This window comes from Platalea leucorodia (genome assembly GCF_965183815.1).
Source record: "Platalea leucorodia genome assembly, chromosome: 11".
Taxonomy (NCBI): domain Eukaryota; kingdom Metazoa; phylum Chordata; class Aves; order Pelecaniformes; family Threskiornithidae; genus Platalea; species Platalea leucorodia.
In genome coordinates this window covers 18,527,992-18,797,530 of record NC_138833.1, presented here as the reverse complement: position 1 = coordinate 18,797,530, position 269,539 = coordinate 18,527,992, and the positions used below count along the sequence as shown (strand labels likewise).

Below are 269,539 nucleotides of genomic sequence, written 5' to 3'. Positions count from 1 at the left end.
GGGAGGACGGGAACACAGGCAGGGACTGGAGGAGATTGGCCGCTCTGTGCAAACCTGCTTTCAGTCGCTCCCTCTCAGCCAGAAACTCCGGCTCGCGCTCCCTCGCCAAGACGCAGCCGCATTCCTTCCAGCTCCAGCCCTCCCCGCCAGCGCCGCCAGACAGACACGGGTGGTTTCGCTCCCATGCAAGGGAAGGCTTTCCAGCCCTCCTCTCCTCTGCCTTCCCCTCTTGTGCAGGAATCATCTCTAAATCACATCAAACTCGGAAATTCAGCAGGCTCCACAGGAGAGCCGGTTATCACAGCTCAGGAAGGCAAAGGGATCAATCTCCAGGGCCATGTCCCCATCCCAGGGGATGATATTCATGTCCCGGCAGCCTGGCAAAGCCCAAAGGACCCAACTCAAGGCTACTACAAGTGCAGCTGTCCTGGCTTCAACCGAGCATCAAGTGAGCTCCGGAGGTTGCAGCCAGGCTTCCCTTAACCCTTCAAAGGTCACAGCCTGAAGTATCAAGTTCCTGGAATTTCACTGCCTTGAGGCAAATGCCATACACGGGGTTACATCAGGACTTGAGGAATAAGCTGGCCTTTTTAAGCTTTCAGACCTAGACGGTCAGCAAGGGTGGAACAGAACAGCCCTTTCCTTGTTACAGCCAAAATCGAGCCTACCAGTGCCTGCAGCAGTAAAGAAACTCGCCTGTACTTTCCAAGTGGAAATTCTCCCTGTGGTTAATGCTGACTGAGGACACAGTTTGCAAACTTGAAAGAAAGAAAATAGAAAAATAACGGAGAGATCTGGATCCAAAGCCAGCCTGACACAGGCACAATCTGACCCGAGTGCTACAGTGCATCTGCAGGCAGAGGTGGTTCATTTTGCTGTAGTTACTCAGGGGCAGCACCCCAGAGCAGCACACTGAGCATTGTCTTATATTCAACAGAGAAAAGACAGGAAAGACAAAGATTTGTGTAGATTAGTGCTTTTCTGTCTGTTTTTCTGACCCTTACTTTTACAAAAGAAACAAACTGTGGCATAAATGCTCTGTTAAAGGTTTGTGGCTTAAATATTCAAAATGCAGGTGATGCAAAAAGGTGAGAAGCCAGGATCACTGTGACTGCTCCAGTCACACGCCTAGAGACAGCCTGGACTCCAAGGCTCACCGTTTGCAAGGTGTAGCTGCACCCAGAGACGCTTCTGCTCTAGCTAACAGTGCCGCTGGAAACCCATGGGGTTAAACCCATCCTGCAACATGCGGGAAGCCCGTATTTCACACAGGCTCAAGCCTCATTAGCTAAAATCAGTTCTGCAAAGGAAGATTGAGCAATATAACTGAGGGCTTTGACCCATACTCAGCTGGCCCGTGGTGGTGCGGTGGATGGAGTTACTGTTCCCAGCAGTTAGGTATCTCTCACAGCGGTTCAAGCACACCCAGACTTGCTGCTGATGGGGGATCTCATCAGGACCCGCTGGGTCTGGCACAGGATAGGTCCCACAGTGCTTGGCGGGGATGGTGCCAGGACCACCTCCACCCCTCTGCCCTGCTCCGGCTTGAACTGCCCATACCTGCTGCAGAGCCTTCTTTTGGCTTAAGCCAGCCTATACATTTGAAAGACGGACAAACTGAGTAAAAGCCCTGTCTCTTCTCCAGTGAAGAGACAACACCAGAGGAAAACATATCAGGGGATGGCACATCCCTGCGCCGACCTGGAGGGAGAGCAGGAGGGAGGCAGATACCCCTCTGCCCCCCCCAAAATTGTGAGAGGCGCCTCCTCCTCCATCCCCGCCCATCTCCTCCATCCCGGCGGGGCGCGGAGGCAGCGGCGCGGCGCGGCCGGCGGGGGGAGCGGCAGGGCAAGGGACGGGGCCCGGCGCCGGGGGAGGCTGCGCCGGGGCGGGGCGGGGCGGGCCGGGGGTCCCGGGCCAAGGAGGGCGGGTTTGTAGCTCCGCTGCTGCGGCAGGGGCTGCCGGGGCTGCCCGGGCACAGGGCGGGAGGAGGGACCCGCTCCCGGGGGCGTATGTCCCAGCCCAGGGCTTTGCCCTTCGCAGCGGAGCATCTCAGCAGCAGCAGCTGCAAAACACAGCCCTGGTCCTTCTTGGAGCTACATCCCCACCATGCTTGGCCATCCCATCCCAAGAGTGCCCAAGCCCTCCCAGCCTTTCTGGAGCAGGGATCACTTTTTAGTCTAAAGGACACATGGCTTATATAGAATCACAGAATCGTTGAGGTTGGAAAAGACCTATAAGATCACCAAGTCCAACCGTTAACCCAACACTGCCAAGTCCACCACTAAACCATGTCCCCAAGCACCACATCTCCCTGGCTTTTAAATACCTCCAGGGATGGGGACTCAACCACTGCCCTGGGCAGCCTGTGCCAGGGCCTGACAGCCCTTTCAGTGAAGAAGTTTTTCCTAATATCCAACCCAAACCTGCCCTGGCGCAGCTTGAGGCCGTTCCCTCTCGTCCCATCGCTTGTTACTGGGGAGAAGAGACTGACCCCCCCGGCTCCAGCCTCCTTTCAGGCCGTTGCAGAGAGCGACGAGGGCTCCCCTCAGCCTCCTCTTCTCCAGGCTGAGCCCCCCCAGCTCCCCCAGCCGCTCCTCCCCAGCCTTGTGCTCCAGCCCCTGCCCCAGCCTCGCTGCCCTTCTTTGGACACACGTATTTTGTGGCTCCATCTACCTGTCTCAGTACCATTCCCTCTAATTTTTGAACCTACTGGCTAGTTTTAACTTGATTTGATGGGGCATAAAACCTCAAAGACATCACATTCCTCCAGGTAGCATTAAGATAAACAGAATGAGGACACACACATACAGACAAGTACTTCGCTGCACAGTGATGCTGAAATCTAACAGGAGCTGCACTAGGTCAGCCACCCAGATGCTCCGATGCCAAGGTAATCGCACAGAAGGTAATTAGTTGTGTCGGGGACTATCCACTTTCTGCATTGGCCATAGAGAAGTTACATTATTTTCTATTTCATGGCCTACCACATAAACCATGGCCATTTTCCAATTAAGCCCACTTTCTGTCAGCCTTGCTGTTGTGCTCCCAAGAATCACAGAATCAGAGTTTCTGTGATTCTTGAGAAATGGCTTGCCCCAGGACACATTTTTATGTGCATTCCCTACATTTTTCTTAATTTCATATTCCTTTTGATCACTGCTTCAGTTGGACCTGAGCAACTATACAAGTATCTTGTTATTTCTTGTCCAAACACCTTGCTGATCACCTTTACTGCTTGAGTTTTGGAGACTTTGCTGCGGTCAGCTACAGGGTTGAAATTCCCCATGGACAAAGCCAAGCCTGACCGCAGCACGATGGTGGCCATCTGCAGCTTGCCCAAGGCAACCACGGCACCGCAGCCGTGCCCAGCGGGACATTCCCCAGTGGCTGGGGCTGTACCAGCCACTTGCAGGACATTTCACAGCCAGGAGAAGCATAAAAACACCACTGGACTCCTAGAATGAGCATCCAGTGCTGACCAGCCACACGGTGCATTTCCCTCCCGTGAAAAAGACGGGTCTCCTGGAAACCAAAGAATCTTTCTCCCCCAGCACTAACGTCCCCAGAAGAGCTGCTTTGGCTCAGAAGTGCCTGAGCTGGACACTGGCTGGAAGCTGGGTTAATATCTGAGGCAAGTATCACCACATGTTTGCTATACTCCCTGAAGCATCTGCTGTTGGGTGCAGAGATGAGTCAAGGCAGACCTTTGGTCTAACCCAGTCCTGCTGCTCTTCTGCATTAACCACATCTGCAATCATGCCCTGTCTGCTTGGGCTTGAGCAGCAGGATGCATCCTGCAGGATTCCTGTTGTTTCCTCTTGGTCACGGTGTCCCTAATGAAATCCTTACCTTATCTATCTACCATCAGATGATTCCCCCATTGCTTGGCAGCCAGCTCCAGGTTTTAGCTCTGGTGCAGATTTTCATGCCCTTCAAAGAGCCGTTCCCTATTCTGAGCACTGCCCACATGCAGTCTGTTTGGGGAGCCTTTATCCTGCTCCACAGGAATAATTTCCTTTTCCTTTACAGCTTGCTCATCCAGGTTGCATGCTGGAGTATTTTACTTAACGTGTCTTGTTTGCATCTTTCTCCTTAGCCTAGCAGCTGGCAACTGATGAACTACCTGTGGCAGGAAGAAACACGCTGTAATAATCAGAGGGGAAATCTGGAGGGCTCTGGTTCACTCCCCTTCAGAGGCAGATGCCCATATCCCTTGCACATTAACCATAACACAGGGCCTGTGCATACAGATGTTCTCAAGCCAGTGCTGGCAAACTTCAACCCCTGGCCATGGAAGCTCTCTTCCCTCGGAGATCCTGGCACGTTGGACAGACTGGAAGGAGCATAAAGATAATATTTCCTCTCCATATGCAAAGAGCAAAAGAGAAGGGGAGGAGAAGACCATACTCTTTTCCTTGGCTGCCTCTACTTAAAAACTGGCCAGGGTGAAAGTGCTCTGCATACAGCTCACACGTGCAAACCCCTGCCTATGCTGCTGCCCACACGGGCAAGCCCTCTGGGGATGAGCACGCAGGCGAGTGCCAAGCAGCCTCCACAGCCCCCAGGGCTGCTGGGTTCAGCCCGGCACTCCCACACCGCTGCACCCCTTCTCCTGCTCCCTCCACCCCTGCCTCCAGACCCCCATCACCGCCACGCAGCTGCAGTGCCATGGCAATGAACCCCTGGCAGATCAAGCCCTCCTCCTCTGAATGGTTCATCTCCCCAAGGATGTTTAATCCTGGCTTGAAAAGCCAAACGTCAGATGAGGAGGAACTCTTCTGGAAAGGAGCTGTGACGCGAAGCCGGGGTACGCGTTGCTGCTCCAGCTGTGCCAGCAGCCAGCCCCAATTCCACAGTCATTGCTGGGTGCAAGTGCCAAGCTCTGGGCTCTGCTGATGGCTCCCCTTTTCCTCCACGCTGGGGCTGTGGCTGGCTTTCCCTGCTTTTCGCCTCCAGCTGTACCTTTAACATGTGTGGGCAAACCCAAGCTCTTGAATGCAATTCGGTTCAAGGCAAAGGTGTCGGGGCACGTTCCGTTCGGGAGAGGAGGAATGGTTGAATTGCTGGGGAAAGGCCAGCCTTGGGCTGCCAAAGCTGGGAGAGGCCCGGCTTCCCGGTCCAACCGGGTCTGGGGAGGCTTGTGAGCGGACCCAGGGAGGAGCCAGCAAGGGATCAGCTCTGCCTGGCAGGCAGAGGGGCAGAGGGAACAAGGTGGAGATGAGGCAAGACCCTTGCTGCAAAAGGTTCCTTTTACAAGGGTGCCGAAGGATCTGCAAAAAGAGTGAATGAACCCGCCTTGGCATCCTTGCAGTTGCTTCTTTGTATATGTCTCCTCTGTTCTTCCAGGTGGGAGAGCAAAGATCTTCCCCTTCTGTGCAGACAGAATGGAGACTGCATGGCAAAGCCACACTTAACACATACGTGTGTACGCACACACAAACAGGGTTTCTTGGGTTATCTGACAAGTTTCCTCTTCTCCTTCCTTGCTCTGCTCCCTCTCTTGCTTCTCCCTGGACTCAGCTCATCCTTGTACAGCCCCTTCCATCCCAGTTAGTGTTATACCAGAGTAAAGCTGAATCCAGGCGGTTGTGACTCTCCCCAGCTCCACACCAGCCCCACGGCAGCCCACGGGCACCAGCCCCACAGAGAACAGGAGCTGGGCTTGTTAACCTAAGCCACAACCCTGTGGTGCCTCTGTATGGGAGTCATCTGTTCAAACCCTGCTGCTAGCCAAAACCCATACCCGTTTCTGCAAACCCTCTCCCTGTCTCCCTTCTGTCCCACTGAGCCGGCTGCAGAGGGCTCGGGAAGGCAGCTGCCCCCAGACTGCTTTCTGCACAGGGCTGGAGAGCTTCTCTGAGTGCCCCAGGCTCTGTGCGGTTGGACACCCATATCTCCTGCCCATTTCCCAGCCTGTCTTCTCCAGAGCCCACAAGGCTTCCTAGGAAATGCTAGAAGGGATTTTCTGCCTCTCTCTGCTGGTATTTCTGGGAGCCAGAGCAACCTCCCCGGTATCTCCACATCTAAACCACCAGAGACGTGCCACAGCCAGGAGCCACCCCAGCTCTACCCCCGTCTCTCTGGAGTGAAGTCAACCTTCCCCCAGAGCTAAACAGGAGGCTCTGCTCCCCACCTCCTTGGCAAGCCTGTTGCTCACCCAGAGGCTAATATCAGCCTTCGTTCTCCTGGCCCCATCAGTCCCTCCTTCCCTTCTCAGCCACAGGTGCTGGGAAGGAGCAGGCACCGATCTCTTGGGGCTTTCTCCTACCAGGACCCTGCCTGTGACCTCTCCCTAGAGACCTGCAGAGGAGCAAGGGTGAAAAACTTGAGCACAAATTGAAGGGTCTCAGCTGCCCACCTGAGTCAATTTATATACAGGCACCCCAGGAATGGGATTAGCTGCGGGATCAGAGCTCTTATCTAAGTACTTTTAGTTTGATCCTGAGTTGCCTCAGAAGAGATGGGTGGATTTCTTGTAGATTATTTAGGAGATCAGAAGTAGCCTGGCAAGAAAAGGGTTTTTTCCTTGCATAACCCAGAATTAAGCCAAGTGCTTCTTTGGAAATGGTGAAGTGATGATCACACAGGTGATCATTTGCAAAAAAAAAAAAAAAAAAAAAAAATCAAAACCTCCCACTGGCTTTTACTCATTTCCAGCTTTGCCCATGTTGCTCATTTCCAGTGCCTCCCATTTCTCCTGACCCTGGTGAAGAGAAGAGTCATTCCAGCACAGGGAGGCATTGATTGACCAAGTTCTTCATCCTTTTATTTACTTTTTATCCACCCACAAGTGCCCAGGCTTTGATTCTCTGAAGAATCAGCCCCTTGGCATTCTTGGAGACTCATCTACAGCGATAATCAGCACAGATGCCCTCAGCAGGGTTGAGCTGTTTGCAGGAGGGAGTGCTGATTGCTTGGTGGGAATCCAATGAATGATTTCATCCTAGGAAGGAAACCAGAAATCACCATCTCCACTCGGCAAATCATGGTGTTCATTGTCATCTGCACAGACAACCCCATGTTCTCCGCAGATGGTCTGTGGTGCCTCTCCACCCCTCAGTCCTACCAACACCTCCACATTCTTCAGCTTTGATTTCTTGGCAGGAGTAGTCAGGACTGCTGTCACCACTGTGACCGAGCCACTGTACTACCAAACATCAGATGGACATCAGGCAAGCTGGCCAAAGAGTGGAAGAAAGCCAGTTCAGTGTTGGAATAGCAAAGCAAACGTCAAAGAGGGTGGCACAAGCAAGTGGTCTGAGTAACAAGGACTGGATTGGCGTGTGTGATGTGGTAGGTACTGCTGGGCTAGAGGCAGACCACATATCTCTGCAACAGTCCCATCCCTGTGCTATCCCTTGCCCATTTCCCTGCCCTCATGGTGGCAGGGCAGCCTGGCCATCACCCACAAAGGCAGGTGCTCTTTGGCACCCCAAGTATTGTCCCAGTCAACCCTGCTTTCCTTAGCTGTGGGACTATCAAGACTTTCCTGTTGCCTACTCAGGCAGTAGCACATCGGTGGGAGCATGCTGAGGTACCGTGTCTCTTGTGAAGCCAACTGTCCTCAAGATGTCCCTTCCCAGCCCTTTGGAAGGAGGGCAGCAATGCAATGACTGATCTTCCCTGCACAGCATGCACTGTTTTAATTTCTCACGGGTCCCATCCTGCACCCAAGACCATGCCTGTCTGCCTCCCAGCTGTGTTTTCCAAAGAGGAGTTTTAACTCCTGTTGATGAAACTCAGGAGCCATCCAGGTCTTGCGATGTCATTATCCCTCTCTACTTGGCGCTTGTCAGACCACACCTGGAATACTGTGTACAGTTCTGGTCCCCGTTATACAAAAGAGATGTGGACAGGCTGGAAGGGGTCCAGAGAAGGGCCACCAAGATGATCAAGGGTCTGGGAAGCCTGCTGTATGAGGATAGGCTGAGAGAGCTGGGTTTGTTCAGCCTTGAGAAAAGGAGGCTTAGAGGTGATCCCATCACCATGTACCAATACTTAAAGGGGAGCTACAAAGAAGATGGAGACTACCTTTTTACAAGGAGTCACATGGTGGGGACAAGGGGTAACGGGTACAAGTTACTCCCAGGGAGATTCCAATTGGACACGAGAGGTAAATTTTTCACAATGAGAACAGTCAGTCATTGGAATAATCTCCCCAGGGAAGTGGTTGACTGCGCTACGCTGAACGTGTTTAAGACTCAGCTGGACATGGTGCTGGGCCATCTCATCTAGATTGTGCTAGAAAGGTTGGACCAGATGATCCTTAAGGTCCCTTCCAACCTGGTATTCTATGATATGATGGTCACTCAGCTTCCATCACACTGCAGCCACACCTCTACTTTAGACCAAGCCCTCAAACTTTTGCTTGCTGACACAGCCTGTTGACCTGGAAGCAGTGAGTGAGAGCACCCTGCCAAGGTCACGGAGAGGGTAGGGTTTGTGGTTTGTGCATGTCCACAGATACCCATTGCAATGCTCACTGCCAGCAGGTCAGAGGCTCAGACTGCTTGGGAAGACATCGCTCCTCAAGGTCCTTCCCTGATCAGCCACCTGGGTGCACCCTGCAGCAGGGATGCTCCGCGGTGGAGTAGAGCCTTCCTGGCCCTGGCCCACCTGCCTATCACACTTGTTCATCCTCCTAGAGAGATCTCTTCTTTGTTCTCTGAATCCTTGTGTCCTCTTTTTTCCCCCCTCTTCTCTGTGTCTCCATCCAGTCCTCCAGACCTCCGGCTCTTCCTTCCAAACTCTGTCCCACATTCTCTTTTTCTTCTCTGTTCCAGTGCCTCTTGCCACAGCCACTCATTTCACACATCTCATCTAATTATTTTTGCTTTCATTTCTCTGTCACACACAGGCATATCCCTCACCGGCTCCATTTCCCTTTCCAGTTCCACCCCAAAAACCACCTCCACCCCCCTTCTGCCTGCTCCCAGCTGCACTCTCTGCCCACCTCCACCCACAGCTTCCGACAATGCTGCCTACCTCACAGGTGGCTTTCCAGGCCCACGTTCATCCCTCCCATCTTCAGGCTCTCCAGGAAGGTGTGGAACCACTGGAAAAGTTCTGCCCCTTTGGAGAGAGATCAGCCTGCCCAAGATCCCCTTCCATGACTGCAAGGGCCAGCCGGAGGGGCGAGGTACTTGAGATGGGTGCCTCCCTTCGGTGGGAGGAATTGGGGTCCACAGGCAACAGCTTTTTGTCTCTGGGGCTGGAAAGCCCTGTGGGACCTCCTACTCTCCCTGCCTATCAGCCACTCTTTCTGGAGAGCCCAAGGTACCCTCTGCTGAACGCGGCGCAGCTCCTTCTCTTTGTTTCTGTTCCAAACCTTTGCAATACCTTTGTTCACTGCAGATTTCAAATTGCTGAAAGATTTATAAGACCGCAGTAAATCGCAAGACGTAACACCCAAACGGGGCTTTAATTATCATCACAAAGGTATTAAACGTACATCCAAAAAGAGAGGGGGACTGCTCATCTCTCCGTGGGTATAATTCCCTGTTGATATGTTTGGGTACATCTCTTTTCCCCCCCCACCCCACATATTTGTATACTAGTGCATGAATTCATCTTTGAAGACTTTACAAGAATGTGTGATCTCCCCCTTTTATGTGCTTCCATATCTTTTCTGATCTCAATTAGCAGGAGTACTCCCCCTTAGTCATGTTCATACTATGCCATGAAAGGCATCTATGCTCATACATGGAGAAGAGTGCAAACTGGTGTTTACTAACTCAAGATGTATTTCCACATAAATACACTCTGCATAGACTTCTGCTTTAGCACCTTACAAAGATGTTTTGACATATGTGTGTGCTCTTGTATTTATTCTATGTACCTCAACACACTCATTCCATACATGCACAACTTCGTCGGTGCTCTCTCTATCATTGATGTCATATGCTTGCATTAGTACTGTTCCCCTGACAACTGACGGCAGATGCCTGAGCCTCTGCATGCTGGCTGCCTAGCAGAAGAGAAAGCAGCAATGTGAAGTCCTGGTGTGTTTTCCAGGTCACTGGTTTTATTTACACCACCTACCCTAGGTTAATACAAGATGCCCAGCCAGCTTTGAAGGCAATCCCTTGATCCTGAAACCACCCAAACACCTATGTTCTTTCCCCTGGAATTAATTCTGCCTTCAGAATTGGTGCTCATCAAAGGCCCTGGCAGAGAGCAGGCTTTCCCCCACCTTCAGTTTACTGTCTCCTGAGTCTCACACAGGTCCACAGGTCTCCCTAAGAATAACAGCTTCCTTGCACACTCAGAGAGGTTGACTCTGCTGTGTAACCACCTGCTGCCACTTTGCCTTTACACTCTGTTTACGCAGTCCATACATGCATAAATCCACAGCAGAGAAAGACTGTAGCCAGGTACATCCACGTTAAGAGTTTACAGGGTATTTGCCCATCTGGTGCTCACGTGCCCGCTGAAAACCCATGCTCTAATTGCCTTGCAAGTGCTGCTCCATTCCTGTATAGGCAAGAGCAAGCTGTCCATGCTGTTGTTGTTTCTGTGTTCCCTACAGCCCTTCTGTCCTCTGGTAAATTTGGACAGAAATACTTTGGAAATTATAAACCACAAGGCAATATAGAGGGCCCTTTCAGTGCTGCTGGCAGTCAGATAAGAGGCTTTCTTTTCCCTGTCCTTAATGATCTCAGGCATTTAGAGGAAGGAGATAAATCAGAGATATCAGAGCTCACGAGGATCCACGTATTCTCCTGTTCTGCCAGCAAACAAAGAGCAGAAGAACGTCAAATCCTGTAGCCAAGAAGAAAATGTCCCCGCTGTGCGCTGGGGAGCTGATGTCCACGCACACACGTTATGCTGGATATGCCAGACCACGTTCGGCCAGGGCTCCAGAGCTGAGCCTGGCCAGCCAGCTGCTACAGAAAGCCTCCTGTCCTGCCTTGCTCTCTACTAGCACTGCAAGCTTTGGCTCAATGCATGTGGTTTTGGGAACTAGGGCCTGTTCCCTCACTTTACACCAGCCTTGGCCCAAGGCACCTGCCCTGATGGGTGTCCTGCTTCCCAGGATTCACCACCAGATCCGCAGTCATCAAGCACAGTCATCAAGCACTTGGTTTAACCCTGAAACCACATCTGCACACCGGGAGGGGAGGGTACCCCAGCAGGTAGTTTCTGTCCACCTTAAGCCCCTTAGTGGTTTAAAGCAACCCTGAATCAGGCCCCTCAGGGATGCAGTCAAAATAAGTGGCAGGCTGATGGCTCTTCCCCTCACCTGAGGGTTCAGTCACAGTCATCGATGCCTCACGGATCGCAGCTTTCCTCGGTCCCAGCAGCTGCAAAGGCTTATCTGCCCTGCAATGGGCTCCCGAGGGCACAGAGAAAACTTTACAAAGCCAGGGGGCTTGGCTCTCCCTCTTTCAGCTCTGGGGACCCCTGGGCTTGCCTGTACCCCAGCCCAGGGAGCTTGCACAGGTGCCCACACAGACACAGAGTCCAACTCCACTGCACTTTCATGTACCGCTCTGCTGCCCTTTCTGCCACAGAGGTGCATTTACTCCTAATCCCTTTATAAGTTTCTCCCATTAACACAGCACTCTGCTTTTGCAGAGGGAAATCCTTTCTAAGAGCCTAACAAAGCTATGCTCCATAATTTTCTATTCATTTGGGAATCCTGCATGTTGCTGAAACTGGTACTACAATGGGCTGTGCCAAGGACCAGCAGAGAGCGCATGGTAGTGTCTAGAGTAGAATTTCCTCTATAACCAGCTTAGGGAATACGAAGAGGACAATCATAGCAATCTGGGCCCATTTAAGGATCAGCCAGCGCTGATCCACATCTGAATACCTCACGTTGCCAGACTACCCAGCAGCAGTGAGCAGCAGAGCCAAAGTGCATCGACACGATGGGGTGTGTTCCCAGTTGCAGCCAGTCTGGGCTCCTTGTGCCCTGGGGCTGTAAGCGTGAAGTTCTCCAGACTTGAAACTGGATGAAAAACTTGGTCCCAAGCTTATCTGAGAGCAGTCCTGCCTGCTGATGGGACAGCCACAGCTCCTGTGCCCTTGCACAGCTCCAACCGATGCTAAATGAAGGGACAAGGGGTGACTGATGGACAGAGGACAGGCACCTCCATCAGCAGTGTGTCACATAGCCAGGCACACCCTTCCCTTCTGCCTGTGACAGCAGTGCAAAAGAGATGGTGCAGGATCTGTCCCTTGTGCCTAGAACAAGACATGACATTAAGGAGCACCGTGTGCCCTGCGTCGTGCTCCCACAGCATTGCTCAAGCAGGAGTCTCAGCTGAGCAGAGCCACAGTCAAGACACTGGGACACCTGAAGAATTACCCCTCCCTGGTTGTGCAACATCTGTGTGATTTGTATAACAGCAAACTATTGCCCAACAATCGTATTTAGGCTATTCACAGTCATCCTATGTACGCACACGCCAAACCATGTCATTATTGGCCAATATGTATTAGAAGATCTCAACCATCCATCTGCCTGCCTACATCGCTGCCAAGCCTGGCTGAAGCTAACCAGAAGGTTGGGTTTCCCTTAGTCAGTCAAGGAACTAGTTATTTCTCAATTCCTGCTCTCCCGGTACTTGGAATTCCTCATTTCAAGGACTTTAGCCCTCTGATTTGATACCCAGGATGTTCAAGGTGTTTGCCTGCAGCACAGATATAGATGTCATTTACCTCCTTACCAAAGACAAGTTCAAACACTTGTGTTGAGGAATAACCTCATGCTCTGAGGATGCATGTGACCCTAGCAGGGTACCTGATTTATCATGAGAGCAAACCCCAGGTTTTGTCCTCCTTTCCTTTCCATGCCAGCATGTCCTCAGAATTACTTATTTTCCATTAAAAGAAACTAACAGCAAGAAAATGCAACTGAAAGGAGATGCTCTCCAGGTACCAGGGAAAGCCCCTCAGAAGGTAGAATGACCCCAGTGGTCAGCTCAGCCACCTGAAGCACAGACACCCCCTCCAGAGCCCTGGTGTGTAAGCCTTTAGGTTAATTCCCTGTTAAAAGCCACATAATACCTGATGACCTCTCCTAAATCTCAGTGGCAAATCTCCACCCTCAGCCCAACTGGGGCAGTGGTGGTACACAACGTTCATTTTTTAGTGCGGCACTGGGCCCCATGGAGTTAGACCCTCCCTATACACCCATGGACAGAAAAGGCCCATCAGAGTCTGGAGGAGATGGGGATGCTGAATGAGAAGATAATTTATGCCAACATACCAGCCTAGGCTTTAAACCTCAGCCCAGGGTGCTCTGGAGCCCAGGCAGACGGTCCCTTTGCTGCTCCGGTGCCTTCTGCAGAGCCTGTTTGCTGGCACCCATCCGAGTGCAAGTCAGCCAGGCATAAACCCTCGTACTAATGCACAGAGCAGGGTGATGCAGGCTTTACAGCAGAGCTTTCTTCAGGCAAGTCATTAGATGTCCAGGAAATAAAAACCAGCAAGAGCTTCGCTCTGGGTGGCACCCACAGGAGATAATTGCTGATGGATAATTGCCTGAGGCTAAGGAGAAGTTCCTACATCAGCACAGCAGAGCTGCTCCCCAGGTACCCCCAGCTCCTTTTGCATCCACATCTTCCCCTTTCAAACTGCACCGGGGGAAATTTGGACACATCGGGCAATTGTTGCAAGAGTGTCCAACAGCCTGAGAGCACGGTCAGGCAAGATGGGTTAAACTGCAGTGCCAGCAATGGGAGCCCATCACCTGAAGGAGCGGTCCCCCATACAGCCCTGCTCCCCCTTGCCTGGTGGCTTCTGCCTTTTCCCGCTTCCCCCAGACGAGTCCCGGTTTGTCCTGAGGTTTGCTTGCTCACCTTGTTTATATGAACGATAATTTTGGATGTGGTAACAGCAGAACTGTAGCAACATGCCTCCCTCCTGCCACCCATCCTCCCGCGGCAGCGTGGGGCACAAAGCTGCATGCTGCTGCAGCCCGGCCATTTCAGGTCCCGGGAAGGACCAAGCTCCTTGCAACTTACTCCCTCACATCCTCTCTTAATCCCAGGTCCCATCAGCAGACCACAGACCCCATCCTGGCCAGCACTGCAGCGTGCCCAAGGAAAGCCTCCCCACAGGCTGCTGTGCTCCCATTGCCCTCGCTGCAGTAGCAAGGGTTGAACCAGCTCAAGGGCATTTCAGGGTTTCACCTGATTTATTCCATGTGTCTTCTACGGGCCTGTCCCACACAGGTCTAATAAATCATGAACAAGATCTTCTTAGAATAACATTAATGGCCATGTTTATAGTCAGCAGTTTGCAGGAAATTCCCTACCCACACCTATCAGTGTCAGATTTATCATTTAACTTTCAGGGGCTGTGATTTTAATGGGACACTTGATTCCTGTGCCAGAAATACACGAGCTGCAGGCCCCTTGCCCCAGAGGCGTGTATCCGAGATTCATCCCCTGCAGTTATTGATCATGTGTATTACCACAGCACCTCACGGCCCTTGTCCTGGGATGCCTCAGCACCAGCTGCATGCACGTGCGTGCATCTGCCAGCAGTAACAGCATGAGGAAGGTGTCTGAAGGATGGTGACACCAACTGGGAGGAGGTTGGAAGCCTTCTTCCCAAGCCCAGGAGGCAACAGCCCATTGGTTGGTATCAAATAAGGGATGCTTGGCCAGGTACGATAAGCCATGATGCATCTTGAATATGAAGGCAACGAGCCCAGTCTGATGTGACACAGGGTGGGGACAGAGGGGAGCACATCAACGCTGTGCTTCAGGGACCTGTTTCCAGATCAGACACAGCTTTGCCATCATCCAGATCACTCCTCAGGCAGACTGAATGGAGCCAGCAGCAAGGCCCAGCGATCCTGGCCAATATTCCCCACTGGAAAACACAAGTCAGACCCACAGCCAAGCACAGAGCCTGGGAGGCACCTCGGGGCACAGCTCCGCACAGGGCAATGCGCAGACGGGCTGACTGCGGTCCTGCCCTTTCTCCGGGTGCTCCTGGGGCAGGAGGCTGTCCATAAGGCTGCTCCATTATTGTCCATAAGGCTGCTCTGACCTGATAGGGACTTCCCCACCACCACCCCACCCCACCTAAATCCCATCCAAACACATGCTCACTGAATTTATCCATCACATCAGCTTTTTGGGGAGCCCAAAGCAGCCTTACCCTCAGCTCCCAGCTCCCTTCTGCCAGGGCCCAGTAGTGCAAAAATGATTTTGCTCCAAGTGAGTAATGCTCACCATGCTACAGACTGCAGCAAAACAGACAGGTCAAAGGGGAAGACTCACCAAGTGGCTTTCTTTTAAATCTGATGTCATTGCCACAACTTATATTTATTCTGGTAGTTCTTAAATTAGATGCCCTTAACTGCTCTGGGCCACCGTACAGCAAATGCAAACCACAGCAAATGAAATAACACAGCAGAACAAACACAATGAATGCTCACTCCCTCCACTCAAAATGCCACCCACTGCCTGTCGGAGATGGCAGCTGAGCAGGCAGGATGGCCCCGTACCAGCTCCCCCACTTGGAAAATCCCCAGCCTCTAGCTCCAGAGAGCGGCTGTGGGAATCAGCAGAGAGATCAGCCCAGCCTCAGCTCAACGCATGACAAAGCGGACGTCCTCTCCGCAGCGGCCATGTCCCAACTTGCCTGAAGCATCAGCAGAGAACAAGCCACCGGGCTGGAGGCAAGCTGCAGCCCATGCAGTCGCTGCTCTCTGCTCCAGGAGGACAGCCACCGGGGTGGCCTGCAAGCCTATACAAGAGCAACCAAATGCTACATCTCCGCTTGACTCTTCTTTCTCTGCAACCCAAAACCCGAGTGTTGCATTGCAAAGTGGCCCTAGTCCCAAGTGCAGGAGGGAAGGTTTCCCTGCCAGTGAATTCCCAGCTGCGTTCCCCTTCTCCTCTCCTCCCGTTCCCCTGCCTGCTGGCAGCGGGCAGGGCTGGGTAAGCCACTCCTGGGTGATTCACTCCCCACCAGGCAGAAATGCTTTCTTGGATACACACAGCTGGGCACAGGGAAGAGGTGCAAGTCGTCTGATCCGAGCTGAATCACTGCACCCCAAATGAGCTCCTGCATGCAGGGACATGGCTCCCACAGAGGTCGCGGCAAGGTGAGTATTGCAACAGTAAAATGCGTGACTCACCAGCAGAGAAAAAATGCAATTTGGGGTAGGAATTGGGAACACGAGCAGAAGAGCAACCCGCCAGGGCACAAACCGGGGGTGCAAGTCACGGAAACACCCAGGTCTGTCTCAGGGCAAAGAGGAGAGCAAACTTGTGCAGAGCAGTGAGAAAGCATGGGGAACGGCATCGGGTGAGCGAGCCCGCCCTGGGACTGACGGACACCTCGTTACGCTGACGAGGCTGGTGCATCCCAGCCCCAGCTGAGCTCAAGTGGAAAAGATCCTCCTCCAGCCACAGTGTTGGGAGCTTTTTCTTCTCTTTCAGGATGGGATCGACCCACGGAAGTCCCCAGGTGAACAGGATGGTCACCTAAGGTTTGGGCTGGACGATGCCAGGGTGCATCTTGCTGAACTCTGCTGCAGAGCCAGGCTCTGGCAGAGAGGCACCCATGCTGGGCGGTGGCACTGGACAGGCTCTAAGCAAACCAGCCGATGGCACCTTCTTCCTCTCGTCCCCTCCATGGTCCCTGGGCCAGCAAGGGCAAGACCTGCACCCGTACCCCGACAGTGAGCCAACGTCCCCAGCACCCAGATGCCTCCATGGGCACTGCTTTGGGTAACTCCAGTTGCATGCCCTGCACATGCCCTACAGGATAACAGGCTTTTTCCCACACCCATGTTTTCTTGCTTGTCCCTGAAGGCAAGGCAGCCTTGATCAGCATTTCCATTTTGTGTTGCAACAAGACATAAGCTCCCTGAAGTCAACTGTCCCAACAGCTTTGCCAGGGGCAGCAGGAAAAATGGGCAGAGGTTCCCAGTAAGGTAACAAGGCTTTCCTAATCCTTGCTAGGAAACGCATGTCCCTAGTCTGGGGCACAGCCTGGTCCCTACTTCCAGCCGGCTGCAGCCGAGGGGAGGGTGTCAGCTGGGAGCATCAATGCTGACATGACAACAGTCATGATGGAAAGCTGGCAGGGCATCCTCCCGCACCCCTCCGAGCCAGCTGGATTTCTTCCCGGGGACGGCAGAGGAAGGGAAACAGGGTGCCCATGAATCATTCACACCCAAGCTAGCAGCAGGGGCTCCCCTGTCTCCCTCTAGCGACTGCAGTCCTCAGAAGATTTCAGATTAATTAGGCTGGATCGTTAGTGCAAGCTGCAGCTCCTGTGGTTCACGGGGCCCTAGGACTTACTCTGCCAGAGCCCACAGCATTCATGGAGCAGTTGAGCAGGATTGTCCCCAGACCGGTGGGAGTGCTCATGTGTATGACAACAGCATGTCAGAGCAGGGGTACAGAGCCAGAGCCCTATTGTGCAAGATGCTGTACAAAATGGAGAACAACAACAAAAAAGAAATATGTATAAATAAACCAGGCACATCTCCACTGGGAATTTCTAAAAAAAATCATCACCCTTTGGGATGCAAAGCAGCTAGGCCTGGAGAGCAGCTAAGCATCATTATTAAATAAATTAATTAGCTCAGCAGAGCCCGGCAGGTACTGAACACTTTCCACTTCCAAGCAGTTAAATGAGTCCGTGGGAACAGAGGCTGCTCCACGCTTGCCAGGCAGCGCAAGCTGCATTTTAATGGTAATGCAATTTCTGCAGCCTGCCCCTGGAAGCGGCACACTGGGGTGCTGCGTGTCCCCCCAGGAGCGGCCAGAGAGCCCCCCGATGCCATGGGCCACAGCCATCTCCCTGTGGGCCCTGACACAGGAGAAGGGGTTGGTGACAGAGGGATGTCTGTCCTCGGTGTAGCCCAGAGCTTTCCCCCCGTGGGGAGCGGCGCTGGGAGCAGCAGGTCTGGAGCCGGCGCTGCGGTCGGGGGGAACCACAAGCAGGGCTGGGAGGGCGAGGTGCGCCCGGCGTGCAGAGCCGAGCATCGCCTCGGAGAGCGCAGCCCTGTGCTTTGCATCACCAACTGCTTCTGTAGGCAGGCAGGATGCCTTTGATCCCCTCCCCAGCCCTATCTCGCTGCCTTTAAAAACCAACTTTCATCACCCTCGGGTCTGGCAGGAGCAGGCTAAGTAAACGCTCCTCTCCCTACTTGCGGCTGTCAGACGACACGGGCAGGCACAAGTCAGGCAAGCAGCGTGCAGGGCAGGCGACGGGGCAGCGCTGCCCTCCCTGCCAGCGCCGTAGGTGTGAGCTTGGCTTTGATCCCCAATTAGGAGGAGGTGGCCCAGGGCCAGGCTGTGGGTCAGAGCTTGTCGAGAGGAGGCAAAGGAGGCAGAAAACAGGAGCTGGGGAGGGAAGGCAGAGGTGGAGGAGGTAAGAGGGGATTCTCCTTCCCTCCATCCTCCCTGTGGGACAGTTCCAGCTGCAATGGCCCTTCCTGCGTCTCCCTCTCCAGATGTTGTGCAGCAAAAGGTGTCCAAGTCCCTGTCTTCCTGCAGCAGCTTTGCTAAAACTCTGGGAATTTCAGTGGGACTTCAGAAAACCTACTGAAAAACACCAGCACTGCTCCAGCCTCCATTCCCAAAGCAAGTGTTCACCAGGGAAGCAGGGAGGTAGATCTCTGTTGTAAGAGGAAGTTCACAATTACAGTACAAGTCATTACTGGAAAACAAAATTCCCTGGCATGTTGCAAATAAAATCTGAATTCCCCAGGCTGGGGTACAAGACAGCCCACAGCGTTCATTCCAGGACCCATTTGAAAGAGAAAATGAGACGATATTTATGATGGCGGAGACAGATAAAAGTTGGTAGGGGAAAAACTCCAGGAGGGCATTTCAAACAATGAATATTACATCCAAAACAGCACAAGAGTCACTTGCAAAAAGAAGTCCCCAATGAACATGCATTGCTGACAACTCCTGAAATTAAGTCTCTGTACACACCCCCCCCGTAATCTGAGCAGCAGTATTGCAAACAGCTCCAGAGAGCACAATCATGCTGTCTCTTCATCCACTCGGAGGTAATAGGATTATTCAGACCCTGAGACCCTTCAAATAGCCCTTCTGTTTTGCCCACAGGTGAGGGTAGCTGTTCTGCAGAAGATAGCTTTGTCTGGGCACAGGGCTGCTTGCAACCAGCTGCTACAGCACAGCGGGGACTGGGGGGCTCTGCCTTGGTTCCAGTGCCAGGGGACCAAGACTGACCCATGAACAAGCAGTCAGCCCTCTTCCCACCCGGCAATGGACAACCATCAAGCCTTATTCCTTACTACACCCTGATCCCCACCCTGGATCAACTCCCAGTGTCCCCCACAGGAGCTGCCCTCAGAGCAGAACATGACCCATCCCTCCCAAGTGCTCCTGCCTGCCTGTACAGATGTGCCTGCCCGTATGAACGCATCACCTGCCCTTTCCTCCCAGCCTCCTCCAGAGCCGCAACAAGCCGCAGGAGCTCCCTCACAGGCTGCAGAAGCATCTCATGTCACCCCACAGCTGAGCAATCCACAGATTTGCCCCAACTTGGGCCGGATTAGGCAGAGCTGCTGCCAGGCTGAGCCGCCCAGGGAGCGCTGATTATTCCTGCCAGGAGCCAAGGCTCTGAAAAGGGACATTGTTTCAAGGATGATTTGCTGTTTCCCCGTCACACACACAAGTCTGTTGCTCCAATCTGGCTTTTTTTGTGAGGCGCCTGCTATCACCCGCGGTCAGCGACAAGATTGGAGAGGGACAATCAAGGGAAGAAGGGAGCAAAAGCCGGGCTGGTGGGCTGAACCTGGAATGCTCTGCAGAGGAGCTGAGCCCCACCGGGGTGCTCAGCACTGCCTGAGCCCAACCAGCTGCTCCAGGTATTGCACATTGATTTGAGGGCACCCCAGGGCAGCGAGGAGCTCTGCTCCCCTTTCAGGCCAAACCCCAGCTTCCAAATAGCCCCTGCTATTGCTCAGGACCCATCTGTACTCAGTCAGTGCTGGAAGGAACAGGCTGCAATACCTTGCTCCCCTTCCCCAGCCCATCTTGGCTCGGGGCACACCGGCAGCTGGGAAGAGGCAGTGTTGAAATGGTGACCTCAGGCCCTGTAGGAGCTTGATTTGGGAAGGCGATGCACTCCGGGCAGCATGGGAAGCCCACACCAAGGATTGCCACGCTGTCCTGGTCTCCTCACGCACAGGTTCACTTCCTAAAGCCAAGACCTCTGCCAAGCCACAGGACAGAAGACAGCCCCCACCTCTTTCCAGCAAATAAACTGCTCAGTGTGGTGTGATATGATTTCAGGGGCCCTACAACAGCATCCCAAATGCCTCACCCCCAAACACAGTGCCCCAGGGCTGTTTAGCCACCAGCCTTCCCCAGGACAAGGTAATAGCTTAAAACTGGTTTCACACACATGCTCCAGCTGCAGACCTCCATTCCTGTTTCTCTTGACCCTGAGATCCCCTGCACCCCTTGCTCACAGCAGCACTTTTCCTCCACTCCTCAGTACAGCTAGTCCCATTGAGGTGGGCTTACCTTTATCCTTCTGCTCTAAAGCCACTGCTCCAGCCTGAAGAGAGAAGTGATGGGCAATCTCCTCTCCTGCCCTTAACCTCCTACCAGCTGCTCCCCTCCCCTTTATCAGGCAGCAAACTCCCCCACCTGCACCAGCACCATTTCCCCTAACCCTTTCTCTGCCAGCACAGTGCCTGCCCAGAGGTGATGCAGGCAGACCCACATCAGCGTGGCATACATCAACCTAACCTTGAAACTTTGGGAACTCAAATAAAAATGGGCCTGAGAGAGAAACCAGCCTCCCAGGTTTACTTGTAAAGCTCAATGCAAATGAATACAGAGGACATTTTGCAAAAATCAACATTGCCTTCTGTTACAGCATTTCAGCTCTGTTACAAAACAAAAAGAAAACCCTGGTTTATGGGACGGCTTGGTACTGGGTACTGTGAATGGGTCAGGAGGATCTGTCAAATGTGCAGCCAAGTAAAGACGTTGGAGAGTGGCTTGAGGTCTTGGCAAAGCCTCCTGAGAAGGACTCAGAGACAGTGCTGGGAAGGATTTGCATCCGCTGAGCAAGGAAGAGTGCCTGGGGCTGCACTCCTGATACCCATCCATGCCAGTGGTCGAGGTTGCTCAAGCTCCTGGGCACCAGGCTTCACACTGTGCTGCTGGGAATGGAGCAGGAGCACTGGGCAGAGGAGTCACGTTCGTGCCCTGTGCTCCCTCCAAAACACTCACGGATCGTTTGGAGCAGGATGCTAGAACCACTCATCATACTTCACTTTTTTTCCTGTAGTCTTTGCTATAATCCTTTAATGAATTAAGTGGCTGTCCTGGTTTTGGCTGGGATAGAGTTAATTTTCTTCCTAGTAGCTGGTATAGTGCTGTGTTTTGGATTTAACATGAGAATAATGTGATAACACACTGATGTTTTAATTGTTGCTAAGCAGTGTTTATACTAAGTCAAGGACTTTTCAGCTTCCCATGCTCTGCCAGCGAGGAGGTGTACATGAAGCTGGGAGGGGGCACAGCCAGGACAGCTGACCCAGACTGGCCAAAGGGCTATGCCATACCGTATGACATCATGCCCAGTATATAAACTGGGGGGAGCTGGCCGGGGGGCAGTGATTTCTGCTTGGGAACTGGCTGAGCATCAGTCGGCAGGTGGTGAGCAGTTGCATCACTTGCTTTTCCTGGGGTTTGCTCCTCTCTCTCTCTCTCTCATTATTTTCCTTTTCATTAAAATTTATTGTTATTATTTTATTTTATTTTATTTTATTTCAATTATTAAACTGTTTTTATTTCAACCCACGAGTTTTCTTGCTTTTGGTCTTCAGATTCTCTCCCCCATCCCACCGAGGGTGAGCGAGCGGCTGTGTGGTGCTTGGTTGCCGACTGGGGTTAAACCACAACACTGGAGCAATTAAGCAGGATTTTTATTTTTTTTTAAAGTGAACGTGCATGAAAATGGAGATGGGTATTTTTGCTGTTCAGACACCTAACATGATAATTAATGCAAAGTCCCTCAGCTTTAGGGATTCTCCACACCTCTCACCCAGCCCTTTTTCTGTTTATCTTTCTGGCAGACTGCCTCTCATATTTGTTCTAATGAAGGCCGACCCTTCCTCTTGCTCACACTATGCCCGAACTGCATGGGACAGGAGGAGGAGGGAAGGGTGGAGACTCAAAGCTGCTTCAGAGCAAAAGCCCCAACCCAACATCAATGGCGGGGACCCTATCATAGCAGAAAATGGAGAAATGTCCTTTCTGGAGGAATTCAGAGGGCACCACGACCTTGGGCAGAGTCAGCATCGTGAGCAAAGCCCTGGCACTGCAGCCTTTTCAGGGCCATGTTGCCTGGTGTTACAGGCAAAGAGGAGATGTCTGCTGCCTTCATCCTCTTCCCATGCATGGCCGCACTGCACACATCTTTCAGAGATTCAAGGCAAACCAGGAAAGCTGTGTTTAGAGGGGATGCTGAAGAGACTGTATTTGCTATCCAGTAACGTACCCAGCCTTCATCTCAAGTGGTTGACTTGATTCCTTATGCCCAGCCCACTGGGGAAGGATCTGCTGGACAGGGTGACAAGGTAAGCACCTTTGCCAACCCTGACAAAACAGAGCGTTTGGCTCTGCAAAGGAGGCTGGGCAGGCTCGCCTTCCCAAGGCAGACCTTTGATAGCCTGTATCTTCTGGCCCCACGAAACCTCCTAGTCCTCAGGCCCCTTCTCCATTCCTCTGCTCCCCCTCACCCACCTAATCCTTGCTTGGCTCAAAATATTTGTAAGTATAGTTGAACACCTCTGTGCTTCATTGTCCTCGTCAATAAAAAGGAGGTTAACAGATCCCCCTGCCTCCCTTGGAGGATGCAGGCAGGAGGGGATGACAAACATCTGGGAAATATCACAGGCCCAGGTCCACACCTAGAGTTGCCCTGCTCCTCCTGCTCTCTCACAAGTGTTTTACCCTTCACCAAGAAGACTGTCAGCCCTATGGATGTCCTCATCCCCCTGCCCCAGCAATGATGGGAAGGAGCCCCGGACTAATAAAAACCAGCAGCACAAATCCAAGGGGAAACCACTGAGACATTTCTCTGAATGCTTGGGCAAAGTGTTTCAAAGATGGACAAAGTCTTACCTGTAACTCCCATGGGCAGTTAGCAAATGTGGCTTGCTTGAAAGCAGGCAGTGGGTCACCGCTGAATCCCAAAAAGACTGTCCCTGCTGGGCTGGATGCCTCAGCACTGATTTGCTGGTTGGGCTGGGGAAATGCCTCTGCAATCCATAGTTCTCCCACTTTTCGCTCTCTTTTTTTTTAACTTCTTCCTGTTTTGATCAAAATGCATTTCCTGACACAAAAAGGTCTTGGTAAACGTTCTCTGACTCATCGAACTGGCCAAACAGATCTTCTGCCTCCATGGGAACTGGACCGTCCTGTTTGTGGGTGCAACAGCCGCCCCCAGCGGTGTGCCAAGGGCTGAGGAAGGCTGTTCCCATTGCAAAACACTCCCTGCCAGATGTGGGCAAGACTTCCCCCACATCTGGATAGCAGTCAGCCATTCAGCCATTTTGATTTTCTCTCTCAGTTTTTTATTGCCTTGTCCCGAAGCAGGACAAGCCTTGGAGACGATGCTCTTGACCCATTTCTGCAGAGCAGTCTACCAGCTTTTGTCTGTAGGACCACGGTTTTGTAAACCTGGAAGGAAGGTAATAACAACCCTGGAAAAGTAGCTTCACTGCTGGCGAAGAAGTTTTTATCCCCTCCTTTGACACTCTATGAGAAATCAGTAGGATTTTGGACAGTGGATTTGTTCAGTAGCACAAGCTCACAGAGATTTGGGCTACTGGTACTCTGTCCATTGGTGGTCACCACCCTTTACAACATGTCTGAGACCTTTCTCCGTACCAACACACAAAGAGTGCTGCATAGGTTGCAAAGCCTGCAGTGATCATGGCCAAACATATCAATAAATAAAGCTGATGACCCTTGCTTGATTGTCCAGTTCAGCCAAATAAACACTTTTCCCCCTGGGCTGCTGCGCAAGATGCTTCAGAAATGAGGGAAATTGCTCCCACAACGTCCCTGGGAAATCTCAGGAACACACCATCCATCAATATTTTGCAGTCTGAGACAACAGCAATATCTCCTGCTACACTGGTACAAGCCCAGACACTGTGCTCTGGCTTCCTGTAAACAAGAGCTGTTTAGCTCTAAGTTCTTCTTTTGGCTCAGGCTCCCCTGGTTCAGTGAGGATGGTATCGAGATAATCATCACGGGGATTGTATTCCTGCTACAAGGCTCCGTTGCACAATGGCACCTCTTTATAATGCCCTTGGAGCAAGGAAGTTCCGGACTGGCTTCTCTGCCAGGCATGACTGGGCGTCAGGTCTCAGCACCAAGCCGAAGGAGAAGTGGTAGACAGCAAGGATCTGAAAGGGGAGCAGGAAAATCTGGGGTTGAGGTAACTGATTAATAGAGAAACATTTACAGACTGCTATGCGAAGGAGAAGAGGGTACAAAGGATCTGGGCTGGAGTAGAACAGATCTTTTTTCCCAAAGCAAGACAAACCAGGAGAGGAGTGGTCTTTCCTAAGGAAAAGAGTTGGTGGTCCAGGATTTTTCAGGCCAGACTGGAACAAACACAAGTTATTTCCCTACTTGAAAATTAACCTCCACTTTGAAAGGGTTTCTGCTTGAGCTGGGTAAAATTGAGACCTTGGAGTGAAGCAAGAGAGCGGGCAGTCCCCTGCTCTGCCCCTGCCTGATCTCCCAGTGCCTGTGCAATCCCCAGCATGTGATCCAGTGCACTGGACTAAAAGTTAAACATCCAGTCTAAGCTCCTTGTATGGAGCCTGTGAGGAGAGAGTGGCATCTTCTGAGAGCAGCTCATTCCCCCTGGACAGAGGCCTGAACTTACAGAGTTGTAATTTAGCCTCTCAACCCTGCTTTACCCTTCAGATAAATTAACTCGCTGTCCTCTTTCCCCACTCCCCAGTAAAGACCCAGCCATTTCCCATGGTCTCTTCCCTCCACCCTTCTTCACTGCCACCCCCACCAACCTCTTTCTTCTGCGCAAACACCAAGCTGAAGCTTGGTTTCTCAGCCAGGACGATGGAAAGGCATGTCTGCATTAATCCATCCACCACAGCCCCAGCTCTCTAAGGAGCGACAGGGCCATGGGGAGGGACTTGCTGGGGCCCTGCCTTGGCTGGAAGCCACCATGCCTTGCAGTACATGGTGGGGAGAAGGGGCTCCAGTGCAGTAACTTCAGAAAGACTTATGGCGGCCTGGGACATTCCTGGTGGACAGTAGCATGACCCAGTGAAGTCCTGTGAAGAGCACCAGCTCCTTAATTAATTAAGCTAGGAGGGTTAAGGAGTCTGTGATGCAAGAGGCACTGGCTGTGTAGGCACTCTGGGAGTGCAAGGCCAGTGATACTACCTCGGAAACTGAGACAGAAACCTCCTGCCAGACCTGGAAGTGAGAGGCTGTTCCCTGGGCACACTGGCAAGGACTTTGCCTCATCCCCCAGCACTCTCTGATGAAATCACCCGCTCAGGACTGGTGGGCAGTTTTGCTTGAGGTCACTTCCCTGTGCCTCGCAGGGACGTGGTGGCTTCTCTCCCCGCGCTGCCCCGACGGCCGTCCCGCGGAGACTGCAGGCACACGCCGCTCCGGATTCAGTCACCGCCACCCCAGCCAAGGATGAGATCAGCCATCCGGCATGTGGTGGAGACCGATTGGCTTGAGATGAGCTAATGCCTGCTCTGCGCAGACGGATGGAGGGGGAGGAGGAGACACGCTGACTTGCTAGCTCATCCCATGACGAGAGCCATGGTTCAGTCCGTGCCCTCCCAGGAGGACAGTGCGCAGGTCCCACCTCCCGATGGGGCTCCACTCGGCACGGATGGTGGAAGCGGGGCCGTGGCACATGCCGGTGCTCTCTCCCGGCAGGTGTTTTTTGCCTTCCCTGAAACACCAAACCTTCTCCTGAGGTCTTGCACAGCATCTCTGCCATCCCATCAGGGTCCCATCTGTCTGTAGAGCGATGACATCCCCTCTGCGGGCTGGCATCCCAGCCTTCTGTTGCGCTGAGCTTCTGACTCTGTCCTGATGCCAGATGGCTTTGGAGGTAGATGACTTCATCTCTTTTAAAGGGGTAAGGGATCTGTCAGTAGTGCCCTGTAGGTATCAGTGTGCATCATCCTTGGTGGGGAAGCCAGTGAGGGGAGCATGGCACAGCAGTGGTTATCAACCCACAAACAGCCCAAAGAGACTTGGATTCCAGTCCAAAACTGGCAACAACGTTGTGTCCTTCACTCTTAGCAATCCATTGTTTGATCTGTCCCACACAATAGCCTTGTGCAACACCATAGAGAGTGGGGGGCCCGATTCCAGCATGAGCTCTGTGGTGATGCCCTCCTGTGCATGTAAGGGCAGGGATTACCTAGCATTCAGCCTCAAAAGCCAAAGATGTCTTAGTGGAGCCTGCACTGGATGCTGGGGAGACCAGAAGGAGTGGTTTCCATTGCACGAGCCTCTATCCCCAAAACTATGACGTGTGGCCGGAGTCAAACCCACCCATCAATGGACTCCTCTTGGACCTCAGGCCGGGATAACCTGGAGCTGCTCTAAGGAAATCTCAGTTCAAATTTGTAGTGGGTAAAAAGGGTGAGTCTCACAGCGAGAATCAGGTTTGCACACAGAGAGGCAGTTCAGAGCCTTTGGTTACCACTTGGAGGGTCTGCTGCAAAGGGAGAGATGGATCCACACTGTGCCCCTTGGGAGGCTTCAAGAAGATGAGAGAGATGCAACCTGCCTGTCCCTCTCTACAGACAGCACCCGCCTCGCTCGTCCACGTGTTCTGCCTGGCTGGGAGCTGCAGGGTGGTTTGCAGCTCCACGGGAACGATCCTGACTCATCGGAGCAGCTTCATGGGGGGTTATTATCACCGCTGGTCAACGAGGTTGCAGTGCACACACAAGCACAGGGAGCCAATTCCTGTGCAGGGCTGGATCCTCCCCTCCCCCAGCGCACACGCTCCCGCTTGTTGGGGAAAATGCTGCTGTTGTTCCAGGCAGATAATCGCCCCTTCCCTTGCAAGTCCCTGCACGCTCCCGTGCAAACATACCCACAGAGCATTTCAGCACAGCAGATGCTGAGGCTCAAAGGCCAGACCCACAGACCAGCTCTCCTTTCTGCAAAGGGGAAACAAAAGTTGTTTGTCATGGAGGGAGGTAACTCTCCGTCTGCCTCGGCTCTGCCTCAGGGCCCATCAGATCCCGCCACGCCGGTGAGCGGACATTTGCTGGAGATTTGGAGGTGGCCTGATAAATCAGATCAGGCACTATGGAAGAGCAATGGGAGCTGGGACCACTTAGGAAATGCCCACCACATGGCTCGCTGCCCACCTTCACCACAACAGCTGGAGCATTTCAGTCCCTAGCTGGGCCAGCTCGCTTGAAGACTGCCAGACCCTTAGCAGGGATGATAAAGGGGGTTGCACCATCATGTCCATTTCTGAGGGCAGGAGGGTTTGGAGAAACACCTCAGTGCCATGTCTCAACAGCACTGCCCTGACCTCCAGATCCATGGAGGCAATGCTCCGGCGGGGCCAGTTGCAAGTGTTGGCCAGAAAGGGCACATGTTTAGGAGGATGAGCTGGAAGATGGGCCTGCAGGCATGTGTTCAGGAGGCAGGCAGATCTGGTCCCTAGGGCAGTGAGTAGGTATAGCCATTGGCAGTGAGGCCCCTATAAGTGTTTTTTGTCGGTCCAGAGAGGCCTGTGGTGATTTCCCTACCCTAGCCTGAACATGCTGCTTCTCTGCAAAACTCTTTGTGTGCAGCTAACCCACAGCACAACATCTTGGCTTTATCAAATGGAGATCTTGGGCGGCACCGGGAAATGAAATCTCTCCCCATGATTAGGGAGAAAGGAGAATCTTTGCCAGCCAAGTGTTGGATCTCTGACATTCTCTACACCCTGGAAAAGTGCCCGTTGCATCCGACGGGGTGAGATCCCGGCAGCGGGACGTGGCAGCATGAAATGTTGACACCAGCTTATGGAGTTTCTGTTGGCTTGTTTGATTGACTGTCTGAGCGGTGTGAAGCAGCGCTCAGAGCAAAGCCAGAGCAAGCCATCATGTACAGCTCCGTCTTCCTTCTTTCTTTCCTCCTGGCACAACTCCCCCGGCCAGACCAATCCTCTCTGCTTGCAACCACAGGTAATTCTGCAACCCACCCTTTTCTGCAGGAGTTGCTCTTTCGGACAAACACGACACTTTTCTTCCCAACTCAGCTCGACTTCAAGTTGAGTAGGAAAGCCGAGAAGGCAGAACCAGAGAGTTTTCACCAGTCCCAGGCTCTCACTCACCACTGATAGAGAATTAACAGATGGACCTCAGGAGAAGTTCTCCTGTGCTTCTTTCCCTTCCTGGATCACTGGATAGTAACCGATCCAAATGGGCTCTAAGAGCCAATGTTTGCCTTTGCATGGAAGGTAAGAGTCCATCTTAGTGTCCTAGCCAACTATAATCTGAGGATTTTGGGGTCTCTTCTCCACAGCTAGAGTGCTGCTCACCCCGATGCTGTGATTTAATTAGGAAAGGCGATATTACTTATTAAACCATCTGGCACGTTTGGAAAAATAGACAGGCTTTTGGACAATCAAGTTCTCCTTCACTCGTGTCCCCAAAAAGCCTACTTTTTTTTCCCAACTACACCTGTTCAGCTAATATGATGTTTCTCTGCTCCATAGCCAGGGGGCAAAGTCTTCTCTGAGAACTGAAACTAAGTCCCTTGCAGCCAACAAGACTGGTACCATGCTCTGCCACTGCTGTGGAAAGGAAGACCCAGTGTCACCAATCTGCTGGCAACAAGGTGGAGTTGTCAGCGGCTTTTGCACTCACTGGGCATTTGTATGTGTTTTATAAGGGCATCAGGTAATAACCTTCCCTAGCTTATGCCCAACCTTTCTTCCATGAGCACCAGCTTCCTCAAACAGCAGTTCATCAACAAAGCACGGTGAAGAAAAGGGACTGAAAGAGGGCCTCTGTGACCACCTGGAAGAGCAATGAGACAGTGCAAAAAGGAGAGCTGTCTTGTGGGTGGCATGATAGTCTCTTGTCTTGCTGAAGATCGGCACTGCTAGCCTTGCTAGCTGAGAGTTCACGCCTTGCTGCACGAGGTGAGACTAAGTCCCCACGTCCAATGTCTCCGCAGTTACCTTTTCCTCCAGATGCAGGCGAAAGGAACAAGGCACCTGGCCAGATGTGAAAGGCTCCAAACACAGGGAAATGCTGGTTCTTGTAGCAATCAGCTGATGCCCTGAAGCCAGAGGTTTGCTCACTTGTACCTTGGTATGTCCAAATACAATACAAGTATTGTTCTGAGCTCTGCCTCAGCCCCATTGAAATCCAGCCACCAATACCTGATTTTCTCACCTTCCGCAGCTGCGAGACACGCAGCTGCATGAAGGAACTTTTCCTTTCATTCCTCCCAAATGTGCCTCCCATTGCCATTACTGACTGATCACCTGGCCTCCTCTCATGAGACATCTTAAAGAAGAGGAGCTGATTTCCAATTTCAAGGTACTATTACTTCCGTTATCACTTTTATATTCCTCAAAACTTCCCTGCGAGTTCCCCTACAAGTCATCTGACTAAACCAGCTGGAAAAATGGACAAGCTACACATGTAAATCCAACTGGATTTATGCCCTCTTCTCATTCAGTTCAAACTATTTCTGAAAGGCCATGATGACCTTGAAAACAAAGTCATTTTCCAAGTGGAGTTAAGATGCTGTGAGGAGAGCACCCAACATGAACACCTGCAGCACAAAAACTAGCAGATCAGTTCCCAACCCAGCACTGTCCCGGGGTGACCCCAGGGAGATCATTCAGTCTCACCATGTCACACAAATTTCCTTTCTCATTCTTGGTACAAACTGTTCACTAGATTTAATCTAAAATGCTGAACAATTTTGATTCTATCAACTCTGCATTTTCTGGTGAATTTACCAGATTGCTCTCACTCACCTCCACCAAAAACCCCAAATAGTCCAATATATCATGGGTCAACCTCTTCACATCTTTTTGGATTTGCACCATGAAATCACATGGATTTTCCTATGGATTGGTGTCCTGTGATTTAATTCAACAGAGTCTAGTTTGAGACAGGTTCCAGTCAAAGCTGTATGTGTGGCTGGAGGATTCATAAGCTGCTGTCCTAGGGGATTTGCTGGTGACTAGTAAGGCACAAGTTTGCACCAACCACTCCCCCTCAAACGGGATGCTAATGGGGTCTGTCTCTGTCCTCTACCCGCTCCTGTGCTCACTTCCATCATTGTCCCCCGCATGAAGCCTCAAAAGGAGCAGTTAGGCACCTATTCAGATTGTTTAAAGTTAAAATTGTCCAGTTTTCATATTCTTTACTTGTTTTTGTTTTCCTAAAACTGTACAGAAAGCTTTCTGGTCATTTCCTCTGCAAAAATGCACCACAGGGGGGAAAAACTCCACCTAAACCTGAATATTGATTTCCCACGTTGAGACCTACCCCTATATCTGTTCAAACCCCATTGCAATCTAAAGGGGGTACATTAGTATTTGCTGAGGGTTGGGGGGAAAAGGAGGAGAGGAGGGGGAAGGGGATTGGGACAAAGATGACTGAAGCTACCCACAGACTGCCCATGCTCTAGCCAATGTGGCAAGGAACACCCACAGAAGGGTCCATGTCCCTTCCCCTCGGTCCAGCCCTGAACAACACCCCCAGAGTCAGGATGCTCTTTCTTTGCCAAGAAAGATCCCCCAAAGCTCCGGTACAACACTTGGTCTCCCTGTGCTGCCATCTCTCCTTGCTGCCTCCCTCTCTTTTCCCTGCCTCCTGTCTTTTCAGGACAGGGACCACCTTTTCATCCTCTGCCTGTACAGCGCCGAGCACCCTGGGGCTTGTTGGCGGGCAGCTGGGGTTTCTGGGGGCTCCCCCAACACAAACAACAACAACCTTCAAAGTGCCTCTCCGCACGCAGCTGCTCTGAGGGCAGATTCAGGTTTCCCCCACCCCCTTCTCCCCATCCCTCATTGCAACACCCACCTGGCAGCTAGTTAAAAACAATCTTTGGGTTTTTTCAAGTGTGTTGGAGAGATTTACCTGACATATTCTGCCCCCCCACCCTTGCAGTGGAGGTCTGGGATTTCACGGCAATACCAGTTAATCTAATAGTAAAAAGCTCTGCAATTATTTGGCTCTAAGGCTTGGGTGCTTGCCCAGCTCTGACATACACACACACACAAGTGCACTTCTCCAGCAAGGGAGCGGGCGATGCCTCTCCTCTTCCTCCTCCTCCAGTCCGTCACGGAAGGGCTGGCTCTTCAGCGAGGTAGTTCCACCTCCTGCAACTTTCTCCCTCGCTGCTCTCAACCTGTGCTGCCGGAGTTTCAGCCAGCAAAATCCCTTCTTGCAGGAATTTCTCCGAGCCCTCTCCTCCGATTTGCGAGCACCATGGACCCCCAGCAGCCAGGGAGGTGCTGCTGCGGGAGAGGATTTTCAGCGGTGAGGGCAGAGAGGCAGTAAACTTCAGGAGAGCTCTCTCTCCTGTTGCAACAGGTAAGGCACGTTGCTCGCCGGTGTGGGAAGTTGAAATGACTCAGGGAGAAGTCTGTACAGCATGGATGGAGGAAGGCATGGAGGATGCAGAGATTTAGTCATGAAACTGCTTTTGCATGTAACTTTTGCTGGAAACAGCCTTATCCTAAAGATAGGGATTTGGGATGCAAAGGGAGACCCTTTCATCTTTTTCCCCCTTCTGGCAGCCCTAGCATGGGGGGTTATGGAAGGAGCCAGGAGAAGGTTCAACTGTGTTTGTATGGAGTTTGCATCTGGTCTTAGCTGGGAAACTTCAGCACGCTGCAGCAGTGCAAGCAGGTGGGCTCCGGGTAGCAAACGTGAAAGCCACACTGTTGAGCAGGGCAGGCAAGGAGGGTCTGAACAGAGAAGTGCTCCAGGGGTCTGAACAGCGCAGGATTTCTGCAAGGAGCATGCTTGTGCTGGAGTAAATGGATGTGCTGCTGCAGGAGCAGTGATGGCGTCCAGCTGTAGGCTCAGGTGTTGGCCGTATACAACCTCACTAACCAGGGCGAGGCGGTACCGCTCCAAGCTCTGTCTCCGTGTTCCCCATTAAGCCACTTCCATTGTCAGCTCGAACTTGACTATGCCTTGGGGATCCCTGCGTGTAGATACGATGCTGGTGTTTCCCCAGCCCTGCCTCCCTGTATGGCCAGGCAAGAGCTCCTTGCCTGCCCTGGTCCCCCTCTGCGATGGGCAGCAGAGCTGGGGAGCTGCAGCGAGAGCCATCGTCCCTGCTTCGCACAGGAGCATGTACGTCAACGTGCGCGTGTTTGCATCGATGCAACTTTGTTCCCTATCAGATGTCTGATGGCAAACTAAGATGAAATCCCAGAGCAAATCCAGTCCCAGTTCAGGGTGTGAAGGAATTATTTCCCGTGTATATGTGCAGCGCTGAGAAAAGACGAGAAAATACAGGGAGGGAGGCCTGGGCACTTGGAGCAGACGGGGCCCTTCCAAACAGCAGTTATCAGCTAATCAGCCTCCCGGGGGAATTAAAGGCAGACTCGGTTGAGTGCAGCACTCCAGAGGGGCAAAGATCAGCTGTCACACGACAGGGGTTGCTTTGGACAAAACTCTTATAAAAGCTGACACTCACTTGGGTTTGCTGCTGCGAAGGGCTGAGAGTTTCCAGGACGTGTGGAAACTTGGGCTGTGTTGCGGCCGGAGCTGGGCAGGCTTTGCCGGGGCAAGCAAGGCTGCAGTCAACGGGCTCCTGCTTTGCTCAGGGTGCCCTGGATCCAGGCAGGAGGGCAGGGAGCCCGCTGCATCCTCTGCCCTGGCACTCAGGGGGACAAAGAGCGGGCATGGGACACATAGGGAGCTGCCATGGCTCTCCAGGCTGTCAGCTAGAGAGACCTGGGAGGTTATCGGAGCCTCAGGACGGAAAGCAAACAGTCTGTATCGGGCTCCTGAGGAAGGCTGGGCTGTCTCGGTATTCGGGGAGGCAAAATTGCCAGGCTTGGTATTGTGCACCCTTATCATCTAATACACAGGGCACCTCACCTTATCGGGAACAGTTCAGGGACATCCGCCTGTCTGATAAGTGGTCGGGGTTCCTGAGGGACTGGGCAGGCAAGAGGTTTCTAACCCAGCCAGGGGCTTCAGTGTCTCTGCTGGTTGTGCTCTAACGTGCTCCGTAACATTGCAAAAGCGAGCCCAACCGCCCTGCCCGTGGCGCGGAGAGCGCAGCAGCATCTGCTCCTCTCCTGAGCCTTTCCCTCAGCTACAGCTTGCACCATGAATGTGTTTCAAATCCTAATGCTCTCAGAAACCAGTGCGTCTCCCAGCCCTCCAAACAAACAAGCATCATTCATGTACGAAGGGAGAGTTCAAAGGAGGCGTAACACCTGGAATCAAACATCTGTTAGAAACTAATGCATTTTGCATCCTACGCTCCTGCCAACTGCTCCAAGGCAAGTCCTAGAGGATTGTTGCAGCTACCTCCATGCTACAGAAATGGCATTCCCTGCTCCGTGCACCTCGCTTTGTTTTTTGCCACGTGTGGAGTATGCAAGTGCAGCTGCACCTCAAGCAGTAGTGGGCTTTCTTCTGTATCATGCGCAAACATAACAGGATTAAATACCCTCAGCCCCTTTTTTTTTTAAACTGGGTTGGCAACACCAATGCTCCATTGTCTGTTAGCAAGCTGATTTGCTGAGCAAGCAATTTTTCTCTCAACCACACTTTTTCCTTGGCAATGGGGCAGGTACTGGTTTATGAGCAAAGAAACTTTCTTTCCTAATTCTTGGAAGAAGGAGCTCCAGGGAGGGGCAGGCTGCAAGGGCTGTTAGGAAGGTTTGTAGCTCAGAAATGAACGAGCAGCAGGTTTGCAACAAACCAAAGGAAGTATTTTTTTTCACACAGAGGGCATAATTAAATTCTGGAACACATTGCCACAGGATATTGCAGAGGCCAAAAGTGTACTTGGCTTCAAACAAGGTTTCGATCCATTTGGGATGGATAGCTCCAGTGGAGGTTATTAAACACAACAGCCCAAGAACAACTGTATACTTGCACTGATGCTGGAAAGCGGGAGAAGGAACACGTTACACATGCCTTGTTTCTTATACTGCTCCGCTAAGCAACGAAATCTGGCCATTTTGGGAGAGAGATTAGAGAGAGATGGCCAAGTGTGCCTAGTTTGATATTCTTATATTGTGGGACTATATGGGACTGACCAGGTTGTACCTTGGATAGACGCTGTGACGCAGGCAGCCTGGGATATGCTGGCTGTGCCATGAATAGCTACTCCATATGGCTCAGATTGACAGAGACATTTTGCGCCCAGCCTGGTATCTGGTTGTCGCAGGTGCTGCGAGCAGCGTCCGTGCACAGCTGCCTGCTCTGCAGAGGTGTTGCAATGGCGAGAGCTTTCAGAAATGTGTTTCCAGCAGACAGCCCGGAATGGGAGGTAGCGCCTTGTGCTGGGAGTGTAACGAGAGCTGACAAGGACGCGCTGTGGCAATGAGACCAGCCTGGGCAAACATGCCTGTCTCAGGGGTTAATCTTTTCTCCAGTGAAACCCTGAGCTCCCCAGGCCAGTGACTGGCTTTGCATCAGCTTGTATGGTGCTGGGGATACAGCAGAGGAGGTGGGCTGCTGTAGGCAGATTTCCCAAGGGCAGGCAGGTCTGGGAGCCAAAGGTTTTCTATCATCTTGCAGGTATCTCTTTGCATTCAACAAATGCCTGCTGCAGGGAATTTCTGTGGCACAGCTACTGACATCCTGGCCAGCCATCCTTATACGAGGGAGGATCATGCCCTGATCAACTCATTCATTCTCTGTCCTCTGTGTCCTTACACTGCCTCGGAACACGGGAGAGGGACGGGAAGGAGCAGCGCAAGGCAGACAGATGGCAACAGAGTGAAAGAGGCTGCAGGCAGAGCGGAAAGCTGCTCTCTGTGCTCACCTTCAGGCACCAGAAGGGTAAAACCAGCGGGGTGCTGGGCAGGGGAATGAGAAGATCTCCGTATCAGTGCAGGGACAGGTCTGCGGGTGAATGAGAATTGCCTGGTAGGAGAGAAAAAGGTGAGGGAGGAGGCATGGTGGCCAGGGCTGTGCCGCAGGGCAGAGAGAAGTCGAGCAGTCCATGTCCCGCTGAGCGCCGGGGCTCCTCACCTGCATCCAGCGGGGCACATGGCCCCTCGCCCAGCTCTTCGTGCCAAGATGCTCTTGGACTCCTTCCCAACAAATTTTACCCATCATAGGACAACATGTATGTTCCCCACAGGGAATCACAGGAAGGGCATCGGAGGACTGCTGGCACTCAGGTGATGTAGCCAGTGTCCTCATTGCAAACATCCAGGTTGAGTTAAGGTGCAGATGAGGACTCACAGGCTCAAACAGCTCATGATTAGAGCCCCGTCAAACACCAGGCAGAGCTGCTCCTCTCTCCAGGCTGGAGTGGGAGCTGAGCCCAGTCTGGATTCACAGCTCTGGTGGGTCAGATGGGAGTTGTGTGCTGGGATCGCAGAAAGGATCTCACAGGCTTTGCAGCACCTAAATAAACAGCTGTTTTGTGAGCAGCAGAATCCATGAAGCTTGGTTGCCTGGGGCGCTCTCTCTTGTGTGGATTCTCTGATGTCTAATAATCGGGTTGGGCTCACATTAGAGCCTTTTCTTCCAGCTGGGAGTCCTAATTTGGATTTCTCTCCTCTCTCCTGCTGCTTTTCACAAGCTTGTGCAAACCTAACTCCTTTCAAGTCTTTACCTATCTGTTTAAATTTGGCTGAAACTGGCCAGTGGATCCAAAAGGTAGCAGGGAGGACTGACAATGTGATCCCACACGCCAGCTTCCCTCAGCGGTCTGCAGACAGGGGAATGATTATCACTGCAAGATAATTTGCATCCCAAGCATGAGGAAAATGTGAATAGCTCAGTACAACTTGTGGCAGGAGTAAGCAATCAAGAAAGAGCCCAGGATCCCTTGTGGGCTCTCACAGCCTGTGCTGATGGTCATGGCACACCTGTTGGGCCAGCTAGTTTGCAGTGACGGAGGTATGTGGCCCTTGGCACTAACAGCCTCCATGGGAGATGAATCCCGGAGAGAGAGGTGAACAGTCCCAGCAGCAGCAGGGTCAGGGCACGCTCACGCGAGTACCTGGCATGTTGTAGCTGGCTCTCGTGCCAACATGTTTGGGCTGCTGCCCCGCAGTGCCCAGCCCCTGGGCCCCTCGCACCCTGCCTGGTGAGCAGCTCCCACCGAGCCCCCTTCCCACCAGTACTGCCTGTCTCCAGCCCCCAGGCCTGTTTCTTTTCACGGGCAACAGGTACCTCTTTGCCATCAGAGCCACCAGTGGGATCTGCGGTTTTCTCCCTGTCTCCTGGTTGTCCTAGCCACCATCCTTGGCCAAGGATAGTCACCACCCCACAACACCTCCCTGGTCATCTGTGCAATGGCAGCTTCTGGACCACAGGCAGGATTTATCTCTCTGCTGCTGATAACTGGGGAGGGCAGGAAGCGACCAGTGAGGAGGGAAAAGCAGCTGATCTTTTCAGAGGAGAGGAGAGGAAGGGGATTAGGAATAATGCATAAGGGTGCTTCCCCCTGCCCTTGGCAGAAGCAACTCAACCTCCGTGATGTTGCACTTTCTCTGGGACAGGAGCCAGCAGCAAGGCAGCTGGCACTGCAAGGTTCCCTCAGACCCCCAGACCCCCACGGAGGGCTCCGCAGCTCTGGAGCTGTGCGATTAACTCTTGCTCTAGAATGATGTTGCAATGCCAAGACAGATAAAGATCACTGACCCTTTTAACTCTACAGGGAGTTCAAGCCTGTTCAAGTTCGCCTGCGCCTAACAGACAAGCTCCTGGAGGCCTACAACAATGATAGAGAAACCTCAGCTATGTGACATATCTGAGCTAGGCTTAGGTGTTGGCAGCAGTACAAAATCAGGCTCTCCCTGGGTTCCTCACAGAGCATTGGACAGAAATGCACATCACAGCTAGAAAGGTGAAAAAAGAAAGCCTTTGGCTTCACTTAACAAGGTGATGCCTTGCTCACGGACAGAGGATGGCTCGGAGGCAAAGACACCAGTTTGCTCCAGTGGAGGAGCAAACCAGGGCAGCAGGTAGAGCAGCAGGGCACAGTCAAAGCCACAAGGATGGGGCAATGGGCAAGAAACCTAAGGGGGAAGGGGGTGAGCGGCTGGCTGGGGGAGGCCACAGTAAGATGTCATGGAGGAAGGTGCCTTTAGAGCCAGTCTGGATGTCAGCATCCAACTTGTGAACAACTGGCACGGTAACAAAGGTGGCAAAAGCATCCAGCTGTATGGGGGAAGGAGCTGGACTTCAGAGTAACTAAACACTTCCCAGCCGCCCTTCCCATGTGGAAGGCCACCCCGCTCTCTCCTCTCCTGCAAAACTAACCCATGCCTTGCACATCTGCCTTCACTGCTCCAGAGTCAGTGTCCCACCATGTTCTCGCTGTCAGCCCTGAAGAGTGGTCCTGGCAGGACCCCTCGCAGGTCCGCTGGCTGCTGCAGACTAGACCCAGGGAAGGCAGCGCTGTCTCAGAACGAAGCATTTTTACCAACCTCTGCAGCAATGTAGCCTGACTAGAGAAAAAGGGTGTCCCAGCACCATGCCAGGTCTACCAACCTGGGGCCCAGCTTGCCCCACACAAGTCAATGACTCGCAGGCTTCCCCCAAACTCCTTCAAGACTCTCTGTTCCAACATCCCTTAGAGGCTGATGGTCCAAGCTCCCCAGGGTACCCAAGCTCCCCAGGGTTAAAACACCTGCCTGGCCCAGCTAGCAGGTGATGGGATGAGCATCTTCATGGTGCTTGTAGGCCTGTATCCATTCTGCTCAAGGACTTCTGTGTGACCCCCTGCCATGCCAGGTGGTCCAAGCAAGAGTCATTGCTCCACGCACCAGCATGATACTCATTAATCCCATGCCTTTCCATGGCTTTATGGCTCAGCAGCCCCCAGTACAGCCCACCTTGCCAGCACACAGCCGCTTTATCACCAGGAAAAGAGCTGAACCATGAAATCGTTACGGCGCAGGGTCTGGGCACTGCCCATGGGCCACTCGCTGCGCAACAGGAGCAGCATTTCACAGGTCATTCCAAGCAAGGGCAGACCTCAGTTGTAAAAGGCACTCGCACGAGGTTTTAAATGATCAGCCGCTTTGCTCCAGGCCGTCTAGCAATCTGGAAACAATTTCCAAAGGTCTATCCAAGTCATTTGGAGATTGGAAAGACGAGATGGGGAAGGAACAGCCTGGCTGTGCCCTGGTGGAATCTGCGAGTCCAGCAAAAAGTTGTACCCACATGAGCACAGCACCTGAGCAGACTGCTGCAAAACACAGTCCTATGAATATCAGCCCTTCGAAAACCATCCACAGGCACTGGAAAACCCCGAGACACATTGAGGAATGAAACACCATAACTTCAGGGGCTCTTTTCATTAATTTTCTGGCTTTGTGTAGTACCTCCAGGATGCATTTCTTCTGCTTCACGGCAAAACCAAGCAGAGACTCTGCACAACCGAATGCAGGAGCAGGATCTCCAAGGACAGTGCCAGGCACTAGCCCGGATTCAGCATCCCATTCAGAGAAATGCTGCCATGGGAACAGCTCTGTGCCATGGCTTGGGAAGGGATGGGTTGGTTTGTTTTTCAAAGTCCAAGAAAATAGTTCAAAAAATACCCGTCTTGCCACAGAATTCAAACCCTGCAGGCCTGGCTTTGCGAGCAACCGGCGAGGAACTCACCAAAACTGAGCAAGGCACCAAATGGAAAAGGATCTAATTCCCATCAGCATTGCTGCAGCAGAGGAGAGGGCAAACATTAACTAAGCAGCCCAGCCCCCACGCAGGGGTTATTTCAGCACTGGGAATCAAAACATCTCACAGACATGGCTCAACACCTGCACAAGAAGCATACTTTTTAACCTGTGACTTTCCAATCCTATTTGGCAGGCGGCTGTAAGGATATTGCTCCAACTGTAGCTGAACCCCTTCTGCTCAGCTACCACCTAAGCCAGGAGAAGACAGAGTCCCAACTCCTATTCACTTTCCCAAAGCCTCGTACCCACCATCTTATCTGATTTACTTCCTTTGCTCTCTTTATTCCCCAATGACCATTGAAATTCAAACCCACCATTAAACTACCCCATCATTGGTTATTCGAACAACCAAACACATCTCCCTTCTCCCCTCCAGCTCCTAGTGCTTGTCGCCTCCAACAAAGATGTTGATGTGCTTGGGGATGGATTTGATCGGTACCTATCCCAGGGGGTAGACTGTTTCTTGTAGTGAAGAAAAAAAGGGAGAGAGAAGGGGGGTGGAGAGGAACAACAGAGAAAGAAAGAGTTTGGGATGCGTGCTGGCAAAAGAGCAATAAGGGAAGAGTTGTCCTTATTTTCCCATCAAAATGATGATTTTTCTCTAATCTTCTGATCTCAAAACTTTGGGCCAACCCCCACCACAGCCAGCAAGGGGAATGCTGCTCTTAGTGCACCCAGCATTCTCCTTGTTTTGTGTTTTGGGGTTTTATTGCTTTTAAATGCTCCTCTTGAAGGGAATCGAAAGGTGGGGCTGGGGCCATACCTGCTTCCTGGAAGGCTGCAGTACTTTTCTGCAATATGGCCAACAAACACAGCAGGCCGCACATCACGGGAGACCCCCAGGAGGACCCCCCAGGCCATGCCCCAGCCGCTCGCCCCAGCCGGCCAGAGTAGCCATGCCCTGCACCAATCCCCCCCAAATCACCCCTCTCCCCAGCCTCCCCACGCACACACTTTGAACCTCAGTGCTGTGTTTGTTCCTTCATTTCAAACCAACAGATTTGGGCATGTCTTTGACAGAGGATCACAATTTGGATGTTAAATTTAGACACACACTTAGGCTCTGATTAGAGATACACAGAGTGTTTACCTGCTCTGTGGGGAGTTTGCATCTACAGGGCTGAGGGCGAAGCCCCTCCAGGCTCTCCGATCCTCACCTGGTGATTGGGAGAGGAGGTTGAATCACCACATAATGATGCCCTGGTATTTCCCTCAGTCAGGAGCATGCCTTACCTGCCTTGCTCCATCCCACCGATGGGCTTTCTCTAGCACATCTGCCTCCCCACATTCAACCAGCTCCAGGAGAGCATCCATGCCCAGGGAAGCCATGAAAGAAAGAAGCAGAGAGCTTTCAGGAGTAGGAGTAACTGATCCCATGAGATGAGGGACCAGAGGCAGGTGAGAGTGTTTATGTGTTTAATGCTTGCAGCTGATCTGACAGCCCTGAAGTGAGTATGGTCCTTGCCACTGGTCCCATGGATTATGCACTAATTACTGTCAGTACAAGGAGAGGGCGTAGCACAGCTCAGAAAAACAGGAAAAATATTTCTCCGAATCTACAGGAAAATCTGTCGGAGACGCAGTTGATTTCACCCAGTTTCAACATGGAGATCCTTGAACTCCGTTGCAGGACCCTTGAGCTTGGCAGTGCTGCTCCTCCTTGGCTTCCCAGCTCCCACCTCCCTCTGTGATTTTAAGTGCTAGTAAATCAATTTTATGCCTTTTTCACATTATACACAGCTTTCCCATCCGCAGTACAAGAGTCACAGAAACCCACCTCCTTTCTGCTAGTTTGTTACTGACACCTTCCAGGGGCTGTTCCAACGGGGCTTTCCCTGGAGCTGAGCCAAGGCAATAGTTAACCAGATTTGCCCCCTGTTCAGAGCACTGTGCCCCATTTTTCTGTTGAGCTTCACCACAACCTTTGGAAATGTCCCAGTCCCCCTTCTGGATGGTTTTGCATTGTGAATGTGGTGTGATGATGATGATGATGATGATCCAATGATCCCAAAAACAGCAGACAGAGCAGGGGCTGCACAGTTATCTCCTGGGAGACCTATTACTCTTCAACTTACATTAAAACCATGCTGGAGAAACAGAAATATACAGTGTGCTGCCGTTTCCCAGTGCAACCTATTAAAGAAGAAACTCCAGGCTACAAGTAGTAGGTAGTGATTTCCAGTCCCAGGGTGGGAAGTTGCGAGCTCTCCTGGGAGCCCAGGACACTCAACTGGAATAAGCCAACTCTTGAAGGACACTAGTGTCACCAACCCTCTCCATCTCGTTCTTTTACCAAAGGATAAACTAAGAGAGGGCAAACATGGGCTTGTGTGGAACTGGACCAACAGTGGCAGGATTTCCCCAGCAATATTGGTATAGAAATTGTCCAAGCAGATGCACATGCAGTAATAAAGGTGAAATAGCACATCCCAGAGCACAAGCAGTTGTTGTCAGGGGACATGACAGGCTCTCTCTGCTAATGTTGGGGCTTTGGGCATGGGTCCTGCCACAAAGAGAAGCTATTAGACTTTAAAAGATGATAGTGATGCCTCCTAGAAAATTCTCCCTAAGTTTTGGCTGTGCCTTTCAATGTTTCAGATCATTTCCAGTGGAAATGAGGTTTCTGCCTCACGCCCCATGTGCGTAGTTACTCTCCATCCCTCATCATAATAACTGCTGAAGCCATTGATTGCTTTCAGCCCAGCTTGTAATTGAGAGCAAAGCTCACAGAAATATGAGGTCATGACAGGTTTTGCAAAATAATTAGCTGGACGGAGGAGTAAAACCCTGTTAATGCCCCCACAGAGGGAAAAACACCAACCTAAGTGAAGCCCTTCTTAGATGTCAGGAAATCTACAGGCAAGAGTGAGGTTAAGGACATGCCAGGAGAGATTCAGAAGAAAGTTTGCATCTTGCTAAATGCCAGAAAACCCACTCCTTGCTCAAGGTTATGCTCCCATATTGAATTGCTGGTGCCCGAGAAGGCATGTGCTCTAGCTCCAGCTTTTCTTGTGGTTGTGGCATTCATAACGTCTCTGCCTTGTGGGTTCTCTGATGTCTTATAAGAGATGAGTTCACATTGCCATTTCAGTACAATTCAATTAAAAAGTCAATTAGCCCAGATACAAAGCGATCGGCTTCATTAATTCTGCTGTTCATAGAATAGCACTATTTTTGTTGCTGTTTTATTCTGCTGTCTTATTCTACTCTGAATTGTATGTGACTTTTCCTGCTCCGCAGTCCTAGTAGACACACGCGCACGCAGCATGCATACATCTTCTTTCCAGGTTCAGCAGTTGAAAATGTTGGAAGGGAGCAGCTCTAGGCAAGTCCCTACATGCTGCAAAACTCTTAAGCACTGTTAAGTAACAAGCAGAGCTTTTAAGAACGTGGTTTTCAACTTCTCAGAAGGAACTACATGCCTTTCTGGATCACCTAGCCCTGTCCTCCAAGATTTTCTTTCATTTGCTGTGCATTTGGAACTATGTTGTATTTCCTAGAAGTGAAACGATGTAATCAAAAAAAGAGTCTAAATTTTGTCAGTTATGGCAAATCCAAATCATGTTGGGTTCTCTGCCAGTTCTGGTAGTTTCCCTTCCTAGTGACATAGGCTGCAATTCAGCTTCAGACTATTTGTTTCGAAAAGGAATGACCACAGCAGGGAGATTTCTGGACAATTGGCATCTGTTTACCAAGGAAAAAGGGATTTGAAGGAAGTGTCAAATTTACAGCTTTGTATTTATTGGTAATTAGCTATCTCAGTGAGAGAATATGACACACATTGTTAGTTAGGCTCAGATAATTTGTTCCTAACATTTGCCTTGACTTATAAATTGAACTAGTTCTGGCTTTTAAAGAGATGAGTCCTGAAAAAGTGTCTGGAAAAACAAGTCTTCCCTGTTTAAATTAGGAAGGTGCCAAATGACTGGCAGGTACTTGATATATAATTTAAATTTAAAAGAGGAAGAAACAGTTCTAGATAAAGATCTCCTGGGATATCTAGGGGAAATATATGCACCTATATTTAGCTTATCCCTGGTTTCAACCCCTAAATGCACACACAGCAGCACACACAGCTTTTGAAAAGAACAGGCCTTGATCCTGTAACAAGCTCTGCAAAGCTTGCTAATAAAGTTACATCCTTGTTAATCACGTATGTGCTCCCTAGTTCCTTCTTTGATACACCATGTTCACAGAGATAAATCATGGAGCCGCAGATGTTCAGGAGTCATTAGAGAAGGAAGTTGATGGCGGGTGGTCATGGATGGCAGATCCTCCACAGGAATTCTGACCCTGGGGCTTTGCCATGATAAGGGAGGAACCAGAGAGATTACTCAACGGCTGAAGGCGACATGGCCAAAGTGTCTTGCTAGAAATCTGCTCTTTCAAACAACACAGAGGAGGCAGCCAGGGTCAGACTTGCAAAATAGAAGAACTTTGTGATAACTGAGATACAACTTGACTAGGACCTGAGCTAAAGCTGTCAAAAAGATGTAGAGCTGGCCATTCAGAAGGAATTTGCACAAAATAACAGGGCATCTCTGCTGGGGAAGGAGAACAGATTTCTGTAGGAGGGGGAGAGGAAAGGGAAGACAAGCCATGGGGAGAGATGTCAAGTCACAGTTTGCTGTTGACTCTTGAAAATATTTTGCCAGAATTTGTGTGGAGAGGGAAGTTAAGATGGAGAAACAAAACAGAAGTGAGGTTTGGATTGGGGGTGGGGAGTTCAAATATGCTGTTTGACTAGGGAGAAGGCAGAATGAAGGGAGGGAGAGATTGTCACAGAATAGGAAGTCAGCTTGATTAGACCATTTCGCATGGCTTTTCACATTTTGCCTTCTTCAAGGGCAAAAACTGAAGGAGAGAACATGAACAGGTCTGAGCCATCACCAGGATGTGGGAGGACAGGTCTCTCACTGGGACAGAAGGGAAGAAGAGCTGAGATAACAATCACATCACCAAAGGTCAGGGTAGAGAGAGCAGGGAGGTGAGGCTGAGCTCATGGCAGCTTTTCCCCTAACATACTGGCCTTAATAAAAATTACCAATGTTCTTCCTTTAACCCCTGCAGGACCCAAGGAGACACCACACCATGGAAGTCACTATCAAGAGGCACTTCCTGAGTTTTGCTGTTTTCCTGATGCACTGTGTGGTCCACAAGGCGAGCTGTGAGAAAGGCAACACTTCCCCTCTGCACTTCACCCACTTCTTCTACAATGCCACCATCTATGAGAATTCAGCCCCCAAGACCTACGTGGAGAGCTATGTCAAAATGGGTATTTACAAGACAGACCCCGAGTGGGACATCAGATACAGAATAGCCTCTGGAGACACCACCGGTCTCTTTAAAACAGAGGAACACGTGATAGGGGATTTCTGCTTCTTGAGAATAAGAACCAGGAGCAGCAACACAGCACTTTTAAACCGGGAGGTCAAAGACAGTTATATGTTAATAATCAAGGCCACAGAGAGCACCTTTGCCTATGAAGCCTGGGCCAAAGTCTTGATCCACATTCTGGACAGAAATGACTTGAAACCTCTCTTTTCACCCCCCTCCTACAAAGTGTCCATCAGAGAAGACACTCCTCTAAAAACGGTGGTCAGCACGCTCAGTGCCACAGACGCTGATGCTGGCCAGAATGCCGAGTTCTACTACGCCCTCAACACCAAGTCTGACCTATTCACCGTCCACCCCACCACAGGAGCAGTTATGACCACAGGTAGGCTGAACAGCACCCATCGAGGCAGGCACCATCTGCAAGTTTTGGCTGTGGACAGAATGAGAAAGATCACAGAGGGGAATGGCTTTGGGAACCTGGCTAGTCTCATGATCCAAGTGGAGCCATCTGCCAGGAAACCCCCCTCTATCTCCTCAGTGAAGGTGACACCACCTGACTCAGCCGAAGACTTTCTCTATGCAACTCTGTCTGTAGAAAGCGGTGACTCAGAAGTAGGGATAGATTCAGTTGACTTAGTGGATGGAGATCCGGGAAGACATTTCAAAGCCATCAAATCCTACTTTGGGAGCACTGAGTTCATGATTGTGTCAACCAAAGAGGTCAACTGGCTACTTTACCCATTTGGTTTCAACCTCAGTCTGCAAGCCAAGGACAAGAGCAAGCCACCACTGTTCTCTCCTATTAGAGTTATCCATATACCTCCTTCCAAGTATGTATCTGCCAGATTTGAGAAAGAAGTGTACCGGGTCCAGCTCAGTGAATTTTCCCCAGCTGGAAGCCAAGTTGTTATGGTGAAGATCACACCAGTCTTCCCAAATCTTAAATATATTTTGAGACCTACTCCTGACAGCACAAGCTTTAAAATCAATCCTCACACTGGACTGATAACTACAGTCAGAGCAATGGACTTCCATGAGCAGTCTCGTTTTGAACTTGAAGTTACAACCATTAACAGTCACACATCCACAACTGTTGTCATTGACATCACTGACTGCAACAATCACGCTCCAAGCTTTAGTCAGTCTTCATACCGTGGGGCCTTTGATGAAAATGTTCCTCCTGGTACCAGTGTCTTAACAGTAAGGGCTACAGATGAAGATGAAGGAGACAATGGCTTTGTCACCTACACCATAGCCAACCAGAAATCGGTTCCCTTTGTCATTGACCCCTATTCTGGCATCATTTCCACCTCCAAGTCAATGGACTATGAGTTGATGCAGAGATGGTATCATCTGCGAGTGTGGGCATCAGACTGGGGCTCGCCCTTCCGCCATGAAACAGAGGTGTACGTCTCCCTCATGCTGAGCAATGTCAACGACAATGCTCCTGTGTTTGAGAAGGCAAGCTGCAGTGGCACCATCCCACGGGACTTTCCTGTTGGGAACCCGGTGGCCACAGTCTCTGCAATCGACAGTGATGAGCTGCAACATATCAAATATGAAATCAAGTCTGGCAATGAGTTACGGCATTTTGAACTGAATCCCATCTCTGGAGTAATATCCCTTAGAATATCTCTGCAAGATCTTCCTTCTGAACAGCCACTCTTCTACTCTTTGAAAATAACTGCAACAGATGGAGAGAACTACGCTTTGCCAACATCTGTAAATATCACTGTGGTCAGCCAAGGTCTCCCCGTCAAAATGCAGTGTGAGGAAACAGGAGTCTTGAAACAACTGACAGAAACTATCATACACTCCATTGAGTCTCAGTCTCAAGGCCATGGGCAGGATGATGAAACATCTCTGAACTTGCACCTTATAAACCATAATGCTCCAAAGTTTGATGACAGCTTTCCACGATCTATTGATATCATAGAGACTGTTCCTGTCAACTCAACTATTGCTGACCTTTCAGCTATTGATCCTGATACTGGTTTTAATGGGAAATTGGTCTATGTGATCTCAGATGGAAATGATGACAGTTGCTTTACCATTGACCTGGAACTGGGTCTCCTTCAAGTCCTTTCTCCTCTAGATCATGAACGAACCAGCTTCTACATTCTTAACATTACTGTGTACGACCTTGGCACACCACAAAAATCATCTTGGAAACTCTTGGCTGTGAATGTGTTGGATACCAATGATAACACTCCTAAATTCCCACAAGGTGCCTACTGGGTGGTGATACCAGAACATGTAGCAACAGGGACAACAATAGCTCAGCTGAGAGCAGAGGATGCTGATACAGATGACAATGGGAGAATAAAATATTCTCTCCTAACCCCCACTGATAAGTTTGCCATTAACAGTGTCACTGGAGAAGTGACAGTTACAGGTGCCCTGGATAGAGAATTGTGGCCTTGCTATGTGCTGAAAATAGAAGCTAGGGACCAGCCCAAAACAGGTTACCAGTTGTTCTCTGTTACAGACCTCATTGTGACTCTGGAGGATGTAAATGACAACACCCCACAATGCCTCCCAGCCCTCAACAGCGTGAAGGTCCCAGAGGACCTGCCCGTGGGAACCATTCTCCTGTTTCTGGAGGCTTTTGACCCAGACACTGGCTCTGGGGGTGAGGTGAGGTACAGCCTCATTAATGATGAGGAGATGATGTTTCATGTGGATAAGCTGACCGGAGCACTCCGGTTGGAGAAGGAGCTGGACTATGAGAAGAAGGACTCTTACAATCTAACCGTGCAGGTCAGTGACAGTGGGAAGCCCTTCTCTCGCTCTTCCCTCTGCCACCTGGAAGTGAACATCCTTGATGTCAACGAGAACTTGCACCCACCACGCTTTGCCTCCTTTGTCTTCAAAGGCTGGGTGCAGGAGAACAGCCCTGAGGGCACATCAGTGATGATGGTCACAGCAAAAGATATCGATAAGGGGAAAGATGGAGAGGTTCAATATTTCCTTCGAGAGGGCACTGGCCTGTCTGTCTTCCACATTGAAAAGGACACAGGTAATGACAGCTCAGTTTAGTGGTGTACCTTAAAGGCTTAAACTGTATGCTGTGTTTGGCCTGACTTTTTGGCCCAACAGGACATTTCTATATTCTCTCTGTTTACACAGTTCCATGCATTCAAATCTATCTTGCTTGTGCAGGGATGTACAACGTGCATCCCTGTATCTGGGGAGGAGCAAGCAAGGTTTGTCTCCTTAAAATAATGGAAAATCAATATCTGTCCTCCCCCAAAATACCGAGGTCTTCCCTTTCACTTGTGTACTAAATTACCCTCAGCACAAGCAAGCCCTCACCTTCCACGCAACCTCGCGGCCATACAAGGTTGGTGCCACAGTTTATATCTGCAGCAAAGACCAGGAAGCAGACTAGAGATACAAGCTGGTCTGGCATTAAGGACAAAGTGGTCTGAATTCCTTAAATCCCTCACAAGCAATTTCTGTCATTCTTCTAGGCACCATCCGGACCATAGGGCCACTCGACCGAGAAGGAATGTCTCACTACTGGCTGACAGTGCTAGCTCTTGACCTGGGAACAATTCCTCTGTCTTCTGTGACTGAAATTTATATTGAAGTCACTGATACCAATGACAACCCACCTCAGATGTCCAGACCTGTCTTCTATGCCTCTGTGATGGAGAATTCCCCACCAAACACGTCTGTCCTTCAGCTTGATGCCTTAGATCCAGACTCTAGCTCAGAGGGAAAACTGACTTTTCACATCCTAAGTGGAAATCCTCAAGGACTCTTCACCATTAACCTCATTACAGGTAAGACTGACCCAACTCAGCATCTGTTTTTGAGGTTTCCAAGTGCCCAGAGGATGTTACCTATTCAATATAAACAGCCCACGCAGCTGCCTTTGTCACAACTTCCTTCTGCAACAAAAGTCCCAGTCTCCAAATACACTGTGTGGGAAGGCTAAGGATTGAAACCCTCAACCTGAGGGCTGCTATTTGCATCCAGATGGCTCTTAGAATGACACAAATGTGCTTTGAAAAAGCCCTAAACAGAACCAAGCAGTTGCTTTTAATCTTCCCCCTTATAAACAACTGCCCTATTGCACAGTCTGAGCCAGGAAACACCCTTCTGGAAGTGACTATCTGCTCCTGAGACAAACCAAGGCAGGATTAATAAAAATGAATCCCACTGCATTTAAAGGCTCCACCCGTTCTCCGACACTATTAATGTAGTAAGTGTAGTAAGCCTCTTCTGCCGTCTTCCTAGACTGTATCTTTCATCTGAGGATTAATTACCAGATCTTTCAGAGCCTTCAAAAACCCGCTGATGTTTTGTGTAAACAGCCTACTCAAACTATCCCAGCAGAGCTGACATTGGGCCAGTCTGGCAAGGAAAGCTGTGCCGAGCCCTTCACTCCATCAGCTCCTGGGAGAAGAGGGAAGGGAGGGCAGAGAGCCTGAGTATGGGAGAGGATTAATTGCACGACTTTGATCTCCTGCAGATGATAAAAGCAGTTCACCTACTGCAGCGGGATAGAAGCCTGCTCTCAGACGAGAAAGGAGCTGAATGTGTTGTAAAAGGCTAGTGCAGCTCCCAGTTAGGTGTTACCTGTGGTGTAATGGCTATCTGGCAGCCCTCTACAGCTGGCTAGGAGGAGGGTGTTTAGAAAGAAATTGTTACGCTGAAACATCAAAATCCTTCTGGTTGCAAGAGATTCACAGGGTGCCTCTACTTGGCACCATGTAGACACACTTGGAGATGTCAGCTAACTCTGACCACTGCTACCCCCAGTTGTAGCTACCTCCACTCTCAGAAGCTTTTTAGCCAGGTGAGGGCATTGCTCTGCATCCAGCTTTCCCACATAATCCAGACGACTACGCATAACTCAGCCCCATGGACAGCTTGCTCAAATGCTGATCTCTGTGGAGAGGTGCCTTCAGACGCCCTGTTTTAGAAGACCACTGCCTTTTCGATGGGATGTGGATCAGAAATGGCTCTCAGGACACCAGGCTATCTCCCCTCATCTGCTGAGCTCTAGCTTGCACCCATGCACCCTGCAGGAAATTCAGCCTTCTCTGTGCTGCAGGCAAAACTTTCACCTCAGTATGAATGCAGCCCTACAAAGCCATGCTCCAAGGCTGCTGTGTTTTATGGTAAAATAAGTGATACTGGCAAAATCTGAACATTTGCTAATGAGACACCTCACCTCTAAGCCAACCCTTTAATTCCCATCTTAGACCAAAAAAGCTCTCTCAGCTATGAGTCATCTCCTATCCATCTTTCTCTACAGTCAGATAATTTGCATGTGAAGAGTGATAAGTTTGACAGTCCTGTAAGAAACTCATGAGCTGATTTTATCTCTTGGACAGTTGCTGGAGGTCTCTTCTTTAAACCCTGAGCTTAGAGGTTGTTTAAGGACCTGCTTCCAAGCCTGATGAGGATTCAGTTATCTGTTGTTTTACTTGCATGTCACCCAAAAGAACAAATAATTACCTGCAAACATTGGCATAAGCTGAGCAGTTTATATCCTCATGCTTACAATATCTAAAGAGAAGTCATCTGCTACTACTGCCAGAAGGAATATCACAGCTTGTCTAAATTTCAGGGCTGTAGGCAGCTTGTCGGAAACCGTGTGATATTTTCATTCTGTGGATGAGGGCATGATAGTTGCTCCATTAAGTAGAATAAAAATATAATCTTTGGTCTCAGCCTGATAGTGCAGCATTGGAAGATTAACTGCTGGTCTTTCAGTTCCTGGTCATTCACATCAGTGCAGGGTTGTATTCAAAAAAGTGTTATCCCAGTACAATGCAAATCAAATGACTTACATTTAAACAGGAGAAAAGAGAAAGCACTGCAAGTATCTGAGTGCTATAGTGCTACTAGACCACTGAGGCTTATTCTGGATTTTTAGTTAGGACATGACCCCTTTGTTTTTGAAACGCAATAAATGCATCTCTTCTTTCACGACCTAGAAGAAATTATCACAAAAAGATATAGAAATATTCCAGTTCTTGAAATGCTAGAGATCTATATGTTCCAGATTGCCAATACTCCTTCCATGGTCAATCCCAAATCCTAAGACAGTAAAAGAGTTTGAGCAGGCAGAGCTGCTTATTTGGGATGAAGCTGAATCTCTGCCACCTTATTCAACGATAAACATTGAAGTTTCAAGAGGAAACCACAGAAGCTGCTGCTTTTAGCCACACAATTTGAGCAAAGGACAGGATAATCTGCCTGTGTCAGGAGTTCCTCCAGCACTCGGATGAGAAGGGAGGCTCCTACATGCGGAGAAGACTGTGATCGAGACCTCTTCTCTTCTATCCCAGACTGTCATCAAAGAATAAATAAATCACATCAGCACTGAAATAAGCCAGAGCACGAGAGGGCCAGAGGTCAGTCTGCTAGGCAGGGCGCTCCTGGTAGGAGCCACTTGGCAGAAGGAGAAGAGGAGGAAGCTTGGTCTCATCCTGTGTGCTAATAGGAATTAAGGTCCTGATTTATTGTTACAACAAACATGTCTACACCTAGGATAACCCTGCAGAATAGCCCTGGATAATTATTCAGGACACAGTGCCACACTATTGCAAGTAACCTATTTCTGGTCCTGGAGCTGGCTTGTTCTGTGTTTGATCCATTATCTCAACAGAGGGGTGGGCTGGCCAGTGGAGACATACCCGCAAGGCCCCTTGACTTTTCCTCCTGAGGCCTTGCAAGGAGACAGGAACAGCCATGATAACTGTCCCTCGGCAGGGCTTGGCTCCTCCAGCGTCCCTGAACTACCACCAAAGGGCTCTAAGCTCTTTCAGCTCTCAGTTCCCTAAAGATGGTGGAGAAATAAAGAGGGAAAATAAATGAAAGGCTAATGAGAAGAGGGAATAAAACTGTGCCGTGAGATGAAAGCTTTCTGCCATCGGCAATGGAATCTCTCCAGCCCAGCCTGGCAGCTGGTGCAGAGCAGTGTTTGTGGGAGACAGAGAGATAGATAGATAGATACATGGAGAGATGGGCAGATAGTAGGGTTAGGGGTATTCTTTTGCTGGAAAGGTTTTCAGCTTGTTTTGTGCAGGGTTTGCAGTCCCTGGTGTGAAGGGGGTTCCAGTCCAGACAGGACCAGGAGGAACTGGGAGGCTGTGGCAGGAAGAGTCAGGATGAAGCCATTCATCCTGCTGAAAGGCTGTTTGGAGAATCCGTTTACCTTGGACTATTCACCTCCAGCTGTTATCTAGTGCTTGTTCTTCTGATCCTTCTCCTGCTGTGCCAGTGTCTCTGGGCTTCCCCAGGATGCCTGTGGTTCCCAGCATTTCTCTGCATGGAAGGACATCCAGCCTGCTCTTTAAACCTGAGGGCTGGTTGCACTGCTGCTCCCTGAGCCAACGTACCACAGGCTCCAGCTGAGCATGGAGTAGTGCAAAGCAGGGTCAGAACCAGACGGGAGGTGGTAGGAGGAGAAGAGAGAAGAGAAGGTGAAATGGAAGCAACAGTGAGACAATAGAAAGAGGATTTCAGGAGAACAACCTTCTCAGGCTCTTGTGAAAGCCCTAATGCCTGCAAACCTGATTCTGGCTATTTTAACTATCTTAGATTTTCTTCCCTGCAGAAAGGGCAGGGGGCCAGCAACCTCCACCCCAGCCCTGCTCTTGCCAGCAGAAGTTATTATTATTTTTTGTTCCCTGACAACAATGCACTGTTAATTCTGCTGCTCCTGTTCCAACACGACCAGCTTTCCTCTCTCCCTTTTGCAGGCAGCAAGCGGGAGAATTACAGGCAATCTTTTCCCATTGCTGTGGGTAGATAGGCTGCAAGAGCAGAGCTTGTGCCTGTCTGTATGCAAGCAACAGAAGGGATAATTTCTGGACCTTCAGGTGAATGCAGAGCTTGGCTAATTGGCCAAGTGCAATTAGGACCTTTCACAGTTTTGTTCAGTCTCTAGGACTCAGCAGAAACCTTCAGGGCCACATACAAGAACACAAATAAAGGACACCCACTCAATCGCAAGTCCCATGGGATGGGCTAGCTGCTGTTTTCCAGAGGGGCAGGGACCGCACTAGTAACTCACACATGTGCACATGCACACACAAAACACTTTCATTAAAAACTAAATGTGCACTTCCCAGGTCCTTGTAGGTGGCAGCAGAAAGAACCGAGGAACTGTTTCCCCAGGCCATGAAAGCTGATGGCAGTTCCCCTTTAATAACAGTTTCCACTTCCATTTTAGCCCTCTGGCTTCACAGGGTGTATAACCAAGTAGCAACAAATAAAAATACACATTAATTCCAGCTGGCTTCTCTCGAGCACCACGTCTGATCCCCGTCTCCCTGTCTCTGGGTGCTCAGCTGCCGTGTGAACATTGCTGGCAGTTTGTGCATCTTGGCAGCCGTGCAGCACCACGGCTCTGTACGGGAATTAGAGTGATTAACCATTAACCACAAGGGCTTTCTGATCTCAAGGCAGAGTGGTAACTGGCTCTGGAGAGGGGAACTGGGAGATGCGATTGGGCATAGGGTAAGGGACAGAGGGAGTTTGCTGGGGTCAGGAGGAGAAGCCAACCCTTTGACTTGTGGCTCAACACATATGAAGCTAAACCCAAGAATGCCATCTGGTAAGACTCCCAGCTAGGATACGGTACAGGTCTGTGATAGAGAGTAGAGTCAGCTCTTACTCCCCAGGAGATCTGAGCATCTTCAGTGGTACAAACATTTAAGATAGTCATTAAGTTCCAGTTCATCTGCCATCAACTACAGTCCTTCTTCTCCAGCTCTAGAAAGCTCAGCTACGATCCTGTTTTCTTTCATTTTTATCATTAGGTCCTGAAAGAATTTCAGGGTGTGGCCAGGCAAATCCAAATAATCACTTCAGAGTGGTTTAAGTTACCTTCCATCAGCAGGCATGCACTAACCAAGTACAAACAAGGTATTAGTCTGTTGACAACTGAATTTTGCAATCCGATAGACTAGAAATATCCCCAGTGTGCACACAGGTGTTGGGTGGCTCCGTTGTCAATATCTAGCTATGTGTCCTATGGGCTTGTTAGGTCAAAATTATGAACCATCTCCTGAGGCAGCTGGAGTTTTAGGCTTTGCTCCCCTGTCCTAGCCAACCTATTGGCAATGTGGACAGGAGCATCAATGAGCCGCTGCTGCAATTCCTTCTTTAGGCCCACATTAAGAGAGCATTTCCACATATATCAAGAGTTCTGCTGCTATTAGAGCCCTACAGAGGTAGGGCTGGGAGCCTGAGAGAAGTTCAAAAGTGCCTCAGCCAGTGTGCTCTCAGGCTACTGCTGAGTCCTCTTCACCTGCCAAGATGTCAAAAGGAAGATTAGGGAGAAGAAAAAAAATCCATTACATACATGCAAACAGAGTCTTTCAAATCGCCTTGTCATAACACATTAAGGAGTGTTGATTTATGATTGTAAAGGCATCAAATAAATGTTTAGTGCAGCAGCTGGTGCCAAATACAGATAATCCCAGAGAACAAGTGGAAACGGTTAACAACAGTCTTGTTCCAAGCAGCTGCTCCTTGCTCCCTCCTTCAGCTGCCCGGTGTTTCCTGCAGCCATTTGAAATTTCCTCCTGCCTATCATGCTCAGACAGCAATACACCAAAGCACAATATAACTGAAAACTATACTATTAATTAAAACTTTTTGGCTTTGGACCAGAAATGAGAGTTGAGATGGATTCGCGCAACTCTGATTTACAAGTCTTTCAGGATGCACAAGTGCACGTGCTCACACCATTGCAAATGCACACTGCCTCCCATGTAAAGCATTTCCCAGAGTAGCATGAGCCTGTATCGCTGCTTGCGGTGGTCAGGAAAATTCGCTCTGCCTTTCGTTTTTGTGAGGAAGCAGGACTTTGCGAGGAATAAACACCATGATAACAGCGACTGCTGGGAGCAGGAGATGCAGGGAACAGAAAAAAGCCCTCACAGGTGTCAGACTTGATGACTGTCAGAAAATCATGCATTATATATACAATTTCCACCATCTATAAAGCAGTTGTGAAAATGGTCTAGAGGTGCTTTTCCCCAAAGGTGAAGAGTCAAGGCACTTGATAAGGACCATTATCAAACCAGATGTGGAAACACAAGCCTCAACTCCATCCTTTCCACACTTGCATCTACTCAGCTTAGTAACTGACAGGCCAAAAAGAGGCAATTATGATGGTTTTGTTTAAACTCTCATTTATTACAGCCACAATTCCCTGCAGTTAAACTAGTGTGTATTTTTTAGAAATCCCTCAAATCTTGCAATTGTTAGAGGATCCATCCTGTCTCTCAGCAAGGATTAAATAATATACCAACATTATTATCGACTGTGTACCTTATTTTTAGCCTGAATGCATTTGTTCTAGTAGTAGAATAGAGAATATTTCCCAAGATAGAAGACAAACTTCTGTCAAAACACTGTAAATTACAAAGAGCAAGGTTCAGAACAGGGAAAATAAGAGTCAAGACTTCTTAAGAGGCCAAACTTGTGCCAGTGCACTCAGAATGTTTCTTACTTAGAGGCATAAGAAAAGTTTTGTTTTCACGGTCCTGCAGCCTTTCTCACCAAATGCCTTGACAACCCTCAACTGATGTAGGCACCTGGTAGGTGTCCCCCTTCCTCCATAATCTCTGTAATCAGAGGAGTGAGAGCAGCACCTCTGCACAGGGATTCATGCTGGAAGTGGACAACTTGCCCTCTGGGGTATCTGTTTTTCTCCTCTGATCACAAAGGGAACCTGAAACAGGACGGGCAGGCTGATGTGAGGATTTGATCAGCCCTGGCTTTCCTCAGACGCTGAGTCTTGGAGCTCAAAGAGTTTCTTTCTTGGCAGGTCTGATTTCTACGACTTCACGGCAGCTGGATCGAGAATACAAGGCTGAACATATCCTAGAGGTGGGTAATGATGATTGTAATTAGCTTTATTTACCTACAAGTGTATTAAGTCCTCAAAGAGCTTTCCTTGCAAGTTGGAGCACAGAGAAAGAATCTCATCTCATCAGCTCCCAACTGCTGGGAAACTTAATTAAATGGTGTGTGTTGCCCTAAGAGACAGCTGCAGCAGTACTGCAGGGTTTATTATTTCCTTACTGAAGACTGGAGCAAAAGGCCTGTTCTGGAAGCTGTGGGAATGCAGGAAGAGGACTGGAATTGTCCTCTAGCAGGATGGATAATAAGTTATGGGGGAAAGAGCAAGCTAGTGAAATCCACCCTCATTTATCTCATTCTATCAGACATTGCTGTGTAGCTTTGTGTTACCAGCCCCATCCTTAGCTGCTCTGAGCTATGCATATTTACATTAGAGGGATCTTGAGGTGTTTCAGTCTATCAGTCAGGGTGATTGAGGATAATACATTTCTCTCTGCAATGCAACATGCTGGGAGCACGCGCAGGCACAGCGAGGTGAGGATGGGTGGTGACTTGCCAAGCCATTGCAATACAAACGTTTTCAGTTGTGTGACCCCTAATGACCAATCTGACCCACTGCCTGGAGCAACTGCAAGCAGGAGCCCTGCAGATGCGTCTCCCTGTGCATGCACAAGCCTTGCACAGTGCCAGCTACAGCCACCAGATTTCACCCTGCAGAGAGGAGCAATGCCTCTGAGAATGCTAAGATACAAATGCAGATCCACACAAAAACCCTAGTTTAGTCATTGCCCATCAGGATGAAGGCTAGCTGTTCATGTCCTAGGTCACGACAAAGGGCTTTGTCACCTATTCCCTTTACTTGCTTGCAGGTGGCTGTTTCCGACAACGGAGAGCCAGCCCTGAAGTCCACCAGCAGAGTCGTCATACAAGTCCTGGATGCCAACGACAGTCCTCCCAGTTTCCCCCACAAGCTCTTCATGGTGCAGCTCCCAGAGAGAGACGCCTCGGAGACACCGCTGCCAGTCTATAGGCTGATCGCTTCGGACCGTGACCAGGGCCAGAACAGCCAGATCACCTACACCATCGAGGAAGAGGAGGAGGGGATATTCACCATCAACCCCACAACTGGCATGGTGTTCTCCAGGAAAGCTTTTCCTGCCTCCGAATACAACATACTCACGGTGAGAGGAGAGGGAAACAGAGACAATGGGAAGAGAAGGGTGGAGAGGGAAAGAGAGGAAAGGCTGCAGAAACAGAAAAGATAAAAGACAGAAAGAGATGGAGAAAATGCACAGTGGGAGGAGAGCTTGAATGAGACAGACTTGGGTTACAGGGAGAGAAACTGGGAAGGAATGATGGGAAATGCAGAAGGCAAGAAGCTATTAAAAATGGAGGATAAATTAACCATCCAGCTCCCTCTCAGAGATGAACACAGTGATCCACGATCCCATATGGATGTGGACCTGAACTTGGTTCTTTGGGTTTCAACAGTGCCTCCATTTGGCAGTCTGATCAGTCCATGGGGCTTGGATATAGGTTTAAAGCTCTCCCACACTCTGTGGGTCTTTGCAACGAAGCTTGTGATCCAGGTGTCTGCTGTGGATTGAGCTTGGCAGATTTACTTGATGGTCAAGAGGAATTTGGGTTGCACGGCTCTACCTTGGAAGCAGCCAGAGCACAGGCCACTGGGGCAAGATTGTTTGTGGGATTTTGGGCGCACTCGGACCTGAAACTCCTGGTGGGTGGGAGAAGCAGCTCCCCATGGGGCTCCCATGGGCTAAACCAGCCTTCTCCCTGACTGCATGTGTATTTCCCGGCAGGTCAAGGCAACAGACGGCGGCAGCCCACCACTTTCCTCCCACGTGCGGCTTCACATCAGCTGGGTCACCCGGCCCGGACCTTCCTCGGAGCCACTAGCTTTCGATGAACCCCATTTTAACTTTGCTGTGATGGAAACAGATCCTGTAAACCATATGGTGGGAGTGATCAGCATTGAAATGGGCCCCAGCCAAGTGTGGTTTAATATCACAGGTGAGACACAGAAATTAAACCAGGGCAGTGGTGTCTGGGAGCATTTGCCCCAGCTCCCTTGGCTTTCAGCACTCACATGCCTGAGCTAATGAAGTTGTTTGCTTTAGGTGTAGGTGAGCTACAGGGAAAGCTTTCTCACAGACACCAAAGGCTTAAACAGCCATAGACAAAGCTGCCCGTCCAAGGGCTCTGGTGCCAAGTGCAATTATCTAACACACTTTTTTAATGACATTCTGGGACTTGCCAGTATTTGAGGAGTTCTCCAATGTCGCGTGAAAGGCAGGGCATGCCAGTCCCAGCTCCTCCTGGGAATTGAGTGATACTGTTGGTTGTGGTAAAACAGCCTGTGAAGATCCAGGTGTCCGGCTGGGTCTTGCAGACACCCCTAACCTCTCCCTCCCTGCTGAGCCCATAGTCTCGACAGGGAGCCAACACGGAAGGATTCCTCAAAGAGCTGGTCTGACCTAACTGGTGGGGCTCTCCTTTCCACCTCACGGCATCCCAGGGATGACTTAGACATGAAACGTGAAGAAGCTCTAGGGCCTCCTCTAAGACACATAATGCTGGAGCAGAAGGGACGTGGGCTGTCACCCCAGGGGACTCATCAGGCAGCACGTGTGCAGAACTGGTCCTACGAATGAGGGCCAATTGTGCTCATGTAATTTGGTGTTTTGAAGTGGTGCCCCAATCTGTCTTGCACAGCCTTTCCCTGACACTGCCTGCAGGGCTTGCCCTCGTCAGACAAAGCCTTAATTGGGTGAGTGAATAGTTTTTCCTGTTACTATGTTAGGGCAGGGATAATGGTGTATAAATACAATTAAGCAACAAGAGATACAACGCTACAAGGAGCAGACAATATCAGTGCAAATCTTATCTGGCATTAGTAGTGTCTGCTTGGGTTTGCAGAATTAACGGTATATTCCTCTGAATGTTATCCCATCGTTTCCCTGCTGAGTGCTTGCCTGTATGCTCGACCTCATCTTTGCCAGTTCCTAGTGCACCAAGTGCTACTCAGGGATCTCTTGGTTTCTATACTGGTGGAAGAGGACAGGATTTCATTTTCCCTGCTAGGGAAGCAAGGCATCACAGTAGCTGGCAACCAAGCGGGTGATGCAGAGATCCAGGAGCCTTCAGCACCGCATTCAAAACCTCACCTTTCCCAGTCCACAAAGACTCTGTCAGTGGGGTTGGTGGTGTCTGCAAAAACTCTGATGAAGCAGCATCTTTCTTCATCTCTTTTCTTTCCTGGGCTTTCTCTTTCTCTTTGGCACCGTGCAAAGAGAGCCCTTCTCTCTTTTCTCAGCGAAAGGCATCCATGGGTCTCTCTTTTCCTCTGTCTCTGCTGCTTTCTGTCTCCTTCCCAGCAGGAAAATGGTGGTCCAGATGGCTCGGAACCACTGCATTTCTTCCGCAAGGGAAGATGTGTAATTTAACAACCAGCCAAGATTTTCCCAGCTGGTAAGAGAACAAAGCAGAATCCAGAGCATCCAGTAGCCAGGAAGGGAGAATTTGAGACCTGGGATAAATTGCAGAACACTGCTTCTACCTCTCCATACCTCAGAACAGCGTAGCGGTGTTTCATGTACAATAGAGAACTAAAAGGCCACCAGCAAGCGAGGCATGAGAAAGGAGCTGCCATGCCAGGGCTGCACAGCAGTAGCGTGAGGGACAGCCTTCTGCTGCTGAGCTGCTCAGGCCTGCGGTTCCCTGCACTACGCAGCCATCTGGGTTGGAGGCAACAAGCTCTGTTCACCCTGGAAGCACCGTCTGCCTCCCCAACTGTTCAAGTATTGGGCTTCTTCAGGTAGCTCACAGGCTCCCAACTGTGGCAATGAAGACCATGGCTGATATGCCCGCAGTGTGACCTTGAATTGGAAGCCAGCAAGAGTGCTGTTCAGCCCTGCAGGTCCCTGATCCATGCTAAGCCTGTGATGCTGCATAGCTGGAGACCTTGTGCAAATAAATCAATGCTCAAATGTGCCTGTTGCAAATCTAGCCAGGGCATCATGTACATACGTGCATCCTTCCCCCTTCTCGCCTCCTCCTCATTTTCTCTAATTCCCCTCACCTTCCCTTTCGTACTCCTTTGTCACCATCTGTGACTACCTCTTTGTCCAGCTTCTCCATGTCCTCCCTGTCTCCTGTGTCCATCTAGCACATTTTGTATTGAGTTTCCAGATTTGGGGGAAACCTCACCTATGGCACTGTCCCCAATCTAGCTGTGGCCAAAGAGGTACAGCTAGAGTGAATGCCTGCACATCCTCATTCAAGGTATGTGGCTGGCATGCCACATATCTGTGGCTGGGCATGAGCTCCTTGTGTGGTTTGTGTATGGTGTCTGGAGGGGAAATCCTTGTCCTTTGGATCTCCAGGCAGCTCCTGGAATCCCTTCCCCTGAAGAGGCTGCCGGTATCTGCAGTTTGCTCCAGACAGAAATCTAGCTGTAACTGTCCCCCATTTCCTTTTCTCATCTCTCCCTTATCCCAGGTGGGGATGATGACATGGATTTTGACATTGAAAAGAGCACAGGCAGCATGGTCATTGCAAGACCCCTCGATGCAAGGAAGAAGTCAAGCTATAACCTGACAGTAGAAGTCACTGATGGGTCCACTACCATCAAAACCCAGGTAATGTTTTTTTCTTTAGTAGAGACCCCATCTAGAGTGAATATATGCCAAAGGGAATCTTTCTTCTGACTCTAGTGAGCTCTGGATCAGGTGCCAGGCACAAGAATCTCCTTACACTGTGATTACACAGTATCCCAAGTCTTTCCTAAGTACCAAGCTAAGATTTGTTTTATGTTGTTGGAAACACAAATGGTCTAGGAAAGCCCGGGTCTTTCCTGTTGATCACCACCACCAGCCAAGCTGGGGTGGCAGTTCACACTCTCAGACCTCAACTTGCTCTCAGCTGCTCAGGCTGAACTACAACATGGCTGGGACAACATACTGAGACATAAGGGAAATACGTATGCCGTTAGATGAGGCTTGGGTCCGTGGTACCATGTCAAGGGGTATTCCTGGGACTTGCTAGCCTATGTAAAGCCAGCAGATGCGTCTGCAAGAGGTGAGGTGAGGCCCTCCCCTGTGCTGCTCCAAGTGCACGGAGCATTGATAACATATCAGCACTGGGGCCACGGGGCTGAGTGGGGCAACTGCAGAGATACTGCCTCCTCTGAGTTGCCAAATGAAAAGCAAGCACTGGTGAAAGGAGGCACGCTGCTCTCAGACATGTCCCCAAGCACCAGTCAAAATGGTTGCTGAGATTTGCCCATCTTTACCTACCCTCAGGAGGGGTATTCAGGGCTTGATCTTTCACCAGCTGCTTTCTCCACACATAAGAAGCATTCAAAAATCCAACCTTCACTGCACAGGAAGACTTAGAATGTGAGTCACCCGTCAGTGACGCTCATCGTGGGAAATTCACTGTGGAGGTTTGCAGGGATGATGAGTGAGGAACACGGACGGCTATCTATCTCAACTATCTTCAAGTAGTGCTCCAAATAAACAAACAAAGCCACACCTTGCCTGGTGTGCATTCCCTGCCACTTTACATCTCATCCCTACATTTATTTTGGCACTCAAGGCCACTGGCAAATGTCAAAAAACCTGCTTGTGCAAAATACCCATGGCATGTTCAGGTTTGCTAAAGGAAGCAAATTATTACACTTGGTTGGGACTTCCTAAGATGCAGTCAACACTTTAGTAGGGGGGTCAGGACAGTCAATGTAGGAGGCCAAACAGAAGGAACTAGGTGACTCTGCAGGCAGGATTCAGGGAGGCCATTCACAGGAGTTTGCTGTTAAATGCAGAGGGGAAGATTGGGCTAAAAAGTATAGACCACAAACTTTGCTTCTCCACACATGTGCTGCTCTTGAGATAGGCCAGCCCCTCCCTTCCTTTACCAAACATCCCCTCTCTGTGAGCTTTCTGGTGTGTAATTAATGAGTGCTGGTGTGGAGACACCAGCCAGCAAAGCTGGCACCACGGCTGAGCAACTGCTACTTTTCACAGCAGGCTGTGACGGTTTCCTCATGTGCCAAGCGCAGGCACGATCAGTCTGAATGGCTTGCCAGATTGGAGATGTTAAAAAAAATGAGAGGAGGCAAACTGAAAATCACTGAGGGAAGGCATAGCAGGAGTTCCTCGGGGAGAAGGACGAAAGGGCTCCCAGTCACCATGGGTGGCAAAGCCCCAAGAGTTGGAGAGCTGTGATGGTTACGGGGCTCAGAGCATTGCTACACCCAAGAGGGATTGATAGCTGAGATTTTACATGGCTGCATAAGTCAGGTTGCTCCCACATCTCTGCTGCCCTCACTGTGCTGTCTCCCCCACAGGCATTTATCCACGTGATTGACATCAACCAGCACCGTCCTGAGTTCCTGGAGAGCCATTACGATGTGAGGATTCCTGAAGATACCCCCTCAGGGAGGGAAATCCTTCAAGTCAGTGCGACAGACAAGGACAAAGGCAAGGGCCTCATCTACACCATCCATGGCAGCGTGGACCCCAAAAGCACAAGACTTTTCCAGTTGGATCCAAGCAGTGGGGCCCTCACAACAGCAGAAGGCTTCAGTTCCCAGCCCATGCCACAACACACCCTAACAGTGATGGTGAGTCCCAGCCAAACCCTGCTGAGTCCATCAGCTTCTCCAGGATATATGGGTCACTGGAGAAATTCAGACTGGTTCTAGTCTTTGAGGGAGGATTTGTCTACAACAACATGGAAGAGGAAAGCAGGGTCTTAACCTTTACTATATAACCACCCTGGATAAATCCAGGTAACACTCTGCTTTCCTCTAACCATGTGCTGACCCCATCACCTGCTAATTTCATTGGAGGGCTACTGGATTCTTGGACAAGAAAGCACAGTGGATAATTGTTAATGTTTAGTTTCAAGTCCAAGGCTGAGTTTTGGCGCTGAAACTTACAGGCTGATTCCCACCCCAGGGGTTGGTACCACTGAAACACGCCACCCTCTGTAAGAGTCCTGATACTTGGAAGCCTGCTGCAGGAAAGGCTGCCTACTCCCTGATGTGACCATGCCTGCTCTTCCTCTGTCATTCAGGTACGAGACCAGGAGGTCCCCATCAAGAGGAACTTTGTTCGGGTCATCATCCGTGTGGAGAACTGCAACCTTCACCCTCCACAGTTCAGCAGCATCCATTATGAAGCAGAAGTGCTGGACTCAGCAGTGGTGGGGACAGAGGTTATACAAGTCAGAGCCCTTGATCAGGACCAAGGAGCCAATGCTGAAATCCACTACTCCCTTCAGGCAGGTGAGAGCCATGCAACAAGACAGTTTAGGCTATGAACATGCCTGTACTTCCATGCTCTAGCTAGTGGCCAGACAGTTGACCAGCTTTCTCTAGCTGTTGCAAAGAATAGTAAATGGCTTCACATAGCTAAAACATGATTCTTTTCCTATCTAGAGAAAATCTAGAGCAAGCAGGTAATTTCCATATTATGGAAATTTCTGTATTATGGAAAAAGCATCCTTCCTTAGGAAAACAGTTCAATGTTCAGTCACTGGTCTAAGGAAAAATGTGACTGGATGTGTTAGAACAACTTAAAATCTTCTCTTCCCATCCATGGGAACTGAGGGAGAGACCCTTGTCCAGTTGTTAGGCAAAAGTACTCCCATTCCCACAGCAGTCATCATTACTTCCACCAGTTCTACCAAGAAACACATCCTTGAGCAAAGGTGAGCACCCTCTCAGCATTAGTTGATGGTCTTTTTGCGTCGTACAAGCTCAGTGGACAAGTGTTTTATTATTCACTCTAGAAGTTAATACTTAAATATTTATGGCTGTGCCACACTGCCTATTTAGCAGGTAAATTCTTTGCAGAAGACAAGCCATCCTTTGCTCCATCTTTCTCACTGCAATTTAGATCAAGGACTGAGGAATTTAATTGCTCCTGAAGTATTGGTAATTATAAGCATGACAGGGCTTGAAGCAACTAGTACCGTCTATGCTACCATGTTCTGTACACGAGGCAAAAGCTTCAAGCACATGCTCTACCACCACTAAATATGCTCAAATTAGAAGGGTATTTATCTCTAATTTACATTTTGATTGAGTTAAACATTAGCTCATAGATCTCAATGGGTTCATTGTTCTTAGAATGAAAATTATTTGGAAATTAATGTAGATTGTTGTCTCCCAGTGAAAGAAACAGATGTTAATTAGGTCTGGAGCATCTATGGAAAAGAGGTTCAGAAAACCAAAACCAATGGAGTGTCTGCATTCTTCACTTTGTAATTTCTCTTCTTGCAGGTAATGGGGAAGGTTTCTTCAGCATCGACCAATATTCTGGAATTATTACAGTTGCCCAGAAGCTGGACCCATCCAGGCAGGAGCGATTTACTCTTATTGTAAAGGCAGAAGATCAGGGGTTCCCTCAGCTTAAAGATTCTGCTACCGTACATGTTCGCATTAGACCTTCTGATCGAACACCTCCAAAATTTCCAGAGGCCGAATACATCACAGAGATCAGTGAATCCACTGCTGTTGGCTCTCCTCTGATCCAGGTTTCAGCCACAAGCTTGTCACCAGTCAGCTATGAAATAAAAGATGGAAATGGAGATGGAGTATTCTCCATGAATTATCAGTCAGGCCTTATTTCCACTCAGAAGAGCTTAGATTTTGAGCAGGTGTCTTTTTACCAGTTGAAAGTCCGTGGCACCAACATGGCTGGAGCATTTATGGACACGATGGTACTTATCTATGTCATAGATGAGAATGACAATGTGCCCATCTTCGTTAAGCCTTCCTTCATTGGCTGGATCATGGAGAATGCTCCATCACAAAGCATGGTTCTGGATGAAAGCAATGCTCCCCTCGTAACCCATGCAACAGATGCTGATCAAGACTCCAATGCTCTTCTGGTCTATGAGATTTTGGAACCGGAGGCACTGAAATATTTTACAGTAGATCCCAGCACAGGGACATTGACCAGTCGTGCTGATATAGACTATGAGCTCAACTCAGTTTTCCACTTCAGTGTACATGCACATGACAGTGGAAGTCCCAGCTTATTTGCATCCAAGCCAGCCAAGGTCACAATCCATGTCAAAGATGTGAATGATTCACCTCCAGTCTTTTTCAAAGACACTTATGAGCTTTCTGTCTTGTTACCTGCCCACCCAGGGATGGAGCTTTTGTCAGTGCAGGCAAAAGATGCAGATTCGGAGGTGACCTACAGCATCGTGGAAGGGAACCTTGATAATGCTTTCTATATTCATCCACTCACAGGTCTCATCTCCATTCTTAACGCTACTGGCCTGGGAAGCTATCGCGAACTTACAGTCAGAGCTGGTGATGGCTTATATAAGAGTACTGCTCTGGTTAAGCTAAATTTAACTCGAGCACAAGGTACCGGCTTAAAGTTTGAGCAAGACATATATACAGCAACTGTGATGGAGAACTCTACAGATGAGAAGACTCTCACCATTCTTGGAGTCAAGGGATATCAGCTAAATGAACCACTTCTCTATTCACTTTTGAATGGAAAGGAAAGATTCAAAATGATCCAGGCATCTGGAGTACTGCAGACCAAGGGTGTGAAATTTGACCGTGAAGCACAAGACATGCACGAGATAGCTGTGGAAGTGAAGGACAATAGGAAACCACCAAGGGTGTCCCAAGCCACAGTCAAGGTTTATGTAGAGGATGTCAATGACAATCCACCGCAGTTTGAGAATGTGCCATATTACACCTCGGTGCAGGACGGCACAGAGCCAGGCGATGTACTTTTTCAGGTGTCAGCAACAGACAAAGACATAGGCGATAATGGAGCTATTACCTACTCATTTGCAGAGGACTACAAATATTTTTGGATTGACCCCTACCTAGGAGATATCTCACTTAAGAAGCCTCTTGACTATCAAGCTTTAAATAAATACAACCTCCGAGTCATTGCTAAGGACAAAGGCGAGCCTCCCCTCCGTGCTGAAGAGGAGGTTGTGATCAGTGTGAGGAACAAATCCAACCCTCTGTTCCAAAGTTTGTACTACCGAGTGAAGGTGCCAGAAAACATCCCCCTGTACACACCTATCCTCCACATACAGGCTCGCAGCCCTGAAGGCTTGCGCCTCATCTACAACATTGTGGAAGAAGACTCACTGAAACTGTTCAGCACCGATTTCAAAACTGGTGTCCTTGCTGTCACAGGTCAGCTGGACTACGAGCTAGAGACAAAACACATGTTCACTGTTAGAGCCACAGACACAGCGTTAGGATCCTTTTCAGAAGCCAGAGTAGAGGTGGAGGTAGAGGACATTAATGACAACCCCCCTGTATTTTCTCAGATGATCTACACAGCATCTGTCTCGGAGAGTTTGCCAGCACAGACCCCTGTTGTCCAGCTCTTTGCTTCTGATAAGGATTCAGGCAGAAACAAAGTGGTGTCCTACCAGATCTTGGATGATGGTTCAGCTGCTACCAAGTTCTTTAATATTGATGCCACCACAGGGCAAATAACAACAGCTCAGGCACTTGATTACGAAAAAAATCAACAGTTTCGCATGAAAGTAAGAGCTGCAGATCATGGGATGCCTCCACTTAGCAGCGATGCCCTGGTAATTGTGGATGTGACAGACATCAATGACAATCCCCCTGAGTTCAGCCAGCTTCAGTATGAAGCCAAGGTAAGCGAAATGGCTACGTGCGGGCACATCGTGATAAAAGTCCAGGCCCTGGACCCCGATAGCGGAGACACCACCCGACTGGAATACGTGATACTCTCAGGCAATGACAACAGGCATTTCACTATCAACAGCACTTCTGGAATAATATCCATGTTCAACCGCTGCAAAAAGGACTTGGAGTCATCTTACAATCTCAGAGTTTCTGCTTCAGATGGAGTTTTCAAGAGCACTGTGCCTGTGTATATCAATACCACAAATGCCAACAAATACAGCCCCTCTTTTCAGCAGAATGTGTACGAGGCAGAGCTGGCAGAAAATGCTGAGATAGGTACCAAAGTGATTGAGCTGCTGGCTATTGACCCAGACGGTGGCCCATATGGCACCATAGACTATACCATCATAAATAAACTCGCCCATGAGAAGTTCTCCATAGACAACAAAGGCCGTATTGCCACACTGCAAAAACTGGACAGGGAAAATTCAACAGAGAGAGTCATTGCCATTAAAGTCATGGCCAAGGACGGGGGTGGGAAGGTGGCATTCTGCACTGTCAAAATAATCCTTACAGATGAGAACGACAACCCACCTCAGTTCAAAGCCTCTGAATACACACTGTCTATCCAGTCCAATGTAAGCAAAGGCTCCCCCGTCATCCAGGTACTGGCTTACGATGCTGATGAAGGTGCAAATGCAGATGTCATTTACTCTGTTGACTCCGTGGAAGATGTGGCAGAAGACCTTGTTGAGATCAATGCTGCCACTGGGGTTGTTAAGGTCAAGGAGAGCCTTGTGGGTTTAGAAAACAGAGCCTTTAACTTCAAGGTGAAAGCTGAAGATGGCAGACCCCCTCACTGGAACTCCCTTGTCCCAGTGAATCTTCAGATTGTCCCCAGGGAGGTGACATTGCCGAGGTTTTCTGAGCCCCTTTATACATTCTCTGCATCTGAGGATCTTCCAGAGGGATCAGAAATAGGGTCAGTCAAAGCTTTTGCAGAGGATCCCATCATATACAGCCTGGTGAAGGGAACCACTACAGAAAGTAACAAGGACGAGGTGTTCACACTGGACGAACAAACGGGGGCTTTGAAAATCAAAAAGGCCATGGATCATGAGACCACCAAGTGGTACCAGATTGATGTTATGGCTCACTGCTCACATCAGGAGACTGAGCTGGTCTCCCTGGTCTCTGTGAACATCCAAGTGCAGGATGTCAATGACAACAGACCTGTTTTTGAGGCAGATCCCTACAAAGCTTTTGTCATGGAGAACATGCCATCAGGAACCACAGTCATTCAAGTGACAGCTAATGACCAGGACACAGGAAGTGATGGACAGGTGACCTACAGTCTGGAAGCAGAATCTGGCAACCTCCGCGGACTCTTCACCATTGATGGTGAGAGTGGGTGGATCACAACACTAAAAGAGCTGGATTGTGAAACTCAGGAGATCTATCGGTTTTATGTGGTGGCCACTGACCATGGCAGAAAAGTCCAGCTTTCTTCCCAAACCCTGGTGGAGGTCACTGTCTCTGATGAAAATGATAACGCTCCACAGTTCACCTCAGATTTCTACAAAGGATCAGTAATTGAGAACGCGGAGCCAGGGCAGGTTGTTGTCACGCTGAGTACCATTGATGCAGACATCTCTGAGCAGAACCGGCGGGTCACATGCTACATAACTGGTGAGTTTTTCCTGACTTTAAATCTTCAGTGGGCAAGAACAGAGTATCATCTCAAAGTGAGGATTTGATACCTTGTCTTATAGAATATTAATACAGAAATAGCATTATGCTGACAGTTCTGTCAGAAGCAGGAGATGAAGCCTGAGCTCTGTCATGAGCTGGACTCTTCAGTTAAATGAGTCTGGGCTATCCCAAACTCCTGAGTAACCAACTGCAGGGGGTGGAATTATCATTATGGTAACTATCCCACCACTGATTCATCCAATTTATTTGGAAATAAATAAATAAATATTATACATATAAGTAATTACACAGTACTGTAGATATATTTATTTACACTTTCTTAACAGAGAAATAATTAAGACAGTGTAATTGTAATATCTGTTGGAAGGACAGAAGCAGAGGTACACCAGGAAGGAAAGTTTTTCTCACGTAGATACTGTGATCTGTATTTAAAGTCTTTGACCCAGCTTTTTGTCCGGCAAACAGTGCAGTCGGTTTACACATCACACATACATGTAGCCTGCCTGTATTTTTTAATAACTATATATATGCACATAGGATGTGTATAACTTTCTGGTATTAAATGTGTTTCCTATGAAGCCATGTTGACTTAACAAATAATTAGACCTCACAAGGCTGCAGTTAACCACTGTGGTGGATGGTGGATTGACATTGTCATGTCAATCTTAGTGAGGGTTTTGGCTAACAAGAAATACTAAAGATGACTCTTGCATCCCTGAAACATCAGTTGTGCCAACTAAAATTAACCACTGCTGCAAAACAACAAAAAAATTTATACTGGAATGTTTATTGTGCACCTGCACAAGTAGAAGCTTGATTTTACAGTACTTGTTGACCCCAAAGGGTCTTTCTCAGACCTGGAACAGATATTTCAAATTAAAATGTTTGTTAAACTCAAATGAAGACCCTTCAGGGTCAAAATATGTAGCCAGATCATGCTGCAGCCTGTTATCTATTATTGTAACCATCCAAAACAGGGGAGGAATGCTGGTACTTTCAATTGGTTTATGGCATGCCTAGGTATTTGCAAGCCTTTGGGAGGAAAGATTAAATCCAGCTACGTATTCGCATTTCTACCATCTTGAAGGTAGTAGTAACTTCCAACTACTTTAAACCTGAATGCACGCTTATGTTAGTGGTGAATCCCATATGTTCTCTCTGCTTTGTACTTACAAGCACAGGTCAAACTCTACCCATAAACATATAAATGCAACTGCAGTATAGTACTGCAGCAAAAGAAAGGAGGAGGTGAACACAGAGCCTAGTTTCCCATTGTTCACATGCACATTGATTTCAAACACACAGAAACTAAATCTGAGCGTGGGCTGGAGTCTCCCAGCATCAGAAGAAGGGCTAGAAGATGTCTCACTGTGGCTCCAGATTCACAACCTCATCACCGCAGCGCAAATGAAAGCAGAAAGAGAGTGAATTTAATTTACCCAGCTGTGCAAGGTCCTTCAGAGTCTAACACAAACAAGCCCTGCAGCCAGCTCTCTTCATTGCCTCCCATTACCTAATGTGCTCCCTCCTTCTGCCCAACGGCATGGGTTCAGCAGAGGACACCAGCTCCTTGCCAGAAGTGGGATTCTCCAGGGGCAGCATCCACCCCACAAGCAGCATGAATCTGGTGGACCAGAGAGCCTGCCTAGTCTGAATTTACCTGTCTCTCATCATTTGATTCTTACAGAATCAAAAAGTAGCCCCAGAAAGTGCAGCTATATATTAAACGCATCTATAGGTTAAAAGCAAATACAACTGTACGTGGTACTGTAACTATAAGATACAACCAATGTCTGCAGGGTATTTGCAACTCTCAGATCCCTTTAGGAACATGCACTGAGAAATACAGACACGCTTTAGGAAGGTGAGACAATGTGGTTTTGAGGCAATGAATATGCACGTCTGCAGAACATTACCAAGACGTTTTTGCAATAAGGAGTTGCAAAAAGTTGTTTCCTCCTTCCAGCCCATTCATCTCCCCAGTGTATTATTCAGACAGCGAATAACAGAAACAGGCAGGGTATTTCTCAGCTGTGCAGTGAGGTAGACCAAATGCTCCCCACCTGGCTGATACGACACCAATGCCCTCTCTGCAGCACCACTGCAAGTCCTTCAGCTCTCCTAAGGGACCGGCAGTGGACATGTCTATATCTCCTTCCCTTATCGCTTCTGATTTTCAGCATTCAGTAAATGCCTTTTTTCCTTGCCTCCTCCTCCCTTCTAGATGGAGACATACTAGGACAGTTCACAGTTGACCAAATTGAGGGAGAATGGACTATTTCTTCCAAGAAACCTCTGGACAGAGAAGACACAGAGAAATATCTCCTCAAGGTTATGGCCTCTGATGGGAAATTTCAGGCTACCACTGAAGTAGAAATTTTTGTTCTGGATATCAATGACAACAGCCCCGAGTGTGGCCAGGTAAGACGTCTGTTCTGGGCCACTGGGGGCACAAGGGGAGCAGCTGGGAAGGAGAAAACACAATAGCAAGGAAAAAAGAACAGAAAGAGCACGTTAAGAGGGTTTCGCTTGTCATAATTCTTCTCACACAATCCTGTTGCTTTGATTATGCTTAGCAATTTTAATTAAGTTGCATGTCAAGCAAGAACATTAAATCTAGCCTCCAAGCATGTTTGCCAGCAGTAAGTGAGCACCTAAGCATTATGAAGGATAATTTTTGGAGATAAACAATGCCAGGAAGCCTCCTGGGTAGGGGCATGTAAATTACCGAGTTTTATATCCTGCTAAGCTGAGAGATTCCCATCAGGAGGTTTGTTATTGTAGAGAGCTGATCGCTGCTATGGATGTTACCCATGGTGAGAAAGAAGAGAAGTGGTTGCTTCCCAAAGGAGATTCAAAGGCTTGTGTGAAATGAGCTCACTGGTCCCAGTCCACACCCCAGCAGACGGCAATGTGAGACACATTGTGTTCCCCTATAAACGACATGGTTTATCCTTCTCTACGAAGCTTCTGCTAGTCCGTTCCTCCCCATACAAGGTGAAGGTATTTTTGGAGATGGCTCAGATGCCAATGACACCTTCTGTCCTTGCCAGATATTCTACACTGGGAGAGTCTCTGAAGATGCTCTGCCAGGTCTTTTCATTTTGAAAATATCAGCAACCGACCCCGACGTCGGCAGCAATGCCCAGATAACGTACAGCCTCCACGGCCCTGGCGCAGAGGAGTTCCGGCTGGGCCCACATACAGGTGAGAGCTGGGCAATGGGATGCTTTTATCCTCTTCCTCACCCACTCTTGAGAAATGCGAGCTCCCGGCATGGCTCAGCACTTATCTCCTCTTAAGCAAACAAAAGGACTGTTCATTCCAGCTCCCCCAAGCTAGGAGGGGATGGCAACCAGGCAGGTTAATTGCAATACAGCATACAGGAGAGCGAATTCTGCGTCTTCCTGCTAGCTCTTTCTTTACAAATGTTGGCATTAGCATCGTTAAAATGAAGGGCAGACACTATTGCTAACAGCCAGGTCTCAAGGAGGAGAGATCAGCAAATATTACAGTGCTGGCTTGAGCCAAAGATCCAAGTTCTAAACTCTAAAAAATGTCTTAGCGAGTCTTGGGCAGTGTATTTGCCCAAAGGTTTCCTCCTTTCCAAAAAGACATGATGATCATTCTAGAGATCACTTAGTGTTCATTACATTGCAGAAAGCTTAATGCAGGAGGGTTTATAAAGGTGTTTAGAAGTACAATTTATTTATCAGCACTTTTATCCCATGATGGCATCCCTCACATGAAGTTCAGCCTGACTTGCAGGACTTTCTGTGCCAAGCCCTGCCAGGGCACTGGCTGACAGTGATCCGAGAATAGCCCTGAGCAACGTGGTGTGGACACATCACCGCTATTAGCCGGATTACAAACAATGTTCAAACCCAGTCTGTTGTCTCCCACGGTTCATCCAGGAAGGCACTGTGCTTGAAACTCTCTGAGCTCTCCTAGGCTGTCGTTGCAAAAGGCAAGACCATCTCCTGCTGTTCTTTCCAACAGGGGAACTGACCACGTCTGCACCTCTCGACCGTGAACAGAAACCTACATACCATCTTGTTGCCAAAGCGACTGATGGCGGAGGCCGTTCCTGCCAGGCAGATATAACGCTGATTGTAGAGGACACGAATGACAACGCACCGAAATTCTTCCCCAGTCACTGCGCCGTAGCTGTTTTTGACAACACCACAACAAAGACACCCATCGCTGTGGTTGCTGCCAGGGACCTTGACGAAGGTGAGTCAGAATGGGATTTACTTTTTAGTAGAGGTCATCTTTCGTCCTGAATAGAAACCTTTGAAACCTAGAGAAGGGCTGCAGCAATGGGCAGAGATGATTGAATCTTGGCAAAGTTGTGCCTGGATCTCATTGCTGACATGTTCTTGACTAGCAGGCTGGCCTCAGCATTTTTATGACCTCGTAGGAAGTGCAATATCTGTAGAAACATGCAAAGACAGACTTCGAGGACATGCTCAGTAACTGTAACGTGATGCACAGTGCAAGCTGACACACAGTTCGTCTAGGATTCAAACTGGATAGAAATTTTACCGAAGGTGGGATCAAGAATAAGTGTAATAATGAAAAAAGGAGCTTTAGATCTGGATGGGGTAGATGATATGGATGGAGAGGTCCTTCTGAAGACACGAAGATTCTCAGAAACTTAGGGAAGGCTCCTAAGAAAGGAGCTTTTAATAAACCTCTCCAGCAAATGCTGAATTTACAATGACAGAGAAGCAAGATCATATTTATCTGCTTCAGAAGCAGATATGAAGGGAACTGAAGTTTTAAAACAAGGGAATTAAAAATGGAAAGCACTAGTAAATACAGACAGGCGATGCTGTTGCATGATAGTGAGGGTGGCTAGATGTCTGAACCTGCAGAAGGACAGGGGCACACTTGATGTTCAGACAGCCTCCATTTTCCCTAAAAATTTAAGGTCATTTAGGTACACATAGTCCTGCTGGATTAAAAAAAATAATAATAATAATAATTAAGACTGCAGTGTTCCTACCCATGAATTAAATGCAGCCTGTCCCTTATCCTTCCAGGTCTTAATGCTGAGGTGATCTATTCTCTCTCTGACTCCGCCAATGGACACTTTTCAATTGAGGAAACCACAGGGGTGATCCGTCTGGAAAAGCCTCTGAAGGATTCACAGCACTCTGCATTTGAGCTGACAGTCTGTGCTACCGACCGGGGCACCCCAGAGCCCCTCTCTGCTCTTGGCACTGTCACTGTCTCTGTTGTGGATCTAAATGAATATCTGCCTGTTTTTCTGGCCCCTGAATATGTGGCCATGGTAAAAGAAGATGTGGCTGTGGGTACGGAGGTCCTCAACTTGTCAGCATTGACAAGGGACAATGCAGAAAACACAGACATCAAGTATGAAATTGTGAATGGCAATGACCACGGAAAATTTCAGCTCAACTCAAACACAGGTAAGATGGTCTCATGCCCAAGCAGGTCCAGCTGGATCGAACATCAAAGGCTGTCCTTGTATGCATCTTCTCTAATTCTTCTCCATTTGGCTTGCATTTCTGCTCTCCTCTGTCTTTAGCCAGCACAAGGGTAGGGAATACAGTCTTCTCTTCTACCCTAAATTTTGCCACCCAAGTCACTTGAAGGGTGATCCAAATCTTATTGAAATTAGTGGAAAGATTCCTGTTATATGTCTGGGATCTGAGATGGGTCCATGGGAATGAGAAATACATGGAGAATAAGATAGGGGAATTTTTCCACTTTGAAATGCAGAAGTTGGTTTCATTTAAAAAAAGTCTCTCCATCCTAATCTCAGAAGGAACCTTTAGGCCAGGGTAGCAGGCAGCTTTATTAGTTAGCACTCAATGAATGTGGATAACACCAATCCATTAACCATGAGCAGGTATTGAGCCAGGTTTACTAGCCCAATAAAGCACTGCTGTATTTGCACAGCAATCTGATAAGAGCTGTTACCAGAAGGCCAATGTTAACTCCCCAAAACAAGCCCTTGGCTGCGTCTTCAATGGCCTTCTGCCCTTGGCTGTAACATCCTCATCCCCAGTTCTTTCCTCAGTTTATCTGTCCCCAAGGCTCTTGCTAATTTTTCCACATCAATCTTCTTATGAGTTTGTACATCTGTACATTTTTTTTTTCTTTCATTTTATGTTTTTAGTCCCTGTTCCTCACTCATTTTTTAACAGCCTCCTCCTTCTTTCTATGTTGCATCCCAAGCCTCACTTACAAATCACAGCATCTTGCCACACACCTCTTTCTCTTGCACAACTCCGCATCTACATGTCACACCTTTTCATCCCGCCTGTGACACAGTTCAGTGATGCTCTACTGCTGCCTTGGTCACAGCTTTCAATAGCACTGTTGGGCTCTGATCCTGTTTTGTCCCAGATCTTCTCCAATCAAGATTCTTAGAGACTTCCCAGAATGAGAGTTTATTTCATATCTTCAAACACTTGCTACCAGAATAAGGGAGGTTATGGCAGAATCAGTTCAATTATATTTTGGTTTATGTGATGCCCTGACTTCCAATATTCTGATTTAACCAGTCAAAGCTATGTCAACAGCACCTTTTCAGCTGGCAGTTTGGCAATCATCTCGGTGTACCTCCAGTATTCCAAGAAATCTCATGTGCCATTCATTCAAAGTATCTTCTGTCCTTTTCTATCCATCTGCCAATACAGGTGCCTTATACATAAATGGGAGCTTGGACTTTGAAGCGAGTCACGAGTATTACTTATCCATCGAGGGTACACGGAAGGGCTCAGCTTCTCTCAGCGATGTGACCATGGTGGTGATCAACATAACCGACATCAATGACCATGCACCAGAGTTCATCCAAGACCCTTACTTTGCTGATATCCGTGAGGATGTTGCAGTTGGAGAAATCATCCTCACGGTACGATTATGAACCAGGCCAGATGTCTTTACCTATTCTTGTATTTGCGCTATGCGTTATTTACTCTTCTTTTGCACTTTATTTTTCCTTGGACACAGCCACCTCATTGAGTTTGTGACATTCGACGTCTAAGATTTAAGCGTAACTTTAAAAAAGGATGATTGCCAGAATTCCTGATGCTCCATAGACAGCGAGAACACTTTGCCTTAGACGACGTCTTTAAGTGAAAGCTTGAGATACCTAAGGGGGGCTCAGGAGCTTTGAGGCCCTCACAGGAGAGTTAAAATGCCTGTAGAAGGCCAATACCCTTGTGACCTGGGGACGGCAGAGCTTCCCTGGGCAGAATAGTGGAGCCCAAGGTATACCCATGTGGAGTTCCCTGCCCAGCTGGTGTTACCATCACAAAGGTGGTAAAGTCAGGAAAGAGACAAGGAGAAAGTCACTGCTGTAGCTTGTTGAGTTTTGTCTTGAAAAAAATAATGAATATCATTTATGTAAACCACCTTCCTTCTTCCTCATTTGAGGCAAGCTCAAACCAATATCTTTAAATGACAAGGAGGTCCTGCCCCCATTCCTCCACAGCAAGGCCCTTTTGGGCCACAGGTCCTAGCTTTTTTTTCTCCTAACAGGTATCAGCTGATGACTTGGATGGAGCAATGAATAATCAGATCACATATTCAATTGTGGGAGGGAACCCACTGGGACATTTTGCCATTCAGCCCAAAAGTGGGCAGATCAGCATTGCCAAGCACCTGGACAGGGAGGAGGTGAGTTCAAGAAAATGGGAACAGGAGCTCTAAAACAGATGTGCCCCAAAAGACTGAGGGAGCACAGTATATTCAGCTACCTCCTGTTTTCTGAATGATCTACTCGTAATACTGTAAGCAGAAGGCAAGTCTTTCATTCATTCTTTCATTTTCTAGACTCACAGATACTGCTGTAGGAAGGCTGGGCTTTAGGGAGGGCAATATAGCCTTCAGTGGTCACAACTCCAGGCTGTGGTCTGCTCCGCTGGTGCTTCAAGCTGGCTGGGTGAGAGCCAGCCCCAAACTGGAAACCAACATGGTTGGTTTCTGCTTCTCTGCATCAGAGCATTATAGAAAACAGGTATGGGGCGGAGATAGAAAGGTCATCTGGGCAATCTCTCATTCATAAACCAGTAGCAGCTCAAACTACTACTGACAGATGTTTGCCCAGCTTGGTCTCGTCTATCTTTGGCAAGTTGCTTCCCCTCTCTTCAACTGTTGTGAGGCTAATTTTCTTTAGCACTGCGCTTTGAGATTTATGGATGGAGAGCCTTAGCCAAGAGCAAAGCTATTGTTATGGTGCAATGTATGGCCTCAAGCACTTTAACAAGCTGTAGCACAGTAAAACATCAATGTGAAAGAGCCACCGTTCCTCTATTTCTCCAAGTAATCATGCACTATAAATCCTCCAGATCCCCAGCCATTCCCTGACAGTTCGAGCCACAGACAACGGTCACCCTGCTCAGTTCAGTGATGTTGCTGTGCGTGTCCACGTGTCTGATGTCAATGACAACCCTCCTCGGTTCTTCCAGCTCAACTACAGTGTGGTGGTACAGGTAAGCCAGGAGGTGGTTTGTTCTCCCAAGTCCATCTCAGGGTACTAAGGTACTCATGCATGGGCTGCTGTTGGAGCAGAGGGGTGAGACAGCGATGAAGCATGCTGTTGCTTTGTGCTCTTTGCCACAAAGAGATGCAAATATCTGCAGGGGCAGATATTCTGCCAACAGATGCCATTTTCTCCTTCAGATAGCTTCAGGCACCTCCTGTCCTTTATGACAGGAGAGTCATAAAGAGTGCGGAGAGTCATAAAGAGTGCAGAGCTTTTTCACACTTTCCAAGCCTGACTTGCAGCCCCTTTCTCCCTTCCAATTGTCCATGTCTACACCACAACATAAAGAGCAGATCCAAGCACATGGTCAAGCATCGTCATGTCTGCTGGATGCAGCCCAGTTGTCACTTGGACTCATAACGCCTATAGGTAGTCAGAAAGAAACATTCACAAAACACGCTTTCATCTGCTCTTGTGCTGGCATGACTCAAAGGGAAAGCAACGGCATCAGCTCAACTGTCTGCACTTAGCTGCCATGTACGTGATGCGATGAAAGGGAGTCCCTGGCCACCGCTGGGTCTCTGCCACTGCTGGCAAGAGTCTCAGTCTGTGCGTACCAGAGATGCACATGGGGTGTGGGATTTGTTTCCCTGTTCCTGATCCAGCAGCTCTAGGGGCAGTGTGGGTTCCCCTGGGCCTTTTCTCTTTGCTTGCCTTTCTCCATTAGCATCTTTCCCCATTTCAGGAGAATGCTCCCGTGGGTACAAGTGTCCTGGAGCTGATTATGAGCGACAGAGACTCCCCAGAAAATGGACCACCATATTCATTCCAGATCACCCAGGGCAACGACGGGAAGGCTTTTGATGTCACCCAAAATGGTCTGCTGGTGACATCATCCGTCCTGAACAGAAGAACGAAAGAACAGTACCTATTACAAGTCCAGGTAGAGCCTGCCTTACTGTCCTGGTATCTGAATTCCCCAGCCAAATTTAGTAGTAACAAAATGAGAGTAGGATGGCACAGCTGGATGGAAACATCTCTGGCTTTGGAGAAACCCAATTCAGGCACAAATAACACAGCTTGGAACCAGCTCCAGAGCTCATTTCTCCACACAGCCTGCCCACAAGAAGTTGGGAGCCAGCTTCTGCATCGATAAAATCAGATAATATGATCATGAGAAATACCGTCAGCAGTTTCCTTAGGCAGATGCTTTTCCCAGCATCATTCTAGTGACTTCCAGTTTAAAGTGAGACCTGAATCTGATCCTACAAACTTTCTCCCATTATTCTTGTCATTTAAGAAGTGGTTTAAGTTCCTCTTCGAAGAGGATTTCTATTGTTGCAGAGTGAATTAATTATTTTTCAATGTTATCAGTAAGGATAGTCTATTACAAACAAAAGGATAATAACAGGTAAAGTACATACTACTTCAGTAATGGTAGTTGTTCTGAAAGCTAGGTACTATTATATTATAAACCTCAACCACTAACTGCCTAAGATTAGGGAGAAACTTATCCTATAATCTGATTATTCGCATTTTTCTATTTTGAGATTCCTTGACTCATGCTAGGCAGACACTGTCAGAGGTGGGACACAGGCTTAAATACTCCAGAAGGTGAGGAAATGTGTTGACGTGCACAACTGCTTTATATCTTTGTACACTCAGTTACTCAGGGAACCGCAAAGATTGGCAGCATCTCTAAAGATGATTAATCCTCAGGAAATCAGAGCCACTCAGGTGTGCCTCAGCTGCTGATGAGCACACACAGAAATGAGCACGACCCCACCGCTAACAGAAGGTCTCAATCAGTCTCCATGCTGGAAGGCATGCTGCTGTTTCCCTGGGGCCAGCTCCAGGCAGAGGTCCAACACTGCTGCCAATTTTTCCTATTCCTTCTTCGTTCCCAACCCACTGCCTGACAGGTTCCATCCATTGCTACCTGCAAGGCACTCTCCTTCATAGAATCATAGAATCGTTAAGGTTGGAAAAGACCCTTAAGATCATCAAGTCCAACCATTAACCTATCACTACCAAGTCCACCACTAAACCATGCCCTCGAGCACCATGTCTACCTGTCTTTTAAATACCTCCAGGACTGGGGACTCAACCACTTCCCTGGGCAGCCTGTTCCAATGCTTGACTACCCTTTCAGTGAAGAAGTTTTTTCTAATATCCTTCGCAAGACCTTATCAGCCCATACAGTCAGGTGAGGTGACAGTAAGTCAGCATGTGGCTATAATGGATCCTTCTGTTTTCCTTGACAGGTCTCTGACAGTGGTATCCCTCCCCTGTCCTCATCTGCATTTATAAATATCCAAGTAACTGAGCAGAGCCAGTATGCCCCCTCAGCCCTTCCCCTGGAAATATTCATCACCACCAACGAGGAAGCCTTCCGAGGTGGCGTTCTGGGCAAGATCCATGCCACGGACCGAGACCCCCATGACACGCTGATGTACACTTTGGTGGCAGAAGTGCCCCAGGAGGGACTTTTCTCTGTTGGGGCTGCAGATGGGAAGATCATTGCTGGGGATAAGCTTCCCCATGGCCACTACCTTCTGAACGTGACAGTCAGTGACGGTACATTTGTAGCCACCACCAGCGTCAATGTCCATGTGTGGTGCTTCACACAGGAGGCCTTGGACAAGGCGGTGGTGCTACACTTCCGCCACCTCTCCCCTGAGGAGTTTGTGGGGGACCATTGGCGCAACTTACAGAGATTTCTGGGAAACATCCTTGTCACCCGGCGCCAAAATATCCACATGGCCAGCTTACAGCCTGCAGCTACCTCTGATGGAGTGGACCTGCTTTTGGCTGTTGGAGAGCCACACGGCTCCTTGTATGAGCCTCGGGTCCTCGCAAATAAGATCACTGTGTCAGCTGGGGAGATGGACCAGCTCGTTGGTCTCCGGTTGAAGAAGGCAATTCATGTGCCATGTCATGGGTCAGATTGCGCCCACCGGGTCTGCAAGGAAACCATTCAGCTGGATCCAGGCATGATGTCTACTTACAGCACTGCCCGACTCAGCGTCCTCACCCCGCGGCACAGCTTGGAGCAAATCTGTTCTTGCAACGGTGAGCAATCCTTCCTGGTAGCATCCCACACTACAAACCCGGGCATATTGTGTTTTCCTTCAGTACACTGTAAAGCACCTGGACTTTCCATGGAATTAGGTTGTCCCAATGACCAACAATTCTGCCTGCAATTTCAAAACCTAAACTCTTAGAGCTTGAAAGTTTCATTTAGTCTTTTTTTTTTTTTTATTAATCTCCTGTAACATGTCATTAAATAGCAGCAACATCTATCCATCTCATTGGGAAAAGTCACTCATACCTAGCAGGTAATGAAGCTCAGTGATCAGAATTTCAATCTTTGAGCTCCTGTGTTGATCCTGGAGTCAGCAAAACACAGACTAACTGAAAAATTGAGGGAAGGCAAATAAAGCACATTTGTTATACTCACTGTAGAATACTTCAAGAAATAAATGGAGGGAGCAGGGCTAGAGGTTAGCATCACTTGGGCAGGAATAGTAGGGGGGTACCATAGAATAACATAAAGACTTATTAAGGATGAGGAAATTCAAGGGTGTTGTAGACCATGCTGAGGGCACCTCGAAGGTGCTATAGGACAGAAATAACAGGATTGCTATTGTAGGATTGTTTTACAGTTGAGTACATAGAAGAAATACGGGGAGCTCCAAATGGGAGCTGTGGGAGATACAGTGCAGCTGTACATGGGTTGCTGTAGACGGGACTGGTCCTGGACAGTTATGATGTCAGGCTGGGAAAAGAGGCAAGGTTGGATACAGTCCAAAGTCTCAAAGTGTGACAAAGATGAGACCTTTCACTCATTCTCCTTCCAGGAACGGCTGTGAGATTTGGGGGCCACAGCTACATTTGGTACCAGCACTCACAGATCGGCTCCTGGCACATGCACTTTCGCCTGAAGACCCACCAGCTGCACGCTGTCATCTTCTACGCTAATGGGACTGACCACGCCACTTTGGAGGTACGTACTGCAATGCACAGGGATTTCTTTCCAGCATAAAAAACACTTACTCTTTTGGGAAAGGGAGTCACAGAAAGAAGATGCAATAATATGTACCCTTAATATTCATCTAGCTAAAATATAAGACTTGGGAAGACCAAGTGAGAGCCAAGCACAGTTTGGCAATTGCTGCAACCACAACTAGTGAATTGGTTTTCTACATCTGTGAATGCACGTGCTCGTCTCTGATGTGAAGGCAGCATACACCCATATCATAGATCTACATCATCTTTTTTCCTTACTGCTTGCTTTTCCATCCCTCTCTTATATCACACCTCTCAGGGTAAAGAATTTACCAGGTGGAATTTTCCCCAGACTGGTCTGCTTCCACTGTAGCAAAGGGCAAACTTGCACCCAGACCTTAGGAGTGGAGTCAGACTCCCACTGAGCACACAAACCATTTGCCAGACCATGTTATGGCTCAATCCAACACAGAGGAGGCAGCCACCCTGGGCTAGAGGGTAACAGGGTAGATATGAGGATGGCACAGGTGAGCTCTGAGAATGGGAATGGTATCACCAGCCTTTACCACACCATAGCACATGCATCTAATCAAATGGACCACAAATTAAAGGTCCTTTATGGTAATGGACAGAACAGACAAAACAGGAGTCTTAAATACTATTTCTCAACCTCCACTCTTTCCAACCATTTTATTCAGGCAGTTTCACTGTTTAATACACCTGCTGAGCCAGGAACATTTCAGTCTGATTGCTCTCCCTCTGGCTGCACACTGAATCAACCCAGCATTCAAAGATCATCTCCCTCTTCCACTTTGACAACAGAAAGAAAGCAGCAGATGACAGGGGTTTTGTATATTCCTCATCAATTGAATTCGGACTAATTGGAGAACAAGATCATCAGACGTACTTACCAGCTTATGTAGTCCCTGAGACTAATCACATTTAGATCTACACACTGTAACCTACCTGGAAGTGTTCATCCTGTCCCCGAATTCCCTCATGCCTTCTCATGGTTTCACAACCCCATCTTCCTATTTTGAAATACTTTTCTTTCTACCCTTATAAAAGACCCACACAGACAGGGAGCTGCACAGCAGCCAACGTCCAGAGACCTGCCCAAAGTACGTATTGCAAGCTCCTGCTGCCACAGCCATCGCTCCTTAACAGCAAGAGCAGAGAAACATCATTCATGTGTCCTGTACTCACCTCTGAGAGTGACTTTAAGCTGCACTGTAAAGGGCTGATGAGAAAAAAAAAACTTCTTGAGAAGGGTCTCTAGCTTTCTGCCCCATCTCTGGGAAAGAGAGTCACCAAGTAGTTCAGCAGGAGTCCAGCACTCAGGATGGTGCTTGGAAAGGATGAGATGGCAGGAAGGTCTACTGAGCCAGGCCTAACACACAGAGTCAAGGGAGAAAAGACTCATTATTGACGGAGTTCAGTGTGCCCATGAACTCCTGTACCCAGATGTCTCCACAAGCTTTTCAATAGGAAACTTTCATAAAGCCTCCACCATAAAGTTACCTGTGAATCATTTCTTCCCTGACTTACTTTATTAAAAATATCTCAGGGATCAAACTTTTTCTAGACCATCTGGCCTGAAAAAACTGAAGGAATCCCTCAAGATTATAAGCTTTGTGGACTGCAGCACTCTAGGTATGAGCCAAAGCTTTGAAAGAATCATAACCGATGGTTTGTAGATTTGGCGAACAGGGTTATTTCTCCCAAGGGCATGCATATCATTGCCTTTACAATCACTAAGCTCTCCTGATGTTCAGAAACTGGGTGCAGCAAGAGGATGGCAAACCAGGCAAGCTGCAAAAGACTTGGCAGTCTGTCAGTTCTTGCTCCAGGGAATTGAGTTCTCAGCTGTGTCCCAGCCCCAGAAATTGATAAACCCAATCTACAGACACGTTTGAAGTGAAATCATGTTCCTCCAGATAAAGTGAAGTGACAAAGTTCTCTGGTGCGCTTGCCAATAGTGCAAAGAGATTTACACACATGTTGCCCTGAGGCCCTTCCACGGCATGTGCCAGCTGCATCTAGTTCTTCCTTCTGTCAGCAGTTGCTCTCTCCTCCCACTGGGGTTTGTTTATACTGTGGACTTCTCTAAGAGTTAACAGTTGTCCTGCTCTGCTTTTGACCCCTCCAGAGTAGGCCCATGATATCATATGTAGGTTCCTTTAGAGTTCAGTGCAGCCCATAATCACTCCTCTTCTAGCGTCTTCCAAGCATCACCGCTCCTCACTGTCTCTAATGCCTCCCATGGAGATCTCTTTTGCCTGGAATGAATTGCTTGATGTTATACAGCAAGCTCTGCAGGTTTTCCATGAACGTTTCTTTCCATCTTTTTTCTCCTTCTCCATAGGCTCTTGGCTTCTATGAGAGAGAGGTTTTATCAACAAAGAACTGGGGGAAAAAAGGTGAAAGAGAGGTTTACTCCTGACTTCACCCTGAAACACCACAGCTGACCTTCCCTTTCTCCTTCCATATGAGTTTTAAAGATAAATCTTGGGCCACAAATAGGAATTTCTGACATCCCAGTTTAATGCAGAAGACACTGGTGTGGTTCACTTTTAGAAGCTCAAATATCTTGTCTCCCTCCCATCTGCTGGAGATCAAGGATTGGATTGCAACACCTATCAGCAGCTTTGGCCTGGTTTTCCAGCAGGCTGGTTAGGAGCTGGGTACAACAGTAATTCCTTTGTCCACCCCCCAACTCCTTCTTGCCTCCTCCAAAGAAAGCTGCCAGTGCTCCTCCTTGCCAAGGTCCTTTCAGAACCCTCACCCATGCCAAAGGGGGAACTGCTCCAGCACCTTCCCCACCACTAACCAGACAGCGAGAACAGAATAAACGCCACGTGGCCCAGAACAAGAGTCTACCTGTGACTGGTGATGGAGTTATGGATGGTCTGAATACCAGGGCTCTGATTAGGCTCAGGAAGCAGGCAGAAGGGTTGAGCAGCTGCAGGAGTATGAACACATGGCTCTGCACCCTGTTATGTGGAAAAATGAGCTTTCCTCCCTGCACACTGCTCAAAGGTTGCAGGGAAGGACCACGGGTGAAGTTGTGCGATAGATGACGGTGTTTTGCAAAATAAAGGAGGTTGCAGTCACTTAAACAGGCTTTAATTGATCCATGCAGAGCTTAATATAGGTGAAAGGGGCTGCATTTGCCTAGCTGGCAATTCCTGGAGTCTGAAAGTTGGGGGTTCACCTTGACTCTCAATGCTTAGTCAGGGAGAGAGGTGAACAAGCAGCAGAAGTGCTGAAAGCCTCCACGAACAGCAGCCACCTGTATCACGGCTAACCATGACTTCTGGGATGTGTTTTGCAGATGGTTAATGGAGTACCTCAACTTGGGTACAGCTGCCGGGGGAACTACACCGGGAACCTCTCCTCCTCACGTTTTGTGAGCAATGGCGAGTGGCACTCAGTCTTCCTGGAGGTGAAGAACACATCTATCCGCCTGCTCATCGATGGACTGGGAAACGCCTCTCTCCAGCTGCCAGCGACCTGTAGCATCTCCCAGGGCAGACGAGACTTGCTTTTTGGGGGCCTCCGGCAGCCGCTCCAGTCCCAGAGAGTCACGCGGGGGTTCAGGGGCTGCCTGGATGTGGTTGCAATCAACGGCAGAGAAGTGGTTCTCCTGCCCGGGAAAGGGCAATCAAAGGAAGTCATGGAGGAGGTGGGAATAAAGCAATGTTGCTCCCCCACCGGTGCCTGCAGCAGCAACCCATGCCTCAACAACGGGATGTGCTCTGAAACTCATGGAGGAGGTACGTGTATATCCCACGCAGAGCAATAAGCAGTGAGGGGAGGGAAAGATGCAACATCTTCATTCATCCCTATGTGAGGGGCTACTCCAGAGGAGAATCAGAGGTGCCCTGTCCTGGGGGACCTCAAGTGACAGCTGACTCAGTGCAGCAGCAGCTGGGGGGTATGAGATCATCATCCTGGCTCTCATCAGCCGACCATGGCCAGAGGGCAGGAGGGTGTTTCTAAGGAGTGTTCATGACCCAGGAGAGTGCAGTGTTGCCAAAAACTCAAATGCAAATAGAAATTCCACCCACCCCTCTGCATTCTCTTTGCTTAAGGAGCCATTAGCAAGGCTCGAATCGGGCAAGATGGGATCATGCAGTGATGGTATCTGGGCAGAAACAAGCCAAGATCTTGGTCTATTCCCACTGCACTCAGTGACTCCCCGGGGCTATGGGAAGGGATGTGGGAAAACCGTAAGCTCAAATTCAAGAGTCTCAGGCTAACGTGGGGTGCATGTGCTCAACAGAGGTTTGGTACCAGGCTTTTCCCAAGACAGTCTCACCACTGCCTTGTTCTTTCCACCAGAGGGTCGTCCACCAGCGAGCTGTATCACAGGGACAGGGCTAGCTTGCAGTGGCCTCAGGGGGAGGAACCACTCCCAGCCATGTCCACCCTTGTGTCGCTGCCCAACACCCACGTCCCAGCTTCCAGCACAGTGGGGCTGCACCCCATACTGCCCTGTCTTTCGAGGCAGATACTGTCTGCACTTTGGCCCTTTCTTAGGACAGAGGGGTGCTTTCCAAGCTGCTGCGTGGGGCAGGAACTCCTCCCACAGCTCTGTGCTCTTTGGGGCCATTGCCAAAGCCCACACCCTGCCCGGTGAGCGAGTGAGGACGGAGGAGGGAGCACACCGCCTCCTGCCCTGCCCACAGCCTCTGGGAACAAGATTCCCAGCCCTGTCGACTCAGCAGCTGCCTGGTTCAGGTGAACTTGTTTGACACGAGATGCATCTAAACCGAACAGTTAGCCTGGCTGGCACTCATGCCTCCGCCTTATTCTTGAGATCCTCTGCACAGAAAACCCCTCTGGCTGGGCTGGAAGGGGCTCAAAGACCACAAAGTGAAAACTCATCTCTGCTCTCAGTCAAGGCATCACACGCGTGCTTTGCGGAGAGCATGCAATAGGAGGAGGAAGGAGGAAAATCACTCCCTCGCTAATAATCATCCAGTGCCCTTCCCATAGTTTCCTTCCAAGGTGATCAACTTTTGCAAATGTCCCAGCTACCCAGGAAAGAGCCTGTGGGACATGGCCCCAGGCAGAAACACACAGGACACAACTGCAGGGAAGGGGTTGCTCAAGGGATGTTTAGTTTGTGAGGTTATCCTGGGTGCTTGGCTTCCTTGAACATTGCGGGCTTGGTCCTGGAGACCACGGGCATGCAGCACGTGTTTATGCAAAACTCTGCCCGGGGATCTCAGGCGTGGGACTACATGAACAGGCAAAGACATGTCTGTGCAAGCAAGCCCACGTAAGCCACGTGGCCGCGTGAGAACACATCTGTGCGGAAAGGGTCAAAACCAGACCAGCCGCCACATCAACCACAGCGCTCAGGACCACAGGTTCAAACGCATGTGAACCCCCGCATCCAGGAACATGTGTGTTTGGGCACACGTAGCCCTACAGGCAACGTCCAGCACCTGCTGCACAAGTGTCAGCACGTCCTTGTTGTACCACCACTAACACACATGTGGAAACAGGTCTGCATTTGTTCCGTTTGTGCTCTAAAGCAGGGATGTTTAGCTTGTGGACGAGTAGCAAAGACTTTTCAAGCGTGCTGCAAGGTGGAAGCTCCGAACTTCCCGCACGGCACCACCAGCCAAGTGACTAGCAGGAGCTCAGCACAGCCAGGGACATTCCCATGCTTAGGGCTACACTAAACAGCAGCCAAAAACACAAACAGCAGCAGCCCCCTCTGAGTCCTCGGGTTTCTCTCTGGCTGCGACCAGACACCTCCTGTAGGCAAGAGAAACCCGACGTGTTGAAACAAGCCCTTCATACCACGAGAATTCACAGGACCAAAGACTTCAGAGAACAATAATCTACAGAGGATTGCATTTAGCAGAGTCAGAAACTGTGAATCAGCCAGCCAGGCTCCCCTTCCTTTAACCTGAATTTGTCCCTCTGCTTCTCCATGCAATAAAGCTGTGCCCTGAATACATCCCTGGCAGGAAAGGGTCTGTGTCAGGAGAGGGTAGGCTTGACTTGTTGTTTAAATAGCTCTCTAGTGCCATGGCATTGCCCCAGAGCGGTCAGACAGCCCCTAGCAACTGCTTCAGGTCCTGTACTGTACCCACCAGCACTCCATGGATGGCCTGGGTGCCCAACAGCACCTCCTGCAGCAGCAGGTCCCTATGCTTAGGTAGCCAGACTGAGACCTCTGTGGGTGCCATCAGCACCAGGTACTGCTCCTCCTTGTTCTGGCTGATTCTTCCATGTGGATAGTCATGGCACTCTCACCCTCTCCAGGTTACACCTGCATCTGCCCCGGGCTGTTTTCTGGTGAGCACTGTGAGCTAGGGGACAGTCCCTGCGAGTCCAAGCCCTGCCTGCACGGGGGAACCTGCACCCTCTCCGCCACTGGCTACTCCTGCCACTGCCCTGACTGGTACCTGGGCGAAAGGTAAGATCTGGGCAAGCTTTGGGCATGACGATCTCCCATGGTGGGCTGAAAACACAATCTCTGCCAACGAGCATTGCACATTTCTGGAGCTCACCAGACACCCTGGGTTTAAGTGCAAATTGCACGTACCTGAGCATTGCAGCAGGGAACTGTCCGAAGGCAGAGCTGAGCAGACCAGGGCATAAGTAGCTCTGCCATCATGCGGTCATTGCCCCTCTGTGCCCTTCTCCTCTGAGCAGGAGGAGGAGGAGGAAAAAAAAAAAAAAAAATCTTTTCTCCTCACAGGTGCTTTGAATGCCTGCAGATGTTCTGCTTGGTGCAGGTTCAAAGCCTCTCCTTGTGAGGGGAGGGTCTCTCCCCACAAGCTGCTCCTTCCCCGCAGTGTGTGCAGAGCTCGGCTGCAATGGTGGCATCTTCCTTGCGGCCAGGGCTGCCTGGCAGCAGGGTGCGGGCAGGCACTGCGCTGGGTGGCAGGAGGGTGCCCTGAGGCTGGGGGGAGGCTGGCTGGCACAGCTGCGAGCTGCCCCCTCCCTCACTAGCTGGGACACCCACCCTGGGTGCTACGGGGGCTGTTTCTGCCCAGGACCAGCTCTGCAGGGCTCATCCAAGGGGAATTTCTCTCCCAGGTCACAGCCATGATTCATCTAATTTAAAGCTCAGCTCAGGACAGTGGGCTATGCTGAAAAGCAGGTGTAGGATGCCATTCCCCCTCTCCTGTCAAATAGCCTACATTATCATGAGGCGTTGGAGCGTTTGGCTTTGGCCCTGAACCCTACAGTTCGTATCACTTTGAAGTTCTCACCATCAGTGTTACAGCTTGGATACGTTTCCCATACATGAAATGTCAGTGCACACTTGCCAAATACCTCCAGCTAGAGAATTAACCCAAGCCCAGAGGCTTCTCTGCTGCTCAGCGTTACCCGCCGCAGCCACGCACCCCCTCCAAGCCCCCTGCCCTGCCTGCAGCCCAGCCTGGTGAGAGATGCCCAGCACAGCTCAAACAGCATCATCACATCCAGTTCATCCTTCTGCCTTAGTCATTTAGCCAGGATGAGCACTGGTCCTTTGAATCAATGCAAAGGCAGAAATTATTCGTGCAACTCTTGGAATAAAAGTATGTAGCTGAGCATTAGGTGGCAGTGTAATATCTGAAATCACTGGTCATCCAGTTGGAGCCTGGGGGTGCATGTTGCACACACCAGCTCACACATCCTAAAACACTAAGAAACAAGAGGAGTCCAAACCTCACAGAGTTTCTTTAGTAACAAGGAAAAATAAGGAAGGAAAGCCAACAAAGCATTGCATATTCCCCCTAGCGCAGGGAGATCATTACTGTTGGAAGGAGAGGTCCCCTGTACTGTCAGGGAATGCTTAGGTTGTGTGGAGCAGGACAGAGAATCAGAAATTCGGTCTCAGTTCTGCAGATGCTCCATAAAATGCCAAACACCTCTCCAACAAGGATGCCAATTCACCACTTCTCAGGCTAGATGTTCCCCAAATGTTTGCTGCAACCTGCAGACATCCACAGATCACCCTGAGACCCCACAGAGCCTGGAGGACATATGAGACTTCATAAGAGGTTAACACATCTCAGAGTGACCCTGGGCTCCCTAATTTGACAGGATGGGAGCATCTCTGTATGCAGTGTTAGCTCTAGAAACTCCAAATACTCTTCTGAGGCAGGAAGCCCCCCATTTTAATTTGTTGCATATGACTGAAAATTAGGACCATTCTGTAAAACACGGTCTCCTGAAAAGCGTCATTTTAGACTCAAGGATCATGGTCCTCTACCAGGAGAAGCAGGTAGCACAAGTCTAGCAAAAGAGGGAGAGCAGACCAGGATGGAGCATCCTTGGCCAATGTAAGTCAGAGCCCTCAACAGGATTATGCAGTTTTAGCTGCATCCCCAGGCTAATGGTGGTTGTCTCCATCCTGTCCCCACTACAGGTGCGAGAAGCTGGCTGAGGAGTGCCAAGACAACCCATGCCGAAACTCAGGGCGCTGTGTGAGCAACCAGGGCTCCATCCACTGCATCTGCCCCTCGGATTACCAGGGGGACTACTGCACACAGCCCATCATCACGCCCGCCATCGTGCCCACGCAGTGGCCAGTGGGCCCCGAGGAGATCGCAGAGATCGTAGCCGGCTTGCTGGGGGCAGCCATCCTGGCCGTGGCCTTCGTGATCATCCGCAAGCGCTACTGTCACCGGGCCAAGGCACACAAGCCCGTGGCCCGGGAGGACCCCGATCTGCTCTCCAAGAGCGAGTTCTCCAAAAGCGTGGGTGTGGGCACCCAAGCCGTGCCACCCATTGAGCTCAACATCCTCAGCAATGCAGCACACAACAACCTGGACCGGGCCACTCCAGAGCAGCGCAAACCCACCAGCACCCCTGAGTTCATCACCTTCAACTCGGCCAACGCCCCAAAGCACCGGGGCACCATCGTGTGCAGCGTGGCACCCAACCTGCCCCCCGCTGCACCCCCCTCCAACTCTGACAATGAGTCCTTCATCAAGTGCACCTGGGCCAGGGAGGAGATGGGTCAGTAGCCACAGCTTTTTCTTGCTCTTACACATCCCTCTTCCCCCTGTGAAGTGGATCAAAGGTTTGCAAACTTGAGGGCCCAACAGTGTTGGTTAAAGCCAAGCAAAAAATACAGGCAAATGCTGCTCAAGCCCTGCTACAGGTCCTTTATTGGCTCTTCCCTCCCTGCTCACCGGTACACCCCAGTTTAGAGCTTTAACCTTCTCAGTCTCGTATACAATTAGCAGGGAAACCATTAATGCATAGCCTGGATTCCCACACATCCTGGATCAAAAGACCCTATAAAAGAGAATAATGAAGCTAAGGGGAAAAAATTAAGAACCTGAAAGTCAGTGTGAGTTTTAGTGAAGGCATTTGTGTCAATGCTCCTAGGCAGAGGGATCACGCGCTCAGGGAAACACCTTGCGTGGCTCCGGACAGCAAGGTGACCGCGTTGTCCCCGTGCAGTTCATCACCAAAGGATGTTATTAGAAGGGGGTTCACCAGAGTAACTACAGGGAAAGGAGAGATCCAGTGGATCACTTGCTCTGCCCCCATCCCTTCATCATGCAAGCTTCTTGCATCCGGATGGCGTGATGAAGTGTGTCTTTTGGGTGCTAGAGCAGGGGATGTACTGGTGGGAACACTGCCCCAGCACAGCCAGGGGCGCCCTCAGGTCCCCTCGGTTCCCAAAGCAGCAACTATAACTCCCCTGTCCTCACGTGTCCTCTCTTCCCTGGTTTGCCACATCTCCTGCAGGCTCAGAATCTACAGAAGGAGCTAGTGGGAGGGCAAGAGGGGGAAAGCAACAGCTTGAACTGCGGCTAACACAACTCTGTTTTATTCCAGTTTACCCAGCAGAAACAACCTACTGGCCCCCCCGGTACCTGTCATCAGATGTCCAGGAATATTCCCACTACGAGATCATTCAAGGCCCCCCTGCATCCTCCTCCCACCCTCCTCTCCCCCCACCGCCCCCTCCGCCAGCAGACGCAGAGCCGGTCGCTCTTTATGGGGGCTTTCCCTTCCCACTGGACCAGAGCAACAAGCGGGCCCCCATCCCACCCCGCTACAGCAACCAGAACCTGGAGGACTTCTTGCCACTCAGCCCCGTGGACATGGGAGCCTCCCAGTGCCAGAATGAATATACGGCCATCAGCTACTACCCAGCCCAGCTGGTGCAGGGCGAGGGCATCCCGTACCAGCCCGACCCCGGCTACAAGCGGGTGAGCATGCGCCTGAGCGTGGCCCAGCCTTCCTATGCAGACTGTGAGGTGGGCCACCAGCCCAGCATCCGAGCCCAGCCCCTTCCACCCCCTAACTATGAGGGCTCTGACATGGTGGAGAGTGACTACGGGAGCTGCGAGGAGGTGATGTTTTAATGGGGGGCTCATCCTAAAGATGAAAAGAGAAGCACATCTCCATGCAGAACAGCGTGCTGGGGGCTGGCACGTGCCACCAAAGGGAGGCTTACGTGTCCCATCCCCCCCGGCTTGTGGCATCTCCCCCTGCATGGCTGGGTTGTAATTTGGCTGGATCTTTCTCCCCACTGCCCTCCACGGTGCTCCTGCTGCAAACAGAGGGGAAATGCTCCAGCCACTGCCGGGACACGGAGGATGCTCCTGGGATGCCAATGACTAACCTGCCTCCTTGCCAAGGGGACTTCCTCCGACACCATGCAGGACCGCAGCACACCACCTCCTCCCACCCCGGGCTCCTGGCCACAGGGATGATGAGGAGGAGGACGAGGGCAAGCACTACAGACATAGCAGCAGTTGTGGTGGAGAAGGTGCAAAAGGACTAGCGATGCACAGCCTGGGAGTGCCCCAGGTGGGATAGCACAAGCTCCCTGCCCCCAGCTCTGGCTCTGAGGGCTTGCATTGAGCCAACAGTTTGCCCAGTGGAATGGATCAGCTGGTGCAAACCCTCTTCTACGTCTGCTCCCTGACACAGGGAGAGAGATGAGGGAATGCAGCTGTCCCACACTTGTTCCTCACATCAGCATGTCCCTCACTTGGCCAACAGAAGTCCAAGAAGAAAAAAAAAAAAAATTCATTCCTGTAGAAAAGCCAAGCAACAATCTTTGTCACACCAGGAACCACCCCCAGACTCAAACCAGTGCAGCTAGCAGCAAAGCAAGACCCTTGCCCAGTCAGGCTGCACTTGCGGGAGTAAGGGAGACCCCAGCCCAAGGGTGTGAGCACAGGCACGTCCCTGTGGCTGTCATGGTCCCACGCTGAATGCAGCGGTACATGGTCCTGCCACCCAGCTGGGGCTCCCCAGTGTATCCCAGAAAGACTGGCCAGCACTGCGTGGCATCTCCTACCCGAGATGGGGCACCAAGGCTACTGAGCGTGGGTTTGCCTGTACGTCCTTGTGCTTGGGAACGTATCATTTCTTTGTGAGAGGTTTTCTTTGGTTGGTTGTTTGATGTAACTTTTTTGTTGTTGATTTTTGGAAAGTATTAAAAGAGTTTGGATTTTTTTACTATTATGATTTCATTCAATAACTCAGGGATTCCCTCGTGTATTGGGTTTGCATGGCAAGGTTTTGGTAGCAGGGGGGCTACAGGGGTGGATTCTGTGAGAAGCTGCTAGAAGCTTCCCCTATGTCCGATAGGGCCAGTGCCAACCAGCTCCAAGATAGACCCACCAAGGCCGAGCCCATCAGTGATGGTGACAGCACCTCTGCAATAACATATTTAAAAAGGGGAAAAAAAACCCGGGCAACTGCAGCCAGAGAGAGGGGTGAGAATACGTGAGAGGAACAACTCTGCAGACACCAAGGTCAGTGAAGGAGGAGGAAGAGGAGGTGCTCCAGGCACTGGAGCAGAGATTCCCCTGCAGCCCCTGGTGAAGACCATGGCGAGGCAGGCTGTGCCCTGCAGCCCATGCAGGTCCATGGTGGAGCAGAGATCCACCTGCAGCCCACAGAGGACCCCATGCTGGAGCAGGGGGATGCCCAAAGGAGGCTGTGACCCCATGGGAAGCCTAGGCTGGAGCAGGCTCCTGGCAGGACCTGTGGACCCCTGGAGAGAGAAGCCCACGCTGGAGCAGGTTTGCTGGCAGGGCTTGTGACCCCGCGGGGGACCCACACTGGAGCAGTCTGCTCCTGAAGGACTGCACCCCGTGGAAGGGACCCATGCTGGAGCAGTTCGTGAAGAACTGCAGCCTGCAGGAAGGACTCATGATGGAGAAGTTTGTAGACGACTGCCTGCCATGGGAAGGGACCCCATGCTGGAGCAGGGGAAGAGTGTGAGGAGTCCTCCCCTGAGGAGGAAGGAGCAGCAGAGACAGCGTGGGATGAACTGACCACAACCCCCATTCCCGGTCCCCCTGCGCCACTGGTGGGGAGGAGGGAGAGAAATTGGGAGTGAAGTTAAGCCTGGGAAGAAGGGAGGGGTGGGGGGAAGGTGTTTTTAAGATTTGGTTTTATTTCTCATTATCCTACTCTGATTTGATTGGTAATAAATTAATTTTTCCCAAGTCGAGTATGTTTTGCCCGTGACGGTAACTGCTGAGTGATCTCTCCCTGTCCTTATCTCAACCCATGAGCTTTTCATTGTATTTTCTCCTCCCTGTCCCTCTGAGGAGGGGAGTGATAGAGCAGCTTTGGTGGGCACCTGGCATCCAACCAGGGTCAACTCACCACACCTTGTAAGCAGGACATCCCTGCCTAGCTCCAGCCAAGGGCAGCCCAGGGAACAACAGCTTATTTTTGACACCAGCATCCCCAGTCTCTTAAGCCTTCAAAGAAGTACCAAGACAGCAAATTCAACACACCTTTGAGGATCCCATAAGAGTCAGAAGAAGGAGGCAGACCCACGGTAGCCTGCCTTGCTTCAGGAAGGCACAAGCCTCCCATATCTGTTAACTCAGGAGCAAAGGGGTTGAAAGGACCCAAATCCAAGCCCTGCCTCGATTCTCATCCTCAACAAAACACACTTGGGAAAACAGAAATTGATGTCGTCTCTGAAAATAAAGCCACAGCCCTTAAGGAGATGACTATCACCCAGTTAACCTGGAAAACACACCTGACTCAAGCATATCTGCAGAGAGGTCCCCAAAACGCCCAGCACAGGCTCCATGGGACACAGCAGCCAGCCCCAGCACCTCTAGACCCTACCCGCAGCCCCAGTCCCCTGCCCAAGCATCCCCTGGGCATCAGGGCTGCTTGCTGCTCCTCCAGCACCCGTCAGCCACCCCACAGCCCCCCGAAGCGCTGCCTGTTTTACCTCTCAAAGCTCTCTTGCACTTCCATAATTTTTTTTTTAACCAAGAACCCCAGGCTCATCACTGCTGTCACTCCCCCACGCACACCAGGCAGCCTCCTCTGGCAGGGCTCGCCATCAACTGGAGAGCAAGATCCATCTCAGAGTTTCCCCAACAGAGAACAGCTGATGACTTCACTAAAGCTCAGCAATGCTTTGAGTGCCAGTGATGTCATTAGCTACCACCATGGAGGTGGCAAAGGGAGGACCAGGGGAGCAGTGCTGCCAAGGGACAATATCCACAGGGGGCAAAGTGACCCCGAGAGTGACCGATGAGGTGGGACCGGGCCAGCCCAGGGCAGATCCTCAGTGTCCCCTGCCCAGACATCAGCCTGCTCGGGGGAAAGGCAGGACCCCAGCAGCCTCTGGCTCTGCAACCTGCACCCCCAAAGGGGATCCCTCAGGGCCAGCCCCACGCCGAGGCAGAAGGGCACTTTGCAAGACCTGATGCCATGGGTGAAGAGCACTGGTTTAGAAGATGCTCCCAGAGCAAATTAACTCCCCCAGCCCAGAAACAGGCAAACACTGAGCTCCTACTGGCTGCGCAGAGCTTGGCTAGCCAGAGATTGCCATGAGACCCCAGCAGCTGGGATGCGGGCAGGGACCCTTCCTGCCTGCACCCTGCAGTGCCCCCAAAACACTCCTGGGAGGTCCACAGGGTGGCCTGGGGTAAAGAAGAGCTTCTGAGAGGGGAGAGGAGGAAGCAGGCAAGCCCCAAGAGCTTGTTCCCATTCCTCTTCCTCCTCCTCTTCCTCAAGGGGAGGCAGTCTGGAGTGGCTGCCAGCCCTGCACAGCCCCTGCCTGGCATGGAGGGGAGCGCAGGGCAGGGGGACATGCCACCCTACCCCGCCTGGGCACTCGCCCTGCTCAGCCCCACACTCATCATCACCATCACAGGTGACATCCTGGGCAACGGCTTAGTCATCACCTCCGTCCTCAAGAGCAAGAAGCTGTGGAAGGCAGGTGAGCAGCCCAGCTTCCCACACCGGCAGGGAGGGAGGGAGGGAAGGACGGAGGGATGCCATTCTCTCCAGACTGGAATAAAACAAAAGTCATTTCTTGAAACACTCTCGTTGCATTTTTGCTGGAGCAGCACTAGGAGCACACCAGGGTCACGCCTGGGAGGTTCAGCAGAACCCTTCCATCCAGCAGCACTCCCAGACACCAGCGATGGGTTATCGCTGAGTCTTAAGTACCCACCAGAGCCCCCAACATGGTCAGAATTGTACTTCCCACCAACCGCAGCCCAGAAACCACTCTCCCAGCGCTTACTGACCCAAGCCGTAACTTTCTGGCTTTCTCTCCAGCCGGGTGCCTTAGTGCTGAACTGGGGGAGGGCGCATAAGGAAGGGCACGAACACGGGAAGGCTCGGGATGCCCAGATAGAGACACTTGGCTCAGACAACCAGCAGATGTAAAAAAAAAAATTGCTATTCACATCCCCTTCTGGAAACAAAATCAGGGAAAGGGGGTTGCATTTGGGACACACAGGGATGTTCTCACTAGACAGCCCAGATGCAAACTGGAACCAGTTCCACGGCTGGCTGACCCAGGAGCTGAGTTACCCTGAGGTTTGCAAGGGAATACAGCCTCCTTCTTTGAAAGCCAGCTCTGCTCAGCAGAAATCAGTCCCTGCCTGGATTAGGACTGATATTTTAGCTGTTTAGTTTTACTTTGTAAATCCCGCTCAACACCTCCATCATAAAAGAGCACAATCCCTGCACATTAATTCAGGCACAGTGTTTCTAAGCTTAGACATCAGTGGGTTGCGTGAAGAAACACAGGAGAGATCCTGGGGAAAATTGGAGAGTAAAAAGAGCTTTTTTCATAATGCTAAGAGATGCTTCAGGGTGGAGAAGGTTGGAGGAGAGACCTCCCAAGGTCCCTGCCAGCCTCAATTACCCTACAACCCTAAAGCACTTTGCAGACAGAGGACAGCAACATCTCTGCCAGGCCCAGGAACGGGGCTGCATCCAGGCAGGGGCAGCACGAGCAGCAGGACGAGGAAAACCCACCAGTACAGCACCCTGCTCCAAACCCCCAGTCCGACCACACAACATTTATGCTGCCCCAGCACCTTGAGCTGCAGATCCTGCCACCAACTCCATGTCCCAAGCCAGGGACTCGCCCCGCTCCCCAAAACACCCCAGGGATACCAGAGTATCCTACCTGCTGGCTCGAGAGGAGCTGATCACACAGCGAGGCTGAGCAGGGAAGAGCAGGACAGCCTCCCTCTTGCCTGAAGTGCCGGCTGCAGGATGAGCATCACCTGGCATGGCCGCACCTCCCACCACAGCTGGGCTTAATCCCAAATTAAAGCCAGGGGAGGGAGCACTTGGCTGTGCTTGTGCAGGTCCCCAACCCAGCTTTCCTCTGTCAGGATGGACTTGTGAGCTTTGCAGTTCCCTGTAGCTATTTTTAATAAAACTCTAAATGCAGCGGTGTCCCCACGGCAGACTCATCCCCCTGCTTGCTGGTGGCACGTTGGGAAGAGCAGGTTGCCAGCTCTGGGCTTGCTGGGGGAGCAGCGTTTTCTTATAGAAAAGGAAAAGATGGGTTTCACCTGCTCTGTCCTTGTTTCCTGCTCATAAACCCCAGTTTCTGCCTTCGCTCTTTGGCATTTTCAGCAAAGTGGGATGGCACGAGCCCGGCACCAGTGAGATCGCAGCGGGGAGCCAGCCCTGCTGCTGGCTCAGGGTCTGGGCAGGTTTCTGAGGGGCCTGGGCAGGCTGTCACCCTGCCGGCTTCCCGCCCTTGCTCCCAGAGTGCCGCATTTTCTCAGCAGCATGTGCTGCTTTTTCCCATAAGGCAAACCCAAATTACTCTTTCCAGCATCCGAGGTAGCACAAAAACTAGTGATGATATTTTCCTTTAGACTTTTTGACTCACCGGGGTTGCCTTGGCTGGCAGCCGCAGCGCAGGGGAGGGCAAGGGCACTGGAGATGATGCTTTGCTAAGTGACACCTGGGAAGGGGCAGCCTCGGCAAAGCCATTTCATGGAACAGGAGCAGCCCTGCAGCACTCAACCCTTGGAAGAAAGGATGGCTGTGGACCTGGCCATGGTGACTCCCCATGGTCAGAAATACCCCAGGAGCTGCCTGTGCTCAGCCGCTCCTCCCGCCCTGGGGTTCAGGTGGCCTCGGATCCCCCTCAGGGAACCACTCTCCCCATCAGTCTGCATACTTTAAGGAGACTTTTCTGCCACAGCTTCAAGAGATTAGCTTTTTTTAGCCCTGATTTCCCAAACAGCCCTGCTAATGACACACCGCAATGGCATGCATTACTCAGCAGTGTGAGGATAAGCCGAGCTGCAGCGATGCTGGCACGGCACCCGGCCGTCTCCGAGCATGGGCTGGCTTTTGCTCCTTTGATCTCTCGTGGATCAGCAGCAGCTCGGTATCAACACGCTGCTGCCATCGGCACATGCCGGGCTCTTTTTTCAGCTGCAGCCCCACTTTCAGCATAAACCAGGCTGCTGGGTCCCAGGGCACAGCCGAGAAGCCAAGGCACAGCTTTGATGGGGCAGAGAGAAGAGCCAAGCCTGACGAGCCGATAAAGGCTTTGGCCACAACCTACTTGCACAAATGCATTCAGAAGAAAAATTCTAATTTTCAGAGCAGCAAAGCTGAAACACTTTTATTTGAAACCCTCGGCAGAAGGGGAAGATTTGTATGCTGCTGTGGGGTGGGAAAAGCACAGGGTCTGACCCTGGCTGCCTGCTGGGCTCTAAGTCTCCTGCTCTCCCACAGATGCCCCCTCCTCCCCAAGCCCTTGTACTTGGGTGGTATTTGCAAAAAGAAGAAAAAAAAGAAAAAAAATCCAAAGAGATAAGTCCCAAAAGTTGTAGCAAGCCCACTGGTGCTAATGCCACACCGTTGCCCCATCCAGCCCAGCACAGCGAGGTCCCCCTTGGAGACCCCCAGAACTGCTCCACACCTGGCCTGGGCCCTGCCCGGTAGTTTTACACCTGCCTCGTTGAAGAGAAAGCCCCATCTCACACCCCAGAGCCTTGTCACATAAAAAATAGATCATATTTATTGATTAAAGTAAGATACATGATTCAGGTGCAGCACCAGCTCTTCCACTGGGCAGCCACACACGCTGTACGCCAACAATATCCATAGGCACGAGACATGTACATTAATCATTTCTATATTTACACAGACAATTTCCTTGGTTACAGAGCAGCCTGCGATACACAAGTGTCAAGTTTTCGTGTCCATCGGGCCCTGTGTCAGGTCCTCCTGGCTCGGCAGAGCGCCTCACATCTGGCCCCATCTCCGAACACCCCCTGCTCCCCTCAATAAAAGTGAAGAACTGCAAAAACCGTTTAATGCTGCTGTGATATCCCAGTCTCCTGGGAAATGAGGTCTTCACCGCTGATTGCAAAGTGAATTGGGTGCTACGTGCCCCGCCAGCAAACCCACCAATGCCCAGTGCCAGGCTGGGGACAGGCCCTGTCACACAGCTGTCCCCCGAAACGCGGCCAGCCTTCCTGTGGGGTACTGACAGAGCTGGGGGCAAGCATCAGACATCCCCTGCTCCTCACAGCATGCCCTCCTCTGCCAAGGGTGACATTTCTGCACCCAAACCGAACCGCCAAGGGCCACGCCAGGGTCCGTACACAGCGATGGATGTGAATATTGCACTTTTCCTATCTATGGCATGCCCTGGAGCCCCCTCCAGGTGTTTGCTCTCTACCCCCACGGTGTCCTCCAGATGGATGATTTGACTTAAACCTTTGCTTTGCCCATGACCAAGCGATGCCAGAGCATGCTGAAACCTTCACCAGCACAGACTTGGAGGAGAGGTGAGCCCCGAGACGCAGCGAGCAGGCGAGGGGCTGGAAAGGAGCAGCGACATGGCACAGACCCACCCCACACCTGGCCGTGGGTCCACGTACCGGCATGGGGCACCCAAAGCAGAGCCACCAAAGGGGACACAGTGCAAGACACTGAAACGCCACACATCGAGGAGGCAGGCTGCAGGGACACTGCTCTGCACAGCCTTCTCCTCCCAGAAGTGGGTCAAACACCGAAAACAACCCCAAGCCTCACTCATCCTCCATCAAAAATGGGAATGCAGCCCACCAGCGCTATATTCACACTCCTTTCCCACCACTGCCAGCAGCCTTTGCCCGCCTCCAGGGAGACACGGCTGCGGTGGGATGCGGCGACAAAGGCTCTCCGAAGGAAGCCACCGCACTGCCGGCATTTGGGAGATGCTGCGTTACCGGGGAGGAGTTTGGCCCAGAGACGAGGTTGCAGAGGGGTGACTCAGCCAAAACCTTTTTGCACTGCTAGGAAAAGACATCCCATGGAGGATGCGTTTGCTCTCGTGTCTTAAAAAAAAAAAAAAAAAAATAGAAATCCAGCAGAAAGGCAAGGAAACTCTCTAGGGAGGAAGCCAGGCTCACTGAGAGGAAGGAAAGCTGCAGCGTAGGGGAGACCGTCCCCCCCAGGCATGCACCAGCCACAACGCAAGAAGCAACAGGAGCACAGGGAGAAGTGGCAGAGAGCTGCATCCTACCAGAGGACAGGAGCTGGAGTGGAGGCAGAGGATGCAGAGGGAGTAGGACCAGGAGAGAAAGGGTGAAAAAAAAAAAAAAAAATTATGGTGTTTTTGTGTGTGATTTGACATTCAGCATCGGCCTGCAGATGCAGCCGGAGCGTGCCGGGGCCAGCTCGGGCACTGTAAACAAGGCGATGTATTTTTGCGGCGTGCGGGCAGCACGTGGTGATGCCCAGGGCCACCCCATCCCACACAGGGAGAGGGCTCCCAGACAAAGGCGACGGGCTCAGACCCTCGTTACGGCAGAGCCCATTTGCCTCGGTTCTCTAATGCTTCCGAAAGCCACGCGTTAGGTATGGGGAAAAAGAAGTGTCACAACTGAAAGCATGGGCCAGGGTGCAGCAAACCCTCCCAGGCCAGGGAGGTGCCGCGCCTGGTGCCCAGCTCCAGGCCCTGCTCAGCCCCCGAGGTGGCTGGAAACAGAGCCGGAGCACGGCAGGAGCCAACACCCATGTCGGGGGCTCCCACCGCGGGAGAGCTGGGGGGCCCCGGGATGCTCCGCACCTCGCGCTCTGCTCGCCCTCCCCACAAGGCCAGGGTGAGGAGGCAGCTGCACGCTCTCCAACCTGAGCTGAGGTTTCTCTGTTGCTGTAAAAATAAAGTGCTGGGGCGGGGTGGGGGGTGTGTGGAAACTGGCACAAAAAAGAGCCGTCCCTGTTCCCCATCCTGACTGAAGGGATGGGGGAAATACGGAAAGGTTGAGATTTAAAAAAATAAAATAAAATCAAAATCTACATCCCCAGGATTCCTCACCTCGCAAAGTGACTATTTACACAGGTGCCGAGGGGGCTGTTTTGCTCTATCACCTGCCCAAAATGCCCCGGAGGAAGGCACTGCCCCAGCCCCAGGCTGGATCCCACCTCCCCAGCTGGAGCCCAGCACAAGACCCTGCTGCAGCCGCAGAAGGGTGGCCACGACGGTGGGCAGCCTCGTCCTCTCGCAGACCAAACCCACCACGTTTCCCCAGAGGAGAGAGGAGACCGTCCCCAGCAGACCAGCAGCACCCAGTGTCTGTGTGTCCCCAGCATGGCATCCGGAGGGGCCAGCGGGGCAGGGGGACCGTCACTGCACCATGGCACTGGTGGCGTTCACAACGGCAGCGGCAGGCGCTGCCAGCTCCACCAGCGCCTCGTACGTCCCTACCACGAAGCCCACGAAGCCGAAAAGACTGATAGCGATGTCCTTGACGATGATGAGGGGGTGTATGCCTTCTGCATAGTAGGTGGCGATCTCCAGCAGCGGGGGGAAGATGAGAGCCAGGGCGCTGCTGCTGACGGAGCCCACCAGCGAGATGACGATGTCCAGGCGCGGGATGAGGATGGCCAGCACGCCTGGAGAAGGAGCAAACATGATGTCAGTGCTGCTAGCTCCCAGACGACAGAGACCCTCCTCCCCTGCGTCAAAGCAAACAAAAACCCACCGCAAGGATGCCATCTGCTTGAATCATACCTCTGCCCTTTTCCCTGACACAAGAGCTTTGAAGACGTGGCTGCATCTTTTCCAGCAACTCCTCCCCAACAAGCAATTAAGCTGTTGCATCGAGTTAACGAAGCGCAGCACGCAAACCAAACCCTTTTTGTCGCCCTGGGCACCGCCACAGTGAGCTCCAGGGCTGAGCAGGACCCGTGCCCCAGCAAATAGATGCCGCTGGCAGAAGAGCGGCTGCCGGCATCCCCGGCCCCCGCGTGAGAGCCAGCACTCCTGCTCTGCACACCTGGGGAGCCGTAAAGCCTCAGAAACCCCATAAAAGCAGGAGAGGGGAGGAAAAAGCCATCTCCCCCCACCCTGAATAAACCCGTGTGGTTTGCATGCGTTTAGAGCTGCTCCAGCAGCAGAGTGCCCACAGCACAGCCCGAGGGAGAACATTTGTTAGATAAAAACTGCAGCCAAGGAAAATCCCCCTGGGAGACTTCTGACAGCTCACATTTAGCGGTGCAAACTCCGCAGTATTCCTGCTCCCCCTCCTCCTGCTCTGGGCCAGGGGAGGCTGGAGGGATGGCACCTTCTCCTTCCAACCAGCCCACAGCCGCCGCCACCACCTCTGGGCTCCTCTTGGGGCACCACAGTGTCAGCATTTGGGGAGCAGATTTAAAATAAAGCATCAGCAAGGTCCCATTTTGCAGCTGGGAGCAGTGCCCCTTGGCACGCTCACACACCGAGTGAGCTCCCCATCCGCGGCAGCCTCAGCACTCGAGAGCATCACTGCTGCTTTTTGGTCAAACAAAGCCTGAGGAAAGGGCAACCAGAGCATTCTCTGCAAACAAAGCAGACTTCAGCACTTAATCAAAGTGACCAAGAGAAATAAATTGGTTTATTGCTTTGAATGCTCTGCTTGGAGACAGGAGACACCTAGAACCATGGCAGCTCCAGCCTCGGTGGAGAAGGGGCATCTCGGGGCTCCTTACCGGAGGGTTTCTTTCACTGCCTGGCAATCACCTGCAGGCAAGAGAGGCTGTTGGAGCCTCCCTGAGCCAAAGGTCGCCCACAGCACCGCAGGAGATGGAAAGCTTGGGAGATGGACAGCAGGTAGAGACACAAACAGGAGATGCTCCTGCACATCGCCACCACTCCAGCCCTGCTGTCAGCTGAATAAGCCTAGAGACGAACTGTCCGCCTACCACGGGGCACAGCAGCAAAGGTCCCCGCTGAGCTGGCCTGGAGGAAGTTTATCCTGGGGCTTAGCTCTGCATAGAGCCAAAGATGTGCTCTGCAAAGTCTCTGCTGCAAGCAGCCTCCCTTGTCCAGCAGCCTGTGGGGAAAGCAGAGCTGCTGACCTCTAAAAGCATCCTCAGCCCATCCCACAGCACTCTTTGGACTCGGAGTAAACAAAATTATTAACCCCCCTCTAAAACAAGCAGAACTGAAGCACCAGCTGCAGTCCTCAGCCTCCAGGGGCAACGGTCGTGCTTTCCGCAGGTATTAATTCAAAGGGTTTTTAAGTGTGCTGGTTTTGAAGTCTAAGCTTAAAAGACAGCCATATACCAAATTGCATACTCTCTTTGGAAGCCAAAGCCATGATGCGGGCTTGTTCTGCAGCCACGCAATCATCCGATGAATATTCATGCAACCCCCCTAATTGCTTTTATCCTCACCAACAGCCGCAGCAATCTCTTACAGGGAAAGGTAAGGGGCGGAGGTACAAAGGAACCAGCATCCTTCCACCAACACCTCTGCTGCCTCCCTACCCCGAAACGGGAGGGTACAACCACTGTCGGTGCCTAAAGCCATCCCATCACTCCAAGCCTTCGGTTCCCTGGCCAGGCACAGCCCAACGCCCCCCGGGAGAGGCTCCCATCCCGCAGGCAGGCTCCGAGCCCAACCACAGCACCGGGGCGGCTGGAGCACATGGTCCAGCATGGCAGGATTTCATCCCTGCACCGTCCCTCCAGCTGCAGGCGTCGAGGCACACTGCACTTCAGGAACAGAGCAGAGAGGAGACAGGGCTTTGCTCACCTCTGTTAATGCAGTGCTTCTGGCCCATCATTCGCAAGAGCCCAGAAACTGGCAGCACCCTGCTCTCAGCCAGCTCCACTGCCCTCGAGTTAGCACCATGCTTTTCTCAAACCCAAACCAAAGCCAGCTGGGACACGGGGCCAGGCTCCTGATGCTCAACTCTGGTGCATCAGCAGCATCAAGCCACGGAGAAAAGCTCTTTTTCAGCAGATGACGCCTGGGAGCTCAATCAAGCGTCTCGGCTGTGCTGACAACAGCAAGGATTTAGCCTTCAGGAATCAAAGCCAGCCAAAATCAGATAATCCTGCACCTGATTTGCTCCACACCTTTCCCAAAGGTCCACCAGGCTCGAGCCCAGCAGCCTGCTCCACCAGAGCCTCACTGCAGGCACCAAACACTGTCAGGGGAAAGGGACCGTTCAGGGCTGATCCAGCCAGACCTGCCCTGTGGCCACAGGCACGCTGGGGCTTTGGTTATGGGTTACGTGCTATTTTCAGTTGTCTTCTGCTGTGCTACACACTGCAATAAATATGTGCGTGTACAGGAACACCTCTTCCTTCGTGGCCACCAACCCCTTTGCAGCCGTGCCCCCGTCGTGCAGGCACGAGGAGCTGGGCTGCACACTGCCTATGGAAAACAGCCTCCAGTCTGGGCTGCCCTGGCACTGGACCAGGTGCTAGAAGTGTTTCATACAAAGCCTGATGGGACTTGATGGCCCTCAAAAGTGCCATCAGGGGGATCCCAGGCCCAAGGCTCCACGGGGATCTGCCACCTCCAAATGATGTGGGAAGTTTACTGCTCCTCTGCAGAGAAGACCAGTCCCATATAGAGGGGGCTGAGGACCACTGCTGCTGCTCCTTGGAGGCCACCTTCACCCACTGGCTTGCACCAGCAAGGTCCAGGAGACTCCCTGCTGTGAGGGCTTTAGCAGCAGGGCCAGAGGCAGCAAGGCGAGGGGCAAAGAGGCTCTCAGCACCACCAGCCCACAGTGGGAAGGAGGTGCCACGTCCTCATAAGGGAACTCAGACAGGCTGCTTTCTACTCACAGGTCACGCCAACCAGGGCCACCCTGAGGAGGAGGTTGACCAGCCAGCCCCAGCGCTCTGACACCCGGGCGACGAGGGGAGGGATGACGATCTCGGCGGGCACGTAGAACTGCACAGCGTATGTGAAGAAAATCCCAAAGGAGAAGAGCAGTTTGACAGCTTGGTACAGCCTGCAAACAAGAAGAAGGAGACCCAGTGAGGCACGCTTTTGCTCCAGCCCCCATGGCATCAACGGCAGAAAGCAGAAGAGGAACACTCTGCCAAGAAGGACTTCTGTGTCCTAATGGTCTCCTCTCCTGAACACTCTCCTGGAAAATTAGGGGTGATGCATTCAATCCACAGAGACCTTTCTTGGGCAAGAGATAGCAAGGAGACAGCCCAACCTCCAAGCCGTGGCAACACATACCTCCACACCTAGTCAGAGGCTTTAGTCCTGACTTTGTGTAAGGAATCATCAGGCCAGGAGTTGGGCCAGCAGCCTCTGAAGGGCTGCTTCCCCCTGCGAAAACTCGTGGGCACAGATACTGAAAGCTATTTAAAAAAAAAAAAAAAAAAAAAAAAAAAAACCCACACAACAACAAACCACTGTCCTGCTCCTAACTCATTCAAAGGCACAGGGAAAGCTGATGTGTCCTTGGCCAAGGGACCAGAAGCCTAACTTGTTCCTCGACAAGTTAAGGCATCTACCTACATTTCTAGATGCTCATGTGTGCAGCACTGCCCTTGGCTGCAGAAAGCAATGAGTCCTCCAGGTACCTCACTCCCTACAGAGGGATACAGGCTCTGCACCACCCTCTCCACTTGACTAGGCTGGACTCTGCAAGGTCTGCGGTGACACAAGGTGGCTTTCCTCATGACCACTCCACACAGACAACACCCAAATATCCAATAGCACTGGTACTGCCAGGAGCCTGCAATCCCAACTTTTAGCCGGTGACCCAGAATGAAGTTGCATCCATCACCCATCGTGGAGGTTCCTCACCTTGACCTTCACTAATGAAATCCAGCCTCTGAGCTGAAGGAAGAAAAAAAGCTCCTTTTCTCCTATTTGTAGCCATCTGGATTTCATTCTCCATCTTAAAACAGGAGATGAAGAATACTTTTAAGGAGGCTTATCAGCTGCAGCCATGAATATTTCACAGATTTCGATTACTGCTTGGCTTCTGAGTAGGGGGATGAGGACAGCACTGCTGGGATAAGTCTGGGCTTACAAAGCAAATGCAATGCAAACGTCACCACCACCACCACCTGCAACTCTACCTCCTCCAAAAAAGAAAAGAGAGTAGCTATTTTTGGAATGCTGCATAATGCATGTTTGGGGAGAAGACAGTTAAAAGAGCAGTTTGGGCTGAGCAGAAGGAAGGCAGAGCGCAGACAGGGTGCTAACAGCACCTTAGGCTCACCCCAAGTCAGATCTCACCACACCCCAGATCCTACATTGATGCAGCAGTGGGGCAAGCGTGGCTGCAGGAGAGAGCCGGTGACCTTCCAGCCTCGTCTCTGTCCTGAGCTCCCTGACAGCAAAACAAGCCTCTCTTTTAGAGAGATGATATCTAGTTACATCGCATGTGGTCCTACCCGTTCCCCAAGTCAAGACAGGCTGACCAAGCAGGAAACAGGAGTCCTGGCCATACCACTTGGATAAATATGAAGTGAATCAAAGCTGAGGAAGGTATTTGGCTCCTCCTGCCTTCTTATACCCCTTTACCTTCTTTGGGCCTAAGCGAGTATCCCTCTGTATGCTGACTCTCAACCTCCAGCTGCTACAACAGTCTCAAACCAGAGAAGTCCAAATATCCACGCGCAAGACAGCTTTGAACACTAGTGGCAGAGTCTGGTGGAGTCAAACACTTCCCACAATAGCAGAGGATGGAGCTGGGGATCACCTAAGCGAATGGGATGTTATGCAAGTCCATGGAACCAGACCAAATGTATTCGAGCTTGTGGCCAACATTAGCCTGAAGCCACTTTATCATCTTTAAAAGAGCAGGGTGATCAGGGAGAGGTCCCACTGCCTGGGAAGAAGAATCATATTCACCTTCAAGAAGGATGAGGGAAGCTACAGGCTAATCAGCCTCACCTCAATCCCCAGAAAAGTATGGGCTCAGTCCTCCTGGCATCCATTTCCAGGCACATGTTGGACAGGGTGAACTGCCAGCAGGGATTTTGCAAGGGGCAATCATGGCAATATCCTCATGGCTGACCTGGATGAGCTCTCAGCAACCCAGAGCACGCTCTCAGCAAGTTTCCAACAAGACCGAATTGGAGGGAATGGCTGACACACCTTGGAGCAGAACCTAAACAACATGGTGGCACAGGCAAAGTTCAAATGCAAAATCCCACACATGGGAAGGGCTGGGGCCTGGCTTCCCATCTGGCCAGGAGAACGGGACCTGGAGGTCTTGGTGGGCAGCAAACTGAACATGAGCCAGCAGCAGGACCTTGCAGTGATTTAGGTCAAACACATAGCGGGCTGTGTTAGCAAAAGCGTAGCCAGCAGGTTAAGGGTAGGGATTACTCCCCTGTTTGAGGCTTGTGAAGCTGCATCTTGAGTATTGTGTCCAGTCTTTGGACTCCCAGGACAGACATTGACCTACCAGAGCAAGTTGAGTGGAGGCTACTAGGATAGTTGGGGCTGGAGCACAAGACATAAAGAGGAGAGGTTGCGAGACCTGGGCTTGTTCAGCATGAAGAGAACATTAAGGGGGATGTTATTGCTGTCTTCAGCTACCTAACAGGAGGGCACAGAGAAGACAGAGAGAGGCTCTTCTTGGAGTTGCACAGCAAAGAACCAGGGGCAATGGGACAAAGCTGCATCCCAAACGGGTAGTTAAGCACCAGAACAAGGGCCTGGGGAGGTGGGGAACCTCCGTCCTTACTGATATTCAAAATTTAAGTTGGCCCTGCTTTGAGCAGGTGGGTGGATCCGATGGTCTCATGATGCCCTCTCCAACCTAAATTATCCTGTGATTCCACAGGCAAACTAAAGACAAAGCTATCAGAGTCCAGAGTGCGCCCACTCAAACACACAACTTGAGTGCGTAGTAGCCTTGAGCCACCTAACCCACAGCCTGCATATCTTATCATTGTATTTTCAGTTAAGTGATACTGTAAAGCCATAAAGCACTCCATGGCAATCCATGATTCATACGTGTTACTAAAAAGGGTACGGAAGAAGGCTGGGTACCGACCCTGTACAGGTCAAGAACCTGGACAACAAGCTCAAAGGGCATTTTAAATATCGAGAAGACAAAGACCTCAAGCACTAGGCTTGACCCACAGAAAACACAGGTCCAGGCAAGGCCCTGGAGAGGCACTGCTCTGCCAAGCACAGCAACCACCTGCTTAACCCAGAGAGCCACACCAGGCCATCCCAACAAGCTGCAAGAAGTGGCATACCCTCCTTTGACTGTAAGCTCTGTCATTACCTACCTCCAACTGGCCGTACGCAACCAAACATCTTCCCCCTCACTACAGCATTTCTTCACTCTTCAGATGGTGGGGTGAAGCAACCCTTCTGAGGATGTGAGGAGGGATTTCTGCATAGCAGTGTGGTTATTTCGGAGGCCGTGGTTAGACCTGGGCACTGGGAACCGATGCACTCCTCATTTGAGGAAGCTGCGGTTATAGAGAAGTGAGGCTGGAAAAGTCCTTAGTCATCCTGTAACTCAACGATTCCCGACACGTTCGTCGAATCTGTTTTAGAGACCTCCGGGCAATGGCTACAGCCAAGGAAGGATGCAGCATCTCCACCACAATCCTCACCTTGTCTCTCTCGCTGCAGGCAAAACCCATGACTCCTCACCCACAGCCCTTATGACCAGCTTCTGCAGCCCAATGCCTTTTACTGCTGAGGAGAAAACCCGCAGGCAAAGCAGGATGGGCAAAACACTAATTTCAAGAGCAAGTCTTCACCCATGACCTACAGTTTAATTTATGGGAATACAGCGGTCAAGGCTTTAGCCCAAGTATCCCAGCCCTTACTTTAGATAACTCATTTCCAAGTCCAATATTTACAGCCTCCATCGAATGCTCTGCCAGTAAGCAATACACATGAACACCGAAGCTGTTTGTCTGTTGAGTCACAGTGACCACTGCACGCCTTCCCCAGAAGCGGCCTGCGGGAGCCCTGCCACACACCCAGGATTCCCCAGGTGCTGCTTCCAAAGGCCATTTCTCTTCTCCCTATCTGAAAACCCCTACAGTTTTGGCTTTGTTTTGTTTTCAGAAAAGTACTTTGACAGAAAGCGTGGATACTCCTAGAAACATGCATTTGAAATAGGATCTTTCTGTAGCCTAGCAAGTCACAGAAATCCCATTACCTCCTTCTAAAGGAACATCATCCTTTAGAGCAAACAAAGCTGAGATTTCCCGCAGAAGCCCCTGGGCAGCATTACAGGTCAGCAGATGTTACAGGCTGTGGCATGACCTGGTGCCCTGCAGAGCCCAAGACCTGGATCTCACCTGCTTTCCACCTTCAGGAGCAGCAGCAGCAGCATTTCATCCCCTCCACACCTCACTTTAGCTTGCTGAGCTGATGGGATTCACACCTAGTGTCCTTGACATGGTGGGATTCAGATCTCCCTACAGCACAAGCACGTTTTTCCACCAGTCCCATCCCTTCTGGCTGACAGCAGAGACCTGGCAGGACTCCCAGCCCCTGCAGGGGACAAGGCGAGGCTCTCAGCAGGAGCAGGACCTTCTGCCACACCGACACCAGCATCCAGCAGTTCAGGCACCACTCAGATCCAGCACGAATGGAAGTCCATGCACTCAAATTGAAAGAAAGCCACGTAGCAATAATTAAAGCAAAACCAGGCTCTATGTTCGGGGTTTTTTTTTAAATCCTTGCTTTCTCCAGAGCCCCACTTTCTTCTAGTACTAGAAGGTCAGTATGTGGAAACCCACCAGTGACTCAAAATTTGAGTCCTGCCCAAATCCACTTCATTAGTGGGGAAGAGGCAGCAAGTCACGCTGCACAGTGTTGGGCGGCTGCTAAGAGCAGAGAGGATGGGCTGGGGAGGGGGAGAGGCACCCCCAGCTCCAATTCTCACTCTGGTCTTTTGCAGGATTTCAAGCCAGCAGAGACATCAAAGAGAAACTGTTGAACTTCAGAGTGCTCCTAGGCAAACCCTGTTGCCACAGGATGGTTTTCCAAGAAGCCTCGTGGCATCAAAGCCAGCCCTCAGCCCCAGCTCCGCACCAAGGCACAGGAGATGCTGCCACGCCATCAGCACCTCTGCGGCGCATAGAGCAGAGCTTCTCTCCACCTCGCATGTCTGCACCACGTCCTGCCACACAGACATCCCAAAGCAGCGTGTCATAAGAAGCAACAGAGGTGGCTTTTTTCAGGACTTTCTCAAATAATCCCAAGCAGAGCAAACTGGAAAAGGCATCTGTTCTCAATATTTGCATGCTCCACATTTCTTGTCCCAAAGGCAAGAGAAACTGCTTGCATTTCTCCTCTGGGGTGAATATGGAGCTGTGACACTGAGCTCACCCCCAGGGACAGATCTGTACGCAGCCCAGCCAGCTGCTGCCACAGCCACCAGTGCCGGCAAGAGGAGAAATAACCCCTCCAGGTAAGCAGGTACAGGGTCAGGCCACATTTCTGCAGGGCTCCAGCCAGCAACCAGAGCCTCCCAAGAGGCTTCGCCGGATCCCAGAGGAGGACAGACAGGTCTGGGGAGCTGCAGAGCTCAGCCCCCATGGGAAGGAAGGGGTATCCTCACGGCACCAGCGCTTGCAGGCAAAGCGCCGGCTCGAGACAAGCCGCATCCAGGCACAACACGGAGCCCTGGAGTGGGAGTTTGAGCTCTGGGGCTGCAAACAAGGAACGCAGCCCACGCGTGGAGACATCACATCTCACCCCCTCTGGGAGCTCCCAGCTTTGGGTTTAGTTTTCCGTGTGCTTCATTTGGGGAAAAGAATCAGTTTTTGCATTTTCAACGACCTTCTGATATAGCCGCACAGGGGTTGTGTTGAACACCTGCCAGCCAGAGCACTGCTTAGCCCCAAAAAGACACCACAAGGCTCCAAGAAAAAGACAGGAGCTACACCTACCCAGGCATGAACCACCAGGGACCCTGGGGAAGCAGCCTGAGCTGCAGAGCCAAGATCAAGCTCAGACACGGCAGCAATAAGCCTCACCACCCCATACATCAGACAACCCTTGACAAGCTCCTTTGGACAGTTTGGCTATGGCACAGTTGATCCTTCCCCAAGCTCACCCCAATTAGTTCTCCTAAGGAACGACGTCCCCCACTGTCCCCTCTCCTGCCTTCCTGGCCGGGACCCTCCTCCCTCGCCCCCCGGCCCCTCCGATCCCCACGGGGACTCACCAGCAGTTGGGCAGGTTGAGCGTTATGCTGGCCTGAATGTCCGCCCCGAAGCGCAGGTACCCCAGGACGCTCAGGCTGATGTACAAGATGGTGACAATGGTCATCCCCACATAGAGGATGACTGGGAACTGCCGGGGGTTCTTCATCTTGTTTTCCAGAGGTAGTACCTGGGAGAGGAGGAGGAGGATGATGATGACAGAGCAGCAGGTTGCCCTCATTCCTCTATACCCCTCAGCCCCAGAAAGCAGGAGGGGCAGCCCCATGGCCAAGCAGAGACCCCTATGCCATGGGATAGGATGGTCACACGTGGAGCCCGGAGAACCCAGCTGAAAAAGCCGCTGTACTGGAGATCGGATTTCTGTGCTCCCATTCGAGACCTTCACACTTGGCATGGCAAGTCCCCAGCAGGGTCACTCATGCCCTTGCCTTAACGAAGGGGCCTGCTCCCTCCCCTTGGCAGGACCTGTGCCCAATGGTGCCCGGCATCTTGGGGAGATGCCATCCGCCCCATACCTCAGATGCATTACACTCTGCACCCCAAAACAGCACAGCCATGCCCGCTGGGACAGGCCCATCATGAATACATTGTCTTGTTTTCCCCAGCAGAGCCTGGAAAGACCAAGGCACTTTCTCCTCTCCTATCAGGTTTGTCCGGACAGATTTCAACCAGGCAGGACAATAAAAAAGAAGGAAGGAAAGAGGCAAGTCCCTCACCTCTATACTACTAACGTTTGCTTTCAAATATAGGACTTGAGCAAACATTTTTATAGCTGTCCTTGGGTGGCAGAGATTTCAAGAACAGACACAGTGGCAGGGCTGGTGAGGAGGCAAGACGAAAAAAGCTTTTATTTGCTTTCCCACCTCCAAGTCATGTGAGGAAGAGACCATTTGTGCCTCACTGCCAGCAAGAACCCTCTTCCCTGGGCAGAGCATTCGATCAACACTTTTCCTGTAATGGATTTGGCCCTCTCCAGCCCTGTGTTTACACAGCCAGCTTATATTAAGAGATGAAAACATTTTTTCCTCCTTTGAAGGGAGCTCCCGGAAACAACCCACATCATCTTAGTGAGCCATTAAGCTCTCCACCCACTCACCCAGCTTTTTTCACAGACACAGACGGTCTATTTACACCATCCCGTGTGAGAGGCACATGCAAATCCAGCCCCACAGCAGGCTGGGGCCACGTGGCTGCCGAAGGGAGATCAATTTTTTTGTGTCATGTCTTTTGGCCTCCCACTTAGGCAGCTTCAGGATCCAGGCTGGTAACAAGACTCAGGACGATTCCTCGTCCACAGGTCAGCCAGCAGAGCCAAAGGCAGCTGCCAGTGCAATTCCCAGCAGAGCCCAATCTACTGCCAGATACAGCCACCTTCAAAGCAGCAACCAACCTCCTGAGGTTTGGAGCATGTGCTCCTCCAGTCTCAGATGGAAGCAACAGGCTTTGACCCAGGAGATAGCCTGGAGGCTAAAGCTAACAGCATCAGCCAGAACTTGGGCTACCATCAGAGTTCATCTGCAAATACAGCTGCAACGCAGAGCAGGTGCTGCAGCAAGCCCGAGCACGGGCTGAGCCTCCCATGCAGGCAGCCTTGCTGCCACACGCCGAGACTTACCACCCCGATGCCTTCGAAAGCAAAGATCGCAGTGCCAAAAAACAGAGGGTAGGTCTTCCAGGCTGCTGCTAGAGGCAGGTCACTGGGATCAGGAATGTCCTGGAAAAAAGCCCACACAGAGTTCAGACATGGGGAGGATGCGGAGGACCTGGCCCGCTCCCACCGCTCCCCGTCACAGCCCCACGCTGCAGGGAAAGCCCTGCAGAGCCAAGGGTAACCGCCGTGCCCACGGGAGCGAGCAGCACCCCACGGCATGCAAACACCCCACTGTCGAGATCCCTCCACCTGCCAAAACAGGGGACATCATGGTACTGACAGAGTAGAGCCGTACGCACGTACCCTGACGATGTACTGGTAGATCACAACAAGGCTGACAAGCATGGCCACGTTGGCCAGCATGGAGAAGACAGACAGGACCTTGAGATTCTGGATGAACGTGAGCAGTACCACGAAAGGCAGGAGGGAAAGCATGTATAGCCGGGAGTCCATGGTGGGGGTCATGGCCACCGTCCTGTTCGAGTTGCAGTCATTGGTGGTCCCGTTTGCTGCAGATATGACCTGGGGAAGCATAGGAAGGCTTGATGAGCCCGATCATGCGGGTCTGACAGATGTGGATTTCGGCAGCCCATCCCAGGTGGGTCAGGCTACTACCCCATCAGCTCACTTTCATACACAGCTAGTCGATTAAAATCAAAGCAACACAGGTTTTCAGGCAGTTTTGAAACAAATCCCTGTTACCTTGCTAGAGGCAGAGGTGGGACTAGCTACGGCATCTGAGCTGGGACAGCAAAACCTGCCCAAGCCCAGGCTCACTGAGCACACGAACCCGGCAGCCCCGCACATCGAGGGCAGAGGCTGGTTTGTGCTGCCCACGTGGCCAGTTGAGAAGAGAGGAAAGAAGCATTAAATGCTGTTTCCTCAGAGGTCCTTTTCCTCTTGCTGCATTACATTGCGCTCAACGTCACGCATCCCTTCAGCTGCTCAGCACCCTGTTCCCATGCAAGGGCATCTGGAAGCTACTGCTGGCTCCCAATTTCGCTTTCCTCATGGGAAATCATCCTTTCCTTGGGGTCTTTCATCCCAAAGGCACTCCAGGCCACACGCTCACCTCTAGAGACAGTTCTGTCCCAGGAACTGGGTGGCTGAGCCATCCCTCTCAAGAGCATGGACACGCTGTGGATCACCAATATAACCACAACCAAGCTGGTTTGGGTACCAGATGCTGTCTGGCCACTGCAGCAAAGGGCTGCATGAAAACTAATTTAACCTGCTCCAGAGCAAGTCCTGCCCCAGAGGAGAGGCTAAAGAGCTTCTGTGAGAATCAGCATCCTCCATAGGATGCACAGAGCCATGCACCCGTGGGGCAGTGCTCCTCTGAGCCCCACCCTGCCCTGCCTCTCCATGGCTTGCTCCAAAGTCATTTTCCAAACCAAAGCTCTGCCCAGCACAGTGGCACCTCACTCAAGGTACCACCTGCACCATTGCTCCTCATCTAACACACTATTCCCCACTGCAAAAAGAAACAAGCAACACTCCCCTCTCCCCATCCAAAAAATTTGAAAACTGAAGCCAAGGGGTTTCCCAGCTGTGGCCTAAAATGGGTTAGATTTGCAGGTTTTTGCAAACTTCCTTTGTAGCTTGAGTGAGCCTTCAGCCTCTGCTGCGAGGGGCCAAGCAGAAAGAAGCCCACCTTGAAACGGCAGCAAGGGGCCATTTGCGGGGAGCAGGGGGCCAGCGGCTGCCCGAACCCATGCATGCACCCTGCTCGCTCCTGCTTTCAGGACTGTTGCCATCGGATCACCGGCGTTCATCCATTTACTCCTCCTGGCCATCCCACGGGGCAACACAAAGGGAGTCTCCTCAGCTGCTGCTCCCGGAGCAGAGGCAGAGCCCATCCATCCTCTGCTACCCACTGGCAGAGCCCCCTCGCTCCCCCGGGAAATGCCTCTGAAGCTGACGGGCATCAGGGAAGGGCTGATGAAGGGCACGGCTGCAGTAGAAGCAACTGGACCACCGCTGCAAGAGCGGAACAGGAGCACACGGGGGAGCAACGCTGAGTGGTGCCTGCGAGGCATTGAGCCGGTGGAGGCTGGGAACAGGGACTCATTATTCCCAGTTTCTTACAGCCAGGGTTTCTGTTTGTTTCCTCCTGATGCCTGGCAGGAGGAAACTCTTTCCCTAAAGATGTAATTAAGCTCCAGAGCCATGGGATGAGGCAAGAAACTGGAATGCAAACAGGTCCAAGAAAGGGAGAAGAGAGGTTCACCGCAGATCCTGGTACCCATACGTTACCATCTACACAGAGTATCAATAAACCAATTAACTGAGGTGGGCAGGACATCAAAGGCACAGTCTCTCTGCTGTCACCACTCTCCTGCCTTCCCTCCCTAGGAACGGCCCCGCTTCCCCTGGACAACACGGATGGCTCCAGCACCTCTGCACGGGAGGGAACTCGCAGGGACTCTCAGACAAACCTGCCCTGTTTGAACAGGAAAACCAATCCTCCAAAATACCCAGACAGAGGAGCAGTACCTTCCTGAGCAGCATCAATTATGGAAAGCGGACCTTTGGTGGAGAACAAGGCCGTGACACAGGAGCTAAGAACAACCCAAGCACCTCCACACCCCCTCTCGCCTTCCCCTTGCTGACGAAGGAGGGAGAAGTCTAACCTGTTTCAGATTGTCAGCCAGAAAGACGAAGTACACGCAGCAGAAACCCAACTGAGTGATGATCAGGAAAAGTCCCACTACACGCCTAGAAAAGAAAAAAAAAAAACATTTGTTAGCCAGGCCCTGCAGAAATAAGAGCCCACTTGGGTTGCTTGGGGCTGCACTTGAACACTGCAGCGATGCTGCTCTCCCCAGGGGTTGAGGTGTGCAGGTCAGAGCACGCTCAGGTCGCTTCTCCTTGATGCTCAGGGAAGACGACCATACCTCCATCTAACCTCGCAGACTTCAGGCTCTCCGATCTCCCCCTCCCATCCCCTCCGTAGGGTCAGGACCAGCCTCAGGAGGAAAGTCACCCCCTTGGGTTTAGCAAGTCTGAATTGCCACAGCTGAAGACAAGGCTCCCCAGACGCAGGAATAGGCGGATGTTCCCAGCATCTGATGTGATCTGTATGCAACATTTGTACGATGTGATGTGGAACATCCACAGGGCTGGTAGCATCCCTGGGAGCAGCCGTTAGACATGCTCAGCGTCTAACAAGATGGGCCAGTGCTGCAGTACGTGTTATTTACCCCTTTGTTATGCTGAAGAGACTTAATTCTCCTCCCCCTTTAGTATAAGCCACATCTGGTTGGGGACAGGACTGGGTCAAAGGCCTCAACATTACCCCCCAGGGGACATCGAGCGCTAAGGGCAGGTGAGTCAAATAACATTTTATGTTACTTGTGCTCATCTGCCAACACAGCTCAGAGACCAGACGGCTCTTCTGTCCCAGCTGCAGCACATGCTGGGCTTAAAGACAAGTCCCCTGCCTGAAGCTGGGGAACAGGTACCTTCCCCAGACGGCATGTGTCCGCAGCCATGCGCTGGGAGTTGACTCCAGCCCGTACATCACAGCACCTCCATAGTCCACAAACTGCTTCTGGAACCTGTTCGGAGAAGAGAGAAAGAAGGGACATCACATCAGCCCCGTCTGCTCGTTCGCAAGGCAAACGATTACATTAACGGGAAGACATTTCCCATGAAGAAGCCCAGAAGCAGTTCCTGACTAAGGCTTCGACACAGGCAACTTGCTGCTGGGAGGCTTCAGAAAAACAACAGGGCTTGTCGGGAGGGAAGGAAGAGCCGCAGGAGCAGCAGTGCCGAGAAGGGGAGTTGCTCCTTACCTGTAGCAGAAGTGATGGGCACATTTCACCAGGATGCCCATGCAGTGTACAGCCACGATTCCCATCACCAGCAGGCTCACAGGACCCAGCTGCAGGGGAAGAGAGGGGGAAGGCTGCACTCTGATGGCCAAAGGCAGAGCTGCACGATGAGTTTTACTTCCAAACAAAACCCCATGGGCTCAGTGAGCCAAAACACCGCTGGAGGCTGAACCTGAGCTCGGGTGCTGCTCCCAGGAACCAGCCCCCCAGGACCGAGTAACCCCAGCAATCATGCAAAAGAAGCAAGTTGGGGCAGTTTGGGCGTAGCAAAGTGCTTCCAGGATTGTTTTTCAAACTATCATCTTGCACATCATTATTATAAAGGTGACAAAGTCATGGTCCGGACAAAGGAAGGAAGTTTTCTTCTTTAATTCTTTTTATTTTTCTATCTGAGCAACGGGAACGCTGCATTGCTGGGCGAGGAAACCCAGAGCAGAGCAGCGAGGTGCCCCCACCTCTCACACGGACGGCGGTCGCTGGGGCATGATACAGACACCGAGGAGCTGAGCGTTGGGACAGAAGCTGGGGGGAGATGTGACAGCGGCCAGGGGCTGCTGTTTGACCACCAAGCGGGACCTCAGCCCTCAGGCCACAAAGCTGCATCACATCCACTGATCTCAACACGGCCAGAGCTGTGAGGCTGGGCCAGCCCGCGTGAAAGCCCACAGAGGGAAGCACGCTGCCATCTCCCATCACCAGCCTTAACCGCTGACTGATGGGGCTCATTACATGCATGCTGCGCTCGTAGGACCCTCAGAAGGCACACAGCATGCTCAGCACAGAATGGCTGGGACAAACGAAAGTGGAGGTCATGCTGAACCTGCCACCCACAGGACCAGAGCGAGGAGATGCCACCCAAGCGGAGTGTTTTCGGAGAAGGGGCTGATGCCCCAGGGGCTAGGGAGGTAACACCCAGCTGGGTGAGGAGGCAGGGAACTGGTGCCCTGCCTGACACCAGCAGAAGAAACCACAGCCCCAACTCACACGCTAAATTCAAGACCAGCCAGCACAACGTAGGAGTGACAAGGACAGTCTCAGCAGCAAACGGAGCGAGCCCCAGAGCCCAAGGTGCAAAAGCTCACAAGCTGCTGAGCACCAAGCAGCATCTTGGCAGGGAGACAAGCCACATCACCCCAAGGCTGCTCTGCCCCATGGGCAGCAGGGGGGTGAGAGCCACCTTACCAGAATGCCGGCGTTCTTCACAGCCAGAGGCAGCCCCAGCAGCCCCGTGCCAATATTCCCCTTCAGGAGGTGGATCAGGGTCTGGTACCACCTGAGGGAGAGAAGATGCAGAGATGACCATCAGCAGCCATCCGCACCCAGACCACGCGGAGTCTCAGCCCTCAGCTCATCCTGCCCAGGGTCCAGGTGCTGCTCTGAACTGCAGTGGCAAACGCACATGGAGGTCTGGATCCTGTCCCCTGAACCCAGCTCAGCCCAGTGGGACCGAGGGAGGACTGGAGGCAAAGACTCAACAAACATATTTTGGGTGAGCATTTGCAGAACCAGCTTTGAGGCAAAACCCAGCACAAGCACAGCTCAGCACCAAGGGGCTGCACAAGAAGAAAGTCTCTGAGTTGAAGGGATCGGTCTCCCTCGGGCAGAGACAGCGTCCTCCGCCCCCCTGGGTGAACAAGGCAGGAGGAAGCCCCCAGGGCATGGCTGCAACATGCCCACGTATCTTCTGAAGCTGGACATGCTGTTTGCTCACCACAGATCCCCATCGAACCTAGCTGGAGCAGGTGAATATTGGGAGAAGCATCAAACACTGCCCGCTGCCGGCGAGCCCAGCTTCACCAGAGAGCAGAGAGCCATGCTGGGGCAGCTGCTCACTTGGTGCCAGCACCTCACGGAGGCAGGACCACAGCTCTGCCCTCACCATCCCCAGGAGGAATTCCCCATAAAACCACGGCTGCACCATCCTCCAGCAAAGCCCACAGGCAGCAGGGAGCCACCGTTACCTCCTCCACCCTCCCCGGGTGCTGGGCCAGCCCAGGAGGGAGGGAAGCGTCACTCACGTTGTCCCGTTGGTCTCCCCAAAGCGCTGGTAGGACTCGGGGTGGGCGAAGCCGTTCATCCCGCCAGGCGGGCTCCCCTCCGGCGTGACATCCGTGGAGCTGTAGTCGTTGTAGTCCTCGCTGCGGAGGCGCCGGGTGGACATGGTCCCTGTGGAGGGAGCAGTGTTAGGGGTGCCCAGCTCAACAGCCCCGTTCTCAGGCTCCTTGGGGTCAGCCATCGTGCCGAGAGACCGACTCGTACTGCTGGATGGAGCAAGGTCTCCTCCAGGGCTTTTATACAGCAACGCACTCCCGCCCAAGGTCAAAGGTGCACAGCACATTCCCATCAGCTCTTCTTGCGGGCTCATGCCCCCGTTTCGGGCACACCCAGGCAGGACGGGCTCGGGATCCTGCAGGCAGAGCCTGGATGCGACCTGCTTCATGCAGGGTGAGGGACCCATGTAACCCTGCTCAGGGGCGGTGAGCATGGCACTGCAGCCACATACTGGCAGTGTCCCCTGCCCCGGTGCTCAGGACTGGGGCTGTCAAAAGGACGGCCAGGAAAGAGCAACCGCTTTTAACCCACAGTTTGCTGCAAGGGAATGGCTTGCTCTTGCCAGGGAAGGGAAAGTTTCCTAACTTCTCTTTTTTTCCTTCTTTTTTTTTTTTTTTTTAAATTGAAGACTTTTTATTAAAAAGAATAAGAAACAATGATTATGCTCCATCAGGCAGGAGCACAGCCCATATGCTGACAGCAAACCGCCCGCCCCAAAGGTTTCACAGCCACAGAGGTGCCTACGGGATTAAGGGGCTTCCCAGGACGAAGCAGCTGCACAACCCAGAGCTCTTCCTCCAGCAAAAACCCCAGCAGGGTCCCTGCAAGCCAGAAGCACTGGCACAAGCCCTCACCAAGGTGTCCTGGTTTCAGCTGGGATAGAGTTAATTTTCTTCCTAGTAGCTGGTATAGTGCTGTGCTTTGGATTTAGGATGAAAATAATGTTGATAACGCATTGATGTCTCAGTTGTTGCTGAGCAGTGCTTACACCAGTCAAGGACTGTTCAGCTTCCCATGCTCTGCCAGCAAGAAACTGGGAGGGGGCACAGCCAGGACGGCTGACCCAGACTGGCCAAAGGGCTATGCCACACCGTATGGTGTCATGCTCAGTATATAAACTGGGGGAGTTGGCCAGGGAGTGGCAATTGCTGCTCAGGGAGAGGCTGGGCACCAGTGAGCAATTGCATTGTGCATTGCTTGCTTTGTATATTCTTTTATCATTATTATTATCATTATCATTATTATTATTATTACTTTCCCTTCCTTTTCTGTGCTATTAAACTGTCTTTATCTCAACCCACAAGTTTTACTTTTTTTCCCCCAATTCTCTCCCCATCCCACTGGCAGCAGGGGAGTGAGCCAACGGCTGTGTGGTGTTCAGCTGCCTGCTGGCTTAAATCACAACAGTCCTTTTGGCACCCAACGTGGGGCACAAAGGGTTGAGATAATGACAGATCTGCCCAGAGTATGTTAAGGCAAATTTGTTACAAGCATTCATTATATTAGTTTAATAGTTGCTGGTGATAATGTTGATTTATTTGCTCTCAAAGTTGTGCTATGTAATACCTTACTTGCAGTAATGTTCCCCGTTTATCACTATCAAGGTTATCATTTTGCTGCATTATGTAACACTGGTTTATGATATGATAAAATTATTGATCGTGAGACTAATCTGGTATTTGTACTCAGCATTGCCATCATCTCCACACCTCGGGAGCCACCTCTTGGAAACTATTAATAATTACACTCTTTACATTTTCGCCTTGGAGAACCAATCTATGGGGGATAAAAGGGGGGGACGCTTTCTCCCACTCCTTCACCTTCCCTTTCTCCTTCAGGCTAGTTACAACAGCTCTTGAGAATTTTCAATATTCTTGGGATGTTCAAACCAGCATGTTCCTATTGCTATGCCTCCTGAATGTGGCTCAGGTCTTGTTTAGGGTTAAACAACTGTTTAAGAATACCATCCACAGATCTACCCTCACAACAGGCACTGCGGCTACTCAAACCCCCACGACAGGCACTGCAGCTGAACCAGAGAAGCAACCCGTGCCGGTATCAGTCGCCTCTATGCACAAGAAGAAATACACAATAAAATCAGCTCGTTTAGTAAGGGATGAAGATGAACCAGGGCCATCACGAGAACAGGAGGAGGAAGAGGCAAAACCCATAAACGAGATGGTAACCACTCAATCCCTATCCCTGAGTGAGCTGCGAGATATGCAAAAAGATTTTGGCCGTCATCCAGGTGAGCACATCGTCACCTGGCTGCTCCGATGCTGGGATAACGGGGCCAGTAGCCTGGAATTAGAGGGTAGGGAAGCCGAGCAGCTGGGATCCCTTTCTAGGGAAGGGGGCATTGACAAAGCGATTGGAAAAGGGACACAAGTCTTCAGCCTCTGAAGGCAACTCCTGTCAGGCGTGAAGGAAAGGTATCACTGCAAGGACGATGTTATATGTCACCCAGGCAAGTGGACCACCATGGAGAGAGGTATCCAGTACCTGAGGGAATTAGCCGTGCTGGAGGTGATTTATGGCAACCTGAACAACGAGCAGTTATCCGGAGATCCAGATGAACTCAGGTGCACACGATCCATGTGGCGGAAGTTTGTACGGAGCGCACCATCATCGTATGCCAACTCATTGGGAGTAATGACCTGGAAAGACAGAGAGGAACAAACAGTGGATGAACTGGCTGGCCAGCTCCAGCAATATGAAGAAAGCCTCTCTTCCTCCCTACTGGCCTGCATCTCAGCTGTGGGAAAACTGCCCGAAAAACTGTCCAGGGAGTTCCAGCATCTCAAAGAGGATACGTCCTACTCCCCACCCGTATGGACCAGTATCACAGCCATTAGGAGTAAGAATCCCTCTGCTCAAGAGAGAGAGGATATAGTGGGTACACACCATGGGCCACCCTGTGGTTTTACCTGCGTGGACATGAGGAAGCGGGATAGAAAACCTACCTCGACCCTAGAGGAACGGGTACGTGAGTTACCAGGAAAAACAATCACAAAAGGGGGTTCTCCCAGGAAAACTGTGGCTCCAGTTTCCAGTGGGCAGTTCCCCAGACAGAGCAGAAGGGCTGATTTTACTTCCAATCTTAATAAAGGGACTTCTGATTCGCATTTACAAGGAGTAACGAATGCTATGACCAGGACTAGAGGGGCCCTGCCTCCAGCTGGGTGGAGGAAAGGGACAACCAGGTTTACTGGACTGTATGGATTCGATGGCCTGGCACATCGGACCCGCAGGAGTATAAGGGTCTAGTGGACACCGGTGCACAGCGTACCCTCATCCCATCAAGCTATAAAGGGGCAGAACCCATCTGTATTTATGGAGTGACAGGGGGACCTCAACAACTAACTATTGGAGGCTGAACTGAGCCTAACCCCGTTATGACTGGTCCAGAGGCTGTGGGCATCCTTGGCATAGACTACCTCAGGAGAGGGTATTTCAAGGACCTAAAAGGGTACCGGGGGGCTTTTTGGTACAGCTGCCTTGGAGATGGAAGAAATTAAACAAGTGTCTCCCCGGCCTGGTCTCTCAAAGGACCCTTCTGTTGTGGGGTTGCTGAGGGTCGAGGAACAAGAGGTGCCGATCACCCCCACAACAGTGCACCGGCGGCAATATCGCACCAACAGAGACTCCCTCATTCCCATCCATAACCTGATTCATCGACTGGAGAACCAAGAGGTGATCAGCAAGACTCGCTCACCCTTTAACAGGCCCATATGGCCAGCAAGAAGCCGGGAGGGGGCACAGCCAGGAGAGCTGACCCAGACTGGCCGAAGGGCTGTTCCACACCACATCACATCATGCTCAGTATAGAAACTGGGGGGAGTTGGCCAGGGGGCGGCAACCGCTGCTCAGGGAGGGGCTGGGCATCAGTCAGCAGATGCTGAGCAATTGCATTGTTCATCACTTATTTTGTAAATTCTTTTATCATTATTATTATTATTACTTTCCCTTCCTTTCCCGTCCTATTAAACTGTCTTTATCCCACGAATTTTACTTCTTTTTTTTCCCCAATTTTCTCTCCCATCCCACTGGCAGGGGGGGAGCGAGCGAACGGCTGTGTGGTGCTTAGCTGTCTGCCGGGTTAAACCGCAACACAAGGAAGGATACGAGCCTCCTGCCTTCAGCTGGAAAGCAGTCAGCTGGTTTAATTCCCACACGTGCCCTGAAGAGCTTCTGCTGCTTCTGCACAGCCCGCTGCTCCCCTCCCCAAAAAACCACTTTGCTTCCTCCAGCCCCCCCAGCTGCACCCAGCCCCCCGAGTACCTGCCGGGAAGGAGCACCAGAGGCAGGGAAATTATCAGGCTCCTGCCACACAGCCTGGAGACTCAGTCCCTGTCCCAAGGCTCCTCGAGGGTGTTGTGCCCCAGGCATCACCCCCACCCCAGCAGTCCTGGTCCTCCCCATCCCGTCCCCCAGCGCTGGTGGGGAGGCGGGCTGGGGCCGAGCGGAAGCAGCAGAGAAATATCACAACCGCAAACGGGCTCGTTTCCTGCCTGAAGGCTCCCTGGGTGCCCATCGGGTCACGCGAGTGCCTGCAGGATGCAGCCCCGGCACAGACCTAAACATTTGGCTGTGCAAGGAATGCTCAGCCCAGGCTGCTCAGGTCCTGCTCCATCCCCAGAGCCCCCACACATTTCCCCTGATCCCCAGCACTGCTCCTTGCAACGTGCAAAAACAAGCCAAGAGCTGCAATCGCTGGGAGGGTCCAGCCTTGCGACCAGAAGGGAAGCAGGGAGCAAGTGACTTTGCTCGACTCTGGATGCTTGCTCAAGATCCCGGCTGCTCGGGAGCAGTTACCCAGGCCACAACAACGCTGCTTTATTTCCTGCAGCACCAGGCAACACTGGTAGCAGAAAGCAGGGCTGGTCCGTCCCATGCAATACCAGTCCCAGAGCAGCGGCGAGCCCAGCCCAAGCAAGCCGGGATGCAGCCAGGCTCTCCAGAGCTGAAGGCAGCACATGCATCACTCCTGCCCAGCCTCCTGCCTCGCAGCCAGGCCACGTAATCATGCCCTGAACCGGCTCCGCCACAGGCAGGGCGATGTGGCGAGGCTGGGACCGGGAAGAGCGGCAGCTTTAGTTTACACAAGGAAAGCGTTAGAAGCTATTTGTCATCGGTGACGGGCCAGAGGGGCAGGGGAGAGACGTGGGAGGCTTTGCCAAGCACCAAGGGCTGGTAGTGGGCAGGGACAGCAGGCAGAGGGGGTGCCAGGGTTGGGTCAGGCATGGATACCCCTCCCCAAAGATGGCCTGCACGTTACCTAAATACCTAACAGCTACCTCCTCCAGATAAAACACAACACAGTTACATCAGTCTGCCTGATCACTCCCCATGATTTTTTTTTTTCCCCCAAGCAGGCCTGGCTGCTTTTTGCTTTGAAGAGCCAGGGAAATGCGCTCATCGTGACTTGCCTTCTTTATGTCTGGATTAAAGGTTGCATAGCAGCAGGGAGCGAGCACTCAACTCCCCCACAATCAACAAGAAGAAGCTGCAAAACTTGTCTCATCCACACAATGAATATTTCAAAGTGAAGCAAAACCCCACTACATCATTTCCTCATCATTACAAAGAGCAAAGACAGGAACAGCCACATTCGGGTTCCACTTTAAACCCGACTCCTCGGCCACTTTCATGTGCATTTCCCCCCCGCCCCGCACACACACATGAGCAGTTTCATCGTGGTGAGCGAAGCGCCTAGGAAAGCTGGAAGGGGGGGGGGTGGTGACAGCAGCTTGTCCCTTGGAGTGACAACCCCACGCCAGAAGTCAAAAGCAAGATGCAACTTGCTGCTGACCCTGACAGCTCTCCCCAGCTGAGCAGGGGCTGCGTGCAGAACGAGCAACACGAAATCTTCCGGAAAAGTGAGCTGCACAGCAAAATTCACTGCCACTTCCCATCACGCGTGTTCAATCCTTTATTTCCAAAGCGCTGCTTGTAACCCAACTCAGCGTGACACAAGGGAGAGCCAGCGCTGCCAGAGCCCTCTCCCACCTGGCCCCACTCCCCTGCCTGCGGGGAGGCTGTGGCCAAGCCCCTTCCCCAGGCCGCCATTCCCACGCCAGCACAACACCTCCCAGACACGACGGCAGCACCCACATCATCGCTCCCCTCGTCCCTGTGTGACCCGGTGCTCCCGCAGCCCCAGAGTCATCTCCAGACTCATCTTACCAGCACTTCACAGCATGGCCTGGTCCCCCCAGCCCAGCTTCTCCCCACAGGGAGGCTGCTCGGCACAAACCCCCCCAGTCCCCGCAGCTCCTGCCCCGGCCACGCTGGGCTGCCCCACTCCCCCTCCACCCCGCGCCCCCACACAGCAACACAGCTGCACCCCACAGAGCGCGGGGCTCCCTGTGCCCTCCAGCTCGCCCTCCCCGCAGTGCCACACAGCACCCCGCACCCTGACCAACGCCTCACGCCCTGGTGCACACTGCGGGGGGCTGTGCCCCCCCCACTGCATGGCACCCCCAGACACTCCGCAGGGCGCTACCAGCACGCACCCCGGGGTGCCCATGCAGGGTCTAGGCAGACCCAAACACTCATGTGGGCTCTGGGCACCCTGAGGTGCTGGTGCAGGCTGCCAGAACCCCCAGGGACCTCCGGGCACCCCTGCAAACTGCCAGCACCGCCCTGCACCCACTCAGGCTCTGAGTATCCACACGCACACACACGTGGCCATGTATACAGGCTACCGGCACCCTCAAGCTCCCATGAGCACCTGTGCGGGCTACCAGCAAGCTTCTGCACCCCCGAGCACCCACGCCTGATGCCAGCACCCCCAGGGACCTCTGCGCACCCATGCAACCCGCCAACACCCCCCAGGCTCTGAGCACCCCGCTACACACCCAACCACGTATAAGGTCTGTCAGTGACCCCCTGAGTCCTGTCAGCGCGCCCAAGCTCCCCTGAGCACCCACGCCGGCTGCCAGCACCCCCGCGACCCCGCGCACCCATGCGGGTTGCCGACCCCTCCCCATCCCTCGGCACCCCCGCGCATCCCTGAGCACCCCCGCATGCTGCCAGCCTGCTGCCAGCCGGCTGACAGCCCCCTCAGCACCCCTCCGGGCCTCCAGCGTCCCGCGTCCCGCGTCCCGCGTCCCCGGTCCCGGTCCCGGTCCCCCCGGCCCCGCACCTCGCCGCCGGGCCCGCTCCTCCGGCTGCGCCGTCACGTGACAGCCGGCTCAGCTGACAGCGGCTCCCGCGCCTGCGCACGGAGAGAGGTGAAGGCGCGGGGCGGGGCGATGCTCAGTGGGGCGGGGCCATGCGGGGGTTGGGCGGGGCTGGCGGAGGGGCGGGGCGAGGCTGGCGGAGGGGCGGGGCCGGGCACTGCGGCGCCGCCTGGCGGGCGCGGCGGGGGACACGGGCGGGCTGCGGGGGGGGGGGGCGGTCCCGCTGCCACGGCTGAGCCCTGAACCCCTCCACGCGTGGGCAGCGAGGAGCATCCCCCCCCGGCAGCGGGGCTGTTCCCTGGGCAGGCTGGCAGGGAGATAGATGGTCGCTGGGAGGAGCGACACCCCCGGAGACCCCCAGCGTGGGTTGTGCCCCCTGGAGGCGGGGGGCTGTGTCCGAAAGCAGCGGCTGCAGACCCCCGCTGTGCCCCCCGCATGGGAGCCGGCCTCGGGGCTGCTCACACTCAGCTCTTCTGGCCGCAGCATCCTCCACCGCTGTCCGCCCCCCAGCCCCAACACTTTCGCTTCCCCCAGTTCAAAACCACATCCCCACTATTTCAAGGGAAACAAAGGCCACCCCCCGGTCACCCCCCAGCACTAAGAGGCACCAGCTCCGCTTCCTGGTAAAAAGATTTATTAAGAACCTGCAGTACTTGCCCAAAAGGAAGATGCCGCCCTGGCACGGGCGCTGCGCGGTGGCGGGGTGAGAGGGTTAGCGCTTCTCCAGGCAAAACAAACCCAGGTCGGACCCAGCAGCAGGATGAAACGGAGCGAGTCGAGGGCACAGAGAGGCGGTGGGAGCACGTCTGCAGGGCAGAGGACCTCCCGCTGGGGCAGCCCGGCAGTAGTTAAGGCGTATAAAGTGCTCGGAGGAAGACCAGCCCCACGGAGAGGCTAAATAATGTGAGCAGGCAGGGACGGTGAGGAAGCCAGGGATGCGGGGGACTGGTGGGTCACCTGCGCCCTGCAGGGACCTGGCGTAGGCAGGTGGTGTCAGACGTAGGCCCTGCCTGCAGCAGCAGGCAGGAAGGATGCCGCCTGCCCACGCCTCAGCCCCCGGCCACGACCAGGAGATGGACTGCAGGGCCCCCAAACAGAGCCCAGGCGGCTGGTCTTCACGGTCATCTCCCAGTCCATCCCATTTCTGGGATGCTGCTCCACGGGAAAGATGGTCCCATGCAGCATCCTGCTTCGGCTCAGTCCCAGTGGCAAAATGAGATGAGTGGGACTTGTCCTCGGCCAGGTTGTGCCTCAGCTGCCTGTCACAGCCGTGTGTCCCCCCCGGAGCAAGCGCAGCCCATGTCCAGCCACCTCTCCTGCTGCTGGGAGCATCACCAGCCATTTGGTCCTTTGCGAGGGGGAACGTCAGTCGGGGGTTTGGGTGGGTTCAGTCCTGTTGTGCTTGTGAAGTTTGTCGAAGAAGGGACAGAGGAAGGTGCCTTCACCAGTGCCTCGTGTCACCGAGCTGGTCCCACGTGCAGGACAAAGATGCACCAAAGGCAGACCCAGAGGTGCCACAGGGGGACAGGTCTCCTGCAGCCACTTTGGGGACACTTCTGCAAAACAGCCCTGTGCTCCGCCTGAAGGTGGTGGGGGCAAGCAGGGACACCCTCGCAGCTAATCCTGCATCCCTCCAGCCTGCCCCAGCACTCCCAAACGCTCCCTCGCCCCATGGACTGCTTCAAGAAATATTGCTTTTCCCTGGAATGTTTTTGTCTAAAATTCCCTGGATGGGATTAAGAAAAAAAAAAAATAAGAGGAACTAGGTAAAAAATTACTACCCCCAGGTCACACTGAAAGGCTGGGGTTAGCTCCACGGCCACCCTGTCTGGGAAAGGGGACACCCTGGTGATGGGGTTGGGGACAGCAGGACAGCTGGAGGGGCCTTTCTGTGTTTAGCAGGGGAGGGGGGCACTGAGCAGGGGTACAGGGGCTGCCTCCTCCTGGCAGCGGGAGGGATGCAGCTCGCAGGGACGGGTTGGGATGGGATGGGGTGCAACTGGATGGGATGGGACAGGGGACAAAGGCGGTGGGGAGAGGAGAGACGGGCCCCCCCCCATTCCTCACTGGGACTGCAGGGAGAAGGCCAGCTTGACGCAGGCGAGCTCCTCCCCGCCATTGCTGACAGCCGCACGGACACGGTAGTTGCCGTTGGTCATCCAGGCAGGGAGCTCCACGTCAGGCAGGACAAAGTCGCTGGATGGCAGGGAGTAGGAGCCCTGCAGAGAGAGGGGACAGGTAGGTGAGACGCCAGCCGAACCCCCCCAGCCCCACGCCGAAGGGCACAGTGGTACCCAGCGGCGCTGCCGGCATCGCGCCGGCCGGAGGTTTCAGGCGTACCGCTTTGAAGGGGCAGTGGCAGGGGATGCCATAGGTGAGCAGGGGCTCCGGGCAGGGCGTGCCGGGCGGGATGATGTTGTCGAGGATGGTGCAGATGTCGTCGTAGGTGCAGCTGCCCAGCTGGTCAATGCAGGGCAGCTGGATCCAGAGGTCACCCAGCGCCTTCTCCACCACCAGCACCACCTGGAGGGAAGGTATTCAGCACCAGGACAGCCAGCATGGGCACCCACAGCTCCTCCAGCCTGTCCCAGGCCCCCCTCCAGCCATCTCTCTCAGCTCCTTCTCGTGCAATTCTTTGGGGTGTCCATGGGGCCACCACATATCCTCCCAGCTCCCCCTCCTACTTTCTGTTCCTCTCTGCCTGCAGGTTTCTCTTCCTCCAATCTCAGCTTGACCCCTTGAGCAAACACCTCCCAGCACCCCACGTACCCGCTCCTTTCCCTCTCCTCGGTGCCTTGTCCCAAAACTGCCCGGCAGCTCCCATCCCGCAGCTCTGCCTCCCCCGCACGATCCCGCAGCCCCAGCCCCAAACGGGCACCGTGGCGTTGCTCAAGACAGCCCGTGCGCTTTGGGCAGAGACATGTTCAGTCTCATCCCAAAAAGTCTCCAAAAAGTGGCAGCGGGGCCAGCTCGGGGCTCACACAGCGGTGCCGTGGCATGTCCCTGGAGGGAGTAGCCAGGTCTGGCTGCTGATAAACGAGTGCTGCAGCAACCGCCAGGAACACCCAAGGCACTTGGGGTTTCATTTCCCTCCCTGAGTCATTACGGCCTCAGGACACGACACAGCTCAGGTGGTTTCTCCCGCTGCGACAAGGTTGGGAGCTTCCCACTGGGCTGTCTGCTCCCACGGCGAGTCTCCCCGTGCCCATCGCCCTGTTCAGGCTTACAGAGCCTGGTGCGCTCCACCCTGCACCGCTCCGTGCCTCATTCCCCCAAATGTTGCTCGTTCCCATACCCGCTGCTGGGCATTTCCCAGCTGCCGGCGGTTTTGGGAAGCTCTGCCCTCCCTTGTCCCATGGAGGCATCTCCGGCACGTACCTTCAGAGGGGAGGCCATGGTCTTGCTGCTGCTGACGGCCGCACTAACGCGCAGGCTCCCCGGGATGCTGATGGGGTCGGGCGCCACGGAGAGGCTCTGCAGCACCACGGGGTTCCTGCTATCGCCACAGTTCTCCCAGGCAAAGCCACCAACCTGCAGCACCGAAAGACAGGAGGAGTTAGAGCCAGGGCGAGTTTGTCCTGGGTTTGCAGAAGGTCTCCCCAGCACTGGACGCCCAAACCACCTTGCACACACATCAGCTCACAAACATAGCCAGAAAATTACCTTCAGCCTTGCCTCAAATGACAAATAAATATTTCCCTCTGCATTTTTTGCACTCCCAGCTCTCCGAGCCTGAGGGTGTTGCAGAAACTCTCCATCCGACAGCAATTGCCACAACCCCCTTTCATGTACTTCTCACCCAAAGAGGGTTCCCAGGCTGGGATTTCCAAAGAAGCCTCGGGTCAGCCACCAAATGCTTTGCATGAGAACAAGGCGAGAAGCATCCTTCACACGCCAGCACCAACAGCACCCAGCAAGGTGTTTGAGAGCAAAGGCGAGAGAGCAAGCGGGGACCGGGGCTGGGTGGCAGTGGCTGCGCTGGCTGGGGGGATGCTGTGCCCTGGGGGGGCTGCGGGGCCGGCACAGCCTCCCGGCTTGGCCAGAACCAGCCCGGCTGCTGTGAGCCCTCATCAGCTGGCTCTGGCCACCTCGTCCCATGCAGGAGCAGGAACTGCATTTGTGCATGTGCTGGTTTTGGCTGGAGTAGAGTTAATTTTCTTCATAGTAGCCAGTATGGGGCTATATTTTGGATTTGTGCTGGAAACAGTGTTGATAACACACGAATGTTTTCATTGCTGCTGAGCAGTACTTACACAGAGTCAAGGCCTTTTCTGCTTCTCACCCCACCAGCAAAGCTGGGGGTGCACAAGAAGCTGGGAGGGGACACAGCCAGGACAGCTGACCCCAACTGCCCAAAGGGCTATGCCATACCATATGTGCAGCTTTTGCTTTACCTATTAAACTATCTTTATCTCAACCCATGAGTTTTCTCACTTTTACTCTTCCAATTCTCACAGCTGCGTGGTGCTTAGCTGCCGGCTGGGGTTCAACCACAACAGTGCGTTGCATTTTAAACATGGCTTAACATTTCCATCTCCACTCATGCTCGGTGGGGACAGATGAGCCGGGCTCATTCCCGGCCTGATACACCCCAGGAGCCTGATGCTGAGCTAGTTCAGTCCCAATGAGCCAGGGAAGCAGCATTGTCCCATGGGATAAAGAAAATCCACACACAGGGGATGTCACACAAGCAGGGAGACATCACTCGTGTGTCCCAGCTGGGCCAGGAGCCGGGCTGGGAGATGTTCCCTGTTTCCTCAAAGTCCCACCAGTCTCCCCAGCCGCTGCCAGCAAAGCCATGGGCTGGCAACAACACCAGAGCCCTTTGCTCCCACAACCCAAGTTCAAAGGCGGGCGGATGGCAGCACTCACTTGCAACAGCCACTCCTGAGCCCGCTGCAAGCTGGCGGCGAGAGCCCAGCCCCAGCTCCTTCCCTAATTGCAGGTCTTTTCCTGGCGGGGAGGCAGGAGGACGCCTGGGCTGCGCACCCCGAGCAGGTTTGGCCGGGGCAGCCCGTGTCCCCATTCCACGGGCGCGGGGGCTCTCCCTGCCTGCTCAGCAGCCGCAGAACCGGTGGAGTCTGTATTACCTGGTGCCAACCGGCAGCCCCGGCAGGCAGCGTTGCCCACGCAGGCGAGCAGCCCGTCCCGCCATCCCGCCATCCCGCTCGCCAGCCGGGAGCAGCGCCAGGTGCAGGGCAGGACACAGGGCAAGCCAGGGCAAGGGGCAGGCTGCACCCCGATGTTTAGCAAGAGCTGGGAGCCCCTTGCCCGTGGGTCTGCAGGCGAAGAGGCTCCATGGGAGCTAAACATCAGTGTGTGACTGCATGTGGCTGTGCCACAGACTCTCTGCTGCCCTGCAGGGCCCCCTCCAGCCTTCCTAACCGGCTCCCCCTTCCCTGGGGCCACATCAGCTTTCCTGGAAAAAAAAATAGAGATATTCTCCTCCGCACCGCGTGAGAGTCACGCATCTTAATCAGCTGTATCTTAATCAGCACGTGTTAATGAGCCCAGCCCAGCGCTGCGTGGGAACGAGGAGGCTGGAAAATGCCAGCGGACGGGAGGAATGAAAGCCGAGGTGCTGGGAAAGCTCAGCCGAAGGAAGAGAGGCCGCTGGGCTTTCTGCTCCAGAAGGGTTTGGCAAAACTGAAATCCTCCCCTGCTCGGAGGCTGAACCCGAACCTGCAGCCCTGCTCCCCCAAGGCGGTCAGGTCTACGGCATTCCACGCCCCCCCAGCCCAGCTGCAGACACCCACCCAAAATCAGACCTTGCATTCGCCCTTCTAGGACAAAAAAATAAATGCTTTTGATCCCTTGCGAAACCCAGGAGGATGGCGAAAGCTTTCCTACCTGTCAGCACCCCTCGGGCTGATCCCTCCACCGAGCCCCCAGCCCCCCTCCCAGCCCCCTCGGCCCTTTCCCTGCCCAAAAAGGAGTGGGGTGAAGGGGTCGGGGTCTCTCACCTTGCTCAGCCTCCGGGAGCCGCTCCGCTCCACCAGCAGCTGCGGCTGGGAGCCGCCGAGCGCGGCCGGGCAGAGCTGGAGGGCGCAGAGCGCCAGCGCCAGCCCCGCTCCCCCCATCCCTCCGGCAGCCGGGCAGGAGCCGTGCGCAGGAAAAAAAAATAAAAATAAAAATAAAAATAAAAATAAAAATAAAAATAAAAATAAAAATAAAAAAAAAAAATAAAAATAAAAAGCTAGGGCAGCCGGCAGGGAAACGGGGCCAGGGAGAGAAAAACTAAAAGAAGCGAAGCGCCCAAACAACCGCCGGCTTCCTCAGCGGGGCTTCCCGCAGCGCGGCGCCCGCCGGGACGGGGCTGGCAGCGGCGAGAGCGGGACTGCACCCTGCCGGCGCCGAGCCCGGCCCAGCTCCCGATTCCCCTCCCTCCCCGTGTGGACGCTCGGAGATTTTTCCCTCCCTCTTTTCTTTTTTTTTTTTTTTTTTTTTTTTTTCCCCCTCCCTGGTTTTGTTGTCAAGCGCAGGACTGGAATCGCAGGGATGCTGGGACGGGAAGCTGCGTTTTCCCAGGCAGCCAAGCCCTGCCTTCTGCTGGCACCGGGAGCGGGGGGGGGCACCGGAGCGGGGTGCCGAGGTGCACCCACCACACCAGGGCACCCACCGCGCCGGGCACCCCCGCCACCCAACTTCCCCACCATCTCCCCACCGCTCGCCCCCTCCCCACCCAGGGCTGCGGCTCTTCTCGCCCCCCCGCTCAGGCTGGCCGAGGTGTCTGCAGGGGTGCAAAGGGTCGGTGCCCACCCCGGGCCGGCACCCGGGACTCCCGGGACCCCCCCGCACCCTGCACAGGGCAGGCGGCAGCTGGAGAGCAGAGATGATTTGAGACCCTGAACCCAATGCCGTGTGTGCTGCAGGGGTGGGGGGCACCCGGGTGTCAGACAGTCCCCAGCTGGGTTGTTTTTTACAGCACCCCACCGCCCACCTATCCACCATTTCAATTTAACACCCCCCTCTTCCACCCTTCCCCCTTTGGGTGCCCAGTTTCCCACCAGAGCCCCCCATCGCGCTGGAATGGCCCCACGGTGCCCCACCACCACGGACAGCACAGGAGCGTGGGTTTTGTCACAGATTTTGGTGAACAGATGCATTTTCCCTGTGGAAAGCTGGAAGGCGCTGAGCCAACTGAGCACACAGGACACGAGTGTGGCAGGTCTCAGACCTTCCCCCCCCCCGCCCCGCCCCTGCTGCAGCACGGTTAGGACCCACGCATGGGACCCTTCCCTGCAGGCAGCTCAGCTCTCCCTCACACACTGACACTGGCCAGCCTCCCCGTATCGCCCCCGGCCCTGGGAAGCATTGCCCGGCTTGTCCAAACCCCTGCCTCAGCTCTATTTTTAGCCTTTCATCCTTATTTAGCAGCGAGGCTGGCCGGGAGTGTGCAGGCAGGGCGCGGGAGCAGGCAGGGGCCGTGACGGATGCTGCTGCCCACCCCGCGACAACTGCGTCGCTGATCCGCGGCGGAGGCTTAAGGGCGAGGAATAAATAGCCCTGTTCCTCCCACCCAGGAGCGGGGTGGAAAGTTATCCCCCAGGATTAGTTTTCACTTTGAGGCCCTGGAGCAGCCGGGGGACGGGGATGGGGACAGGGATGCGGGGGGAGAGGCGTGGGCATGGCCGGAGCATCGTGTTTGGGGCCAGGAGGGGAGCACAGCCCCGTGCCTCAAGCTCCTGGTGCCACGTGCTTTCCTGCTTCTCACAACCAGCGTGGGTGAAGGGTTCACTCCCCCATTCCCATCCTTCCCTGCTCCATTTTGCCATGGGGAAAAAAAGAGAATAAAGAACTGTAAGGACATGTTAACCCACATCTTTTGGCTTGGAAAAACACAGGCAGGGACAGAAATGACTTGAAATCGCTGCTCTACCTCAAGACAGAAGCATACGTGACCTAGATCCCCACCAAAGGAGTCTGTGACCTGGTTTTGGGCTCCAGCACATGCAAGATCTTTTGCAGTTCAAACAGTTTTCTGAGCTCTCTCACCCATGCAAAGCCCGAGTCACGAGGTCTCAGCAGGTCTGGCTAAACATCTTCGATTTGCATTGAAGAAGAGCCGCCAGCACAGATGAGCGACAAAGTTAATGACTTTGTTAGGTCTTGTTTACAAAAGCAAACAGATTGCAAAAATGATGCGCGGGGCCGAAGGGTGCAACCACAGACCACCCTCTCTCCACTGCCCGTGCCACCAGCTCTGCCGGGACCCGCTGGGCATCGCCACGGGCCAGCTCATCGCCCAACAACTTTCCAGTAAAACCTTCTCTCTCTTTTTTTTTTTCCCCAGACTGGGTTTCTGGGGAAAAAAAAAAAAAAATCTGTGCTCACGGGACCACCCTGCATACGGACCATGTGGGGCCGGGTCCCAGCTGGAAATCTCATGCGCCAGCACCGACACTGCCTTGCACCCACCCCATCCTGGCCGGTCCTCACCAGCTGGAACTGGAGAGAGAGCCGAGACACTTTAACAGCTCGCATAAATACTTCTCTTATCCATAAGCTTTGGCAAACACTTGAAATGACCATTGGTACAAATCAGCTCGACGTTCAGCCAGCTGTTATCCCATTTACGGCAATTCAGCTGAGCATGAGATAAACCCCCCTAGGCTCGCTTTTCTAGGCAAAACCCTTGAGACTTCTCCAGCCGCTGTTGTTCCTGGGGAGAGATCGCGATAACACTGAAAAAGACATCAGGGCAAACTTCAAAACGAGCCGAAGCTGCCCCAGGTGGGTCTGGCACACACCGCCTCCGCTTTCCTGTCTTTGCACAGGCAGAAATCCCCTCGCCGCCACGGTCCCCCCTCCGGCAGCCCCAGCCCCGCGTGCTCCCCGCATCCCCAGGCTCCCCTGATTAGGGGGTTGTTGCAGCCATGAATCCCACCCCTACCATGCCATGGAAAGCCCCTGCTTTGCTCGAAAGCGGCTGGACAGAAAAGTTTCTGGCTGTTGAAGTGCTGCCCTGGAAAGGGAGAAAATTATCAGTGTATTGGGACAGAGGAAGACGAAGCAGGGCTGAGATGGGAGATCTCTCCAGCAGGGACACGTCCCGTGCAGCCTGCACAGGAAAGATTGCAGAAACTGAGAAACTGCTAAAAATCAAGCTAAAATAAGAGACCTTTGAGGCAGCACAGGCAGGGCCTCCGGCAAGCAGCCTCGCAGATGCGCCCGTGGGCTGAAGGAAGGATGTAACGTGATCTGGTGCGGCTCCTTCTCTGAAAGTTAGCGATTTACAGAAGCTCAGGGTTGTAGCTGCCATGGCGAGCACTGCACACAGCGCGGGGTGCAGAGCTGGGGAGCGGGGTGCTGGGGACGGCCTCGCTGCACGCCCTCATCCCTGAGCCCCAGCTCTGCCTCACTGGTTTGATGCCTCAGCCTGATGTGACCAAATTCTCTGCTTTTTCTCCACCATTAGCAAGAGAAACCCTACCCAGAGCCCCGCTTTGTGGCACAGTGGCATCCCAGTGCACCCCCGGGAAAAACAGAAATTATCACAAGCGCATGTGCAAACTGCTGGAGCTTCATGCACCAGCAAGAGGAGATGGGAGCTGGACAGGCTCCTCGTCAGCTGCCCACACAGCTGCTGCTGTTCACAGCCCCAGCGACGCAAATTCAGCCTGGAAATACGCATGTGCTTTTGTGCTGGCCTCTGTACGCCTTCACTCTCCCAAGTCTGGCCCAGGATTTTTAATTAACCCTGGAGAGGTGGAGACCAGCACCTTGCACTGACAGAGCTTTTTATCCCACAAATGATCTACTCAGCCCAAATAAGTACTCTCAGGCAGACTTGCCCCATGTATGAAGTGCTGGGGGAGATAAGAACAGAGACGCTCTCGTGGTTTCGGAGGGGTGGGAGCCGATGCCAGGAAGCTGCCGTGACTCACGAAACTTCACCCATGTTAAGCAGCACCTACCCAAGAGGATGCAGGCAACTGGTCCCACCGGTCCCCAGGGAGACTTGGGGCAGCCATGGGCCTGCCCCTGACCTTCCTCACCCTCCTAACCAAGCGGTGTTTCACAATTTCCCTCGTCCCAGGGTTACCAGGGCAGAAAAAACACCTCCAAGTCGACCACGCACCTCCGCTCCCTCGCTGGCTGGGCAGGCGGTGCCCGGGCGGCGGCGAAACGCCAGCGTGCTGGCAGCCCCTCAGCGGCGGGCTGCTTGGACTTCTCCCAGGGGATATTTGGAAAATGTCAGAATAGAAACTTGTTGACAAAAACTGGCAGTGTTTCCATATGGGCACGGCCTCGTGACCAGGTTGAAACACTCCTATTTCAGCAGTACTGGGTGGCAATGGTTGATTTTTCAGGATGGAGTATGTGTTCATTTAGAAATGTCTATTATTTCATGGCATTTTAAAAAATCATCAAAACCAAAACATTTGGAGGAACCTGCCTTTCCTCCCATTAATTTTTAGACAGGACACTTTCAAATCCATGTGTTTCCCTACCTCTTTGGGACCCGTTTCCAAAGCGCAGGATTTCCTCCTGGAAAAGGGCACCCTGGCTCCAGGCCCAGCATTTGGGGTGTCTGGGATGCTCAGGAGGGGGGGTGCCAGAATGCAGCCCCCCAGGCCATACGGACCACACCGACAGCCCCCTCCAGCCAGCACGGCTACCCCAAGAGCAGAGCTCCTGCCAGAAAAAAAACACCCCAAAACCACCACCTTTACACAATTACCCCGGCACGAGCTGCAACTTCATGGGGTGAAGGCAATAGCCAGGATGGATCCTGCCTTTGCCCCTCACATCCTTTCTCCCGGGGGGCTGGGGCTCAACCCCCCGAGCCAGCCCTGCTCCGGCTGGACCCCAGCCCCGGTGCAAGGGTCCTGCTCCCCTTTCCCCTCACCCAGCGGCAGCCCCGCTGCAGGGGACCCCAGGGACAGAGCATTCCCGGGGCTGGGGGTCCCGCTACCCTGCTCGGGACGATGCAACCCGAGCCCAGGGCGGGGACACCCCAGGGTGGAGGGGCCCCGGGGCCGGAGCACCCCCGCCGGGCGCCCAGGGCCAGCCCCGGGGGCGGGCAGGCTGCGGCCGGGGGCCCTGCCCGCGGCTCGGGGGTGCAGAGCACCCTCTCCCGGCGCTGCCTGCGAGCAGCTGCGGGGACTTTTTTTTTTTTTAATTTTTTTTTTTTTATTAGTTTTTTTTTTCTGTCTGCCAGCCCCAGCTGGGGCGGCTCGTCCCGACCCGTCCCGACCCGTCCCGTCCGTCCCGGTCCCGCCGGGCAGCGGCAGGCGCCCGCCGGGGGATGCAGCGCCCGGCGCCCCGCGGCTGAGCGGGCTCCGGGCCGGGGCTCCATGGGCTGCACCGGCAGCGCCCTGCGCTGCTGCCCCGCCGGCGGCAAGGTAGCGGCTGCGGGGGCTTGCTGGGCTGGGCTGGGCTGGGCTGGGCTTAGGCTGGGCTTGGGGCTCGCCTGGGGTCGGGGCTTTGCCTGGGGTCTGGGTTTGCTTGGGACCGAGTGTGCGTGTTGTCGGGGTTCGCATGGAGATGGGGTTCGCCTGGGGTTGGGGTTTGCGTGGAGCCCTGCTGGGGAGGAGGTGTGCTGGGGGCACCCGGCGTGGGTCCCCCCCCGCCCTGGGGAGCAGCGGGGCTGGGCGGTGCGGGGGTCCCTGGCTGCGTGTGACCCCACCGGCATTGGGGTGGGGGAGCCGGCACTGGGCACAGCAGGAGTTGGCAGCCACCTGCACCCCTCTGGGCTCTCCCCCAAATCACAGAGAAGCCCGTACTAAAGGGGGTGCAGCATCTGGGGTAACAATGCCTGTTGGAAATGCTGGTCCCATAGAGGACAGGGATGGGTTCCCCCAGCTAGAGCTTTATCGTCTTCCCACAGCATCCTCCCTTGTCCCAAAAGTCAGGTCCCCCCTTGTGCTGGGTCCCCCCTTGTGCCGAAGGCAACACTTCTGCAGGGGAACGCTCCGAGTCCCCAGCAGCGCGTTGCTCTGCGCTGAAGAGCTCTTTTGCGAGTTAAGGTCTAGAAATTATCTGCTGCTAATTATTATTATTTTTTGACGTGCTCATGCTGTCTTAGCACCCCGCCATCGGCCTCAGGAGTTGTTTGTGAGGTCGGACGTGCTGTGCGTGCTGGTGTTGGTGGGTTGTGCTCACTGGAGGGTGGCAGGAGCAGGAGGAAAGTCGGAAAGGCCCCGACACGGGCGGCCCTTTGGAGAGGCAGCTGTGAGAGCTCGGCCGCCCGGGACCATGCGGCCAAAGCACAACCCGCTGCTGGGATGTGTGGGGGGAGCAGGCGCGGAGCTTGCACAGCCCTGGAGCCAGCAAGTGCCTTTATTTACAGCACTTGCTGGCTTGGCTGCTTCTCCATATCATCGGAAAAAAACCCCACTCTTCTCTATGTCATAAGATCAGACTCTTCTGGGCTGGTTTGTGACTCTGAGAGCTCATGAGAAGGGGCATGGGACAGGGAGAAACAGCAGCCCCCGAGGCCCCAGGTGTTGAGAGCCCCACGTTTACCGAAATGCGGAAATTTAAGTCAGAGTCATTCTCCCGCAGACGCCTCCCTTCCTGCGCTCGCCCGCTCTTCTGCTCAGCCTTGCGGCACTGCTCACCGCGATTTGTGCCCCATAAAACAGCCCTGCTGCTGTGACTAAGTTGCAAGTTAATCCCGAAAGCAGCACCGAAAATCCCCTTTATGGCAAAAAGGGGTAAAGGCGGGCATCGAGCCGCTCCTGCCCACGTTCTCGTATCCGGGGTACCAAAAGGCGGGGGGGAGACCTTCACCCTCCCGCTGCTGATGGGTGGACTTGCAGAGCTGGTCCCTTGGGGTTGCTTGGGGATGGGGCAGCCCTCAAACCCCAGGGGGTGGATGTCAGGGGGCTGGGGGCTGTTGTGGGGCTGGGGGCTGCGGAGGCTTTTGGGGCCGATCCCAGGTTGGAGGTGACCTTGGAGATCCCGTGCCGGGCTGGGTTTGGTGGGTGGATGGCATACCAGGCACCGCTGCGTGCCCCGGGGGAGGCGGCTTGGCAGTCTCGTCCTTCCCATCACCAGTGTGCGGGCAGCAGGGCGATAAGGAGGCACGGGCTCAGGTGCCATGGCCAGAGCCCGGCCCCGAGCTGCGGGCACTGTCCCCGGGGGTCCCTTCCCCTCCAGCTCCATCCACCCACGCTTGGCCGCTCGTGGTCACCGCTTCCCCTTCGGTCATGCTCCCGGCGTGAGAGAGGCCAAGATGCCTCCCTGAAAGATCAGGGCTGAGATTTGGCCACCTTCCAGGGCTGGGGTGAATTTATTTTGGAGATATAGGAACTATATGTAGCAGCAGGAGCCAGGGAAAGGTCAGGATGCAAAACTTGGGGCTGTCAACGGCGTGAAGGGTTTGCGTACAGTCTGCGGCACAGATCTGACTGTACGAGAGGTGATAGCCATCTCATAACATAACCGTTGCCGGAGGAAAAACAGCAGCAGAGTCGAAGACAGGTCCCACAGACCTGTGCAGCGTTGCTCTGGCAGCACCGAGCATTTGCTGCAGGTCCCAGGGAGGTTTTAGGGTCATGGGCCAAATCCTGGCCCCCTTCTCCACAGCCACAAAGCAAAACCTCATCCCCGGGAGCAGCGTCGGGATTTAAATGCTCATTTCCTGCCTCTTTGTGATTTCGTTTGCTGACAGTAACATTGCATGGTTTAATTGCTTAACATAATTGTAAAACAGGAAAAGAGGAAGAAAAATACAGCACAAAACCCCACCTCACGCTAAAAGCTGAAGCAGAGGCTGCAGCTGACCCAGCTGCCCGCACCGTGCCGGCTGCCTCTGTGCGGGTGCTGCCCACCGCTGGCACCTTTCGAGATGCCTCAGGTCCTGCTGGAAATCCTGATTAATCCATCCGTAAACAGTTTTGCTTCAGACCATTAGAAATATTTAGTTCTAAGAACATGGATACTTTTTTTTTTTTTTACAGCTAGAAGGTATTTTTTAGCATGAGCCTCCTCAAAGCCAAAGCCAGAGGTTTCCATGTTGGGACCCTATAGGATAAGCAGCGCTGCCGATGGCCTGCACCTGCGGGACATTTGGGGCTGCTTCTTCCCTGGGCCAAAGCCGATCCAGCTGGAGCAACTCCCAGCTTTCTCCTTTGGCACACAGCGGATACGAGGACTGTCTTCCAGCTCTCCAAAATGCACCAGGCAATACCAGCAGCGTGGGTGCCACGTGCTGCTCTGGAAGTGGCAGCGGAATGTGCCTCTATATTTCAGTTAGTTTTCAGCCACATTTTGTTTTTCACCTTGGCTTTGGCGGTGGAGCTCTTGTCCCAAAGGACAATTGAGTGCTTAGGAGTAAAATTAGCTCCAGACGCTATTTTAATTCCTCCTAGAGGTAGGAAGGGTGCCTGGCTTGGAGCCGCAGGGCAGGTATTTAGATTTGTCTGCTGATGCTGGCATACCTCTTGCTCCCTTTAGGCATTTCTGAGTTCAGTGCAGTTCTCTCAAATCATCCTCCTTGATGGTGGCTCCGAGGCCCTGTCCCGCTGGGTTTGGGCATGGGGGAGAGGTGAAAGCGCCCTGGATCTGTGCTGGGGACATTGCCCATGCTACGGGGGTGAGCAGGGGTGACCAGCCCTGGGCAATCCGTCCTTGGGCATCGCCTTCGCCAGCGAGCGGGACGCATGCAGCGGAAGCGGTTGGTTTGGGCGGGTGAGGTTTGGGGGTCACTCCTGGAGGAGGTACCAGCATCCCGCTCCTGGCAAGGCTCAGATCATCTAAACCCCTTGGGGGCTGTGTGACCCCGCCGTGCCAGGACGGTCCCCCCACACAGCCTTTGCTTTGTCGCAGTAGAACCTGGGGGGGGGTGCTTTTGAGGTTCCCGTGATGCCCCCCAGGCTTGCAGAGCCCCGACTGTCTCATCCACCTACCCGCCACCGGACTCCAAAACCCAGCACGGGATACAGGGTACATTAAATAGCAGGGGGATGCACATCAGCATGAGATGGGTGCGGGGGGCAGGCTGGACACCCTGGGGACCCTTTGCAGGCAGGGCTGCTGGGGCTCGGCAGCATCCCGGGGAACCCCGCGTTTGCAGGGCGAGCCGTGTCGGCAGCGAGAACAAACCCTGCGAATCCGACCGCCTGGTGCCTCCTCGCCCCGCTGCCTGGGCCGCGTTCAATGCTGCGGCCACTCACGCCATAGAAGGGAAGATAAAGCTGTGGCTTCCCAGAGGCTCAGAGTTTTCCTGCTCTCTCTGGCAACTGTGCTTCCCTCCAGCTTCAGAAGGGGGGCTGCAGGGGAGGCGGAGGCAGGGACGCCTGTTTGCTTTGCCTCGCTTTTTTCCCAAGCCAAGCTCCCTAGGCTGGTCTGTATTTGGCCACGCCGCTGTGACAGCAGGGCCAAGCTGGGGTGCAGCCGGCACAGTGGGGTGCCCAGCGCCCCACGGGCTGCAGGGCTGGTTTTGTTAGGGACTGGTATTTTTTGGGGTGGCTTTGCCGGGAGCTGGAGAGCAGCAACGTGTCTGCAGGTGGATTCCCTCACCCACGGTGCATCCGCACCCCTGCCCAGAAGCACAACCCGGTGATGGGCATCAGGGGCAAGATTTGCCCTGCACCGGGGAGGCCGAGCTGCGAGAGCAGGCGAGCTTTGCTTCTAACTTTCAGCAACAGATAAAAATATATCCATCTCTTTTTTTTTTTTTTTTTTTCCCCTCCTCCCCTCCAAGTGACTAAATTAAACCCATGCAGGGCTGGAAGGCATCCCACGGAGCTGTGTTGCTGAAGGCAGCTCCCAGCTCTGGGTTCTATCAGCCCCGCGGTAGCAGCGGGAGCGTGCGGCAGCGCGCGGGGCCGAGCAGCACATTCCTGCACTCCTGAGGTCATTGCTTGTGCCGCCGCCAGCCCTCGCCTGCTGCCAGCCCTGCACGGGGTCGGCATCGCCTCTGATTTATGGTTATTTTTCATTTCTCACTTCTGCTCCGGCACGGGCTGTGTCAAAGGCCAGCTGTATAAAGCACCGGCAGAGGGGTGTGTTTGGGGTGCTGCAAGGTGCCTGGGACCAGGCTGACCCTGAGCATCCCGGGGCAGCAGGGACGGGGTAGGAGGAGGGTGGCAAGGAAGCACCAGAGCTGGAGCCCTGCCAAGTGCTGCCTGCTCTCCTCCACTAAATGTTTTGCTGCTGGAGCCTATTTTGCACCAGCACTGTGTTGGGGGGGGGGGGTGAGCATCCCCCTGGTTTTCCAGCCGGTGGCTGGCAATGCCGCATGGTGAAGCAGCCAGGACATGGGGAAATGGCATGAGTTTGGGGCTGTCTGCCAGGCAGCACGTGCGCACCCATGGGTGCTCGGGGCTGGCAGGGGGTCAGGGAGGGACCACCACTGCTCGAGCACCCGTGTTTTTGCAGGGCTGAAGCGCACCCAGCGCAGGGTGCCTGGCTGCAGGGTGTCCTCTGCCTGCAGCCACCTGCCCGCCTTTGTCCCCCCCTGCTCCAGCCCCCTCTCTCTCTGCCAGAGACAGCTAAAAGCCCAGCAGCAGAAGGGACCAGCTTCCCAGGAGCTCACGGCCTTGAAGACAGAGAACGGTGAGAAGAAAATGTGTGTCTCCCCCTGCGCTGTGCTTTCGCAGTGTGATATTAAGAAAGCAGTAGGACAGACCCCAGGGCGGGTGGCCTGTGCCAGGGCCGGGGAGGATGAGGATGATGGCTGCAGCCTCCACATGGCAGTGGTGCAGGCAGGCAGACATGATGGCATCCCAGAGCCGATGGCATCCCATCCTCTCAGGCAGACAGGTCGTCCCCAGGGCAGGAGGCTTAACGAGCTGTGTCCTCTCTGAGCCTGCCAGAGCCATCCCAATTAGTGCTAATTTGCACCAGTGAGATGGGGGGGGTATTTGTCCAGTGGGAAGAGGACAGGGGCTGCACCCAGGCCAGCGCGCTGGCAGGTCGGCTGCCCAGGACATCCAAGCAGCCCGGTTCGCGGGATGCGGCCAGCACCGTTTCAGCCGTGTTTGCATCGCAGCCAATGCCACCCTGTTGCCTGAGGTCGGGAAGGAGAAGGCAGCGCTGCAAGAGGAGCGGACGGAGAGCACGAGACTCCTCCAAGGCCAGGAGGAGGAGGAGGAGCGGCTGCGGGATGCCGGCCGGGCAAGGACCACGACAATCGCCCAGGGCGTTAACATCCAGGTCAGTCGAAAAGGCGGGTGCTGCTGGGGGCAGCGGCCGGGCAGGGAGCGTGTGGCCAGCCAGCACTTCCCAGGCAGCGATCACTGACCTGGCATACACTGGGCTGGGCTCTCCCATTTTCGGGAGAAGGAAGGTGTTAGGAAGGGGTTAGGAAGCCCGGAGCAGAGCGGGCAGGGAGGGCCAGAGCATCCCTTATGCCAAGTCAGACATATAGGATTTGTTGTCTCTCTGCTTCCCAGGTGGAAAAGGGAAAAGACCTGGAGCTGGAGGAGCAGTTCGATGCCCTGAGGAGGGAGCACACAGAGACCCTGCAAGGTGCGTGCCAGGACAGCAGGGCAGCCCCCCTGCCCGCTCCCCCCCACTGCCAGCACTCCTCTGGCTTCGTGTGGGGTCGTGGGGATGCTGCCCCTTGCTCCACAGCATCATGGGGCTCAGGTGGGGCTCGCGTGGGGCTTGCTGCCCCAGTGTCCCCGCACCGGTGATGCTCAGTTCACGTCCCCCCCTGCAGAGCTCCAGAGAGCGCATGAGCAGGAGAAGCTGCTGCTGGCAGAGTCCCACCACAGGTCCCAGGCAGCCTTACAGGTACCCGTGGAGAAATACCTGGGGAGAGGGTGCTTGTGAAGGGCTTGAGGACCATCTGCTGGCTCTGCCATGGTGTCCTGAGCTCCTCAGTGGCCACCTCGGTCCATGTTGTGCCTGGGGACCACGCAGACTCCTCCAGCCCTGGGGTTATCAGAGTACAGTAGCCCGGCAGTGCCCCTGCTCAGGAAGAAACCCCAGACACCTCCCATCCTGTTTCTTCCCCGGCTGCCCCAGGAGACGATCCAGGCACTGAATTCCCAGCTGAAGTCCTTCCAGGAGAGGATGAAGCGGGTGGAGGAGTCACTTTTGAGCACAGACTACAAGAAGCACATCCAGGTACAGGGAGATGCGGGACCGACAGCCTCTGCAGAGGGGTATCAGGGAGGGGACCTGCTCCGGGGTGCTGGCCCAAAGCCAGGGGTGCTTCTCTGACAGACCCTGAGAGCAAGGGGCTGGAGCCAGGGGGGCACAGGACAGCTGAAGGGGGGAGCAAAGCCCCATTCCTAGGAGGTGCATGGGTTGTTAGGGTCCCTTGAACACAAGCGATGGGCGAAACATGGTGCCTTATGGGTACAAACCCATCCTGGGCCATGCAGGGCCCCAGCTGAGAGCACTGACCCACTGGGGTCATGCGTGGGGGGGAGAACCATGGCAGATGCCCCCAGTGCCCACCCTGCTGCAGCTGCCGCATCTGCTGTGCCCCGCAGGAGCACGGGAGCCCCAGCCCCTTCTGGGAGCAGGAGCTGGAGAGCCTGCACTTCGTCATCGAGATGAAAAACGAGCACATCCACAGCCTGGACAAGAAGCTGCTGAACCTGGAGACTGTGGTGGGTTCAAAGTGGGGGTTGGAGGTGGGCTTTCCTCTTTCCATCTCTTCTCCCCACCTGAATCCCATCCAGAAATTGCAGCTGAAGTGGAGCTGGATGGAGCCTGGTTCCTCCCTCAGAGTGGGCAGGGGATGTGGGTGCAATGCCACCATGCTCCCACCAAGCCACCTTTCCCCGAGATGGGGCAGTGGGGAGGTCAGGGACGCTTTCCAGCTCTCTCCTTACCCCTCGTGCCCCCCTTCCAGGCGGAGAGGAACCTTCTGCTGGAGGAGAAGGTGAAGACCCTCCAGCAGGAGAACGAGGACCTGCAGGTTCGCACCCAGAACCACTTGGTCATGGCAAGGTAGGTGCTGGTCCCACGCATCCACCGGCTGCCCGGTGCACGGTGGCAGGGTGACAGCAGTTGCAGGTGGCATCTCCAGTGGGGGGAGAGGTGGCAGTGGGGGGGAATACATCACAGCCTGTGGTGCCACTGGGTGCTTTGTGGGGAGCAGAAGGGGGTCACGGGTGCTTTGCCCGGCGACTCCGGCAGCGCGTGCCGTTTGCCCACAGGCAGCTGTCGGAGGAGCTCCTGGCCGCCCGCGGGGCGCTGGAGAAGGAGGCGCAGCTGCGGGAGCAGGCTCACCATGAGAAGGAGGAGTTGCTGTACCGCGTGCTCAACGGGGGGGACGGCTCCCCTTTCCCCATCGCTGCCGGCGAGGTGCCCCTCATCGCCACGTAGCACGCTGCTGACCGGCACCGCGCGCTGCCGGGGGGCCTGTCGGGGCTTTTCTCCGGGCACTGAGCCCAGGGGTGCTCTCACAAGTGCCCCCGCTGCTGGGGCAGGCCCTCGGGGCGGCCGAGCCCTCAGGGTGGCCCCGTCTGAGCAGGGCGATGGAGCATTTCACAAGACACTTGTGTCTGCCTTTCCCAGCCTGTGCGGGGCTGCAAGGGATCACCGGCCACCCCTCTGTGCCATCCCTGCACCCCTTCCTCTGGTGGGAGGCTGTGGGGGTCTTTCTGGGGGTAAAAGGGGTCAGCCAGGACACACAGACGTGCATTGGGCTGGATCCGACCCAGCACTTGGCTCTGAGCATAACCAGCATCAGCGCTGCCTGGGGGCACGGAGGCGAGGAAGACCAGGCGGTCACTGAAATGGTAAGGGGACAAGCACTGGGGGGATGAGAAGGGCACTGGGGACATGGTGGTGTTAAGGTACCTCACTCCCTGGGAAGCATCCCTGGGAAGTGCATGGCCAAGCCCAGGGCTGAGCCACAGAGGCTTTCACAGGGCAGCAGCAAAGGGCAGGAGTGATGGGTGCAGCCAGGTATATCCACCACCTCCGACGCTGCCCTTGCCATAAACCATGCCAGCCTGTCCCATTTTGGGGCTCAGCCTCCTGCTCAGGCTGCCCCAAGCCAACGCCACCCACTTTCCAGTGAAAGCAGGGCTTCCCCTGCCTGGGACCTGCCTCGCTCCCTGGGGAGGGGGACCAGGCAGGGCTCCCACCGGTGCCCTTCTCTCCCCATCACCTCCTCAGTCTTCAGCAAACAGCTCCCAGAGATTGCTCCCGTGACCCAGGTGTGCTTCCACTGACCGTCACACAGATGCCAAGCCCTCCTTGTCCCCGATGCCCATCAGCAGCACCACCAGCCCTATCTTCTCCCTCAAAGCTGGGCAGAGGCTGCAAGCCCGGAGGTGCACGTCTGGGGAGCAGAGCATCCTCCCGAGGGGGAGCAGGCTTCAGCGCTGGCTGCCAGCACAAGCATCCCTCCCTGCTCCAAGCCAGCACGTCCCCACCCGGGAGGACGCTGCCAGCACGGCTGCGGTGCCATGGCTCGGGGCTGGATGCACACAAGCACTTTCCACTGGGTGCACGAGTGTGGTGGGGCAGTCACTGCTCCAGGGGCTGTCACTGGCCTGTCCCCCCCCCGGGGCTGTTTAGCCAGTGTGTGTGTATGCGTGTGTGTATGTGTGCGCACCAGGCCAACGTGCTACTGGCTGTAACAATTACAAGTCTGTAAGAAGCAGCAGCCTCAAGAATCCCATGTCTGTGGTGTTGGGGACTGGTGCGGGAGCATCTCACAGCAGGGCCCTGTGTTCCTCACCTTGGGCAGGGGGAGAACGGGGAGGGGTGGGCACAGGCACCACAAAGCCACAACAAGGGAGGTCCCCACTGCCAGTCCCCCTTTTCCTGCTCCTTCCCTTGTTTCATTCATTTCATTGGGCTTCCAGGATGGGGCAGACCCCAATCCTCCCAAGCCAGCAGGGCCACTGCAACAGCTGCTTCTGTCCTTTGTGCAGATCCTTATTGGGAAAATGTCGGCTGAACAAGGCAGCCAGGAAGGCAACAGGGATGAGGGGTCTGGCTCTCACCTGAGCACCAGAATGGGAAATGGGGGTGCCTGTTATATCAGAGTAGTGTCCCCCCAGGGCACCCGCTGCTCCGTGCATCCCCACGGCTCTGGGGATGGGTGGTGGGGGCAGCCTCTGGCTTTGCACAGCACCCTCAGGGATGGGGGGGGAGGGACCTGCCAGGTGCTGTAGCACCAAAGGAGGGGAAAGGGGGCAAGGTTGCTGCCCCAGCAAATCCTGCCTAGCTGTGGTTGAAGGGGGCACAGGGAGATGAGGCTGGTGGGCTCTGGCATCCTGCTCTGGGCACCTGCTACCATGTTCCCACTGCTCTGAAGGCAGATCCTGCGTGGGACCTGGAGGAATGTGCCTGGCTCTGCAAAAGGGGAGTGCTGGGAACTGAGGAGGAAGAATAAATGAGTACAGAAAAGGACTTGTCCACAGTAAGGAGGAAAAAGCCCAGCCCCTGCAGTACCTTGGCAGTCATGGGGGGCAGGCAGGTCAGCCCTGCCTGCCTCGGGGTGCAAAGGCAGCATGGAGGGTCAGGGCAGCACGAGAAGCCTCCACTCTGCTCCACCGTGAGCGGCTGAGGGGCCAGGGTGGGCGAGGGGCCGGGGGGGAGTTGAGGGGCTGCAGAGAGAGGTTTCAAAGGCAAAAAAACCCCACCACAACCCAGTAACAGCAGCAAAACCACTCATCTGCTTTATCCTCTCCAAACAAAACTTCAGCAGGGGGCTCACCGTGAGGATTCGGGTTACTCAGGGAGGTTCACCAGACCTGGGAGAAATCAGCTCTTGGGGCCCGTGTCAGGGCTGTGCCCCTCTGTGGGATGGGACCTTCAGCCCAAGGGGCCTCTTTGCCCGCCAGGCACAGGGTGGAGGGAGCCAGGCGCTCAGGGACCAGCCTGTCTCCTTTTATTGCCCTGGAGCAGAGGGGCACCGTGCAGTCCCGCAGGGCTCTGGGGCCATCTCCCTGGCCGTGCTTCTCTGCAGCTCCCGAGGGGCTGCCCCTTCGGGCCAGCGGCTCTCGGTGCTGTGCCAGATCCCGTAGCCAAAGTAAATGAGGAAACCTGGGAACAGACAGAATGGGGGGGGGGGGTCCTCTCTCTGCCCTCCCCTCCCAGCCACAACATTCCCAGTTTGGGCCACCCATCAGAGGATGGGGTGCTCCCACCACCCTTTGACATCAAAGTTCAGCGTCTCCTCCAGCTGCCCACCACCACTCTGCAGCCAGCGTTAATGCCTCAGGCTCTCAAACCACCTATGCTTCACCCAAAGAGGCTGCTGCCAGCTCCAGGACCTCAAGGGTGGCCGGGCTTACCGATGGCCATCCAGAGCAGGTACCGCAGCCAGGCAGCCGCGCTGAGCCGGGCCATCAGGATGCTGTTGATGGTGATGCTGAGGAGCGGCAGGAAGGGCAGGAAGGGAACCTACAGGGACCAAGCCCAAGGCAACAGGGTCATGCCTTCTCCCAGAGGCACAGCAGGGGTTTCACAGCTCACTTGGGCTCTTTGCTGCTTTGGCTAGTTGCCGACAGGCAAGTGGAAGCCCAGCCCAGCTGTCAAGCTGTGAGGCTTGGAGACCTGAGCTGGAACTGCAGCCGGTGCTGGAGAGGGATGCTTGTGGAGGGTGGTTTGGTTGATAGGTCCTGCACCGGGGCAGGAGGTGCTGCAGGATTTAAGGGGGAGGCAGTAAGCCACTAGCAAAAACAATCCAGGGTGTCAGGAGCGGGTTTCTTTTTACTGAAGAGCAGCTCTGATTCATGCAGCAGGCAGCGGGCTCAGTTGGGGCTGCAGGAGGTGCCCCTTTGGCCTGCGAGACATGGGGGGAAGAACCAGGCAGCCCTCACAGTCCCTACGTAAAACCCCATGAGCTGCCTGATGGCTGCAACAGTGCTTTGTTCAACATGGATGCAGCAAAGGTCTGCCTGACCTGAAGCAGAGGGAACACCCCCCCGATACAGCGTAACCCTTTCCCCATGGGGCTGTGGCACTTGCCTCCTCTCCATCCCCCATGTCCTTCTCCTTGGGGACAGTCCCCGAGAGCCAGGCTGTGTGCTCACCATGAAGGATGCTCTCTCCCGGCTCTGAGGCTGCCTCCAGATGAGCAGAGCTGCTGCCAGGATCCCCAGGAGAGGCAGAGCCAGGGCAGCGATGCACCAGGCACCCCCGGCCCGGAGACAGGGCAGCCCCGCGGTGCTCACCCAGCTCACGGCGCAGACCAGGGCGGCTGTAGAGGGACCACGGCAGCGCATCAGGGCAGCGCTTCCCTGGGCTGAGCCCGTCCCTCTCCCGGGGTGCAGCACCCAAGGCTGCCATGGCGGGAGGGACAAAGGACAACCAGGAGACAGGGCTGGGTGGTTGTCATGGTGGGTTTAGCTTTTCTCTCCAGCCAGCCTGGGAAGCGGAGGGAGCAAGAGGTTTCTCTGGGTGCTCTTGGAGCAGCCAGCTGTGCGGCAGTCAGGAGAGGGCAGAAGGGAGCCAGGCAGGCCCTGCCTGCATCCCGCTGCTGGGTGGTTTTCAGCAAGCAGGAACCTGCCAGTCCATGCTACAGCAGCAATGTCCCCAGCGTGTCCCCCCAAGCAGGCACCCATAAAGACCATCCATTGCTCCTGAGCGTACCTACGGCTGTCAGAGCCCAGGCCACCACGGCAGAAGAATGTGGGGTGGGATGCAGGGGCGGCCAGACAAGATGGTCCCACCAGAGCTGCACAACTGGGACTTTCCCCACAGGAGTGTCCTGAGTGCTGGGTCCAGGCCGGTACCTGAGGAGCAGATATTGGACATCAAGGCACATGTGCGTGCACCTGCAGCGCACCAAGGCCAGTGCCTTGTCCCAGGCACAGCCAACATCAGAAGTTGGGTGAGCCCTGCCTCCTGTCCCCAGCAGTCCCACCTAAGCAGCAGCACACAGCCAGCCACCAGCGAGTAGGCCAGCAGCGTGCCGATGGACATCATGTCAACCAGGGCTTTCAGGTCGAAGAGGAGGGCCAGGAGAGCTGCGGGAACAAGAAGCCCTTTCAGCGTCCCAGCAGAGCTGGCAGCACTGCTGCTGTGCCCACCTCAGCCATGCTCTCCTGGCCCCCCCAGGTCCCCCTGACACCCACTACAACAGGACTCAAGCACCTCAATGAGCTGGAGATGCTTTGGTCACTAGTGCAAAGCATCCAGCCACCTCCTGCCTGGCAGCTCGGAGAGGCTGAACTGGTGTCCAGGACAGCATTGAGGCCAAATGGTCCTCACCCACAGCAAGGAGACCTCTCTCTGGGTGGAGAGATATTGCTCAAAGAGCTACTGGCAAGCTAGGGGGTCTGTGTTGTCCTGCTGAACGAGGACATCCACCAAGCCCTGCTCAAGGCTAAGGGGTAACCCAATCGCTCACCCACCTGCCACTCCTCCAGACACCAGCGTTGCCACCACGGGGCACTGACGGCGACTAACTTTGGCCAGAGGATTGAAGAGGAGCCCATCTCGAGCCATTGCATACAGGATCCGTGGCATGGGGAACATGGAGCCCAGGAGGCTGCAGAGAGGGGAGAAGAGGGCAGGAATCCAGGAGGTGCCATCCTGCCTTTTGCTCCTCCTTGGGTGCCAAGGGAGCTCCCATTCATCTGTACAGTCCATGACCTTCTCAAGACCGTGCTGCCAAGACCATCAGCTCCCTCACCATCACACGAAGGACGAGGGAAGCAACATCTGCAGGTCACCGGGAGCCCTGTGCACACCAAGACACACCAGCCTGCTCCTGTGGCCACGGTGCCACCAAACATCCAACCACTTCCTCCAACTTTGGGCTATAAGTGGCACGCCAAGGGGTTTGGTTGCTCTCCTTGATGAGAAGCAGCCAGAGTGGGAGTAACAGGGTTCGTGAGGAAGGGCTGAGGGATTTTGGCCGAGCAGGGCAGTCAGAAGGAAGGGGTTGAGGATAGCTTCTGCATGTGTTATAGCTCCAACACAACCTTACTCTGAGCCACAGAGCTGCCATCAGGGGCTGCCCCTCACCTGGTCGTCAGGGCACACAGGGACCCCACAGCCACAACGTGCTTTACACTGCTCCAGCCAACATATTCAAAAGCCACTGGGAGTGGGCTCATGGTGTCCAGGAGGTAGTAGGGCATCATCAGGGTGAGGGCAGCAGAAACCCCAAAGTACGCAAGGAAGCAGACGAGGAGGGAGAGGACGATGCCTATGGGGATGGATCTCTGCGGGTCCCTCACTTCTTCCCCTGGGGAGGACAAGCTCAGCTGTAAAAACAGATGTTCATTTAATATCCCATATCCCCCCACAAGAGGGGACACAGAGGCCTTCTAGCAAGGATCACTAGACCTCCTGGGCTCCAGGGTTATGGGGATAGGGACTGTCTCTGCTTCAGGATTAGCCGGGTGGTGCCACGTGGACTCTCATAGTTCCCCCTCTGAGCATGGAGGGCAGGACAGAGTGGCTGTGGCACAGAGCCGGCAATGTGCCCATTCCCAGCCCAGCCCTAAGCAGCTCCCAGGGCTGCGGGGACAATCACTGCCACGGCCCCCCAGCCTGCAGGGGAGGGTCCCGCCAGCATCTCCCCCCGCCTCACTCACCCATGGTAGCAATGCAGTCAAATCCAACAAAGGCATAGAAACAGGTAGAGGCTCCAGCCAAGGTCCCGGTGAAACCGTAGGGCATGAAGCCTCCCACCCCAAAGGCACTGGTCATGTTGTTGGCCACAGACTGGTTCCTGGGAGGAGGAGGAAGAGCAAGGCAGTGCAGAGGGGTTGGTGCAATGGGGTCCCAGGATGGGGCCAGGCTGAACAGCCCATCCAACCTGCTCACCCCCCCAGCATCTACCCAGCAGGGCTTAGGACTTTGGCTCTTTGATGCCTTGCCAACAGGGCAGGGAGAAATGGGAAAAAGCGGAATTTCCTGGGATAAAGCATTAGGGGGATGACCCAGCCATCCCCATCGCCCTCTGAAGGCAGCACAGGCAGAGCGGCACCCCTCATACCCAGCCTCACGAGCAGCTGCCCTTGGCAGGTCATCCTCCCCAAGCTTCCAGTGGTTCAGGTTGCCTTTGATGAAGCCACTCACTGTGACAAAGAGCAGGACAAGCACGTTGAGAGCTGTGAAGGCTTTGTTGACCATGGTGGACTCCTTCACACCAAAGGAAAGAAGCCCTGGGGACAAAAAGAGCAAAACTGGCCAAGCCCCCTGGATGACACCAGGCCCAGGGTAGACATTACTGGGGAGGGTGGGAAAGGGGCAACAGTGGTAGAGTCAGGAAAATCTGCAGATTTCCCCAGATTCCCCTTGTATTCCCCATTCTTTGCTCAGGGAAACGGAAAAGCCTCAGAGGGGTCAGCACCATCCTGAAGAGCCCATCGTGGAGTGAGGAGCTCATCCTACATGACGGAGGGTGGCACAGGGGGAGGCATCCTACCTGCCAGCAGGACCACCAGGCCAGCTGCAAAGGCATCCGGGTGCTCTGCCAGCCCCACAGAGCTCATGGCCGCGTGAGCACCCAAAAACTTCCCCATCTGCTTGCCAAGGAGCTGGTCAAAGGTAGCGCTCCAGGCCCGGGCAACGCTGGCAGTACCTGGGAAGAGGTGACGGCTGGGGCAGTGACGGTGGCCCCGTGGGTCTGGGAATGACACCCAGTAAAGCCACCAATGCAAAGCAAAGGTGGAGGGATCAAAAGGGCCTTATACCAATGACATAGGACAGCAGCAGATTCCACCCAGCGATGAACGCCCACAGCTCGCCCACTGTCACGTAGCTGTAGAGATAGGTAGACCCAGCCAGGGGCACACGGGCCCCGAATTCGGCATAGCACAGCCCTGCCAGAGCAGACACCATGGCTGCAATCAGGAAAGAAAGGATGATGCTTGGGCCAGAGCTGCTCTTAGCCACTTCCCCTGCTAGGACATAGACGCCAGCCCCCAGCGTGCTGCCCACTCCCAAGGCGATGAGGTCCACAGTGGAGAGGCAGCGGCGAAGGCTGGAGCCCTCCGAACCGGCCGGGACTCTCTTTCTGCGGCAAAGCATCTTTGAAACAGAGAGCAGGCAGCCCCAGCACGGCATCTGCGGGAGAGGAAAGCAGCAGGCGTGAGGATGCTGCTGCCCCACAGGCACCACCCTGGGGACAGAACCCAAACCCAGCTTCAGCATTTTCCTTGCAGCTCCCACCATCCACACGGTGTTTTCTGGACTCTCTGCCTGTTTTCTGTCTCTGCCAGAAAAGCAATCCATTTTGGAGCAAGATGGGGCTAAAGCAGCTGCATTGCTCTCTCCTCCCCAATGAGAAGTGGAGCAATGCACGACTGGGGTTTGCTGGGCTCTGTCCAATTCATGCTACAGTGAGAGAGGACAAGGACATCTGCTTGTCCCGCTGCCAGCTCAGAAAGTCCTATTGCTCCAGCAGCACCCCCAGCAGGGACACACAGCCAGCATTGTCCCAGCTTTGACACTGACACTATTCAAAATGCAGAAACCAGGCCAGAGAAGGAAGGATGGGAGATGTTCTGCTCCTGGAGCAGCCTTTGGCCTTGAAGTGCACCAGGAAGGACCCATCTGCTCAGCTGAAGATGCTCCCACAGCACCCATAACCATGGATCAACAGCAGGGCTCAGGCAGAGACAGGTGCCCTGGGCCATCAGCCTGTACAGTAACGCTGTGGCTTGCTCGAGTCACCAATGAGGATGTCAGCCCAGCAGAAACCCCAAATTGTGTGATAGTTGTGCTTGGGGCAAGTGAGGTGCTTCGTAGGGCATGCCTGGGATTTGTGTGCCTTCCCCCCTCCTGCTCGTCCTTCCCCAGGAGCTCCCAGGACTGGAGAAACAGGGGCTGCATGCCTCCACATCTGCAGGGTGCTGCCAGGACCTCCAGGTTACCCCGCAGCAAAGCAAAATCCCTGCTGCACACTTCAGATCCCATAAACTGCTACTTACAGGGTCAGGGACCCAGCTGGAAACCCTGCCCACCAGCACATCCCAGCAGCACTGAGGATCACAGGACCATGCCGTCCCTGCTGCTGCACGGAGCCCTGAGGCAGTGCCCGGCACCCTGACCCGCAGGATGGGGTGCTGTAAGCCCTTGTGGCACGGGGAGCCCCAACCTCCAGGACAACTGCTGTGTCTCCTGGGGGCTGGAGAGCCGCTGCCCAAGGCCAGCTGGGGCTGCCTTCCCACCCCCCCAGCAGCACCCACCCACTGCACACCACCAGTCCCCCCATTGGCATCTCACCCTGATGATTTTCCCTTCTTCTGCAAACAAACTACTTACTCCAGCCATCCTTTGGGCAAACTGCTCCAGCTGTGAGCTGACAGGGAGGGCAAGCTGAGGCACCCCCAGTTACACTCCCCCCTTAAATCCCTTTTGGGAGCGCCCTGGCCCTCCTCCCGCTGACCACCACTCAGGGCTGCACAATGGGAAATCTATGCAGAAATATTATTCCCACAACGCCTTCCAAATCATACACACAAGCCTGTAATGCTAATAGGCTCAGAGGCATTATTGAGGGAGTTTAATTAGCATTTCAAAGTTGCCCATGCAGGTAGAAGGGGGAACCCCTTCCCTCTCTCCCCGCTCCCTCACACCAGGACCCTCATCTCAATCTGTGGAGCAGGTTTTGGAGGAAATCCAGGCAGAGAGGAGCAGAAACACAGCCAGGTCAGGATGCAGGGGAGCATGCACCTACAGCTGTGACTGCACCCAGGCTGAGCTGCCCCAGGGAACACAAAGGCAGGGGAGCAGGTCTGAGAATTGACTGCAGCAGCAAGGCAGAGGAGCACAGACCCAGCTCCATGGGATATTTGCAGCAGCACATCCACCTGTAGCTCCCAGAAGCAAAGTCCTGAGGCTGCCTTCACTTCCCCAGTATTTGGACACCAAGACCCCAGTTGCTGCCCACACCTTAGCACAGCCCCAGTGCATAGACACAGCAGCCTTAGATAAAGAAGTACCTAATCAGCACAGCTTGTAGCAGAGCAGGAGCAGCACCATCTATCACTGATCAATCCAGCCTTGCCCTGGGAGCAGGGCTGGGGCTGCAGCTCTCAGCCAAAGCAACACCTGCCCCATCCCAGCCCCTGTCGTGGCCAAGAGATTGCAAGGGTGCAACAAGACCTGGATGCTCCTCCATGGGGAATGAAATGGGCACTAAGAATGCCCCTAGCACAGTAGCTCCCTCCTGAAGTACAGCCCACAGGAGCCAAGCAGCAGAGTACAGGCAGGCTTAGGATGCATGCAGGGCTGGGCTTAAATAGGGGCCCAGGGTTGTGTGGGTGGGGGTCCCAGGTGAGGCTGCTCAGGACCAGTAAGGCATATAAGTGCCCTCAGGCCCCAGCACAGCTGTTCTGTAGGGCTGCTCCTAACAGGGAGAGGAGGTGGGGAAGCTATGGTATGACCCAGCTGGTCTTCATCACCCTGGGAGAAGAGGACTAAGTCTAGGCTCTGAGGAGAAGCTAGCAGCTGGTATTTTGGGGTGAAGCGCTATGATTTTATTGTAGGTAGTGCTCAGGCTGAGTCTGCTTACAGTATTTGGGGACAAAAACTTCTTAGACTGTAATGTAGTTCAGCATGCTCTCGAGCCTTCAGCTTGCAAGGAGCAGAGGCAGGGGACATCAGCCACGCAGGACCAAAGCAAGGAAGGATCTAGAGCACCTAAAACATAAAGCTCTAACTACAAGGCTGCCCTGTCCTGGCTCTATGGGGCAGCCCCATGTCCCCACTGCACCCTGTGAGCTCCTGGGCTAGTACCTCTGGGGCAGGGAGGCTCAGCGCACCGGGAGGAGAGCAGGGCTGTTGTCCTGCCTTGCAGCACAGGGTGAACAAAGATGTGCTTGTCACCCACGCTGTCTCACATGAGCAAGGTCTCCAGACACCAACGCCAGCCTGAGGGAACAACAGGGCACGGAGGAGCAGCCGGTGCTAGCTGGCCATGAGGGCCTCCCCCTCCCAGGGTGCCTCCAGTCCCCTGGGAGAGCACAGCCCTGTGGCCACGTGCCAGCCATCGGGCATGTCGCACCCAGCCTGGGGTCCCTGCTGCCCAGGACCACCACTTCCCAGGGCAGGCAGGGCTGAGCAGTTCAGCTGCCTTGCAGCCCCCGAGAGATGCTCTAGCCAGTGGGTACCACCAGCACTTGGATGCCTGAATGGTCATATTCCAGCAGACTTCAACATCTCAAGGAAGCCCTTGGTTTCATCTGCTCCTGCTGGTATCAGCCAGAGCACGGACGCCACTGCCCGTGGCTCCTGGGGAGCCCCGCCAGCCCTTCTGCAGCTTCTCTGCTGGTTGGGGCAAAGGGTGGTGGTAAAGAAGGAGTGGGGTGAACCTGGGTAAGGCAGGGAAGGAAGGGGCCTCCGGGCGTTGCGGGCAGCGGTACAGCCTGCCAGGAGCATCTGGAGAGGCTCAGCCTGCATCTCTACCCATGGCTGTGCTGCAAGGTCTTCTCATCCCCGTGTCTGCAGCACAGGAGGGAAGGTTTGGGTTGCCTTGCCCCAGCTCCCTGTGACAGCTTGGCTCCTGCCCCACGGATGTTGCTTGCACAGCCCTAGTCAGCACCTTCCCCCTTAAGCAGGTCCTGGGGGACCAACTCTCCCCCTTGGCTTTTGCAGAGAGACTCAGGGATGGACCTTTCCCAACCATGACCAGGGAAGGGTGTGATTTGGTGCAGGCGGAGGTGGCTGGCAGCAGGACCAGCCCAGGAGGCAGCGGGGTACCCTGCACCCCAGCGCTCACCAGGAAAGCGGGGCAAGGGGGACAGAAGGGGGTGAAATTTCTGTAGTTTAAGTGCAATCACCGTTATCGCCTCACACTATGCGCGTCACCACTGCTGGCACACAGCCCCTGCATGCGGACGGTGAGGCTTTTCTGCTGAGTGACCCCCTTCCCCGCACCCTGGCAGGGTGCAGGGTGCTTCTGTGGGCAGCATCGGGTCCCCCTGCACCTTGGGCACCCAAAACCGAGGGGCTGAGGTCTGGCATGGCAGCAAGGGTGGGAGTGTGGCCCTGACCCCAGTGCCATGGCAGGCGGGGACTGGAGGGCTCGTAAGCGGTGACGTCTCGCCGGGAGGAAACAGCTGCACGCCAAGGACGAGCGTACGGCCACAAGTACGCACCGAGCGCGCTGGCTGTTCCCGCAAGCGCGCCCGGCCAGACCTCGGTGACGCCCGTAAGTCTGCGCTGGCGTGCGGGGGGACCGTGCTGGTAGGCAGGGGGACGGTGCTGGTGTGCAAAGCCACCGCGGTGGCGAGGGGAGGAAAGCCCTAGCTGGGCGGTGAGCCGTGCAAGCAGAGGCTTCCTCCAAGGGGTGGCTGCAGGGGGGATTCTTGTTTTCTTTTTCTTTTTATGAAAAATCCATCTTTTTTAACAAAAGCCTGGGGGCTACACTGCCAGCGGGTGCTTTTTCGGGCGGGCGCAGGCATTGCTGCGGGGCCCATGGGTGTGTCCCGGCCGGGATGCGCCTTTGTCCGTGCCCCAGCACTGCGGCGGCCGCGGAAACGCCCATCCCTCCATGCAGGGGTCCGAGCTGGCCTCGGTGGGGAGAATCCCCCTGATTCAGCACCCACCGAGTTTTGCACAGGCAAACGCACCGTACGACACCCTCAGAGGCACGGAGCACTAGAAGGGCAGGGGGACTTTTCAGCACTGGGGTGGGGCAGGGGACTTTGAGGATCTCCCTTGCCATGCAGGGAGGACGGATGCCGCTTTTTTTAAGCCAGCAAAGCTCCCTTTCCGCCCCACGGGCAGGACGACGGGTGGCGGGGTGCTGGGTGTGCTGTGGCCTTTGCTGTGTGCGGCCGTGCCCGGAGGGCCCCGCCAGGCAGCGGGCTGCCAAAATAGCTGCTGGGCTCCTGGGGTGAAACCCCTGAGCCCAAAGCCGTGGTGGGGCCATGGAGAGGCCGGCAGGGTGCACGCTGCCGGGGGGACAGGGGCTTTTTGGCAAAGGCGGGTCATTCCGCAAAGGGGACGGGCTGTGCACATCATTTAGGGTTTCCCATGGCACTTTCTCTCCAGGGAACCCCACAACCCAAACCTCTCCATCATTTGGGGGCAGGGGGCAGGTACATCCCTGTGCCTGGGCTCTGCAGCCTCCAGATTTCGCCATCTGCCCCACGGATGCAGTGTGTTTGTTCGGGCATCCTCCCCGGATCGCCTGCTGGCAGGGCAAGAGCTGGGGCTGCTCCCCCAGCCTCTGCGGAGGTGTCAGCAGCGGTGGGGGACAGGGATGGGGCGCTGCAGGGACAGGCTGGGGACTGGGTGTGGCCGGGGATTCTCTGCCACTGCTGAGATGAGTTGGGCGGTCTCAGCCCAGCTGCCGCATACATGGAGTGAGGGAAGAGGGCTGTGCCACGCAGGGCTTTCTCTGTTCCCTGGAGGGTACACAGCTTCACGTACAGGCTCCCAAGTGGCATTAAAAGGCTGTGTGGGCTGGGGGCTGGGATCCCCTGGCACCCACCCAGCACCCGGCTGCAGTGCAGCCCCACTATGCACAGGGCACATGGTGGGTCAGAAGCCACGGAGAAGGGTGGCCGAGGCTTGCAGCTTCCCCCGCTGAAAGGGGAAGGGGAGATAAAGGCAGGTCTGGTTTTCTGCAAAACTTCCTTCCCTCGGCAAGGATGCCCGCGGGTGCCCGCTTCCTGCACCCGAGCGGGGTGACCCAGCCGCACCAACAGCTATGGGCCTGGGTCTCCCCCTCCATGGGTGCTCTTGTAGGGATGTGGGGCCAGGCTGGGAAAGTTCATCTGTTTTTCCCCTACTCGCTCCATGGCATGAAATCAAGCTCGGCTGGGGGCAGAACCCCCCCAGAGCAGCCCCACGGCGCCTTGAGCTTTCCTGCAACGTGTCTCGGAGGGAGGGCGAGGGCTGGCGAGGAGGGAGCCGTGCCTCATGGCTGGAGCTCAGCTGACGCTCAGCGGTTCATTCATGGCCGCGCTCCATTTTCCAGCTGTTTCTCTCCCTTTGTCAGCTTTCTCGGAGCAAACGGCGCTGTCTGGGGACTTTCTCTGGGGGGGTGGGGAGAGTCCACACCGCAGCGGGTTGCAGCTATAAATGGTGCTAGTGTTAGAAAACAACCTGCGAGTCACCCTGGAAACCCGACTGCGTTTCCTGGGTTGCGCTGGGTGCGTGGGACTGATAACGGCCTTGATTCGGTGCACAGAAACTCAGATAAAGCTGGTGGGACTTTGCAGGGGCTGCCCAGCCCCGGCACCGTGCAGCAACAGGGCATCCACAGCAGCTGCTGGAGCTGGGATGGTGCCAGGGTTTGGGGGGCTGCAGGGAGAGCATTGCGGGGTGCAGCAAGGAGGGTCAGCCCCGTGGAGGATGCTCGGCCCATTTCCATGTATTCAGCATTTTCTTCCCCTCCCGGTTTCTCTCGGCGCTGGCAGGAAGCTGCGCAGGGGCCCATCTCCACTGCCCCCGGCCGTGGGGTCCCCAACTCGGTGCCAGATACCAAAGGATTTCAGTTCTGGTGACTGCGGGGTGGCTGGCGAAGCCCCTCTCCCTCAGCCTCCCCAGCAGCACCCAGCCATCGCCCTCCTGCGGGTACCGCTCCCGCAGCGATGGCTGGCAGCAGAGCCCGAGGGAGGGAGCGAAGCCTCCCTTAACTAACGCAGCCTGCAGAGAGGGGGATTTGGCTCACAGCGGCTTTTCTGTTCCCTCCCGCAGTTCCTCCTTGCCCTCGCTCCGGTGATTTCCAGCTCGGGAAGCCATGGCACCCAAAGGAAAGGTAAGGGTGACCCACACACGGCGGGGATGGATACCGAGGGTGCCGCAGGGCAGACCCCCGAGTTGGGGCAGCGTCTCCGTTGCGCAGCAAGGATGGTGGTGACGTGCACGGGGCGCGATGCTGCCCGGAGCCTGTTTACATTCCTGCCTCTCCAGCCAGTGCTGTCTGGATGGGATGCAGATGGGGGAAGCGCCGGGGCGGGGAGCCGGGAGAGCAGGGACAGCGAGCAGCAAAAATCCTTTTGGGACCACAGTGGGATGGGGGAGAGAAGCGGGGCTGTGGGAAGGGGAGGAGAAGAGACATTGCGCTGGGGATTTGGGCTTTCGCTGGAGAGAAATCCCGCCTGTGCCTGAGCCCGCTGCGAGGCGTGCAGCCCCACTTGGGCCTCTCCCCGCCCCAGCCTGGATTTCTCCCCCCTCCAAGCCGGCGCTGGTGCAATGTGGCAGCTGGGTGAGCAGGTGCTCCCTCGCAGCCAGGAAAACATCTCGGCGTGGGTGGAAAACCCTGCCTCCGTGGGCAGCTGTGGCTGGCAGGGTCCAGCCTGCCTGCGGGGTCCAGCCTGCCTGCACTGTGCAAGGCAGGGCAGGAGTCCAAGTCCAGAGCCTCCCTTCTCCACTGCTGGGGGCCAGGCTCTGCTTTCCATTCCCTCAAGAAATCAAGAAATCATTGCCTCAAGCCCAATTTACCCGTGGCTTCCTGCCCAGCCACGGGGGTGGTTGCCTCTGGGTGGGGAAACTGAGGCACAGCACGGGTGAGCGTCACCCCTGCGGTGGTCCAGGACCCCAAGCAGCCATGTGGTGGGAGAGAGCAAAGCCATGGTGGGAGAGAGCAAAGCCACGCTGGGAATTTTGCTTCCACCTTCCCAGCCCCAGCCTGGCTTATTTTTAGCTGGGAGGTCCCGGGCCGGCCGGGATGACTCAGAGGCTGGAGGAGGGGAGGCGGGGGGCCCCCGGCAGCTGAAGCGGGGACCGAAAGGGGGATGGGGATGTGAGGAGGGCACAGGGAGCAGGATGCTGTTTCCCTCCCGAGGGGTGTTTCTGCACCTCCCTGGAGCTCGTTCCCACAAGAGTGCAGGGAGCGTGGGGCGATGCACAGTGCTGAGCTCCGGCCTCAGTTTCCCTCGCCCCCACCATGGCAGCACTGAGGCAAGGCAGGCAGCTCGTGCTTCGATGGCTCAGCAGGCAGGAACGCAGCCCTCCTCCTCCTCCCCATTTAACCAGGGCCAACGTCTTGTCTCCCCATCACCACTCATGCGACCCCAGCACCTTCCAGCCACCTTCATCCCCTCCTGCTGCCTCCAGGCACCTCCTTTGCCCTGCAACTCCTTATTTATGTCTCTGCAAGGCATGTGTGTGGGCAGCAGCTTACACGGAGCCAGGAGGGTCTGGGAGCTGCCGGGAAGCAGGGCTAAATCCAGCTCTCTGGATGAAATCACTTGCAATACGATCCGTCCCTGTGCCCGCCTGGCTCCCTCGAAGGGCAGCGTCTCCTCTTGCCCGACCTGGTCCCCACCACGTGGGACACCAGTGCCAGCAGCTCCTCCCGAGAGGCCCTGTGGGATGTGCTCAGCATGGACTGGTTTCTCCCTGGAAAATGGCGGTACCGAGACCAGCTGCGTGAGATGCGCAGTGGAGCTGTTGTGCCACAGCATTGGGATGGGGCCTGGAGGAGTGATGGGTACAGGGCTGCCCCGTGTCCATCCCCTTGGGTTCACTCCTGGAGGCACTTGCTGGGTCAGGGATGCTGGCACTGGTGCTGCCTGCCTGATGCCCATCTTCTCTAGGGACATGTTGGCTTCAGATGCCCACGCTGGCAACAGCCCTGGGCGTTCTTACAGCTCTGGGGATTTTAGACAAGCCTTGCGGCAGCTCCTGAGCAAGTAAGCCCTGGGAGGTATAGGCACCCAGCTGGCACACAGTACAAGCAGAGCCACGGGAGGATGCCCAAAGTTTCCCAGGGTGCTGACACAGCTGAGAGCCCCGGCTCAGCCTGGCTCTCAGCCCTCCCGCTCCCCAGCGCGGCCGCTAAGAAAATGCTGCTGTTCAGCTCTTCCCACTCCCTGCCTCTGGCTGGGATGTGTCCCAGTTCCTTATGTGGGGCCGGGCTGGTTTCACATCTGCTTCCACCCAGGGTTTGTGCTGATCTTGTTCGGAGTCCAGCCCGAGGCGAGTTCCCCCAAGCAAAGCTGACCTGCGGAGGGGAATCCCGGTCCCTGCTTTTTCCCCGAGGTCTCTGTTTGGGGGTGTCGCTCCTGGGCTCCCCATTGTGCAGCCTGCAGGTGCAGACACAAGTGGATCATGCCACCCCCCAGGATTTCTCAGGCTCCCAGGAAAGTCTTTCCCTGTATCCAGGATCTCTGCTCTGACCCCTCGGACCAGCCTGGGCCCTGCAGGAGCACACGCCGGGGCAGGACAAGCTGTTGGCAGCTCTGGCACTTCTCAGTGCTTTCCACTTAGCAGCCCACAATGATTTTGTGCCTGTAAATGTGTCTCCTCGCTGGGAGGCCATGCAGATCTTGGGCATCCTCAGCATCCGGAGGGTTTCCCTGCTCACAACAGGCGTCAGGAAAATGACTTCCTTCATCGCTCCCAATCCACCCCCTTAGCTCCTGGCTGCATTGCAGGAGGATTGCCCTGGTCCTTCCATGCCTTCCCCTGCGTTCAGGGTGTCCAGCCCTCCCATGGGGTCTCCCCTTTTCCTGCTGAACCCCCCCAGATGGAGCTGGGAACCCAAATGTGCTCAAGAAACCTCTCTTCAAACCACCAGCTCTTGGTGACACGGCAGGGAGGGTTGTATTCAGCTTAAACACAGGGCACAAGCAGCAAACAGCGATGCCAGTGAGATACAAGAGGGAAGGCTGTGTACTCCGGTGACCTGGCATGCAAACAATTTGCACAGCGGGGAGAGCAAACGGGAGAGGAAATAACTGAGGAGAAGGACAAGTGTTTATGTTTGAGGCTGAGCTTTGCCTTTGGGCAGCCCGAGCGGGAGCGGATCTCGCCCCGGTCCTGCTCAGCTTCAACTTCTTCTTCCCCCCATTCCAGTGGGGGCTGCTCCTTCCCTTTTCACCTTCTCGCCTCCTTTCCCCTAGGTCTACAGGGGGTCAGTGAAGGAGTTCCCAGGCTTTGATGCCAGCCAGGACGCAGAGGCCTTGTACAATGCCATGAAGGGATTTGGTATGGACACTCCTCCGGACTGTTACCCCGGGGCCACCCTGATGTCCTCTATTCCTTCGGTTGACCCTTGCATGGCTGGGCATCCTGCATCGCCTCCCCTTTCAGCTGCCTGTCTGCTTCAGCAGTGTGCCAGGACCTCCCCTGGTTCCCCTTTCCTCCCTGGAGCCAGCTCAGCTCTGCTTCTCCTCCCGGCCCCGAGTCTGAAGCCGCTTTGGGCATGGCAGGCTGGCTATGATGAGCCCAGCCATGGCAGGTGAGACCCAGCCATGAGGCTAAATGGGAGTCCCGGCTCTCCCCGCAGGCAGCGACAAGGAGGCCATCCTCGACCTCATCACATCCAGAAGCAACAAGCAGCGAGTGGAGATCTGCCAAGCCTACAAGTCCCTCTACGGGAAGGTAACAGCAGAAATCCTCCCTGGTCCTTGCCCCCACTGCAGATGCAGGTGGCCGTGGCTGCTACCAACCAGCCCACACAGGGACCCACCGCTCCCTGGACCCACACAGAGATGCTGTGGAGCAAAGGGTCCCTCAGCCCCGTTCTCCCCCTCCACCAGGACCTCATCGCAGACCTCAAGTACGAGCTGACAGGGAAGTTTGAGCGGCTGATCGTGAGCCTGATGCGGCCCCCAGCTTACAGCGACGCCAAGGAGATCAAAGATGCCATCGCGGTAAGGGGTGGGCAGCCCCCCCGGGGCCCCTCTGAGGACACCCCGGCTGGCCCCGCTGCTCACAGGGCTGCGTCTCTGCCCACAGGGCATCGGCACGGATGAGAAGTGCCTCATCGAGATCCTCGCCTCCCGCACCAACCAAGAGATCCATGACCTGGTGGCCGCCTACAAAGATGGTGAGGGCTGGGGAAGGGCAGGGGCTGCCCTGTGTCCCCTCAGGCCAGGACAAGGGGCAGAGGTAGGGGGATCCAGCTCTCCAGCCCCTGACCTCTCCCTCTTCCACCAGCCTACGAGAGAGACCTGGAGGCTGACATTGTTGGAGACACCTCGGGCCACTTCAAGAAGATGCTCGTTGTTCTGCTTCAGGTATGTCCATCTGTCCAGCATCTGTAGGTAGTGGGTGCCTGCGCCCAGCAGGGCTGAGCCCGTCTCTGTCCCACAGGGCACCAGGGAGGAGGATGACGTGGTGAGCGAGGACCTGGTGGAGCAGGATGCCAAGGTGAGGCTTGGCAGGTTGCTGGGGCGGGTGGCATCCAGGCAGGGATGGGGCTGGTGGCACTGGGTCCATCCGGACTTAAGGCCTGCAAAAAGCGGGTGGGCACCCACAGCACCCGTGCTTGGGCACAGCCCCACATGAGCAGCACCCTGATTCGGGCTCTGCCGTTTTCCCCATCCCACAAGGACCTGCTGGAAGCTGGTGAGCTGCAATGGGGCACGGACGAGGCCCAGTTCATCTACATCCTTGGCCGGCGAAGCAAGCAGCACTTGCGCCTGGGTGAGCATCTCCTGCAAGCTCGGGGTTGGCCTTGAAGGTATCTTGGCAGCTTCTCCAGGCATCATCTTTCTCTCGTCCTGCAGTCTTTGATGAGTACCTGAAGATTTCTGGGAAGCCGATCGAGAGGAGCATCCGGGGAGAGCTCTCTGGTGACTTCGAGAAGCTGATGCTGGCTGTGGGTAAGTCAGCCCCTGCGTGGGGAGTGCTGCGAAAACACGCTGCTGGCCTTGCCGCGGTGGGAGGGCTCAGCGCCAGAGCCAGCGGGGTCGGGGTTGCGGCTGTGCCTGGTTTCTGGAAGGCTCCTACAGGGCGGGTGGGGATGCTGAATGTGGTGCCCGAGGGGAATGGGTGCTCAGAGGCTGGGGTGCTGGCGTAGCTGGGTGCCGGCGTCCCTCACCATGCCTCTATTTCCCTGCAGTTAAGTGCATCAGAAGCACTGCAGAGTATTTTGCTGAAAGGCTCTACAAGGCTATGAAGGTGAGTGCATCGCCCCTCCTCCAGGATATCCCCCCTCAGCGTCATGGGGAGCTGGCTGGAGGAGGGGTCCCCTTGCCACAGGGTGCTGCTGGAGGGCAGGGTGACGCAGGTCCATGAAGACAGGACCTATGTGACCTGGTGTCTCTGCTCTTCCCTCCAAAGGAGTTATTCCTTCAGACCCAGGGCTGGGTAGAAATTTGATAGAGGGTCCCAAATGTGATGGGCTGAGCGGGGTTGCTTGGCCATCCCAGGCTTGATGCGGGGGCTCCTCCATTGCAGGGGCTGGGCACAAGAGACAACACGCTGATCCGCATCATGGTGTCCCGCAGCGAGATCGACATGCTGGACATCCGCGAGGTGTTCAGGACCAAGTATGAGAAATCTCTCTACAACATGATAAAGGTAAGTGCCAGGGGTCCTCAGTCGCCCTCCGAGAAGCTGCTGGTGCTACCTCCTTCATGATGCCAGCGCCCGTGGGAGGGCTGAGCACCCTCCCCAGCCACCCTGTGCCGGCTGTCCATCTCTGAGGACAAGGCATAGGGAGACCCCTCTCCATGCCCCCATCCCACGGCACTACCTTGACCCTCCCTGCCGCATGGTTCTCCATCTCCATCTGTCTTTCCAGGAGGACACCTCCGGGGAGTACAAGAAGGCCCTGCTGAAGCTGTGCGGCGGGGACGATGAGTAAGACCGCCTGTCACCCCTGTTTGTCCCTCTTCATCCCCTTGGTGCTGGGTACAAACCTCTGGGTCAGAGCCTGGTGGAGCACCTGGACTGGCAGCAGCCGCAGTGACAGCGGTTTGGTACGAGGGGCCCTGCAGCCCCTCTGCGTGGCCAGCCACGATGCCATGGTCCCTTCTCGGGACGTGGCAGCCCCGCAGGGCAGAGACAAACACCTGGAGGGAGGACGCTCTGGTGGGGGCGGTTGGGATTTACCACCCGCATCCCCTCCATTCCCACCCAGCCTCACAGCAAGCACCCGGCTCCTGCCCACCTGCCCCTGTGCCCGGCACCCGGCGGGTACAAAACATCGCCCATGGAGGTGCAGGACGGGATGGGGGGCGGCTGCTGGCGGGGCACAGGGCCCCCACGGCTCACTGTCCCCTGTCCTTGCCCTCCCGTTGCAGTGCCGCAGGTGAGTTCTTCCCCGAGGCGGCGCAGGTGGCCTATCGGATGTGGGAGCTTAGCGCGGTGGCCAAAGTAGAGGTCAGCACCCCCTGTACCCCCCCGTACCCCCTCTCCGCTCCCCGCCAGCTTAGGACCCCCCGGCTGCTCCTCTCTGCCATGGGGCATGGCCAGCCCCGCACCTCTGCTCTGCCTCTTGCTCCGCTGCTTCTCTTGACACCTTTCTCTGGTTTTAGGGCATGAGGTTGGCAGGATGTAACCCCAGCAGGGCTGGCCGCCCCCCGCGGGCTCCGCTAACCCCCTCCTCTCTCTGAGGCCTCCCTCCCTCGGGGCGGCAGGCCCTGCATGTCTGTGCAATCCATCACCTGCAGCCCTGGCTCCGGTGCCCGCTGAAGACCTCCTGCTCCCCAGGGCTGGCCGGGGCACGGCCATGCCACAGGGAGCCAGCACCCTGCATGCAGCCCGAGGCACCTGCAAAAGGGCGCTTTGAGATGTTCAGAAAAGGCACCCTGAGCCCTGCGTGCATGGGGAGGACAGAGACGTGCTGGGAGCTGTAAGGACGCAGGAGGGTAGAGTTACAGGGCAGGAGGGTAGAGTTACAGGGCAGTCCCTTTCAGCAGTTCCTCTTCTGGCTCTCAGCTGATGTGGCCAGCCCAGACCGAGGTGTCCCAGCGCTTGGGGAGGCGGGTATAACACCCAGCAGGACACCGAGACTCCAGGGACTGTCTGTTGCCGTCTTCTCCCTGCTCTCTGCTGGCCTGGCTATGGTTTGCCCCTCAATGGAAGGGGTGACAGTGGCAGGGACATCCTCACTGAGCCCCAGGTGCTTGCACTAACACACAACCTGCTTTGGCCTCGGCTTGCCGGGTGGAACCTTCCCTCCCTTTCTCCATCCCTCTCTCTCTCTCTCCATCCCTCTCTCTCTCTCTCCATCCCTCTCTCTCTCTCTCCATCCCTCTCTCTCTCTCTCCATCCCTCTCTCTCTCTCTCCATCCCTCTCTCTCTCTCCATCCCTCTCTCTCTCTCCATCCCTCTCTCTCTCTCCATCCCTCCCTCCATCCCACCCAGCTCAGGGATGAACCCAAACCCCTCTGTGCACCCACAGCTGCGAGGAACCGTGCAGCCCGCGGGAGGCTTCAACGATGACGGGGACGCGCAGGTGCTGAGGAAGGCGATGAAGGGCCTGGGTAAGCGGGGACCGTGCACCCAGCCCTTCCAGCTCCTGGGGCAGAAAACCCACCCTGGCCCACGCAGGGCTGCGTGAAAGCCCTGGGGAGAGGGAAAAGAGACAGTTTTGGAGCCATGGGAGCTCCCTCTTCCCCATCTCCTGTTTATGGGATAGGATGGCGACGTGCTCGCGGCCAGGGGTGACAGTGTGGCTCTGCTGGCCCCCTCGGCTCTCCCCAGCATCGCTGCTCTTGTTGCAGGCACGGACGAAGGGGCCATCATCGAGGTGGTGACGCAGAGGAGCAACACCCAGAGGCAGCAGATCCTAAAGGCTTACAAGGCTCACTACGGCAGGGTACTGCCAGCCCCCCCTCCCACCCTGCTCCTTCCTTCTGTCCGCATCCCGCTCCCTCCCATGCGGAGACCTGTCCCTCGCTGAAAGAAATCCTGCCCAGGGAGCGGTGGGCAGCCAGGGCACCCTGATTTGCCCCAGCATGACTCCCCCGAGGAAGACCAGTTGTCAAAGCAGCCTGGGTGCTCTGGGTGCACCACCAGCCCGAGGGGAGGGTGTCCCTTCCCCTTCGCTTGCCCCATCCTCGGTCCCACACAGAGGACTCCGGAGCCAGGATCTCCCCAGAGGCACCCCCCAAAATGTGACCTTAAACCACCCCAAGGGTCTTCCCAGATGTCTCCCACCTCCACACTCTCCTTCCCCTGCCTCGGCTGGTCCATCCCTACAGAAGGAGTTGGGGACTGAACCCTCAAACGCTTTTGCAGGACCTGATGGCAGACCTGAAATCTGAGCTGTCGGGCAGCTTGGCCAAGCTGATCCTCGGGCTCATGCTGACGCCGGCGCAGTACGATGCCAAGCAGCTGAGGAAGGCTGTGGAGGTAACTGCCACACTGGTGGTATCGGCTTCAGCACGTGAGGATGAGACGGTTTTTGCTGTGGTTGTACCCAGGCTGTGAGTGCACCCCAGCTTCCCACGCCCCCAGACTCTCCTCTCCTATATGGAAGGAAAGCAGAGCAGAAAGCACCAGGACAAAGACCTGGTTTGCACTCAAGACCTGCTGGGAGCCCAGTTTGCCCCCTTTGCAGCCCAGCATGCTCTAGCCAGCTCATACACAAAGCAGGGAGGCCTGCCGCTGCTTTACAGAGCATCCCCGCTTTGCAGCATGAGCAGTGCCCTGCCAGGCACAGGCAGCCACAGGAGAGCCAGGGTAGGAGCAAACCAGTGGCATGCAGCACTATCCACCAGTCACACCAGTTGGGACCCCACTAGCAGCACACTTGGGCACTTTTGTGCTGGTTCCTACCAGCCCTTGGAGCCATTTGCTGGACTTGGATTGTTGGCACGTGGCAGCCCTGGGGTTAGAGCAGTCCCGCCTTGCCTGGCACTGGCGGGGCGATGCCGCCGTGTCCTCGTCCAGCGCTGGCACCCGCAGCACCCCGCCATGCCGCTCTCTTCCAGGGGGCCGGCACAGATGAGAGCGTCCTCATCGAAATCATGGCCACGCGGAACAACCAGGAGATCGCAGCTATCAACAAGGCGTATCAGGAAGGTACGGCACAGGAGGGACGTGGGGAGCACCCAGGTCCTGGGCACAGACCACGTTTTACGCTGTACGAGGCCCTTTCCAGAGCCTGGGGTACAGTTTTTGTCTCTGGGTTGGGTCCATGGCTTGGTGCTGTGAAGGGCTATTAGTCCCTCCAGGCAAGAGCAGCTCTTTTCCAGGTCCAACACCTTATTAAAGAGAAGTGGGAACCTGGGATGAGGCTAGCAGGAGTCCTCAAATCCATCCTGTGATTTCTCACACCCCCAGACCCTGCACTTCTCTCTCCTTTCCATCCATCCCCCTTCTCCCTAGGGAACAAGAGCTGCAAGCTCCGGGTTGAATACCCAGCCTCTTCTCCCCCAGAGAGCCCATGGTTTTAAACAGATGGCTCTGTGGCTGGTCACCCCCAGCACAGCGCTAGTCCTGGCCTCCCTCTGTGTCACGGTGACATGCCTCAGCTCTGCCACCGATGTCTCCTCCCCTGACAACTCTTTTGCCATGATCCCTTTCCCTCAGGAGCACCCGGAGCAAGAGGCTGTGCTCGTGCCCAGGGCATTAGAGCTTTTGGGGTGATCCCCTCCTCCCCGGGCCTGAAAATAGCAGATGAAGGCATCTGCTTCAGCCATGCGAAGGCTGGGGGATGGCCACCACCATCCGCAGGCCCCACGGGGATCGTGGCCACAACAGGCATTGGTGGGTGGGAAGCAGAGCTGCAGGCAGGGTGCAGGGCTCAGCCGTCCCCCTTCTCCACAGCCTACCACAAGCGCCTGGAAGACGACCTGAGCTCCGACACATCGGGGCATTTCAAGAGGATTCTCGTCTCCCTGGCCCTGGTAAGGGCGGCTCTCTCGCTGGGGACTGTCCCCTCCCTGCCGCGGGCAGCGGTGGGCTCTGTGAGGACGGTGGCTATGGAGAAGACGGAGCATCACTGCCCGGCTGGGCAGCGCTGCTGGACCCTGTCTGCCACCCCCTCGCTTGGGGGTCTCCCGGGAGATGTCCTCTCCCCAGCTCCATGATTTTTGTATTGAACCACAGGGCAACCGCGATGAAGGACCAGAGAACCTCACACAGGCGCATGAAGATGCCAAGGTAAGAACCGTACCAGCAGGGCTGTTACCGGCTGTGCATAAAATAAAAACGACGATGTTGCATCCGCTGGTCCGCAAATGGCATCCTCAGGGAAGCAAATGCTGCTGGGGCAGGGTCTCTGTAAGCTGCAGGGGGAGATGCCAGGTGAAGTGACACCCTTGGAGAAAAAGCTCCCAGTCCTGATTTCTGATGCCCTGGGCTCTGCTGCTTCATGCACGGGGAAACTGCAAACCATGAGAGCAGCCCCAAGGCCCAGCCCTGGGGAGCTCCCAGCTGGGGGCTGCAGCATTTCTCGGGCAGAGCTGCCACTTTGGGGTGCAGTCACAGATGCTGATGCTGACATCTGGCACTTGAGCTTCAAAGGCAGCTTTGGGCTGGTCTGCAGGAGCCACCCACCCCTTTGTGTTGTGCATGGGGCAGCCCTGAAGCCTATAAGCTGCTTTTCACCCTGCCAGCATGCCGGGATGCCAGCCCCAGCCCCCAAACCATTACCTCATCTTGACTGGGCTGTGGTGAGCCAGGACCGGAGGGGGAAGAAAAGCCAGAAACGGTGCAGGGGCTGCAGGGGCCCCATTGCCTGGCTCAGCTCCCGGTCCCAGGAGACCTGTGACCCTCGGGCTGTGCACCTTGGCCTCCTGCTCCTTCGAGCCAAGTCTTTTCTGAAAGGGGCTGGGAAGCTCGGTGCAGAGCCAAACCCGCGCTCTCGCTTGGCTGTCCTGCCCCAGCACCGCCTGCTCCAACGCATGCCGGCAGCACGCAGATGTGCAGCTCTCCCGGCGGGGCCGCTGCCGGCAGAGGGAGCGGATGCTGCGCTGCCTGCACCCCGCTGCATGCGCTGCCGCTCGCCTCGACCTGCTGCAGAGAAAGAGAGAGCCAGGGATGACAAACACGGGGACGAGCCAGCCGGGTGGCAGCTGGCCTGGTGCCACGCTGTATTTTGTCAGCAAAGCCGTCCTTCCCCTTCTCCTGCTGCCTGCGCCTGGCAGCGGCGGGCAGGCTGGCGTGAGCCAGTGTGGGGCCAGGCAAGGATGCTCCCCAAGGAGCAACGGGCTGGTACCCAAGTCCCAGGGGTGGGGGGCTCACTTTGCTTGGCCAAAGATCACCCGTCCCAGCTAGCAGTGTAGGGGCCAGACTGGAGGAGGACACAGGTCCCCACTCACAGGGAAGCAGGGCAGCTGGAGACAGGTCATCTGGGGGGATTTTGCCCAGGCTTGGTCAGGGAAGGATAAAGGTTGAGCACCACCTTCTGACCCTGTTGTCTTCCTGTCTGTCTCTTTCTCTCCACCAGGTTGTTGCTGAGACCCTGGTGAGTGCCCGCCCTTTCGCTCCTCAGCCTTCTGCATGTTTGAGGGGATGCTGCGGTCCTCGGGTGGAGGGCTGGGAATAGCAGCCCCACATGCCAGGCTCCTCTGACCACATGGGCTGTGCTCGCTTGCTTGGGGCTCCAGGGTCTTGCATCTTTGCAAGGGGACAGATGGGACCTGCACGGGGGCTTTTTCCTGCAGCGTTGGGCAGGGAGAGGGCAGGGCAGGAGAGAGGGAAAGCCACCTTCCTGCCCTTGGGAGAGCTGGGGACCAATCCTGCCTGCTGCCTGCGTGCAGGACCCATGGTCCTGGCAGTGTGGGACTCAGGACTGGCTTCCCTGGCTCACTGAAAGTGGGAACTGGGGAAGGGATGACTTTCTACTGCAATAGCCTAACAGGCACGATGCATACAGCCTCCCCACTGAGCCCTGCCGCAGGGGTGGCAGCCGTTTTGCCCGTGGGCAGCACTGCTGCAGCCCAGGGTGGAGGGTGGCTCCTGTGTCTGGCAGCTCTGAATTTCCTGTTCAATATTGGTCACCCTCAAAACATCCTCCCCAAAGGACAAAAAAAAGTCTTAACCATGAGCATTGCAAAGCTTTTTTCATAAAAACTGGAAAACATCTTTTCTCAGAGGTAATGCGTGAGCGTGCAGCCATGCACCTTCACATCCATGCATAAGAAATGCCCTTTTTGGCCAAAAAAAAGCTATTTTCCTGCTCATGAGAGGCCACCCTCTTTGCAGGAGGGTGTTCAGGACTGGCTATCCCAGGAAGAGCTGTTTGATGTCTTTGCCCTTCTCCACTATGCCCGTTCCCCTGCCTCCCTCTTCACTCTCGGTTCCTCTTCCAGAAACTTGCCGACGTCTCCAGCAACGACTCCAGTGACTCCCTGGAGACCCGCTTCCTCAGCATCCTCTGCACCCGCAGCTACCCACACCTCCGCAGAGGTAGGACCACATTTCTCCATCGCTGCTGGACCCTCAGCTGTGACACAAGTGCTTTGATTTGGGCTGGATAGCACTCCTGGGCAGCAGGAGGTTGGGGTGGCCCTGTCTCCTCAGTGGTGGGAGGAGATGGCATTTGGGGTGGCTGGTTGAGGTCACCAAAGGCTGCTCTGGTCCCATCTGGTCCAGAAGCCTCCATGGTTGAGGCTCGGGTCTCCTGGGTGCCCAGGGCTGGGATGGAGCAGCTCGGCGGTGACTCTTTCCTCTGCCCCAGTGTTTCAGGAGTTCATCAAAATGACCAACCACGACGTGGAGCACGCCATCAGGAAGCGGATGTCAGGAGACGTGAGGGACGCCTTCTTGGCCATCGGTCAGTGCCCGACGGGTGCTCCCTCAGGGCCGGGCTCCCCGGAGGCCAGGCAGCCCCTTTGCCTGCCTCTGCCAAGGCAACGTGACAGCAGATTCCTGCTGCCTTTGGGCCATGGAGACTCCCAGCACGGCATGGGGTTGGGGCATTTATAGGGCGTCCTACGGGGCCAAGCCTGCACCCTTGTACCAAGGAGGTTTTGCAGCTGACCTAATGGGTGGCACAGCTCCTTGCTGCGACGGGTCCCCTGGGTGCTGCGAGCAAGGAGCCCACTTTCTCTCCCCTCTGTGTTGCAGTCCGGAGCGTGAAGAACAAGCCAGCCTTCTTCGCTGATAAGCTCTACAAGTCCATGAAGGTGCAGACGGGCTCTCCTGGGGTCGGGCTGCGGGAGGGGGCTATGCTGGGCAGACACCCTTTGGGACTCTCTGATTTAACCCCACGGCAGCGATGGGCTCTGTCCCTGGCCATCCCTGAGGGAGCAGGGTAGGGCTGAGCTCAAACCAACACCACATCAGCTTTCTGGGGCTAGCAGGAGATGCAGCAGGCTTGTGTCTTGCCAGCAGCAAGCCCAGCAGATGTCCAAGAAGAGATCGTAGAATCATAGAATAGTTTGGGTTGGAAGGGACCTTTAAAGGCCATCTAGTCCAACCCCCCTGCAGTGAGCAGGGACATCTTCAACCAGATCAGGTTGCTCAGAGCCCCGACCAACCTTACCTTGAATGTTTCCAGAGATGGGGCATCTACCGCCACTCTGGGCAACCTGTTCCAGTGTTTCACCACCCTCGTTGTAAAAAAATTCTTCCTTACATCTAGTCTGAATGTGGCCTCTTTCAGTTTAAAATCATTACCCTTTGTCCTATTGCTACAAGCCCTACGAAAATGTCTGTCCCCATCTTTCTTATAAGCCCCCTTTAAGTACTGAAAGGCCACAATAAGGTCTCCCCAGAGCCTTCTCTTCTCCAGGCTGAACAACTCCAACTCTCTCAGCCTTTCCTCATAGGAGAGGTGTTTCAGCCCTCTCATCATTTTTGTGGCCTCCTCTGGACCCGCTCCCCAGCTTGGACTGTGCTGGAGATGCCGGCAGGGTCCCTGAGCCCCAGTCCCTCCAGCGTTATTTACTCGAGCTCCCCTTTGCAGGGTGCTGGCACTGATGAAAGGACCCTCACCCGGATCATGATTTCCCGGAGTGAGATCGACCTGCTCAACATCCGCAGCGAGTTTGTAGACCTGTTTGACAAATCGCTGCACCACATGATCGAGGTGAGGGGCTACGGGCATCCCTCCCCAGCTTGTCACCTTGTCTGGCTGAGCCCTGGGCACGAGCCCTGCAGGGACCCGAGCCGTGAGCGGTGCTATGAGCGGCACAGGGGCTGAGCATCGCCTGGGGAGGGGGAACCTGCCCCAGCGTTGGCAGCTCTGGCCGTAGAGGGGATGTGCCGACATCTTCCACTGCTGCGTGGATGCCTGTGGAGCGGCCAGGGCATGGAGCTGTGCCTTCCCCGTGCCCTTGAACTGGGCTTCCCCAGGGCAGGCATCAGTAGGTGGTTCTCTGACATGGGTCTCCCTCTTGCAGAAGGACACCTCCGGCGACTACCGCAAGGCTCTGCTGGCCCTGTGCGGTGGGGAGGACTAGGCGGCCGCGGGAGCCCCTTCTTCGTGTCTGAGCCAGCACGCACGCACCCACTGCCTTGATGCCACTGCAGCTTCGGGGGCTTCGGGGGCCGCTCGGTTCCCTGCAGAGGACGACTCACTTTGCGCTGGAAAGCAACACCACACTGCAAGCGGGGGAGTCTCTGGGAGGGGAGCAGAGGGGTCTGGGTAGGGGGATTATTGTCTGTCTCGGTGCAAAAGAATTCATACCCAAAGATGCCACTAACCCAGGAATTTACCCAGATGGAAATGAGAATTTTAAATCTCATCAATAAAACCTTACTGTTGCTGACCCTGGAGCAAGAGCAGTGGATTTATTGGGGCAGGTTTGGGTGGGACTGAGCCCGTGCTGAGGAGTCTCAGTGTCTCCTTGCTCCCGTATGCAAATGCAGGCAGGAGCCCTGCCCCAGCCCCAGGGAGGGCCCTGGAGACCCCAAAGCCCCTCTGAGCAGCACCGCAGGGTCCCCCACTGCTGAGAAAGGGGCTGGAAATGCATCTGGGGCTGGCAGCAGTGCAGGGATTTCACTGAGAGCTTCACTTCATGCCTGTAAAAACCCCCGGCAGGGTTCGTGCCATTGTGTGGATGATGCTTTCATAAAACAGATACAAATCGGACTTGATGGCATCCACACGTCCCCGCAAGTGGTTTCCTGTGCTTTCAAGCTGCTGAAGAAGCAGTTGAAAGGCACATGCCATAGAGGCTACACCCCCAAACAGTTTATGTTTGCACTTCCCTCCCAGCACCCAGGAGAAAAGAACTGGAATTTCCAAAAGTGGGGAATCCCAGCACTTTCAATTGTTTCCAAGTTGGAACAAAAAGTCTTGAATACCCAAGTTTTCCTCAGAACAGCCGGGTGAGGAAAGCTTCACCTTCAAAATATCAAAGCAGCATTAGGAATAATAACACCGTATGATTAGAACACTTCAAAACCAGCTGAGGTCAAGAAGCAGCAACATGTAGAGACAAACCAGGGAAGCTGAAACAACTCAGCTGGTTGTTATTCCACTGAAAATTCTCTTGATGCCTTCCTGTAAAACATCCCCTTGTAACAAAATCACCTTTCTCAGGGGAAAAGGGCCTGGCTGAAGCTTTTTCGCTCTCTCCCATAGAGATTTGGGTGCCTCTGTCTTGCCCCTGTGTGTAATAAGGACTGGGCATCCCAGTCCTGGTGGCACCTGGGTGGCTGAGCCCACCCCATGCCCACAGCAGCTCACGGGTCACCTGCTTGGCCGGGAACCTGCTGTAAAGGCTTCAAGCAGATGCAAAAGATGTTCTGAAGGGAGGATATAAACCCCAATCTTCATCTGCCCATCTCTTCCTGCGGCTCAGCACTGCAGCTCTCAGCTTCACAGCAGGGGCGTGAGGCTGCCGGAGAGCTGGGCACAGCACAGCGACTGCGGGGAGCAGAGCTGGCCACGGCCCCGCAGCTGGGAACGGTGCTCTCAGGGACCCAGCTGCAATGTCCAAAGGAGTTTTGGGGCTCGGGAGACAGCCCTGCACCCCTGGGAAAGCCAGATTTGGGGCAGCAGAGCTCTGCTCCTCCAGAGCAGGGGGGGAAATCTGCTCAGCGTTAGCACAGGGCTGCAACGTGTGAGCTATCATCCTGCCTCCCTGTTGCCAAAGCGCAGGCTCTCGGGGAGCATACAGAGGGGTGTATTCCCTGGGCACAGGCATAAGCGGTCCAGAGAAATTTCTGGCTGTACCACAGTTGCTAGAAGCCTGTGACTCCGTCACCTACAGCCCAGCTGCCTCGGAGCGGCAGAGGACCGAGACTGAGACCAGGCAGCCCCTCGGGGCCAGTCCCCAGCCCGGCTCGGGGCGACGCTGCCACCAGTAAGCCTGGCTGATCCCAGCGCATCGGTCCCAAGGCCAGGATTTTCCCTGGCACCCACTGCCGGCTGCTCCTATGACGTGGACAAGATACTAGAGTAACACAGTGGTTTGGGACAGGGCGGGAGAGCAAGATGGGATTTCCTCCTTGGAGCAACTCCCTCTCCTGGGACGTTCTGCTGCCAAAAAGCCTTCATCTTGCCCCAGCTCCACAGTAATCCATCTCCAGCAGCAGTTGCTACAGCTGGAGCAGAAAACAGCCAGCGGCATTTTAATCGATGCAAATACTCAAGCACACTCAATATCCTATTTAAGCACAGGGTATTTCAGCATCCCGCCCCCATGCTGCTGGGGTTGGCAGCACACCTGGGGCTGCCCTCCCAGGGGGAACCACAAACTGGACTGAGTTCAGCAGAGCTGCCCACCCCGAGGGCAACGCCAGGCAGGTGACGGCACCCTGGGAAGCACAAGCATGGCCCCTGGAACCCACTCTGCACCTGGGGCCTTTTCTCCCTGTTTCTCACCCCGATGCTTCCTTGCAGAGGTTGATGAATTTGCAGTCAGCTCCTGTTTGGAGACCTGCTCCCGTCTGGTGTCATGCATAGCAGTAAATGCATCTCCTACTGCCAAATGAATTAAACTCCTGCTGCCTTCTGTGCTGGAGAGCCTGAGAACTGCGGACCAGGCCCAGAGAAGTCATAGAATCACATAATTTTTTAGGTTGGAAAAGAGCTTTAAGATCATCGAGTCCAACCGTTAACCCAACACTGCCAAGCCCACCACTAAACCACGTCCCCAAGCACCACATCTCCCCGGCTTTTAAATACCTCCAGGGATGGGGACTCAACCACTGCCCTGGGCAGCCTGTGCCAGGGCCTGACAGCCCTTTCGGGGAAGAAATTTCTCCTAATATCCAACCTAAACCTCCCCTGGCGCAGCTTGAGGCCATTGCCTCTTGTCCCATCGCTTGTTACTGGCGAGAAGAGACCGACCCCCCCCGGCTCCAGCCTCCTTTCAGGCCATTGCAGAGAGCGATGAGGGCTCCCCTCAGCCTCCTCTCCTCCAGGCTGAGCCCCCCCAGCTCCCCCAGCCGCTCCTCCCCAGCCTTGTGCTCCAGCCCCTGCCCCAGCCTCGCTGCCCTGCTCTGGCCACGCTCCAGCCCCTCCAGGGCCGCCTTGGGGTGCGGGGCCCAGCGCTGAGCACAGCATTCGAGGGGCGGCCTCACCAGTGCCCAGCACAGGGGGACGATCACCTCCCTCGTCCTGCTGGCCACACTATTCCTGATACAAGCCAGGATGCCATTGGCCTTCTTGGCCACCTGAGCACACTGCTGGCTCATGTTCAGGCAGCTGTCAACCAACACCCCAGGTCCTTTTCCACCAGGCAGCTCTCCAGCCACTCCTCCCCACGCCTGCAGCGTTGCATGGGGTTGTTGTGACCCAAGTGCAGGACCCGGCACTGAGCCTTGTTGAACCTCATCCAGTTGGCCTGAGCCCGTCGATCCAGGCTGGCCAGGTCCCTCTGTAGGGCCTTCCTACCCTCCAGCGGATGAACACTTCCACCCAACTTGGTGTCATCTGCAAACTTACTGAGGGTTCACTCGATCCCCTCATCCAAATCATTGATAAAGATATTAAACAGAACCGGCACCAGTACTGAGGCCTGGGGAACATGAGATGCTCTGGGCAAAAGCAGCCAGGAGGAAGGAGGAGGCGCTGGGCAGGGCTGTTGCTTTAGAAAGACTCCAAGTGAACCAAGAGGAGCCTGGGGACGGGCAGCACCAGGACAGGCTGTGGACCCTGGGACACGGAGAAGCACAAAGGAGTCGAGAAACCCAGTAAGAAGCACAGAGAAGCAGCAGCCAGAAGGTTACACGTGACTTGTCACCTTGCCAAAGGATTTGCGACAGAGTGAATGAGTGTAAACTGTGGTGAAACAAGGAACACTGAGTCTAGGAAGGGGAAAGAACATGTTTGGCCTAAACCAAGCCTGGGGAAGGAAGAACACTTGTTTTGTTTATGCTCAAATCACTCACTAGCCATTTGTGTTAACTGACAATAAATTAAATAAAAATTCCCCAAGTGAGGACTGTTTTGCCCATGAAACCCTCCATACGTGGGCAGGATATAGACCCTTGAGACAAAGCAGCTTCATCCCTGTAGCATCCCGGTCTCTAGAGAAAATGCACTTCATAGCACTGCTCTCCAGGAACAGCCCCGCTCCATCCGCTGGCTCCAACCAGCCCAATCCGAGGGCAATCGATGGCAGATCTCACGCCTTGCCTCTGTGGTTGACAAGGCGGCAAGCGGTTCAAGGAAAGCAAAGAAAGGGGAGGACAAAATGATGGGCACAAAAAAGGGGAAGAATTAGAAAGGCTGTGAGCAGGGCAAGGGCTGGAGGCAGGTCCGTGCTGGCCACCCACGCTTCAGCCTTCAGGGCTGCTGCAGAGAAGCTGCTGCCAGGGTCTGGGCTTGACACAACAGCACCTTGCACACGGCTGTCCTGCACATTGACCAGCAATGCTGGGGGCAAGGACTCACTTCCAGGCAAAGCCAATGCCAGATTTCACAGGTTGCAACATCCAAAAAACCCCGTGAGCCCACATTTGGTGTGCAGAGGGTCGGACCTCTCCCTCTGAGTCAGCTCTGGGGGCCACTGCAGATCCTCTTTACTACCAAACCCTGGGAGGAGCCGCATCTGGTGCAGAGACACATGGGATGTTGGTCTTGGTCCTTGGCCCAACGCTGCAACATGAGCGAGCCACTTCCATCCCACCCACCCCTTCCCCCAGAGGGGAGAAACCTAGCCTTGAGTCTTGGGAGCTGGCAGAGTTTTCTTCTTCAGGTCTTCCTCTTCCCAAGCCAAAGGAGGAAGAAGCAGCCTTGCCCTTCACATCCACGTGCCGCTCACTGAGCAGCCTGTTCCCCACAGCGAGCTGAGGCTGGGGAAACGGCTGAGCTCGCCAGGGCTGCTCTCCCCACACCGTCACCCCTGCAGTCAGCTTTCCAGGACGTGATGACTGCTGAGGAACCCTTTTCTCAGGCATTGCAACTGGATGAGACATGGCCTGGCGAGAGAGGAAGAGGGGAAAATCCCCTCTGTGCCTGTTGTTGATCTTGCAAATTTGGACTCTGAATAATTCAAAGCTTAAGGCACACAAGGAAATCCTTTGAGTGCTCCCGGATCCAGTTCCCACAGTTCTTGGCATATCTGCTGTGGGGCTGCACCAGGTCCCACCATAACCCATCCCCTGCTGACTGTGGAGGAGGGAGGGGGAGGATGGTGAGGCTGTGGAGGAAGGCAGGAGGTGGTGATCCCCTCCTGCGAAGCGGGTGACACTGAGCCTTGCCTCACGTGCCAGAGGCAGAAAGAAGCTCTCGTTCAGCAAGAGGGTAAACCCAGCAAAGTGAAAGTGGCCAGCCCGGCATCCCTGGAAAGCCACGGTGCGACTCTGACCCCCTGTGAAGGCAGGGTGCTGCGGGAGACCCCTTGCCTACCCCGATCCCTTCCTGGCTCCCTCCTTCCCTCTCCCAGCAGCCCACTCTCCCAGGCTCCCTCCCCTGCCTCTCCCTTGCCCTCCATCCCAGAGCCCTCCCATCCTGCCAGGTTAATTTGAGTTCCTGATTTGCATAAGCAGCAGATCACAATGTTCTGGAAATCCCCTCCTGCGGCTGGAGCTTCCTCCCAGCTCTCACAGCGTCACCGTCGGCCTTCTGCTTCCCTTCGCTGCCGGAGCACCGGGACGCATCCGATCAGTGCGGCACAAGCAGCAGCCCCCACCAAAACCCGCTGCTGATGCTAAGAGGCATCCATCGGCCGCAGCCCGCTGCAGAGCTAAGCCCACAAGTGGCCCCAGGGTGCTGTGCCAAACCGGCTGCACCCACCGCCTGCTCTGCAGCTGCCCCTCTGCTCCCGCCTTGCCCCGCGGCCAGCTCCCCGCCACGGCCACCCGTGACAGCCAGGCCCTGGCTGCCTCCATTGCCCCATTGGGGTTGAAATGCGCCCCGTTCTCCCAGCAGCACTGATGGCGGGTGGATTTATCGGGCACCTCGGGCCGCTGGGCCGTTTCCACTCGGGATTCACACCACCAGACATGCACAAGGCCCACCCTGCTCACCCCTGAGTGGGGTCAACATGGAGGAGGCTGGTGCTGAACCAAAACAGGCAGGAGCGGAGGACGGGAGAGCTCCATCACTCCCACCCGTGGCCTGTACTCCTTCTCGCCCCGTTTCCCGCAGCACGGCCGCAAACACGGAAGCAATCAAGGTGCCTTCACATGAACGAGCCTCCACTGAAGGTGCTGAACCCAACCCTCCGCGCCAAAAAACCCCTAGTATGTAAAAGTGTCAGCTATGAGCACATCTTCACAGCCACGCAGGCGTGCTCATGAATCACAGCTGCCGTCAGGTGAGTTTGCTCTCCTGGGAGCACGGCAGGACAGAAGGAATGAGGAAGGACCAACGGTACCAACGGGTTTGATTTTTGGGGTTGTCCTATGCAGGGACAGGAGTTGGACTCGATGATCCTTGTGGGTCCCTTCCAACGCAGGACATTCTGTGATTCTATGATTCTATAACCAAGAGCCTTTGGTTTTCGTAGTGAAATTCGTCCTGGCGTTTGGGCCAGCCCAAGCTGGCAACCTCAGGTAAGAAACACAAATTGCAGCTGGTTAGAGAGGTGGAGAGGCGCTGGGTGAGAGCACACCGTTGACCGACCACCTCCACGGGTACCTAGGCTGCCGGCAGGCCCCAGACCCCCTGGCTCCTCACCCCTCCTGCCAACACCCATGCTCCCACCACCTAAACCAGCCGGACTAAAGCAAGGCGCTTTTCAGGCCTCACAGTTCACGCCTGGCGAGCGTAGACCCAACGCCCTGCCAGGTACAACGTTGTGCCTGCTGGTGAGGAGCTGGGGAGCTGGAGTCGGCCTCTGTGAAATGGAAACGCTTAAATCTGTGGTGTTTATTCCAGCAGCAGCTGGCTCCAGCCTTGGTTCTGACCGTCGGGTGTCTTGGTGGGTGGGTTCCAGGGACTACCTGCAACCCCAGCACACCGTCACCTGCCTGGCTCCACCAGCTCTTCCCCGCTCCCGCGGGAACACGCATCCTGTTCGGACTCCAGAGATGGACGAGAACGGGATGGAAACACGCAAGGGACAACGGCGATGCCTCTCGCAAGACGCAGCGGTTTCCCTGGGGAGAAGCATGACATGTTTGTAAACCCGCTGAAGCCGTTCAGAAACCAGGCGAGGAGAATGATGTAACCAGGCTCTCCCGTTGTCCAAAAGTGAATCACAGCCCCCCCGACAGCCCCCTCCCTCCTTTTGCTGACTAACACCTGACACGGGTCGGTGGCCCCTGGAAGGAACGGCACAGGAGAGCCCTTTAAGCGGTGCCTGGCTCCTTATCAAAACCACACAGAGGCTGTCTGGGACCTCCATCATGGGGAATTCCCCTTCTCCATGCCTAAAAGTAAGCTCAGCTGGGCTGGCCTTCCTGCATTTGGGGATCGCAGCCGGAGAGCGCCTGGCCCAAAGGGCTCTCACCGCCTCGAGCCCCTCCGCGACCCGGCCGGGTGAGTAGAGCGATGCTTTTTTTCGGTGCGAGCGTGCCCAAGACAGAGCAAGGGGAAGGCAGGCAGCTTTTCGGGCTCAGCCCAGAGCGCTGCGAAGCCGAACCGTGCCACCCTCCCCCCCCCTCAAAGAAATAGAGCAGGGTTTGGCTATTTTTTGCGAGCTGAGACATTATCTTATAAACAAGATGCTTTCTGGTTCTGTAGGACTGCATTTAGCTTTGAAAACAGGTTTTCTGAGGGTTTACAGAACAGCACTGGGCCTCTGGGGTGAAACAAGCGCTTTGGGGAACAAAAGGGAAGATGTTGCCTGTGCGTGGGGTCCTGCTGTCTCATCCCCAGTCGAGACCTCGGACAGGAGCACAGCCAAAGAGTCGGGGTCCCAGCACCCGCTGAGCCGCCTCATAACCCAGCCAGGCTGCCAGGGCGATGTCCTGGTTGGAATGAAGGGCACTCAGGGAAAGGAAATATTGTTTTAATTTTTACAACCCAAAAAAACCACCAAATCGCCAAGAAGCAGTGGAACTGTCTGAACTGAGTAGGAAGGCAGGACTGGGACAGCTGGAAGCAGCAGCATCGCCAGTGAAGGACACCTCTGCGAGCCCAGCAGCAGCCACCTGCAGAAAGGAGATGTCGGGAGCAGAGGCAGAGCGCGAGCGGCGTGCCTGCTCACAGCAGGCTTGCTTTGCTTCTGTTTGTTGGCAAAACCAACGCAAGAAAGAAAATCAGGTAGCTACAGAGCAAGTCCTGAAGAGCTATGCGAAACCCGAAGGGATCCTCTGTGGTTCCTGCTCCTCTGGCCGATTTCTGGTGTTCACAAACGCACAGCCATCAAAGCAGCGGTGCAGAGGAAAAGGATCCCAGATAATAAACGCTGCAGCTGGGGGGTGTAACTGCCTTGTGTAATGTGATTCAGAGGCATGGCCTCGGTGGGTAACTCTCCCTGCCTCAGAGGGAAGGTCTGTGAGCCTCAGCGGGAGCACGCAAGCCGAGGGGATGGCTGAGGGAGAGCCGGGGGCTGCCGCAGCCCACCCGCCACAGCGGCTGGGAGCCGGGGTCTCCTCAGCACGGCCTCCTCTCAGCTGCTCCTCCACCCCACAAACCGGCTGCACCCCACAAGCGGCACCGGGGTGCAAGGGGGTTCCTCCCCCCCGGCAGGCAGCCGCCGCGGCCGGGCCCTGCCCGCCCCTCGGCCCCGCCATTTTGTCTCTCGATAAGCCGGGGGAGCCGCTGCCGAGCTCGGGCCTGCCGCTCCCCGAGGAGCGCAAACCCCGCTAAGGCGGAGGCAGGACGGCTCCTTCCACCCCCCGGGGCCCCACGATGCGGGGCAGACCCGCGGGACCCCGCACAGCCCCAGGGAACGCGCAGCAGCAGAAGCAACAGCCGCCCTGCCATGACAGACCACTCGCTGCCTTCCCCCCCGCCCTCCATCTTTATAGCCTCCGCTCCGCGCCGATTGGCTGTGGCGCCTGTCCGTCAGGCTGGGAATTTCCCGGGGGCGGAACTGTCGCCCCCCGCCCCGCACCGCTTCCTCCCGTGCTGGCGGCGGAGCGGAGCGGTACCGGCACCGGCAGCAGCAGCCCCGGCACCGGCCCTGCCTCGGGGACGCACTGGCAGGTGAGCCCGGAGCGGTACGGGGGCCCGCCGCCCTTGGGGAGAGGGGCCCTGCCCGGAGCACCGGGTCGTGCCGCCCCGGTGAGGGGTCCCGGCGGTGGGGAGGGGCTGGCGGGGCTCGGGGCTGCACGTTGAGCCGTATCTGGGCTGTCGGTTTCCGCGGGCGGCCGAGGTGAAACTACGGAGGGGGCCGGGGCTGCGCCGTCCCCCGGGGACCGGCTTCGGGGCCGGCCCGGGTGCTGCGGGCTTGTCGCGACAGTCGTGCCGTGCCTCGGTCGGGGCAGGGCAGGGGCTGCCGGCTCCCCTCTCCGCTCCCGAGAGGGCAGGGCGGTTGCAGGGGAGCCGGGGTTCACCGGCGGTGGCAATGCCCGGGGGGAGGAGAGGAGAAGGGCTCGGAGGTGCCGGTGCGGGGGGTCCCCGCTGCTCCCTCGGGCCGGGCGGCCCCGCACCGCCGCCGTGCCCCGGGCTCGCTCCTCCCCTCGCTCTGCCTTACACAACCCCGGCCTTTCCCCCAGGCCCACGCATCTCTCTGCTGACTGTTCCGGGGCTTGCGGTTCCCCCTGGGGCAGGGCCAGTGCGAGGGTCCCACCCCGGGGGCTGCGGGCGGTCGCGGCTCCAAGGAGCCTCCGGTCGATGGGGGAGTCCGCACCCGATGCGGGTCCGGAGGCTGGAATAGCCGGAGCGGGGAGGGCAGCCTGCCCTCCTCGGGGAGCTGGTGCCCAGCTTGCCTCCCCATCTCCCCTCCATTGCAGGCTGAGCCCCCCGCTGAGGGCAGGGGAAGGGAAGATGCTGCCCGTCCGCCCTGCTTTGGGGTGAAAATAGCCGCGGATGGGACTCAGTGGGGACCCGCAGCCTCTTGGAGATCTGGCTGTCCCATTCCTCAGCGCCCCAGGGCGCAGGTTGCTCCCTATATCAGGGAGGCAAATGCAGCCTTTGCCCCTTTAGCTCGTTATTTCTATCTGCTTGGGTGAGTAAGAGCTGTTCTGCTGCCACAAGCTCTTTTGGAGTGCAAATTGCATCGAGACCGCTGGCAAAGGCAGCCAAAGCGTGCTGGAGCCAGGAGACCGGACTTTGACTGCTGGGGCGAGTTCTGGAGGCAAGAAGGCTCCAGCCAGACACGTCCTTGAGAGCTGCCTCTGTGGTGAGGCAAAGTAAACAATAAGAAAAGAGGAAAGGCTTTTTGCAGCCTTTGGCATCGTTCCTGGGCTCTGCAAGAAATCCCACGATGCCCTTTCGGCCTGACCTGTGCCAAGCAGACCTATTTAGCACAGGGCCGTGGGTTGTTGCTTGCCAGCAGCTGGTACAAAACACTCGTGGGTGGAGGAAGCTGAACCATCTACTCCTGTGGCATTGCAGATTTTGTTTTAAAGCAACGATTCTTATGCTTTGGACGACAGAGGTAGCTTTGCTGCTGTAGCTTTGCGGTGCCACTGTCTTCTGCTGCTCGGTTGTTGCCTGGCTGAAGCACACCAGGTTGGACGGGAGTAGCCCAGGTTGTGCTGGAGCTGCAAGGAACGGGGTGGCTGTGCCTTGCTCTGCTGTTGAGTGCTGTGACAAGCAGCCATGATGCTACTGAGCTCTGCGGAGGGGGAAGAAACGGAGCAGGCAGCATGAAGCGAGATGTTTTTGCAGCAGAAGACAGGGGCTTGTGTAAAACATGACCGTGCTGCCCAGGGGAGCACCACCACCAAGTCTGGCTGCCTGTCCTGCCTGCGCCAGAGCTTGGACCCGTGGTGAGGAGCCCTGCAGCTGTGTGTGGTTACCCGTGTTTGTAAACCTGGCTCCAAATGGGGAAATGCTTTATTTTCCTTGTGAGCAACCTCATTGGAAGCAGGTTGTTTTGGGAAGCCTCTGCGGGAGGTGGGTTTCTCAGGCAAGGGTGGGATTTCTGGCCGGAGCACATCTGTAACATCTATTGCGTTTTGGATGAGGCTCTTGCCTTTCCCACCCTCTCTCTGCAGCTGGGCAGGCTGGGAAGAAAAATGCTTCAAGTGGAGGTTCAGACCTTTCCCTCTGAGACCTGAGCCTTGCAATGCCTGCTTTCCTTTTCTTTTATTACGCTCAGCCCAGGGAGTCCAGTTTTCTGGACTGCAGTGCCCAGAAGCTCTCCTTATTATTGCTTCCTCCTAAAGCCAGCTCTGCTTTTGCTTCCCTGCAAATGAGACCAGCCCAGCAGCCCAGGAATGGTTGTCCCTGGGGCTTGGGAGCTGCTGGAGCTCTGGAGAGGAAAAGAAACTGGGCCGGGGGCTGTGACATTTTGCTGAATTCCAGTAAAATGATTAAACAAAAAAAATTCCTCCATAGCATCTATCTTGAGTGGCTTTTGCTTTCCCTCTGAGGAGGAGGGATTCCAGGGGCCCAGCAGACCCAGTCATGGGAAAAAGATGCTGGCAGCCTGCAGGGATTTGCTTTCGCCTCGTGCGATCCTGGCGGGGAGGAGACTTCCTGGGAACGTTGTACGCCGTGGTAAGGAAAACCCCGTTCTCCTAAGGGCTGGGCCGAGCCCCCGCCATGGATCGTGGGATGGGAACTGATGGGCTGCAAGCCCACGGCCTCGGCAGACTGGTGTCTGCTCCGGGGCTCACTGCCAACAGCAACCCTCCAGCGGTGCCAGCCTGCTCGCTGCGCAGAATTCGCATCCTCTGCCTTCGTGTCTTCAGTTGTTAAGTAATTTTAAAACAGGAATTATTTCCTTCTATAGCTTCTGCGTGGCCGGTGCAGCGATGGCTGCGGTGCTAGTGGCCGTGGCAGTGATGCATATCTTCCTGGGTGACAGCGGGGAACAGTCTGGCCACGGCTACACAGAGCCAGCTCGCTCCCAAGCCGCAGCACAGCTATTTAAATACCACCCTGCTTTCGTCTTCGCCTGGGAGTCTCCCCTGCCCTCTCGCACTCTCATTCTCTCCTTCTGCTGAGTTGTCGTAAAAATTTACTACCTAAAGGTCTCGGTGCCCCGCTTGCAACCAGCGACGCCCACGGGCAACCGCGGCGTCTGGCAGCCTCTGCCGGTGAGCTACACCCAAGCAGCCATGGTCCGTGGCTGGCCCTCAGCCCCTGGGGCTGTGAAATACCATCTCTTTAGCTTAGGAACTGTTGATTGGCAAAAAGAGAAGTGTTTTCTGGTGGTTTGGTCATTTCTTCTGGAGTTTGTGGTAGTGTTGTTTTCGTTGCATTTCTAACCATCGTTAGGTGCTCGTCTGTAGTCCTCTCTTTCCTCCCTTGGTGTTTTTATTGAAACGTGAGGTTTTTCGCTGCAAATCTCACCTTTCAGAACTCTCAAGGAAAAAAAACCAAACCAGACTGGGAGCAGTGATCTGGTCCAGGGTCCAGTCCCCAGGGTGACAGCTCAGTCCCAGCAGCTCCTTGCAGAAATGGGGCTGTTCCTCCACCCTGGGCAAACCTGCCACGACCCCAGTGATGGGCTTGGATGCAGTGGAAACCTCCCTCTCTTGCTGGGTCTTGTTTGCTGGTGAATTTGTGGCTGGTCTGTGCTTCTGTCAGCTGGGGACAGTTCAGTTCCTGTCCTTGTCTGCTATTTGAAGACACCTCCAGTGACCCCTCTGCTGCTGTCTGCCTGGTAGGGTGCAGACCTTGGGTAGGAAAATCCTTGATAAAATCATGAGAATTGGGAATAGCATAGGCTTTCAGTGGCTCCATCCATCTGGAAGAATATGGGGTCGCCATGGGTGAGCTCTGCCAGTGGGCGAGGTGATCGGTGCAGCTTGGGTTTGGGTGTTTGGTGCCACGTTGCCTTGCAGACAGGGATGTGCAGGGGTAGGGGACCTCCTGCACGTGTGCCACAGGGTGAGGTGGAAAACTGACCGGTTTGGGGTCTGGAGCGCAAGAAAATCGGGGCTGGTATTTCAGACTGCTGCAAAGCTGCATGGGGAAAGGATGCCATGGGAGAGGGCAGCTTGTCCGCACCTTCCCCGACCCACAGCTGGGTTTGTCCTGGCAGAGGACATGGACACCCTGTGAGATGCTTGCTGTAAGATCGCTTTGTTAACCAGCTCCTGCCAGAGCCTCCGGTTTAGATCTGGAGCAGCACATGGTGACCAGACACTGATGAGAAAGCGTCAGGTCCCCAGCCTGCCTGTGATATTGTCCCCGTCCTCCGCCGGGCTGGCCAGGCGGGTGGCGTGGCCACTGGTGATGGCATTTCCCTGCAGTGGAGGTGGCATTGGGTCCCCGGGTCGTGTGCATGCTGCCCCACCACGCTGGGCTCCATCCCGTCCACCAGCAGGTCTGCTCGGGGAGTGTTCCTTGTCCTGTAGCAGGGGGGATTTTGTACCGGCTGTGGCAGTGCTGCCCGGTGCCGGGACCCACGGCATGGAAACTGCCCCGGTTCTGCTGCAGCTTCCTGTCAGCTGCTATGGGCTCCAGAAATAGCCGCTGCTCAGCCCGCCCTGCAGCTGGGCAGCTCCCGGTGGTCACCACCTCCAGCTGCTTGGGACGGGGCTGCCGGCTCCCTGCGTGGGGCCATGGGCGATGGGGGGCTTGGCAGCACCCGCAGAGCGGGAGGAAGGCGAGACCTACCGACAGATGCATCTCCCAAAAACAGACTGCTGCTGAGGCCATGTGTAATTACCTGCCACTGAGGAGGGCATTAATTGCCGCTCCAGTTGTGGATGCTGCCAGGTGGCAGTTGTCATCTGGAAAGTCCCTGCCGCTCCCTGGCAGGCAGGTCATCTAACTAAACTGGTGATCAGCCCAGATCGCTTGTGGCATGAGCATTAGTCTGAGGTCGAGACGGTTTCGGGTACAGGCTTCCCCCCTTCCTCTTTCAAAACGGTCCCCCCTTGGTCCCTTCCCGCTCACGAGCACCCAGCTGCCTTGGCTGGGTGGAAGAGCACTTGGGGGTCCCTGCGGTGCCTCCCGGCAGCTGGCACTGCAGGCAGTACCCCAGCTCCGGCTGGCATCGCCCCCAGGGCTGTCTCGGCTGCCACGCTGCCCTGCTTTATAGTGAGCTGGCATCGGCAGAGCAGGGTATTTTTGATAAGTTGGGCTGTAATTCACAGCAGCTGCTTTATCACCCCCAGGAGATGGGTGAGACCTGGGGCCGGGATGTTGCCTGGCCATCCCCAGGCCAGACCTTAGCAAGAGGGAGGCCTTGGGCCACCCACAAATGCAAGGAATTAAAAAAGCAAATAGCGTGCTGTGTGCGGGTGTTGCCTCTCCTTGTAGTTTGCTCCCGGCCTGGCACGTGCCTGGCTGTTCCCCATGTCCTGATTCGGGAAGCCGTGCTGTTGGCAGCCAGTTTCTCTCTGGCTGAGCCAAAGGGCAGAGCGCGTCCCTGCCTGGCTGCTGGGGCTTGTCTACCCCCCACCGGTGCTGCCCAAACAGCCCACCGGCTGTGGGTTAAGGCTTTTGCAACTGCAGACACTGCCCCTACCCAACAGCCCCCTGCAACCCTTTCTGCCCCCCAAAAATACCCTGCGGTGAGCGGGATGCTCTGCTGAAGGGGCCTGGGTCCACACTGGTGTGGGTGGATGCTCCTGGGCTGGGTCTCCATCCCCACGGGCAGGAGGCTGTGACCTCCTCGGGGACTCCCACGCCCCGCAGGGGTGAGAGCCGGCCTCGGGTGGGGGTGCTGGTGATGCCTCCTCGCATGACACTTCTCATGGCCATGAGTCACCCCGGCACGTTCACACCAAGCAGGGCTGGAGGGGGAAGTGCCTTTACCTGGGACACTTCTCTGCTGGCCGGCGAGCAGCAAGGCAGCCCTGCCCCTGTTGGCGTGGCACCCCAGACCCCTGCACGGCTGGGACCGGGGGACCGCGGTGCCATCCGGGGCCAGAGGAAGGTGACGCTGTGCTCCGTTGCCTTGCAGGGATGCCCGGCTGGGAGGTAGGCGACTGAATGGCGGGCATGGAAGGGAGAGGACCCTACCGCATCTATGACCCTGGCGGGGGGACGGAGGAGAATGGATCCACAGCCTTTGAGCGGCTGGTGGAGGAGAACGCCCGGCTGAAGGAGAAGATGCAGGGGATCAAGTCTATCGGTAACTGCTGCGTGGCTGGAGGATGAAGTTCGCCTTTGGGGCAGCTCAGCCTGCGCCCACTGAGCCTGGGGTTTTTTTTGCTCTGTTTAGGAAGGGTGTTATAAGAAGCTGGGGGTCTTGGCACCGGGGCAATAGCAAAGCTCTCCCTGCCCTGGGGGTCGAACAGGATGTCTGGGCTTTTTCACACGGGGATGCAGAGGGAGCAAGGCTTTTGCTGAACTCCTGGGGTGCTTTATGGTGGGATAAATGGCTGAAAAAAAGGCAAGTGATGGAGCAAGGTCAGCTTCCCAGAGTCCTGCCGTGGCAGGCCACAGATGCCGGGATCTGTTCTGCCTTTGAAAGCCCCCACCTCCCGCAACCCCTGTCAGGTCAGGGGCTTTTCCCGGGTGCAGCTCAAAGACCCTGGCATTGGATGCTGCCCGCAGCAGCAGGGACGTGCTGGCATTGAAATGTCCCAGCTGAGTCGTGCCACCCCCTTTCTCCTCCTTGGCCGCCTTCCCCCACCCGCCCCCAGTTTTGTTTTTGGTCTCGTGACCTAGCTTCCACTTTCGAGTCCTGCTTCTGCAGCCGAATTTCCACCTGCCTCGTGATTCCTGTCACGTCGTCGTGCCCCTACCTGGGACTGGGACCCACTGATGTGGGAGCAGCTGCCCGGGGCAGGGAGAGGATTGCATTGCCAGTGCCAGAGCCCAAAGCGGGCAGGCTGGACCCCTAGGTCCACCACCTAGACTTAAGTTTGGCTCTTCTGGGAAGCCAAGGAGACCTCTGAGAGATACAGTGCTGCCCTGCTGCCTCCTGTAACCAGTCCTCTGTGCATCAGCATGGGGGACTCTGCAGCCACTGAGCCACTGATAGAGCTTTGCCTTTGGATTTGGCCAAGATAAGTTCTTTCTGGATGAAGAACAACCACGCTGGGCACCTCTCCACCCAAGCAGGGGGCTTGGTGTTGGTGGATGGGACTGCTGCAGGGCAGGCACTCGGGAAAGGAGGGTGAGCATCCTTCTGTTGCCCACAACAGGAGAGCTGCTGGAGGAGTCCCAGGTGGAGGCATCCAAGCTGCGGCAGAAGGCGGAGGACCTTGTGAAGGACAACAAAATGCTGATGGCATCATCTTCCTTGGAGGACCTGGTGGGAACTGGAGGTAGGAGATGCGAGGCTCGCTGCACGGGGATAACCTGATGGCTCAAGATCCTGAGCTCAGGGGAAGGGAGAGGGTGTGAAGACTTTCACAAAGGTTTCTTGCAGCCCTGTCATCTCTAGAGTGTATCAACCCACTGCCGTCCTCCCTTTTCCTGGAGGGAGGTTTCTGTCCTGTCCCCATAGCTGGGGTAGAAACCATCCATTGGTGCCTGACCTCGCGGGGTGTCTGCTCTCTGCATCCCTGCGCCAGGCAGGGAGAGGCCCTGCTCTCCAAAAGGCTCACGGCTACGTCCTCTCCCCTCTCTGCAGCCGTCGGCCCTGATCCCAGCTCCACGCAGGCTGCCCCAGGCAGCGCCCAGCCAGACGCGGAAGCACGGAAATCTCCTCCAAGTGTGAGTCTGGTGAATGCAAGAGCTGGTGCTGGCGTGGACGGAGGGAGAGACTTTCCATCTAATTAAAGCAAAAGGAGGCAGCCTTTAGCCTCTAGAAATGAGGATAAATCTGAAAGGGAGGGGTCAGCTTCCCTGCCGTGCTCCTGTCCCGGCAGTCCCTGCCTCCGTGTGGTGGGCATCCTGGGTTGCCATTCCCTGCGGAGACCTGACCTGGCTGCCTCTCCTTGCAGGGATCCTCCTCAGAGTTCGAGATCGTCACTGTGGAAGCGCAGGGTTTTCCCCAGGAGAGTGTGAGAGCGGTGAGTAGCCCTGGTGCCTGCGGGATTTGGTGGGCGGCAGGTGGAGAGTTGAGCCCGGTGGCGGTGGTAGCGGGGGCGTGGGAGGGTGTGCAGGCAGGCAGCGGTGTGCCCCGGTGGCATAGCCACCAGCAGGTACAGGCAGGGCTGGGGGACGTGTGTCGAGGTGGCCCTTGGGCAAACAACAGAAGAGGGATAAACTGCACCCAGGCGTTCCCAGGGGAGCAGAGCCAGCCCCACGTATGGCCCCCAGGACAGTGCTCGTGCTGCTGTGCCCAGCCTCTGCCACCGATGAAGATGAGGGGACCTGGCCAGTCTGCAGGCAGGAGGGAACCACACAGCCCCGTGGCTGGTCCTCGCCGTGTCTTGCTGGAGCCAGAGGGCTCGGGAGTGATGGCACATGTGCTCCAGCGTGTACCGCTCCTCTCGGCCGGCCAAGGCGGGGAGAGGGGACAGCATGCAGCCTGCCCTCCAAGGGCAAGGGCTCCGGAGAACAAGTGGCCTGGCCGGGCTGCCTGGGCACAGGGCCAGCAAAGCAGCCCCAGCCAGCTGGGGACACCAGTGTCTCCAGATGCCACATGACAGTGACAGGAAAGGCTATGACGACTTGAGGAGCTGTCAGAGATGCTCTGACACTCACCTCCTGATACCTGCACTGGGTAGGAGGATCAGGTCTCCAAGCCCCATCATTGCTGGTAGGGTCTGCCCCAGCTGAGGCACCTCCATGTGCTCCGTTTGCTGCCACCTGAATGTCCCCCTGGCTGGCACTGCACCGTCCTGTCCTGCTCTGGCTTTTTTTCTGTGTTGGAAGGGAGGGGAGGAGGGATGGGAAGCCCAAGGGGGACAAACATCAGCTCGCGCCACACAGTGCCGGTAAGGGGACATGCTCTCCTTGCACATCGCTGTTTGCATTGACCAGAGAGGCTCCAGGAGGGGTTGAGTCTCGTTGGACCCTCCTGGGGTGCAGCCATGGGGTGATGGAGAATGGGTGGCATCTGCGTGGCAATTGGTGCTAGTCCCGAGTGCTAGTCCCGAGCTCTCCCAGGCGCTCCAGCTGGGCTCAGGTCCTCACTGCCTCCCCGTGCCTGCCAGTGCTGGTGGGAGGAGTTGGCCGTGCTGTGCCCCGCACACACCCTCCCATGGCAGTTTTGGGGCTGTAAACCCCGGGGCCGGGGCACCAGGGACACACTGGCCTTCTGGCCCTACGCGGTGCTGCCCGGGGCATTCCCACGGGCGGCAGGCTGAGTCAGCGGGGCTGGGAGCGGAGCGGGTAAAGGTGTGCCAGCACATCCCCACCTCCTCCCCGGCGATGCCGCGTGTGCCAGGCCAGGCTCTGTTGTGCTGGCAGTGTCTCCTAGGCAATTGAAGGAGTTAACCAGCCACACCAGGGGAGGACAAGCCTGTTGGGGACACCCCTCCTGCGTGGGTGGGGGTGCGCCCTGACGCTGGTGGGTGCGTCCTGACCCCGGCTCTCCCAGCCACCATTTAAATCCTGTGCATCACCCTCTTGGCTGCCACCTGCCAAAGAGCCTGGGGTCCCGGTGCCTGGCGCGCCGCGGTGGCAGGGGAGCCGCAGAGGGAGGACAGGGGGAAGGAGAAGATGAGGACTGGGGCAAGACCACCCCTCATGTGGCAAACCTCAGCTCCCGGCGCTGACCATGGCGTACGTGGAAAGGACAGTCTCAGGAGCTGGGATTTCTAGTCTTGGTCCTGATGGGGAGAGCTCAGGAGGAGAAGGGACCAGGGGTAGAGATACCTCTGTTGCTGTTTGCAAGCCAGGAGCGTGGTCTGCTCAGACTGCTGAGGGGCACGGGGAATCCACGGGCTGGGAGAGCTCCTGCCGTAATATCCTCCTCCACCCAGGGACTTGGTGTCCCATCTCCAGCAGCTGGGAATCAAACCTTTACAAAGCTGACACAATTTTTCAGTTTACTGAGGGCTGTTGCAGAGTGTCTCAGTTCTGGCTCAGCTCCCCACCACAGCCCTGGATGGGAGACGAGTCTGACTGCCCTGAGAGGGAACTTTGCAATAGTCCTTGAACCAATCTGACTGAGCTTCATCCCCTCCCCATCCCCAGGACTTGGAGCAGGCGCCGAACGAGGATGCCAACCTGCTTCCCCAGCTGCAGCAGCTGGAGAGCACGCTGAGCGGCTGTGCCAAGGAGGCCAGCAAGGACCAGGTCTTCGTGCGCATGGGCTACATGGCCTCCGAGCTCAAGCGCCTGGCCTCCAAGGTGCACAAGAACGAGCAAAGAACATCATTCCTGCAGGTGAGTGAGGGCTGACCAGGCTCTTCATGGGGGTTTTCCTCCCCCCCCCCTTTTTTTTTTTTTTTTTCCACCAAGCCCCTCCTGTCCACCCCAACGTGGACACCCACCTGCAGGCCAGGGCTCGGTGGGAGGTGGGTGGCCAGGCAGGCTCCTGGGGCTGGCCAGTGGTCCTCATGCTGCCGGTGTTCGCCCCCCAGACGCTGTGTGAGACGCTGCACAGTGAGAACAAGGAGCTGCGAACCAAGCTGGAGCGGGACCTGGAGCAGAGAAACCAGGCGCTGGAGAAGCTCAGGTGAGCGTGGGCAGTGGGGAGGGGGACGGGGCTGCCCTGGGTGCTTCTTTCCGCTGACCCGGCCCTCCCTGCCCGCAGGTGTGAGAACCAGGAGCTCCGGAGAATGGTGACACTGAGCAGCCAGGACGGTGGGAATAGGGAAGCTGCAGAGCAGCAGCAGGTGAGGGAGCAGCATCGCCCTCAGAGAGGGCTGGGAAGGAGGCGAGGAGCCCTCTGACAGATCAGCAAATGTGGCCTCATTTTAATCGGGTCTCTAGTTTGTCCCAGTATGACCAACAGGACTTCTCAGGGTCTCGAGGGGATGGGGGAGGCCGTGGGAGGGGAACTGGCTGGTGTTTAGCCAGCCTTGGGCATGGCCACTGCAAAAGCCCTGAGGGTCCCCCCGTGCGTGTCCAGCAGAGCGGGGCCGTGGTGGAGAAGGCACCAGGTAGAGGAGAGCTGGAGGCCAAGGAGAAGAAGGTGAAGATCCTGGAGCACCAGCGCAGGGAGGTGAGGATGGGGCTGGAAGGGAGGCACTGCCAGGCGCAGGGTGGGAGCGGGACATGTGGTTGGGATGGCATGGGGAGACTGGGGCAGGGCTGTGGAGCTGCAGGGAAGCACTGCTGGAACCGGGATCTCTATCCAGCTGGTCCCTGAGGTGCTTTTGAGACAGGAGGCTGCTGGGGACCACTATGGCTGGCTCCGGGCAGGGGCTGGGCTCCTGTTCAGCTGTCCCTCTCTCCCCACAGCTGCTGGAGGTGAATAAGCAATGGGATCAGCACTTCCGAGCCACGAAGCAGAAGTATGAGCAGAAGGTAAGGCTAGGTGCTCAGAGCTGGGTGCTTGGGGGGCATGTCTTTGCTGGGTGCTGGTGGAGACTGGCTGCCGGGGAAGGTTTTGGGCTGCCTGTGCCTCCTTGCCCCCCGATGGGGGTCCTTGCAGGCAGGCCAATGTCCCCGCTCCCTCCCGGCAGGTCACAGACTTGCACCAGGAGCTGGCCGAGGCCCGCAGGGCACTGACCGAGCTGGAGTCAGAGCGGGAGCAAAAGCAACGGGATTTTGACCGCAAGCTGCTCCTGGCCAAGTCCCGGATTGAAGCAGAGGAGGTGAGTCCCCCAAGAAGGGCAGCCAGGAGGTACTGGCCCCATAGCCCTGCCCTGGCTGATCTCCATCCCCTGGGTCCTGCAGGCAGAGAAGGAGAGGCTGGCCATGGAGGTGAGGGACCTGCAGCAGAGGATGCGGTTCCTGCAGGAGCAGCTGGCTCCGGTCACCAGGCAGCGGGAGTACCAGGAGAAGGAGATCCAGAGGCTGAACAAGGTGGGGGCCAGGGCAAAACCCCTCCCTGCAAAATGTCTTTTATGTTCTCTGTCCTCTTCTCTCTCAAATCCAAAACTGACCCTGATCAACCCCCTCCTGCCCAGGTGGGAGCTTGTGTCAGACGATGCCCACCACATCTCCATAGGCTCCCAGGAAAGGGGGATGGGGGGGTCCGTGGTCCCTCTTGCTCTTGCCCAGTTATACCCACTTCCCACACTGGGCATGTGCCCATAGCCCTCTGGAGATGTCATGGGCACAGCACCTTGCTCTGACCCCCTTCCCTGCTCCTCCTCTTCCTCTCCAGGCGCTAGAGGAGGCCCTGAATGTCCAGGCCTCCCCACCACCCATCTTTGCCAGCACCATGGAGCCGGTGGGGAAGGTGCCGCAGCAGGAGCTGCTGACCCAGAACGAGCTCCTCAAGCAGCAGGTAGGGCAGGACGCAGAGCTGCTGGAGGCAGGGAGGGAGCTACATGCCCTGGACCTCCCTGGCAAAGAGCCTCGTGTGGCCGGGGAGCAGCCCAGCAGCCCTAGCGTGTGTTTGTGCCGTGGTGGTGGGAAGGGGGGGCACCAAATTCAGCATCCTTCGGCCTTCAGCTGGAGGGACCACAGCTGTGGGCCACTGTGCCAACCCACATGCCTGGGGCTTGGCATAGCTGGTGTGGTCAGGGACGGCAGCGCAGTGACGGGGTGATGGGGGAGCTGCCCACCCTCAGCCATGTGCACCCACACCCTTCCCTCCTGCCAGGTGAAAATTTTCGAGGAGGACTTCCAGCGGGAGCGGAGTGACAGGGAGAGGATGAACGAGGAGAAGGAAGAGCTGAAGCAGCAGCTGGAGAAGCTGCAGAAGCAGCTGGTCCTCTCCAACAACCAGGTGAGCAGCACTGGGTGCCACCAGCAGCACCCCGGGAGCCCCATGTCCCCCCTGGGTGTGTCAGAGGTGTGCTTATCCCCAGCATCACAGCCCTGTACCCACCTCAGAGCAGGGGCTGAGCAGGGACAGAAGGGCTGGACCAGTGGTTTTGCTGCAGCTTGTCCCTACCAGAGCATCTCCTTTCACCCATCTCTTCCATTTGCCCCTCTCCTGGGGGTCTGATGGGGGGACCAGTGCAGGCGTTCCCCCAGGGCATGGCAGCATCCCCTGCCCCACAGACATGGGGGGTAGCAGGGTGGGCTCTGAACTAACCCACCGCTTGCTCCCAGCTGCGAGCTTCCAAGGATGACTGCCAGCGGGAGAAGGAGGAGAAGGAGAAACTGAAGAAGCTGCTGAAACAGCACAAACAGGTGGGGATGGGGGAAGAACCCTTCCTGGACAGAGGGGCTGGGGGCTGCAGGCCTGGCCCTAATCTCCTGTTGGAGGGGCAGCTCTGAGCTGGGCAATGGGTGGTGGCGGCAGGCTGCCCTCGGGCTCTCCCCAGCATCTCCCCGGCTCCTCGCAGGCTTCCGGAGAGAGGCTGCACCCTGAGCCGCGGCCGGGGCCGGTGAGCCCTGCCTGCCCCATGTACCAGTACCAGTACAGTTCCCCCATGGCTCCCCCCATGTACCACGGCTTCGAGGAGTGGCAGCAGCTCCGATACCCACCAGTGATGCCAGGCGAGCACACGCCGGGACAAAACTTCCACCATTATTCCCCGGTGAGTGTCTACCCGTGCTGGCACGAGGGGGAGCAGAGGGTCCCATGTGAGCGGGTCTGGGGCTTGCTGCCAAGTGAGTGGCTCTTCCAGGGCCACCGAGTCACCAAGCAGGGAGCTGAGCACGTGTCCTGTTGGCACATGAACACTCAGCCCTTGTCCTCCTCCTCATCACACCCTGGCAATCGAATATGGAGTGCAGCCTTGTGATTCACGTCTCTGATAATGCGCTTTTTCTGTTCCATCTCCTCCTGCAGTCCGAGTACCCCTGGCGCCCACCCTGCGCCATGGCTCGCAGCCAGAACGCTCAGGCAGTGGCCGGGGTGAAACCGGTCCCCAAGGACTTGGGTAAGGCTTGGACCCTTGGCCAGGGGAGCGCCCCTGTCCTTCACCCTGAGACCCTGGGCAGTTGGCTAACACTTAGGGGAGGGATGGGGGAACAGCTTGCCAGGCAGCGGCCATTTCCCTTCAGCCCCCACCTCTGATCAGGTGAGGGGATGATTCTGCCATGGGGTTGGTCCCTGCTGCATCCCCCCCACCATCCCTGCAGCATCTGACAACAGGCGTGAGCCTGAGCCCTGGCAGCCCACAGGGTTATGGCAGTCAGTGCTTGGGGATAACAACCATCCCATGGCTGGCATCCCTCCCGTGGGGCTCGTCTGGGCATGAAGAGCTGCACTCACCCTGTGCCACCCCTCTCTTTTGTGTCTCAGAACAGGCAGGTCCTGGATTGCCCTAATGCCAAGGACCGGCTGCGCTGCAATACTGGCAGAAGAGGAGTAGGGTGTGTGTGTGTGCCCGTGTGTATGTATCTAGGAGCTTCCTCCGGCTGCCTATCCCCGTGCGCGGATGTGCAGTGGACGTGGCCGCGGACGTGGCCGCACCCGTGGCCTGGAGCGGCTCAGCAGTGCATCCCCGCGAAGAAAGTGGGAAGGAGGGACCGGAGGTGCCATCACGGTGGCGGCCAGCGCAGGGTTAGTCCCCTGCGGCCATCCCCTTCCCCACGAGGCATCAGGCCTGGCATCGCTGTAGACCCGAGAGCCAGGTCTTCAGGAAGAGGAGCCGGCCTTTCCCAGGAGTGTGCCAGGAGCTGCCCCCATCCAGGGGCTTCAGTTCAGCCCCTGGAGGAGCAGGTGATGGCGAGTTCTCTCCCGGCGGTGGGAGGCCCCGTGCTCGCAGGCAGGTGCCTGCCACAGCCACGGCCCGGGCTGAGGGTGGTTGGTGTCTTTGTATTTATTTAAGGACTGAAGTGTAGCTGAGTCTCTCTGGTTTTATCCTGAAAGTTGCTTTCCCTAGGGGAGCCTCTGCACAGGACGGGGAGGGATGCCAGGGCTGCTGGTCCCCATGTGCTTGGGTGTAGCCATGGGGCCAGAGCGAGCGTGAGGGGAACCCAACCCCCTGCATGGGCACCCCAGGATCTATTGCCCCAAGTCCATGCCCCCCACCTCCCTCTGGGTGCTGGGCTCAGCCCCTTGCCTTCCCCTCTCCTACCTTCTGCCTCTGCCAGGGCAGGGAACCCCCTGCTCCCCTCTCTGCCTTTCCCTGCAGCAATGGCCTTGGGGCCAGTCTCTCAAATTGCACAGAGCAAATCTCACTCCAGGAAAACAAGTCTGGAGGGGAAAAAAAGAAAAAACAACCCTATTTCTGTAAGAATGGCTGCAGGAGGCAGGGTGCCCTGGCATGCTCCTTGCGAGCTGCTTTTCCCCCCCTGTGCTCTGCACTGACCCCCCATGTTCTCCCCAAATGCTGGGCTGTGATGATAAATTCATGTTTGCAGCTGACCTGAAAAAAAAATGGAGTTTCTCCAGCTGGCAGCCAGCCCTCCCTGCTGGTACCCCCAGGCTGGCTGCTGTGCCCCCCACTCTTTCCCCCCACCCCTGGCCGGGAAGCGGGGCTGCGTGTTTGCAGAGCCTTTATTTGGCGTTTCTATGGCGGGGGGCGAGGGGCTGGCTATCCCCGGCTGGGAGAGGAGCGCGTCTCTGCGCTGGGACCACGGGCAGCTTGAATGCACTGAAGAGCTGCTCCGTGCCTGGCAGCATCAGGCCAGGCCCGCCCCACGCTGGGGGCTTTCGGGCCAAGCCTTCACGAAGACGTGGTCTTCTGCTCCGGGGGCGGCCGGCCCCTGCATCCCCCCGGCGGGATGGCAGAGGCGGGGGCAAGCTGGGGGTGGAGGTGGGACACGGGGTTATTGGGAAATGTCCCTCTCCCATCGCTGAGGTCTCTGCCACTGGTCTCATCCCAGCTGGGGGGTGGCAGAGAAGGGAGCGATTGGGGGGGGGGGACAGCGTGCTGGCTCAGCGTTTGGCTCCTGCTGCTGGGGAGCATCCCCGGAGGGGACAACGAGAGAGGTGCCAGTGGCGGGGGCGGAGCCACCCTCTAGGCTGGCATCCCCTGCCTCTGCTGGTCCTCTTGCTGCTGCTCCTGCTCCTGCTGCTGGTGCTGCCTCATGTAGGCGATGATGTCGTTCTTCACGACAGCGATGTTGGCGCGGTGGTACCAGCGCATGACAGGCACGCCGTCGGGGCCCACCAGGAACTTCTCGAAGTTCCACTTGATGTCGTGGTTCCGCAGGGGCTCCCAGAAGAGGTTCTTGGGGTTCCCAAACTCTTCCGCCACCGGGGGACAGGCGTTCTGCAATGGGGGCCAGCATGTCACTGCCTTGCTCCCCTAAAAAAACCAAGCTGGGTGCTGCCCCCACCCCCTGCCGCCACGGCACCCACCTTCAGGAAGGTGTAGACCTTCTGCTCCTTGGCCCCGTTCACATCCCCTTTCTGGAAGAGCTGGAAGTTGGGGACAAAGCCACCCCCTGGCCGGACATACCTGTAAGGGGAGCAACATGCAGCAGGCAGCTCTTGGTGCTGCACAGGGGTCGTGGGGGAACCCCAAACCCTGTGCTTTTGGGGGCCGCTGCTCCAGGCAGGGAGGGGGATCACAGCCAGCAGGAGCTGCAGCCTATGCACCCACCGCCTGGCTGGGGACCCCAGCCCAGCCCAGGGGGGCAGGTGCCCCGCAGCCCCCCGCCACAGTACTCACTTCAGCGCGGGGAGGATCTCCGAGTTCTGGCCGGGTTCCTGCTTCCCAAATTGGTTGGAGGGGAAGCCCAGGACGACGAGCCCATAGGGCCCCAGTTCATTTTGTAGTGCATTCAGTTCTGCATGCAAGCAGAGCCAGGGATGGGTTAGCGGAGGACTAGGCTTACCCCCACACCGACCCCCTCGAAGCATCCCGGGCCGGGTCCTGGGGAGCAGGCGTTACCCCTTCCCCCAGCTCCCCGGAGCAGGACGGACCATGGGGACCTGCCAAGGGCTGCACGCCTGGGTGACGCCGCCTGCTCCTCGGCTGCCTGCCCCGTCCCCCGGGTGCCCGTGCCCCGCGGGACCCTTACCAAGGTACTGCAGGGTGAGGCCTCAGTACGTGGCCACGTTGACGAAAAGCACCATCTTCCCTGCGTAGTTCCTAAAGGGGACGTACTCCTCCCCATCGATGGTCAGGGCCCCGTAATCGTAGATGGTGCCCTGCACTGAGCCGTAGCATTTCACCTGTGGGGCGAGGAGCATCCAGTGGGATGGGGCTGGGGGCTGCCGGCCACCCCGCTCACCCACCCCACGGCCACCCCACGGCCACTGGAGCAGCAGATCCAGCACTGGCTGAGAGAGCAGCTGCCTGCGTTGTGTCTCCTGCCCCAAATGCCGCTGGCGGCAGCCAGGCTCCGGCATGCCAAGGTCAGGGTGGCAGACCAGGCTGGCGTGTGCATGCACATACACACGCGTGTGTGCACAGCGGGGCTGGCTGCAGCTGGAGGGATGTTTACCCGGCCAGGCAGGAAGGCGAGAGGCTGGAAAACAGCCTGAGCTGGCGTGGGGAGACCAGCCCCGGCCTCCCCGGGGCTGCAGGCGGGCAGGACCCCCCCACCCCTGCACGCACCCCTCTGAAGGGGCAGCCAGAGCACCCTGCTGTGCCATGGCCAAGCCAGGCCCAGGGAAAGGAGCGATCGGGGCTGGATCAGACCCATGCCATGGTGGAACAGCCTCTGCCTGCGGTGCTGCAGGGGTTAACCCAGGGGACCCCATCTCCTGTTCCCACCAGGGCACCCAGGCTCACCCAAGTGCCACCGAGGGACTATTTTGGGAGCTGGCAGGAGATAAAGTCACAGGGGCTCTGCCCGGGGAGCTCAGCCTCCATGGGGCTGGCCGGATCCCGGCGGCAGGGCTCTGCTTCGCCCACCCCGGGTGGGGAGGCTGGCAGGGGGCCGGGGGTGACGGTCACCACTGCTCTCTGGTCACCCCTGCTCTCTGCCCTTGGGGGCGTGGGGACACAGCGGCCCCTGCACCCCCCAAACATGGGTGCACCCCCCTGGACACTGCGCATGGAACAAAAGCCCTGTGCTCTGCCCCTCTGGGGGTCACTGGGAGGGGACGAGAAGGCTCTGTCCCCCTCTGTCCCCAACCCCAGGACAGCGATTCCCCCTTTGCTCAGCAAAATCCCCCCCATGATTCCAGGCATCGGGATGGGGAGGGTCCCCGTGCCCCACTCCCTGCCCCTGGGAGCTCTGCAGCCAGCCTTGGGGACAGACGGGTCCCCAGGGTGCCACCTCCCCCCCCCGCACCCTCCGTGGGGGGTGTCCCCTTCCCCGTCCCCCCGCTTACCTTCTCCCTCTCCTGGCTCTGCCCCGGCTGAACCAGCCCAGCCAAGAAAAGGGACAAAATCCAGGCGCTGCCGGACCAGCCCCCCATGGCCGGGGCTGGCGTGGGGTGCGGGCACCCTCCTCGGGGGACACCCTCCTCGGGGGACACACCTCTCCCTGTCCCCTTCTGCCACCTCCCAGCCCGACAGCCGAGAAATAGCTGCTGGGCTGAGCGGGGGGAGCCAATCGCCGGAGGAAGGACGGGCCGAGGGCTGCGTTAACCGTCTGGGCCCTGGGACGGACAGGGCGGCGGCGGGGGGGGGCGTTTGGGGAGGAGGGGGGTGGCGGTGCCATGCTGGCACCTCGGCGGGACAGGGACGTGGGACAGCCGCCACCAACACGGGGCAGCCGCATGTGCCCTGGGTTTATGCAACGCGTTCTACGAGCCAAAGACCCGGGGATCAAAACCCGCGGGGTGGGAGAGGTGCCAGGCGATGTCCCCACCCGGCCGGGGTGACATCCACCCCCCCGGAGCGGGGTGCTGGGACCCGAGGAGCAGGGACCGAATCGCCCCAGCAGCATCCCTGGGGAGGGTCCCCTCCCATGGCTGGGCTGCTCCGGGGTGGGGAAGGGTTAATCAAGCTTCTCTCCTTTGCAGCCCAGCAAATTAGGGTGCTCCTAGAAGCTGCCTTGGGTTAGGGTCCCTCCCGAGGGGGCTGTGCCGGCGCTGGGGGGCCATAGCCCCATGGTGACCCTGCTGTGGCCAAGGGGCAGGAGTTTCCAGGGCCCTGTTTGCATATCAGGGGAATGTAAACATTTACCCTGGGCTGGCTCCAAGGGAAATATCCCTGGTGAGGTGTAAATTCCCTGAAATCCCATAAAAACAATTATTTGATGGGAGAATTAACTGGCTGGAGGGGGGCTGCGGTTTGGGGTGGGGGCTGGCCTGGGATGGAGGGCAGGACGGGGTGTCAGCGGGTGAGCCCCGGGGGACCGTGGACGCCAGCATGAGGTTTGGCTTTACTAGAAAGCAGGGCCAGCCCTGCCAGGGTGCTGTCACCGAGCCGGCTGCCGGAGATGCCACCAGGGAAGGGGAGCGGGGCCATGGCTTGGGGGAAGTTGGGAGCAATCTCCCATCCCATGTCTTTTGCCGGCAGGAACACCATGTCCTGGGAAAGGCTGATGTTGTCAGGCTCCGCGTGCAGCCTCGGCTGGCGTGGGAGGTCGGGTACGTCCCCCAGGCACACGGGGAACCCATGGAGCAGGGGGGCTGCGGGTCCCTCCGTCACGGGCAGCATTTCCCAAAGCTTTAAACCTGCACTGCTACTGGAGAAGTGGCTTAGCCCTGCCCTGGCACGGGTCCCCACGTGGTGTGGGGTGCTCCCCCAGGTCCAGGCAAACCCCTGAGATGCTCAGCCGCTGCCTGGGGACTGCCCAGCGCCCAACACAACGCGCCAATGGCCGGGCTGGCCACAGGGATGCTCCGGTCACCCCTCACAGATGTGGCTGTGGGCGGTGCGAGGCAGCTCCTTGGCAAAACCAGGGAGCCTGTGGGAGCCAAAAGCAGGGGCTCAACCCTCCCCACCCACTTCCCAGGCTCTGGGGAGATCTGGGGCCATGGGGCTGCAGCTCCTGGCCAGCACGCTGCTTGCACCTCACTGCATCCTGCAGCCCACAGGGACTGGTGCATGTCCAGCATGGCGCCACGCTCCCCGGCACGGTGCCGTGCTCCCCAGCCAGCTCACGGTGCTGACCCCGGCCAGGGCTTGAGCTGCCTCCCAGGACAGAGCCAGGACAGAGCCAGGACAGAGCCGGGGAGCTGCTCGGGGCTGCGCTCCCTGTCCTGCTAGTTCCCACCACGGGAACAGCCACCCTCTTCTAATTATATCCCCTAATTGCCTGCGTGGGGCTTTGGTGGCTTTCCCGTGGTTAGCAGGGACTTGGGGCCAGGAGGAGCGGTGCGGCACGTGCAGTGGTGGCACAGCATGCTTGTGTCCCTTCCACGTGTCCCTGATCCCCGCCACGTGCAGGGAAAGGCTGAGCCACTCCTGAACCGCGTTTTCTTAAAACCAAAACAAAAATAAGGGACCCGTTTCTCCAAGTCCCCTCTCTTTGGGTCCTGGTGCTGAATTGGCCTCGGTGGAGGTGGGGAACAGGGGAGGATTTAATGAGCCACGGTTGATGGACCCCATCTCTGCCACTGAACTTCCATGGGACCCTGGGCCTGTCACGCAGTGTCCCCACCGTGCTGTGCCATGCCAGAGGCAGCATGGGAGAGCCGAGGGTGCCGGGGGCTCCAGCAAGACTGTCCGAGGGCAGTGTGCCGCTCCACCCTGCCAGATCGGGGTCCCCCACCCCAAATGCAGGCGCGCTGCACAGCCTGACCCTCGCACGAACCTCCCTCCTCGGTTGTTTTTCCACCAGAGCTGGGCTGGAGCTGGCCCCTGCCTGCTGCAGATGTTTGGCAGGAGTCCGGGGGCGGGAGGCCAGGCGCTTCCAGCCCCCTGGCCACCATGCTGCCGCTGCCACCAGCCTCCCTGGCTGTGTCCGAGCCACGGGCCGGGGGCTGCAGAGACCTCGCGCCAGGCTGCAGGGCTGTGGTGAGTACAGGCAACGTGAAACCAGCGGTGGGGACCACGTACTGCTGCTGGCTGGGCTTGTCCCAGAGCCGAATGAGGAGCTTCTTCCATGCAGAGTGCTGGGGACGTGCCAGCAGCGTACCGGGCACAACGGCAAGGGGCTCGGGCAGCAGCAGGCAGCATCGTGCCAGCTGGGAGTGGCACTGCTTTCCCTCTGGCAGCCTGGCGCAGCATCAATCCCGGAGCAACCTCTGAACTTTTGTTCTAGGTGTGCAACGGGAGGCGAAAGCAAAACAAGCTCTGTCGGGTGAGAGGCCCCAGCTCCCCCAGCGCCAGGCTTCCTCCACGCTGCTGCCTCCGCAGCTCGCCCAGCCCTCGCCGCCCTGCCCCAGCCCGTGTGCTCCCGCAGGCGCTGCCCTGGTTCGGCGGCAGCCTCCCCGCTGGGCACGGTGCCCAGCACCCTTTGGAGCAGAGACCCCCGTCCCCGAGTGCCCCCGCACCCCCCAGGCTATAGCTGCAGGTGCTGCCCCATCCCTGCCCCTCCCAGGCAAAGATTTGCCCCCTGCAGAAATGCCCCGACCCATTGCCCCCACCCAAAGGGGACAGTGGCACACAGTGACCCGCTGCTGCGGAGCAGGGGAGGGGAGATGGGTGGCTGCTGAGCGCTGCTGCTCTCCCCTCCAGCACGAGGAGCCCCCCAGGAGCGCTCCGACCCCGTGGGGATTTGCTCCTGCCTGAGGCTGGGGAAGGACGAGCCCACTGGCCGTGATGTTTGCGATGTGCTCCTGGAGACCCCACTGCAGCCTGGAGCCCGGAGGGTGCTTTGGGACCCCGTAAACCTCCCTTTGGGGCCACTAGGCTTGTGTTTGGGTCCTGTATCAGCAGTTGCTCCAAGCGATGCTTTCCCCACAGCACCCAACATGTTCAGGCTCCGCTCCTGCTGCACAGTTGCCACTGGAGCTCCCCACAACCTTCCTGACGAGCCACAGGGTCTGCGATGCCCCGTCCGGCAGGGATAAGGCAGGCGAGCCGGGTGCTTGCACCCCCATCATGGCTCTCATCGCTGCCCAGAGGCACCACCTCCTCCCTGCCGGGGCTGCCAGCCTCCATCTCCCTCAGCAGCAGCCCGGCTCCCACCGTGCTCCAGCACCCGCCGGCACTGGCAAGGAAACATCCCGGCGGATGCTGAATCACCTCTTCGCCCGCATCACGCCTGCCTGGCGCAGCATCACCGCTGCAGGACCCGCTCCCCAACAGGCAAGAAAAGGCATTTTTCCTCAGCGAAACGCCACGCAAACGCTGCCTCCGAGCTCCAGCACTGGTCAGGCACCGAAGCCAGGGCCGCAGGGGGATTTGCTTATCTTGCTCAGTCCTGGAGGAGGAATTTCCAACTCGACAGTGCACAGCAGTCTAAATCCATCCCCCCCATTATCATGCTTTAAAAACGTCCCCGCTTCTCCCTGCTCTCCCCTTACTGCCATTCTGCTCTGTGCAGTTTGTTGTTGTCATGAGCGAACCTGTCTTTCCAAGGCTTTGCAATGCCGTTCCTGGAAATGTTTGCCAGGGGCTTGAAACTTCCCAGAAAACTCCTGCCATGAAAGGAAAACTCTCGCACCCCCCGGCTGCTCCCACAGGGAGGTGGGAACAGTCACCGGGCACGGCTGCAGGGACGGGGGTGGTTTGGATGCTTTTCCTCCGGTGTTTTGCTCCAAACCAGGCTTCCTTCTCAAACCACTCCAATATTTGTGCCTTCTTCCCTATTCCTCTTATAGCAAAGCTGCTCAGCTCCGGTTCCTGGTGCCAGATGCTGCTGGCCGTCCCCACACCCAGTGTCCCCAAGGAAGGGACGCTGAGGTGGAGTGCGGGGGGAAAGCAGAGCCGGGGCTGCTCCCACCCAGCACAACCGTAATCTCCTCCAGCTGCCGCTGCACCGTGCCAGCAAGGGAGGGAGAGAGGGGGAACAACAGGAAAATAACCGGTTATTTGCCTCAAATTCTGCAACTCGAGAGGGGGAGAGAGAGAGACGACAGCTCGAAACAGAAATTTGTTTCTGGGCCGGGCAAGAAATACGCGTCCGCTCCCTCCCCGGCACAACCGCAGCCTGCAGCCCCAGCGCAGGCGTTTCCGCTCCCTGGGGGCTGCGTCCCCACGCGGGGCTCCCTCCCTGGGGAGGCAGCGTTTGCCCAGGGTCCTGCTTCTCTGGGAATCACCTGCCCCTGTGGCCCCAACACCAAAAGCAAACCCAATGCTGGCTGTCACAGATCAAGCTGCACAGGGATGGGACGCAGGGTTTCCAATACTGTGGGGCTGGTTGCTCTTTCCAGAGAAAAAATGGGATTTAAACAATTCCCACCAGCATCACCATAGCATTTCCCTACATCCCAGCCTGATTCATCTCATTATTCATGATCTTTCTCGCCGTGAGTCACCGGGATGCTGTTTTGGCCCCCAGACTCCTGCCACACGCCAGAGCCCGGCTCCGGGGAGGGGGAGCGCTGCCAGTTGCCCAAGCGGGAGAAAAGCAGCCGTTGCTGCTGTCAGAAAGTCCCTGGGGATCCTTCCCGCTCGCTGTCTGACGGTTGCTGCCGCTATTGCAGCCACACTCGGGTTTGCACCCCCGGAGCGTGGGGCCGGGCTGGCAGCGTGCCGTCCGCGTGGCTGCGGCCACCAAACTCAAAGGCCGGGCAAGAATCCCGGGGACCTCAAGCCAAGGCGGTGCGGGAGGTCAGCGCGGGGAGGGTTTCTGGAGAGGCTGCAAAGTATCTCGGATCCTGCGCACGGGCACCCAGACACCATCCGTAGTGCGGACAGAGCTGCACAACACGCGCACATGTAGAATAAAGTCCATTTATTTCGTAGCAAGGTGCAATGTAAGAGCTTACGTGGTCCCTTGCCGCTGCCTGGGCAGGAACCCCTCTGCTCCTCCCGCTTTGCCTGCCCAGGCGAGGGATGCACAGACCCCCCCCAACAGGGCCGGCGTGCCGGGCGAGTGCTGGGGGCCCTTGCCATCAGCAGGAGCACCAAGGGCAGCTGGCGTGCAGGCAGGCAGCCTGGCAGGAGCTGCCCACACTCCTCTGCCCCACGAGACCCAGAGGAACCGAGCACCCCATAGGGTTTTCCTACATTTTCAGTAGATATCTGATAGAGGAGAAGCTGATGCCAGCTGCACGCCTGCTGTGCAGCCAGGACAGGCTCTGTCACCGATGCTTTTAGCTGAGTCTCCAAATGCACAACCAGAAGTCACATCCATCTTGCTTTAACCCTTCTTTCCCCACAGCTGGGACTCCAAAGAAGAAATAACTTTGCCAGGCATTTCCACTCCTTGCTGCTTGCCTGGGAGGAGACGGGGTCAGCAGTGAAGGTGAGACCAGCCTGCTTGCCTCATGGGAGCGAGTCGTTTCTAGCTGGATGCGTCCGCAAAGTCACACATCTCCCCGCTGGTGCCCAGGCTGCCATCTCCCCGATGGTCCCCGTGAGCTCGGTGGGTAAATAGGAGGCAGTGGGTTCACCCAGCGAGAACCAGGTACAGGGGCAGGCGCCCGGGTGCTGGCCCACCCCGGCTCCTGCCTGTCTCTCCTCAGCTCTCGGGGTGCCCCATCAGGCTCTGCGGGGTCCCTGGCACACGGTCCCGCAGCTGTGGCCCCCTGCTCGGCAAGCCAGCCGTCCCTCGTCGCCTCCGCCTCACACGATGCCATTGCGTGTGGGATGAGTCCGTACTCGGTAGATGATGACGGCAGTAGCCGGGCAGAGCACCAGCGCCGTCATGACGAGGATGGTGGCCAGGATGATCAAGACGATGACCCAGATGTCCAGGATGTGCTTGGGGAGGGCAACAGGACCCGCGGGATCAGGGAGGTCCATCCTGCAAGGGAGAGGCAGAGAGGTGAGCAGAGGGCAGCCCCCTCCGTCCCTCCCATGGCCAGAAACCCCCCCACCGCTCTGAGCACCCCACTGCACATCCAGCCTTGGCCCCGGGCTCCTTCGAGAGCAAAGGCTCCCTCAAGAAGCCCCAGGATTTATAAGCGCGCTTTGATGCAGCTGGATAAAAGCCCAGAGGAAAAACTTTCCTGTTAATTGCTACCATTGCTAAAGGAGCCGATAAAGCAAAGCCACAACCAGGCGCCCCGCTGGTCACTCACGAGTGGGTCATCGAGTGGGGAGACGCCGGGACCGGGGCTACCGGAGCCCCCCTCGCTCCGGGGGAGCCCCGCACCTCCCGCCCCCCCGGGGGGCCTCCAGCTGAGTCACGACGTTAATGGCTTAATTAGCAGCAGGGTGCGGGGCTGAGGAGTGGGGAGCGGGCACCGCTCTGTGGGTCCCGGACACGACCGAGAGCACCGGGCTGACCCCCCCCGTCCCGCCCGCAGCCGCCCCAGGCTCCGGCAGCCCGGGGACGGGGGGGACGAGCCCCCGCTGCGGGGGGAGAGGTGGCGGCAGGAGCAACCTGCCTGCCCTGCCTGCCCTCCTACCTGCAGCGCTGCCCGGCTCCGGCGAAAGGCAGCGGCCGGATCCCCGCCGGGGGAGGGAGCCTCCGCCTGGCCCCGCCCGGCCCGGCCCGAGGCGGGACGGGAGGGAAGGAGGGAGGGAAGGAGGGAGGGAAGGGGAGGGGAGGGAAGGGAAGACCTTCTTTCTGCAGCGGGATAAAGGAAGAGCACACCCCAGCTCGTGTCCCCCCCCGGGATGGGGTCCCACTCGGGGAGACCGCCTGGAGCCAAGGCTGAAGGTCTCGGGTGCCAGGGAGGCACCCTGGGGACATTTCACAGCGTTAACAGCTTAATGAAGGGCTTTTCCCCTGCTCCCGTTCCCCTCCTGCCTTGCCAGCAGCAGGGCTCACACGCGCCCGCTCGCCTGCGAGGCCCGGGGCAAGAGGGAAAAGCAAAACCACCGAGAGCCTCCATAAAACGCCAGCGGCGAGGCACCAGCAGCACTCCCCACGCCTTCGGGCCAGGGCTGATTTACAGAGACAGGGGCAGAGGGCATCTCCGGGGAGGCAGCGGACCTCAGCCCGCTGGCTGGGAACGGCGTTTCCGCTGCCCAGTGGAATATTCCACTCTGTCGGCGATGCTGAAGGGCAAAGCCAGCAGCAGATATTCCCAGCCGGCTCAGGGAAGCAAGGTGGGATGCTCTGATTTTCCTGCTGGGACACAAGCCCAGTGTCACCCACAGTGGGACCCACACCCTGCACCCTTCACCCTGGCTTTCCCAGGGAAACTTGCCGGATTCCCGGTGGCAGAAACCACCACCACGTGCTCTCAGACACCCCTGGCCTCTGGGCATGCAGCTCCCTGCTCCCCCGGGAGCAGCGCACAGGCAGCCACAGGCAGCCTCCTCCCTGCCTTCCCAATGGCGTGTCCTCCTCCAGCTGCTGCTGTGGGATAAAAAGCACGTGGGGGTTTTATCATGAGCAGCAGCGGATCCTCATGGGCAGGGGTTTCCTCTGGGCAGGGGCCAGGGGCTGACGCTGGGCACTGCGTGGGGACAGGCACAGTGGGGAACAACGGCCCAGGACGGATGCTTGGGTGGCGTGACTGGGATCAAACCGGAAGCGGTTTGCTGATGCAAACTCTGCCCTCTGGACAGACAGCGCAGCACCCGGAGACCTCACGCTTTTCTGCAGATCCCACGACATGGGGAAGTTTGGTTTTGTTAGGATCCCATCCTGGCGACCACGAGACCAAAGAGGAATCAGATTTGGGGTGTGAAGAACTGCGCTTGGGTCACAGCAACCCCATGCAATGCAGCAGGCTTCAGGAAGAGTGGCTGGAGAGCTGCCTGGAGGGAAAGGAGCTGGGGGTGCTGGTTGACAGCCGGCTGAATGTGAGCTGGCGGTGTGCTCAAGTGGCCAAGCAGGCCAGTAACATCCTGGCTTGTACCAGGAATAGTGTGGCCAGCAGGACGAGGGAGGTGATGGTCCCCCTGTGCTGGGCACTGGTGAGGCTGCCCCTCGAATGCTGTGCTCAGCGCCGGGCCCCGCACCCCAAGGCGGCCATGGAGGGGCTGGAGCGTGGCCAGAGCAGGGCAGCGAGGCTGGGGCAGGGGCTGGAGCACAAGGCTGGGGAGGAGCGGCTGGGGGAGCTGGGGGGGCTCAGCCTGGAGAAGAGGAGGCTGAGGGGAGCCCTCATCGCTCTCTGCAACGGCCTGAAAGGAGGCTGGAGCCGGGGGGGTCGGTCTCTCCTCCCCGGTAACAAGTGATAAGACAAAGCCGCCCGCTGCCCGGCGGCCATCGCACGCCGCGGCCCCCGCCCCATCCCGCCGGAGTCACGTGAGCGCGGCGACGCCGTGACGCACGACGTCGGCCACCGCCCCCTTTCTCAAGATGGCGTCGCTGCTGCAATCGGAGCGGGTGCTGTACCTGGTGCGCGGCAAGAAGGAGATGCGGGCGCCGCTGTCGCAGTTGTACTTCTGCCGGTACTGCACCGAGCTCCGCTCCCTGGAGTGCGTCTCGCATGAGGTAACGGCGGACCGGCAGCGCCGCGCCCGCAGACCGGGTGGGACGGGACGGGGCGGGACGTTGCTCTCTCTGCGCGCAGCCATTGGGCGGCTCTCCTGCCGCTCCCTCTCCATCTGCTCTGCTATTGGTTGGTGGCGCGGCTAAGGGGTGGGCACAGCGGTGCCTTCATGGAGCGGCTTGATTGGTAGCGGATGAAGGAAAGGGCGGTGCCTTGCATTGGATTGGCTGTGCACGCCTGTCCGTCGGTGGAATTTGGGCTGTGATTGGCTGAGGCGCCCGTACCAGGGCGTCGGGGTTATCCCCCCACCCAGAACGGCTCCTCCGCGGGCCCCGGCCGGGGACCCCCCACCCCTCCACGGGCCCGGCCGGGGCGGGGGGACAGGGACCCCCTTCCACGCCCACGTCCCCATCGGGCCCGTCCGGGGAGGGGCAGGGACACCCACCGACCCGCACCCCTCCCTGGGACCCGGCCTGGGGCGAAGACCGAGCAGGGCCGGGAGCTCCCGCAGCGTTCCCGGGCGGGGGCTGTCTCACAGGGGCAGCGCTGCCATCAGACGGCCCCCAGGGCTTGCCGAGATTGACTGGGTGTGGTGGGGTTTGCAGCCCACGTAACAAAACCCACGCCTTCAGCGTGCTGAGGCCCGAGAGCATCGTACTTGCTTTGAGAATGAAGTCGGGGTTGAGATTATTTAATGTGAATTTATTTCCACCCAGATGAGCTTTTTCCCCACATTATACAGCAGGATTTCTGCTGCGGAGGGTTTGTTCTTTGTCCAGGAATGGCTGGAGCCTTGGGCTGTAGGCTGTCGTCAGGCCGGGGCGATGGTCTGCTGGGGCCTGGGGGCCTGCAGGAGCAGAGCAAGGGCGAGCCTCGGTCCTGGGGCTGCTCACGCCACTGCTCAGGTCATCATCGTAAAATGGGTAACATCGATTTTGTGTAAGTCCGGGTGAATTAGGAAATTACAGTAGATTTGAAAAGCCCTAAAAGAATGACCATGCACCCCAGATCTCAGAGGAGGTATCTCTTCGCAAATGTCAAAGCCTCTGAAGAGTAGAAAATAGATTTGTCTCCAAGCTGCATCTGTCATGAATCCTCCATAGCGTGACGGGTGCAGTCATCGTGCATTTCCATGTTTAACGATAAGTTTGATTTCCTCTTCAGGAAGGGGATCCCTTCTCGCTGCTGTTGTTTTAATTGGCAAAATTAGTTTGTGTCAGCAGACAGATACAATACATTTTTTAAATGCATGGATTTCTGACCAGTGTAAGTACAAGGGCAGAATAAATGTAGATACAAATGGAAAATAGCATGTTAAAACCTGCTGTTAAAGCTGAAAAGTCAAATTCTGGTAACCACAAAATGCCTGGCTGTCCTTTTCCCGTTTACTAGGTGGAGTAGTTTATCCCAACTTAAGAAACCTTCTGACTTACATTACTAAAGACCAAAATTTGGCTGAGATGGGCTAAGATTTCAGATACCAAAAAATGTCTCAAGTCTTCACGGACTTCGCCTGTCCGTTGCCAGACACAAAGCCTTGTTAAATCGCACGGCAGAGTCTCAGGCTGCTGCCAGCGTGCTGTCTAGACAAACCCGTGCCGGGAAGTGTGATGTGACCGTCTTGTTCATCAGGTGGACTCTCACTACTGCCCCAGCTGCCTGGAAAACATGCCTTCAGCCGAAGCCAAGCTGAAGAAGAATAGGTAAGATCGCTTTGGCTTTTTTCGTCAAGACTCACTATTTTAAATGGCTCCTTTCTTAATCAACACCTGATCACACATGTATCTGAAACTCTCTTCAAAAATTACGTCGCTTCTTGTTACCTTTTAGTCTGTTTTGGGGAATAAGCGTCTTTCCATGATATATCAGGTGCTTTTCATGTTCTAGTTTTTTTGATGACCTGCTCTCATAATACAAAGAGTTTTTTAGTATCACCCAGTATTTCTCGCTGTCACCATTCTTGTGTTGACTCTGAACCCCTCCTGTTTCTGTTGATGGCTCTGTCGCCCTTTTTTCCTACTGCTGTTGCATAAGATGAAAAGATCTGTCAGTTTGATCTTGATTTGCCTGTTGAGAGCATTTTCCTCGGCCTGGGATCCCTGTGAGAGCACTCTCTTACAGGCCTTCCTCTTTCCAGGTGTGCGAACTGCTTTGACTGCCCCTGCTGCATGCACACCCTTTCCACCCGGGCCACGAGCATTCCTGCTCCGCTCCCTGACGATCCGGCCAAGACTACCATGAAGAAAGCGTATTACTTGGCCTGTGGATTTTGCCGCTGGACTTCCCGGGATGTGGGCATGGCAGACAAGTCTGTTGGTAAGTGATAGTCAAAGAGAGAAAACTAAATAACAGCAGGAGCCCAGTATGTGTTTTGAAGGTAACAGATAATCAAATTAATTTCTGGCCGTACGATATACGTAATATACGTCCAGGTTTTGAGTCACAGTTGGAAATTCACAGGAAAATGGTTTGTTGCTGAAGTCTCATCTGAAGAGCTGAGCTGAGTTAGTGGAACATGTGACCCACTTCCATGCTCCTGTTACCTGACTAGTGAGAAAGCTGTCAAACGAGGGGCTTGTTTAGTTGGTGCGCTCTCCCCACAGCTGAGGTCTTGTTTGTGTACCTTCAGAGACTTTGAAGCCGCTCAGTCTGACAGCGTAAACATCTAATTTATTTTCTGTCACTTTTGTTCACTTAGGCTTATTTCAGAGTTGCTAGTCAGTGTTTGTACTTGTTTTTCTCTCTTCGTGACAGCACTGGAACAAAGCTTTCATCTATTTCTTCGTGCATAAGACATGCAGAAAATATCTGTCAGGCTCCAGAAATGGGGCTGAGTAGACCAAGCAGATCCTCTGACTTCCAGTGTTGATGTGACTGGGAGCTGAAGATGCAGGGACATGGCAGCCAGTAATAAGAGACTGTTCTTGTAAACTCATGTACCTGCTGCTAAAGTGACTCCTAGGTGCTGTCCTGAGTCTCTCTCAAACAGCACTTGTTTAAAAACACTGTATAAAAGCTGCTGAGGCACCTTCAGCCCAAACCTGCCTGTGAAAAGCTTGCAGAGGTGTATATTTGTGCAGGTGTGAACTTAAAGAATTGCAATGGGAAGTGTAGAAAAACCAGGGAATGTCATATTTCATGAGTAAGACCGAGATAGTTGGGTGTTAGATGTGATTTCTGTGTAGAGTCTGGAAATTTTTTCCTGAGGACTTTGTTTTTTCTCTTTCTCATGCAGCTAGTGGTGGCTGGCAGGAGCCGGAGAATCCTCACACACAGAGGGTGAGTAAGGGGACAGGCCATGCTTACACTGAGGCGCATCAGCTAGAAAGAGTTGTTAGCAACTCCAGGCCCTCTCAATCACTTTTTTCTGCATTTATGTAATCCTTCAGATACCAGTTCCAGTTCCTAATCTCCACCTTGACTGAAGTCAATGGAAGGAAGGCCTCTTAGAGGCTCTCCTGTGGATATCGCAGTATAAAATCTCCTTTTCAGAAGAAACTCAGTTGAAAACATCCTATCTAATAGTGCTGTTAAAATGACACCAATGAATATGCTGCGTATGTATGTCAAAAAAGCTGTTTTCTGATCAAGAGTGTGTCTAGGATCTGGAAAACAGAACTGCACTTTTACTGCCCTTTGCTGTCACTGGCTAGCGCTCTACACTAAATGTGATCAGCCTCCAAGGGGGGAAAAGATGCTGTTTGTTCCACTAATCCAAATTGCCCCTTTTTGGCCACGTGGCATTACTCTGTCCAGTCATGGCAACTGCCTGAACAAAGTCTCAGTTGCCTGACTGCAGAGTGAGAGCTGGACACTGCTCTCCGATAGACGCCATTCCCACAGGAGGGTCAGTTTGTCACCTGCAGTTGGGTTAAGAAATGTTAAGACATGCAGGCTTCTTTAACGTATATCCTTCAAAATACAGCTGGTACTAGGAACGGAGTGAAACGAGTAGCAGGAACCCCAGCTTGTTCACAAGCAAATAGCAGCTGATCTGGCATTTGTTCCCCTTTCACTGGGTATCTGTTCCTTTTCATCCCTCCAGATTAACAAACTGGTTGAGTACTACCAGCAGTTGGCTCAGAAAGAGAAGATCGAGCGGGACCGCAAGAAGCTGGTGCGGCGCCGAAACTACATGCCCCTGGCCTTTTCGGTGAGCTGGGAGTACGGTGCTCTCGGAGCAGGAAAAGTGCTGCACAACAACCTCGGCTTGGAAAATTAGATAGTTGGTAGCATGATAGGGCTACTCAGCTTTTTTTTTTATTGAGAACATGAAGAAAATGTGCTAGGGCACACAGGTTTCTTTGGGGACAAGTGGTTTTACACCCATTATTGCATATTACATTGCCTCTCTCTTTAATAGTCCCCTCTGATAATGCCAGAAGGGTTTACACTTGCCATGCAAAGGAATGTGTTATCCAGCAGTGAAATGCAGTGTAACCGCGGTCACGATACCAGTGGTAGCTCTTTCCCAGGACAGTTGCATACCACAGCTCAGTAACAGTTAGATCAGGATTGTCTGGCGCTTTTCTGCATGAAGTCTCAACTGAAATTAACCTTAAGACTTGGTTGTGGCCTGAATGACTTGTTTATTGTAACTGGCAGGTAAATGCTTACTTTGTTTAGCTGGGTGACTCTGCATATGCTTGCTACTTCTCAATTAACTGTGCTTGCTCTGTGCCCTTGCTTGTGTCTTATGGCTGCATTTTTTGTCTCCGTTGCTACCTGCTGCTATTTTGGGGGCTCTCCGCAGCAACACACTATACACGTAGTGGTAAGTCTTTTCACGGTTTCTGCTGGTGTTAAAGCTCTCATGGTACCAACCGAAGGGCAGTAACGGATCCTACTCTTCACCTTGCCTCAGGGCCTCTGACTTGGATGTGCCTAGAACAAATGCACGTGAAGGCTAACTAGTTACAGGATAACATTCATTACCAAAAAAAAAATATTGTTTGTTAGCTTACAAACAGGGCAGTGTCTTTGGGTAAGTAACGCACGCTTGAAAAGCAGTCCTTCACAAAGCTTGGCTGAGACACAGCTGTCTGCCTGCCTGAGACAGACGGCACTAACATCGATCTTCTGATCCTTGGAAAATCACCAGAGTAGGCTGATGCTCAGATTTCTCCTTTGGTGAGAATTCAGGTTTTCAGTAGTGCCCAGAAGGAAGATTTCTGCCTCCAGGCACCCTGTGTATGGTTCAGCTGTAGAAAGCTGAGGAGTAGCTCAGCTATTCCTGCTAACTGGTGGTGCCTGGCAAGAGAGACCTGTAGGTAATGAGGCTCATGGGAGGCTGAACCTTCCAGCTGCTTCTAGTAGTGCTACAGAGCGTCTCAGATGGATGCATGCCCGCATCGACCCAGTTCTTTTGGCAGCTGAGCTCTTGTTCTGCACTACTTGACATGCAGTTGCTCTGAAGAGAAGATCAAGGGAAAAACGTGTCAGTAGTGCAGGCTAGTGATTTAAGGAAAGAGCAAAAGCTTTATAAGCAGTAGCCACATCTGTCTCTCCCCGTCTGCAGTGCGGTGGTAATTGTTTTCTCCTTACTAACAGTTCGAGCAAGAAAAAAAAAAAGTCTTGGGAAGCATTGAATACCTTTCCCTTTCTGCTTTCCTTTGCTTGTCTCCCTATGCTTGTCATGCAGCTCAAAGGATGAGTTTGCAGTAGGTCTTTTTGTCCCGGCAGGACGCAGATCTGAAGCTGACAGTTCCTTTTTTCCTTGTAGGACAAATATGGCTTGGGAACCAGGCTTCAACGCCAGAGGCCCGGCGCACCGATCAGTGCCCTCGCTGGACTCTCGTGAGTCTCAGGGTTGGGGTTACCTTTGTGGGAAGGATAGGAGGTGTGGGCAACCTCCTACAGAACAGTAAAGCAACTTCAGAAAGATGATGAACGTACTAGCAGATAGCAGTGAAAGGAGCTTTCTTCTTTGGAGTGTTAGAGAGATGTCAAATGCTCGGGCATCTCTGTGCAGCAGCTCCAGGTGTTTTGCTTTCTCCTAGAAACAAGCGACTGCTGACGTCCTTGTGCAGTTACTGTTGTCTTGCAATCTCGGCTCTCGCTGCCTTCTGTGTTACAATGCAGTTACTGCTGCTGCTGTCTGTCAGAGCACGCGTGCCGTATTTTATGACCGAGTTGTCCCTCGCTTTGCTTCAGGCTGAAAGAAGGAGAGGACCAGAAGGAGATCAAGATTGAGCCAGCTGATGCAGTGGAAGAAGTGGAACCTCTTCCTGAGGATTACTACACAAGACCAATCAATTTGACAGAAGGTAACGCCTTAATATTCTGTCACTTTTGCCCTTACATTTTATAACATGGGCGGTGCCTGGAAACTTATCAGTGGGGTTCCGAATGGCCTGATGTTTTAGTAATTTTTATGCTGGGATTGAAATGGTGGGAAATTTGTGACTTTTTAAGTGGTAACTTTGAATGCAGCCTCAGCTTCATGTTGCACATGGAAAGCTCAGAGCCAAATACGTCAGGCCTCTTAACGGTTGCTTTATTTTCTTGCTGACCTTAATTGCTCTGCATGTGAAGTGTCAAGTTTTGGATGGAGAAAAAGAGCTGACGTCCTTTTTCAAATAATAGCAGGAAATAAGGAAGTAGCTGAGCTGTTGGGGAGTTGGAACCTTAACTGACCTGCTAAGTAACAATTGCGCATTACTTTGACATCAGCTTGGAACAGCTTGCATACACTTGCCAGTTATTTAGCTGGCTCATGATTTAATCGGCAAATATTGTAAATTGGTCAACGAAACTTGGGAGCGAATGAGATAAAACAGCAGGTACAGGAAGCGATGTGGATGTCCTGCTGAGGTGGCTCTAAGTAGGACAGATGTTCTCGGTAGTCCTGCAGGCCTACAAAGTCCGCCAATATTAATTAATTCATGAAAGGTTTATGGAAAGGGGTAGATCATCTTGGTCTTCTTTTCTCATGAGACTGTCAGCATTGTGAGAGTGTGATGCTGGTAAAGAAGACGACTTTCGTGGTTCCCCGCAGTGAGGGAAAGGCTGCCAGGTGGCTCACTGCCCGTTAGACACTGGGAACAGTGCGGAGCCTGTTTTTTGGGAGAAACCCATGGGAAGTTTGGCTGCTGGAGTTCCTTGCCTTGGGAACTGTGTAGTCACTAATTCTATGCGTGAGTCTGAGTTACGCAAACTCCTTGCTGAGAAGCTGTATATTGTACTCGTGCAGCACCCAGCTGTGAGGGTAACAAAGCCATGAAAACTGATTTGCCCATGGCAGGGAAAGAACTTATTTTCTAGATGATTACAAAATTCTGTTTCCATCCCAGCTGAGCTTTGAATCAGGGTCCCTTCTTTCTCCTGGGCTGGTACTGATGTTGCTCTAGTGTTACCGTGCCCAGTCAGGGCAGCCCTTTCTACAACTCTTACCTTCATTCATTCATTGCTGGAAATATTGATACTTGCCAGTGGCTTCCGAATTAATGGGTGCAGGTGAAATTAAGTTTCTTAGAGATTGTAGCATGTCCGCACACAGCGCGTGGCACACTTGCTCTTAGGCCAGTGCATGTGTGCAATTGAGCTCGAGTTTCAGTGCCTGAGTGAGATATATTAATGTCTCAATGAATTAATTAATAAAGACCAAATTATTGATCTTGCTTTCTGTTGTGCACCCAGTGACAACTCTGCGTCAGCGTCTGCTGCAGCCTGACTTCCAGCCGATCTGTGCTTCCCAGCTTTACCCACGTCATAAGCACCTCCTGATCAAACGTTCACTGCGCTGTCGGGTAGGTAATTAAATGCAAAAAAGCGCTTTTTCTAGGCTCGCAGAACTTGGATTGTGGGAAGTGGGCTGTGTATTTCTTCTTAAAAGAAACTGCTCAAATGCTTCTGGTTGTTGGAAGTTCTCAACCAAATTACTGGTAAGAGCACTAGGAGGTGAGGGAGGCTGTCGCATCTCTGACATGATGAAGATTGTGGAAGGGAGACAACATTGTCAAAGATGCATAAAGATACAAAGGTGGGTTTGTGTAAGGGTCTGTGTGCTCTGCCTAGCCACGGAATCCTAGGAGGCTGCCAGTACAGTCAGAATTAAAAAAAATCTGCTATTACTAAAACCAAAAATCAAGTCAGCAAACACTAGTGAGAGGCAGTGCAGAATACCAAAGGTGCCCTTAGAGTGAAGGCAGAAAGAGGGTATTTCAGAGAAGAAAAGCAGAGAGCTGGTAAGTGAAGACTGGCAAGAATTAAATCCAAGTTCTGCTGTTGGCTTACTACATGGTCTTAAAAAGGTGCTTGCTTTCTCAGTGAAACAGGGATATTTATCTAGTTCCCAGAGCAATAGAGCAATAATCTTGTAAGTATTTAAGATGCAGAATGCTTTGCAAATGCAGAATATTTTCTCAGAAATAAGTAGTGTCAGGCTGAGCCTGTGTTTGAAGAGCAGCTTACGAGGAGATCAGTCTTGAGTTCCAGCTGTTTGCTTTTTTAATGGATTCTGAAGCGTAAGTCAGAGGGCTTGCAGGTACTCGTGCCTTCTTCTTGCTGCAGTCAGCGAGTGTCCAAGTGTTCTTAAGCCTGGTTCCAAATCTCATGTTTCTGAAATAGCACTGATAGTGCTGGATATGACATTTTCAGAGTATCAGTAACTTGACACAGCTATGGCTACACGCATCCCAAGGTAGTTTTTATGTGCGCTGTGCTAGAAGCCAGTAATGCTGTGGCTAGTGGCACTGTGCTTGCAGCTCTGATTCTTCGGTGTGTGACTGGAGACTGTCTTTTGGTGCTGACTAAAATATCTTTGTGTCTAGCTGTGTGAACATAACCTGAGCAAACCAGAATTCAATCCAACATCTATCAAATTCAAGATCCAGCTGGTTGCTGTGTAAGTAAGATACAGGGACTGGGGAGAGCAATGCCTGTCAACACTTAGTTAATGCTTTCTATTTTCATTTCTTTTGTGCTCTTGATTTGACCTCTTGTATGGTTGTGTCATCTCTTAGGATGGTGTAATCACCTTTTTAAACCTATTTAGCTTATGTGTAATAGGTTTGCTTCCTGCTCTACTAAAAAGTTTGCTGAAGATTTTAGCAGTTTGAAAAAGGCACTGCATGCTGTGCCAGCCCCACAGGGTAGCAGGAGTTTGTAGGATTAGGCTTCTATAGCAAAAGGGCACTTCATTTTTCTTTTTAATGTAAGCTAAGCTCTAATAGCATTGAATGAGTTAGATGGATGTCTGTGAATACATCCTTCTACTTGGAGAGGCAGGTTATCAACAGCAACACAGTCCGTCACGGTCGTTTGCTTTCTTTTTGTTGTAGTAACTATATCCCTGAAGTGAGGATCATGTCTATTCCCAACCTGCGCTACATGAAGGTCAGTAGTTTTTTTCCAGAAAGATCTTGGGGTGAGACACAGCTGGGAGGTGCGGATGTGGGATCTTTTTGGAAAATGACATGGTGTGATGATTGTTCCCTGAGGGCTTTGCTCACTCTGTTTAGAGAGGGTGCAAGGGTTAAGGGAGTGGTCAGAATAACACTGCATGTACTTGTCACTCTGCAGGAGTAGATTACCGTGCAGTGTGACATCTGGCATCACAAGCACACACCAATATCTGAAGAATAAAAGGTGTGGAGTTGAGATCTTGGCTAGATTCCAAAGACGTGTATTTTGTATATTAAGAAAGAGTGCTGCGTGGCATTGACACCTTTCTTACGGACTGGGGGTGTTTGTTATCCGTCTCTTGGTGGGATGGATATTTGATGCAGTTTTTCGAAGGTGTTGATCAGTCACAGAAGATGGAGTGCTAATGATAATGATGAATTTTAGAGAAATTGCTTCTTGAACTGTGATTCCTGAATCTCTCCAGGAGAGTCAAGTCCTTCTGACTCTGACCAATCCAGTGGAGAACATCACACATGTCACACTGCTGGAGTGCGAGGAGGGAGACCCTGACAACATCAATAGCACTGCCAAGGTATTGTACCCTCCTGCTGTGCGAGCCCAGGCCTCTGCCAAGGCTTTCCACTCCCTTTTATCCTTCTACAGATCACACTTTCCATATGTCCTTCAGTCCCTGCTGACTGTCTTGCATTTTCCTCCTTGGAGCTTAAATGACTGTCACCAATGTAAACATCAGCTCATACAGTATTTTGAAGTTGCGTCTGTTCTTTGAGATCCAGACCCCAAGGGAGAAATACACGGTTTCACTGGTAGAGTGGTAACCAGCTGGTACCAGAGTGGAGGAAAGCCGAGGATGAATCACGTTTCTGTTAAACCGTAGTAAAGCAGCCCTCGGAAGGGGAGGGCTCTCTCCTGCTCGCAGTGTAGGTGGTGATCAAGTGCTGAAGGCTGCTTCTCTTCGTGTTCTGTCTCAGGTGGCAGTTCCTCCCAAGGAGCTTATTCTGGCTGGCAAAGATGCTGCGGCGGAATATGATGAGCTGGCAGAGCCTCAAGACTTCCAGGATGACCCTGAGTGAGTGTTTTCTGTCCTGTGGGGATTCTGGCACTTCAGCCAAGTAACTTACTCTCCTCTCTGTCTTCAGCATGTTTTGGTTTTTTTTTCCAGGTTTTCTTGGGGGTGGTGGTGTTTTTTTGGGGGAGTCAGAGATCAGCAATGCAAATCTTTCTGCTTGTGGTTTGGACTATTCAGGAGACGTTTGTTCCCTTTGAGGCAAGGTGTGCTGTTAGAGCAGTTGAGTTATAGGTGGTGGTACTAATTCTCTCCAGGAATACTCTGTGTAATCCTTCCCTTTGCAAGCAGGGGGTTCACGGTGGCGGTGAGAACTACACAGTAGGGTGTGCGACAAAGTCGCCTCCAGCCTTCAAAACGGAATACGTTCTGCAGCCTCTTACAGAGCAGCTTGAGCTACGTACTGTGGCCCTTCCCTTGTTGCACAGCTGGGTGCGTAACTCCCGTGGCCGAAGCAGGCGTGTTCTGTTTGAGCGATGTGCCAGCAGCTGTCAGCGTAAAGGGGGGAACCTGCGTTCCGATCCTGAGGGGGTGCGGGCCCCCTGCAAAAAGAGCAGCAGGGAGTAAGCTACAAAGCAGGGCAGCTGTTCTAGCAGGGCCCACGGGCCGTAAACTGAGCATCCCTCTTAATGTGGCGTCAGAATAAATCTCTCAGAACAATGGTTTGAGAACTTGGCTGAGCCAGCGTTCTTTTGTTTTCTGCCTTGCAGCATTATTGCCTTCAGAAAAGCCAATAAGGTAGGAGTTTTCATCAAGGTCACCCCGCAGAAAGAAGAGGGCGAAGTGACCGTGAGTTTCAAGATGAAGCACGAGTTTAAAATCCTCACCGGTCTAATCCGGCCCAGCGAGGAAGGTGATCATACCTCTGGGGTCGTCTGGCTCACCCATCACGTGGAGCTCAGCCTCGGTCCAGTGCTCCCATAAACGCTCCCAACGCTTGCGCCCCGATGGCTGGCCGCAGGACGGGCTGTCGCAGTGAGGAAAGCGCCTGGCGAAGCTTTCTGCGAGAGCTCCTTTGTCGTGTGTGGGTGTGTGCCACGGGCCCCAGCCGGGCCGCGAGGAGGTGGCTGAGGGTGCCGTGGTTTGGGATGGTTTGTTCTCTCTCCTCTTGTCGTAGTGCCCACTAACTACCGCTCCGCTTCCCCACGCCGCCACAGGCTAGTTTAACTTGCAGCACGTGTCTCAGCACAGAGGAAGAGCTCGCTCTCTCCAGATCTGCACTACGCCTGGCTGAATTTGGTTTTATCAACAGAAAAGAACCCGTATTGTTTTTTCTTCATGTCAGCCCACAAACCTGATGTTACCTACTCAATAGCAAACAAATTCTCTTTCACACAGAGCCGTGCCCTTCCCAAACAAACATTTTAAGAGGTGGCCGTGTCTGCCGCGTTATTGGCAGCAGCACGATGGTTTGGTTTGGGTTTTCTGCTTCCTCGTAGGATACCTCAGCTGCAGGGAACTGGGACATCCAACCCTACTACTCTGGCATATGTAGCTCGCTTAGCCAAGGCGATCAGTCTGTTTTCAGAAAGGAAATGATCAGTTTGCCTTTAAACTCACAACGCAGTGTACTGTAGCGTTCACGGATCTGACTGGCAGCCGAGCCCGCTGTCAGCCCGCTCTGTTGCGGGTGGATGTGGGAGCACGATGCGCTACGAGCTGGGAATTCAGGTTCTGGTACAGCTCTTGAGTGAGGCAGGAGCGCTCCGGAGAGGCTGCCTGGCAGTCTTCGGATCAATTAACGTGTGTTAATAGGGGGAGGGATCAGAGTATGAAACCGGGAGAGTTAAGATGAGGTCTGGTATACATAAAACTACAGAGGCTGTTTGAGTTCATCCTCTGTCTTTTTCCAGTTAGGGCGGGAGGGAGGTGTAAAGGTGGAAAGACGGTTACACGTTAACTCGCACACGCGGTACCATAAGGTAATTTATCCGGGGTGTAATTGGGCTCTAGTCCAAGCTAAGTAATTAAGAGCGGTGTATCCAGGATGCTGAATTCCCAGTAACAGTGCAAGCGGGTGAGATGGCTCTTCCTGCAGAGCGTTCCCAGTTCAGACATCGACCTTTTGTTAAACGTTTCCCATGGGCTCCGATCTACTGCCGCGCTGGGAAAGCTGTGAACACCGGCCGGCCATGGCGGCCTTGCCGGAGCTGCCAGTCCTCCGCGCGGCAGGGTGGGATGAGGCTGCCCACTCCCCGGGGGGTGCGGCACCCGAAAACATCTTCCGCAGCATGAGAAGCCTCCCTCGGCGTCCCTCGGCGTCCCTCGGCGTCCCTCGGCGTCCCTCGGCGTGCCGGGAGGCAGCCTGGCTCCCGCCGCCGGCCCCGGGGCGGCGAGGCATCGCGTTTACCACTTCGCGTAGGTTACGCACAGAGTTTACGACTTGTAGTTCGTAGTTCACGTCTAGTGGTAGCGCCTCCTGCGGCTTTACCTCTCCAGATAACGAAGCGCTTAACCTTTGGCTGTGAATTCTCTTCGGTAGCCGAAATCGCTGCTACACTTGCGACCCAAATACAGAAAAGAGCTTTTGAGGGACGAGCCGGTGGCCAGCCGAGGCTGGTGTCTGCACGACTCGCTCGCCAACACTCGGTTTCTCACTGCAAACAAAAAGGTGCATCGATTTGTGACATTGCGAGCGGCCTAATTAGCTCCGTGAGGTTAATTTTCCCCTCCCCGTAGGTGCTGGTAGCGATAGGAACGGTGTCGGCGTGTCCCTGTCCCCTTCCCCACAGGCGGCTGTTGCCTTACTGCTTGACGTCGTGTAGTGACCTTCAATAAAGCAAACGTGGCTCTCAGATTCTTTGCGCTGGTTTTTGCTCTGCGGTTCGTTAGAAAATAATAATTATTTTTAAAAAAAAAAGCTAAACACCCCCCCTCCACCACCTTCCCCAATGGTCTCGCCCGGGTCGTCGTTTCCCCCTCACCACCCCGCCCCGTTCCCGGTGGTTTCGCCCAGTCCCGCCCTGTAGCTGCGCTCTATGGTTCGCCGTGCCTAGAGCGGCCCCTGCGACGCGCTCTACCCTCTCCCCGTCACGTCGCTAAGCGGAAGCGGTGTCACTTCCGGCTCCCGCCGCCTGCCGGGATCGAGGCGGAGCGGCGCGGGGGCTTCCGGCGGCTGAGGGGAGCGGAGCGGGGGCCGCGCCGCCGCCATGTCGACATCGCTGGGCTCCAACACCTACAACCGGCAGAACTGGGAGGACGCGGTGAGGACGGGGGAGAAGCGGGGCGGGCCTTGCCCGGCGGGGCCCTCCGCTGCCGGGGCGGGGCGAGGGCAAGGCCGGAGGGTGAGGGGTGCGCGGTCAGGCCGCCCTCGCAGCCCGGGGAGCTGCGTCCCCGCGGTCCCCCCGCCCGGGAAGGGGCGGCCGCCGTTACCTAGGCCTCCTTACGGGCGGGGCGGGCTGGAAAAGGTTTTTTTTTTCCCGGGGTTTGGGGTCTGCGGTAGCTGGGGAGGGCCCGGGGCGGCTGGGGGCCGAGTTCTCTCGAGCGGAGGCCTTTCCCGGGTGGGCCCACGGCAAACAATAGATGCTGGGGGGGATCATCTGCTGCGGCCAGGTGGCTGAAGAGCGAAGATGTCAAGAATACGCTTCTTGTTTGTTTAAGTTTTACTTCAAACTGGAATAGCTGGCAGGTCGCGGTTCTTTCATAATGTAGTCCCTGGGTGGTGGCTTGCAGCTCTCCCGGTGACTCTTTTTGAACGCCTCTTTTTGCAAACGGTCTGATTCGTTTAACTCGGTAGGGCTCGGAGTGTCATTCGGATGCTGTCGTGCTGGCAGAGTTTGTTGCAAATTCCTGATTTTTCCTTCTTCTTGCTCACTTCAGGACTTCCCCATTCTGTGCCAGACATGTCTCGGAGAAAACCCGTATATCCGAATGGTACGTGCCCGTTTGACCACGCAGTCCTTTCCTCTGGGTTGGCCCTAAAACCTCGGGGTTTCGGGGACTAAAATAAGCCTGGCTACCGGAGGAGACGCTGGGGTGTACGTGCACTCCTAATTAGTTGGTTCTGCACAGCAGGATTTGGTTCCGGCCATAGTTGGTATGTGATGTCATGGCACTAGGTATGTGATTTAAGAATAAATCAGTGGAAAAGGAGAACAAGATGATACACTCCAAGGTCTACAGTGCAGGAAGTGCTGGCAAACAAAGCTTTGGTACTGGTAAATCGTGTGACGTGGGGAACAGTGCAACAACTGCTGAAATATTAAATAGCTTAGCAAAATTTCTAAAGTGCGCAGGGATACGTGCCTGTGAAAACAAGTTAAAACTGTCTCACAAAGGCTGCCTGACGGTGATTTAAATCCATGTTTGTTTACCTTGGTTTCCTCTGCGCAGGATGAGTCAGTACCTCTATGCTGCTTTTCTCTGTGCTCAGTCCGGTTGTGTATGTCCTACATTTACATTATCTTACATTTCTGTTCCACCAAGTTTGCCGAGAGAGATGATGATATTTTCGTTAAACATAACTCTGCTGCCGACGTAGGTGATATTTCAAAAACTGCTTTCTTTCATGTACTTATTTCACATAACGATATCATATTTGCTTAAAAATAGCTATTAATATTCCATTTCATTCTCACCTTTCATTGGTACATGAGCTGGGGCTTATAATACTGTGTTTTAATGAATGTTTCTAAAACAAAAATGGATTCAGAGTTTTTTAGGATTTTTTTTTTGTCCTGTTGACCTGCAGAGGTGTAAGCCCAAAACATAGGCGTGGGTGAGTCTAAATGCAGCATAATTAGGGAAAAACCACTGTGCTATAACATCAGTTAGGTGTTTTGTATTCTATGTTGAATTAATGGTATTTCATATTTTCTTTTATTGTTTTTGTTTATATTTCAGACCAAAGAAAAATACGGAAAAGAATGTAAGGTATGTTTGTTTTCTTTTGAAGAACAAACATCTAAATTGGCACTCATCTAGGAATATTAAATTTTAATGTTGAAAAAATCCTGTTGGCTTCAGAAAATTGCTTATCTGGGTTAACAACTTAAAATATTTATGTAACTGCATAAATTTTTAGGTCAGTCTACTGTGCACTTTGTTAGATAAAGTCAGTCTTAAAGTAGTAAAATTACTGAAGACTGTTCAGACAGACTTAGGATTTGCTCGTGTTTATCAGAATTAGGTTTTACTCATATTGTTGTACTATATTTGAAGGTATTTCGGCATTTTAAATGATCTCATTGTCTCTTGCAAGTTTGTTTTTACTCGTAAGTGGCGCATAAACAAGCGGAGTTTAGGTTTTGCTATGAATATCTTATTCATGGCTAGGTGGTGATTTGCATTAGCTGTCTAAGAAATAAGCCACGTTTATTTCTGAGAGCAAGAAATATTTAGTGTGGTCTTGACTGAGGGAAATTAAAGAGGTTTTTTTGCCCCTTTTATCAATTGCCATCTGAGGGAGGGAGAAGGTACGTGTTGAAATCTTGCTTCTCTTCCTCAAACCGCACACGCAGCAGATGCATCATTCCACTGGGTAAGATAGAGACCAGTGGTGATCTTCTGGACCACAAGCCTCATAACCTCTCACTGCGCTTGCTGCTCTGCTGGTGGCTGATTTAATAATAATTGGTAATTTATCTCTAATAGCTCTATACTGACATCTCCTGGAATGAAGGAGAATTTTTTTTTCCCTTTGAGTAGATCTGCTTTCAGCGCTTGGGTTATTGTAATAAATCAAAAAACAACAACAAGAAAAAAACCTTCCTGAAACTTTCTCCTGTCAAAGTAAGGCACCAAACAGAAAGAAATATTTCTTGAGGTCTGAATCTTAGCACTACGGTGAAGAAGTTATATTTATGGTTTAAAGAGATTGGATGTGTTTGGACTTTAAGTTTCTGTGCGAGAACCAGAAAACGGTAACTTCATTGCTGTGTAGTAGTGATACAAGTGTCAACTTCGTGTCTTTCAGATTTGTGCCAGGCCTTTCACGGTATTCCGCTGGTGCCCTGGTGTTCGTATGCGTTTCAAGAAAACAGAAGTATGCCAGACATGCAGCAAGCTGAAGAACGTCTGTCAAACCTGTCTGCTTGACCTGGAATATGGTATGTACCAAAAATGTCAACTAAGAGAAGAAGCTGGTCTGCTTGCCTCTGAAATGAAAGTCGGTGAAATGTCTTTAAATATCTGCACGTAACTGGCACGGTTGTCTCTGGACAGTCTTTGAGAAGAACGAGTCTTGATGATCACATTGCTTCTGAGGTTCAGGGGCAGCGTGGTGTACCTGAGCCGTAGATGAGTTACCTCTGGCTAATGCGGGCTGCAGTAACTATTTCTGCTCTTTCAGCTTGTGCTTCATACGGATTTGTTGTTTGGTTTTTTTTTGTTGTTGTTTCATTCTAGGTTTGCCAATTCAAGTCCGGGATGCAGGACTCTCCCTTAAGGATGAAATGCCGAAGTCTGACGTCAATAAAGAGTACTACACCCAGAACATGGAGCGAGAGGTAAGAAAGTGTAGTTACAATCGTGCTCTCTGTGTGTGGATGTGTATAGGGGAGGAATGACCTAGCTTACTGTCCTGGTTTCAGCTGGGATAGAGTTAATTTTCTTCTTAGTAGCTGGTAGAGTGCTGTGTTTTAGATTTAGGATGAGAATAATGTTGATAAGACACTGATGTTTTGGTTCTGGCTGAGTAGAGTTTACACTAGTCAAGGACTTTTCAGCTTCTTGTGCTCTGCCAGGTGCATAAGAAGCTGGGAGGGAGCATGGCTAGGACAGCTGACCCAGACTGGCCAGAGGGCTATTCCATACCATATGACATCATGCTCAGTATATAAGCTGGGGGAAGAAGAAGGAAGGGGGGGACGTTCGGAGTGATGGCGTTTGTCTTCCCAAGTAACCGTTACGCGTGATGGAGCCCTGCTTTCCTGGGGAGGGCTGAACACCTGCCTGCCGCTGGGAAGTAGTGAATGAATTCCTTGCTTTGCTTTGCTTGTGCGTGCGGCTTTTGCTTTACCTATTAAACTGTCTTCATCTCAACCCATGAGTTTTCTCACTTTTACTCTTCCGATTCTCTCCCCCATCCCACTGGGGGGGAGTGAGCGAGCGGCTGCGTGGTGCTTAGTTGCTGGCTGGGGTTAAACCACGACACTTTCCTTAAAGTCATTTGCTTGCTCTGATGCTGTGCATTAGTTTTCAATGGTGGTATATACATAATTATTTGTGTTTTAACGACTGTTTAGATATCCAATTCTGATGGCACTAGACCAGTTGGTGCGCTAGGAAAAGCTACTTCTACCAGCGACATGCTGCTGAAGCTGGCTCGGACCACTCCTTACTATAAACGTAATCGTCCTCACATCTGTTCCTTCTGGGTAAAAGGAGAATGCAAGAGAGGAGAAGAGTGTCCCTACAGGTACAAATATAGCTGAAACAATTAATCTGTTCACCACGGTCAGATACAGCTCCCCTTAGGGTTGGAAGAACAGGAGATGCTGCAGCGGACAGGAGACGCAGCGCTGTGATTGGGGTCAGCGTGCAACTTGCATTCGGTTGGCTCCCAGCGCCAGTGAATGAATCTTTGTTGTGGCAAGTTCGTTTGTGAGGAATTAGCTGCGTGGTCTTGTAGTGTTTTGCCGAAGCAGTGACTGCAGCTCTTCTCTTGCATAGTTCATTTTTTCCCTTCGTGGCGTCAGTCCCCTCAATCAGAGATCTTTGTGTTTGAACAAGAGGCCATTTGAAATCCAGCTCTTGTATTTTGTAGTGTTGAATGCTCAGCTGTCAGAAGTGCCATTCATTCAGAACGTGAGGCTGCAGTTTAAGTTTTGGGGGCTTTTTGTTCCATTTTGGCATGTTTATGTGAACAGGGTTAAGCATGTAAGTGACCAGAGGCCGTTAGAAGGGAAGGTAGCAGTTATTTTTTATATATATATATATATGTATGTATGTATGTATGTATGTTATATATATAATAAAATAACTATATATTATATAGTTATTTTAATCTGTATGCGGCTGTGACTGGTGTTATGAAATGCTTTGTTTTCTGAACCTTAGACATGAGAAACCTACAGATCCAGACGATCCTCTGGCTGATCAGAACATCAAAGATCGTTACTATGGAATTAATGATCCTGTGGCTGATAAACTTCTGAAACGAGCATCAACCATGCCTCGTCTAGACCCCCCTGATGACAAGACCATTACTACGCTGTATGTTGGAGGGCTTGGAGATACTATCACTGAATCAGATCTCAGGTGTGTTGGTGAATTTGTATTGCCCTTGCCTTGTTATTTCACGCTTTGATTACTGCTCATCTTCAAGTGAGGAAACTCTCTTGCAAGGAAAAAAAAAAACAAACCTGGTTTTCAGTTTTCCTTAATGGGAAACTGGTTGGTGGGCAAGTGCAGAGGAGTGCCAGCTTGTTGGAGAGCAGTGCCAGCTTGCTGGAGAACAGATAAACAGGGACATTTCAAATGCTTTGATTAAAATGTCTCTCTTTAAAGATGAGTCATCCTTCTGAGCTGTTGGGGATACTGTGTTACACTTTTTACAAGAAAATCCCATAGCCTCTCTCCAGCTGGCTGCCGAGAAAAGCTGCTGCAGAGTTTTTATTGCTCCATAATTGCGCAGTGGGGCAAGAGACTGGATTTCTAATGATGAGTCTGAACTGGTGATGGAGAAAAGAAAGGGTCTGAGCATATCTATTTCAGCACGTGACGAGATCCTGTGGGCCCTGCAGCTAGGAGGAGTGGGGGTTCATAATAATTTTTTTTCCCCCAACAGAAATCACTTCTACCAGTTTGGGGAGATTCGGACGATAACTGTAGTGCAGAGGCAACAGTGTGCTTTCATCCAGTTTGCCACGCGGCAAGCTGCAGAAGTGGCTGCTGAGAAATCCTTCAACAAACTCATTGTCAACGGTCGCAGGCTCAATGTCAAATGGGGAAGGTGAGTGCGGGGGGAGGAAGCCTTGTGGATACCGCCACAAGGTTCTTCACTCAGTTTGTGCAGTCTTGATGAGCAGGACTGGATATTAAGCTGGAGTAGATACTGATTTGGTGAATAGTTGGGGTCCTCTTAGAGTTTGGTTGTCTTTCAGCAGTGGGATCTGGGTTGGAGATCACACAAATTGCACGAATTGCGTAAGGGATTTCCTGGTTGAGGGTCATGGATGAGTTTCTGTAGTTTTGTTTCTAATCCGTCTCCTGTAAACAGTTTGCACGCTTTGTGCCAGCTGTCTCTGATGTTCTGTGAATTTTTTGTCTTTGGCCTGAAGCAAAGGATCTGGATTAGATAATGCGAAACTATTGTGGTGTGAATATCTGCTTATCCTGCTTTTTCTCATCTTTGTTCTCAAACTTTTGTCTGGTTTTTAGGTCCCAGGCAGCAAGAGGAAAAGAAAAGGACAAGGAAGGTACTACAGAATCCGGGATAAAGCTGGAGCCAGTTCCAGGACTTCCCGGAGGTACAGGAGTTGTTTTCATCTCTCAAACACTTAATGCTGACCTGCTTCCACGAGAGAGGCTGGTGTTAAACCTCTGAGCGCAGTGACGGTAGAGGCACTGGTGAGCCCAGAGCCCGCGCTTACAGTAGGTTTGCAGTGGATCCAACTAGGATGGGAGGGGAGCTTTGTCTAGAAGCAAATGCTTGATGAAAAGAGAGTTCTTTATGTGATGCGTGAATAGTTACAGCTGAATTGAAGTTACTTAGGTCCGAGATACTGGCAACACATGCTTTTCAATGCTTGGTTAATGTTTTCCTAATCCACTGAGTGTTGTGTGATGGAAAAAGCAAAGCTGGTTTCGGGTGAAGAAAAATGGTGACCGTTCTGGACTTGCGGTGCAGTCCTGCTTCTCGCTCCGGTTCAGATGTGCAATAGTAGCAGCAGTTTGCCCTGGTGGAAGAACTGATTGCGCCTCCTCTCTGAAGGCAGATACCGCTGCATAACTTGACTGAGAGATTTTTCCATAACCACCGTGTTACTTTTTCTGCAGCTCTCCCCCCTCCTCCAGCAGCAGAAGAGGAGGCTTCTGCAAATTACTTCAACCTACCTCCAAGCGGCCCTCCAGCCGTGGTTAACATTGCCTTGCCACCTCCGCCTGGCATTGCTCCGCCACCGCCTCCAGGTACTTGTGTTTCCCCTTCGAGCGGGGGTGTGTAACGTGGTGTTAGACGATCCGGTCCTCCTTCCTCGGCTGGGCTGTCGCACTGATGCGTGCCCTGAGTTGATTTTCCTCATCCCTGATCATACAGTGTAAACCGATGATCTAAAATGAGCTGTCAGCACAGTTTAATTAAACTGAGCTGCCTGTCGTGGTACCTATTCACTTGCAAATTCCCAGGCACGGCAGAGATCCCTGGTACTGAGACCTACTGAGTGCTTTTGCTGGCTGTGTAAATGCCACGTTAACCTGAACTTGAAAGGGTAATTCTGCAGCTGGTTGAACACCAGCCGGGGTTTGGCTGTGTGTATGTATCTATCTGGAGACCCTCTTTTTATGGGATGTCAGACTCTTGTGGATGTTTTGCTTTGCTCCACGGTTGAGTAGAAAGCATTTAGATTGGTGTTAGAGAGAGTCCAGTCCCCCACCAGCTTTTATCTGCGAGTAAGGATGGGTGTTGGGTAAGGATTGCTCCCAGTTGTACTGGAAGGAGTTTGGGGATTTGGAGAATCACGGGAGATGTGCACCTTTCCAAGGCACAGCTGTAAGCCAGCTGTTTTCTCTCGGTAGTTTCAAGCAGTAGTACATCCGCGTCGGTTGTTCCGCTGCTTTCTCTGAAGCTGCCAACTTTGTTCCTGCAGGTTTCGGACCACACATGTTCCACGCCATGGGGCCCCCGCCTCCCTTCATGAGAGCCCCGGGCCCCATTCACTACCCGTCCCAAGATCCCCAGAGGATGGGTGCCCACGCGGGAAAGCACAGCAGCCCCTAGCACGTCCTGCCACCCTCATCGTTGAAGTAAATGCTATTTTCTAGTTACCATGGTAGCGCCATATGTTGAGCTGTGGGTGAGCTAGAGAAGCCTTATTTCCCTGCTTGCAGACACCGGGCAAGCTGAGCTCCGTGTCTCCGCTAGCTGATCGGATCGTTGATACATCCCAGATCTTTCATTTAGTGTGGGGGTGGGGGGGCGGGGGGCAGACAGAAGGGCTGTCGGGGGTCTGTGGATCAGGTGTACCAGAATTACAGTGCTATCCGTGTATCCCCTTTGCACACTTTTGAAATAAACTTCTGGAAAAACAAAACTAAACCCTTTTCAAGCCCGTTTGGTATCCTCAGTCTGAGCGCTATGGACTGTTGAAATGTAACCAGAGACTCTTCTCTGGCAGGTGACTAATGACGTGTTATTCTAATGAGGTATTAAACCAGAACTGAATACGAGCTGAAAAACAAGCTTATCAGATGTGCCAAACCCACGGCTTTGCCTTACTATGGCCACAGCATTTTCTTCCCTCCTTTTTCCTGACTTCTTGCTTAAAAAAAAACAAACCAAAAAACCAAATCTTTTTTTGATGCTTCACTTCTAATGCTGCGTGTCCTGAGCAAGACGAGTGTTAGGTCACGCGAGCAGGCTGCGGGGTGGCAATTGGCAGTTGCCTGTTTCAGCCTGGCGAAGGCCCCTCGGTGGCCCCCAGAGGCTGGGCCTGTGTTGCTGACAGCTGCAGGGGGAGGACACGGTTTATTGGGAGCGCGATGCAGGCTCCCCAGGCCTGTGGGTACAGCCTCCTCTTAAGCTGCGAGATGGATCCCGCCTCCTCCTGCTTTGATAAGACATGAAACTTTTCTTTCTGTGCTCCCACTAGAGTTTGTCCAGGAGCAACTGTGTCCTGCACGGAGCCTGCCATTGAATAAGATGTATGTACACGTGGCTGGAGGATTTTAAGTTTATCTGTATGTCAGCTGCTTTCTCGTAATGGATCTGTGGGCATCTTGCTGTGAAGCAAAACATGATGGGACCTGTTCTGAAGCCTCATTTGCTTGTTTTAAAAAAAATACACTAAAATATTTTAATTTTTCAATGCTTTGCCTAGGACCTGGCAGCACAGTGTCTGAGGACTTTGATTTTTATTTGGCTGCTGCCAAAGCCAAGATGCAGAGTGGGCAATGGCAGCGGGTCTGCTTTTAGTTCCACGTAGTGTCCTGTACCGTGCCACGGGGTCCCGCGGGTGCTGCCACCGAAGGCGCGTGCGGTGCTGCCGGGTTGCTGGAGGTGGCACAGCACACGTGGCCCCAGGGGCACGGCTGGCAGGCACGGTGGCTTTCTCTGGAGAAAGAGCTGGGCTTTGGGTGCGGGTAACTAGTCTAGTTTTTGTCAAGTAAGAGCCGTCCCAGGGCAGTGCTGGAGGACGGGCAGAGGCCTGCCGGTGGGTCGGGGAGGGCTGCGGCGGTTGCCGCTGCTCTCCCTGCAGTCGGGGCCCGCGAGCGCTGTGCAGACAGATCGGATGCAAGCAGTTTGTATCGCAATTGATTTATTATTTCCAGCCAGGTCCCCAGGGGTACACGGGTTCTTCAGCTGATGGACAAAGAAGAGAGAGATGGATTTGAGCGTGATAAATTTTTAATGTTTAAGGAACAGACCTTTTTTCTTTCCATTTGCGTGTCCCCTCCTGCTTCTGTGGGAAGAACAGAGTGGTTAAAGTTTCCTGCCTGAATGGCATGTTGTGGCAGCAGAATCCCTGTGTGGGATTTGCTCTGCGCAGCGTTACAAATACACTTCGCAAGTGCTGCGAACTGCATTTTTACCACTAAATTTACTTGCCTGCTATAACCACAGTGGTGGAAAAAGAAACTTTTATCCTGATACTCCTGCTTTTGCAAGATTAAATAAGGGTAATGTTAAGAACCTGACAAAAGCAATTGTAGAAAGCCTGCATTCAGGTAGAGATTTTTGTTAGCAGGGTTTTCCTGATGTTCTGATGACTGTCTATAGACTGTTGTTAGCTGCGTGTCCCACTGTGTGTCACTGCTGAAAACGTTTGTGTAGTGGAATCCCCATTGCCGATTTTCACATTCACGGAGAAGCCTGTTCTTCCTCTGGAGTCGCGGCTGCGCTGCTTTTCCTTCCCACTGATCCCGAAGTTGCCGGAATACCCTGGCAGCATCTTTCAGACTGGTGCGATTCTGCAGCGCAGCTGGTCCGGGCGAGGCCTGATCCTTACTGACCAACTATATGAAGCAAATCTGGCGTAAGTCAATCCAAGGGCTTAGATGTTTAAGCAAGGCATGCAAATAGCAGTAGGAAGGGGAAAATAACAGCTGCCAAGTGCTAGCCAGTAGCTTGTGGAAAACGGGCACCGGTTTCCAACTCCCAGTGTTCCCCTCCCGTCTCTCCTGGCTGTGCTGTATGTGTGTTGATAAACAGGCAGGTGCCCAGTTCCTCATTTATTTTTGTCGTCCAGCCAAGCCAAAGGTAATTGCTTTTAACATGCCAGTGCCTCCGGTTACTTGTTTTGCTGGTGTCCTTCAATTATCACCTCCTCTCGCTGTCCTGACCGGAATGACAGGCGTAGAGTTGTCCCAAAGATGGAATTTCTCTGCAAAGGCACCAGCTGTCGGAGCAGGTCTTGTGCGTCGGTGAAGAAGCAGAGAGACAGCTTGGTGCGTTGCAGCTGGTGGTCCTGCTGTTTTCCAGGGAAGAGGACGGGCTGTACGGGATGTTTTGTACAGGAGCTTGCATTAACGATGAGAACTTGGCTGGTTAGCTCAGCACAAAACGCCGTTGTGACAATGGCTGGTACGAGGGGAATTCAAAATGGTCCCAGACTTGAGCTTGTTCAAATCCCGTTGAAGATGACAACCCGAGACCACTAGCTTAGCGTTCACGAAGAATACTTACTCTCCTCTCCCCTACCGTGCAAAGTATGGTTGAGTCTAGCGATAAAAGCATCTGTGGCGATGGGGAAGGGAGCGCACGTACTACAGCTCATCGCTCTCTGGTAGAATCCGCACCCAACCTTGTGGCACTCTGTTGAAGTTGGGTCTGTGGGAAATCACCTCCAGAACACTCAGGTTCTCCAGCTCCATGGTGGGCACGGAGAACAGGTCGCTGACCAGTGCTCGGTCAAACGGGGCGGGAGTCCTGCACGAAAAAAAGCAGACTTGGCACGGCAGGAGGAGAGGTTGCGCACACGGTGGTGACGGACAAAGCAGGTCTGGATTTAGAATCACAGAATCGTTAAGGTTGGAAAAGACCTTTAAGATCATCGGGTCCAACCGTTAACCCAGCACTGCCAAGTCCATCACTAAACCATGTCCCTGAGCACCACATCTCCCCGGCTTTTAAATACCCCCAGGGATGGGGACTCAGCCACTGCCCTGGGCAGCCTGTGCCAGGGCCTGGTTTGCTAACTCTGAGCCCAGCAGCAACCTAGCGATGCCTGTGGCAAATGCCAACCCTCCTCTTCCTCCCCAGGCTGCTGTTAGTCCCTGCTAGCCCGGCGAGGCGCTTCTCTTGTGCAGAGCCAGCCCCAACTCAAGCGTTGGCAGGCCTGGAGAGCGGGCTTTGGTGCCTGAGCACCAGTGGCTCTGCAGGGGCGGGAGGAAGCCTGTTCCTACCTTTGCCATCGTCTCTCTTGATGGGCTTCGCAAATACCAGTAGAAAAAAAGCAGACTTTTGCATGTGAAAAGGGCTAGATTATGAGAGCAGGTGAGGGTGACAAACCCTCAGGTCTTTAGAAAGCGGCTGGTCCGCAGCTGATGTGTTCTGCAGAGGGCCGAGGCCGATAGCGCTGCCTCCTGATTGCTCTAGCACATGTGCAGCAATGTCTTTCTCTTGGCCCTGGCTCCAATCTGCCTTTTGGGACAGCTTCTCTTGAGCTATGACTAACAGGGGGAGCAGTGCGGGGGCAAGAGCTGTCATCCCTTTCTGGAGAAATGTGGAAAGGGACCAGGGAAGAGAGTGCCAGCCCCCGAAAAGCCAAGAATGTTGGTTTTGGAGCAGCACATGGAGGCCGAGCTATCAATGAGGCATAGCTGGGAATGTTTGCTTCGGGAAGCGCTGCTCGAACATGAGTAACGTGGCACTGTTTTGCAACAGCGTGCTGGGGAGAAATAAGGGGGGAAAGGTAAATGGGAGAGGTTTGTTGCAGAAACTTTCTCCCTTTGGGGAAAAGACAGTCCTTTTCAAAGCTTGGTTTTCACTCTCTCTCTTAAGAGACCTTAGCAAGGTGGCTGAAGGTCTTTGCATCACAGCCTGAATGTTTAGGGTGGGGGATAAATCAGTCTGCTTTAACGCAGCTGCTGTTGAGATGGTGAACTTGCCCTTGCCCTGTGACCCGTGTGAGCTGTGCTGGGATTCACCTAGCTTTAGGCAAGACCACTGGCTTCTCACTAGCTGGTTTGTTCCAAAAAGCTTGTTTTTCTGCAGTTTGGTATTTGATGAACTGAGAAGTCGTTTAAAAGCCAACAGCTCGGAAGATCATGAAAAGCCCAGTCAAAAGCAGATTGGCTCTCTGAATCTTCATGCCTCAGCAAAGCATTAGAGGAGGTGGCAAGAGGCTGGGTGTTAAATTAGCATCCGTCTGTATTAAATAACAGTTCAAGACTTTAAATAGAAAGGCAGCATGTGAGAGGGGAGAAATGGTACAGGGTAAAGCATTATTCAGAAACATGCCCTTGCTTCAGTCCCCGTCCGTAAATAAATACTGAGGCAGGAACATGGCTAAATGTTGAAAGAAAAGAGCCAAGCGTCTGCAGCAGCTCCTTGTTCTCCCCCTACAGCACCTCCTCGGATGTTACTGCTCCAGGAAAGCTCCGGGTGGCTGAGTGACTGGGAAGGAGACCCCGAGGGAACAGCTAACGCAGCCCCTTTGCTTCTCCACGCTTGCCCATGGCTGCCCATGGGTCGTTCTCCCTTCTGTTCATTTCCCTCAGCTCCACTCCAGTGCAAACCAGTGCGCTGCCACGCTTTCACTGGTGTGGAAGGGGAAACACAGGGGGGCTGAGCGTGCAGCAGCCTTGCCCTGTGCGCCTTGCCAGGCCCACGGCAAAGCCCCAGGGCTGAGGGAGAGGAGGGCAGCAAAGGGACGGCGGCAGCCCCATCTCAGCCCGGCCGGCCGGCGGGCTGATCTCTGCCCCTTGGGCCGCAGTTCCCACGCAGAGGGGCTGGAGTTGCCCGCAGCCCCTCTGCCAGGCGCTGGAAGCGCAGCAGTCATCTCCCCCGTGACTCAAATCCAACCCGGCGCGGGCTCAGGAAAGCTGCCATCTGCAGAGGCCCGGCACCACGGCAGATGGGCTGATGGGGAGCGGTGCTGTGTCCTGGTAGGGAGCTCCAGTGGGAGCTTGCCTAATGGAAGGTGACTCTGCCCAGGCCACCGAGGCTAATGTACTTTCATCCTCAGAAAAGAGGCTTTCGGTGAGGAGGAGAGCCAGGACCTCGGTTTGCAGATTCCCTGGGATGATGTTCAGCTTAAAAGTTCAGTTCTCATTGTTCTGCCTTGGGCTGCTGGTGCTTTCCTACCACCAGGTCTCCTGAATCCCCACCAAACACCTTTCCAGAGTGGAGGTTTTCCTCGGCGATCTCTGCTCCCAGCCTTGACCCCAGTACAATTTGGAGGTGCGCAGGAGGTGCAGGGCATGGAGCTTGCCAGGCTGAGCCACCAGAAATGGGCCTGGAGACTTCAACCTCAAGCAGGTGTTTGGAAGGAATCTGGTGACCTCTTAACACCTTGTGGGAAGATTAACCTTATACCCCCATCGCTTCCAGCAGCTGCTTGGATACCTTAAGGAAATTAGGAGAGAGACTTGGCAGTGTCTGTGCCATTCCTCCACCCAGGAGGGTGAGCCTGGCTGGGAACAGCAGCGATTCCTTCTCCAGGACCGTGTGCATGAGAATTAGGTCTCCCAAATTTCAGCCATCATCCCTGAGGTTACCCTGTGAGACCAAGCTGCGCAAGCCCGGTGGTGGAGCTGAGAGGAGATCTGGGGAGCTGCTGGAGGCAGGGACCTTTGCAGAGGAGCCACCGAGGAGCTCCTGAGCAGGAAAAGAGCAACCTGAGCCCTTGCTGCTCCCCTGCGGCGTATAAAGAGGGCATGGACTATTGCGTTTCCCTGGCAGGATGGTAGGCGCTTCTTGAGGCCGAAGGACTTGGCCAAGGGATGGACAGGCTGGTGGTGCCTGCACCTCGGCCAGCATTACCTGTTGAAGCTTCTAAAGTCCCACGGAGGGGGTCTCACAGGTGGCTGGTTCTCGCCATGCACAGTGTTGTCCTTGTCACCGAGGAGCTCCTGCCATGGGGAGCGGTAGCCCTTGGGGATGGCGGTGACGTTGAACTTCTCCGGGGGGACTTCTTTGAGGGGGCCCGAGTATCCTGGGGGGGGGAGAGATGGCGTGGGAGAGAGGGGGCTGGGAACTGCCCTGCCTTCGCACGGCCACGGAGGACCTGCTGTTGGGGGCTGGATTCTGTATATGTAACATAAATATATGTTACATATTTATATGTATAAAAGCTCTGGGGGAGGGTTTTGGGGAGGACCCCTCAGCAGGCAGCAGCTCGCTGCCTCCAGCCCCACATTACTGAGATTACAACGGCGTTGGCTTTGGGGTGTAGGCGGCATTTACCCGGGGCCAGAGCATCAGGGTTGAGGATTTTGCTCATCTGCAAGACTTTCTCTGTCTTCTTGGGCACTTCGGGGGGGCCACCCTGGGGCAACGCTGCCACGTGGAGCTCGGAGTGATAACTCTGCTGGTCCCCGGCGTCCTCCCCTGCCTGCAGAGGGGATGGTCAGCGGGGCGTGAGGAGCTCCCCCTGCCCTGGTCGGGACTCAGGAGGCTGTCAAAAGCACCTCGGAGCTTCCTCCACCTACTCACCATCCCCTCGTTTGCCGTTCCGTCCAGGTTGCCTTTCTCAGTGCGATGCGAGCCACCCGCCCCCAGCCCTGGGAGCTGCAGGAGGCGAGGAGAGGGGTTAGTGGGTGTAGAGGGGGACCGGCACCCTTGCTCTTTGGTGGATGCTGAAGCTGATGCTTGCCCATCAACATGCACAGCCCACCAAGCCATCTCTGCTCTCCCTTTGTCTCGGCGTAGTGGGCAGCTGAGCATGGCCGCCCTGCTGAGAGACCCCCAGCCCCACAAGGAATCGCCTCCCTGCAAAGGCTGCGAGAGCTGGAGAAGGGCTGTCCCGCTCGGAGCCGGGGGATGAGCCGCCGACCCACCTCCCTGTAGCCGCTGGGATGCTCAAAGACGAAGCGCTGCATCCGCTTCTGGCGCTGCTGGAAGAGCTGGGAGCCGCGGTTGTTCCGCAGGGAGAGCTCCTCGATCATCAGGTCCTGCGGTGTGCTCATCTTCTTGCCCAGGTCCAGCTGGGGCACTGAGGAGGCCGGGGGAAAGCACAGCCACAGCTGAGGCTGCTGCAGCGCTGGGGACCCCCGTGCCCAGCGCAAGGACAGTGTGTCCCCTCACCGGGGTCCCTGACACGCGCTTGGCCACATGCCCGTGCCGAGAGCTGCGCCAGGGACCGGCGTTTCCTTGGTGGGGGGAATTGTCAGGGAGTTAGCTCAGCTCCAGAGGCTCAAACAGCCTCTTCTGCCCCTGTGCATGGACCCCTTCAGCCTTCGACACAGAAGTGCTGCCCCTTGGGGCTGTAGTGCAAGAGGGGATGGAGAAAGCGGGCAGGGAGGCCCTGGGGAGCGGGGCCCGTGGCTTCAGCCAGAGCTGGGTCTGGCCCCCAGGCAGGGGGACCAGCACTGCCCTGGGACCGGTGGCACCCCCAGACCCCCTTACCATCTTCCGGGCCCGGTTTCATGATGGTCATCACTTGCTGCCGCGCTCCTGGGGCAGCTCTGTGGGAGGGGGACGGATCCTGCCCGGCTGGAAGAGAGAGGCAGCCCCGGGGTGACACCAAGCATGGGGACACATCAGCCCCAGGCGTGCCACGGGGAGAGGCCAGGCTTCATCTGAGCATCTCCCCCAGACAGCATCATCCCTGAACACCTCCCCGGCCAGCATCATCCCCATGCTACCCTCCATTCCCTTCAATAGATGTAAGGAAACGTCCAAAGCATGCCACCCCTCAGCCCCTGCTTGTTGTCTTTCCTCTCTGCCTTTCTTTAGGGCAGAAAATGCCCCCAGTTCTGTCCTTGCCCGCAGCGAGCCTGTGTCCTCATGTCCCGAGCCCCCTCGGAGCAGCACCCGCTGCCTGCAGCCTGCCGGGCAAGCAGGAGCCCTGGCTGCCCCCCCCCAGCACCTCTGCCTCAGCAGAGCTATTTTCAGCCTCTGGCCCCAAGGATGCAAGCCTGGCCAGCGGCAAGATGGGGCGCGGGGCCACTGGGCTGCGTTGCTTCTTTGCAGGAGGCAGCAGGAGACCAGCCCTGGTCTGAGCCCCCCCGGCTGCCCACCGGCAGCAGCACCCTCCTGCGCGGTCGGGGCATTGGGCTCAGCAAGTGCGAGGAGCGGGGCGGTGGCTCTGCCCTCTTTGGTGCATCTGGTGTCCCTCGGCTCGGGCTGATGCTGTGCAGCTTCCCTGAAGAGCCCTGGAGAGCAGGGGGTCCCCGCAGGGCCACAGCGGTGGCTGCCTGGCACGCAGCTCCCTGCCAGCTCCGAGTTCAACATTAACCATCCGCACGACAAGCGTGGGACCTGCGCCCTGTCCTTCCCTTGACCCCCCGCTGGGGAGACCATACCCTGACCCCCACGGGGGCGATGTCCCCACCACCAAGGCTGGGACGTCCCCAAGCCCCACGCACCCACCCGCTGACCCCAGCACAGGATCTCACCTCCCGTACCTGGCCAGGGGACACCCCAGACACCTGGGACCGAAGATGCTCTCCTGCTGGGCTGGGGACGAGGCCAAAGCCAGGCCGCGGCCACCAGCGCTCGGTGGTCCCAGCTGGCCCTCCGTGGCACCCCCGGGCTCCCTGCCGCTTGCCCTGACCCGTGCTGGGCTCCAGCCCAGATGCCAAGGTCCGGCTGCGGGACAGCAGCTATTTCTGGCTGAGAAAGGGGGCGGAGCAGGGCTCACCCTTGGGGACCGGGATGCCGTCACCCTGGCACGGAGCAGGGCTCACCCTTGGGGACCGGGATGCCGTCACCCTGGCACGGAGCAGGGCTCACCCTTGGGGACCGGGATGCCGTCACCCTGGCACAGAGCAGGGCTCACCCTTGGGGACCAGGATGCTGTCACCCTGACACAGAGCAGGGCTGACCCTTGGGGACCAGGACACTGTCACCCCGGCACAGTGCAGGGCTGACCCTTGGGGACCAGAACGCCATCACCCCGGCAGAGAGCAGGGCTCACCCTTGGGGATGGGGCCATCACGGAGCGGAGCTGACCCTTGGGGACCAGGATGGTGGCTTTGCAGCAGCAGCAGGAGGTGGCCATGTGCCACGTGTGCCCAGGCCACCCTGGGGACGGATCGGAGCCAGGCAGGCCAGGCTGGGTGGGATAACGGCAGTTTATTTCTGAGCTGGGTATACAACTGTGCGGCGAAGGCGGGTCGTGGTGGCTGGTGGGGCGAGAGGAAGGGCAGGCTGCAGGGCAGGGGGACCCCGGGGGACAGGGATGGGCTGGCTCCGACAGCATGCCCGGGGAAAGGGAAGGGGTGACAGGGGCACCCTGCACGGGGAACGTGCCAGAACCCCAACAGCCCAAACGTAGCCTTCTTCCTCAGTGCTGGTCTTACCGGCACCAAGGCTGTGTCCCCTGGGCGGTGGCTGCGGCCACTGCTGTAGCATCTCCTGGCAGCCCAGCCAGCTCCTGCTCACCCCTGGGTGGGGACAAGTGCTTTGGGGACCCATCACCCTCCCAGGCACCCACAGCTCTGCCACATAACTCTGTCCACCCTGACGCCCTCCTCTCCCCATCGCCCCCCCTGAGCCTCCCTCCGACACCGCTGCCCTTGGGGACCTCTGCCCCTTCCCCAGCCCCTCGCAGGGCTCCTCGTGGGGACACTGGCTCGTCCCCGAGACACTCTCAGCGTCACCTCCTGCACTGACACCTCCCTCAAACCCTCTGCAACCTGTACCACTTCCTTCGGCCCCCCCACAGCCCCCCACCTCCTCCCCCCTGCCCTGGCTGCCACAGCACCCGCCGGTCCCCCTGTGTCCCTCCATCCTGCAGGGGTGGGGACAGGGATGGGGTGAGCCCAGGATGGGGACAGTGACAGGGTACGGGATGGGGCTGTCCCTCTTTGCCCGGGCAGGGTGGGAGGGCACCTGTAAATGGTCCCCTTGATGTGGCAATAAATAACTTTGGCTCTCTTTTTGGTCACTGGGGAAGGATTTGGGGGAATTTCTTTGAGAATGGGTCAAAAGTAAAAAAAGAAGGCAATGAAGGACTGGGGGGCTGGGGGCTGGAATAAAAAAATAACTTTTCCTCCTCAAAATCTGGTTTCAATTGAAACCAGCCAGATCTGGAGGCTGGGAGAGAGTGGGAGAGGGTGCCCTGGCCGCGGCACCCACTTGGCACTGCCCACCCGTGCCGGGTACACCATGACCCCGCGGGCAGCAGCACCAGCCGTGCCACCCAGGAAAGCAGAGCTGCCGGGTGCCAGGGTCTGTGACAGCCCGGTGCTGGGGACAGGGGACTCGCAGGGGACCACGGAGCCTGTCCCCATCCCTGCTCCATGGTGCAGGGCTGCGGAGGGAGGGGGCCGTGCCGGGGGCTGGCTCCCCCCTGCTGCCTGCTCTGCCTGCTGACCACGCACCCCGAAAGGTTAGGGTGGTAAAAATAGAGCTGGGCCATGGGATGGCGGGCAAAGGGAGGCACCTGACCCCGCCGGCACGCGGAGGGGCCGTGGCAGCTCCACCGGGGAGCGAGGACACTGGTTTTTGGGGACCTCAGCCCCGAGGGTTGGGGTGTTCCCTGGGAGGGGGCCAGTGAGTGGCATCGCCAGGGCTGGCAGGACCGGGGAGAGGGTGGCCTGGCCGGGACCGGCTCGTCTAGGAGGTGCAGGGGGCCCCCGAGGGCAGCCCCCCTGGCTTCAGCCGCAGGCTGCCGGTCCAGCCCCGGGGACAGAGGTTGAAGCTGTGGATGCCAGGGCTCTTGGCCCCCGAGTCTTCGGAGTCGAGGGAGACGTCCGAGTCTGTCGGGGACCGGGAGGTGCAGCGCTTGGCCGAGGATCGCCCACCCACCACAGGGGATGGCAGGGGGCTCTTGGGGCTGGGGGACAGCCTGGGGACGGGGCAGGACACACCGGGTGGCAGCAGAAGCCGGCGACCCTCTGCCCAGGCGGCTCGGGGCATCCCAGGGGAGGCACAAAACTGGGGGCCATCCACCCGGGGCAATCGCAGGGGGCTTTTGTGGGTGGGCGAGGGGCTGCCCAGGCTCCCTGGCATGCTGCTGGCAGCCTGCAGTGCTGGGGCTCTGGAGCTCTCCAGTCGCACCAGCTGGGGGGACTGGGGCAGGCTGGGGGGGCCGGCGGGGATGGGGGTGAAGGGCCGGGAGCCCTCCGGCCCCACGGCTTTGGGAGAGGAGCTCTTCCTCCGGGCAGCGTTGATGATGTTCCTGGCGAGCCGCGCTTGCATCTGCCGGCTGGCCCGGGGGTCGGCGTCCTGCCGCAACGGGGACAGGGACCTCTCACTCCATGGAGGGGACATTGGGGGTCCCTCGTCCAGCTCGGGCACCGAGGCCGGGCTGGCCCAGCCGTCCAGGCTGCCCGGGCACCGTGCCAGCCGGGGCGTCCAGGTGGGCGAGGCGGGGAGGGACAGCCGCCTTTCCTGGAGGGGGACAGAGAGCGGGTTAGTGCCGGCACCACTCAGGGGGATGAAGGGGACAGAGCAGAGGGACAGGGGCAGGACTGGTGCCAGGCCAAGCTCCGTGCTGGCTCAGCCCTGCGGGAACTGGGGATGCATCCTCATGCATTGCACCCCCCCCAAGGGCTCCCCAAAAACGCATTTGCCTCTGCACCCCCTCACCAGCCGAGGAGGTCGGGGCAGGCTGAGCCTGCAATTAATCAGCCTTGCCCAAAACATGACCCAGGACCTCTCACTACCTGCAGCTTCCTAAAGCTTCCCCCCGGGTGATGTGCGGAGACCCCCCTGCGCCGCCCCGGGGTCCATCGCCCAGCAGCTGCTCCCCAGCTGGCAGGAAAGAGAAGAGCCAGGTCTGACAGCGCAGAGAGTGTATTCAGAAAGAAGGGGGAAAAAAAAGAAAAACACAGGAGAAATAAAAGCACAGTCGAAAGGCAACTCGTTACTGTAGGGAGAGCGGTGGGAGCAAGGGACGGGCAGAGGCACGGGCTGGACCACGAGCATCAGGCTGAGCATCGCCGAGCTGGCCCTGCCCTCCTCCGCCCGGCACATCCCTCGCTCCCGGCCGTGCCAAGCAGTGCTGCCAGCTCCAGCACCGAGCCTGGGGAGGGACAGGGACCCCGCGGTGTCCCCGGCACCGTGGGGCTCCACTGTTCCCCCAGGGATGTGGCTCTCCTCCGTGGCATGGAAGCAAATGAGGACAGATCCTGAAGGAGCAGCAAAAGAGACAGGAGCAGGCACAGTGAGGCGGAAAGGTGGTGTGTCCCCTCCGGGTTTGCTTTGGTAGGAGGTCAATAGGAACCAGCAGGACAGAGGGGCTGCGGGTGAGCAGGCAGAGCCGGCAGCTGCCGGCTACAAGAGCTGGAAAGGCAGGAGGTGAGGAAAGAACGGAGCCAGAGATGCGATGCTCCATACAGTTTCCAGGTGAGAGAAGAGAGAAAGTGCCGGCGGTCCCGTGGGACGGGCAGGCTCCCGACGGCTCTTTGGGATCCCATGGGCTCTACGCCCCTGACTCCTGCCACCTCCCCTTGGCTCCCATTACACTGAGGGTTCAGCAGCGCCTGTCTCACCCACGGTCCCAGCACTGCAGCCTCCCAGCTACTTCTTTTTTCTATTTCCTATTCTTTTTTCCCCCTTTTTTGTGGTTGGTTTGGCTTTTGGCACACCTGTGAGCGGTTAGGGAGGACTCGGCTGGCAGAGGGAAGCCTAAACCCCCTGTGTTTTTATCTCCGCCACCGCTACTTGTAGTAAAAAGAAGGTTTCCACACCTGCGGCTCGATGCCGGCATTCCTGGTGGAGTAGGAGGGCCGGGGCGCCTGGAAGCCCCCCTTCGCTCGGGGCGGCAGCAGGTGGCACGGGGAGGCCAGCAGCACCTCGGTCGGGGCTCCGGGACCGGCACGGCTGCCGTGAGTCAGGGGCAGAGCCCCAGCAGCGCCGGGGAAGGGGCTGGAGGCGGTCTGGCCGGCACTGGGCACGGCAGGGGGATGCCAAACAGGGGAAGGAGGCAATGGAGAGGTCGGGCAGGAGGTTTGCTGAGGGTAGGGGTAGGCATCGGGAAGAGAGGGTCTGGGTGGAGGCACCTCCTGGGGCATGGACCTCGCTGGCCCCTTGGATGGGGAGAGGATGAAGAGCGAAGACTGGAGCTGGTAGGGCTGGTGCTTGGAGATCTCGAGTTCCTTCTGGGAGACCTCGTTCTCCATCAGGTTGCTGCCATACAGAGATGCGGGGGGGGTTTTGGAGGGCCTGGAGGGACTCTTGGAGGCGTGTCTGGAGACCATGGGCGACAGGCAAGCGTTGGCATCGTACTTCCAGGAGGGAGGCAGGGACATGGTGGGTGACGGGGACCGCAGCAGCTTGGGCTGGGAGGGAGCCTCGATGATGAACTTCTCCATTCTGGACTGCCGGCGGGCGAAGAGCTCGGCCCCCTTCCCTCTCGCTTCGCTGAGGTTGTGGCTGGGCTGCGGCTTCGGCTTGGGCTGGATGGTGGGGGATTTGAGGCAGGAGGACCACGCCGGAGCATCGTCGGCCGGCGGGAGGTGCTGCCCGCCCCTGGCTGTGTTGTTGGGGACAAAGTTGGCAGCTTCAGCCCCGAGGGCGAAGGGTTCATCCTCAGCACTGGGCTCCCCCTGCTCCTTCTGCTTTTTCCTGCTGTCTGCGCTCTGGACCAGGTCCAGCAGATCGGGGTTGGGGCCCAGCTTTGGCTTCTCAACGAAGGTGAACATGGACTTTTTGCTGGCTCTGCGGGCGGCCGACTCCTCCAGGATCCCCGTTTTGGGCAGGGGGTTCGGTCCACTCACCCCGTAGCCCAGGGGGGGACCTGGCAGCATCTTCTGCTCCCGAGGGGGGTACAGGGCCGAGTAGGCTGGGGGCGAGCGGACACGGGTGAGCGGCGGGGGGCTGCTCAGGGTCTCCGCATAGGTGGGCGGTGGGGGCATCTCAGCAGCAGGGGGTCCCTCCACGGGCTGGCTGCTGGCGGGGGACGTCTGGGTGCCAAAGGGTCTGGCCGTCCGGTTCTTCACAGGCTTGGGTTTGGCCAGGGTGAGATGGACCTCGTAGTACTGCCGGCCCCATGCCCCATTCTGCTGCTGGCCGGCTGGGGATGCTGTCCCCATGGCAGTCCCCGCCGGCGCGCTGGGCACCTCATCAGGCACCTCGCCGTTCTTCCCCTCCTCGGGGCTCTGTGGCAGGGCAAGAGCCGCTGTGCTCAGCCCTGCAGGGGCTCCCGCTTCCCCGAGCCCCCCGACTCCACTCTCCATCCTGCCGGCAGCCCGGTTCTGCATGCCGTTGGTGGCAGCCGACGCCATGTTCTCCTTCAGGTAGATGCTAAGCGGGACCTGCTGGGCTTCGGCAGGCGGCTCCCGGCACAGGGAGGCGTTTGCCCGCAGCTCCTCTCCTGGCGTGCCGGGCTGGCTGGGATCTGGCTTTGTCCCCTGCCCCTCACCCTCTTCCATGGCTGCTTGCCGAGGCCGGGGCGCAGGGCTCAGCGGCAGCCCCCCGCCATGCCCGGCCTCGGCGAGCCCGTCGACGCGCTGCTTGCGGCGGTTGAAGAGGAGGACGCCCTTGGAGCTGGGGCCGGGTGCCGTGGTGAGCTGTGCTGCGATCCTCTGGCTCCGCGCCTTCGCCTCCTTCAGCTCCTTCTCGGAGAGGCTGGCACTGCGGGAGAGACCTGGGCAAGGGGGAGAGGGGGGTTAGGGGGGCTCAGCAGGCACATGGGATCCCAGCCCTCTCTGTCCAGGACCGGCAGCCCTTCCTCCAGGTATCCCTCAGCATCCCAACCCCTTCCCCGGCAGCTGGGAGAAGGCCGGAGGGATGCTCCGGGGCTGGGGTATGCCGGGGGATATCATAGTCCAGGGGCGATGGGGACCCAGAGCTGAGACACTGAGCTGCAGCTCTGCACGCTGGGGGGACAGACGGCAAAGCCCAGGAGACACCCAGGGGCACTCAGGACCTTTCCTCCTGTCCCACTGCGGTGACCGTATGGGAAAGGAATTTCTCCAAGGGCTTCGGCAGGTCTCAGGTTGCAGCTCACATGGTTTTGGCCTCCGGCTCGAAGAGACAGCGGGCAGGGAAGGGGTCAGCATCTGTCCCCCAGCCCCTCGCCCCAAATCCTGGCATGCTCAGCCCCGAGTGGGCAGAAAAGCAAATCCAGCATCAGTGGGGAGATGCCAGCTTGCCATAACCTCATGGAAAAGCCAGTGGCCAGCCCCATCTGGGGGCTGACTTACGGAGCAACACGAGATGGCAGCAGCCGACAGAAGCTGTGCAGATCCCGACCCGCTGGACACAGACACAGCCCACAGCAAGGCACCAACCTCATGCCTTGGGAGCCTACGCAAATGCTAAAAGCAAAGTGCTAAAAGCCCGGCGAAAGCCCTGCGGTGAGTGGCCGGAGTGCCGCTGGGCTTCTCATGTGCTGGCCAAAAGGTCAGGGCACCAGCCCTTCCCGAAGGCCAAAAGGATGTGGAGCTGCCGGGAACGCATTTTCTTGGGGTGAGCAATTTCCTACGAGCGCGCCCTGAAGCGCCCGCGGGAAGGGCAGCGTCCCCGGCCCCGCCGAGGCCACTGCTCGGGGACAGACGCGGGTGCGGAGCATCAGCATCACCCCAGCACCCACCAAGGGTGCAGCCCCCTCCCCAAAGGCGCTGCCAGGATGGCTGTGATGGGGTGTCCCTGCTCTGGCCCCCACAGGGAGGTGGGTGGCCAGGGCCACCCGCCCCAAGCCCTGCTCCTCGGGGCGCTGACAGCACCCGCTCCCCTTCCCTTCCCATCCCTTCCCTTCCCATCCCTTCCCTTCCCATCCCTTCCTTCATGTGTTTCTCATTTTCTTGCCTTCTGTGCCGCTTGGGAGCCTTCCAGGATATTTTCAGCAGTGGCTCAGCCTACCAGCGAGGGAAGGGATGAATGACTAAGCCAAATCCTTCCAGCGAGCCCACGGTGAAGCAGGAGGGCTGCTGCAAGCTGGGCATCTCCTCTTCCTCACCCTTCATCCCTCCCGCCTCCCTCAGCACTCAGCAAGCCCTTGCCCCGGCCCCAGCACCGCCAAGGCGTGCAGGATGGCTCTGCCTCCCTGGAGCAGCTGGAGAGGAGGAGGAGGAGGGTGGATGAAGCCTTCGGGCTGCCCGAGAAGAGGGTTTTGGCTGGGCACGGGGGAGAGGAGGCAGAGATGCCACTGGAAACCCTCTCCTGGAGACGAGAAGCCCGTCCACAGCGGCGATGCCGGCGGCCAACATCTCCCCCGGTTAGCGCCCAGCATTGTTTAACGCCCCATTTCTATTTGCTTTGGCGGCGGCACAGAGCGGGGCCGCGGTTTCCTCCGGCCGGGCTGGCTGGAGGGCGGCCAGCACCGTGGCTCCCACTCCACGGGGTCACCTTCACCGCCTTTATCTCTGAAATGGAGGAGAAATACGGCCAAGGAGCCATTGAGAAATAAGCCACAGGCTCCAGTTGTCTGCGAAATTCATGCTCCAAGCCGAGCATCCCCACTTCCTCGGAGGCCGAGGCCGCCTAAGAAGCTGAGCTCTCGGCGGAGCCATTTCGCAGCCTCTTGCTCTTGCTACTGCCTTTTAACAGCAACCAAGGGGCCTTGGGGGATCTCCTCCGTGCTGGAGGGATGACTCAGCTCTTGGCCAGCCCATTCCTGCTTGGACTAGCCGCTGGATACACTCTTGTGTAGCCGGGACCAGCACCAGGATTTGTCCCCTGGGATTTTGCCCCCAGATATCCCCATCCCTTGCTGCCGCCCCGGGCACAGGCTTCCCTCTGGGCCAGGCGTTACTGCTGGGTGGGAGCCCCCCCACCCGAAATCCCCCACCTGGCATCTGCTCCCATCATCGCCTTGCAGCCCCCCCATCCCGTACGTGCTTCCAGCAGCCACTCTGCCCCTGCCATTTCCGAGCTGCTCCACCCTAGCCCACTGGAAGCGAATCCCTCAGGATACTAGTGGGGATGGGAGGGATAATAATTGCTCTTCACATCTAATTTTTATCGCACGGATGGAGAGCACTGAAGCCTCTGGCAGGCCAGAGGAAACTGCAGAGAACAACCCTGTACACCGCCCTGCTTGCACAGTCGCACACAGCCCAGCAGACAGACGAGTGGATGGACAGACGGACCCTGCAGCCCGCAACCCAGCTCTGCAGGCACCGCTGCAAATGTGGCTCATCATCACTCAACCCCGGATGACATCCCATTCCCAGCCGAAGGGCAGGGACCACCTCCATCCCTCCTCCCCCCCGTCTGAGCCGCAGGATGAGGTTATTCGATCTTTAGCCATCTGCTGCGGTGGCCGGAGGGACCCCCATTACCCGGGGAGGGTCCTGCATCCCTCACTCCCCTTCCAACTGCAGGGAATATCCCTTCGTCCTTCGCCACCGTCCCCTGCCAGCCAGGGAGCCTCAGGTGGACTCCGGGTGGGTGCTTCCCCCTGGCCCCAGGCGGGCGGGAGGGAGCTCAATGTGCTGAAAATGTCCAAGTGCTGGGGAGGAGGAGAAGGGATGCAGGGCTGAAGGCAGCCCAAGTGGCACGGGGAGGAGGCGAAAGCAAAACTATGCGCGGCCGAGGGCGCCTGGGGCTCGCACGGCACTGGAAACCGGCTTCCGCCCATTAACAGGAGTCCAGTCCAAAATCCGAAGGGTGACTGGCTCTTCTCGCGCTCTTCCACTCTTCCTTCCTTCCTTCCCACGCCGCGCACCAGCTCTCCACCACGCTGCCCTTCGGGAAGGAAACGTCTCCCCTCTCCAAATGTCCCACCTTCTTCCAAGAACAATGAACCCAGCCCCGCCAGCCCTCTCCGCTGCCGCGTCCCTGTGCTGGGGGTCCCCCGGCAGCCCCCAGCCCTGCGGTCCAGGGATGCCAGGGAAGGAGATGCTCCCTGTGCCCCACAGGATCGCTGGGCTCCCGGGGCATGTGAGCAGCCGGCCAACAGCCCCCAAGTGCTATTTCAGTGCAATGCACTTCGGCTCGAGCCAGAGGAACCTGTAGACCTCTATCTATATATTTATATAGGCACTTGTTCCATAGGTTTCCCTTTGCTCCAGGGGTTACTTCCAGCAACATTCCCCAAGTGCAGAGCTTAACAGCTTCTTACCGACCTGTCAGTCATCCTTCCCGCAGCACGTACTGTGCTGTCTCCTCCGGAGCGAGGATGACGAAGGTGATGAAAGGCATTTTTGTTGCTCTCCCCTCCTGGCCAGATGGGAAAAAAAATTTCCTTCCAGCTCAGTTTTCCATGCAAAGGATGGGTCCCCCCGCACAGCGCTACTGCAGAGCATCTGCAGTCCAGCCAGCAAAGGCTGGAGTCACCATCTGACCCCAAATGATGGTGAAGGACGTATCAGACCCTGCTTGTAGCCTGCCCTGCCCTGACATCAACTCCAAAAGCTGGAATGAGACGAGGATTTGGCCCCAAATTGCAGGGAGGGGAGACACCCCAGGGCTCTCTGAGCTGACAGATTCAGTTGCCGGTCTTGATGTGGCCAGGATGTCACATGAAGAAAACCAGTGATTTGGGAGCTGCCACCTTGGAGATCTGGGCGGCTGCGAGCACCAGGCGTGACGGTGACAAGTCCTTGTGCAGAGAAGCCAAGAGATATCGGAGTCCTGGTGGGGCTGGCGGGATGCAACAGGCTGTGTGAAATCTTGGACTCAAGGCTGGCAGGTGACTCCAAAATCTATCCCTAGCCTGCTCCTGGTTTGGATGCTCGGCCATCCCACTGCTGCAGCCCACCTTGGCCAGCTCGCAGGAGGATGCTCAGGATGGCCCACTGGCCCCAGGGCCAGGCAGAAACCCCAAATCCACCTTCGCACAGTGCAGCAGCCGCCATCTATAACCAGCAGGCGCTTTTCCTTCTTTCCAAACATTTCTTGGGCTGCTGTGGGTCAACCCAAACGGTCCCTCTTGCTGGAAAAACCCCACCAGCAAAACCAAGAATTAAACCGAGACAAACCCCATCTCCAGAGGGACGCATGCCGCCGCCGTGCCACCTCCCTGCCAGGAACCCGAACGCACACCTACAGCTGGGCGGTGCTGGGGAGGGGGAATCCAGTGCTTTCACCCAAACATCGAGGGCCTTGGACACCGAGGAAATGTAAGCAGTTTTTTTGGCAAAGAAGCCAACTGGCCTTTTGCCCCAACTCCAGCTGTGCAGGATTTTTTGCAATGCGCACTAACCCACACACATTTAAGTCTGTGCTTCCCTACAGCTCCCTGAGTTATCCCAAATAATCTGCTGCTAGGAAAACAAGGCGGGTAGCACAGACAGGCAGTTGAGCTAGCTAGAAACAGATATGATTCAAACAAGGATAAAAATATTGCAATTTTCTGCCTCATTCCCACCTTCCAACCCTCCTATATCCCAGATATAAAACCTCCATGAAGTTTTTATCCACGCTGGCCCTGCAGACCCAAAAAGCCCCGGCTCAAGCAGTGGGTGCCGTGGCGGGAGCAGCCTCGCCTGCCTGGCAGGGCGCACCACGCCGGGCCTCTCCTCTCGGGTGCCTTTGCCAGTGACAAAATCTGGCACAGCGAGAAAATTCGATGCGCTTGCAAGTTTTCTCTGCGCTCTGTTCACAAGGGCTTTGCTGGATTTGGAGCTGTTTGCCTCCCAATGCTCCTCCCGGCTCGCAGCCATGCCCCAGCCTTGCCTGGTGCTCAGCACCCAAATCCTGCCAAAAATGGCCCTGCAGTCTCCAAGCACCAAGCCCTGGGGCACCCATCTGCCACCCGTGGGGAGAAGGAAAAGGGGCTGGGGGGGGTTTTGCTCTTTAGTAGGGACTGGCTGCCCCTGCCCCAGCCCCGCTTCCCCGGGGCACGCTGAGCCGAGGGGATGCAGCGAGCAGCCCCAGCCCCGTGTGCATCTGCACTGGGGAAGAAGAGGCTGCTGCTACAGCAAAAGTGGAGGCAGCACCTTTCCCCAGCTGGCCAAAATTCAGCTTTTAGCTTTGCAAAAGGAGGCTGGAGCCGGGCAGACCTCCTCCAGGCTGCCCTGCCATCCATCTGCCTGGCACGCAGCAGAGCCAGCCCATCCCATGGTCGGGTACCACGGGGACCCCATCCCGCCTGGCAGGTGAGTCCCAGCTCCCCTACACCTGCCGGTGCTCGGACTCGCCGCGACACATCCCGGGCTGCTGGGGCCCCGGTGACAGCCCCGCCGGGCTGGTGCCATGAGCCGGAGGCGCTGGCCTGGCGAGAGAAGGTCATCTGGCTCGGCTTGGATGGAGGGAGCGGGGAGGGGAGCGGGATGAAACGGGGCCTTCGCCTGTCCCTTGCACAACGCGTAAGGGATCCATCCCGCTGGCTGCCAAGCCGGAGGGACAGACCTCGTGTCTCCAGCGCCGGGTGGCACGGCCAGGGAAGGGGACACGTCCCCGCCGGGGGGGACGGGGACATTGCCTGGGAAGACGCTTGGCAGAGCTGGGCGGTGCGACCCTGCTGAGCCCCGGGGGGGACCCCCACGGCCCCCCACGGCCCCCCGCTGTGCCGCCCACGCCCCGTGCCGGACCCTCGGCTGTGGGCAGAGGGAACCGACACCCGCCCGGCTCATTTACCGGCAGAGAAACCCCCCGTAGCCCTCCTCTCCCCCGGGGCTCTCTGCGGCTCCACTCCCCTGCCCTCCGCCCACCATCAGCACCCCACGGGGGAGGTGGGCGTGCACCCCCGGACCCCCAAACCCCCCCCCCTCCCCGTGCACTGCCAGCCCCCAGCACCCCTGCACATCCCCAGATCCCCGGTCACCCCCCTCTGCGCTCCCACTTCCCCCCGCCCCGCTTCTGCGCTGGGCCCCCCCGGCCCCCCGGCCCCTGCCCCGGCCCCCCCAGCCCCGGCCCTACCCGCGGTGCCGGTGCCGCCGCCGCCCCTCGCAGCCCGACTGCACCGGGGAGGAGGCGGCGGGCAGGAAAGTTGCGGCAGCTCCGCCCTCGGAGCGGGCCCGGGGAGGGGGGGGGGCGGCGGGCGGGGGACGGGGCCGGGGGGTGGCGGGTCCCGACGGCCCTGCCCCTGCCCGCCCCGCCCGAGCGACCGGACGGGACCGGGTCCCCCTCCCCGACGGCACCGGCAGCCGCCCCGGCTGCTCCCGGCGGCCCTGCCCCGCCGCTTCCCGTCCCGGCTGGCTCTGCCCCGAGCCCCGGGGTGAGAGCGGCCGGGGCATCCCCTTGCCCAGCCCGGGGCATCCCCTTACCCAGCCCGGGGCATCCCCTTGCCCAGCCCGGGGCATGCTCTTGCCCAGCCCGGGGCATCCCCATATCCCTGCCCTGCACATCCCCGTATCCCATCCTGGGGCATCCCCCTTTCCCAGCTCTGCACATCCCCCTTTCCCAGCCCTGAGCATCCCCTCTACCCCAGCCCTCACCCCCTTTCCCTCCTCCCAGCACTGCTGGGGACCTGCAGCACCTTACCCAGGCCTCCCCCTTGCTGCCGGCTTCCCCCATCCCTAAAAAGTTGGGGCACTTGCAGCTGGGCAAAAATCCAGCACCGGTGTCACCACCCTGGGGACCCTCGGGAAGAGCACCGAAAGCCCAGCGGTGGTCTGCTCCCAGTGATGGGGGACTACAGCCCTGGGCGAGATGATTCCCGGGGAGCCAGCATTGCCTCCCACATCCACCACCCCGCTCCCGCTGGGGCTGCCGAGCTCCCAGGCATCGGGACCAGCCTCACCCCCTCCCGCCCCTGTCCACACCGCAGGATGAGCTCTTGGTCTTATTTTTTGCCTTTCTAATTTCCTTTCTTCCTGCCCCTCTTTGCTTTTTTGTGCTTTTCTGGTTTTTGAGGGAGACTGGCGCTGGCTCGGCAGCCCCCAGGGAGCGAAACCTTCCGTTTATTTGCACACCAGACAGAGAAACCAGTCCTGCCTCCTGCATCTCCCAGCCGCTGCCTCTACCCGGGGCTCCTGCGCTCCCCAGCCTGCCCCGAGAGGTGCCAACCAGCTCGGGCCGCCGCGCCGGATATTTGGGAGCAGCCAGCCTGGCCTTGGGCTGCTGGATGGGGACCAAAGGGGCACCCGGGCCCTGCCTGGGTGGGTCTGCACCGCTCGGGGGGCACCTGCTTGGCGCCCAGCTCGCGGGACCACCCCTGCATGATTTTGGGTGCGGATGGATGCACCGCTTTCTCTTGCAGGAGCTGCACAGGGTGTGCGTGTGTGGGTGCGTGTGTGTATTTTACCCGCAGCCAGCCAAGGAGAAGAGGAGCAAATCCCCAGCACCTCCCTGGGATGCTCCTGCAAGCACCCTGCTGCATAGGCAGCGCCGTTGCCACCTGCAAGGGAACGTGCCCTTCCCTCCCTCCTCTGCTGCCGTCCCTGCTCTGAACCAAACCTCCCCTTTGCAAAGCTGCAGGTTTTTTTGCAAGGTTCCTGCACTGCTGCCGGCGCTCAGGACCCTCAGTGACATCCTGCCCGGAGGCTCTGGAAAGTCTGACGGGTCCCGCAGGCAGCGGCTGGTGGTGATCTCACTCGGAGGGGGAGGAAACGGGACAGACAAACTCTTTCCAACAAACCTGTTGAGTTACTTTAAAATTCCAGGCTGGCAGCAAAAGTGCTGGATGGTGGCGCGGGTTAGGAAAATGCTGAGCCTGGACAGAGTCAGGCAGACCTGACCTTTCCCTGCCGCAGATCTGCCATCCCAGAGCAGAGTGAGAAACGGGAAGCCTATTTGGGCCCGTCTGGTTTGTGCGCTGAGCCCTGAAACAGGATGCCCGTACGGCCCGGGGAGCTGCCGGGGCAGCAGTGAGCCAAAGGGCTTGGCTGAGCTTCGCAGCCCTTGTCCCATCCAGGGAGCCACTGGTTTTGAGGACGTCTGACACCCCAAAAAGGCAGGGGATGGATTCTGGGCACCAGGTTCATGTTGAGCATCCCCGGCTGGTCCTGTCCCTCCCCATCCTGGGGGCTGCTTTGGGAAAACCAGGCTCTGAGCAGAGCAGCAGCATCCGATAACACCATCCCATGGGGACAGTGACACACCGGCCCCGGCGCCGCATGGCAGCTGCGATAACAGCTGGGCAGGAGCAAAATAGAAAGAAGGGTGGAAGCAGGGTTTAAAAATGCCTGTAAGAGGATGGGTCTGATCCCGTGGGAGCATCTTCCCCGGGTGGGGAGGTCCAGGCGTGGGAGTGGCTGTGGTAACCCTAGATATGTGCCTGTATTTGTGTCCCTGTGGCTGAAGGGACAGTCACAGAGAGGAGTGGCTGCGAAACAAGGCTGTGAAGCGAGGCGATGGCAGAGAGCATTGTAGGAACCAACCAGCCTGAAATAAAGTGCTTAATTTTTAAACCGGGAGCCGAAAGAGAGATGGCCCCAAGCCACATAATGAATGCGGGGCCATCCCTGCCCTGACCAACTGGGGAGACGTGTCCCTGTCCCAGGCAGCGCCCCAGGAGCTGGCCCTCATCACTCTCCTTTTGGCAGGGTCCTGTTGAGCCCCGAGGCCAGGGTGAGGGCCAGGAAGCCCACCCGGCTTGTGCCACACTCGGGGTTCGGCTGAGCTTTCGGAGACCGTGGGAACCCACCGGCTGCCTTCCCACCCCCCTCCTGAGAAAAGCTACAGATTCCTCCTTATTTTTAAGGCCAGAGAGATCATCTCAAGCTAAAAAAGTCCCAGCAGCTCGCCGGGAGCCTGGGACTGCTAACCCAGCGGAGGTCCTGCCCTGGGAAGAGCCGGGCGTTCCCACCACTGTGCCGTGCAGCGGCAGCCCTGGCACTGGGATCACAGCAGTGCTTTTCGGGATGTGGGATGGTGGCTAAAGGGGGTTTCTCTTACCTGCTTTCCTCGGCTCACCGATGGGGTTGATGAGGACCCGTTGGATCTTCACCACTTTCCACTCCTGGCTGGGGTCGGCCATAGGGCTGGGTGCTGTGGGGGGCAGCTCTGGGGCAGAGCCGGGGCATTTTGGGGGGACTGCAGGCTCAGCCACCGAGGACAGGCTGCCACTGTCCAATGTGGGACCCAGTGCATCCCCATTGAGCCCCGCGGGCTCCTGCCGGCAGCTCCCGCTTGCCTTCCCTCCCAGCGGCCCTGTCCATCCCTTCTGCTCGACCGGCTCGGAGGCAGGAGTATCCCGGAGCTGACGGCACCTCTGCCCACCTCTGCTCCCCCTCTTCTGCCAATAGCTGGTGTCCCCCTCACTGTCCCCCTCGGCCGTCCCGCAGACACACGGGTTTTGCACAGCCTCGCCGGGTGTGGGGCAGCCGGGCTGAGTTTGCAGGCAGGGCTGTCGGAGCTTTGCCTTCAGCATCTTTGCCGCTTTCCTTCGCTGGCGCTCCACGGCCTTTCAAACCCACGCCGCATGGCTGGGGGGCCGGCTCGTCCCCGGCAGTGTCCCTCGGAGCACGGGCAGCATCTGAGAGGGAAGATGGCCACGTGCCGGGTGCAAGCCCAGCTTTACTCCTCTTGCAGGCAGGAGGACCAAGCACGACGCCACCGGAGCGGGCAGCTTTCAGAAACCCAGCCGCAGGGATTTGCCTGGAGGACACACGTCACCAAGGAGGATTTTGCAGGAATTTCCCTTGTCCAGGCGGGCAGAGGAGCAGTGTCTAAAGACCTGTGTGAGGGGAAGGGGGAGCGTTAGGATGCTTGTGCATGCACTGATTTCTCTGGCCGCAGCCAGCAGAGCAGCTCCTGGCACCCCCAGCCTGGGCTCCAGCCCCAGCACCACTCCCCGTGAGTAAGGACCTTCTGAGGTGCAAACACTCCTTACCAGCTCATTTGGAAATGCCCCCCACCCCAGCAGCCCACCCAATGCCACACTCACCACCCCCGCACCCTCGCCCATCCGTCCTCACCCCAGGGGCAGCACCCAGGGCCGGAGCACGGTGCCCGGCTCCCTTTGCTTTGGCAGCCCGACGTGGCCACAGAGACCCCCGTTTGTGGCCAGCGCTGGGGGACGTTTGCTGCTCAGGAGGTGGGAGCCTTCGGGGAAGAAGCCCGTTCCCTGCAGACAGGGATTTGCTCGGGGTTAGCAGGAGCTCTGGCTCCCACCTCCATCCTGCTGGAAAGCAAAATTCCCAGCATCCAGCTAACAGAGCCATGTTTAACCATTGCGTGACTCACGCGGCGCTGGGACAAGCGCAGACGGACCCACTTCCCTTCTGCTGAGCATAAATCCTGCTGAATGACGAACGCACACACCGACACAGCCGAGAGGCGAGGTATCAGCTGGGAGCGGGGGATGTCATCGCTCCCGGGGCAGGATACGGGTTACAGCATACGGGGGAAATTCCTGTGCCGTGAGTCCTCCGCAACCGCTCAGCGCAGCATCGCCCAGCCCCGCTCGCTGCAAGGCTGGGTCCCGGGGAAGCGCCCGCTGGGCACCGCCGCTGCTGGGAGACCCGCAGGGCCCATGGTACACAGACCATGATGGATTTCCCAGCCTAACAGCCGGCTGGGGAGGAAAAGAGGTTTCTGCTCAACCCAAAACCCTCCTTGAGTTATTGCCAGATTTTTTTGGTGAAATAAGAAAATGCACTAGGTCAACATCGCGGGTTGAGCTCAGGCAGGAATACAGCCTGCAGCTTCATCGGGGGCTCGTACAGCTTGTCTGCAAAACTTTTCCCGTCCTTAGCAAGGTTATTTTGGAAACGAAGGCAGATTTGAAAATAGCCAGTGAAAGCTTTGCCGCTGAACAGGCGCTCGGGCATTTCCCAAATGCAAGGCTGCATTTTTTTGAGAATGCCCAAAGGAAATCTTCTGCCCTTTCTGAAATCCTTCCTCCTGCCTTGCTCTGCTGCAATTATTCAACACGGATTTGCAAGGAGCTCCTGCAGGGAAAATGTCAATGTTTCTCTCTGAAAAAGGAATCTCACCCTGCTCTTTATGTAATTCAGGACCCCAGTAGTTGCGGGAAGCCACCCACAGCTTTCCTTAGAAACATGGCAAGTTGGGGGAGCTGGAGGGTGCTGGCTTATCTCAAATGAGGACAAAGAGAAAGTTGCCAAAAATAGCCCCAGCCCAGCCCGGGTCAGCGGATTGCCTCTCGGAGTGGCCCTGCCGCCTCCCCGCTCCCACCCCCTCGCCCCATCCATAGGGAGAAGGTTTCTCTGGCAGCATGACTCCCGCCCATCCTACACGGGAGCTGCCTTGACAGTCTGCTGGGCGAGCCCATACTGCCTTGAAAAATCATCTTCCAAAGCCACCCCCTTCCATTTTGCAGGCGCTTTCTGCAGATGGGCATATCCCGGGGATGGGCGCCTACCATCCCAGTGTTCCCTGGGCAAACCCCTCCTTGATGAGACCCGAGTGGCGGTGTTCCCCGAGGACACACTGCGGGGACAGGGCTGCCCACGCTGCCGAAATACCGAGTCATGGGTCTGCTGCCTCGCTGGGGGCCAGTCTGAGCCCGGCAGCGCGGCAGGGGAACGGCGGCGGAGCTGCTGGCAGCGGAGCCACCTTCGCCTCGGGACACAGCTCTTGGGCTCTGCGAGGGAAGGGACTATTTATGGGTAATGTGCATCTCTAGCAAACGCTGTGGGGCTGATCCTGTCTGCTCAAAGACCGGCCGGGTAGGATGGGTATACACACCCCGGGTGCGTCATTGCACCAGCAAAGAGGAGCGGCATCACCAGCCACATCCACAAAACCAGGCTGAGATAACAACCGCCCGCCTGTGCAGCCCCTCACCTGCAGAATGAGGCTGAAAAGGGGTGTGGGGGTCATTTCGGGCACCATTTCACAGGCGCAGCACCAAACCGGGGAGCAAGGGATGTGCGAGTCGGGCGCTGGTGCCCAGCTCACAGCCCCACCAAGCCGCTGCCTGGCCGTGCCCCCCTTGCGCTCCCCGGCAGCACCGAGTCCCTGTGAGAAGCTGCAAAATGGTGCCAGGGGAGGGAAGAAAAAAAAAAAAAAAAAAAAAAAAAATCCTTCAATTCACAAAGTGATAAAATCTGGCAGCAGGGAGACCTTTTGCTCGGCTGTCTTTCCCTGCCCACTCACTGGTGGGTGATGCACAGCCCCTCCGCCTGCCTTTCTCACACCCTGCCACCCCCCCGCCATTGAAAAAAGGAAAACTAAAGTTAACTTTCCACCTCCCACACAAATATTTTTGGCAGGCGTTGCTGGCATTCAGGCTCCCGAGCCCGAGGGAGATGGGGCTTGCAGAAAGCCTTCGTCTCCGTCTGCTCCCGGCACCCAGCCGGGGGACCCGGGGGACTGCGGTGGCCTGGGCTGGTCCTGTCCCAGCCACAGCACAGGGGCAGGAGGTGGCACAGCCATTTAAAAAAATGGGGTGCACCTGCAGGACAGCCCTGGGGACCACGGGTGGCCTGGCCACAGGGATGCCCTAGAGTGAGGGTTGGATTTGCATCCAAGCCTGGGCTCTGTCCCCGGTTTCCCGTGTTGTCCCCAGCCACGTTGCTGCCTAATGCTTGGTTTTCGTCATCATTAAACAAGCCGGGACGGGGGTGGGAAGGGGTGCGAAAGCTGTCCCCAGCACAGCGGGGCTCTCGGGTTTCCCCAAGGTCAGGCAGCGGGTCGCTGTCACTCAGGCAGGACCCCGCTGTCCAGACTTGCAGTCCCCGGCTCCGGTCACAAGATCGGCTCCGTCCCTTTCCAAAATAGCCCAGCCGCAATGTATACATCTGGGGATCTTCACGCCTTCCCTGTGCCAGCAGCTGAATGTCCCCTCAGGGGAGCTGGGCACCTTCCCCCTGTGGCACCTTCCCCCCCCGTGGCACTTTTCCCCCCATGGCACCGCACGGGGCAAAGAGCCCGGGTCAGCTGCATCCCCAAAGGGCAACGACACGTCCCTGGGGGGGCCCTGTGTCTCTTTAAGGGACAGCTGCCTCCGCAGCTGATACGGGAGACGTCTTTGCGGTGTAGCTGTCACCCAGCGGCATTTGGAGCCATGCCTGGGTCATCCTGTGCCCGGACTCTCTCCCATCTGCTGCAACCCAATATCGCCGCCCCGGCTCCCCGGGTACCTGGCCGGGAAGTGCTGCCAAGCCACGTGCGGGGGAGGCACGGCCAAGCTGCCCACGGGGTGACCACCCTGCATGGGGACGCCACCAGTAAAAAGCCTCGCAGGGCTGGGGCCAGCTCGATGTCACCCCATGCCACCTCGACATCCTTTCCTGCTCCCAGCAGGGAGGGGATGGACACGAGAGGGATGCAGCTGGGCTGTGCAGGATGGATGGAGAAAAACCTTCTCCGCAGGGGCCAAGGGCGGCCAGCACCCAGGGAAGGGGTGCAAGGGAACTGGGGTGTGATGTGATTGCTTCCCTGGAAATCCCTGCCAGGAGGAGAGAGAAGATGCCAGGTCACCTCCTTTGGCATGACAGGACCCCAGCCTCGCCGGGCCAGGATGGACCCCGTCCCTGGAGTGAGCCCTGGGAGTGTGGGCAAGGATGGCCGCATCCTGGCTCCGGGGAGGCAGGGACTGGCAGGCACAGCAGCCGGCAGCGTGCTGGGGAAAACAAAAGCCTTTTGCAGCACTGATTTACTACCTTGACGGAAACCGGGATGGAAAAAACAACATTCCTGAGTGCCTGTCCCCATGCAACCCCCGCGTCCCCAGCCTGCCTGTGGGGACATGGGGCTGCCAGTCCCGGCACGCGGGGGCCCACGCCAAGCTGCGCCCTCATCCCCTGCCCACAGCTGGCAGGGAGAAGCAGCAGGAGAAGCACCCGGGGATGGCATGGGGGCTGCGGGGCACCAAAGGAATTGTCTTTATTAAGCAGTGAGCAGAGCAAGGGAAGAGGAGGACAGCGGTATCCTGGACAGCTGGACCATGTCCTCTCCCTCCTCCACCCCACGCTGGAAGGAAGGGCTGGACATTGCTGCTCTGCATCCCTTTGCACCGCTCTGCATCCCTTTGCACCACTGCATGATTCCTCACGCAGGCCCTGGGCTTGTCCCTCCGCTGTTCAGGGAGGACAGGAGTCGTCCCAGCCAGCTCACCTCTCTGCGCTCAGGCACCGAGGAAGCTGAGAGCGGGCTGGGGCAGAGGACGATGGGCTTGGGGGGGATGCCAATCCTTTGGAGGGCAGCATGGTGGAGGCTGGGCTGGATTTGGGGTGAAATGCATTTTGTACCCCAACACAAACCTCCCATACCAACCTCAGTGAGTGTTTGCACCCGCTTCACCACCCCGACTCCCAGGGGTGCTTTTTGTCAGGTTATGGCACTCAGCAACCCCGCTCCCTTCCTCCCGCCATTCAAACCACCTCCCAGCCCCAGGCTGGTGGGGGGCTTCAGCAAACCCTGATGCTCCACGGGGATTTACATCCATTGAACATCAGCCTGTGCACTCCAACGGAGCGACGCTGACCTTGCTCAGCCCTCCTGGCTGGGTCCAGAAGTCAATCTACCCCCTGCATCATCCCTAATGGGGCTGTCTGACCTGGGGGTTCCCATCCAGACCATCCCGGGAGCTGCACAGCACAGCCCTGCGCAGGGCAGGTCCCAGTCTGTCCTGCCCTTTGCTTATCTTGGACCCTGACTTCAGCTTCAGCTGCTGCCTCCCTGGGGATGAGGACAGCCCCAGCCCGGCTGTCGCAGCTGCCCTAGGCCCTACTTGGCCCAGTTTTGGGGAGCAAAGCACCAGGTTTGCCGAGCACTGCAGACCCCAGATCCCACTGGCTGGAGCCCAGTGCAAGCCCAAGGTGCTACCGAGGTGGGTGGCCATCGCCAGGGACCCCTGGCCACCACTGCGTGGGTACATAGGGCAGTCAGCTGGAGCCCCAGCAGATTGCTGTGGGAAGCCAGGAATGAAACTGCAGCTTGGCCTTTTCAAAGCTCAAACGAAATGCAAAAGCCAGAGAGATCTGAGAGAGAAGACAACCTTAAAGACCAAGCTCTCGGCTGGTGGCAGCCGGGGTGGGGAAGCCCAGCCCCACTGCTATAAACCCGCTCGGGGCTGCTCGATGAACCGGGGTCTCCTTCCAGCCCTGGGACATGCGGAGCCAAGGCAGGGAGGGTCTCACCGGTTGGGGTCCAGCACTCCAGCTGGCAGCATGGCACGGCTCTCCCCACGGCTGGCACCACCACGGCTGCAAAGCAGACCCAAGCCCTGCCGGAGCGAGCTGGCTTGGCCAGCCGGGTACAGGCAGCTCCCAGCCCCACCGCTCCACACATCCCTGCCTGCCCCGGGGCAGCTCGCCTTCGTTATCCATCACGCGGGAACAGCCCCGGCTGTGCAGCCACTGGCCCGCCGGCACAGCAGGTCCCACACCCAAATTTCCCCGCAGAGCTCCAGCAGCAGATGCCGGAGGGAGGGCTGGCACGGCTGCGCCTTCACGCCTTTCCCAAGCGATACCGCCGAACATTTGCTGGGGGGGTGATGACGAATGCTCGCTAATTAAACAAAATCCCACTCCTGGAGGCGAGCACAGTGGGGATGGGGTCACCCCCGGCTGTCGGGGCACCTGTTGTTGGTTGTGCTAAAAATCAGCCCGGGTGGGGAGGGCAGGGCAGCCTCCTGCAGCGGGGCTGGGGCTCATCCCACAGCCACACCGGCTCCAGGGAGCTCAGCCTCAGCAGACATAAAACACGACCCATTAACTAAGCAGAAAAACCCACAGGGGCTTGAAAAGCCAGTTTAAGCAACCTCTGTACATTCGGGGCTGCCCGAGCTGGGACGACTGACAGCCGGAGCATCTCAGCCCCCTGGGGTCCAGGGGCTGCCGAGCTTCCCGGGCCAGCCTGGAGGCCAGCACAGCATGAACCACTGCCTGATTTCACGGCTGTGTTTGCCACTGTCGCAGCCTCACCAGATCCCCCCGAGCAGACAAACGAGGGGCCATGACCCAGGGCTGCCGGGATCACAGCACACGACCTGCCCACGTGTAGATGCAAGGTCAATGGCAGAGCCAGCAGCTTGGCCGAGGTTTGCTGAGCCCAGGCAGCCCTGTCCTCCCTGCTGTGACCCCCCCCCCCAGGCATCCCTGGAGCCCTAAAGCCTGGAGGAGGCGGATGGGGACCAGGACCATGCTGCTAAGAGAGGGGGAGCAGCTCCCCACCAGCTCCCATGCCCACAGCCCTGGCCAGTCCCCAGATCCCAGAGAGGCAGGATGGGACCTGACAGGAGAGAGGGATGCACGTAGCCTGGGGACCGACAAGACCAGGATCAAGGACATTTTAGCAGCGCAGTGAGAAGCCGGGGACTGAGTGCACCCGAGCGCAGGGTCTGGCCCTTCCGAGCCCCACGGGCAGTGCTCGGGGACAGTCCATGGGAAACAAAGAGCATCCTGGGGTGGGGGGGTGTTTTCTTTCCAGCCCAGGAAAGCAGCCAAACCCCAGCACATGCCCATTCCCAGGCCTTGGCCCCAGCAGCACAGCAGGCTGGTGGCCTTGGGACACGAGGTTTGCTCCCATCCAAGGCTGCAAGCCTGGCCAGGACAGGCAGGGTGGGGGCAGGCGAGGCAGGAGCCCCTGAGGCCGGGGCATGGCCACCAGCCATTGCTACTCGGAGGGGTCCCTGTGCAATTCATAACGCAGGGGGAAATGGGCAGGAGGTGGAAGAGGAAGGGTGCGACTGGGAAGAATTTTAGGATGGGGCTGTGCATGCACGAGCGACAGAAGCAGTGTGTGTGTGTGCAGCGTGCTCAGCAGTCTGGCTCTCGTTCTGGCAAAAGTGCTTGTGCAGTAGGAATAAACACGCCGAGGACACATCGAAGCCAGTGCAAACAGCCCCCGACCGAGCCGCTCTCTCCCAACACTCTGTTTTCTTTCTCCGCTTTTCCTCTCTTCTCTTAACCCCTTCGGGAGCCCAGGGGACCAGCACCGGCAGCCCTGGGAGCTGCTGGACCTAAACCCCACAGACCCCCAGGGGTCCGGCCACGAGGGAGGGCTGTCCCTGCGAGGGGACACCGGAGGGGTGCCTGGGTGCCCCCAGGGCACAGGGCTGCCTCCCTGGGCTGGCTCTGCTGCCACCAAGCCCCCTGCCCGGCTCTGCTCTCCCTTTTCTTCCCCCAGCTCATCTCTCCCCTCCATCACAGTCCCACAGCAGCTCATCCTCTCCCCGGCGGCTCCAGGGGTCCTGGGGAAAAAGGCTGCTCCCCCTTCCAAATCCCCAGCCCATCCCAGACAAGGGCAGGCTGGATGCTGGCAGGGAGGCACCCCATCCCGGGCAGGACCGAGGAGCCAAGAGAGCCCCCGTCATGGGTAAAACATGCCAGGGGTCTCAGGGAAGCCCACCTCCACCCTCCGCGCTGCCAGGAGGCCCCTCCGTCCTGGAATTTGCCGATGCTTGTGCTGGAGGATCGTGTCCTGCAACACCGCTCTGCCCCCGCGGGCACCGAGAGCCATCCCCAGCCAGCATCCCGCTGGGATGGCCACGGAGCCCACAGCAACTCCGGTAAGCCCAGGGATGCTCGTACTCACCATGCTCACCTCTTTCCCTTTCCCTTTTCTCCCGTGGGGAAGCAAAGCTCTCTGCTCTCCATATGCTCCAGCTGAGTTCGGGGGGGTCAAGCCCACGGTCCCTCCATCGTACCCGGACCCTGGGGTCCTGGCTGGGAGCTGGGGGCCAGCAGCGCCCGGGTCTCCTTGCCTGCTCTCCTCCAGCCGCGCCACGCAGGGCAGGGTGAACAGGAGGGAGAGGGGCGGGAGGAGGGGAGTGGGGAAATGAAACTTTAATAGCACAGAGCCCCTTTTGTTTCCCAGCATATGGGATATTTCATACATGCTGAAGGCATTAACTACCTATATGCTTCAAGCGCTCTCAGCGGCTGGAAGCACGGCCCCATGCTCGGCTCTGGGGCACGATGTCTGTCCCGGGGGGCTGGAGGCGGCAGCAAGTGGCCCCTCCGCCCCAGCACCCCTCCCTGCAGGGGGAACCCCTAATTACAGCCTGGAAAACTGCTCGGTTTCACCAGGATCCCCCCCCTGCATGATTTTGTCCCTCCAAAAGAGCAACCAACCCCCCTGAACTCGAGGCTAGGAAAGGGGTGTCCCTGGTTTTGGGACATGCGATGTGTCCCTGCTGTGAAGGGAGGGGAACCAGCCCCGCAACTGAGACCCCAGACAGTCCTCCCATCCCAGAGACATGGCAAAGCCCCACAGTCCCATGGAGCTGTGACTAGCGGTGGCAGAGAGGGACTGGGGGGGGCTGGTGGCATGTCCCCTCCCTGCCCGCACCCTGAGGACACGAGAGCAACCCCAGGAGCAGCGAGCAGGCAAGGTGCTGGCAGGGGAGGGCTGCAATATATCTGTGTTGGATATCTTCATGCTGTTCACCCATTTCCCGGCTCCATGTCCCTCCATGGTGCCTGGGGACAGACCATGGTGCCTTTAAAATAGGGTGACACCACTTTTGCAAGCAGGGAAGGGACACCTCCAGGTCCCTAGCACAGTGGGTGGCTGGCACTGCTCCCTGCAGATCCCAGCAGCCACCTCAACGTGGGATGGGGACATCTGGGGTCCCTGGCATTGCATCCCTCCCTTATTCCCATAGAAGAGATGTTGGCTTCAGCCTTCTGGGCAGGAGAGGACATCAGCTGGTGGCAAACCTCCAAGCAGGGTTTGAGATGGAGGGGACTGCCAACGTGCTCTGTTTTCCCCAGATTGGGTGGACCCTTCAGCACTGGGGCCCTTTGGTGGAGCCCACCCCCTGCCCCAGCACCCATGGGGGCTCCCGAAGTGGGTTCCCCTTCCCCAGCCCTGGTATTTTCAGCTGGGAGGGGAGGGGAAGGCATCAGTCCCACTCGGCCAGGGTGAAGGGACGCGTTGTGCATCCCGCAGGGCTGCAGCTCAGCCTGTCCCCAGGTCCCCAGCCCCGTGCTACGCGGGGTGCCCGGTAAATCGGTACTTTGTCCGGTGTTTATCCAGTCACACTCTAATTTGAAATAAAAAACGCAGCCAGTAAAAGGCCTTTATAGCTCTTCAGAGCTCATAAACCTGCAGCACCGGCGGATGGGGGCCAGCTGATTGGGGGCTGCTAGGAAAATTTATTGCAGATTTTGGTAAGTTAAACATTACAGCTCTGTGAGCCCTGGGACTGGTTTGCTGAGTAGCTCCCAGCGGCAGGGATGGAACAAGGGATGCTTTATTGGAGGAGGGAAGGGGAAGGCTTGCAGGTCTCACCCAGACCCATGGTTAACATTAACCTGGTTTTAGACTGGCTCATTTTTCAGGCAAGGCAGGCTTTGCACAGCCTGGATCCAGAAGCCCTGGCATGAGGATGGATCCAGGCTGCATATCATCTAGACACAGGGCTGCATCAGCCCAGGATGCGGTCAGTCCTCATGAGCATCCCTGGGGCGATGGCGAGTGGGACTGTGCTGGTACCTTCTCGTGCCAGGGTCTCTGGCTTGGTGGGCGACCTTGTGGCGAGCTCTGCTGTGGGGCAGGAAGAGCCGGGACGGGGCGGCCAAGCTTGTCGTGGGAGTCAGGAGAATTTGGAGAGAATGAGAGGAAGCAGCCGGGGTGGGGAACATGCGAGGGAAGGCGGGTAGCGGGAGGGAAGGCATTTTTTCCTTGCCAGTGTCTTGGCTGCTTTGGTGTGAACTGCTATAAATTTGCTCCTTATCTCTCAGGCCATTTAATGTTTTCATGAAAAGAAAATAGTCTGCAGGAAAAAAACCTCACTGATAAAATATCCCTTTGGTGTTGGGAGGAATGTTAAACGTCTCTAATCAGCAGGGTCTGGGGCTCGGGGCGCTCCCGGGGCTGGCGGGGAGCTGGGAAGTTGTGGAGACGGGGCAATGCCTGGAGCAGGCTGGCCCAGCGCCCTCCCGGGGAGGGGTATTGGCATCTGTACCCTTGGGTGCCCCTTGCACCGTGAGAGGGGACGGAGAGAGCTGCAGAGGGGACGTGGTGGCCGGTGTGGGACAGCGGTGGCTATAGCTGGGACAGCTCCAGCCACGCCTCCCCGCAGGCTCTGACACCTCACCAGGGACAAGTTAAACCAAATACTGCCAGAAAGAATAAAAAGTGGGAATCGGGGGAGGGGGTAAATTCTGTGGGAATAGGGATAGGGATCCAAATCCTTCTTGGCTGCTGCCCAGGGGCAGGCAGGGCAGGCAGGGGCATAGGCTGTGCCAAGGCCCCACATATGGCTTAGCATCTTAGGCACCCGCAGCCCTTACCTGTGCCTGTACCCACAGAGAGGCCAGGTTGGAGCCCCGAAAGCCCCGCACGCCTGGAAGCATCCTTCCCCAGGAGAGCTGGCCCGTGGACAAGCTGCTCTTTTAATTTACAGCTTCAAAAGTGAATCCTGCAGGAGCTTCCCACCGCACAACCGTGTTGTCATGCCAGGTCAGGCACGATGGCACGAATCACCCTTGGAGCATCCCCCCCCTGCCCCTGTGCTGACCATCCCCTTGCTCGGGCTGAGGGCTGGGATGCAGGGCTGGGGGCACCAGCTCACGGTCCCTGGGCACGAGCATCCCTCACTGCAGGATCAGGCACTCTTTGGTGGCACTCCTGTAACATTTGGGCACTGAGCTATGTCCATGAGGTTTCTTCCTTCCTCCAGACACTGGGCAATGTGACTGCTGTCATCCCACATGCTGGCACATCCCCAGCCGGGAGCATCCCCGCAGCGCGGCTCCCCAAAGGCCATCTCCGCCTGGCAGAGCTGTTGCACGGGGACATACGAGCCTCTGAGGCACAGCTTCACACCCAAGCTGAAAAACAAACAAGCAAGCAAAAAATGTGACTGCAAAGGGGATTTTTCAGGGTGGGAAGGAATGGTTAGTGCTGATTTTTTCCCTTTTTTTTTTTTTTCCCCTTTGGTAACATTTCGTTTTATATTCCAAGAGATCAGAAAAGCCATTTCAAATGAAAAAAATCAAATCCTTCTGTTTCAACACACTCCGCGGCCCAACGTCCTCACGCACCAACACACCCACATACCAGCTTTCCTCCCAAACACAGCCCCGGTCCAGCCGAGCCCGTTTCCAGGCAGCGTCTCTCCTTGGCCAGCCCCATATCCCAGCATCCCGCCTCCCCTGCCAGCCCCGCTCCCAACCCCATCCCACCATCCACATCCCCTCTCTGCAGGCAAACACATTTTCTTGCACATCCATCACGTGGAAATAGGATGTGCATTTCGGTGCCAAAACACGCACGGACGGCCGCGCCAGCAACGCCTGTACGGCTTCACAGAGCTGCTTGTGTTTTGGTGGGTCGCACAGTTTGCTTTTGTGGGCAGGTTTTGGCTGTACCTGGCATGGTGGGGAGGAGCCGGCAACTGGCACTTGCCATCGACTCCGACCTGCCAAAATTGGTGTTGTGCCAGGTCTCTCGCTCTTTGCTTGAACATCTGCCTGTGCGCCCGCTCTCACGTTTCCATGGGGCATTTTTGTGCCTTTCAGAGCCTTTCAAAATATATTTTGCAAAGTTGGGGGTTGCTTGGCTTGTGGGGTGGACTGGCAGCACTGCTGGCATCGTGATGGCATCATGGGATGAGGACAGCGGCCATGCATCAGCCCCAGGCACCCAGCATCCTTGTGCCACCGGGTGTGGGCAACCTGGGGCTGGGGGCATGAGGGTCCCGAGGTCTCGCCCCTGCAAAGCTCCCGACAGCAGCTCCCCGAGGGCTCCGGCACAGCCCCGCTGCCGCCTCCGCTTTTCCTGCCCTCTGGAAGAACCCCCCGTCCTGCCGCCGTCTGCCTCTGACGCAGGCGGCTTCGTTTCCAGACAGGCCACACTCCCCCCGAGCCCATGCCGAAAGAAAGCCCCTTTGTTCAGCTCGGCAAACGGGGCCCACACCGCCGGCTGACCCCACCGCCCCACACCGACCTCCACCACCCGAAAACACAGTCCCCGCTGTCCCATGGGACAGGGCGTGCATGGGGACAGGGATGGGGTCAGTCCCGACGCTGCCTCTCAGGTCAGGATCAGTGCCCGGGGACGCCGGTATGGGTCGCAGAGGATGCACGGGTATGGAGCAGCTCTGTCCTGCCGGGAGGGATGGACAGGCGGATGGAGGGGTGCTCTACAACTAAACCTCTCATCTCATGGTTGTTTGAGACAAGCAAACCATCACTGGGAAATACCGGAGCCGCCGAGCTCACCAGGGTGGGACAGGGGAGCAGGGACGGCGCTGAACAAGCTGCTGCTAATGAGAAGCAGGCGGAGAGACCGGCGTCGCCCCCCGGGTCCCCTCTCACCTCTCGGGGTCAGCTTGTATTTTCTTAAGTCCTGATTGCCGAGAAATTGGAGGCTTGTGTGCCGGTGAGGTCTTGTTAGCTAATGGCTGGCCCGGGGCAGAGAGCCCCAATGCCGCGGAGCTCAGTTAAGCGCTCCGAAGCAAAGGAAGCCTGGCAGGAGCTGGGTTTAAGGTTTGGAAAGGGTTGGGCGGGACCCTGGCACCTTGCACCCAGGCTGAGCAGGGCACAGGACCCACAGGATGCTGCCTGCCCCAGTCCTGCTCCAGCAGGAGCATCCCAGGTCCATAAGGTTGGGAATGGCAGCAGCCTGTCCGATGGCGCTCGGCTGGGTCCTGGTTTGCACACGGGAGAAGAGGAACGCCAAGCTGCCGAGCCGGGGAGGAAACGAGAGCAGAAAAATGTGATAAACAGCTGTAAAGCCCAGCCCTGGCTCTGCACTGCTCCCGCCGTCGCGGGTCGGCCCCTCAGACTGTTTATGGAAAGCCCAGTTTGCCGAGAAATCCATCTCCCGTTTCCTGTTGATCGCTGGAAGCCAAGGTCCGCGCTCAGCCAAGGCTGCCGCCGCCCGCGCACAACTCAGTAACACGGAGGAAGGGCTGAGCCCAGGTCAGCTCGCCCGAGCATCCCAAGGGACGAGGGGTAACGGTCCCAAGGGCTGGGAGCCATATTCCCCCGGGAATCAAAGCTCTGGGGTGAGACGGGGCATCCCCAGCCCCTCTCGGACCCCCCCGGCAGTGTTGGGTGCTGTCCCCGATGCTGCTGAGCACCGAGCGCTGATGCGAGGGGGTGCGGGCGGGATGCTCGCACCCACCTGCAGCAATCCGGGGCTGGTAACATCCACCCGTTTCCAGCAACAACCCCTTGGGTGCACGCAGGTGCTCACCAAACGCTTCTGAGCCCCCCAGCTGGGGACGAGCAAGGGGCTTCCCCCCTTTGCTCCCTCCCTGCTTCTCCCTCCCTGTTCTGACCGTGCTTTCTGCCAAAATCAAGCCCCGGCGGGTGCGGAGGGAGCCCACCGCTCTGCGTAAGCTCGCTCAAGGCCAACACCATTGTTGCTGAAGCCGTGCCGGGCGGGAGCGGAGCCAAGTGGGGCCGGAGCCGCGGATGCCGCCGTCGACTGTCTGAGTCATCGGCCCGGAGGAGCCGAGCGAGGGAGAGCCGGGCGCTGACCTGAAATCCAAATGATATTTTTCTCTGAATCAGGGCAAGGAGGAACGGAAAAAAGCTGGGAGAAGGGGGAACACTGAGTGGGGTCAGGCTGCTCAAATCCCCACTTCTTCCAGATGCTCTGGAGGGAGATGAGGATATGGCAGCAGCCAGGGTGACAGCGAGGGGCTGTGGAGAGCTGTGATGGGGACGGTCACACCAGGGCCTGCAAGGAGAGGGAAGGGGCTGAAAGATGCCGGCGGGTTGCATGCCCATGCTGTCACTGCGGTTAGCTGAATTAACGCTTGGAGGAGGAGAAAGGAGAAAAAGAAGCAGTGAGAGCTTCTCACACCCTCTGCCGCGTCCCGTCCCTGGGCTGCGGTCCCCATCCGAGGCGGAGACGGGGATGCTTGCCCGGCACGTGCCTCGTCCAGCCCCGAGCACATGGCCAGACCCTGGATGTCCCCTCAGGACGGTCCCATCCCAGCAGCCTGGGGATGGGCAGAGCTGGGTGGTGAGGGCAAAGCTGGTTCCTGCTGGCCAAGAAGGGGTGGCTGCACCCCAAAATTCACCTCTGAGCAGTCAATTGGGTAAAACAATCCCACGCCGTAGCCAGCCAGGGCTGGCCCTCCTCCTCCTCCTCTCTCCTTCGTCCTCCCCCAGCCTTTTCCCCCGTTGCAATGCCATCTTCCCCGAGTCCCTCGGCAATAAGATAACCCCAAGGGCTCCCAGATCGGGGCTGTGTGGGTGGGAAGCCAAGCCCCCCCCACCAACCCCAGCACCAGAGCCAGGGCAGGACACCCACCCCCAGCCCCCCCAGTCTCTGCCCCCCGGCTGCTCCCCACGAGCGGGGAGGGTTCGTCAGCCCGGCCGAGGAGCGGGGGACGACCGTCGCCCATGTGGTCACCAGCTGCTTGGAAATCTTCCCCTGGCTCTGGGTCATAAGTACAGATTTTTATAATTATTAGCCTTGGTAATTTACCGTAAAATATTTATTCTGGCTCATTCTGAGGCGTTTGATTCGTGTTGGGTCCGTATGGCTTTTGGGGGGGTGTGCATGGGGAGGCACACGGCTGTGCGGGGCTAGATGCTCCACTCCCATCCTGTATAAATATCCCTGTGGCTGTGGGTGGCCAGGGAAGAGACGTCGGCGGCAGCTCGGAGCAGGGGTCCGGCTCACCGCACCGCTCCTTGCCCCCTCCCCACTGCAACCCCCCCAAAGGCCTCCACGCACCCACGGGCTGCACCCACCTTCGCACCGCAGGGCTCCCGCCCAGCCCACCCTGGCCGATGGGACCTCGTGCCAGCACTGGAGCGGTCCCCGAGGACAGCCTGCTCACCTGCATGGGGGTGCACAGCCGGGACCCCCACCCCGGGGATGTCTGCTGCAAGAGCCGGCAGGTCTCAGCTCCGGCAGTGGTGGCACTGCACGCTCCGGCGCACCGGACGGAGCCGGCGGCTGTGAATTCACGTCAAGGAGGAGCCCAGCAACTGCTCGCCCAGCGCTGCCAAAATAAGCGGGCAGCTGTTGTCCCCCCCTGCCCCTGCCAGGCTGGGAGCGGCACCGTGGTGGGGGCAGGAGGTGCCGGGGCTGCCCAGCCGGCGAGCAGACTCTCACCCACCTTTTTGCTAGGGTAGCCGGAGGTTTTTGGGAGCTGAGAGCAGCTGTGAGCCGGATGCCCGGGCCTCTCCCCGGCA

At 55.5% G+C, this 269,539-nt stretch overlaps 14 protein-coding genes across 24 annotated transcripts in view; 7 read left to right on the top strand and 7 right to left on the bottom strand.

Annotated features, from left to right (window-relative positions):
* SPARC (secreted protein acidic and cysteine rich) overlaps nt 1–36,939 on the top strand; it is a gene marked incomplete at its 3' end in the record, with an annotated part of 46,195 nt that extends 9,256 nt beyond the window's left edge. Inside the window, exon 10 of the mRNA XM_082324081.1 lies at nt 36,852–36,939. Coding sequence (XP_082180207.1) covers nt 36,852–36,939 — 88 coding nt within the window. The remainder of the gene's footprint in view (nt 1–36,851) is intronic.
* A 7,029-nt stretch (nt 36,940–43,968) lies between these two features.
* Nucleotides 43,969–90,250, top strand: FAT2 (FAT atypical cadherin 2; the record flags this gene model as incomplete). The annotated part of the gene is made up of 23 exons (XM_082323855.1): nt 43,969–47,233; nt 47,688–48,002; nt 55,019–55,080; nt 55,923–56,234; nt 56,874–57,084; nt 59,572–59,711; nt 61,421–61,696; nt 62,152–62,362; nt 63,362–67,414; nt 69,663–69,859; nt 70,492–70,645; nt 71,438–71,671; nt 72,484–72,873; nt 74,110–74,324; nt 74,954–75,091; nt 75,763–75,906; nt 76,645–76,842; nt 78,164–78,971; nt 79,760–79,905; nt 83,242–83,683; nt 86,193–86,346; nt 88,294–88,886; nt 89,718–90,250. 23 exons carry the CDS (start codon nt 43,969–43,971, stop codon nt 90,248–90,250), a joined length of 13,191 nt encoding a protein of 4,396 aa, XP_082179981.1.
* Nucleotides 90,251–97,229: 6,979 nt separating this feature from the next.
* LOC309596337 (proton-coupled amino acid transporter 1-like) lies at nt 97,230–124,285 on the bottom strand. Of its 3 annotated transcripts, XR_014229492.1 has the most exons (13): nt 124,234–124,285; nt 119,589–119,743; nt 117,053–117,200; nt 116,217–116,307; nt 114,996–115,084; nt 114,663–114,758; nt 113,832–113,916; nt 111,502–111,720; nt 111,163–111,261; nt 109,550–109,716; nt 107,673–107,868; nt 106,641–106,826; nt 103,297–103,378 (listed from the first exon to the last, which is right to left on the bottom strand). XR_014229492.1 is itself a non-coding variant. In XM_082324417.1 (12 exons), exons 3-12 carry the CDS (start codon nt 117,193–117,195, stop codon nt 99,772–99,774), a joined length of 1,428 nt encoding a protein of 475 aa, XP_082180543.1. In that variant the 5' UTR covers nt 117,196–117,200; nt 119,589–119,743; nt 124,234–124,285; the 3' UTR covers nt 97,231–99,771. The 3 variants fall into 3 exon arrangements, 2 of the variants coding, with proteins under 2 accessions (XP_082180544.1, XP_082180543.1); XM_082324417.1 differs by lacking the exons at nt 106,641–106,826; nt 107,673–107,868 and adding an exon at nt 97,231–100,040 and having other exon boundaries at nt 103,209–103,378; XM_082324418.1 differs by lacking the exons at nt 106,641–106,826; nt 107,673–107,868; nt 114,996–115,084; ... (2 more) ...; nt 119,589–119,743; nt 124,234–124,285 and adding exons at nt 97,230–100,040; nt 114,096–114,276 and having other exon boundaries at nt 103,209–103,378; nt 114,663–114,756.
* Nucleotides 124,286–124,905: 620 nt separating this feature from the next.
* On the bottom strand, nt 124,906–130,624 carry GM2A (ganglioside GM2 activator). The gene is made up of 4 exons (XM_082323763.1): nt 130,234–130,624; nt 127,649–127,801; nt 126,611–126,793; nt 124,906–126,489 (listed from the first exon to the last, which is right to left on the bottom strand). Exons 1-4 carry the CDS (start codon nt 130,348–130,350, stop codon nt 126,334–126,336), a joined length of 609 nt encoding a protein of 202 aa, XP_082179889.1. The 5' UTR covers nt 130,351–130,624; the 3' UTR covers nt 124,906–126,333.
* A 4,943-nt stretch (nt 130,625–135,567) lies between these two features.
* CCDC69 (coiled-coil domain containing 69) lies at nt 135,568–144,690 on the top strand. Its single transcript, XM_082324591.1, has 9 exons — nt 135,568–135,618; nt 140,710–140,779; nt 141,216–141,379; nt 141,619–141,694; nt 141,888–141,961; nt 142,196–142,297; nt 142,669–142,788; nt 143,034–143,131; nt 143,341–144,690. Exons 1-9 carry the CDS (start codon nt 135,571–135,573, stop codon nt 143,507–143,509), a joined length of 921 nt encoding a protein of 306 aa, XP_082180717.1. The 5' UTR covers nt 135,568–135,570; the 3' UTR covers nt 143,510–144,690.
* Nucleotides 144,691–144,777: 87 nt separating this feature from the next.
* Nucleotides 144,778–151,171, bottom strand: LOC309596227 (cationic amino acid transporter 2-like; the record flags this gene model as incomplete). The annotated part of the gene is made up of 12 exons (XM_082324080.1): nt 144,778–144,848; nt 146,102–146,188; nt 146,440–146,548; nt 147,181–147,347; nt 147,740–147,882; nt 148,014–148,116; nt 148,504–148,640; nt 149,120–149,342; nt 149,695–149,831; nt 150,099–150,267; nt 150,531–150,686; nt 150,799–151,171. The coding sequence occupies 12 exons, from the start codon at nt 151,169–151,171 to the stop codon at nt 144,778–144,780; spliced, it is 1,875 nt and encodes a 624-aa protein (XP_082180206.1).
* Nucleotides 151,172–155,173: 4,002 nt separating this feature from the next.
* ANXA6 (annexin A6) lies at nt 155,174–172,265 on the top strand. Of its 2 annotated transcripts, XM_082324578.1 has the most exons (26): nt 155,174–155,261; nt 157,760–157,820; nt 160,912–160,996; nt 161,298–161,392; nt 161,551–161,664; nt 161,750–161,840; nt 161,951–162,030; nt 162,107–162,163; nt 162,346–162,439; nt 162,523–162,618; nt 162,858–162,916; nt 163,196–163,318; nt 163,542–163,600; nt 164,044–164,122; nt 165,147–165,228; nt 165,469–165,563; nt 165,986–166,099; nt 166,681–166,771; nt 167,519–167,598; nt 167,801–167,854; nt 169,143–169,160; nt 170,008–170,104; nt 170,376–170,471; nt 170,765–170,823; nt 171,606–171,728; nt 172,042–172,265. In XM_082324578.1, the coding sequence occupies exons 2-26, from the start codon at nt 157,803–157,805 to the stop codon at nt 172,099–172,101; spliced, it is 2,019 nt and encodes a 672-aa protein (XP_082180704.1). In that variant the 5' UTR covers nt 155,174–155,261; nt 157,760–157,802; the 3' UTR covers nt 172,102–172,265. The 2 variants fall into 2 exon arrangements, with proteins under 2 accessions (XP_082180704.1, XP_082180705.1); XM_082324579.1 differs by lacking the exon at nt 169,143–169,160.
* An 8,463-nt stretch (nt 172,266–180,728) lies between these two features.
* Nucleotides 180,729–195,700, top strand: TNIP1 (TNFAIP3 interacting protein 1). 3 transcript variants are annotated; one of them, XM_082324574.1, is made up of 18 exons: nt 180,729–181,136; nt 186,964–187,134; nt 188,153–188,275; nt 188,584–188,666; nt 188,897–188,965; nt 191,040–191,231; nt 191,429–191,523; nt 191,602–191,683; nt 191,920–192,012; nt 192,252–192,317; nt 192,476–192,607; nt 192,690–192,818; nt 193,123–193,245; nt 193,564–193,689; nt 194,019–194,099; nt 194,255–194,449; nt 194,704–194,794; nt 195,160–195,700. In XM_082324574.1, exons 2-18 carry the CDS (start codon nt 186,993–186,995, stop codon nt 195,183–195,185), a joined length of 1,848 nt encoding a protein of 615 aa, XP_082180700.1. In that variant the 5' UTR covers nt 180,729–181,136; nt 186,964–186,992; the 3' UTR covers nt 195,186–195,700. The 3 variants fall into 3 exon arrangements, with proteins under 3 accessions (XP_082180700.1, XP_082180702.1, XP_082180701.1); XM_082324575.1 differs by having other exon boundaries at nt 180,731–181,136; nt 191,923–192,012; XM_082324576.1 differs by lacking the exon at nt 191,920–192,012.
* A 641-nt stretch (nt 195,701–196,341) lies between these two features.
* On the bottom strand, nt 196,342–199,267 carry GPX3 (glutathione peroxidase 3). Its single transcript, XM_082324577.1, has 5 exons — nt 199,093–199,267; nt 197,832–197,985; nt 197,480–197,597; nt 197,167–197,266; nt 196,342–197,077 (listed from the first exon to the last, which is right to left on the bottom strand). Exons 1-5 carry the CDS (start codon nt 199,177–199,179, stop codon nt 196,823–196,825), a joined length of 714 nt encoding a protein of 237 aa, XP_082180703.1. The 5' UTR covers nt 199,180–199,267; the 3' UTR covers nt 196,342–196,822.
* A 5,213-nt stretch (nt 199,268–204,480) lies between these two features.
* On the bottom strand, nt 204,481–208,083 carry SMIM3 (small integral membrane protein 3). 4 transcript variants are annotated; one of them, XM_082324174.1, is made up of 2 exons: nt 208,002–208,083; nt 204,481–205,511 (listed from the first exon to the last, which is right to left on the bottom strand). In XM_082324174.1, exon 2 carries the CDS (start codon nt 205,508–205,510, stop codon nt 205,331–205,333), a length of 180 nt encoding a protein of 59 aa, XP_082180300.1. In that variant the 5' UTR covers nt 205,511; nt 208,002–208,083; the 3' UTR covers nt 204,481–205,330. The 4 variants fall into 4 exon arrangements, with proteins under 4 accessions (XP_082180300.1, XP_082180301.1, XP_082180299.1 ...); XM_082324175.1 differs by lacking the exon at nt 208,002–208,083 and adding an exon at nt 207,255–207,546; XM_082324173.1 differs by lacking the exon at nt 208,002–208,083 and adding an exon at nt 206,119–206,164.
* DCTN4 (dynactin subunit 4) lies at nt 207,914–221,325 on the top strand. 3 transcript variants are annotated; one of them, XR_014229465.1, is made up of 14 exons: nt 207,914–208,100; nt 209,731–209,801; nt 210,236–210,414; nt 211,334–211,377; nt 212,144–212,251; nt 213,821–213,894; nt 214,252–214,364; nt 215,737–215,846; nt 216,870–216,943; nt 217,380–217,434; nt 217,928–218,035; nt 218,436–218,533; nt 219,241–220,800; nt 220,831–221,325. XR_014229465.1 is itself a non-coding variant. In XM_082324170.1 (13 exons), exons 1-13 carry the CDS (start codon nt 207,966–207,968, stop codon nt 219,452–219,454), a joined length of 1,383 nt encoding a protein of 460 aa, XP_082180296.1. In that variant the 5' UTR covers nt 207,914–207,965; the 3' UTR covers nt 219,455–221,325. The 3 variants fall into 3 exon arrangements, 2 of the variants coding, with proteins under 2 accessions (XP_082180296.1, XP_082180297.1); XM_082324170.1 differs by having other exon boundaries at nt 219,241–221,325; XM_082324171.1 differs by lacking the exon at nt 207,914–208,100 and adding an exon at nt 208,150–209,037 and having other exon boundaries at nt 219,241–221,325.
* A 268-nt stretch (nt 221,326–221,593) lies between these two features.
* On the top strand, nt 221,594–229,593 carry RBM22 (RNA binding motif protein 22). Its single transcript, XM_082324368.1, has 11 exons — nt 221,594–221,733; nt 222,350–222,403; nt 223,373–223,402; nt 224,445–224,577; nt 224,876–224,976; nt 225,715–225,887; nt 226,529–226,729; nt 227,259–227,423; nt 227,852–227,940; nt 228,470–228,601; nt 229,279–229,593. The coding sequence occupies exons 1-11, from the start codon at nt 221,680–221,682 to the stop codon at nt 229,407–229,409; spliced, it is 1,263 nt and encodes a 420-aa protein (XP_082180494.1). The 5' UTR covers nt 221,594–221,679; the 3' UTR covers nt 229,410–229,593.
* A 1,336-nt stretch (nt 229,594–230,929) lies between these two features.
* Nucleotides 230,930–237,243, bottom strand: MYOZ3 (myozenin 3). The gene is made up of 6 exons (XM_082324429.1): nt 237,198–237,243; nt 236,630–236,784; nt 236,286–236,360; nt 236,037–236,184; nt 235,614–235,785; nt 230,930–232,556 (listed from the first exon to the last, which is right to left on the bottom strand). The coding sequence occupies exons 1-6, from the start codon at nt 237,226–237,228 to the stop codon at nt 232,394–232,396; spliced, it is 744 nt and encodes a 247-aa protein (XP_082180555.1). The 5' UTR covers nt 237,229–237,243; the 3' UTR covers nt 230,930–232,393.
* Nucleotides 237,244–239,496: 2,253 nt separating this feature from the next.
* On the bottom strand, nt 239,497–253,491 carry SYNPO (synaptopodin; the record flags this gene model as incomplete). The annotated part of the gene is made up of 5 exons (XM_082324067.1): nt 239,497–241,130; nt 242,432–244,329; nt 250,491–250,528; nt 252,614–252,647; nt 253,410–253,491. The coding sequence occupies 5 exons, from the start codon at nt 253,489–253,491 to the stop codon at nt 240,354–240,356; spliced, it is 2,829 nt and encodes a 942-aa protein (XP_082180193.1). The 3' UTR covers nt 239,497–240,353.
* Nucleotides 253,492–269,539: the final 16,048 nt, after the last annotated feature.

What these genes read in the sequence shown, in the direction of transcription:
- LOC309596337 (XM_082324417.1), bottom strand. Translation starts at nt 117,195, where the DNA reads ATGTCCACCCGGCGCCTCCGCAGCGAGGACTACAACGACTACAGCTCC. An exon ending in TGGCTGACAATCTGAAACAG is followed by an intron (nt 111,721 to 113,831) that starts GTTAGACTTCTC and finishes ATGCTTCCCCAG; the next exon opens with GTCATATCTGCAGCAAACGG. An exon ending in TCTACCAGTACATCGTCAGG is followed by an intron (nt 111,262 to 111,501) that starts GTACGTGCGTAC and finishes GCTTTTTTCCAG; the next exon opens with GACATTCCTGATCCCAGTGA.
- MYOZ3 (XM_082324429.1), bottom strand. Translation starts at nt 237,228, where the DNA reads ATGACCATCATGAAACCGGGCCCGGAAGATG. An exon ending in ATCCCAGCGGCTACAGGGAG is followed by an intron (nt 236,361 to 236,629) that starts GTGGGTCGGCGG and finishes CGCCTCCTGCAG; the next exon opens with CTCCCAGGGCTGGGGGCGGG. An exon ending in GAACGGCAAACGAGGGGATG is followed by an intron (nt 236,185 to 236,285) that starts GTGAGTAGGTGG and finishes TCCCCTCTGCAG; the next exon opens with GCAGGGGAGGACGCCGGGGA.
- TNIP1 (XM_082324574.1), top strand. Translation starts at nt 186,993, where the DNA reads ATGGCGGGCATGGAAGGGAGAGGACCCTACCGCATCTATGACCCTGGC. An exon ending in GGACCTGGTGGGAACTGGAG is followed by an intron (nt 188,276 to 188,583) that starts GTAGGAGATGCG and finishes CCCTCTCTGCAG; the next exon opens with CCGTCGGCCCTGATCCCAGC. An exon ending in AGATCCAGAGGCTGAACAAG is followed by an intron (nt 192,819 to 193,122) that starts GTGGGGGCCAGG and finishes CTTCCTCTCCAG; the next exon opens with GCGCTAGAGGAGGCCCTGAA.
- GM2A (XM_082323763.1), bottom strand. Translation starts at nt 130,350, where the DNA reads ATGGGGGGAGCGGGGCTGGCGCTGGCGCTCTGCGCCCTCCAGCTCTGC. An exon ending in GCTCCCGGAGGCTGAGCAAG is followed by an intron (nt 127,802 to 130,233) that starts GTGAGAGACCCC and finishes TCGGTGCTGCAG; the next exon opens with GTTGGTGGCTTTGCCTGGGA. An exon ending in GCCACTGCCCCTTCAAAGCG is followed by an intron (nt 126,490 to 126,610) that starts GTACGCCTGAAA and finishes CTCTCTCTGCAG; the next exon opens with GGCTCCTACTCCCTGCCATC.
- RBM22 (XM_082324368.1), top strand. Translation starts at nt 221,680, where the DNA reads ATGTCGACATCGCTGGGCTCCAACACCTACAACCGGCAGAACTGGGAG. An exon ending in AAAACCCGTATATCCGAATG is followed by an intron (nt 222,404 to 223,372) that starts GTACGTGCCCGT and finishes TTTATATTTCAG; the next exon opens with ACCAAAGAAAAATACGGAAA. An exon ending in TGCTCCGCCACCGCCTCCAG is followed by an intron (nt 228,602 to 229,278) that starts GTACTTGTGTTT and finishes TTGTTCCTGCAG; the next exon opens with GTTTCGGACCACACATGTTC.
- ANXA6 (XM_082324578.1), top strand. An exon ending in CAAGCAGCACTTGCGCCTGG is followed by an intron (nt 162,440 to 162,522) that starts GTGAGCATCTCC and finishes CTCGTCCTGCAG; the next exon opens with TCTTTGATGAGTACCTGAAG. An exon ending in TTCTCGTCTCCCTGGCCCTG is followed by an intron (nt 167,599 to 167,800) that starts GTAAGGGCGGCT and finishes ATTGAACCACAG; the next exon opens with GGCAACCGCGATGAAGGACC.
- DCTN4 (XM_082324170.1), top strand. Translation starts at nt 207,966, where the DNA reads ATGGCGTCGCTGCTGCAATCGGAGCGGGTGCTGTACCTGGTGCGCGGC. An exon ending in AGAATCCTCACACACAGAGG is followed by an intron (nt 211,378 to 212,143) that starts GTGAGTAAGGGG and finishes TCATCCCTCCAG; the next exon opens with ATTAACAAACTGGTTGAGTA. An exon ending in ACCAATCAATTTGACAGAAG is followed by an intron (nt 214,365 to 215,736) that starts GTAACGCCTTAA and finishes TTGTGCACCCAG; the next exon opens with TGACAACTCTGCGTCAGCGT.
- CCDC69 (XM_082324591.1), top strand. Translation starts at nt 135,571, where the DNA reads ATGGGCTGCACCGGCAGCGCCCTGCGCTGCTGCCCCGCCGGCGGCAAG. An exon ending in GCTGCCCCGCCGGCGGCAAG is followed by an intron (nt 135,619 to 140,709) that starts GTAGCGGCTGCG and finishes TCTCTCTGCCAG; the next exon opens with AGACAGCTAAAAGCCCAGCA. An exon ending in ACTACAAGAAGCACATCCAG is followed by an intron (nt 142,298 to 142,668) that starts GTACAGGGAGAT and finishes TGTGCCCCGCAG; the next exon opens with GAGCACGGGAGCCCCAGCCC.